The sequence below is a fragment of the Talpa occidentalis genome, unplaced genomic scaffold, assembly GCF_014898055.3.
Source record: "Talpa occidentalis isolate TD23 unplaced genomic scaffold, MPIMG_talOcc4v2.1 talOcc4.2, whole genome shotgun sequence".
NCBI classification, from domain to species: Eukaryota; Metazoa; Chordata; class Mammalia; order Eulipotyphla; family Talpidae; genus Talpa; species Talpa occidentalis.
The window spans coordinates 48,282,855-48,552,316 of record NW_023602073.1 but is presented as its reverse complement, the minus strand read 5'-3'; the positions used below and the strand labels follow the sequence as shown (position 1 = coordinate 48,552,316).

Here is a 269,462-nt window from a genome sequence, read left to right as displayed (position 1 = left end):
TTCTGTACTCTTCCAGGCCATCTCCCTCAGCCCCCAGTTCAGATGCCTTTAGTCTGCTGCCTGCACCTTCTCTCCATCTTCCTGAAGACAAGCAGCTTCCCCACCTCTGCACTCTGGAGCTGATCTCTTCCCTAGAAGCCCCCAAGTCCATTTCCTCTTCCACTCCACTTCTCCCCTGCAGAGTTGCCCACTTCCCTTTTTGTCCCAGGGAGCCCCTCTCACCCCAGGGACCCCCTGCTCTGTTTCTGTAGCTCCTCGACTTTTCTCTCCTGTTCCTTCTAAGGAAACATGCCCTAAACTGCCACCGAATGAAACCTGCTCTCTTTAGCGTCCTGTGTGAAATCAAGGAAAAAACCGGTATGTGGGTTCCCTCTTGATCCCTCAACTCTGGGGACGGACCCTAGTCATCATAGAACCTTCAGTTAAGAGTTTGACAGCTTGGAGTCCTGAGGAAAGTGGGGCTCTGGGGAGGGAGCCTCAGCCCTGAAACTTGGATCTCCCAGAGGGCTGAGGGCTGGGTGTGGGGTCTCTGGTTTTCTAAGAACACTCGCCTGCACACTAGGCCTCAGCATTCGGAGCTCCCAAGAGGAAGAGCCGGTGGACCCACAGCTAATGCGCTTGGACAACATGCTTCTGGCAGAGGGTGTGGCTGGGCCAGAGAAAGGGGGGGGCTCAGCAGCAGCAGCTGCAGCCGCTGCAGCCTCTGGGGGCGGCGTGTCCCCTGACAACTCCATCGAGCACTCGGACTATCGCAGCAAACTTGCCCAGATCCGCCACATCTACCACTCGGAGCTGGAGAAGTACGAGCAGGTCAGGAGAAGAGGCCAGAGCGGGCGGAGGGACAGGTGCTTGAGGGGAAACCCCAGGCCAGAGGGCACCTTCTCACCAGCCACCGGCACCTACCACAGGCTTGTAACGAGTTCACAACCCACGTCATGAACCTGCTGAGGGAGCAGAGCCGGACTCGGCCCGTGGCCCCTAAGGAGATGGAGCGCATGGTGAGCATCATCCATCGAAAGTTCAGCGCCATCCAGATGCAGCTCAAGCAGAGCACCTGCGAGGCCGTCATGATCCTGCGTTCCCGATTCCTGGATGCCAGGTGGGGCTCCAGGACCCACCCAGCCCCGGGCTCCTTCCTGCTGCTCCCCAAACCCCTGGGCCACAGAGTTGATCACAGTGTTCCTGAGGGGGGTGCCCTGGGGGATGAGCAGCATGGCGGCCCTGCCGGGACACCAGTGACCTTGCCACCCTTGTCCCTCTGTAGACGGAAACGCCGTAACTTCAGCAAACAGGCCACTGAGGTCCTAAATGAGTACTTCTACTCCCACCTGAGTAACCCCTATCCTAGTGAGGAGGCTAAGGAGGAGCTGGCCAAGAAGTGCGGGATCACCGTCTCTCAGGTATGGGAGAGCCTTGGGGGGACTTTGCAGGCCAAAAGTTCTCTGCTCTTACTGACCTGAGGGTCTCCCAGAAGGAAAGGTTCGCACCTGACCCTTCTTTCTGCCCCATACCTCACAGGTCTCCAACTGGTTTGGCAACAAGCGGATTCGCTATAAAAAAAACATTGGAAAGTTCCAAGAGGAGGCAAACATCTACGCTGTCAAGACGGCCGTGTCTGTCACCCAGGGGGGTCACAGCCGCACCAGCTCCCCGACACCCCCTTCCTCAGCAGGTGGATCCCGCTGCCACCCTGCCTGGCTCTTTTGCACACTTCCTGCTTTTGTTCCCACTTCCTATTTAGGCAGGATTGTAGCCGAAAGGGGGCCTTTTGGGGTGAGAGGGACCAAGCTGAGGGGGCTGGGAATGTCAGGACAGGGACCTCTTCAGTGAAGTCACTGCTGCCCTTCCAGGGAGTGGAAGGGGGCTCAGGAACAGCCTGCTCCTCCCCGGCGCACCGTGTTGTTTGTGGCTGGTTTGTGTGTAGGGGTGCCCCTCAGAGGTAGGGCATTTTGGAAACAGAGCTGTGGTGAGTCTCCTATCTGCCATCACAGGCTCTGTTGTCCTCTCCCTACCTCCCTTTCTGCTCCCAAAGGCTCTGGCGGCTCTTTCAATCTCTCAGGATCCGGAGACATGTTTCTGGGAATGCCCGGCCTCAACGGAGACTCCTACTCTGCCTCCCAGGTCAGGTGGCCCTTCTCCCCGTGAGCAGGACTGGCCCAAACTCGGATCCCTTCCTTGAGGATAGAAGGGGTCTCTTGAGGTTCTCGCTGCTGATGACCTCCTCTGCTACCTGCAGGTGGAATCACTCCGACACTCGATGGGGCCAGGAGGCTACGGGGACAACCTCGGAGGAGGCCAGATGTACAGCCCTCGGGAAATGAGGGTAAGTGGATACCTGAAACCCCTCTCTCCACCTCTCCCAGAACAGGAGGGCCTTTTCCCCATACTGGCTTTCCCAGAGCCTTCCCCCAACTCTCCCTCTCTCTTTTCCCAGGCAAACGGCGGCTGGCAGGAGGCTGTGACCCCATCCTCAGTGACATCCCCAACAGAGGGACCAGGGAGCGTCCACTCTGACACTTCCAACTGATCTCGGCCCTCAGGGCCACAGGGTTGGGGGCTTACAAGGCGACAGGAAGAGGACACAGGCATCCAGAGGACAAACCCCAGACCCAGGAGAAGCACAAGACAGAAGGGCAAATGGGGTTGTCCCCTCCCCGCCCAGACTCTCAGTGCTTGGGGTACTGACTACATGGCAGGGAGAATGAGGTCCCCTAAAGGGAGAGTGGAGTCTGTCTCCCCCTTTTTTCGGTCTTTTTTTTTTTCCCCTCTCTCTTCCATAGAAACACACCCAGAATCCTTTCTCAGATCCTTCCTTTCTCCTCTGTCACATACACACACACACACTGTTCTCTCTTTCTCTGGGCTCCCCCACTCTCCCTCCCCCACCCCACTTATCTGCTCTGAGATCTGTGGAGACGCCAGCCCTGCCCTACCAGAGATGCCAAAAATGGGGACACACTTCTGGACAGAGGCTCTGGGCCACGCCCCCTGTGCCTCCCCACCCCAGGCCCCCCCAGACGGCTTTATTACCTCATACGCAGCTCATCTTAAACCAATAGAATCGCTCGGTGGACGAGAGTGTCTGACTCAGATATCTACCTCGGAGGGAGTTTCTGCTACTTTAGGGAATTGTGGACTGGGCTTTGGGGTTGAACCTTTTTTTTTTTTTTTTTTTTTTTTTTAAGGAAAGAAAATGAAACCCTGGGATCCATCTGTTTTTTGTTTGTTTGTTTTTTGGGTTTTTTTGGTTTGTTGTTGGTTCTTAATTTTTCACTTAGTTTGGGGAAGTAGATGTTTTTATAAATATGTTGATTTTTTTTAACTTGTTGCTTTCCCGTATTAGGGGTGATAGCCAAAGGGGTCATGATAAGAGAAAGGGGAATGAATAGAAGGGTGCGGAGGCCCACCTGGCTGCAGTCCTGTCCATCAGGAAGTGCACTTAGCAGGGCGCCAGTCCCGCCCCCCAGAATCACTGAGGTGTTCGCCTTTGCTTGTAAAGTCACTTAGGTGTTTGCCTGTGCAGGCAGCCTTCTGCTGTACTTGGTGTGGAGGGATTCAGGGGCCTGCTGTGCTGGCTGGCCCCCCTCTTCCCACAACCCTTAGGCCAGGCTGGACTCAGTCATTTTGAGGACACACCACCTCACAGATGCCACCTTCCCCTGTGAATGACACACTTTTAAATCATTTTGAAGGGGGAAGAATGAGGAGGAGGTTATTGCCAAATACATTAAATATGGGTTGGGGTGCTTGTGTGGATATCTCCCTCGGTTTCCCCAGAAATGAGGTTTTTGTTGTTGTTTTTTTTTTTTAATAGTCCAAAATCAAGGGGGTGGGGAGAGGAGGGAGGTTGCAAAAAGCCAGGTGTGGGGGAGAAGTAAAATCACCACTGTCCCATCCTCAGCCCTGAACCCCACCATCTGAACCCCTCAAACATCCTCAGGATTATATAAGACTGTCATAGTGGGAACCCCTCCCATCAAAGATCTGGGCAGGACTGGGGGGGCAGGATGGGAATGTGATGGGTGGGAGGGTGGGAGGCACGGGCCAGGGGCAGTTCTCTCCTCACTTGTAAACTTGTAGTTTCACAGGAAGAAAAAAAAATGCAGTTTTAAATAAAGAAATTTCTTTTTTCCCTGGGTTTAGTTGAGAATTTTTTTCAAAAACATGAGAAACCTCAAAGTATTTTTCTCTTAAAGTCCCAAACAGGTTTTTCCCCTGGTTCCCACAGCTTTGCCCTGACCACCCAGGCCCCTCAGTTCACTGCTACCTCCTCTCAAGATCCTGCCTGCCCCCCAAAACCTGTCGGTCAATAATCTTGCCTAGTCAGGACGGGGCTGTGGTGGTCCACCAGACAGTTCTCTGATGCAATAGGTTGGGGGTCCTCAGGGCATGAGAAGCTCTAGGAGATGTGCTCCCCACCCCCATGGATGTGACTGTGCCTAGGAGGCTGGCAATGCCCATGGGTGGGGTGACAATTGTTTCTCCTTGTACCTGAAGGACTCTTGTCGGAGAGGCATGAATTCCTAGCATTCCCTGTGCCGGGACGGGATGGGGAAATGGGGCAGGGTTGAGGGTGGCAAGCCCCACCTAGGGCGTCCAACTCCACAGTGAGAGGGGCAGACAGAGCCAGGAGCCCAGGAAGGAAGCAGGATGGCAGCAGGTGCAGCGGCTGGAGCCTGGGTGCTGGTCCTCAGTCTGTGGGGTGAGCCACTCCCCCTACACCAACTCCCATCCCCCCACCCCCACCCCCGCAAAAATAACTCTGTGCCCACCCCCAATCTCTCCTGGAACTTTGCTGGAAACTGAGCATTCATTTTCAAGTTTCCTCATTCACCTGTCACGTTAGCCCCATCTCCCATCCCGCCCCTCTACCCTGGTGTTGTCTCCCAGGGGCAGTGGTCCAAGGTCGAAACGTCACAGCCCAGATTGGAAAGCCACTGGTGCTGAACTGTAGGGGCGTCCCCAGGAAATCACCCCAGCAGCTGGAATGGAAACTGGTAAGCTGGGCTCCTGTGGCAGCCTCCCCTTGCAGAGATCAGTGCGGATTCAAATCCCCACTTTCCTGCCTCATCCTTCCTTTCCCAAAGGGCTTGCACCCCTTAGGCCTCTTTCCTCCATCCCCAGAACACAGGTCGGACGGAAGCTTGGAAGGTCCTGTCTCCCGAGGGAGGTTCCTGGGATAGCGTGGCTCGGATCCTTCCCAATGGCTCCCTCCTCCTGCCATCTGTTGGGATCCAGGATGAGGGGACTTTCCGGTGCCAGGCGATGAGCCGCAGTGGAAAAGAGATCAACTACAGTTACCAAGTTCAAGTCTACCGTAAGGATTTCAGAGCGTACTCTGAGGCCCACCTCTCTCTCATCTAAGGTCAAACCTCCTACCCCAGCTCTTGACTCTTGGGCCCTATATGAGAATTTCTGACTTCGGCTGCCCCCTTCCCCACCAACTGGGGTGTGAGTGTCTTCCAGCCTCTTATTTGGATTTTCCCTCCCTCAGAGATACCTGAGAAGCCAGAAATTATTGATCCTGCCTCTGAACTCAAGGCTGGTGTACCCAGTAAGGTAGTAGAAGGGGAGTAGGAAGTGGTCCTGAGAACCGGAGGGGAGTGTAGCAGTGGGTATGTGTATGGAGCCTCTTATTTCCAAAGGTGATGAGGCCACTCCTTTCCCAGGTGGGCACATGTGTGTCTGAGGGGGGCTACCCTGAAGGGACTCTTACCTGGCACTCGAATAGGAAACCCCTGATACCTGATGGCAAAGGTTAGTCTCAAGTTTCCTCCTCTTAACCGCCTTCTATCGGACCTTCTCCCACACCGACTCTGGGGTGTCTTACCTTGTCCTCCCCACATCATAGGAGTATCTGTGAAGGAAGAGACCAGAAGACACCCCGAGACAGGGCTTTTCACACTCCAGTCTGAGCTGACAGTGACCCCAACCCAGGGAGAAGCAACCCACTACACCTTCTCCTGTAGCTTTCGCCCTGGCCTTCCACGGACCCGACCCCTACGCACGACCTCCATCCGGCTCAGTGTCAGGAGTAAGTGCAGAGGTGGGAAAGTTTGGGAGGGAAGGGTAAGCCCATGGCCACTGGGACCACCCACAGGCATCACTCTCAACCTCATGCCCCTTCCCACTCCCAGACCCCAAGCCCAAGCCCGAGTCTCTGGAGATTCAATTGGTGGCAGAGCCAGAAGATGGAATGGTAGCGCTGGGTGGCACTGTGACCCTGAGCTGCGAAACTTCTGTCCAGCCCCCTCCTGAAATCCACTGGATCAAGGATGTGAGTGACCTGAAGAGGAGGCTGGGAAACAGCTACGTAATTGGCAACTAGGTGGATGAGAGCTCATGGAGGGAAAGGCTGAGGGGGAAGGTGGGGTGTGGAGACAAAGACAGGAGTGTGGGAGGCGTGCAGAAGGGTTGTAATCTCTTGATCCCTTCCCACCAGGGCACAACCCTGCCCCATCCTCCCAGCCCAGTGCTGCTTCTCTCTGAGGTGGAGCCTCAGGACGAGGGAAACTACAGCTGCGTGGTCACCCATCCCATCCATGGGTCCTCGGAAAGCCGTGCTGTCAGCATTGGCATCACCGGTGAGACCTCTCCCCAAACCCCAGAGACCCTGGGACTGAGCTCAAGGACAGCACAGGCTGTAGTTCGTTACCCCACCCTGGCATTGTTCCTAAGAGCCCCCCACATGTTGCTCAGCCCATTTACACCCAGGCTTTCTCTGCCCCACCCACACCCTACAAAGAGAGCAATCCAGTATGCCCCTTCTCCCCTCTGAACTGAAGGGGCAAGACTCCACTGGGACTCCCACTAACCAGCCCTCTCCCCAACTGAAGCCTTCCCTTCTGATTGATGTCAACTTTGACTTCCCAAAAACAGGTGAAAGATCACCTACAGGTGAGAAGTTGCAATAACGTCAGAGAAGCAGACAGACTCCAACACAACTAGGGAGACAATCAACGAGAGAGGAATGGTGAGTGCTGGAGGTGAGGGTACCCTCAACTCTCTGCCTTTCTCTCCAGGCCTTGTGGAAGGCTTAGGAACTCTAGCCCTGGCCCTGGGGGTCCTGGGAGGCCTGGGGGTAGCAGCCCTGCTCATTGGGATCATCGTGTGGCAAAGACGGCGGCGCAGAGGACAGCAGAGGTGAGTGGATGAAGCCAGACACCTCAGACTTGGGGCTTCCAGCCAGTGAGGGGTGTGAGGGAGGAATGCCAAAGTGCTGGAAGCCACGTGTAGCATTCTCTTCAACCCTCCCCCCCAGGAAAGCCCCAGAAAACCGGGAGGAGGAGGAAGAACGTGCAGAGCTTAATCAGTCAGAGGAGCCAGAGGCAGCAGAGAGCAGTGCAGGAGGGTCTTGAGGGGCCAGCAGCCAGACTCCATCCCATACTCTGCTCAGCTCTCCCCTGTATAATCTCACCTCGACAAACGTCCTTCTACCACCAGAGCCCCCCACCAACAGTGACGAGTAAACACGTGTCACATCTTGCCCAGTTTGCTCTTGTGTGTATGTCTGTGATGCCTTCATCCCTTGCATCGAGGGGAGCCTCAAAGGAAAGGGGCTCACCCCCATACTTCCCTATACCAGGTCAACATCTACGCAAGTTGGGGAGAAGGTGCTCCTGTCCTAGAAGGAAACAGGAAAGGACAGAGTGGGCTAAGTTCCCAGCAATACATTTCACCTTGTTTATTGAATTTGTAATAAAGGAGGTAGTGAGGGGAAGGAAGCATTTAAGAGTCAGACCCATAAAAGACACTGGGGCAAGGAGAATTAAATTAAATCAACAAGGGGAACGTGGGGGAGTCAGAAGGAATCTTGCCCACCTTTCAACATCAAATCAAGAAATCGGGGGGCGGGGGGGGAAGCAAAGGATCAAGAGAGGAGAAACAGACATCATCTTCAGTCTGTCCTCTCCCAGAGCTGAGAGTCACCGAGTGAGCAGTTCAAAGCAGGTTTTCCATCCTATACACAGATGTCACTCCCCACACCCTCCTGGAGAGTGGACTCAATTGACAGAAATGGAGAGGTTGAAGGGGAGGGTCCAGGAGTAAGGAAGGGTCAGCAGGGACCCCCAATACTGATTCTCCTCTGGCTGGAGGTGGGCAGGAAGTAGACACAGCTCAAATACTGAGCAGCCAGAAAAAAAAGAAGATGGCGAGAAACAAGAAGAGGGAGTCTTGCCAGCTGGAGGCCGGGTGTCCCTGTCCCAGATCCACACCTGTGGGAGAGAGGAAAGCTGTGCAAGAAACAACCACTCCTGAGTGGGAGGGGGCCTGCAGGGCTTGGGAGGGCTCCCTGGTGGGCACCCAGGGAATGCTCTTACCTGTACCCCGACGGAATGGCTCGTGGGCATTGAAGACAGTAGTGAAAAAGCCAAAGGGAAAAGCACCAACACCAAATGAGAAGTGAAAGCCCCCGGTGTCACCAAATGGCTGGAATCCCTAGGGAGGTGGACAGAGTCAGAGGGGCACTGGCCAAGTCTCCAATGAGGCTGGAACACAGTCAGACAAACTCACCCCTCTGCTCTCTGGAGCTGGTCGCTGGCCCTGGGGACGGGGTGGGGTTTTCAATCTGAGGAAGAGAGGGATATCAATAGGAAATGTCCTCTTACACGCCCCGCTCCTAGGCAAATAACCTTCCACCTTCCCTCAGCACCACCTCCTCTCTGTCACCTGGGATCCTGCGGCTTCTGGCTCCCGCGCCCATAAAGGGGAACAACATTTTCTCTGCTGATCCCAGCTTTACACACTGGGCATTCTTGCCGCTCCGGCCGTGTCTCCAGCCACTGAGGGGAAAAAATGAAGTGGTACCCAGTAGACGGCAGGACCTTCCAGCTCCTCACACCTCCCCATTTACCCTCATCAGCTCCTCCGTGTACGTACCTGATGAAGACACGGCCAACTGGATGGGGGGGAAAAAAAAGGTGAAACTAGCTCCAGAAATGAGAGCACAGACCCAAACTCAGAGTCCCATCTTAACCCCCGCCCCACAGTTCCCAGATAGTACCAGCTGTTCCTGTTCATATTTTCTGCAACCTCTGTCATGCCAGCCAGGATGGCCTTCTCACTTCTCCGTTCTTCCAACACCTACATCCATCCTCAATATGCTCAACCCTCACCTCTTTTCTCTCTGCCAACACACACACACACACACACACACACACACCCTTGTCTGCCTTTCAACTTAATTTCCACTTTTCTTCAAGCACACCTTTCTGTATCTCCTCTTTCAGTTCCAGTCCCATGCCTGCTCCCATCACTCCCAAACCACCTCTACTAGACTCTCCCCCCATTACTCCTTTTCCTCATTCTCAAGCCCAATAAATGGCCCTATTTCCACAACCCTTTAAATTTCAGGGCTGCCCCTCCACTCTGTCCTTGTCCCCGAGTTTGTCATACCACTCCCCCTGGATCTCCCCTGAATGTGAGCCTACATTCCCTAGGTCTTCCCCACTCAACTGACGCGTGCCACCCCCATTCTGTCTAGTCCATCCTATCTGTACAACTAAGACCCCTCAATTCCCTTGGGTCTCACCTGAGCAGATGTGCGGTGATCCACCCCCCCCCACCCCCCCAACACACACACCCTGAACACACCATAAACCCCAGCATCTAATTCCTATGACTCTCCTTTCCACAGACCTTGTCTGTACAGACGTGACCCTCCCGCCCACCCAAATCCATCCACAAATCCACGTGAGTCCCTCCACGGGCCTCACCTATAAGGATGTGCCCTCTGGTTATCTGCTTACTAGTACGGCTCCCAGCCCCCGGCCTCCCCAGGAATGGAGGTGAACCCCCGCCACTTTTCGCCCGCGTCCCGGATTCTCACCAGTACAGGTGGCCACACACACTGACCACAGCCTCCCGAGCGGTCTCCAGACATATATTACATTCGAAGGTCGCGCCCGCCCCGCCCCGCTCGCGGTTTGGCCCTTCGGGGCCCCCGTCCTCCTCCTCCGCTGCTGCCATGGCCTCTGCTTCGCCCCCGCGTACCCCTTAATCCCCCCAAACACACACACACACGCCCTAACAAACGAGAAGCCGCCTCCTGCTCACGATTGTTGGGCAGGCTTCAGGGTTTCCTAATCACTATTGGTCAGCGTACCTGTCAGTCACACAGGCTCAAAAGAAGCGATTGGCTCAAAGGGTGGGGGTGGGAAGATGTTGGCGCGGTCCTGCCCTTGCACAATGACTATTGGCTGATACAGCCGCAGTCCGTATGCATTGCCATGGGATTGGTAACGAGTCTACGGGGCCTGGCGCATCCAGGGAGGACATGATTCGTCCGAGTAGCTGCCAGTCATAACCAAAAGCCAGACGCAATTGGCTCGGGACTACATCGGCCTCGCCCACCATAAACCTCTTTTCCTCTTTCTGAGAATGTCCGCACTCCTATAGGACTTTGGAGCGTACGGCTCCAAAGCAAGTGATTGGCTAGAACTCTACGGAAAATGGTGGTTAGGCAAAGTGCGCGTGCGCACTAGGAGGCGGGAAGGGGCGAGCCAATACCCTGAAGGTTGCTCTTTCTCTGGTCCCACCCCTTTACCTCTATCTTGTCGCCATGGTGACTGCCCTACAATTGGCGGGGCTTGGAGTTCAAAGGCCTCGACTGGGCCACATCCGGGTCCTCTGGCTGTGGACTCTCTCGGCTGATTGGACCCTTTCTTTCGCCTCTGATTGGCCGAGATGGGGAAAGACAGCGAAGCGCCGGCAAAGAGGGCAAACACTAGGGTCGCAGGGTTCAAAATGGCTCCGGCCACCCTCGGTGACGTAGAGAGCAGAACTTGGGCTCGCTCCTCCCTCTCAGAGCAGCAGGGAGCAGACCTAAGATTAGACCGAAGTCTGGATGGTGTGAACGTCGGTCTGCCGTGTTGGTGTTAACCCTTCTCCCTCGGCTGGACGATCAGCCCGCCCCTCTAGGTGATTTACAGAGCTGAGCTGGACTCGAGCCCCGCCCGTCCCTTCATGTGATACAGAGTAGAACGACTTTGACCTCGACTCGGGTTTACAAAACTTAAGAGCAGAAAAGCTCTAGCTCCACCCCTCGGCGAGCGGGGCCGAGGGCCAAGGCCCGCCCCTTTCCTAGGCGACCCTTGGCGGAATGGGGTTAGGCCCGCCCCTTCCTTCTTGTAATATGCCCGGGCGCACTGGGGTCTTCCTCCCGGGCCCGACCCCCGGGACTTGGGCAAGCTGCTTCAGAGCTTGGGCCTCTCGTCCGAGTTTGGCCTTTTCCTACAGTCAGTGACCCTCACTGTGACCCAAGGAGCAGAACTAGGTAACAGCCCTCCCACTAGCAGAGTTCTTTACATTCTCTACCTCAGTGCGTGTAAACTCATGCAGGGCAAAGGTGTGTCTAGGAGTGAGGGCAGGCTCAGCTTGAGGGTTGTTCAGCAGTACCCTGATAAAAGGTCCCACATGACTCAAGTGAGGCAAGGTGAGAGGTTGGGAGTTTTCCTTGAGGAGGGCAGGGGAGGTCTGAAGAGGTTTGGGGAAAAGTTACTGAGAGGGAAAGCTCTCGGAGACCAAGGAGGGAGGAGTGATGGCATGATCCTGGCAAAGGTATAGCGGGAGTCTGGGGAGAGGTGGGTAAGGGCTGGCGAGGAAACCAACCCCCTGGCTACAAAACTACAGAAGCGTGCTCATTCCCTAGGAATCAGCATTCTTCCTCTTTTCCCCCAAGGAGCCCAGTTTCCACTGGATGAAACGGTGCACCCAGATTCTATGTTGGGGAGAGGGGCTGAATCAGCTTGGGTAAGGAGACTGACAGTGAGGAAGGTTCGAAGGAAGAAAAGGTACTCATTAATGAAGCGTTGAAGGTGCAGGGAGAGGGGCTGAGAGTGTCCCTTCTTTTTAAAGACCAGAGAGAGGCGGGTGGAGGAGGGGCCTGAACTGCTGGAAGATAGTGGGCAAAGAAGCAGAGATAACTGATAAGGGCACCGCAGAACGAGTTGGGGAGAGATGGAGGGAAAAAAGACGGGGAGCACTAGTGCTTGGCGTATAAGTAGGTGCTTGATAAATGTTTGGAATAGAATGGGGGACAGGGAAAGAGTTTTTGGAGAAGAGTAGGAGTTGGAGGGAGTAAGCAGCCGATCCGGGAGTCAAGGAGAGCGAGAGAAACCAAGTAAAAGTGGCTGGAAGAGAAGAGCTGATGGGAAATGAGGCGAGAGCCGAGAAAGGAAGACAGCCCCAAGAAACACAGCTGTGTGCACTGAAAGGCAGTTGGAGGGGGGAAAGAGATGCAGCTGGAGCCTGAGCGAGCCAGAGGCAGAACCCAGCTGCTGAGCTCTAAAGCCAGCCAGAGAAGCCTGGTGGATGTGGGAAGGAGAAGTCTGGGTCGCTGGGAGGCGATTGGCAAAACAGGCCGCCCATCACCGCCCCCTACTTCCTGGCCGGCCCCGGAAACCAGCAGGCGTTGGGGAGGGGTGGGGGGGGATAGCGGCGGCGGCAGCAGCCCCAGCCCTCAGAGACAGCAGGAAGGGAGGGAGGGAGCTGGGGGGCCAACCCCCCACCATTCCTGCCGCTATGGGCCCAGCCTCCCACTCTCACCTCCCCTCCATCGGCCGGGGCTAGGACACCCCCAAATCCTGTCGCCCCCTTGGCACCGACACCCCGACCGAGGCAGAGACACACCGCCACCACCGCTGCCGCAGCCTGGCTGGGGAGGGGGCCGGCCCCCCAGGCCCCCCACCCCACTGAGGTGGGGGCGGGAAAGGGATGGGTGGAGGAGGGTGGAGGGTGCTGAAAGGGACTTGGAGGAGGGGATGGGAGAAAGATTGGGTCTCGGAGGGCGGACTGGGAGAGGGTTGCTGGGAAAGAAGGGGCCTGAGAGGGAGGAAGACTGGTAGAGAGGGAGGAGAGGTGGAGTCTCTGTGAATTTGGGATGGGGGTGTGGACAGGGAATCCCGGAGAGGAAATCCTGACACTACCAAATTCCTTTTCCTGCCCTTTGGCCCCACACCACTCTTGGGGAGCGGGGCAGTGGGGCGGGGTGAAGGCATTTATTACTTACTCTCTTTCTCCCAGCAGAATTTGCTGCCTAGGAATGCCCTCAGATACCTCTGTTTCCATCTAGGCACAGGATCTCTTGCTTCTCAGTGGCCTTCCACACTGTGCTATACCCTTACTGATACCCCGATGCCTTGTGGGGGGACTGTGCTTTCTACATTGAGCCTGTGTGCTGTTGACATGTTTAGTAAGTTGTGTGCAGCTCGGTTGCCCTGTGTTAACCATGAACTGGAGAAATATGATGATGTTTTCCATTAGAATTAACCATTCCCATGTCATGTCCATCCCTCAGATCTAGGCGCAATATGTTCAAGTGTGCGAGCTTTCATTATTTTATCTATGATGGGGTTTCTTGCACATTTCATTTTTGCCTGTTTAAGGGTGTAAAGATCATACCTTAGTTTGGCTCCCGTGTTATGTCCACGGACCCACCGTATGCGGTAGTCCTCATGCGGGGTTCTGTGGCTTAGCTGGCCAGCACACCTCATTTCGTCTCGGGGTCAGTCTCTGCTGCACGTGTTTTCCCAGTCTTGGTTCACACCGCACACGTGCGTGCCCCTTCACACCATGCGCCGATGTGATGTGTTCATGGCATGTGTGCTCCTGTTTACACACACTATATTCTTCGTCAAGTTATTGGCAGTGTGTTTTGTGAGCTGTGCTCATTTACCCATTTGGCACCCCATTGTGTTTAGAAATTCTTGGTGGGTTCTGCTCTTGAAAGGCGCTTAATAACAAGCCTTAGAGAAGGTGGCTGGGCCTCCAAGTTCCCAAAGAGGCAAATCCACATGCCTTACCTTGCTGATCTGTCTGGCCTGAGTCTTCACTCTCTCTCCCCAGTGGCCAGTGCAAAGTGCAGGCTGTGCCCATGGAGCTCGGCTTGCCGCAGGGTCAGCCCCGCCACGCATGTTATTTGCCCCCCATTCTTTGTACTGTTGCCTTGTATCTGATGACCTTTCCCCGTGTGTGGCCTGTTGATCCCCTTTCTGTTTGTCGTGTGTGAGATGGCACTTATCGCTTGCTCGGGCCACATAGCGTACATGTGTATTCAGAGGAGGTTACTGTGGGACATGGTGTGTTTATGGCTTTCTTGGCGCCTCATATCTGATTAATAAGAACTGTCATCTCATTAATTACAGCTGAGTGGGTGGTGGACAGCCTTATAATTTGCTCAGCAGATGTTTATTGAGCACCTTCTCTTTCTCACCTGGCCACAGGGATAAAACAGAGTCCTGTCCTCAAGCTACTTACAGACTAGGGAGGAAATAAAAATACCAGCAAGCAGCTAGTTACACAGTGTGGTGTCCAGATCAGTGGTTCTCAAACTCTAGTGCCGTTAGATTCACCTGGTGGGCTTGTTAAACTATAGATTGATGGGCCCACGCCCTGAATTTCTGGTTCAAAAAATCTGGGGTAAGGGTCAAGGGTTTGCAGTTCTATACTTTGAGAACCAGTGGTCAAGATAAAGGCTTAATGAACGCCCAGGCCTGGAGGGGTTCAAGCGGGGTTTTGTTTTGCCCAAACAAAACCTGTGACACTGTGTGAGGCAAGTGAAGAAGAGGCAGAAGGCATTTAAGCTAAAGGAAACAGCATGTTCACAGCACAGAAGTATGAAGGATCACGGTGTGTCTGAGGAACTGAAGTAAATCAGCTTGACTGGAGCAAAAAAGGCTTTTGTGGGGATGTGGCCAGAGATTTGAGCAGATGTCAACTTGTCAAAAGGGCTTTTGGGCAAAACAAATCCTCAGATTTTTGTTATAGAAAAATGTCGGTGGTCATGTGGAAGACAAGAGGTCACGGATTGGTGTGAGGGGGAGAGGAGTCTTTTGCAAATAGTCCAGGGGAGAAAAGCAGGTCTGAACTTGCAGCAGGAATGGGTTGGTGCTGCTGGCCTCTCGGCAATGGGCTGCCCTTTGAGCTTAGCCCTTCCTGTTCTTGGAAGAGAGTGCCCATGGCCTCGCTGTGAACAACAGGTATTTATTTGCCTGAACACCCTTTTTTGTGAATAAAGACCCTGCCCCCAGCAGTGAGGCAGGTGGAGGAAGGAGGAAAAGCCTAGAAGGCAGGTTCCAGTGCCCAGGGCCTCCTCTTCCTGAGAGCTCTTTCCTGGGACAAGTGGTATGACTCTGCCTTCATGGCTTTGGGTTGTTTTGTTTTTTAATTTGGTGAGACTTGATGACTGTAGCTGCCTGACCAAATTGCTTCCAGCACTAACAGAGAGGGAGGAAGGCTGGTAGATGTGGCTGCCTGCCTGTGGAGGCAGGATTGATGGATATAGCTACTCCTGGTATGTTTGTGGGTTTTTCTGGGATGGGGGAGGCTGCCTAGTGGAGGGAGATTTTTCTAGGTATGCATTTACATTCCTTCATCTATCTCTGGGTGCAATTGTAAATTTCTGGATGCATGTGGATGGGTCTCCAGATGACTGTGTTGGTGACAGAGCCTTCCTTCTTGCCAGTTAGCTCTTGAGAATGTCCACGGGTATCTTGTCACTCGTACGGTATCTGCTGTGCGCTGTGTGTGTGTGAGTGCAGTGTAGCCAAGGGGTTAGGAACACGAGCTGCTTATGCTCAAGCTAGGAATTGTCTCAACAACCATGTGATCTCAGGTAAGTTACTTTACTTCTCTGGGCCTTTTTCCTATAAAATGTAAATTGAGTGGATCATTTAAGGATTTAATGCAGTATATAGACAGCACCATCCAACAAGCCACATGTATAACTTTTAATTTTCTAGTAAGTATACCAAAAAGGGTAAAAAGTAACAGGGTGTAGTTAATTTTAATTGTATGTTTTATTGAACAGTGTGTCCAAAAGTTTATGGTGTTGATCAACATGTAATCAAAATAAAAGATTTTTAATGGGATTTTTTTTTAAGATTTATTTATTTATTTATACAAGCACTGGGTACAGTCAGAAGCACGGGAGAGTAAGAGAATTCACCAGAGCCAGAGCGGGGAGCAGAGCAGGCAGAAGCACCAAAGTACACTGCTGAGGGGAGCAGCGGGCGGCAGGAGAGGTCTGTGCGCCATGTGGGACCCTCCTCCGGTGGCTGGGGAGCAGCTGGGGATCGAACCAGCGCTGCAGAGGCCACGGGCAGCTTTGCAACCCAGCGCTCAACCGCTGCACCACCAGGGAGGCCCAATGGGATTTTTTTTATGTTGTTTTTTGTTCAGTTTTTGAAATCTCAAGTGTGTTTTACACTTCCACACATCTCAGCTCACAGCAGGCTACGTTCTGGTGTTCTGTAGCCATCCATGTGGCTGGTGGCCACCATATTGGACAGTGCAGGTATAGACCATTATAAAACAAGTGTTAGCTGTCATTATTATTGTCCGCTTATTATCATGTGTCTCTTGTCTGAATACATCTGGAGTCTTGGGGGAGAGGGATGAGAGAGCAGTCCTCAGCACCCTCACCGCCGCCCCATCCATGGGAACTCTGGCCCTATTCTGTGTCTGCTGCCCTTGGCCTCACAGCCCTGGCTGTGTGCCTTGCATGTCCTGCTCTCCTCCAGGGACCGGGTCCACTCTCCCTTCCCTGTCCCCTGCAGGTGGCCAGAATGGAGCTGTGGCCCGGGGTATGGACGGTGCTGCTGCTGCTTTTCCTGTTGCTGCTCTTCCTGCTGCCTGCCTTGTGGTTCTGCAGCCCCAGTGCCAAGTACTTCTTCAAGATGGCCTTCTACAATGGCTGGATCCTCTTCCTGGCTGTGCTTGCCATCCCCGTGTGTGCTGTGCGAGGACGCAACGTTGAGAACATGAAGTGAGGGGGTTGGGTAATGAGGGAACCCCAGGGTCAGAGTGAGCTGTGGATGGGGAAGGCCCGGGGACCAGGAAGGGGAGAGGACTGCCGCACTGCCCCCACAGATGGTGGGGTGGGGGCAGCCGAGGTTTGCAGGTGGATGTCAGTGGATCCTGATGGAATCCCTTGCCTTGACCCCACAGGATCTTGCGCCTGATGCTGCTCCATGTCAAATACCTATATGGGATCCGAGTGGAGGTGCGAGGGGCTCACCACTTCCCTCCTTCACAACCTTATGTCGTGGTGTCCAACCACCAGAGCTCTCTCGACCTGCTCGGTGAGACCCCTCCGTAGGGCATACCTTCTAACCATGTCCTTCTTCCTGGACCCCCCCAGAATTGCCTTCCCTAGAGGTCCTTAACTCAGATGTGGCCGCCTTGCCCCCATCCCAAGCTTCTCTCCCTGGGGTAGAACTGCCCTCATCAGCACCCTTTCCTACCTCCAGCCTCCCTCTTCCTTTACCTCCAGTTCCTAGTAATGTGGGTAATGGCCTGGGCTGGTAGGCTGCCTACCCCCTGATCTTCACCCCATTCCTGCCTCTGCCCAAGGGATGATGGAGGTACTACCAGGTCGCTGTGTGCCCATTGCCAAGCGGGAGCTGCTGTGGGCCGGCTCTGCTGGACTGGCCTGCTGGCTGGCAGGAGTCATCTTCATTGACCGGAAGCGCACTGGGGATGCCATCAGTGTCATGTCTGAGGTTGCCCAGACCCTGCTCACCCAGGACGTGAGTCACCCTGGAAAAATGGGGGCTGGGGCAGTTCTAGAGTGGAACAGCTGTCAATGAACTAATATGCAGGGCCAGAGGGCCTCAGTGGTCCCATTGCAGCCTCACAAACATCTTCTGACCCCTCCATATGTGTGTGTCTTCCCTGATGCTCTTTCTTCTCCAGGTGCGGGTTTGGGTTTTCCCCGAGGGCACAAGAAATCATAATGGCTCCATGCTGCCCTTCAAACGTGGCGCCTTTCACCTTGCAGTGCAGGCCCAGGTGAGTACTAGCTCTCCTGCTGCTGAGCTCCAGCCCCCGCCATCCCTTCCCCTCTTGGCACAGGCTTGTCATAGGGGGCTTGGAAGGGAGCTGTGAGCCGATCGCTCTTCCCATTCCTCAGGTTCCCATTGTCCCCATCGTCATGTCATCCTATCAAGATTTCTACTGCAAGAAGGAGCGCCGCTTCACTTCTGGTGAGGGCTCTGAGCAGATCCGGGGTTGGGGCTGGTCAACAAGGCCATGGGAGAGGCTAGAGAGATGTCCCTAGGAGGCTGGGGGGGTTGGTCAGTGTTAGAACTGAGATATCCACAGGACTGTCAGCCAGTATTTGTTAAGCACTCATCACACTATGCTAAGGGGGTGACACTTGGCCCCTCCAGGAAGGGCTGTTGCTGTCTAGCAGGGACGGTAAAACCTGTGTGTACAAAGCTATAAGAATAACAACTCAGTAGGAAAGCCATACCTAGGCAGTGGGGGCCGCGAGGGTGCTGCGGAGGTACCTGGAAGCTGTGTGCAGGGGGTGCCTCAAGAGCAGCAAGCCAAAGGATAGTTGTCTCGGGCAAGGGGAAGAGAACTAAAAGGTTGAGAAACAGTAGCAGGGAGGCTCAGAAACGGCCCCAACAATGGGCAGAAGCCTGGGTCTGCAGGCCCTGACAGTGCTCATCCCCCCCAGGGCGATGTCAGGTACGGGTGCTGCCTCCAGTGCCCACAGAAGGGCTGACACCAGACGACGTCCCAGCTCTGGCCGACAGAGTCCGGCACTCCATGCTCACCGTTTTCCGGGAGATCTCCACCGATGGCCGGGGTGGGGGTGACTATGTGAAGAAGCCTGGAGGGGTGGCAGAGGCCCGGCTCTGAGCTCCCCTCCCATCTCCCCCACTTTCCTTCCCAGACCTCCCAGGCCAGTGGGCCCTGAAATAGGGCTGAGAAGCCCTCTTTGTCATTTGCCCTCTCCCCACTTGTCCTCTTCTTTGGAATCTTCAACTTCTGAAGTGAATGTGGATACAGCACCACTCCCTGCCCCTTCCCAGTTCCCACCTCCCTGCCCCCAGATTCTTTGCCGGTGCCGTCTCCACTCTGACCCCACCCACCTCCTGTGCCATCTTGTCTGTGGGAAGGTTGCCTCCCTCTTATCTCCAGTGGCTCAGCCTACACAGGGTGGGAACACTCCATCCTGTCCCCAGTGGACTCTCTTCCTTTGTGGTCTCTCCCCGTCCACCACCCCACATTGGCCAGTAGACTCATCCATTCTATGGAACAGTTCCCCAAGCCGCCCCCCAGTCCGTGGAATCAGTGGACTCATCCTTTTATGAGGAAGACTCATGCTGTGGCTGGAAGCTGATGCCTGGAACACTCCTCCCAGGCTGATCCTGGCAACACTCCTCAGCATCTTCACCCTCCCTCCGTGGAGCCTCCTGTCCGGAGGCCGGACTCTTCAAACTCAGAGGTCTCATCCCCGCCTGTGCCCAGGCGCCCAGGGTGGAGCACACTCCTGGATGCCAGTTTGGTCTTCACATTTCTGCTTCCTCCTGTCCTGTGGTACAGTTCTTCGGTGGTCCTGGCCCCACCCAGCCCCCTGCAGCCTGGCTGCTCCATTCTAAACAGACACCAGGGAAGAGGCAGACATCAGGTGCTGCACTCGCTTTGCTCCTGGGGAGTTGGGAAAAGGATCTGAACCCTGGCTGGAGGGGATAGGAGGGCTTTTAATTTATTTCTCTTTCTTTTGAGGCTTTCCCTCTCTGAGCCAGTTTTCATTTCCTCCCTATGGCATTAACCACTCCCTGCCTCCCACCCCAGACCTGTGCCCACAACAGGGGAGGTGGGTTGGGAGCAAAAGGAAAGAGTGGGACCCAGTTTTGCGTGGTTGGTTTTATTAATTATCTGGATAACAGCAAGAAATGAAGAATAAAGCTTCAGAGAGATCTGGGCACTTTCTGGCTGTGTCTGTTAAGGAGTTGAAGGAGCAGTTCTTGCCCAGGCAGTCTGCCCACCTTCGTCAGGCAAGGTGCTCCTTGCCTCTTAGTGGCAGATAAAAATCTGCAGCTCTCCAGCCATCCAATCCCAAAGGATTAGTGAGTCCACTTTCTGTATAAATTAGGGGGCAGGGGCTTTGCAGCGGTTCCTTTATTGCTTCCTTTATCTCCGCCTGCGGTGGAGACCTGGGCCCAGGCTGTTGTCCTCACAGGAGCCTGCTTAACGGCAAGGAGAAAGGCAGACACTGGGGCCGCCTCCAGTGTGGAGTGGGCAGTGGGCACTTGAGAGACTTAATATTCTCACTCAACAATGAGTGGAATCACCAGATTGGAGACTTGCCAGAAGGGGTGGGGAAGTGGGGCTGTCTGGGGAAGTTGGGGGGAGGATGGAGGTGAAAGAAGACTGAATTAGGGAAGTGGCCTGGGGCAGCGGGGGTTGGGAGTGAGGCAATGAGGGGCAGACTCACAGGCACCCAGCTTCTCCTCCAGCAGCAGCACCTGGTCGCTGAGAGACTCGATCCTGTCGCCCCGGCCCCACAGCTCTGCCACCACTTCAGGCTGTAGCTCTTCGGGTGGCACAGGCAGTACCGCTCGGACCCAGGCCCCAGCCTGACCAGCCCACTGCAAGGGGAAGAGAAGCCTCAGGCCGCTGGGACTCGGGCGCCACCTCCCTGTGGACTTGGTCCCAGAGGCCGCTACTTACCTGTTCCAGCCGCTCCAGCCGCCCTCGCAGCTCCCTAATCTCCCTCCTCAGGGTGCGCTCACCTGGTTCCGCTTCCCTCACTGGGGGGGGGTGGCGGGGCAGAGGGAAAGGATATGGGATTTCATCACCACGGTCCCCACCCCCAACTCCTGCCCACCTCCTTCCCCAGCACTCCCCAAGTCCCCAACTCCCATCTGCTCACCTGCCACGCTGAGGATGCTGGCACTGGTTGGGGGCTCCGGAGAGCCCTCCACACAGGTGCGCTGGTCTGGGCTCAGCACCAGGCCCTGGGGGCAGCCACAGGTGAAGCTGCCTGCAGAGTTGAGGCAGCCATGCGAGCAGAGGGCGACGCCCATCCTGCATTCATCCACGTCTAGTTAAGGGAGAGAGGACGGGGCTGAGGGCTGGGGCGGGACCGGGCGCCAGGTGGATGGTGGAGCGGGAGGTCCTGGCGCCACCGCTGCGGGAAGGCGAGCGGACTCACCCACATGACAGTGCTTCCCACCCCAGCCGGGGGCACACTCGCACTGGTCCGGCCGAATGCAGACGCCTCCGTTTTGGCAGGGCTTGGCGCAAATGGCTGTGGTGCGCAGGGAGTGAGGTTCAGCCGGGGACCAACGCCAGGCTCCCTAGCATTCCCTCCAGGCCTTGGGAGACCCCACCTCACCTTCATCGCAGGTGAGTGCCCCAGGGTGCCTCTTCTTCCAGCCCTGGCAGCACACTGCGTGGGTTTGCTGCACCTCCCTCCTCACCTCCCGCCATGCCACCCGGTAAGTGGTCCTGGAACACAGTGCCCATTCCAGACATTGGCCTAGGGTCTGGCTGGGCTTCTTGAGACACCCTGGGGCCCAGGCTTCCCCTTCCTCACCTGTAGGTGCTGCAGACACGCCTCCCAGCACACAGGGTCAGGTAAGGCTTGTACACAGGTTGGCTGTAGGACTCGTTGTAACGCAGCGGGACCACCAGTGTCTGCTTGGAGCAGACCCCCTGACTGGACCCATGTGTGGTGAAGGATAGGAGACATTGAGTGCACCAGGTTGCGGGGAGTCCAGAGTCCCATCTCCCTCCAGGTTCCACTGAGCGCCCTACCCCATGGTGATAGTCTCTACAATTCTAAATGTCTTTGCCAGTGGAACCCCACCCCAGCAGATTTGGTAAAGCCCTCAACCCCATCGTCACCTGTCTTTAAGGGATCCACCCTTGGCCCCCTGGGCTGACATCAGTAGCAGGAAGAATGAGAGTCCGCCCAATAGAGTGCACAGCTCAGCCCTGGACCCCATGATTCTCCTTGACTGCAGACTGCCAGCTGTGGGCAAGAAGAAGTGAAGGGGAGAATGGGGGCCTCCCTGGTGGTGCAGGGGTTAAGTTGCGGCACTATGAAGCTATCTGCAGCCACTGCAGCAGAGTTTGATCCCAGCCAGGGAGCTACCCACATGGTGCAGCAGACCTCTCCTGCCTCCCCCGCTGCTCCCCTCAGCAGGGCGCTTCAGTCTATCTGCCTGTTCTGCTCCCCACTCTGTCTCTGGTGAATTCTCCCACCCCCCACCCCCACACCTCTGGCTTACACCCCAGTTCTTATATGCATAAATATATCTTAAAAAAAAAAAAAGTGAAGAGAGGCCCGTTCCCGCAACTAGTAATTTCTCCAGCTCCAGCTGCTCCAAGAGCAGGTGCTAGTGCCCTGTAAGGGGGACAGGACAATCACAGATACACACTTGCACTAGCCAGCAGGATTGTCTACACCTGAGTGGACATTTAACACCGCCCCTTCCTTTAGCGCATGATGGTCCATGCAGCATCACTCAAGCTCCCTGACAAGATACTTTTTCCACCTCTCCTCTGCACGCCCCGCCCCCCATCAGCCCTCCCCTCAGACCGCCTCTAACACACTCTTCTGCCTTGGTCTTCACATCTTCAAATCTTCAGATATTCACCATTACACCCTTCACAACTTAATACACCCACCCACGCACCTGGAGACTCCACACCATAAACACATCCCTACTGCCCTCACATACCCACACCCCTCACTCATACAGAACCCCCCACTCATGCTCCCTCTAAGGCTCTGAGTGACCCCCATTCCTTCCCCACTGACGTTCTCTCCCACCTGTCTTTCCCTCTCTCCGGGAGACTTCAGGCAGACCAGCCTTAGCGACAGCAGTTCAAACTGGTGGGCGGGCTGCAATGGAGAGGAGGGGCTGGGCCAGACAGAGGCCTCCCGTTCTTGCCCCCTCCCACAAGCCGCCTCCACGGCTTCAGCTAGGTCAGCTCAGTGGGTTCCAAGTGTTAATAGCCTCACCCACCCAACCCCCAGTAAAGGGTTTCCCAACCCTCTGATCAGCAGAGGGACCCCTCAAATCAGCAGAAGCTTCTGGTTCTATAACACCAGCACCGCTGGCCCTGGCTCCTCCCCACCTTCAACCCAACACAGACTGGGGGAGAATTGGAGGGTAGGGAGAGAGGCAGAGCTGGCAGAGAACAAAGTAGGGTCAGGTCATGGGAGAACAGGCAAGATCAGCTGAGGAAAGAAGGGCAAGTCGTCACCAACGGCGGCGCCAGGGGCAGCCCAGGGCACTAAGGGGAAAATTGTCCCCATTTCTTGATGACATTTGTTAAGGCCTAGGGGAGCAGCACTGAGTCAGCCGCTGCCCCCCCATGCCAGAGCACACAGGGCCCCATTGTCTCCACCAAAATTCCTCCTTTCTAGGAAGAGGAGGCTCATTGTACAGCCCCTCACCCAGCTCTGGCCCACAAAAGGTCAAAAAGGGGCACAACAGATGCCCATCCTGACCCTGAGCCCCCTCGTCTGGCCTGGGGGTGGCAGTCGCATTCCACCCAAGTGGTTAGGGCACAACCCACTGGAGCCCTGGGCTCAGCCCCCCATCTTAGGCTGGGACAGGAAGAGAATTGTCCTTAGCAGGAAAGAACCCGCAGAGAACCAGGAACCCACACAGAATGGGCATTGAGAGAGCGGAAACACAAAGGGGGCCCCCACCCCACACTAGGCATCCGGGCACCCAGGCCTGAGGCTCTTCAACCCCACCCTCCTTGGGGAGCCAGGTCACCCTCACCTGGAAATAAGCCAAGTCAAATTGAGGAAATGGAACTTTATTTCCATAAATACAGGAGTAACACCCATTCAAGGGTAGCTAAAAGGGGCTGGGGCCTCAAAGAAACTAGGCTCCCAGGGGGTACCCCAACACTGAACATAGGGACTGGGGGATCCCCAAACCTGAGATGGGCCTCACAGGCCACAGATATTCCCCAACACTGATACTTCAAGAACAGAACTGTCCTCATAGGAGAGCCTCAACCTCACTCTCATGAGTAGTCCTTACTGGGGGTTGGGAAGGCTGACGAAAGGGGAGTTCAGAGAAAAAGGGAACATGGGGAGAACAGAAGCTAAAAATGTCCTGAGTGGCCTGGAAGGAGACCCCTGTGGTGGGCAGAGGCTGGGTTCCCCTCCTATACAGCCAGAGATGGAGGAGCAGCAGCAGCAGCCACAAGTTAAAAAACCTGGTTTCTCACGTCCCATCTTGGCCTTGGGAAGATGGGAGAGCATGGAGCAGCCCCCAGATGAGAAGACACAAGGTGGGGGAGGCCAGGATTTGTCATTCACAGAGGAGCAGAGAAGGGCGCCCTGGTTGGTGGGGGCAGTGTGGGAGCAATGAGGCGGTCACAGGCACACCAGAGCCTGGCATCTGCTATCCAAGGCCACCACTTGGTCTCTGGGCTGGGGTGTCCTGGGGGTTCCCTGGGGATGTCCTCAGGAGAGCCAAGGTTCAATGCAGGTCTCATAGAGGGTACGGTTGGAGTGCCAGGTCGTGTGGGAGATCCCAGCCATCGGACACCTTACTATGGCCCCCCGGGCCAAGAGCGTCTTCAGCCCAAAAGAATCACGCAGATAAACCTTGGAGGTGGGTAAAGGCAAATGGAAGAAAGACAAAGAGAGAGACATAGTGAGTTCCTGCTGGTGTCCTGGACTCCCTCCCCACAGGGCAAACCCATAAGCTCCCAGATTGGTGGCAGATAGGACTAGACTGAGGTTGGATGTGTTTGGTGAAAACAGGGAAGTAATTCTAGGGGGCTCACCAGTTGCTCCTCCATCTCCAAGACAGTCTCATTTGCATCATAGAAACCAAAGAAGCTACAAAGAGATGGGGAAGGGCGGTATCAGGAGAGCTGGAGAAAATCAAGAGGGGCTAGGGTCCCTCAGGAACGCACAACCGGTGCATTGGAAAGACAGGCAGCAGGGAGGACACTCAAAATAACTAGACAGCACGTATCTCACGAGGCGATACACTGGCAAAACAGCGTCACTTCTGAAGAATCCCTATCAATAATGTATAACCTGGAATCTCTCGCGAGCAAATAGCTAAAAAGTCCAAGCTGAGGGACATCCTACAAAAGAGCTGACCCACACACTGCAAATATATCAATGTCATGGACAGACTAAGGACATATTCCAGGCTAAGTGGCCAAAGAGGGACAACTGAACGCAATTATGTGAACCTGGGTTGGACTTTGCACTGATTTTTTTTTTCTGTAAGAACAATTTAAAAATATTGAATCAAGTCTATAGAGTACTTGGACCAATGTTTATTTTCTGGTTTTGGTAATTATATTGTGAATATGTAAAACAATGTCCTAGGGCCTCCCTGATGGCACAAGGGGTTAAGACACAACCTATGCAGCTATCCACAGCCTCTGCAGCCCGAGTTCAATCTCCAGCCAGGGAGCTACCCACATGGCAGAGCAGACCTCTCCTGACTCACCCCCTGCTCCCCTCAGCAGTGTATTTCAGTCAATCTGCCTGTTCTGTTCCCCACTCTGTCTCTGGTGAATCCTCTTACCTCCCACACCTCTGGCCTGTACCCCAGTTCTTGTATGCAAAAATAAATCTTTTAAAAAAATAAAAAAATGTCCTAGATCTAGGAAACAGACACTGAAGTTTTGGGGAAAAGGGACATCATGTCTGCAACCTGCTCTCCAAGGGTTCACACACACATCTTGAGAGGACAGTGCAGTAAAATAACACTAGGTAAAATAACACTGGGTAAAATAACACTGGGAAATCTAGGTGAAAAGTGTACACGATTGGGCCTCCCCAGTGGCGCAGCGGTTGAGCGCTGGGTTGCGAAGCTGCCTGCAGCCTTTGCAGCACCGGTTCGCTGGGCGAGGGTCCCACATGGCACGCAGACCTCTCCTGCCACCCGCTGCTCCCCTCAGCAGTGTACTTCATCAGTCTGCCTATTCTGTTCCTCACTGGCTCTGGTGAATTCTCTCACTCTCCCGCGCTTTTGACCATACCCAGTGCTCGTATAAATAAATTTTTTAAAAAAAGTGTACACGATTGCTTTGTACCACCTGGTAATAGCTTCAGCAGTAAATTATTTGAAAATAAAAGGTCTTCAAACTCCCTTTGGGATATTTAACTGGCAAGGGCACTGAGCAGATGCTGGTTACTAAGAACTAATGCTAACAGTGGTTAAGTTAGATGGGTGATGGGAGCAAAGAGAAGGGACCACAACCCTAGTTTTAGCACATCAACAGAAGCTTCCCAGAGACGGCCCTGACCTGAGGAGGCTGTGCCTGGCAAGGGGAACAACAGAGTGCGCCCACGGTGGGAGGCACGTGGGTACACGGGGACCTGGATTGGGAGCAGAGGCCATGTGGAGGGCAGTGTAGGAGGGCAGTAGGGCACACAGACCCAGATTTGCAGGCCAGCTCTACCACACTCCCCACTGTGGGTTTGATCTTGTTTTATCCTTTGTCCTAAATATACCTCCCTTTGCAAAGAGGAAGTAAAATATTGTGGTTAGGTCAGAAAGCCTGACTTCACCACTTACTAACTCTATGAATGTATGCTACTTATTTCATCACTTAGCACCTAAGTTTTGTATGTATCAAATGAAACTAATAGTAATTACCCCCAGAGGGTTGTTGTGCAGATTAAATGAGCTTTATTTGAATGTACTTAGAATAGTGCCTTGGTACATAAAAGGCTATTACTGTCTTCAGAAAGTTGTTGTGGATGTGACATGAGATAGTATTAAAAAAATCCCAGCCCTTACTACTATAAGGAATGTGACTCCTTCATTCTCATTTCACACAGAATATAAAGTCAAGAGCATTGATTACCAGGGACTGGTGGGGAGGCAGGGATGAGAAGTTATTGTTTAACAGGGATGGAGCTTCAGTCTGGGAAAAAGAAAACAGTTCTGGAGGAGGTGGTGGAGGTGATGTTTACACAATAGTGTGAATGGACTTAATACCACTGAATTGTATTAAAACGGTAAATTTTATGTTATGCTATTTTAGAAATAAAAATCAAGGGCCTTTCCCCTATACAGGTTCCACATAACTGGGTCCCTGTACCTTTCACCTCCTCTCTCACCACCCCAGTGCCCTGCTCTCCACTCTCACTCACTTCCATATTCTTCCCCTGCCCCAGGACATTTGCATATACTACTCCTTCAGTTATTCCTCTCCCAATTTGTTGTACAACTCCTTTCACTTCCTCCAATTTCTGTTCAAATGACAACTCATCCAGGGGGATTTCGGGCCACCGTCTGAAATAGGTTCCACAGCAGCCTGTGGCCATGAGAAAGAGCGTGGGCCTCTGGGTTTCTCTCTCCCAATGCATCCCACAGGAAAACAGCAGAGATGACAACCTTGGCTCAACTAGTGTGTTGTCCTATTTCCACCTCTTTTGTCTGTTGCTATTATTGTGTCTCCCCTTCTGTGTTTTGTAAAATGGTTCTTGGGGGAGTGTTAGCCCAGTCCTTCTCAATCTACTACTTTATGGAAGAGAATGGGGGTGACAGAAATGTGGTGGTGGGTGTCTTTTGTATGGTTAGATTAATAATCTCCCCCCTGTGCCTCACTCTATCACCACCTGACATATTTATTATGTCTCCCTGACCAGCATGTAAGCTACCTAATAGTAGGAATTTTTCTTTCATTTACCAGTCTATCTCCAGGGCCCAGAACAGTGTTCAGTAAGTATTTGTTTAGTGACTAAAGTGGCTCAGGTGACATTTCAGATAACACATGATGATCTATAAGAGACACAGAGTCATGGATTTTCCTGAAGAACAGGATGGAGGGGAGGACACTGTAGTCCCGATAAATAAGAGGTGGTAAGAAATGTGATCAAATGGTACGGGACTATTCATACATATAGTACCAATGCCAATTTCCTAACTAGATACTGTGCTATAGTTTCACAGGATACAACCACTGGGGAAACTGGGTGAAGGATACACAGGACCTCTCTATCTTTGCAACCACCTGTAAATCTGTAAATATGTCACAGTTAAATGTTTTTACAAAGTGGGTGTCTAGGGATGGAAAGGAATTAAGAGTCAGCAGGACTTAGTGACTGGCTAGATAAAAGGGGTTAAAGGATTTTGTCCTGGTGACAGGATAAGTGGAAGATGGGAACATTAACTGATCAATGGAACGAACAGGCCGGTTTTGGGCATGAGATAAAAATTGGAGGGGCTGAGAGCATCCTTAGCCAATCCTCAGGCCATACAGTTCCTTATTACCTGGATTGCCAGGGAGTAATAACACCATCATCTGGGCCCCCAATTAGCACAAGGCGGCCCACACGAAGAAAGTTCTTCCGCCATGCTGCAGGGTGGGAAGAAGAGAAGGTGAGTCAGTCCTGGGGTCAGCCAGGTTGGAGAGGGGAACACAGGAGGTCACAAAAGCAGAAAATGGAGGCCAGGTATGAGCCTGGGGTCTCACCAGTGGCATTGGGATGGTCTCTCTCCCCATTGATCAGAGCAAGGAAGCTGCTGGCATTGAGGTACAAGTCATCATGGTGGGGGTCTGGGTACAAACAGCAGTTAGAAAGATGGTCAGAAGCAGGGAGAGGAGACAAGACCAGAGGCTAGAAGACCAATCAGGAGGCTCCAGCAATAGACAAGGCGTCCAGCAATAGTAACAGTAAAGATGACCGCAGACACCTTTATCTGGCACCTACTATAACCAGATCCTGTTCAATGACATTACATTCAGTTATTTAATGCTCATATCTTCCCTATAAGGCAGGTGTTAATTTATTATTTTACAGATGAGGAAAACTGAGTCACAGGTTTAACTGACTTGTCTAAAGTCAGTTTAGGTACTTGTCTAAAGTGAGCCAGCAGGCTCAGTCTTCAAACTCAAGTAGTCTAGACCCAGCACCCATTGTCTTAAAAACCACTCCAAGCATTTGCAAATCATGAGTCATGAGGGACATTTAACCCACTGCTTGTTTTTGTAAATACAGTTTTATGGGAACACAGACACATTCATTGACACATGGTGACAGTTGCTTTCACTCTGCTGTGGCAGAACTGAATAGCTTTGGCAGAGAATACGTGGCCTGAAAAACCAAAGATATTTACTGTCTCGCCCTTTAGAGATAGAATTTACGACCCCTGCACCAGACTCTTCTTCCTGAGGAAACGAGATGCCACATAGAAAGCATTCTGCACAGAGTCCATCAACACAGTGAGTCCTCAGTACATGTTTAAGGTGTCGTCACCTGTCATCCCTGCTGCTATCGGTTAGGTAGAGGTGGAAGAAGTGGTGCCTAGGGATGGCACCGCTCTACCCTCCAGTATACCCCTTCCCTATCTTGATGTCCCTTACTCACCATGCCAGTAGTTGCAGATGGAGAATTCCTGGCCCCAGGGGCTATAGCAGATCCGGTAAAGGTTAGACCTCATGGAGGTGGGGAAGAGCCATTTCAAATAGTCCGTGTCTGGCAAGAGAACAGCAGTGCCAAGTAGCCCCAGACCTTTGTGCTCCCATAGTCGGGCCCCCTAGGGAGTCCTCAGCACCCACTCACCTCCATACTGTCCCATTTGTGGAGAGGAGAGAGAGATGAAAGAATCCACATTGTGATCATCCATGACAGATAGCAGCGCCCGGCACACCAGGCCCCCTGGAAGCAGAACACCACAGGTGGGAATGGGCTTAGGGACAGTACTTCCTCCCCCACCTCGGCCCAGCACAAAGTTGGAAAGAAGACTGAGGCCCAAGACAGCACAGGGACACCTGGTGTCATGTAAGTGACAAAGCCAGAATTAAATTCTGGGTCTTTTGGGGACTCCCTGGTGGCACAGGGGGTTAAGCACCATACTATGAAGCAATTCGCAGCTTCTGCAGCACAAGTTCAATCCCCAGCCAGGAGCAACCCACATGGCGCAGCAGACCTCTCCTGACTTGCCCGCTGCTCCCTTCAGCAATGTACTTTGGTCCCTCTGCCTGTTCTGTTCCCCACTCTGTCTCTGGTGAATCCTCTCACCCCCTGCATCTCTGGCCTGTACCCCAGCTCTTGTATGCATAAATAAATAATTAAATAAAAAACAAATAAATAAATTCTGGGTCCTTAGACTCTAGCTCTTGGGTGCTTTTTACTCCCTATTATCCCTGATGTCCAAAAGTCTGGGTAAAGCAGGAAAAGCCCATAGACAGAGAAAAGACCCAGGTGCCAGAAAGTATGAAAAGGAGAGCTCCAGACTGTGGCTGTGTCTGGAGATACTAGGAAAGTGTCCCTCTGATAAGGGTCAAGACTCAGACAGACTTAGGACTGGGGATTAGGCGAAGGGGGAAGGGGAGGGCACCTACCCTGTGAGTAGCAGAGGAGATGCACTCCTTCAGGGGCCTTTGCCATGATGGGGGCCACTGCCTCTCTGAACCCTTGCACTTGTTCCCACAGGGGCCGCAAGCTCTCTCTCCCATCGAAGAGATCCAGCACCGTCACCACAGTCCCCGGGTGCGTCTGTGGGAAGGGAGCAATGCCACTGCCAGGAAGGAAGGGGAAGCCCCTCCGCAGAGACGCTCCTCCCGCCAGCGTCCACGTGCCCACTGTGGCCCACTAGAACCAGGGATATTGTTCCCCATTCTCCCCCATGCCAGTTCTGCGAGGAACTGGACAGGCCCAGAGCGGCGGCTTTCAGTTTCCCATTCTCCCACCCCAGCCACTGCAGGCGCCCCTGAACCCCAAAACGCACAACCGGGTGCCCCTTCCAGACCTCGTTGATATATTCCAGCAGGTGGCGGAAGCTGTATGAGCTGTCAAAGAGCCCGTGCACCACGATGACCGGCTTGTAGGAAGCGCCATGGGACGCTGGGGCTGTGGACAGCAGCAGCAGCGGCAGCAACAGCAACAGGGGCAGGATGCCCGCCTGGGGGAGCCGCGGCCCGCAGAGCCCCAGCATGCTCCCGCCTGGGAAGGGGGCGATGAAGGCCTGTGAGAGATAACAACGCCGCCTCCCCTCGGAACAGACCCCAGGCCATCCAGCCTCCCCCGCCCGCACCCGCTGCAGGTCCTAGCCGCCAGGGAGCCGGTTCCAACTCCGTCCGGCCGCCTCCCCACAGACACCCCCCGCCCCAGCAGACGCACCGGCGCGCCCGAAGCCCCGCCCCCGGCTCCGCGCTCTGGGGACACGGTCCCCAGGCCTCGAACTTCCTAAGGCTTCCCCCCAGCTCGGCACGGCTCGGAGTTTTGCAAGAACGACCCCTGAACAGCAGCGCAAGCCACCTGGAGAGGGCAAACTCCAGCGGGCGCGCGCCCCGGGCCTCACTGCCCGCCGCTCACGGCTCCCCGGGCTGGACCCCACGGGGCCGGGGGACGCGGGCGGGCGGCGCGCGCGGGGGAAGGACGGCCGGGAGCCGGCAGGTTGCTCGGGGTCGCGCTTAGCCGTCACGTCCGGGGCTTTCCCTGGCAACCGTGCCAGCGTCCCCCGCAACGCAGGCCCGGGACCGGAGGGGCAATGGAATATTCCATTGCGCCCTAAGATCAGGGGAGGAAATAGGCGGAGCGATCCATTCAGACCTCTGGGGGAGAGGACGAGGACGCAAACACGTCCCGGGGCTCGCTGGAAGGCCTCTCCGGGCCCCGCTGCACCCGCGACCCCAAGATTCGATTACCCGGCCTCCATTCGTTTCACTTCCCAATTCTGGCGTGCGGCTCCGCTGCGGACCACGAAGTTCTCTTTCCCCAGGGTGCTGGGGGATAGACTGGGGAAAGGCAGTCCCCGTTTCGTCGTAGGCGACTGGGAGGTGAACCCAGCCCTGGCGGGGCCCACCCCCACCCCCACCCCCACCCCCTGCCCGCCCGCGGCCGCCCGGGTCAGCGTCTTACAACTCTTCATTCTGAAGTGCGTGTAGTGCCCTTGTCTCCAAAGACGCGGAGAGTCCTCGAGGCCCCTCGAGCTAAAAGTGCAGCTGGCCCAGTTTCTCCGGCCCTGCTCTCAACCACTCGGCAACACGACTCGCCCCCAAGGGGCGGAGGGCCCCGGGGGCAGCGCTGACTCACGCCGGCGAGGCTTTGATGAGTCTTTCGATGCGAGCGACCCCACGACCTGGCCCGTGGCCGGGAACTCCTAGTGGGTGGCTCCCGACCGAGACCTTCCAACCGCGTCTAGACTCGCGAGCTCTAGGCGGATCGCACCTCTCCGCCGGTACACCCGGATGCCCTGGGCTCTTATCATTTAAAGACGGTTTCCAAGAGACGGGGATTCCGCAGCCTGTCTGAACTCCCTGTTCACAAAATATTTGCCGATGTAAAGTCTCTCCCAGTATACACAGTATGTGCGCCGATTTGCGTGGAGTGAGGATGGGGTGAAGGTGGGGGGGTTAGGGGTCCACGCGAATGACCCTGAATCCAGAACAACCGGCAATGGAGCCGTGATTTAAATTTCTGGGGCTGGGACTGACCCAGGCGAGGGCCTTTTTACTGCACAGCCGGCGCTGAGGGGCAGGAGGGCCCGGCAGGGCGACGGCCTTAGGCGGGGGCTGGGAAGTTCTGGAGGTGGGGGGCGGGTAATATACTCCGATTGTGTTTTTGCAGAAATCCCGATTGTTGTGAGTCTCAGTAGACTGCCCAAATTCACACCCCCTCCTTATCTAGGCGCTCCCACAAGCTACAAGCAAATAAAAAGACAGCAATCACCGCTGTGCGCCCGAGTCTACTGGGGAGTGGCGGCTGGGGTAATTGGGCTGTGTGGGGGGAGGTAGTTAAGCAATGTATCTGAACGCTATGGGACCCAGGAACTCTAAGAAGCCCAATAAATAAGGGGGGGAGGGGAGAATCAAGCACCTATTTCCAAACAGAACTGCCAGAAATTAGCAGTTGATTCATCCCCTCCTCCCAAAGTGCTCCAGCAACTTCACCCTGGGGGAAGAAAGTATCCATGCATCCTTCAAGCTTCATCTCCATCCTTCTCTCCCCTAGCCCACCACAGGCCCCACACCCTGAAATTACTATAGACTGAACCTTCCAATTCAGTTCATGACAGGTAGAGGTCATGAACCTTGCAATCTGAAGCTATCAAAGGTCTCTACTTTGCACGCAGTTCTCTTTCATACACAACAGTCTCCTGAAGTGGGGGAATTAAGGCCAGGGATTTGGGAGAAGATCCTGGGGGCTGCAGGGACTCTGAGGGAAGCCGAGGACAGGGAGACTTGACTGGGGTGAACCAGATCCCCAGGGGACTGGGGTTTTGAAGCACCTGCTCACTTCCTCCCACAACATAATCACTATAGCCAGTCTTAGAGGGGAACACTCTAGAGAGTTCTCCCTCCTTTCTCTTAATCCCACCCACCTTGCCTGGTCTTGCTTGCCTCCCTGTTTCCATGACAACTCCAAGGGAGCCCAAACTGGGGGCTTGAATGCTGGGGTGAGAGGAGGAAAGACTGGTTCAAAGCAGAGAGAGACCGAGGGGGGGTACATCTGAAGAGCTCCCCCTCCCTTGCCTCGGTCCCTTTAAGCTCCCCCCCTCTCCCTCCGCCCCCCGCGGCTGTCTTCATCTCTCCATCTCTGCGCTGCTGCCGGCTGCGCAATCCGTGCACCCAGGCTCCAGCCTCAGCCAGAGACCCCAGACTTGAGCTGCAGGGACCGTCCTAGCGAGAAACCGCTGGCATGTCATCTGAAAAGTCAGGTAAAAAACAACAACAAAACTCCCACCCTTTCTAGGGGCTCCTGATTCTCCCCCATCCTAATTCAACCCCCTTCCTTACCTCTCTCCCTAGCGAGTGGTTCTGTGCCATTCTCCTTCTATTCAGCCCTCAGCAACCCCCCCAGGCCCCCTCCCCTTTTTTTAGCACTCCCTTCTCTTCCTTCCCTCCTCAGTCTCAGCCTCCATCCCTTGCCAACAACATGGGCAGGGGGCAGGTTGAGAGGGTGAGGGAGTCCAAGAGTGGCTTAGCACCAGCCAGGTACTGCAGGGAGAGCATCACTGGGAGTGACAGATGGACAGATGAGACTGGCCCACATGGGGACATCCAGCCGGGAAATATGAAGCCATGGTCCGATGGGGGGGGCGGGAGGTTGTCAGGGCAGTGAAATGCGAGGACCTTTCTTTATCTGCCCTAAAAGAGCTAAGAGGAAAGGAAGGTGTCATTCTACATGTGTTTATACAACTGTTGAATTGAGCACATGTTAACCGTGTTGCACTTTTTCACATGAGCACACAGGGCACTAGCTCAGGTGGGCAAGCCCAGAGCCGCCAAGGAAGGAGCCTGGTCTGCACGGAAAAGCTGTGTGTGCACACTGCTGAGGAGGGGAGAGGAGCAGAGGAGAGTTATGACCTCAAAACTAGACTAAAAGGAAGAAGAGGGAAGCAGATGGCCTAGATACCCCTCTCCTGCCCCAAGAATGAGAGACAGCTTCTCACCCATCTCCTGTGTCTCTCCCATTATCTCTCTCACCCCTGACCCTCTGTTTCTCTCCCAACCCCTCCTTATCTCATCTCTGTCTGTCTTATCTCTCCATACCCTCTCCACTGCTCACCACCCCCAGGCCTCCCAGACTCAGTCCCTCACACCTCTCCACCACCTTACAATGCCCCCCAGCCCCCCGCCGAACCTCCCGCCCCACCCCCACAGGCAGCCCCCTCCTCGCACCATCACCACCACCACCATTACCACCAGTCTGGCACCGCCACCCTCCCGCGCTTAGGGGCAGGTGGCCTGGCTTCTTCCGCTGCCACTGCTCAGCGCGGTCCCTCCTCCTCCGCCACGCTGCCGAGGCCCCCCCACCATGCTCCCCCTGGTCCAGCTGCTGGGGGACCCCCACCTGGCTGCGCTACCTTGCCCCGCATGCCACCCGACCCTTACCTACAGGAGACTCGCTTCGAGGGCCCACTGCCCCCGCCGCCGCCCGCCGCCGCCCCGCCCCCACCGGCGCCCTCCCATACTGCCCAGGCCCCAGGCTTCGTGGTGCCCACGCACACGGGGGCGGTAGGTACGCTGCCTCTGGGGGGCTACGTAGCCCCGGGCTACCCCTTGCAGCTACAGCCTTGCACTGCCTACGTGCCAGTCTACCCGGTGGGCACGGTGAGTACCCGGGAGATAAAGGGTGGGGGGAGGCTCACCACGGAGCAGGAGTTGGGAACACACTGGGGGCTAATGGGATCGATAAACAGGATCAGGGATCAAGTGATGCTGGGAGGGGGGGTAAGACTTGGAGAAGGAGAGAGTAGGGAAAAGCCTGGGAATGGGGGTAGGGAGAAATAATGGGTAAGAGGAGTCACAGATCAGGCCCTGAGGGGGAACAGAACCTTGAGATCCAGAGGAGGTTTGAGAGAAGGAAACAGCTTGGGCTGAGGGGCCGGAAGGGAACCTGGGAAGCCAGAGAGGTGAGGGGGAAGAAATCTGGGACTGACTGGGGGGCGGGACCGGACCAGCAGGTAGATCTCTGAGATCAGAAACAAGGTCTGAATAAGAACAGAGCAGTGTTGATGGGATACCTTGGGGGAGGGAGTTGGAGCCCCTCCCCCCAAGAATACAGGGTGAATGACAGCAATGAACAGGGCAGAACCTCTGTTATGGACTCTCGGGAGGGAAGTCGATGATCAGGTTCTCCGAGAAGCAAAGTTGGTGGGCTTTAGAGAGGGTTGGAGTGACTTCCTCTTGCCCCAACCTTCTTTCCACAGCCCTATGCAGGCGGGACCCCGGGGGGAACGGGAGTAACCTCCACGCTCCCCCCGCCGCCCCAGGGCCCAGGGCTGGCACTGCTGGAACCGAGGCGCCCGCCGCACGACTACATGCCCATCGCCGTGCTGACCACCATCTGCTGCTTCTGGCCTACGGGCATCATCGCCATCTTCAAGGCCGTGCAGGTGGGGGGGGCTGGTGGGGGGGGCGGGGGCCACACAGGGTTTTTCTTATTCCCAGGGAGTGTTGGGCCTCTGTGGAGCATCTTGGAGGGAGGCCGGGCGGCGCAGGCGAGGCAGCTGTCATCTGATCAGCTTCCCCCACCCCTCCACGGCAGGTGCGCACGGCCTTGGCCCGCGGAGACATGGTGTCTGCGGAGATTGCTTCACGGGAGGCTCGGAACTTCTCTTTCATCTCCCTGGCGGTGGGCATTGCAGCCATGGTGCTCTGTACCATCCTCACCGTAGTCATCATCATTGCCGCGCAGCACCACGAGAATTACTGGGATCCGTAAGGACGCCCCCAGCCTGGCCCCCCCCTACGCCCCTCGACCTCCCAAGCGCGTTCTGCGGTCACGCCGCGGGTCCCAAGGGCGCCGTGCTTTCCCGCCTCTGGGGCGACCGACTTCAGTACACCCTAAACTCAGCCTCCACGGAACCACTCGCCTTGCGGGCACTCGGAATCCAGGTCCCCAGGAACCCGGCCAAAGCCCACACCCCCAGGGACGCCGCTTTCAGAGCTCCCCGCCTAGCACCGGACCCTCAGTCGCTCCAGGCTCCCACCCTCTGTAAATGCAGCGCCCCCAGCCGAGCTCCCCGGGTCTCTGTAGCTCCCCAGCCTGCAGACCGGTCCCCTAATCCCATCCCTGTAGGCTCCTCCCCGGCTCTGACAAAACCCCGCCTCCTGGCCGGCAGGCTCCGCCTTCTTTTCTTCCTAGCGGGGTGACTCAGTCTGGCGACTGGGTTCGTAGCGCCCAGGCCTCGCCCCCAGACCGACAGACTCCTCCCCTCTCCCGGCTCTGCGACGGAGCCCCCAAACTCACTCCTGTTTTCGTTTTTAGCACTGTCTGGTCTCTTCTCCACCACTGGCTTCCCCTATTTTCTTGCTAATCCAGAATCTCTACTTTTGGTTATTCTGGAATGAGATTGGAGACGTTCCCAGGTCACTGCACCCTGGGAGGAAGACCGCGTTCCGGTTCTCTGTAAATACTCCCACCCACCCCAGCCCCTGGCGGCAGGGCAGAAGGGAAACCGGGAGACAGACCCCCGATGTCAGGAGGAAGCCGTCCCGCCCCCGCTCCCCTCGGCAGTCCCAACTTGTTTTGGTCTGTGTGTGAGTGTGTGTGTGATTTCTGAAAGACAAAATTAAAGAGACTAAGTGCATTTATCACCCCAATTTCGAAGACTGCAGCCTTGTAAAGACCCAGCTCTTTTGGCTCCCCCTTTTCTCCTTCCCTAATTTCCCCTCCTATGGGGGAAAAAATACAACGCCGACAGAGACAAAAGTGGGAGCAAGCAGATTCCCAGGAGAACAGAGAGACAAATATGGGAGAGGGGGGCTCCCTGGGTATCCTCTGGGGGATGACTCTGGGGTCTGCTCTTAGTGGGCATTTCTCTCCCCAGCACACATTTTCTGTTCCCTACCGGACTGGGCTTAGGGTTTTGGAAAGGAAGGATTTACATGGAGACCCAGAGGGCCTGTCCCTAGAACTCCAGGATATCAGAAGGAAAGCATAGGGCAGCCATTCTAAAGAAGTTGGTCAGGGTGAGTGGCAGGGGCAGGGAAAAGATGCAGCTGCCCACAGCTGTTCATGCCTGTGGGCTGGAGGGTGGGAGATAGCTTGGATCAGAGCCCAGTGTGGTGCGCTACACCAGTGTGGGGAAACAAGGGGCGCAGAGAGCTGTGGGAGCTTGTCTCAGTCCATTAGGGAAACTATAACAATAATACCATTGACTGGGGTGGCTTATAAACAACAGAAATTTATTTCTTGCATTTCTGGAGGCTGGAAATCCTCCAGGGTGAGATCACGGTGTCAGTACAGTGGGTGAGGGCCTTCTTCTGGGTCACAGATTTCTCACTGTATCTTCACATGGGGACCTTTCTGGCATCTCTTTTATAAGGTGCCTAATCTCATTCATGAGGATCTGCACATATGACCTAAGTACCCCCCCCCTCCAAGGCCCTTCCATCACATTGGGGACTAGATTTCTACATATAAAGCTGGGGGGAACACAATATTCAGCCCATGGCAGAGAAGTACTTGGTTAGAAATGAAACCTAAATTTAGAATGGATGAGATTTTTAAGGGGAAGTCTAAGAAAAGGAAAAAATCCAGAAAGAGACACTTTGGGAAAAGGAGAAGAAAAAACAAGAGGAAGGGAGAAGTGATCATTAAACATGTGTGTGGAGGTAGTGGGGGAGGAGATAACAGGTGTCCCTGAACTCCAGGGCGTGGGGAATCCAGGTCCAGGGGAATCTAGGTCCAAGGGAAAAACATGGGAAGGTTCAGGGGAGCAGGGAATTGTGAAAGTGCCTTCAATTTGGGCTCCTGGTAACTTCAAATCCTTGGGCACTATTTGAGAGCAAAGTTTCAGTCGAGTAGGAAGTGGAAGCATATTTTATTTTTTTAAAGTATTAATTTATTTTAAGATTTATTTTTTATTTATACAAGAACCAGGGTACAGGCCAGATGCGCGGGAGGGTGAGAGGATTCACCAGAGACAGAATGGGGAACAGAACAGGCAGACTGAAGAAATACACTGCTGAGGGGAGCAGTGGGCGAGACAGGAGAAGTCTGCTACGCCATGTGGGCTGCTCCGAGGCCTGCGGGGATGGAACCAGCACTGCAGAGACTGCCGACAGCTTCACAGTGCTGCACTCAACTGCCTGTGCCACCAGGGAGGGCCCTAAAGGTTTACTTATTTATGCATACAAGTATTACATACAAGGCCAGAGGGGCGGGGGAGGGGGTGAGATGATTCACCAGAGACAGAGCGAGGAACAGAACAGGCAGACTGACTGAAATACACTGATGAAGGGAGCAGTGGCGAGACAGGAGAGGTCTGCCATACCATGTGGGTAGCTCCCTGGCCAGAGATTGAACCCGTGTTGCAGAGGCTGCAAACAGCTTCATAGGTTGCATCTTAACCCCTTGTGCCACCAGGGAGGCCCTGGAAGCATATTTTATTTATTTATTTATTTATTTATTTTTAAAATAGAGGCATGTTTTATTTATTTGTTTGTTTGTTTGTTTTGTTTATACATGCACTGGGTACAGTCAGAAGCACGGGAGTGTGAGAGAATTCACCAGAGCGGGGAGCAGAGCAGGCAGAAGGTCCAAAGTACACTGCTGAGGGGAGCAGCGGGTGGCAGGAGAGGTCTGCGCGCCATGTGGGACCCTCCTCCAGTGGCCAGGGAGCAACCAGGGATTGAACCGGCAGCTTCGCAACCCAGCGCTCAACCGCTGCGCCACCGGGGAGGCCCTGGAAGCATATTTTAAAGGGCTAAGAAAAAGGATATGAAAGAAAGGCAGACACAGACATATCTTTGACAACAATACACCATATTTATTTGGGGCAGGGGGAAGTTGTAGGTGGTGAGGAAGTGGAAGCTGCAAACATGAGTTCTTTTTCCAAGAAGTTTGGTGAAGAAGGCATATTAAACCCAAAATGTCCAAAGGAGAACCCTAGCTTTCCACAACCTCACATCCTCCTTCCATGCCTAGGTGCATGGCTTTCCTTCTAGATTATAAACTCTGAGTTTCAGTGTTGACACCTTCTGTCTCAGACAGTGTTTCACCGGCACCTTCATGGTGTCTGCATGTTGTATAAATGCACAAGTTCAGGATAGATCCTGCTCTGCAGGTACACTTTAAAGTACCAAGTGCTCAGCTTATGCCCTCCCCACCCCACTAAGAGGTCTCCTGATTGACATCAGGGTAGGAGAGGGCAACCAATCCCAGCTGGACTTGAGAAGCTTCTGACCTTCTCCCTCGGGCTCTGCTGTAATCAAAACATTTGTATTCCCTTCAAAATTATAGTTCAGATCTTGAAGTGCAATTGATGGTATTAGGATGGTGATAGAATTGATGGGATCTCCAGGAGGTGCTTAGGTTATGAGGGTAGAGCCCCCATGAGTAGGATTAGTGTTCTTATAAAAGAGACACCATAGAACTCCCTAACCCCTTCTGCCATGTGAGGATACAATGAGAGTCTGTGATTAGCTCATAAGGGCAGCTCTTCATCAATGCGATTAGTGGCCTTATAAAAGAGATGCCCTGGAGCTCCCTTGTCCCTCCCACCAGGTGAGAAGATGGCTAGAAGAGGGCCTCTCTGGCTGCCCAAGGGGTTAAGCACAGCACTGTGAAGATCTCCACAGCCTCTGCAGCACGAGTTCGATCCCAGTGGCCAGGGAGCTGACACACATGGCGCAGCAGACCTCTCCTGTCTCCCCGCTGCAACCCTCAGCAGTGTATTTCAGTCTGTCTGCCTGTTCTGTTCCCCACTGTCTGGTGAATCCTCTCACCCCTCATACCTCTGGCCTGTACCCCAGCTCTTGTATGCATAAATAAGTCTTAAAAAAAGAAGACGATAGCTAGAAGATCTATGAACCCGAAGGGGTTCTCACCAGACACCAAATCTGCTGGCACCTTGATCTTGGACTTCCTAGCTTCCAGAACCATGAAAAATAAGTTCTGTTGTTTGAAAGTTACCCAGCCTATGGTATTTTGTTACAGCAGCCCAAATTGACTAAGACATTCTCCAATCTGTATATTTATATTGCAGACATTCTTCCGATGCTCATGGAATGGGACCACATGAAAGGTGATGCCGCTCCTTTAAACTCAGCATGGGGCCTCCCTGGTGGCCTAAGTTTTAAATCTCTGTTCTATTACCTCTAGGGCCTGAGTTCTATCCTGGGCCAGGGAGCTGACCTACATGGCACTGCAGACTGAGCCTGCAGCAGACTGTCTCATCCACTGCTCCCCTCAGCATTGTATTTTAGTAGATCTGCCTATTCTGCTCCCCACTCTGTCTCTGGTGAATCCTCTCACCTCCCTCCTGCCCCTGCGCCTCTGACCTACACCCCAGTTCTTCTATGCAAAAAGAGATAAAATAAATAAAATAAACTCAGCATGTCCACAACCAAACTGATGAAATGTCACTGAAAACCGCTTCCCTGTCTCTCTTAACAGCACTATTTTTCCAGCACCCTTAATTAAAAACTATCTCCCTCTACCTTCTTGGTCAAACTATACTTATCCTTCAAGATCAGATGAATTCGGGCCTCCCCTGGTGGCTCAGTGGTTGAGCGCTGGGGCTGTGAAGCTTCCCACAGCCTCTGCAGCACCGGTTCGATCCCCAGCCACCAGTGAGGGTCCCACATGGCTCACAGACCTCTCCTGTTGCGCCCACTGCTCCCCTCAGTAGTGTATTTCGTCAGTCTGCCTGTTCTGTTCCCCACTCTGGCTCTGGTGAATCCTCTCACCCTCCCGTGCTTCTGACTGTACCCAGTGCTTGTATAAATAAATAAACAAATCTTTAAAAAAAAAAAAAAGATCAGATGAATTCATCTCTTACTTCAACAAGGAAGAATCACTGGCACAGGTTGGACTACGGAAGTATGTTTCCATGCCGACCTCTATGCATTCCTTGGAGCAACCCTGAGCACATATTAGAGTTACCTGGGGAGCATTTTAAAATCCCAAAGCCCAGGTGGAATCCTCACCCAATTAAATCAGAATCTCTGGGGGTGGGATGAGGGCATCAATATTTTCAAGGCATCCCCAGGTGATTCCCAAGAGCAGCCAGGGTTGGGAGTCCCAGCCTTAAAAGCACTGACAAGGGGAGGGGAGAGGCAAAAATGTATATCTCAACCACAGCAACTTTAGGCAAAAGGCATCTGGGTTTAGAACCTACCCAAATGTTCATAGATCTACATTTTCTATTTCTTCTCACCAGAGAGCTTGATGTACTTACCTTATCTTGTGAGCTTCTTGAAGGCAGGAGACAAATCTGACTAATCCTTGGTTTTCAGATGTTTTTCAGATAAAACCGCTTTTATCAGCCTTTGAACTCAATGAAGTCAAAAAGAATTAGGTAGAGGAAGTGAGTGAAAATAATTCCTCCCAGATATTTTCACCTCCCCTAGATGCCTCCCTTAGGAGGCATATCTCAGCTGGATTCTCCTCCCAACTTACACCAAATCCCTCCCCAGTCTTGTCTACTTGGGAGCCCTGATGCCCCATGATTGATTCTTGGTCAACACTCCCCCTCACTCAGTATCAGTAAAGATTCAATGCCTAGTTTACTGCTTTCCTCTCTCCCACCCCATTATTGCATTGTTTTTGTTGACTTGCGGTATCCATGTAGATTGCCATCCCGCACCCGGCCCAGTTCCTTGACTTTCTCACTTGCAGTGGAGTTTCCCAGCTCCCCCGATGTCCCCCAACTCTGTCACACCTCAGCTTGGTTGTCATCAGTAACTCACGTCCCTCCAAAATCTCTGTCTTTTGTCATTTCCTCTTCTGCCTGGTACCCTCATTCCAAAAACTCTTGGACCCTACTGATGTCATTTTTGGAGTCAGTGGTTTTGGAGTGCGGGGTCCTTGGGTTCACTCTGGGGAAGGTTTCACCAGAGCTCCCCTTTCAGCAGCACGCGGTGAGTTTCCCAGGCTAGTTTCTCCATGACACAGAGATGTTGTTATATTTAAAGAGCAGGCTTATTAGGGAAAGGGAGAAGAGTAAAAGACACTTGCATAGACACAAGTGGGCAGGAAGAGCTGCCCCGACAGGTTTGCTGAGAGAGGCCTGCATTGTTGCAGGCGGGCGCCTTGAGGAGAGCTGCTCTGCTGAGGGAGGTCAGTGAGAAGGCCTGGCATGGTACAGGTCAGGGGCAGGCAGGAGGCTGCTGCCCTGCAGAGGGAGCAAGTTGGTGAAAAGAGGCACCTGCATAGTCACAGATGGGCAGAAAGAGTGCTGCCACTTTGTGGGGCTGTTGTTAGGTTTTATCATCTTCTTTCCGTAGGGAGGGGCCCATCTGTGTGGGCGGATGTTTGTTCCTTAATCTCCCTATCTTCACCTTCAGGTCTGTGTTCCTGACACTCCCTACAGCAGTCTGATAGTTTCTATCACTAGATTAATCCCTTCTACTCCCACCTCCTTGTGTGAGACAAGTTCCTGACTTTGTGGTGTCTCCTTTCCAGTTTTTCTATTCTTTTTTTTTTTTAAGATTTATTTATTTATAAAAAAAACTGGGGTATAGGCCAGAGGCACAGGAGAGTGAGAGAATTCACCAGAGACAGAGCAGGGAGTAGAACAGGCAGACAGACTGAAAACAATGCTGAGGGGAGCAGCAGGTGAGACAGGAGAGGTCTCCTGTGCCATGTGGGTATCTCCCTGGCTGGCCGGGAATCGAACTTGTGCTGCAGAAGCTGTGGACAGCTTCACAGCGCTGCGCTCAATCTGCTGCGCCACCGGAGAGGCCCCCAGTTTTTCTATTCTTATCCTCCATCACTACCGGATCTCCCATCCACTCTCACTTGTCATTGCTGATTGAGCCCCTCAGTTTTTTGTTTTTTAAAGATTTCTTTAAAAAAAAAAAAGATTTATTTATTTATGCATATAAGAGCTGGGGTATAGGCCAGAGGTGCAGGGGATAAGAGCATTCACCAGAGACAGAGTGGGGAACAGAACAGGCAGATTGACTGAAGTACACTGCTGAGGGGAGCAGAATAAGAACTGGGTTGTAGACCAGAGGTGCAGGAGGTGGAGGGTGGTTGGGGATTCACCAGAGACAGAGTGGGGAGCAGAACAGGCAGACCGACTGAAATACACTGCTGAGGGGAGCAGCAGGTGAGAACTGAGAGGTCTGTTGTGCCATGTGGGTTGCTCCCTGGCTGGGGATCAAACTGGTGCCCTCATGCCACAGTGGCTGGCTATAGCTTGAAAGTTCTGAGACTTTAACCGCTGCACCACCAGGGAGGCCTTCCCATGCATTTTAACCCCTAGCTAACTCTAACTCCTCCTGCTCCACACCTGTACCCAACAACTGATTTGCATCTGGGGAAAAACACAGTCATACTGACTAGTCTCGCTTCCTACAGGCCCTCTGTGTGGTGTCAAGCCCACATTCCCAGTCGGTTCACATTTCCCAAATCTGAGACCACGAGTTCACAAAGTGATTACCTTTCTTCCCACTTCAGAGAGAAAATAGAAACTTTCAGAAGAGAACTTCCTCATGGCCCCACTTCCAAGTCTGCCAGGCCTGCCTCTCTAAAGTATTCAATGCCTCCCCCTTGTCACTGCAGAAAAGTTGACTCCCAGCCCCCACAGCAGCTGTGCCCTGGGATCCCATCCTTCCTCACCTGCTCAGAAAAGGGACTCGTGAAATTAACCCCCATTTCTCCTGCATAGCTTTTCCCATTTTACTGAAACATTCCCATCACCATACAGCCACACTGTAATAACATAGCTCATCTTTGAGAAGAAGAAACCTCACCTATGGAATGGTTAACCCTCAGTGGGAGAGGGATTCTGATTGGAGAGGGGCACATGAGGAGCTTCAGTAATAGCAAGAAGATTATATTTCTTTTTCAAAGATTTATTTATTTATGCATACAAGAACTGGGGTACAGGCCAGGGTGTGGAGGGTGAGAGGATTCACCAGAGACTGAGTGGGGAGCAGAACAGGCAGAGTTACTGAAATACACTGCTGAGGGGAGCAGCGGACAAGTCAGTAGAGGTCTGCTGCACTATGTGGGCACCTCCCTGGCTGGGGATGGAACTCGTGCTGCAGTGGCTGCGGACAGCTTCACAGTGCTGTGCTTAACTCCTTGCGCCACCAGGGAGGCCCAAGAAGATTTTATTTCTTAAGCTGCATGATACTGATTTAATTACTTTGTAATATATTTGACAAGGTTGAGAAACCCTGGTCTAGACCCATCAACAAGCAGCTGATCACTCCCTCCTCCTTGAAATGCTTTCTTGGGCCTCCCTGGTGGAGCAGGGGTTAAAGACAAAGCTATCAGGCTATTGCCAGCCACTGCAGCACAAGTTCAATTCCCTGCCAGGCAGCTGCCCACATGGTGCAGCAGACCTCTTCTGTCTTGCCTGCTGCTCCCCTCAGCAGTGTATTTCAGTAGATCCGCCTATTCTGCTCCCCAATCTCTCTGGTGAATCCTCTCACCACTACCCTCCCCCCATCTCAGGCTTATACTCCAGGTCTTGTATGTATAAATAAACAAATCTTTAAAAAAAAAAAAAAAAAGGGAAATGCTTTCTCTACTTCAAATACTCTTTCTGGATCCGAACTTAAAGTATTTCCACTTCTTTATTAGACTCCTTCAGAGTCTTTCTTGGCAGTTCCTATTCCTCTTTCAGACTCCTAAATATTGGAGGGCTGTAGGCGCTACCCTGGTGTCTCTGTTAGCAGGAAAGGATGTCCTGAGCAAACTCCATACAGGCTTTATGGACTCCACCCCCACTCCAGACCAAAGCCATCAAGACATTGGGAAAGACAAATCCCATCATCACCAAAAGGAGGGTTGCTGGGATGTGAGGGTGGAGTTAAGCAGCCAGGTTTCATATAAAACCAGACATGTGGGCCTTGGGTTGCTCTCTTGGCCTCACGGCTCCTGGCTTTTCACCAGCTCTCAGCATGCCATTGTGATTCCAGGTCAGTGGAACTGGTAGCATGCATTCATGAATTTATCTTCTTTTTCTCCCTGACATATTCATTTCCCTTTCTTTTGTAAATAAACCCTTTATTAACCTTTTTTGTGTGCCTGTGGTTGAGTATTAATAAGTCCCTTTTAAGCACGCAGGTAAGGACCCAGAGTCAGGCAACCCGTTTCATATCTGGGTTGCCTGTAACATGTTGGTGCCCATGTTGGGCACCAAATCTGTTACAGGGCAGTGAGAGGGACACCTTAGAACCCTCAAACCTGCCTGCTCTAAATAGGTTCTGCCATCTGCCTCATCAACACAAAACATTTAAAACTTTTATGGAAAGGACTTTAATACAATTAGTAAACAATATAGAAAAAACAAAGAATATAGTTTCTAAATCAAGCACCCAAAGTTACCCATCCCCTCATGGGTAAAAGCCCACCCAAACAGGATTGGCTCAGAGAAAGACCCGAAAACCTGACACAAGTCTAAAACACCTTCCAGCGGGGACCCACAGAAAAGGATCAGAAACAACCAAACAAGTCTAGGAGGAAAAGAGAAAAATCAAGATAAAAGCTGCCATTGTTGGGCCTCCCTTATGGTGCAAGGGGTTAAAACACATCACTGTGAAACTATCCAAAGCCATTGAAGCACGAGTTCGATCTCTGGCCAAGGAGTTACCCACATGGTGCAGCAGACTTCTGTCTCACCCGCTGCTCCCCTCAGCAGTGTATTTCAGTCAATCTGCCTGTTCTGTTCCCTATTCTGTCTCTGGTGAATCCTATCACCTCCCACACCTTTAGCCTGTAGCCCAGTTCTTGTATGCATAAAAAAAGCTGCCATTGTCATCCTCCCCAAGGGTCTCTCACCCACATCTGTGTCACCCAGCCCACGACAAAAAGGCAAGTGCAGTTTCTTCACGCATCTCTCTGTTCCATGTGCCTCCTCCAGGTCACCTTCTGGAGACCTGCTTCCTTCCTTCCTCAGTCTCCTCTGCAGCCTCTTCTCTTCCTGCTCAGCTCCACCCTCCATTTGGGTGGGTCAGGGAACCTGGAACCTCCCCCTTTCCTGGGGACCACCCTATTAAATCTCCTCTACCTTAATTCTACCTCGAGTACTAACATAGTCCCTTGACTAGTCCCTTAATTGCTGCTTCCATTTTGACTGATACAGTCCTTCCCCCATGCAGAAAATGAGTGATCTTTTAAATTTCAGACGCTATCACTCACACTTAGAACAAAATCCAAAACCCTTACCTTAGCCTGTGAAGCCCAGCTGGCCTTGTTCTTTTTACTTTTCTGACTTCATTCCCTCTTTCTGTGCTGACTCTGCTCTACCCATTCTAGCCTCCCTGTTGTCTGTCTAGCTATAAATTTAGCATAAATTCCAATTATTTCCTGCTTCAGAGACTGTGCACTCTTGTTTTTCTCTTCCTGGGCACTCTTTCCAGAAATCTGCATGCCTGCTCCCTCACATTTCTGCCTTTGCTCAAAGGAGGCTTTTCCTCATCGCTCCATTAAAAACAGCACTGCACACACCTGGGACATTTTCTATCCACTCATTCCCTTTCCCTGCTTCCTTATGTTCACAGCACTTGTTACTGCCTGACATATTTAATTTTCCTTTTTGGTGTACTTAAAGATTTTATTTCTTTAAAGATTTATTTATTTATGCATACAAGAACTGGGGTGTAGGCCAGAGGTATGAGGGGTGAGAGGATTCACCAGAGACAGAGTGGGGAGCAGAACAGGCAGACTGACTGAAATACACTGCTGAGGGGAGCAGCGGGTGAGACAGGAGAGGCCTGCTGCGCCATGTGGGTTAGCTCCCTGGCCAAGGATCAAACTCATGTTGCAGTGGCTGGTGATAGCTTGATAGCACTGTGTCTTTAACACCTGTGCCACCAGGGAGGCCCCTATTTATTTATTTTTGCATAGAAGAACTGGGGTATAGGGGATGAGAGGATTTACCATAGACAGAGTGGGGAGCAGAGTTGTAGAGACTCCCCCTAGATACAGACCTGAGTCTGAAACAGATTTAGAGAAAGCCTTTATTAGCCCGCCAGTGACTGTCCCTCTCGTAGGGAGCAGCCCCGAGCAGGGGGTGATAAGCATGTTTAAAGCCAAAAACCACATCCAGGAGTTTGCAGTTGCCAGAGCAAGTGGGAGTACAGAAGCAAAAACAGGCAGTTACAAGCAGTGGAGAGTTCACCATATTCCAGGTCCCAGGTATAAAGGGTACATACATCTTATTTTTCTGACCGGAACCCGGTCTCTATTGTTTTGGACTGGAATTTTCCCACAGTCCTAACTTGTCCTCCTGGGATAGCTCAAACTTAGGCCTTGCGTGGTCTGCTACATTTCACTTTGTCCCCATTTCACAGCAGGACAGGCGGATCCACTGAAATGCACAGCTGAGAGTGTTGTAGAAATGAATTCTAGCCTTTTACCCAGGCAGAGGAAGAACAAGCGGTACTTCAGGAATGCTGAGGTTGTTAGGGGGAAATGATGTCCTGAGCTAATTCCATGCAGGCTTTGTGGACTCCACCCTCACTCCAGACCAAAGCCATCAAGACATTGGGAAAGACAAATCCTGTCACCACTAAAGGGAAGGTGGCTGGAACCTGAGGGTGGAGTTAAACAGCCAGGGTTGGTATAAAAACCAGACACGTGGGCCTTGGGGGGCTTGCTCTCTCGCTCGCCTCCTGGCTTCACGGCTCCTGGCTCGCGGCCAGCTCTCAGAGCGCCATTTGGGATTCCAGATCGGCAGATCGGGTAGGACGCATTTAAAACTTTGTCTCCCACTTTTCTCCCTGAGTTGTACATTTCCTCATTTGCCCTTCCCTTGTAAATAAACCTTTTATTAACCTTTCATGTGTGCCTGCAATAGAGGATTGATAAGTCCTTTTAAGCGCGCGGGTGAGGACCCACAGTCAGGCAACCCGTTTTGTATTGGGGCTGCCCTATAACAAGGTCAGGAGAAGCTTTATTACTCATGCATGAGGTCCAGGACCTGGGTAAGCCCTGTAAGATCTGAGCACCCATTTAAAGACCAAGGGTTCCTTTTATGCACAACTGTGTCCATATCTGTTACAATGATAACATCATTTTTCAGCAGGCACAACTATTTGCAGCAAAGTCCCCAGACGAGGAGGGCAAGGCAAGGGGGCAAAGATGCCGGCATTCAGGGATGGCCTTGGAGAAATAGACAAGCTGGTTGGCTGCCTGACATTGTAAATAAGAGTGCTGAGGTGCTGGCCATGAATCTTGAAAGGGAAGGAGCTATAAGTAAGCAAACTTGTTGATTATGCCTGCATTGGAGTGTCCATCACACCTGGGCTGGAAGTTCTGTTACAGGGCCAACCCCAATATAAAACGGGTTGCCTGACTGTGGGTCCTCACCCACACACTTAAAAGGGACTTAGTAACACTCAGCTGCAGGCAAACACAAAAGGTTAATAAAAGGTTTATTTACAAGGAAAGGGGAAATGAGAAAATGTACAACTCAGGTAGAAAAGAGGGAGATAAAGTCTTAAATGCATCCTACCCATTTCGCCTACCTGGAATCCCATCCCAATGGCACGCTGAGAGGTGGCGAAGAGCCATGAAGCCAAGAGAGAACCCCCAAGGCCTACGTGTCTGGTTTGATACCAAACTTGGCTGCTTAACTCTACCCTTAGGTCCCAGCAACCCCCCCTTTGGTGATGATGGGATTTGGGATTTGTCATTTCCAGTGTCTTGATGGCTTTGGTCTGGAGTGGGGTAGAGTCCACAAAGCCCGTATGGAATTAGCTCAGGACATCCTTTCTCCCTAACAGTTCTGCTGGAATCTTTATTATATTCATTTCCTCAATAATATATTTTCTCATCAAGGGGAGCATTGGGTGAGACAGGAGAGGTCAGCTGTGCCATATTGGGTTAGCTCCCTGTCAGGGGGTCAAACTCAGGCCATAAGGGTGATAAGGCTGAGACTTAATCCCTAGGCCACCAGGGAGGCCCAGATTTACTTGTTTACCAAGTAAACATTTTTGTTGACAAAAAATCGACATTGTATCTTACTGATTGATATTTACTGCTGATTATCTTCACTTGAATATATGCTATAGTGATCTAGGGCTTTTTGGCACTGCCTTTTTCCCAGAACTTAGCACAGTGCTTAGCACAGAGGAGGCCCTCAATAAAGTTTTATTGTGTGAGGAAAAATGAGGCGATATACACGAGCCACTCAGAACAATGCCTGGTATTGTGGTCATAATGCAAGGTCAGGGCTCTGTAAGGAGCAGCTTTCATCACAAAACATTTCTCTGTGCAAAAGGCTGCCTTTCATGGCCTCGTCCTGCCCAAAAACCCTGCCTACTAGGGAAGTGCAAACAAAATGCTTTGGGAGGAAAGAAGAGGGAGGAACAATTTTGACATAAATCCCAACAGAAATAAAAACCACAGAAGCCACCAGCTAAACAGAAGGGGAAATTTATTTAGCCTTTGGAAAGCTAGCATTTTTGTCTCCCATGCTGATGATAAAAGGCAGAGACTAAGTGCAGCATATGGTTCCATGTGGTGAGCATGGAATGTAGGAGAATGTGAGGGTGTAAAACTTCCAGCTAGCTCCATGCCTGGTGACAGGGTAGCACAGAGCAGTACGGAATACTCAAGAAAGCTGAGCTTGAAAAGCCGGGAGATGAAAAACACTGGGTGTGAAGTGACTTTCCTTATCTCTCCTGCCTTGTGCTACTTCTCCCATCTGCAAAGACTCCCTTTATCTCTGCTGGTCAAAATGATGGCCATCCTCCAAGGTTCAACCCTCTGAGTTCCTTTTCAGATCACACCCCCAACTGGAAGTAACTTCCCTACCACCTGCAGCTTTTTTGAACTATGATATGTTAAAAAAAAAATTCACAATTTTAGAAATGTAATTGGCTTTTTGAAGGGATTCAGGCATTGTAGCATCCCATCTAGATACAACAAGGGTTTATACAAAATGGAGCTTATCTGGAGACAGAAAGAGGGTTATCAGCAAGAAGAAAGATCTTGTCACCTTCTCTGGGGAAGGAAGGGAGGAGTCTGTCATGCAGATCACCTTACTGGTGTTGAGTAAGAAACTCCAGATTGATTGGTTTAGGATTACACTTTGGGAGAGATTGAAACTGCAACAGGTATTAAGTCTGGGTGTGGGTCCAGCATGAAGGTTCCATTTTTTACCTGTATATTTTTTCCGATTTTAAACACACTCTTTACCTTTATTAGGCTACTAATGAGGAGCTTTGTATTTATCTTCCTGTTTCACTGATGAATTCTGAATACTAGGGAAGATTATTATTTTTAAAGTTTTATTTATTTATGCATAGAAAAACTGGGGTGTAGGTCAGAGGTATGGGGGGTAAGAGGATTCACCAGAGATAGAGTGGGAAGCAGAATAGGCAGATTTACTGAAATACACTCCTGAGGGGAGCAGTGGGTGAGACAGGGGAGGTGTGCTGTGCCATGTGGGTAGCTCCCAGGCGGGGGATTGAACTTAGGCCATAGAGGTGATAGCACTGAGACTTAACCCCTAGGCCACCAGGTTGGCCCAGGATTATTTAATGAACAGGAAAAACATCTTACTCATTTAGAGGGCAAGTGCCATATGCTCTGTATGTGGGGTGACAACATGAAACAGCCACCAGCTCACAGACTACCTTGCACCAGTTTCTGAATCAGTTCCCCAGGCTCTGCCAGCCAGTTGGATCTTTTTTTTTTTTTAATTTTTTAATAGAGGCATGTTTTATTTATTTATTTGTTTGTTTGTTTTGTTTATACATGCACTGGGTACAGTCGGAAGCGCGGGAGGGTGAAAGAATTCACCAGAGCCAGAGCGGGGAGCAGAGCAGGCAGAAGGACCAAGGTACACTGCTGAGGGGAGCAGCGGGCGGCAGGAGAGGTCTGCGAGCCATGTGGGACCCTCCTCTGGTGGCCGGGGAGCAGCTGGGGATCGAACCGGCGCCGCAGAGGCCGCGGGCAGCTTCGCAACCCAGCGCGCTCAACCGCTGCGCCACCGGGGAGGCCCCCAGTTGGATCTTTAATGAAGGCAAACAAGAGGATACCAGAAGATGGCCAGATCCTCAGCCACCTTGGAAGGAGGGGACTTGGGAAGAAGGAAGTTACTCCAGGAGGAGTGCAAAGTAATTATTTATAAGTAAATCCTTAGAAATTTGTCAAAAATGGGGGTTTCCCTTAGACCAATCTTCAGCAGTCATTAATTCCTTTAATTACTTTGAGGGCAAAATTGTTCCAGAAGAAGATTCATATTCCATAACCACGGATAGCAGAATCAGTGACCCCCAAGTCTTTCTATTCTTCAAGATATCTCTGACTTTTTATTTTTTTATCTAGAGTGCCCCATAATCTTACTCTTACCAGAGGTTTCTGGAACCTCTATTCCTCTCTTCCGTCCTTCTCTCCGAGGCTGTGGAAATGTCTTAAAAACAAGGTAAGTCATGTCTCAGCTGCATCCATAAAATTTGGTGTTGGTAAGCTTAGTCCCTGCAAGAGCAAAGGAAGAGGGAGCGAAAGGGACTGGGGGGAGAGGGGGTCTAGTAAGACAGCATGCACAGTATAGTAAGAACCCTGCACATACATATTGTTTAGGGCCTGTCTGCCCTGAGTTAATTTTCCAGCCCAAGGACACATCTGGAGGAGTGCAGGGAGTCAGTGCTATCTGAAGACCAGCCTCAGCACAGGGGGACAAGCGTGTGTCCAGGTGTGCAGGAGGGCGATAAGGAGTTCTGGGGCCTGGATGGACATTATGAGCTCCTGGCAGCGGTGAAGACCTGCTCACTGGCGAACTGTCTTTGTTCAACTCACTATAAAAAGCCAACTAGAAATGAAATGTGAAGGCGGTTTCTTTGGGGTGTTAACCCCCTGTCTTCCAGATTGCTGGCTGTCTGATTAAAGTGTGATTTAAAGATTCAATTCTTGGGCCTCCCTGGTGGCGCAGCAGTTGAGCGCTGGGTTGTGAAGCTGCCTGCAGCCTCTGCAGCACTGTTTCAATCCCTGGCTGCTGGGTGAGGGTCCCACATGGCGCGCAGACCTCTCCTGCCGTGACTGCTGCTCCCCTCAGCAGTGTATTTTGTCAGTCTGCCTGTTCTGCTCCCCGGCTCTGGCTCTGGTGAATCCTTTCACCCTCCTGCGCTTCTGACTGTACCCAGTGCTTGTATAAATAAATAAATAAATCTTTTAAAAAAAAATAAAGATTCAATTCCTGTGTCTATTTTATTGGCATTGGGTGGTGACAGGTGGCCCAAGCTCTAGACTTCAGGTAACAGGAGCAGATAGAATGGGACTGAATCCAGTCACCTGGGGAAAAGATTCCTTTTTATTTCGTTCCTTCATAACTGCTTCTCCCATTTTATTCCCAAATCTTTAAGGGAAAGAGAGAGGAAACAGTATCTCATCCTTACTCCTCAGCCCCCACCCCAACAGATAAGCAATTTTCCACTTCTCATCCCTTTTTTAAAATGTGCCTTCTTCTGATTCATTCCACAATCTCTAGCTAGACCTGGGGATATAACTGTCCTGGTTTGTTCTCTCCTCCTTCTTAATTCTTTGGTGATTATCCTCAGAGAACTGAAAGCCTGGCACAGTGAGACTCCAGGGGCTAGAGCAAGCAGTACGAGACAGTCAACATTCACACAGTAGTGCTTCATGGAAAAATCTCTTCTTTTCCATTTATGAGTCACACCTCTTCCTGTAGGGTCAGCCCTGTGTTTCTCAAACTCAGATCTGGGCTGGGGGGGCTAGGGGTGTGTGAAGGGGGAGGGATGGAGTAAGGGATTAACAGATCCACACAGGTCTTCTCTGGGAACTGAGTCCTCTTATAAAACTTAAATTTGAGGGCCCTCCCTGATGGCCTAGGGGTTAAGTCTCAGTGCTATCACTGCCTACTGCAGCCTGAGTTCAATCCCCAGCCAGGGAGCTAACCTACATGTTGCGGCAGACCTCTCCTGTCTCGCCTGCTATTCCCCTTAGCAGTGTATTTCAGTCAATCCATCCATTCTGTTCCCCATTCTGTCTCTGGTGAATACTCCCCCTTCCTCTGGCCTGCACCCCAGTTCTTCTATGCATAAATAAATCTTTTTAAAAAATTTATAAAGTTTTCATTTTGATGGGTCTTTTCAAAAGTCAAAAAAATTTTTTTGCATGATTTGGATTGTGTTTTTAGGGGTGTCAGTGCCTGTGTTTGTTTTTATAATCAGAACTGTGAATGTCACCCAGGCTGGAGTCTGGGAGCTGGACTACTCAGTTCTTGTCTTGGTGAGGAAAGAATTCAACCTTGAAGCTAGAGTGAGGCAGAAAAACAAGAAATTTATTGTCAGATAAGGAGGAGGACAGGACATTTTGTGAAAAGACAGGGGTCCCAAGTGGGTAGCCTCTAGGGGCAAGAAGCATGGATTTATATATTTTATTTGAAATAAAGGTGGAGTTGTGGGGGGAGGGGGGAGATTAGTGCTCTGTATTGTGTCTTCTTGGATTGGCAGAATTCAAGACAGGTTCTTATCTAGTTGATTCTGGCTATCTGTGGAGCCCCGGAGCTGGGGTCTCCTTGGCCAGAGGATATCTCCTGGAATGTGCGAGGGCGCTGATCTTGGCCCATGTAGGTGTTGCTGTATGGTGCTGGGGCAACCTACAGAATGTCTTTCATTTCAGCTTGTTTCAGAGTGCTGTCTCAAGGCTAAGGCCCTAGTGGCCCTAACTAACTGCCTTCAAGCCCAACTTACTTTCTCCTTCAAAAAGATCACCTAAAGAGACAGGTAACCACTTAAATTAATTCAGTGTTTGCTTGGTTCTACTGGTTTCTTCTCTCAGCCCCACACCCCCATCCCAGGTTCAGTTCTAACTCATTCTTTTTTTTTTTAAGATTTATTTTATTTATTTATGCATACAAGAACTGGGGTATAGGCCGGAGGGGGGGAGGTGAGAGGCTTCACCAGAGACAGAGTGGGGAGCAGAAGAGGCAGATAGACTGAAATACACTACTGAGGGGAGCAGCGGGCGAGGCAAGAGAGGTCTGCTGCGCCATGGGGTTATCTCCCTGGCCAGATCGGATCGAACTCATGCTGCAGTGGCTGGTGATAGCTTGATAGCTCTGTCTTTAATCCCTGCATTACCAGGGAGACCCCACATTGTTTATTTTTTTAAGATTTATTCATATAAGAACTGGGGTGTAGCCAGAGGTGGGGGTGGGTGGGTGGGTGAGAAGATTCACCAATGACAGAGTGGGGAGCATAACAGGAGGATCTACTGAAATACACTGCTGAGGGGATCTGTGGGCAAGGCAGGAAATGTCTACTGCACCATGTGGGTCAGTTTCCTGGCTGGGGATCCAATCCATGCTGCAGCGGCTGGCAATAGCTTGACATTGCTGAGACTTTAAACCCTGCGCCACCAGGGAAGCCCCTGAAGATATCTCATCTTCAGGGAATATTCCCTAATCTCACTCCCATAGAAGCTCTCACAAGCCACCACATAAGGGCTTGTCCTCCTGGGTGAGACTGACTCTAAATGCCAAGACAGCAGGAATTGTTTCTGTCTCATTCATCTATGTATCACCAGTTCTAAGCATGTTGCCAGGAACACAGCAAGTACTCAATAAATATTTGTTAAATGAGTGAGTGGAGGAGATAACACATAAAAGAGTCTGTTGGAACTGAAACATACACACAAAAACCAATAAGAGAATGTTACAAAGCAATACATTTGTAGCAGAGTAGTTTCTTACACTTGAGAGAAACTGATCTTTGAAAGGCCATTGGAGTGGATCTCTCAGTTAAGGCACACATAATACAAATTGGCAATCTTTGGGAATTAGGGTGTAATTAAACCTAGACTTCTTTCCCTTTTCTTAGAAATCTCTGAAATGGAAAGGGGAAGAGGGAGTGAGAAAAGGTGGATTAATTTTCAACAGGAGCCCAGGAATTCCAAGAATCGCAGTATTTAGCTTAGGGGAAAGGGGATGGCAGAGGACTAAAGTTACTCTGGCACAGAACTGAGAAATAAAACTTGAGGAAAAAAGTCTAGGTTAGTGACCCCAGGCACAACAAAAAACGGGGAGAGGACGGTTTTGACACAAGTGCCTCTAATGGTGAAACTCCCTCCCCTCCTAGCTCTTTTTGCTGCCTGGGGTGCAATGGCAGGTTGTTAGAGAGCCTACTGAGGAGGGAGCCAAAGTGAGATGCTGCATGGAATTATCCTTCCCTGAATTACTGTGATGGCCCAGCCTGTGTAGGCAGCTGGACAAGCAAGGCTGAATCACAAAAGGAAGCTATGTTTATTAGGAGCAAGAGGACCAATTTTCCACCCATACACCAGTGGAGCGAGTTATACTAGTTATATATGTGAAATTAGGACAAACTGAAGGGGCACAGAGCCAGGAGAAAGGTAAGAAACTATTTAGAATCAAGTTGTTCAAAGTGTGGGCCGTGGACCGACAGCATATTTTCCAAGAGCTTGTTAGAAACTTACGGAATTGCAGGCCTCACCCCAGAGTTCCTAAATCAAAATATGCAACTTTAGGGCCTCCCTGGTGGCCAGGCGGTTGAGAGCCACACTGTGAATCTGTCTGCAGCCTCTGCAGCAAGGGTTTGACTCCCGGCCAGCCAGGGTGGGGGGTGGGGGAGGAGAAACCCACATGGCACAGCAGACCGCTCCTGTCTTGCCTGCTGCTACCTTCAGCAGTGTATTTTGTCTGCCTGTTCTTTTCCCCACCCTGTCTCTGGTGAGTCCCCTCATCCTCCTGCGCATCAGGCCTGTACCCTGGTTCTTGTATAAATAAATAAATCTTTAAAAAAATATGCAACTTTAACAATTTTCCCAGATGACATTTATGCATATTAACATTGAAAATCACTAAGTTTCTTGGGGAGGAAGAGACTGAAAGGCAATGATGAATACGAGGGGACTGGTAAGGCACTTCAGATGGCCCCCCAAGGAGAGGGTCGGTTGGGAAGAAAGAATTCTGAGACTGTATCTTGCAGCACACGGGACAGACAAGTCGAAGGAGCCCAGTGCAGCTGGGTGCCCCTAACATCGGGATAAGAACAGCACAGGTGACCTAAGGTCGTCAGGTACAGGGCCCGGCCTGCTGCGGGTACAATTCACCCCCAGCCTCATTCGCCCGGGCTCTCCAGACCTGCTCCCAGGAACCTGGCCGGCCAGACCTCGCCTCCACGGGTTCGACCCGGCCCAGTTCGGTTGCTAAGGCTTAGAGCTTCCGGGTGGCGGGTGGGGTGGGATGAAGTCACGGCCTGAAGGCGGGCTGCTAACCAGACGGCTTCCTCCCCATTGGCTGCCAGGAATTTGACTCGCTTCGCTGTCTCGCGGGTCCAGGGCGAGCTGTCAGTGTCGCCCCGCGGCCCCTCGCTCCCCCGGCCGTCCTCGTCTCCAGGAGCCCGCCTCCGAAGGCCGCCGCAGTAAGCCCTTAGCTTCGGAAGCAGAGGCGATGCCAGGGGTCCGGCAGTCGCGGCCAGGCTGGGCGCTTCGGCCGCTCGCATAGTTTTGACCCGACCGGGTGTCCGTAGTTCAGGCGGCTCCCCGCCCCGCGGCGAATTGTGGAAATTAGAGTTCTGGATCGGTTTGGGGTGGAACGGAGTTTCCAGCAGGAGAGAGGTTTTGGAGGAAAAAAAACCCAAAAACACCAATAGGATGTTAAGGGACGGGTCCCAGAACGTGCAAAAATAAGAATCCTGCTATTGGCATTGTCTTGCTTTTTTTTTTTTAGGTGCTGATCCAAACCTGATCCATCCTATTCCGACCAAGCTGTTTACCCACGGTGGAAAGGACCAGGCGGATGAATGGAGACGCCTGCAGTCAGTCCAGTGGGAGAGACGAACCCCTCTCTGCCGCGACTAGGGGGGCAAAAAACCCCGAAGAACCTTGATTCAACTACTCAGATTAGGCAGCAGCCCCAAACCCCACCTACTGAAATCCTTGAGTCGCGAGTGAGTCCAGATCCAGCCAGTCAAATTCTAGAGAATCCTCAAGGGACTGGAGAACTGGCTCCTGGACTTGAAGGAGACTCTGATAAATTTCGTGAATCAGCCAGTGGGATGCCAGAGTCCCTTCAAACTTCTGATCTGTGGCATTGCCCCGATGGGAGCTTTGTCAAGAAGATAATAATCCGTGGCCAAGGCTTGGACAAACCCAAGCTGGGCTCTGTCTGCCGGGTATTGGTTTTTGGGCTTCCTTTTGGGCCAGGGGTGCCAGAAGGCTCGATAGAGCTAACTGTGGGGTTAGGTTCATGGAGGGAGGAAACTTGGGGTGATCTCATAGAGAAATGCTTGGAGTCCATGTGTCAAGGCGAAGAGGCAGAGCTTCATCTCCCTGGGCACTCCGGGCCTCCTGTCAGGCTCACATTGGCCTCCTTCACTCAGGGGCGGGACTCCTGGGAACTGGAGGCCAGCGAAAAGGAGGCCCTGGCCAAGGAAGAACGTGCAAGGGGCACAGAATTATTTCGAGCTGGTAACCCTGAAGGGGCTGCCCGATGCTATGGACGAGCTCTTCGCCTGCTGCTGACTTTACCCCCACCTGGCTCTCCAGAACGAACTGCCCTTCACGCCAACCTGGCTGCCTGTCAGTTGCTGCTAGGACTGCCCCTTTTGGCAGCTCAGAGCTGTGACCGGGTGCTGGAGCGGGAGCCTGACCATTTAAAGGCTTTGTACCGAAGGGGCGTTGCCCAGGCTGCCCTTGGGAACCTGGACAAAGCAATTGCTGACCTCAAGAAGGTGCTGGCGTTAGACCCCCAAAACCGGGCAGCCCAGGAGGAGCTGGGAAAGGTGATCATTAAGGCCAAGAAACAGGATGAAGGGCTGGCTCAGGGTCTGCGCAAGATGTTTGGCTGATTAAAATTTAAACCGTAAAAGAGACAGGAGCCTGTGAATTGTGGTCTGTGCTGTGAGATTTTGGGGGTGACTCGAGAGGGAGGGTTTCAGCCTATAACCCATTCCCAGCTTCTGTATTCTTACAGGAGGTAGCAATGATCTCGGTGTGCCTCTTTTCTTTTTTCTCATTAAAAATCCATATGGGTCACGTATACTACGTTTTGAGGGGCTATCCATCTCTGAAGATGTCTAGAAGTTACCTAAACGTCTAAATTTAGGAGTAGCTGGGGGAGATGGGGGCCCTTTAAATGCTGAGAACTACATTTCCCAAGCTCTCTAGCGCCGAGTCCGGCTTGGCGCATGCGCAAAGGTAGCAGCCCGTACTGGGGAAGCGCTTGCCGCCTCCTGCCGTGCTCCCATTGGCCCGGCCTGTACGGCCGCCTCTTCTATTGATTCATGTGCTCAGCACCTAGTTTTCTTACTGGTCGGTAGGGCTTCCGGGACGCCCCCACTTTTTCAAGAGTCAACTGATTAGTTGACGGGGAGAGGCGGGCCTTGGGAACAGTCTCATGGTTGGGGGGGGGGGGGGGGAAAGATGGCGGAGCTGATGCTCCTCAGCGAGATTGCGGACCCGACGCGTTTTTTCACCGACAACTTGCTGAGCCCGGAGGACTGGGGTCTGCGGCGCGGGGCCTGGGGGAGGGGAGAGGGGGCTGTAGCATGCAGTGCTCCTGAGGCACTCGGGAACGAAGCAGCGGCCCAAAGAGGGAGGCTGGGCAGATACGGAATCCATCATCCAAAGGAGGGCGGAGCAGGGGGTTTCGTTGTGTTTTGGGGGTGATGCAGGAGTTGGGGAAGACCTCCACCCCATGCGGAAACGTCTAGTTGTTCCGGGGTCGGAGAGGGAGGGCCTGAAATTCTTTGGCTGTTCGCATCACTTTTCAAGTGGGCGGGCGGTGGGTCTGGCTGAGCCGAGCCAATGAGGAATGGGGTGAGGCCTGTGTGTGGATCTGTAAGCTGCATCGCCACGACCCCTCTGACACGCCGCATCTCTTGCAGACAGCACCTTGTACACTGGCCTAGATGAAGTGGCCGACGAGCAGGCGCAACTTTTCCGTTGTCCGGAGCAAGATGTCCCGGTATTGTACCCCCAGCCCTGTCTTAGTGGGTGGGAGTGGTCCCAGAACCAGGACTCATCCCCAGGTCAGAGCTCATTTGGAGCCACCCCTTTTCCCTCACATTCCTGCAGTCTAATATTCTCCCCTATTCAGTTTGGCAGCAGCTCCTTGGACGTGGGGATGGATGTCAGCCCCCCTGAGCCCCCGTGGGACTCCCTGCCTATCTTCCCAGGTAAGATCCTTTGACTCCCTCATCCTCCCGGAAGCCCTCATTTCCCCCTGTTTCCCAGGAGCTACATAGCTACCCCTATCCTCATATCTTCTCCATTTGAGTGCCTGCGTGCTCCTGCCTCTAACCCCTTACATGCATTTCTTCTCCCTTGCCCTGGTGAGGAGTGCCCACCCCCAGGTCCTTTAGACTCTTGTCAGACTCTGATTCCTGGTTCTTTTCTTTTCTTTCTTTCTTTTTTTAATATTTATTTATTTATGCATACAAGAGCTGGGGTTCAGGCCAGAGGTGCAGGGGGTGAGAGGATTCACAGAGACAGAGTGGGGAGCAGAACAGGCAGATCCACTGAAATACACTGTTGAGTGGAGCAGCAGGTGAGACAGGAGAGGGCTGCTGCACCATGAGAGTCACCTCCCTGGCTGGGGATCGAACTCGTGCTGTAGTGGATGCGGATAGTTTCGTAGTGCAGACACTTGCCTCTTCCCCCACCAGGGAGGCCCCTTCCTGGTTACTTTCTAACCCCCTTTTTTTTTTCAGATCTTCAGGTGAAGTCTGAGCCATCTTCTCCCTGCTCTTCCTCCTCTCTCAGCTCAGAATCATCACATCTTTCTACAGAGCCCACCAGCCAGGTAAGAGAGCCATCTCACGCCTGCTCTGTGGCAGGGATTCTGCTCCATTTCCTTCAGCCTGAGGTGGTGAGGAAATGATTTGTATGCGATGAGTCATGTGGGGGCTTCTTCCCTGCTTTGCCATTTCTTTAATATCCTCATTTGCTACACCTCCACTCTGGTTGTCTAGAAAGAAGATGAAGTCTTTAATATAAAGAGCTATGTGGTAGCCGAGGTGGGGTGAGAGGAAGAGAGTTGTTAACTACTGGGAATTTTGCAACTGTTCTTGACTAAATTGCCTACTTGAAGGCAATATTTGAAATTATGAGACTTCACCAACCTTCTCAGGATTAAAGCAGAAAGAACAACGGTCCAGAGATAGCTCAGGGAGATGCTGATGATTTCTAAACTCTAATGTTTTTGTTCTTGCACCTATTCTCAACACCTCCCTTATTTTCTTTCCTTTCTTACCCCTCCTGCCTCACCCCAACTCTCACCCAGGCCTCTGGCTCAGGGGATGTGCTGGTTGTGAAGACAGAATCCTTGGAACCCCCACTCTGCCTCCTGGGAGATGATCCAACATTCCCATTTGAAACTGTCCAGATCAATGTGGGCCCCGCCTCTGATGATCCTTCAGGTAAGAACAGCCACCCACTGTCCTCAGACTTCTATCAGGGCAGAGAGAGGGTGTGTGTGTGTGCAGTTGTGTGTAGACAGGTCAGGGGCTGCAGGCAGCAGGACAGGAGGGAAAGGTGGGAGGGGAAATGGCAGATAACCAGGAGAAGCCTGGAGAGGGAGGGAGGATTATAGGAAACCATAGCCAGGGGAGCACTGAAGAAATGGGGATGGTTTTTCTTTCTGTTTCTTGTTTTTAGTGTCCTGTTGTGTGATTTAATCTTCTGTTGCTTTGCATTTATTTTTGAATATTTATTTTTATTTATGCATATAAGAAATGGGGTATAGGCCAGAGGTGCAGGAGGTGAGAGGATTCACCAGGGAGCAGAACAGGCAGATCTACTGAAATACACTTCTGAGGGGAGCAATGGGCAGACGAGACAGGAGAGGTCTGCTGCACCTTGTGGGTTAGCTCCCTGCCTAGGGATCGAACTCATGCCACAGTGGCTGGCAATAGCTTGATAGTACTGAGACTTTAACCCCTGCACTACCAGGGAGGTCCTGCTTTGCATTTTAAAAAAAAACATGGACATTTCAGGGCATATTATTTGTGTTACTTTTACCCTCCCCCCCATGATATACTATAAAATTTTTCCAAATTATAAAATCTCAAAATTATAAAAAGAACCTTGACTCTACATAAAGAAAGGAAGCATCAAAAAAGAAATGAAAGTAAAGCTAAAAAAAAGCATTTACTTTCTTATTCTTAATTGATTTAACATAATAGTTGTTTTAAAATTGTGTATACTGTATTCAATTGTGTATTCAATTGTGCATTCAATTGTGTATACTGTATAAGTGTATATACACTTATGTATATTTACGAGTAAGTGAAATTAGTGACGGCAATAATACAAGAGACAGGAGGAAGAATTAGGAATATTTTGCTATTTTAAGGTATTTGCAGTACCCGTGAAGTAGTATGTGTTATTTGAAAGTAAATTTGCACTTATTGTAAATGTATAGTACTGGGGAAAAGAATTCAAACATATGGAAAAATCAGAATACCGTTTATTTAACTCCCAATTCTACAGCTAACATTGTTTGTTTTTAAGCATTATTAGATTTATTTACTCTGATGTGTTTATTCAGTAAACATTTATTGAGCACCACTCCATGCCAGACACTAGACAGGGTCCTGGGGATGCAAAGTTGGGAATCCAGGATGGTGGGGGGAGAAAGACAGGTCCCAGTCAGCCCAGGTGTGGTCATTCTAGCATAGAGATGATCACAGGGACCCATGAAAGCACTTAAGAGAGGGCGTCTTATTCCGCTGGGACTGGATCAGGCATGGTGCTCCTGGAGGAAGGGTTTCCTGAGCTGAGTTTTGAAGTACATGTGGAAATTAGCCAGAAGAGTGCGGTGACAGGCGTGTATGTGTTAAGAACCTGCATCTCTTCAGAGTGGATGTGGGGAGGGGTTGGGGATGGTAAGCAGCTGCAGTCTGCTGGACCAGGTGGCGACTCTGCTAAGGGACTCATAGTTTTTAATCCTGTGGGCACTCGGGAGGCTTGGAAAGATCAAGCAGGACAGCAATATGATTAGGAAGATGACTGGTAGCAGAGCAGAGAGTGGTGGCTGAGAGATAGGATTTGAGACAGGAGCGGGAGGATGAGGAAGTGACTCATGCAGTTAGTCAAATAAGATATTTGGGTGCGAGTTTGAAGGTTGGGTGTATATATGACAGCAGGATTTGAGTGTTTCTCTTGGTGGTCCTGCTCAACTTCCCCTCGGCACATAAGTTCAGCCTGGACAACACTTAGTAATTGTTGCCTCTAAAGAGAACTGTCACCGTGCGTGGCATGCGTCACCATGCACTCAGCAGTCCAGGGACCCCCAGGCAGACTACAGAGGGTGACAGACAGAAGTGTGGAGTCTTTCATTTGTATAGAGTGGATTCGTCACAAACTTACCAAGTCAGTGAAATTCCAGATAAAGTGTTTCAGCCTCCACCTGCAGCTTGTGAAAAGTATGGTAGGGATCAGCAGCACCCTCATAAATTGCAAATTGTTGCCAGAATAAAAAGTACAAAAAGATGTCCATTGGGGAAAAAGATATAATAGAGATGCTTGGGTTAGAAGCAGCAAATACTCCTCGAGTTCATAGGAATGTCCCTTCAGTGAATGCAAAACTGAAAGTAGTTAAACATTTTATGAGAATTCAGCCCCTGAAATTGCCACAAGGACTTCCTCCAGAGGACATAGTAACACGTGTCTCAAGAGCACTGGGGAATTAGTAGTGGGATGTCCCTTAAACTCTCTGGGCCACAAGGCAATTAAGGCCTAATGCCAGAGCAATTTCACATTAAAAAATCCAAGTCATTTTTATTTAAAGATGGTGAGAAAGTGTTTTCACTAAAATGTAATTTAAATAGCAATAAACAACAAAAAGATATTTGGATGCCATGAAGAAGGCAGAAAGAATGCAGTAGAATGGATGAGTTGCAGTAATCCCCTGGGCATTGGAGGGAGGGAAGGGGAGGAGGGAATGCCTGAGCTTCTGGCTAGCGTTTCCATCCAGTGGGTGAGGGTACCTTTCATTGGGTAGAGACTGCAAGAACTGGGGACGGTGATGAATTTAGAGCTGAGCTTATGATTGTTGATTTCAAAGTACCTTCTGGGTGTCCTGGCACTGCCTCACTTTGGTTAAACTTCAACCAGAAGCTGAAAGGCAGGGGAGCCCAGTGAGGCATTCCATACATGTTTTCTTCTCGGGCAGGGGAAGGTGAAGAGTGGATTTAGAGGGACAAGCAGATCCTCTCCAGTACGTTATCAAAAGTTGAAAATGAGGACAAAATAAGGATTGAAAAGTCCTTAATAGCGGAAAGATCGACATCAATTTTTCAAAGGATAGGGTTATTGGAATCAGATTTTCCCCTGCTAATTGGGTGTTTTTTGAGGGCCTGTACTTTACCCATCACTTTTATAGGCATGTGGCCTAAGACAGAGTCCTTGATTTTGGGGAATCTCATGAGAGCCATAACAGATAATTAAAAGCTCAAATAGTGGTCGCCTCTGAGGAGGAAGGGACCTGGGTGACAGGTGGGCAGGAAGGGAAGGAGATTCACTTTTCACTAAATTTTCCTTTGTGGTTTTTTTTTTAAAGATTTATTTTTATTTATGCATAAATAAAAACTGGGGTGTAGGCCAGAGTTGCGGGGGCGTGGAGGGTAAGGGGATTTACCAGAGACAGAGTGGGGAGCAGAACAGGCAGATCTACTGAAATGCACTGCTAGGGCGAGTAGCAGGCGAGACAGGAGAGGTCTGCTGCGCCATGTGGGTTGCTCCCTGGCCGGCTGGGAATCGAACTCGTGCTACAGTGGCTGGCTACAGCTTGATAGCGTTATCTTCAACCCCTGCGCCACCAGGGAGGCCCGCCGGTTTGAAACTTTAAAATAGCAATGTTGGAATTAGATAATCGCCTACCAAATGAGTGATATGGACCAGACGTAGTATAGACTGTTTGCCTTTGGGTTGAATCTGGGCCTTGGATGGGTTTTATTTCACTTACTTGCAGACTAGCAAGTCTTAAAGTAGGGGTAGCAGAGTCCACAAAGGCTTAGCGCTGACTGAGACTTACAGTTTGGTGCTGAGAGTAGGAAGGGAATTTGTGTGAAGGGACAAGCTGTGAGCCCTGTTTCCAGGCAGTTGAATTTAGGCAAGTGAGAATGGAAGTGACCAGCAGGTAGCTTGGGAGTCAGGATCAAGGCACAGTGGGGCAGGCAAGGGTTGAGGTGCAGATTTGGCGTGGTTAGCATGGAGCTCTGTGATAGCACTGGGCCAGGATGAGGTGAGATCCAGCAAGTTAGGAGCATGGGTCTATATGAATGCCATAGACAGCTCCCTTTGCCTGGGCCTCTTCTTTGTGAGTGGACTAGCTCTCTGAGGAAAAAAGAAGGAAAGCAGAAGCCTTGAGGAAACCTGAGCAGTGGTGCAAAAAATGGAAAGAGCCCTGTAGAAAAAGGAAGTCCTGGGTTAAGAGCTCCATGGCTTCTCCTTCTGTACCTCCTGCCTAGGGCCACAATAGTTCTGTGTTCAGGTACAAGGAGAAATGACCGTGTCTCCAAGATCCCCACCTTAACCCTTTTCTCCTTCAGTGTTTATCTAATACCCAGCTTTTTGTTTCATCCTGCCATCCCACAGATGTCCAGACCAAGGTAGAACCTGTCTCTCCATGTTCTTCCATCAACTCTGAGGCTTCCCTGCTCTCAGCAGAGTCCCCCAACCAGGTGAGCATCAACCCCTCTTCCTCCTTGCAGGCACTCCAGGGAGTTCCTCCTCACTCTAAAGGTATGACAGCTTTCTCTTCAGCTCCTCCTCAGCACTCTCCCTGACTCACCTATCTTCTGGAATGCCCCACATAGGCCTTCACAGGAGAAGAGGTGCTGGAAGTGAAGACAGAGTCCCCATCCCCTCAAGGGTGTCTCCTGTGGGATGTGCCAGGTCCCCCGCCTGGAGCTGTCCAGATCAGCATGGGCCCTTCCCCTGATGGCTCCTCAGGTAATTGGGACCTGCCCCCTGGTGGCTCCTCAGGTAATTCCCAGGCTCCCACACCTGGGAAACCTGGCAAGATGTCTGTATTCTCGACATTCTCTCCTTCCTTTTACTTTTCTTCAGGCAAAGCCCTGCCCTCCCGGAAGCCAGCGCTGCAGCCCAAACCTGTGGTGATAACCACTGTCCCTCTGCCACCCAGAACTGTGCCTCCCAGCACCACTGTCCTTTTGCAGCCTCTTGTCCAGCCACCCCCAGGTACTGAAGAAGGAGAAGGGCTGGATTGACCTTATCAGGGAGCCCCCAGCTGTTGGGTTAGGTGCCCAAACGTGGGTGTGGATACAAACACCTCACCTGACTTATAGCTTTCTGACTTCCTCCTCTTGCTTACTTGCCCAGTATCTCCAGTTGTCCTCATCCAAGGTGCTATTCAGGTCCAGCCTGAGGGGCCAACCCCCACTGCTCCTCGGCCTGAGAGGAAGAGCATTGTTCCAGCTCCTATGCCTGGGAACACCTGCCCCCCTGAAGTGGATGTGAGTATGGGGGAGGGGAGGAGTAGGGTCCTGTCATGGGAAGAGAAGAGGAAAGTCCGTCATGGGCGAGAACTGTGGGATGATAAGGGAGCAAAAAGTGAGGAAGCAGGGCCTCCCTGGTGGCACAGGGAGCTATCCGCAGCAGTCTCTGCAGCACAAGTTTGATCCCTAGCTGGCCAAGGAGCTACCCACATGGTACAGCAGACCTCTCCTATCTTGCCTGCTGCTCCCCTAAGCAGTATATATCAGTCAGTCCGCCTGTTCTGCTCCCCACTCTGGCTCTGGTGACTCCCCACCCCCCAGCATCTCTGGCCTGTACCCGTTCTTGTATGTATAAAGGAATAAATCTTAAAAAAAAAAGGGTGAGGAAGCACCCTGGTCCTGAAGGTCAGAGCGGACCCCTGAGTAGATGAGGAGACACTCTGTTGTTGGCTATCACTGCAAATGGAGACATCAGTGTGGTCTCAAAGGCAAGGGAGCCATATTGTGTTGCAAGAGGGAGGCTGCTTCCTATGGGAGTACCGCGTGAACTGTTGTGTAATGACAGCAAGGGTAAATTCAGAGGCCTAGAAAAGAGAATCAAGAAGGAAGACTCTACCCAGGAAAGGAACTGAGGTTCCACCAGGAACCGGGATGGAGGAAATTCCTTCTCTAGCCTAACTTCTCTGAGATTTGAGAGGAGCAGGGATTGGTGGAGAGAAGGGTTCCTTCTCTGAAATGTTTTAGCAGTAAAGAAAAACCCCTCTGACTGTGGGGTGGCGGTCAGGAAAGCCAGAGTGACTCGTGAGCTTTGGGGAAGAGGTCCCTGGAATTGGGGGTGTGCTTCCCCTCTCAGCCACCCTTCATTCTCCTTCTGACCCTCTGGGTGCCTAGGCAAAGCTGCTGAAGCGGCAGCAGCGAATGATCAAGAACCGGGAGTCAGCCTGCCAGTCCCGAAGGAAGAAGAAAGAGTACCTGCAAGGACTGGAGGCACGGCTGCAGGCCGTGCTGGCTGACAACCAGCAGCTCCGCCGGGAGAATGCTGCCCTCCGGCGGCGGCTGGAGGCCCTACTGGCCGAGGTTAGCTGGCCTCCTTGGGAGACCTGCAGGAATAAGGGACCCTTGAAGAATAGGGGACTCAGCCTTTCTTTTATTTCTTCTTCCCCTTAGAACAGCGAGCTCAAGCTAGGGTCCGGAAACAGGAAGGTGGTCTGCATCATGGTCTTCCTACTCTTCATTGCCTTCAACTTTGGGCCTGTCAGGTGAGCCCTTTCTGCCTTCCCAGAACCTTCCAGATGAAGCCCACCCTCACAGCTGCCTGATTTCCTGCTTTAGCCATCTCAGCCCCTTTTATCCCACTGACGTTTGGACACCACTGGGGTCCTTAGCACCAGTATGTCTCCATCCTGTCCCTTCTTGTCCCATCGTTTCTCTCAAATGATATGCCCTGGTATAGAGGACAATGATAACTTTGATAAAAATAGTGATCAGTAAGTACTTGCTGAGTTTGAGGCTCTAGGTCAAGCGGTTTCCTGGCCCCATGAAGTAGGCGCGGCTCTCATTCCCACCTGACAGATGGACAGAGTCCATCTGGTAGAGCGGACTGGAGCCCTTGCTCTTAAACAGCCCCTTGATGAAGCTGGAGTTTTTCCTTACGCTCTGTCTTTGACTGCAGCATCAGCGAGCCGCCTCTGGCTCCTGCCTCTCCTCGCATGAGCGGAGAGGAGCTGAGGCCCCGGCGACACCTGCTGGAGTTCTCAGCGCAAGAGCCAGTTCATGGAGTTGAGGACCTGCAGGGCTCTTCCCCAGTCCCCGAGGAGCCCCAGCTCAGTCCCACTGGCCAACCAAGTTTCAGGTGAGAAGAGGATTTGCTCTCACTTGGGGGTGCTGAGGCTGTGTGATCCCTAGAAGTTACTTTTTCTTTTTGAGGAGAGCCAGAGTTGCTCTCTTGCTGTCGCTACCATCTCCATTGTCCGGTCATTGCCTCCTCCCTGCATATCCCAGGAACCTGACGGCCTTCCCAGGGGGTTCCAAGGAGCTGCTGCTAAGAGACCTGGACCAGCTCTTCCTCGCCTCTGACTGCCGGCACTTCAACCGAACTGAGTCCCTGAGGTGTGGGGGAGTCACAGCTGGTGCTTCTTCCCTGTCATCCGAGGCCCCTCCACAGACTGCCTGGCTGTCATGTGCCGAAGCGCCAGCTCTCCCTGCCTCTCTTCTCCCTCCTGTGTGTGGGTGAGGACCATGAAGGTCTTGGCCCAACTCAGAGATGTTACCCCTTCTCTTTTTCCCCAGGCTTGCTGATGAGCTGAGTGGCTGGGTCCAGCGCCACCAGAGAGGCCGGCGGAAGACCCCCCAGAGAGTCCAAGAGCGACAGGTAGGAGGGGATGCTGGCTAAGGAGGGCCACCTGAAGCCAAGGGCTAAGAGTCTTGGGGATTTTGAGTGGACGTCTCATGGAGGCTTGAGCCATTGTTTGTAGGACGTGGAAAGGTGGGTGTGAGGTGGCATCAACTTCCAGGGGCTGTCTGTCTCTCCCTTTTCCCTTCACCCTCTTCAAATCCTTAGATACTTCTCCTTCCAGAAGTCTCAGCTACGGAAGAAGCCGCCTCCAGTTAAGACAGTCCCCACCCAACCCCTCGGCCCCCCAGAAAGGTGAGTTGGGGGCTCACCTCATTTGCTTATTTGAATATAGGGCTCCCCTCATTTGCTTATTTGCAGGAGGTTCCTCTTGAAAAAGTTGTCCTTGCTTGTCACTGCCATCAGTGGTGTTGGCCTCCCGCATCCATGGGGCATCTCCTGTCTTGTTTTCTTTCATCTTCTTTCCCTGTCCCCAGTTTGACCTGGACACTGGGCTTAGTTCCTCCCAAATCCTGTTTCCCTACCTGCCTAGGGATTCTTTGGGTCAGCTACAGCTGTATCGCCACCCAGACCGTTCACAGCCGGAGTTCCTGGATGCAATTGACCGACGGGAAGACACATTTTATGTTGTCTCTTTCCGAAGGGTGAGTTCCTCCTCCCTGCCCCATCCTATCAGCCTGGGCATCCCAGCAGTCTGTCTGTCCTCAGGTTGAGGTTGTGGAGTAGGACCAGGACAGGTCTGGTATCATTTCCTGACCCTCCTGGCCTGGGCCCTCTGTTTCCCAGGACCACTTGCTGCTCCCAGCCATCAGCCACAATAAGACCTCTCGGCCTAAAATGTCCCTGGTGATGCCCGCCATGGCTCCCAATGGTAATTCTTTCCCTGCTGGGTGTGGGGTGGGGTCCTGAAATTGAGGAAGTGGGAGTTCCACTAGGGAGATGCAGCATGAGCTGTTGGGAGAGAGATGGGGAGAGGTGTGGGGCCTTGCAGAGAGACCTAGATGAGATGAGAGGAGCAGGAAACAGGTAGAGAGAAGAACGAAATGCAGGGAATGAGGCCCAGGGATGAGGACGAGGCCCGGGGTCCTCCCTCACTGAAGGTGCTTGGGTGGGTGCTGGGCAGAGGGGCCGTGGGAACTTGGTAGACTCTCACTCCATTTTTTTCTCTTGTGTTCTCTTCTGTGACCTCCCCGCTACCATGGCCCTTTCATCCCTGCTCACCTTCACGTCTCTGACCCTCCACCCTACCTGCCCTCCCTTCTTCCTTAACTTTCCCCTTCTTCCAGAAACCCTGTCAGGCCGGGGCCCTCCGGGGGACTATGAGGAGATGATGCAGATCGAGTGCGAGGTCATGGACACCAGGGTGATTCACATCAAGACCTCCACAGTGCCCCCCTCGCTCCGAAAACAGCCATCCTCGACCCCCGGCAATGCCACTGGTGGCCCCTTGCCAGCTTCTGCAGCCAGCCAGGTCCCGCGGGCGGCCCGTCAGCCCCTCTACCTCAATCATCCCTGACCTCTAGACTCACACTGATTTAGCTGGGGGGCGGGGGGCGGGGCGGGCAGGTGGGACTGTTTCTGATTTCCCTGGTTCCTAAGCTTGGGGCACTTAGTAAGGGAAAGACAGGGTGAGGGGCTAAGCACTTACTTGGTGGTGAGGGGGGTTCACCTCTCTTTTCACCCTCTTTTGGAATATAGGGCTCCCCTCATTTCTGTGAACCCCCCAGTTCCTGCTTCTTTCTTTGAGGGTATCGAGTGAGGTTAAATTTTAGGGTATACACTCTAATCATTTGTTTTTCTGTTTGGGGGGTGGAGGTGGGAATTTAGTCCCCAGGCGGGACAGGGAGATTTTTACATTTTGGAGCCAGCTACTGGAAGTCAGGAGGAGTGTTGGAGAGAGACTAGGTTTCTCTCTGTGTGTGCGTACACCTTCTTTTTATTATTAAATAAACATCTTGAAGGGAGTTAAAGGAATGGTGGCTGTCTTCCTGCTGTGAGGGGGCGTCTGGGGGAAAGTGACTTCTCTAGGGCCCATGTCAAAGAACCAGCCACTGAAGACAGAGCTGGCTCTGGGGCAGGTGGGTGCGCCATCTCAGATCTCAAGTCATCCCCTGTGCCCCCCTGCAGCGCTGGGGTATGTCTATGTCTCGCAGGGGGGTCAGGGAGGGGGTGCCCATGGCGTGACAGACCAAAGGCTACAGATGCCTGGAATGTGTCTGAGTAAACAGGAAGGATGGGGCCCCACGCCCTTCAGGGTGAGCAGCCTCCCTGGGTCCTCTGCACTCTAGCAGGTTCTCCCACCCTCCCTCATTTTCCAGGAGGAACAGCTCAAACAAACAACAGAGCTGGGGCCAGAAGGCTGTGAGCCCAGAAAGGAGGGGCACCAGTGGAGCAGGGGGTATTGGGAGGGAAGGGGGCTGTTGAGGAGCATCTTCTTAGCTCAGCTGAGAGTCCAGCTGAAAGAACAGGACAAGAGCAGGTCCGACCGTGCTTCCTAATTAGGGAGATGCGGCGCAGGACAGAGGGTGAGGGGCACGGCTCTCATCTCACTCAACCTGGGGGGATCCCCATCAGCGGCTCCTGTCCACTGGTGCCTTGGGCTGGGCCCTGCAGGAGTGTCCTGGGTCAGCCGGAGGGTGTGGGCTGGGCCTGGGCACTACGCCCAGATGACTGGACAGGGGCCACCCGGGCCACAAGCCCAGGCCCGAAGGAGGGGGGAAGAACCTCACGTGTCCAGCCAGGCTCCCCCTTCCCCATTACTGTGTTTGGGGTGAAAACAGACAAAGTAACTATGGCAACTTGGAACTAGGGCTCCCAGGAACTAGGCCTCTCCTCCCTCCAGGGGGCAGCTCCGGTTCCTCAGCCAGAGCTTCCTGTCCCAAGGTCCCTTGAGCCTTATCCAGGCCGGGAGTACGAGGGGAACAAGGATGTGGGAGGCAGATCGCTGAGTTGATTCCCTGCTTTGTCTTTTATCAATGGATTTCCCTGGTGCACCCTAAACACAGCCTTCGCTTCCTCTGTGAAATGAAAGACTCTACCTACTTCTCAGGGTTGACGTGAGGAAGAAAGTTCATGGTGCTGGTCCATAGCAGAAGGCCTTCTTCCTCTGGCCCTTCTCCATTTACAGTGTCCTTTTCTCCTGTTAGCTTCTTTTCCGTCTGGGTTGACCCCTGTCTCATTGTCCCAGTGCCTTTTCCCGATTCTAGCACAGGGAAATGCTTGGGATGTTGGCATATTTTACCAGGGGCTCTAGGGTGGGGCATGCAGTGCCTCTGGCTGGGTGGCAGTTGGCACTTAAGGGTGAATTGGAGTTGGACCCTTGGCCTAGGGAGTGGGCTGGTGGCAAGGATTAGGAGGGGCATGGAGAACGAGGGTAGAGGGAGGGCCAGGAGTCCTGGATGATATGAGGAAGGAGAGCAGCACAAGAGGTGGGGTGTGGTGCACCAGTCTCTGGGCTGCCACCCTCCAGACCCCTCTGCAGCCCCAGCCACTGCCCAAAGCCAGCAGACCAGCCACTGTCAACTATGCCTCCTGCCCTCCTGGGCCCGCGGGCCCTTGTCTTTCGCTCTTGCTGCTTTCCTTCCTCCTATCATCTCTGACCCCCATCCCTCCCTCTTCCCTTTTTTCTAGACATCCTTCCTGCCTTTCCTTTGGCCTCTTCCCCACCACAAGTCACCGCTTCTCTTTTTGACGTTTATTCTTGGTGCATCTTTCTATTTCTTGCCCTGCATAATCTTCCTTCTGTCCACCACTGCCTCACGATCTGTCCCTTTCTTTTTTCTTGGTCTTCTCATCTATTCCTGCCACTGACCGTGTGCGTGCCCCCTCCCTTTTCATGCCAGCCCCCCTGTCTTCCCTTTGTCTGCATTCCTTGTCCCTTTCAATGACTTCCTCTCTTCTCCCCCGCTTCAGCCCTCTGCTCCTTCCTCCCCCTTCTCCCTTCACTTCCTCACTCCAACCCTCAGTCCTCTTCCCAGCTGTGGGGGCCAGGACTGGGGAGCCTAGGGTTTGCCTCATCGTTCTGCTATGGCTTCTGGATACAGCACATCTGGATTCCGGGGCCCAGATGTGTGGTTGCCACAGCGACCTCAGTCCCTCTGGTAAATACGGCGCCCACCCGCCCCAGAGCAGAGAACAAAACAATTGTGTGACTTTCTTTTGTCACGAGATAGAAATGTCCTCCCTCCTCCCTTCTCCCCACACCCATGTCTCCAAGCAAAGGAAGTTTTAAGGTTCCCAACCTTGCCTTCTGTGGCTCTCTTCCCCACTTTCAGCCCTAGCTCCTTAGTCATCCCCCATCTTGCATCGAGGCTGTCTTCTCTCCTTTTGCCTTCCCTTGCTCTGCCTCAAATGCCCAACTCTCAATAATGGAATGTTGACTCTCCCCTTCTGCTTGGCAATTTCTTCTAATTGAATCTACATAATAACTGAATGCAGCAAGAAGTTTCAAAAATCTAGAACATCCACCCTTCTCAAGTCTTCCAGAAGACCCTTCATTGGTTTATGCCCTAAATCTTCTGTTTTTACAGAACTATTCTTGGGGGGAGAGAATATGGCTTGGGAGTCAGCAAATCTGAAGTGAACCCACCTTCACCACCACTACGGAGTTCCTTGGAGCCAGGAGATCCTTATACTGTGGCACAGAGCTTTGTCAACGGAAGCCCAGTTCAACTGTTTCCTGTCTTCCCTCTCTGGGACTGCTTCCTTGGATGGAAGCCCCTGGCTTGTCTTCCTCCCAAGCTGTCCTTCAGCTCCTTGCCCTTAATTGCCCTCTCTCTTCCTTACTTCCTTGCTGTCTCCTGTCTTTCCCTTCCCTTCCTTGCTCTATCTTTTTTTTTTTTTTTTTAAGATTTATTTTTATGCATACAAGAGCTGGGGTACAGGCCAGAGATGCAGGGGGTGAGAGGATTCACCAGAGACAGAGTGGGGAACAGAATAGGCAGACTGACTGAAATACACAGCCATGGGGAGCAGCAGGCGAGACAGGAGAGGTCATGTGGGTTGCTCCCTGGCAGCCCGGGGATCAAACTCATGCTGCAGAGGCTGTGATTGCTTCATAGGGTGGTGTTTAACCCCTTCCACCACCAGGGAGGTCCTCTATCTTTTTTTTTTTTAGTTTATTTATTTATGCATACAGGAACTGGGGTACAGGACAGAGGTGTGGGGGGGTAAGAGGAATCACCAGAGACACAGTGGGGAACTCAACAGGCAGACTGAAATACACTGCTGAGGGGAGCAGAGGGGGAAGACAGGAGAGGTTTGTTGCACCACGTGGGTTAACTCCTTGGCCGGTGGGGGATCGAACTCATGCTGTAGTGGCTGCGGACAGCTTCACAGTGCGGTGCTTAACCCCTTGCACCAACAGGGAGGCCCCCCTTGCTCTATCTTTTATCTGTTATCCTCCCGAGATCAGGACAGGAGGGTCATCCAAGGACAGAGGCCCAGAGCTGAAGACACCTGGACCCAGGGCTCAGGACTGGCCAGAGCGTGAACATTTTTCAGTAACACCCCTGCCTCGGGACACCCCAGTGAAGGCAACCAGCTCTGAAATGTAGGCTTCCCTGTCTTCCCTCTGGGCTCCCTGCCAGACTCTCCCCATCCTTCTCTCCTGGTCCTTGCACAGTCAGCTCTGACAGCATCCATTGGGCACCTGCTGTATGCAATGCCTGGTGCTTTCTTATTTATTTATTTTTAAGACTTTATTTATTTATTTATACAAGTACTGGGTACAGTCAGAAGCGCTGGAGGGTGAGAGAATTCACCAGAGTCAGAGGGGAGAGCAGAGCAGGCAGACTGACGAAGTACACTGCTGAGGGGAGCAGCGGGCTGCAGGAGAGGTCTGCGCGCCATGTGGGACCCTCACCCAGTGGCCGGGCATCGAACCAGCGCTGCAGAGGCTGCGGGCAGCTTCACAACCCAGCGCTCAACCACCGTGCCACCGGGGTGCTTTCTTGATGAGATGCAAACAGTAGACTCGCTCTCCTCCAAGAGTTTGAAATCCAGGTGGGGGTCAAATATTAGATCATCATCATCCTCAGAACTTGGGTTAAGTGTCAAGCATCCAAAGGCTTCCTTCGATGCTTTGTAAGTATATAAATGTATAGAATCCTGCACTCTGCTCCAAGACTGGCATTTTGCCTGTGCCCAGCTGTGAACCTCCAGAACACCCTAGCGCTGCCCTTCTCAGTCAAATTTCTCTCCAGGGTCTCCAAGGCCATTCTCTGGGCCAAGTCTATTATGGTGCCTATGTGGTGCTTATGCTTCCTCAATAGTAAAGCCAAGATGCAGTGCACAGGGGAGACAACGGCTATGACTAAGAACAAGGTTACTGAAGTCTGGGGCTACAGAGACAATCTATCCTGTGTGCAGCCTATTGTCCACATAAGGCTGTTTCAGACCCTTCCTCGCCCTTTCATCCACTTTCTCCCAGCTGAGAGATGAAGGGGACCTCTTACCTATTCCAGGCTCTGAGGGCTGCAGGCCAAGGCAGAGGAAGGAAACTGAACCCTGCTCAGTCCAAGAAGCTGACTTCATCCTCCTCATCAAAGCCAAGAAAAAAACAGCTGCACACACAGCCAGGCACACGGACGCACACGGGGACACCCACGCCAGGGTCTGTGCAGACTTTTCCCCGGGGACACAGGGAGTGAACCCGGCGTCTGGCATAGCCACATGTGGGGCTGCACTCCCTGACCCGGGAGCACCACGTACCAGAAAAAGGCACCTGACCTGGGGTGCAGACACCTGTGCCTCAACCCAAGTAGCAAAAGTAGACTCAGGCTCCTGCGACTTGACCAAGCTACTCCTCGATGGTGAGGTTTGTAACAGGGTGGCAAGAACACTCCTCCCTGTGAAACCTGGGGTGGGGGCCCCCTCGGATAGTTCTCTAGTAAAAGTCAGTCTCCTTTTCTGCCCCTGGTGAGAGCAGCAAGCACATGGGGAAAGAGACCAGAGACCAGCCAGCAGCCTATGTGGGTGTGTCTGTCACCTGGCGTCAGTCTTCCTGAGATCAAAGTAACTTCCCTCCAACCCCACCTCTCCTATCCCTGCTCTTGCTCCCCCCCACCCCCTCTGCACCGAGACATTAACCCCTTCCCACTCATCGTGGTGATCGCTTTATGCACCATTCTTGCCCCCACCCCATATCTGCCTCCTGCTCTTCACGTGAAACTTTCCCCCTGTCTTCCCCCTGCCTTCCCTGTCTCTGCTGAAACCAGCTTCCTTCTGAATCTGACACGTCCTGCTGCTCAGTCAAGTCCTGGCCCAGCCAGTGCCCAAGCCTCGTCTGCCACTTCTCAAGGAATTTGCTGAGGTGGGAGAAGGAAAAGGCGGTCGTGATCCCCAGCTGGGGACAGGCGCTGGGCAGCCCGGGCGGGAGAGGCAGCGCAGGGACGGAGTGGAGCAAGCCAAAGAGGTGCATGGACTGGGCAGGGGAGCGGGTAGGGACAGGGAGCCCCTGAAAAGCCCCATAGCTGGAGAGGGATTCAGGCTTGGGAGGGAGGTTTCCTTCCTTCTGTGCACCCTCCCCCCACTGTAAGGAGAAAATTGGTGGGGGGACCAAAGAGGGGTGCTGGGCAAGACAGGTGGGACAAGCTTGGCTGGGGAGTGTGGGAGGGAGGGTGCAGAGGCAGCATGGGGAGAGGCGCTGGCCATGGGGAAGGTGTTGGGAGGAAGGAGAAAACAAGTCAGAAAGCAGGAGCAACAGGTAGGCAAATGGTGGGAGGCAAGGAGAAATGGCGAGGGATGGGGGGGTGTCAAGTTGGGCAAAAATTAGGGTGGAGAAGTTGAGTGAAAATGGGGTGAGGAAAGGCCTGGGAGGTAGGACCAGGGATGGAGGGGCGAGATGAGTATATTGTGGGATTCAGTGTTTCCAGACAGGGAGGGGGTAGGGGAGAGGCAGGAGGAGACGAGGGGAGGTACGTGATGATGGTGCTGGGAGGGGCAGGAGGGGTGGGGAGACCTGCCCTATCTCCTCTCCCCCTCCCTAACTCATGCCGGTCCTCCCCTTCTCCTCCCCCTGCTCGCTGAGGCTCCCTCCTCCTCACTGTCGCTGTAAGATCGACAGTTGGTCTGAGTCTCAGCTCAGTGAACCCCTGCAGCAGGGAGCAAGCCGGGGGACCTGCAGGGAGTCCAGGGCTGCAAGAGGAGCCCGCCCTGCCCTGCCCTGAGAAGCCCCCTGCAGAGGTCGGGGACAGAGCAGGTGCAGAGGTGCTGCAGCCACTCTTTGCCCAGGTAAGGAACTGAGTTCTGAGAGACAGGAGGGAGAGCCGGGAGAGGTGGGGTGTTTGCCTCTCCCCAAAACCCAGGCAGAGGTGTGGCAGGAGAGTTCTCGGAGAAAGTCCCAGCACAAGGACTTTCTGCTGGGGCAGAGGAAGTAGGAGCATGCACCATGCACCGCCGGCTAGGCTCGCTGCGGAGGGTGTGTCGGGGAGGCAGGGACCCTGCGAGGTGGGGTGGGGTGGGTGTGAGGATGGGGGGTTTGCATAGGGTCAGGTGGCAGTGGGAATAGGTGAGCTGGAGCTCTGGCTTCCAAGATGCTGAGACTTAAAGAAGCCGGGGCTGCCTGAGCTGGTGGGCAACCGAACCTGAGGCGGAGAGTGCTGGGGGATCCCCAAGTACTCTGCTGGAACCACAGCTCCAGGAGGTGTCGGCGGGAGCGCCTTTAAGCACCTAGATGGGGAACCTCAGATGACAGAGCATGGGTTGCAGGACCTGCGAAGGAGGTCGCGGGTCTCGAGCTTTGAGGAAAGGCTTAAATGGGACAGAGTCGGGACTCCGGGGTCCAGGAAGGGCGCAGAGCCCCGGAGAGGATCCCAAACCTCGTTCTTGGCAGAGCGCTCTGCCCCCATGACTCACGGTTCGGAAGGGCCGGGGTGGCTGGGAGACAGATGCCTCCAGGGTCACAGGAGCTCCGTCTTCACGCCGTCCCCCTCCGAGGCTCCCCCTGCTTCTGTCCATCTGAACACCCCCCCAATACACGTGACACGCCCCGGGTGGGGTGGGCGGGTCCCTTATCTCTACTGGAAAGAATTTAATGGCTTGGAAACAACTGGAAATGGAATTGAGAGAAACTACTGGGAAACAACTCGGAAACACCACAGCTGCCGGCTGTCCGCTTCCAGTCCCGCCCACTTCCCGGATCCGCGGTCCCTTCCCCTCTTCTCCTGGCCCTGCCTTCCAATCCCTGGGGGCCCAGCACCTCATTTCTTCAACTTCCTTCCCCTGAGTCCTGGCCACTCAGTGCAGGACCAGACCTGCCTTCCTGTCTCCCGCTGCCCCGTGACCCTTTCGCGCTGGGGGGCCTGGAAATCCTTTCTCTTAATTTTTCCATCCACCTGACCCATTTCCCAGAAAAAGGGGCATTTGGATTCCCCAACTTGCTCCTCCCTGGCACCTCCTTGCCACCAGGTTCCAACCCAATACCTGAAGCCGCCTCATCGCCCTCCTTCCTCTTACACCCCTGGAATCCTTCTGCCTTCACCCCTCATTTCCAGATTCAGCTGGGGGAGGGAGAAATGAGAGGCGGAGGAAACAAGGGTGTGGGATCACCCCCCCCCATTCCCTGAAACATCCCTCATGGAAGCCAGCCCCTCTCCCCTCCACTTGGGACCTACCGTCCCTGATGAGCAAAGTGTCAAAGTTGGCCTCAACATGAATACCCCGCAAGCTGAGTCACAGCTTGGGAAGATGCCCCCCACCCCTGCCAGCCCTTCAACTGTGGGGACGATGCCAATGAGGCCACACCCCCAACAGAAAGGCATCCAGACATAGCCCGGGACTGGAGGGGGGTTGTGAGAGGGAAACATGAGAGACACCCAAGTTCTTTGCTTCCCTAGAGCTGAGAGAACAGAACTCCTCCAAGGGTTGGAAGTGGGGTTGTGATAGAGCAGGAAAGGGGGGTCGGGAGGGGGGCTCTGTAGGTGAGACCTATGGGGACTACTCCTCTCTTCTCAACCAGCTTTGCTCCTTCCCACTGCAGAGACTCTTCTCCCCCTACCACATGGGGAAAGATTCAGGATCCACATGGGGAGAAGGTTCTGGACAACTGGATAAATCCTAAATGTCTCTATGGGTGGTGACAGTGTGTGTCCTCTGCTACCCCTTGGAGAAGGGCCTCCTGTTTGGCTCCCCTCACTTGAACTAAGTTCTTTTTTTTTTTTTTTAAGATTTATTTATTTATGCATACAAGAACTGGGGTACAGGAGAGATGCGGGGGTGGGGAGAGGATTCACCAGAGACAGTGGGGAACAGAACAGGCGGATCTACTGAAATACACTGCTGAGGGGAGCAGTGGACAAGACAGGAGAGGTCTGCTTGTCATGTGGTAGCTCCCTGATTGGCCAGGGATCGAATTAATGCCGCAGAAACTGTGGATAGCTTCATAGTGCTGTGCTTAACCCCTTGCGCCACCAGAGAGGCACGAACGATGTTCTTTGACTCATACAACTGCCCTCCGAGCTGAGGAGAAATCAGCTGTCTTATCCCTCAAGGATGGAGTGAGTAGGAAACGGGAAGGGGAGATTGTGCCCCTCCTGCTTATATAAATGCAAAGATGCAGGCTTATCTGGATGAGTGTGTGTGTGTGTGTGTGTGTGTGTGTGTGTGTGTGTGTGTACAAGGCTGTTACAGTTGTATTTGTGGATGACCACACGCAGGTATATTCGTATGCGTCCATGTACTTGTGCATGCATGCACCCTGTGATTTTCAAGGCCTTGGACATAGGGTAAAAGGATTTGAGGGTAGGTGAGAGCCCACCTGGTACCCCAAGATGAGAGAAGGGCAGAAAGGTCCAGGGGAGGCAACTGCCTGCATGCCAGGCCTCTCTGCCTGGGCTTCCTGAGGCAAGGTGCCTCTCAGGAGGGAAAAGCACTGTCCCTATTGTCACCTCCTGTCTTGTGGGTTGGCAGGGGGTGTGATGACTGGTAGCCCTGAAAACTCCCTTTTCTCTGACTCATACGAGGGAAATTTAGGAGAGTCAGGAAATGTGTATGTGTTGAGGGGAGGGGAGGCCCCTGCTCACTGGTCTGCGTTCCTTCTCCTCTCCAGCCTCTGGAAGAGCTGCCACCTGCTGACCTCTCTCCTTGACGCTTCACCTGAACCCACACCTGGCTCATCCCCTCCACACTCCTTTGTTTACTGTAGCCCCCTCTCCTGGCTCACCTTGAGCACCCCATTACTTTTCCTCTTTCTATGCTCCCCAGTCCTTGCCTCGATGGATTCCACAGATAAACACAACTGTAACCACCACCCACGTCAAGAAACAGAATATTCTGAGCACCCCAGAATACCTTTGGTCACTACTTCCAAGAGCACCACATTGTGACTTATAACACTGCAAATTAACATCGTTTCTCCTCACGCTTCATATAAATAGAACTTTACGGCATGTTCTCTCTTGTGTCTGGCTTCTTTGGCTCAAGCCCATATCAGCAAGATTCGTCATGTTACTGCATATGGTTATAGTTTGATCTCACTGTGTTATTTCATGTCGCCGCTGAACAAGCCATGCTTCATGCAATCTATTCTACTGAGGCTTTTGTGAGTAGTCCTGCTGGGGTGGGTATAGTCCTAGCAGCAGAGTTAGTGACACTTAGGGTTTGCATGTGTAGATTCAGTAGCTTCTACAGAGCAGTTTTCCAAAGTGCTGTTGCCACCTGACCCCGCCAGGATCCACACCTGACCTGCCGCTGGCTCCCCTTCTGCCCCAGCTACTGCTTCTAACAGATATCCAGCCCCAGACACTGTCCGTGGTCCTAGCCCTGACCTTGATCTTGTCCTTGCTTCTAGTCATGATGAAAGTTCAGTCCTGGCCTAAACTTGAAACTTTGATTTACTCATAGAGCCAATACGTATTTATTAAGGACCTACCATGTGGTAGATTCAAGGATACAACAGCCAAGAAAAAACAAGTGCCCTGCCAGCTCCCATAGAACTTACTCTATTTTTTTTAAAAGATTTATTTATTTATGCATATAGGAACTGGGGTACAGGCCAGATGTGCGGGGGAGGGGTGGTGGTGGTAAGAAGATACACCAGAGACAGAGTAGGGAACAGAACAGGCGGATTGACTGAGATACGCTCCTGAGGGTAGCAGTGGGTGAAACAGGAGAGGTCTGCTTAGCCACATGCATTGTTTCCTGGCGGGTAGGGCATCCAACCTGTGCTGCAGAGGCTGCAGATAGCTCACAGTGCTGTGCTGTGCTTAACCCCTTGCACCACCAGGGAGGCCCAGGCCTTACACTCTAGCTGGCCAGATTGAGTGTGGGCAAGAAAGTAACAAAAAATCCCCACAAATAAATATATGATACAAAGAGTTATAAATCCTACAAACGAGATCTCATTGTACTGTGACATGGCATGAGGGGGGACCTGACCTGGCCAGGAAAGCTCCCTGAGGAAGTGGTGCAGGCTGAGACCTGAGGGATGAGGAGCCGAGAGAAAAGGGAAGGGTGTTCCACATAGCAGGAACAGCATATACAAGGGGGAGAGACTTTAAAGAAGGCCCCAGACTGGAGGGGACAGTGGGAGGGAGATGAGGCGGGAGAGGACAGTAGAGACCCGACCAGTTTTCCAAGAGAATCCAGAAGGGAGACACTGAGGAATTTTTAGGGGGTGGGGGACCTCCATTATGTCTGTGAGACTGTAAGGCGCAAAAGTAGAAGCAGATGGACCAGCTAGCAGGTTACTGCAGCTGTCAAGCAAATGGTAGATGGTAGCTTGGCCTATGATGATAAAAGGGATAAGTTAACAAGAAAATATTGGTATATATGATTGAATAGGGTGGCATGGCATGAGCTGTTAGGTTTCTGGCTTGTAAAGCTGGATGAATGGTAAGGCCATGAGCTGCAATAAAGAACACGGAGTTGGGGTAATGCAAAGATGATTACGAGTTACGTTTCACACATGCTGAAGCTGGGGTGTCGTTTGGAAATTAATGTTGTGGGTTTGGATGAAGGTACCTAGGTGGGTGACCAGGGCAGTGGGTCTCAATTGTGCCTGCCCATTGCAGCAGGAGCTGGGGAGCTTTGAAAAAGTACTGAATGAAATTCAGTTCCTTGGTCACTCTAGTCACATGTCAAGTCTTCAAGAGCCTCGTGTCTCTCCAGGCTATCATATCAACAGCGCAAGTACAGAATCTATTTAAATGGAGGATGTCATCAACAGTGTCCAGTGATTCTGAGTGATCAAGTAAGGCAAAGGGAAATATCTCTTAATTTTTGTGTCATTGAGATCACTGGGAGACCTTAGGGAGGGTTGTTGGTGGGTTGAAAGGAAGTGGGGAAGCTAAATGGGAGTGAACTAAGACATGCCTGGGATATGGGGAAACGGACACAGCAAATACAGCTAAATCTTTTCTTTTAGATTTATTTTTTTTATTTATGTGTACAAGAACTGGTATGTAGGCCAGAGGTACAGGGGGGTAGAGGAGTCACCAGAGACAGAGTGGGGAGCAGAACAGGAAGATCTACTAAAATACACTGCTGAGGGGAGCAGTGGGCGAGACAGGAGAGGTCTGCTGCACCATGTGGGTAGCTCCCTGGCTGGCGATTGAACTCATGCTGCAGTGGCTGCGGACAGCTTCAAAGGTTGTGTCTTAACCCCTTGTGCCACCAGGGACACCCTTATTTATTTATTTAAGAACGGAGGTGAGGGCCAGAAGTGTATGTGGGTGAGAGGATTCACCAGAGGCAGAGTGGGGAGCAGAACAGGCAGACTGACTGAAATACACTGCTGAGGGGAGCAGCGGGCGAGGCAGGAGAGGTCTGCTGCATCATTGGGTAGCTCCCTGGCCGGGGATCAAACTTGTGCTGCAGTGGCTGTGGACAGCTTCACAGGTTGCATCTTAACCCCTTGCACCACCTGGGAGGCCCTCTGTTCTACTATTAATGGACAATTGAATTGTTTCCAGTTTTGGATAATGTAAATAAATCTCACACACATGTCTTTGGAGGACATATACAGTCATTTCTGTTGGATATTTACCAAGAAGCAAAATTGCCATGTTGCAGGCTATATGCTTGTAGACGCTGCCACAGTTTTCCAAAATGATTGCGCTAACTTATACTCCTGCTTGCAATAGATGAGTGTTTTAGTCTTTTCACATTCTTGCCAGTATGGAGCAACGACAGCCCCAGTTACTTCAGCCATTTTGGTGGATAGTTGATGGTATCTCATTGTGATGTTAATTTGCATTTTCTTAATCACTAGTGATGTTACACATCTTTCCATTTGCTTATTGGATCTTTGGACAAAGTCTTTTCTGGAATATCTATTTAAGTCTTTTTCCAATTAAAAAAAAATGGGTTGCCTGCATTGTGTCTATTGTTTTGTTTTGAAGTATTTCTTTATTTTAGATTTTAATCCTCTCCTCTTTCTCCTCCTCTCTTGATCTCCCCCTCCCCTATATATACATATACATATATATCACATATCTCCTCTATATGTCAGATATGTACATATACATATGTATATGTGTATATATGTGTGTACACACACACATATAGCTTGCCTTCTTATTCTCTTACAGTGTCTTTTAATGACCAGAAGTTACCCACTTTAATGAAGTCCAATGTAGACCAATATGTCAATCTCTTTTTATGGTTAAGTTTTAAAGATTTTTTAAAAAATGTATTTATGTATGCAAGAACTGGGGTGTAGGCCAAAGGTGTGTGGGTGAGAGGGTTCACTCTGAGAGACAGAGTGGGGCACAGAACAGGCAGATCTACTGAAATACACTGCTGAGGTGAGCAGTGGGCAAGACGGGAGAGGTCTGCTGCACCATGTGGGTAGCTCCCTGGCTAGGGATCGAACTCATGCTGCAGTGGCTGGCAATAGCTTGATAGCACTGAGATTTTAACCCCTGAGCCACCAAGGAGACCCTTTATGGTTAAGTTTTTTTTTTTAAAATATTGTTTAATACCATTTGCCATTTTATTTTTTAATTTTTTTAAGATTTATTTATTTATGCATACAAGAGCTGGGATACAGGCCAGAGATGTGGGGGTAAGAGGATTCACCATAGACAGAGCAGGGAACAGAACAGGCAGATTGACTGAAATACACTGCTGAGGGGAGCAGCAGGAGAGACAGGAGAGGTCTGCTGTGCCATGTGTGTTGCTCCCGGGCAGGCTGGGGATTGAACTCATGCTGCAGAGGCTGCTGATTGCTTCATAGTGCAGTGCTTAACCCCTTGTGCCACCAGGGAGGCCCTATGGTTAAGTTTCATGTGAAATATTTTATGGCTAAATTTTCCATGGTTAAGTTTTAAGAAATCTTCCCTTACTCCAAGGTCATAAAGATTTTCTCCTATAAGATATTGTTCTGAAAGCTATTACTTTATTTTTCAGTTAGATCCATTAGATTCATTTCAAATAAATTTCAATATGTGGACAAGTAGCTTTTCCTTGTAAAGCTACAATTTACTCAGCACCATTAATCAAAAAGCCTATCCATTTGCAGTAGCAACCTGGTCATTAATCAGGTGACTGCACACGTGTGGTCTATTTCTGGGCACTCTTCTGTTCTACCTGTCATCCTTGCACCTTTGTAAGTTTTTTTTTTTTTAGATTTATTTATTTAGGCATACAAGAACTGGGGTATGGGCCAGAGGTATGGGGGGTGAGAGGATTCACCAGAGACAGAGTGGGGAACAGAACAGGCAGACTGACAAAATACACTGCTGAGGGGAGCAGTGGGTGAGACAGGAGAGGTCTGCTGTGCCATGTGTGTTGGTCCCGGGAAGGCTGGGGATTGAACTCGTGCTGTAGAGGCTGCTGATTGCTTCATAGTGCATGATTAGTGCTGATTGCTTCATAGTGCTGAGACTTAACCCCTTGCGCCACCAGGGAAGCCCATGTTTATGATAAGTTTTGATATTTTGAAATGTAAGTTCTGAGAAAGAGGAGTTGCTGTTCAAATGGGAGCTGTTTGAGCTCATATAGAAAGTAATGGGAAGGATATAGTTGAAAATGAGGGGGGGGAGAGCGAGAGCGAGAGAAAGGGAGAGAGAGAGAGAGAGAGAGAGAGAGAGAGAGAGAGAGAGAGAGAGAGAGAGAGAGAGAGAGAGAGAGAGAGAGAGAGAGAGAGAGAAATCTATACCACAAGTTTTCTGAGAAGACAATAGGAGCTGGGGCCCAGGTGCTAGCAGAAGGATTGGCCTGAGAGGTTCATCTATCAGTCCATTCGACATAAATGTGGTGGATCGGCCCCATGAGCCAGGCGCAGGCAGACAGAAAAATAACAAATAGATAATTTGGGCAACAGTAAATGCTGCAAAGGACATGGCAAGATATTATGATAGAGTAATAATGGAAGAGCGCACTGAGCATAAAGCAAGGCCTATGGGCATCCTTGGCACGTGAATTAAGATTTGAAAAAGCAGGAGCCCACCTTCCACAGGTGAGTGAAGTGCATGCTTGACAAAGGGAATATTCACTGCAAAGGCCCTTGGGCTCATGGAAGCTTACAGTGACTGTGGAACAGACAGGATGGGTTTGGTTAGAGTAGGAAGAAAGGGAGATCAGGGTAAATAACCACATGACATCAGAAAGTGAGGCAGAGACCAAATCTGCCCAAGCAGGACATCCCTTTAGGTTGGGCTGAATGAGGATTTTTACACACATGTGAGTTGGGTAGCTTGGTTGTGGTTGGTAGGACCAACCTACCAACCTGTTGGGGAAGGTGGAGGCGGTGGGTCTATTTTATTTCCTTCTCTCTGAAGCTGCTCTCACACGTACCCTCTCTCCCTGCAGCCTCCTGAAGGATGCCCGCCCAGGGTTCACTAACCTCCAACCTGGCCCTCCTGGTGTTGCTGGGCACAGTCAGAGCAGGCCCCTTCTCTCCACGGTCCAATGTGACTCGCCCAGGCCCTCGGCCCCCTCCCCAGCCAGGGGGCCGCACAACAGAGCCAGGAGAGGGAAGACCCTCTTCTCAGCTTTACGAGCACACTGTGGAAGGAGGGGAGAAGCAAGTGGTGTTTACCCACCGCATTAACCTGCCCTCTTCAGCTGGCTGTGGCTGTCCCCCGGGCACTGAGCCCCCTGTCCCTGCGTCAGAGGTGCATGCCCTGAGGGTCCGGCTAGAGATCCTGGAGGAGCTGGTGAAAGGGCTCAAGGAGCAGTGCAATGGGGGATGTTGTCCTGCTGCAGCCCAGGCTGGCACAGGTGAGCAGGTGGTCGCAGGAGGGGTATGGGAAAAGAAGGTGGAACAGCTGGGTGGGCATCTCTAATCCTTAAAACCTGGGTGTGGATTAGAAAAAGACAGCCCTTCCTCACCCTAAAGGGCGGTGAGTGCAGCGCAGGGCACAACTTTGAGAGGAGCCCCCTGGCCAGTGGCCACCGCACTCCCCACCCCAAGCCTATGCTAGAATCCTGGCAGGTCACATATGTTGACAAGGAGCATCTGGAAGCTAAGATGGCCTCGTGAAAGGAAGTTGGCCCTGCTGAAGGGGCTGACTCAGAGAGTGCTACAGGGCTCAGTCTCCCCTCCAGAGAAGCTCAGGCTGGGCTCTCCCTCTTACTCCAGGCCAGACAGACGTGCGCAGCCTCTGCAGTCTCCATGGCAAGTTTGACCTCAGCCGCTGCGCCTGCTCCTGCGAGCCAGGATGGGGTGGACCCACCTGCTCTGAGCCGATGGATGCCGAGGCGCCGCCGTCCACCCCACCCTCCGGGTCCTGCCCGGATGATTGCAACGATCAGGGTCGTTGCGTCGACGGTCGCTGCGTGTGCTTCCCTGGCTACGCCGGCCCCAGTTGTGGCTGGCCCTCCTGCCCCGGGGACTGCAACGGCCGCGGGCGCTGCGTGCAGGGCGTGTGCGTGTGCCGGGCGGGCTTCTCAGGTGACGACTGCAGCGTGCGCTCCTGCCCTCGGGGCTGCAGACAGAGGGGGCGCTGCGAGGACGGGCGCTGCGTGTGCAACCCCGGCTACACGGGCGAGGACTGTGGGGTGAAGAGCTGTCCTCGCGGTTGCAACCAAAGGGGGCGCTGCGAGAATGGGCGCTGCGTGTGCAACCCCGGCTACACAGGCGAGGACTGTGGGGTGAGGAGCTGCCCCCGGGGCTGCAGCCAGAAGGGGCGCTGCGAGGACGGGCGCTGCGTGTGCGACCCCGGCTACACGGGCGAGGACTGCGGCTCGCGGAGCTGCCGCTGGGACTGTGGCGAGGGTGGGCGCTGCGTGGACGGCCGCTGCGTGTGCTGGCCCGGGTACGCCGGCGAGGACTGCAGCACGCGCACCTGCCCGCGCGACTGCAGCCAGCGCGGGCGCTGCGAGGACGGCGAGTGCATCTGCGATGCGGGCTACAGCGGCGAGGACTGCAGCGTGCGCAGCTGCCCGGGCGACTGCAACCAGCGCGGGCGCTGCGAGGACGGCCGCTGCGTGTGCTGGCCGGGTACAGCGGGCCCGACTGCGGCGCGCGCGCCTGTCCCCGCGACTGCCTGGGCCGCGGGCGCTGCGAGAACGGCGTGTGCGTGTGCAACGCGGGCTACAGCGGCGAGGACTGCAGCGCGCGCACCTGCCCCGGGGACTGCAGCGGCCGCGGCCGGTGCGAGAGCGGCCGCTGCGTGTGCTGGCCCGGGTACACCGGCCGGGACTGCGGCACGCGCGCCTGCCCCGGGGACTGCCGGCGGCGCGGGCGCTGCGTGGACGGCCGCTGCGTGTGCAACCCGGGCTTCACGGGCGAGGACTGCGGCAGCCGTCGGTGTCCCGGGGACTGCCGCGGCCACGGCCGCTGCGAGGATGGGGTGTGCGCGTGCGACGCGGGGTACACGGGCGAGAACTGCGGCCTGCGCAGCTGCCCTCGCGGTTGCCTGGGCCGCGGGCAGTGCCTGGACGGGCGCTGCGTGTGCGACGAGGGCTATGAGGGCGAGGACTGCGGCGCGAGGCGCTGCCCGCGGGACTGCCACCAGCGCGGCGTGTGCCAGGACGGCGTGTGCGCCTGCTGGGAGGGCTATGCCGGAGAGGACTGCGGGCTCCGGACTTGCCCTTCCAACTGCCACGGGCGTGGCCGCTGCGAGGACGGGCGCTGCGTTTGTGACTTAGGCTACACCGGCCCGGCCTGTGCCACCCGCACCTGCCCGTCGGACTGCCGGGGCCGCGGGCGCTGCGTGCAGGGAGTGTGCGTGTGCTACGTGGGCTACAGCGGCGAGGACTGCGGGCAGGAAGAGCAGCCCGCCAGCGCCTGCCCTGGGGGCTGTGGGCCACGGGAGCTGTGCCGAGCTGGCCAGTGTGTATGCGTGGAGGGCTTCCGAGGCCCCGATTGTGCCATCCAGACCTGCCCAGGGGACTGCCATGGCCGCGGAGAGTGTCGTGAAGGCCGCTGCGTTTGCAAAGAAGGCTACGCAGGGGAGGACTGCAGGGAAGGTGAGTGGCAGCCTTTCCCAATATGCTGGTCTGGGAACCGAGTCGTGGGAAGGCCTAAGGCCTAGGAAAGCAGGGACCTGCAGGAAGAGCAGGGAGAGATCGCTATAGGGGCAGGGGTAGTCAGAGGAACCAGAGAGACAGTGTCTGCCAGGAGCAGAAGAACTGCCCCCCCACCCCCCCACTCCCCACCCCACACATACCCCACTTTCAGACCTCTGATGAGCAGGCTCTGAGGAGCTGAGGGGCACCCTTCAACTGCTTTTCGAGGTTCTGTTTCTGGAGATGAGGAAAGGTGAAGGGGACACAGGGCCTGTTCAGGCCTCTACCAACTTTGCCCCACTTCCAGAAAGGTGTGGAAACTCCATGGATCTCTCAGTGTGGCCCTGAACAGGGTGTTTGTGATGGGGGTGCAATAGGGGTGAAAGGCTAACCAGCTTCTCTCCTGGGCAGAGATCCCAGCCATTGAAGGCATGAGGATGCACCTCCTGGAGGAGACGACTGTTCGGACAGAGTGGACCCGGGCTCCTGGACCTGTGGATGCCTATGAAATTCAGTTCATCCCCACGGTGAGAGCCAAGCTCAGGAGGGGATGAGTGGACAGGGTGAGGGGTGGTGGGGGTAGAGAAGGGGTGTCTCTCATGCTGGGAAGTTCCAGGAAACCAGTGGTTGAGTCCAGATGGCTGACTTCCTGAAGCTCCTATGAGGGCCTTCTCATCCTGCCCCACACAGGACACAGAGGACCTTTGTAGCAGCTCCTGAAATAATTATTTCACTTGCTGGAACACCTCTGGTGTCAGTGAGCACAGTGCTTCCTGAGGCTGTCCAGCCCATCGCTGGTCATCACTGTCAGTTCTTCTTGCTGTTGCTGAATCCAGCAACAACAATCTGCCCTATTTTAACATTATCCATTGGCCCTAGCTGGGCCTTCATCAGCAGAGATTGCTTCCCTTCCACCCTACACCTCAGGCTTTCGATTATTTAGAGATCATCAAGTCATCGTGTCACCCTTCATTCTCTCCAGGCAAAACCCATTGGTTTCTTCACCCCTTTCTCCAAAGACTTCATTCCTGAATCCTTCACACCCTGGGGTCCCTCCTCTAGTGCCTTCTGTTTTTTGGCATGTGCCTCCAAAAACATGGGGCCAGAGAGGAACCCAGTTGTTTTGTGGCTAATACACTGGCACTTTTCTCAGACTTGATGCATTTTTTTTTAAAAAGATTTTATTTAGTTATTTTTGCATGGAAGAACTGGGATACAGTCCAGAGGTTCAGGGGAGGGAGAGTGAGAGGATTCACCAGAGACAGAATGGGGAGCAGAACAGGTGGATCTACTGAAATACACTGCTGAGGAGAGCAATAGGCCAGACAGGAGAGGTCTGCTGCGCCATATATGGGTTTGCTCTCTGGCCAAAGTGAACGCAGGCCATAGTGGTGATAGTGCTGAGACTTAACCCTTAGGCCACCGGGAGGCCCCATACTTGACATATATTAACTTATGGTCACACAAACTATTAGCTGTTTTGGCCACATTTATTTTTTAATGACTATTATAATAGTCATATAGGATGAGTGTGGAAACTTTAGACATGATAAACAAGGAAAAAGAAAGAAAGAAGGGGGAAAAAAGAAGGGAAAAAAATGACATTCAACTGTATAAGCTTTCTTAGCCTAAATATAAGCCTTTGTGTTTGGCTCTGTGCAATGTTATCTTTTTTGGTTTGGGCCAAGCTGTCTAGGCTGTTGCAATAATCCTGAGTCTGTGAACTGGATCTCTCACTTCTATGTTGTCAGTGCATTGCAAAATATTATATCTTTGTCTCTTTCCAACTCGCTCTTAAAATATTTGGGGGGTACCCTAAGGACAAAGCCTCGTGGCCTGTTGTTGGAGACCTTCCTTTATGCAGTTTGAACTTTTATGATGTGTCTGGCCTCCCAGCTCCAAGTCATCTGACATTTCTACTGTTCAAGTCATGTTTTCCCACACTGTCCCACAAATGTCATGAATGGATAACCATGTCATCCTCTTCTCTGCCTAGCAGGACTCTGGAAAAATAAATTCCTAAGGCCTACACCCTAGGAAGAATCTAGGACAGAAGGGACAGCTCAGAGGAGCTGGCTGTCATCTCCCCACCCCCACTGGCCCCATCATTCTAAGTCTTATCACACCCCAGGCAGACCCCAGGATTGTCTGTCTCCTCATTCTCTGGAAGAAGCAGAGGCAGAAATCCCTGCTTTGCTGCACAACCTAGATAGCTCCGGTTTTTTCATCTGTTTAAAGAAGACTTTTTTTTTTTTTTTTTGCTATAAAAATAATTTAATCACAAGACAAGAATTTGGCAGCCAGAGAAAAGAAAAACAAATAATTCTTGGCTGCTTCACACTAAAACAAGCACTGTTAACATTTTAAAGTGTCTCCCACTCTCCTCTTGTGTATGTTATTTACATGGTTCTAATCTTGAGAGGGTGGGACTTTGAAAAGAAACTTTTCTAAGAAACTTCAGGGTAAGAAGAATGAAAACAAACACTTGAGATGGAAGGAGCGTGCAGAGCGGCATCGCCTCCTGCTCTCAGTAAATACAGACCCATCCTCGGGTGTTCTCAAGAGATGCAGTTTCCCAGCTGAGGCCCGTCGCTTCCTCCCTCGCTGTGTGGGTCGGCAGCAGAGTGGCCTGTGCCAGGTTGGCCATGCTCTCTGCTCATCTGCACGGACCTCTCTCACATTCTGGGTTCTCTCTGAGCCCGGATGTGGAAAAAGCTCCTGTAAAATTGGTCCCCAGATACCTCTCCTGGACTCTGAGTCAGCCTATGCTACTGGCCCTCCGGCCATGCTTCCCGTGGCTGGCCCCTGGAGTTGTGCCTGTGACCTTGGCCCGCATTCTCTGTCCTTTTCTGTTGGCACGGGGTACATTCAGTAGCTGGCTGTCCTCTGGCCACAGTCTCTCAGTCTCTTCCTAGAAGCTTGTCTCTACCTTACCCCTCTGCTTTTCCAGAAGCATTTCTCTCTCAAAGCCCAACTCTGCTATTCCTGGCCAAGGGACACACCTAGTTGTTGGAACAATTTTCAGAACACAGAAGAGGAACATTCCCCTCTCCCTGCATACGTGGCAATATCATTCTGATTCAGTAGTTCTCAAAGTGTATTTCCTGGACTTGTATCATCAGCATCACCTGCGAGCTTATTAGACATACAGTTTTCAGATCTACTGAATCGGAAGTTCTAGGGGTGGAAGCCAGCCACCTGTGTTGTCACAGGCCTTCTTGGTGATCCTGATGCACCCCCCAAACTCCACTAACTTGGGGAATGTAGCTCTGTTGTATGATGCTGGCTCCCTTCCCAATGTGAGAGAAAGCAGGAGCAACCTGAGGAAGCTGAACCCCTGAACCAGAAAGGCGTTCAGGTATTTCTTATGGTTTTTCTATAGCTTGGAAACTGGAGCTGTCTTACTTTTTTGTTGAGAAGCAAGATCTTGCAGATTAGAAAAGTTTGTGTTTGGGTCTGCTCTGAAAAGAAGCATGAGAGTAGGGTAAGATCCAAGCAGCCAAGGTGGAGTCCCCTAACTGGGGTCCCAAGGTTGATACAAGAATGGGTTAGAAACTCCCCAGGGATGATCCATGGAGTGATCAAGCTTTAACCAAGGGGCAGGACCAGCTCTCAGCTTGTGGTCAGAGATGTTGCCTGAGGCCAGTCAGATGGTGCTGGGTTAGATGGTGGGGCTTTAAAGGGACTGTTCCTAAATGGATCTCGGGGAGACCAAGAGATGTCTAAAAGGTAGGTGTAGGTGATCTGAAGGAAAGAGAACTCTGGGGGTGGATTTATCTCACTGAAAGGACCAGATGTCATTAGGGAATAGCCAAGGAGTGTGTGCGTGTGTGTGTGTGCGTGTGTGTGTGTGTGTGTTGGGGGACTAAAAGGGAGAAAGTTCTGGGAAGGATGAGGACCTCACAGGTCTTGAAATGAGGTCAACCCAAGGCTGCCCAGGCTGGGGTGTCCTAGGGCAGGGTGAGGAGGAGAGGGACAGGAGTTCTGTGTGCCCGGGAAAACTTGTCAGCCAAGAAAACTCTGACAAAGCTTTTATTCATCCTCAATTCAGAAATCTCTACGTGGCCTCTCATCTGGTTTTTTACTTTAATATTTACTATGTTGATTTCCCCACCATCCCCTCAGTTTAGGAGAGTACCTTTTGAAATTTCCAGTCCTACTTGGCTGCATGGAGGTGCGCCCATCACGGCCAACATAGCTAACCAGAACAGAGCGTCCTCTCGGCTGTCCTCGCTGGACAGCCCCATGACAAGCAGGGCTGATGCACCGGAGACCCGCCTGGAGCAGGGCTGGCAGGTTTCCTGTGGGGGTCACCACAAACAACCCTAATACCTTAGATTTGGGTAGAGAGCTACTGAGACCTGGCTACTCATTTAGCTACTACAGCTGAGTTCCAGAGGACAGGGCAGAATCAGACCAGCATGATGCCAGGCACAAGACTGGGAGACATATTTGTGGAGCTTTGAGCAGATGGACCTTGTTTTCGAGGGACCTACAACCCTGCACACAAGGCAAGAAAAGTGTCTATAGGAAAGTGTTGTGACGCCAGACGACACAGCCAGCGGCCGGCCTCTGCTGGGGAGGTTTCGGCGGCAGATGCTTTAAGAAGTGACTCGAAGGGGCATCCGTATCTATTTCATCTGTTGCGACAGGAAAGAGCTTGGGAGGATCTCCTTGTGCCCATGCCATCTGGGTTGCCAAGGGAAAGCCAGAGGCAGAGTGCTGGGGTGTGTCAGCTGGAATTCTGGCAGACTGCTGATGAACAAGCTAAAGAAAAAGGCGGTGCCCATGAAGGGGGGCTCTGAGGGCTGGCCCCCTGGGCTTACATCCTTGCCACTTTCTTGTTGTTGTTGATCTTGGCCAAGGTACTAATCCTTTTGTACCTTGGTTTCCTTATAAGGTTCTTGGGATTAAGGTACAGCTGAGCAGTACCTAGTGTGGAGTAAGTGCTCTAGATGTGTTTACTGCTACCACGCATGCTCCTCAGCTGTAGCTGCCCCTGCTTAGAACTGGAGAAAGAAGAGATACAGGGGGTTGAGTAGTGGGTGAGAGATCACCAGCAACCCCCAATCTACCTGTGCCTCTCTTACAGACAGAGGGAGTGAGCCCCCCGTTCACAACACGGGTGCCCAGCTCAGCCTCGGCCTATGACCAGAGAGGACTGGCTCCCGGTCAGGAGTACCAGGTCACCGTCCGTGCCCTCCGAGGGACTAGCTGGGGCCCTCCTGTTTCCAAGACCATCACCACCAGTGAGAACAGGGAGCAGTGGGCATGGTCCTGGGTGGAGATCTGGGTTCAAGAGGAGTACTAGGCATCTGCCCTCCAGGAGGGCAGAGGGGAGGTGCTGGTAGGGGCAACGCACGTGGAAGGAAAGCTGGTGACCGGGGAACCAGACTCCCACCTGACCCCTCCTCTCTCTGACCTGGCTAGTGATTGATGGCCCCCAGGACCTCCGCGTGGTGGCTGTCACACCAACCACGCTGGAGCTCAGCTGGCTGCGTCCCCAGGCCGAGGTAGACAGATTCGTGGTGTCCTACGTGAGTGCTGGCAACCAGAGGGTGCGGCTGGAAGTGCCCCCTGAGGACGATGGGACACTGCTGACTGACCTGATGCCAGGCGTGGAATATGTGGTGACCGTCACTGCGGAACGGGGCCCGGCAGTAAGCTACCCGAGTTCCATCAGGGCCAACACAGGTATGGCCGGCAAGAAGTGAGGGAGGGGCCCGGATGTTGAGTGCAGGAGCCCCTCCTGTGGGAGCCCATGTCTAGGGCTCACAGGTGCCCCTGGGTGCCCTTGGCAGGGTGTGTGGCAATTCCAAAGCACCTGCCGGGGTGGGGGGCTCGCTCTGTATGGAGAGCATGGGGAGACAGCCCTCAGGGGCCCTGCGGCAAGGCTACCGCTGGCCTATGGGAGGAGCTGCCCCCAGAGGAGATGCCGCCTGACTCCCTCACAGGGGCGAGGCTGGAGGCGGCACCCTATACTCAGTGGGGTCAGAGCTTGTAGCATTGAGTCAGGCAGAACGGAAATCAGCACTCCCTGCTGACTTTAGGATTGGGGTTTTGCAGAGTGATTTTCCACTAACCCTCAAGGTCTTTTAGCAGATGCCTGGATCTTTCTTTTCTTTTCCTGTGACAGAGGGACGCCCACCGCTCTAGCTCACATTCCCTCCTCCCACACCTCTTTGTCTCCTTCAGACACAGGGCCCCACCTGCTGGCTTCTCTTCTTTCTAGGGCACCAACGCTTGCGGGCTTGGAGGGGTGAGGGGCTGCTGGGGCGCTGACTCCTTTCTCTCTCTTCTCTTTACAGGTGGGGCTGGGGCGCGGGGAAGAGGCCCCAGGTCTGGTGGGAGGCGTGGAGGGGAGGAGCGAGGTGTGTGTGGTGGGGGGAGGTTGCCACTGATCTGCTCTCCTGGCTTTTTCACCTACGGCAGCACCAGCCCACTACAGTTACCCGGAGGTGCGCCCCCCAGCCCGGGGCTCCCAGCCCGGGCCCCTCCGGCCCCCTCGGCCCGCCCGGCCCTCGCGGCCGCTAGAGGAAGGGGAGGAGGAATCTCCGCGGAGACCTAGCCTGCCCCAGCCCCCGCGGCGGCCGTGGGGCAACCTGACGGCCGAGCTGGGTCGCTTCCGCGGCACGGTGCAGGACCTGGAGCGCCACCTGCGGGCCCACGGCTACCCACTGCGGCCCAACCAGACGTACGCCTCAGTGGCCCACCACATCCACGAATACTTGCAGCGGCGGTGGGCGGGTGGCGCCCCCGGTGGCGCCCCCGCAGGCTCCCCGGCACCCCCGCCCCGTCGCCCCCACCCCACCGCCAGCGCCGAGTCGGGCACCTGGAAACGGGACTCCAACCAGGGCATCTACGCCCCCTCTTCCCAAGGCCTCGACCCCGTGGCTGCGCCCCGCCACCCCAAGCCCGAGGTGCTGGGCAGTTCCGCCGACGGCGCGCTGCTCGTGTCCCTCGACGGGCTCCGCGGGCACTTCGAGCGCGTGGTGCTGCGCTGGCGGCCCCAGCCACCCGCAGAGGGCCCTGGCGGGGAGCTGACGGTGCCGGGCACCAGGCGCATCGTCAGTCTACCTGACCTCAGGCCTGGCACCACCTACCACGTGGAAGTCCACGGGGTGCGGGCAGGGCAGACCTCCAAGTCCTACGCCTTCATCACCACCACAGGTAGCGTGGACTGGGGCACCCGGATCCCCCATCCCCTGTCCAGCCTCCGCTGCCGCTGGAGTCTGCGTCCAGAGTTCTTCCCACTGCCTGGCTGCTCTGACCCCACCCCATAACCCCCTTCTGTCTTCAAGCTCTACCTGGTGGAGCCTCCAGGAGCCCCCACAACAAAGCAGGTGTCCTGTGTCCCTAGAAGTCACCTCCACTCCCAGAGTCCTGGCAGTTACCCAAAGCCAAGGAGACCTGGCCTTTGGCATTCCCGGATGTCCACTTGGGTTCCCAGGACTCTCCTACCAGGATTGCTGTTTCAGGCAACGGAGGGGGCATTTGAGGGGACGGGAGTGCTTACCGAAGGCAGTTTGGGTGGGGTAGCGGTGTGACCAGCGGTTCCCATTCTGACTCACTATGGTGAGTGTGGCTGAAGCCTGTGGTCAGTGGTTACTGTTTTCCACAATTTGGCCTTAACCTCAAAGGGACACATCAGACCTGCTTGGGGGTGGCCTTGAAGCCGTCAGGCAGCATGTGTGTGTGAGGTGACGCCACTGCTTCTCCAGCTACCTTTGCAGACCTCCTGGCTCCCTTCAAGCTGGTCTCTCCTACAGGATCGGTGATCGGGCTCAGGGAAGGGACACTGTGGCTTCCCAGGGGAGGGTGTGGACCTCTTCTTTCCCATAGGGCCCAGATGCCACTGAGCTGGACATCCGCTCCCCTTCCCTCTCCTCTCACCACCCACTCGCCTCTGTATCTCCATCCCTAACACCACCGTCTTTCTTCCAGGCTTCTCACTGCAGCACTAATGGAAACCACGACCGCCACCCACTGGGGAGGGGAGTTTTTGGGGAGGGCTGTGGAAGTCTGGGGGTGCTGAAGGGTCACAGGAGCCTTGTGGGGGAGGGGTAGCATGCTTTATTTGTTTTATTCCCTGTCTGCTCAGGGCTGTGGTAGACAGGGGTGTTGGGAACACTGGGCAGATCTTTGGGAGGATGGGGTGGCCTCAGCAGTGGACTCAGGAGCAGAGAGAGGGGGCCTTTGAGGCTAGAGGGCAGAACCTGGGAGTTGGGTTTCCCTTCTGCCTCTCATACTTCCCTCTTCTGTTTTTCTCGCCCTGCCCCTTCCCAGGGTCCTCCCCCTTGGGCATCTTGGGGGCCACTGATGAACCTCCTCCCTCAGGCCCTTCAACGACTCAAGGGGCCCAGGCCCCCGGTGTGCAGCAGCGCCCCCAGGAACTGGGAGAGTTGAGGGTGCTGGGCACAGACAAGACAGGGCGCCTCCACGTGGTCTGGACTGCCCAGCCTGACACCTTTGCCCACTTCCAGCTGAGCCTGCGGGTGCCTGAGAGGCCGGGGGTACATGAGGAGCTACTACCAGGGGATGTCCGCCAGGCTCTGGTGCCCTCACCCCCTCCTGGAGCTTCCTATGAGCTGACACTTCGTGGGGTTCCCCCCAAGGGCAAGCCCTCTGCACCCCTCGTCTACCAAGGCATAATGGGTACATCCTGGATTTTGCTTGGACCAATGTCTTGAGGTTGGGGAAGGAGCTGGGCAGTCAGGAATTCAAAAGTGGGGTAGAGGCTCAAGGGCAGGGCTGGTGTTTAGGTCAGGTGTTTCTCTCCAGAAGACAAGGAGAGGAAAGGAACTGAGGGTTCAGAGGAAAGTGAGACGGGGGTCTTAGAGCAGTGACAGAGGTGGAGAAGAGGAGGGGACTACTCTCACAAAGAAGAGAGAGGAGAAAAGTCAGGAGGGGACAGGGGTTCAAGGGGAGAGACTGTCAGCCCCTGGCTCTGTACCCTTCCTTGCCCTGTGTCCTGCCTGGTCACTCCTCACCCCACCCTGTCCCATAGATATCTCAGGGCATGAGTGGGGAGACCTCTGGCCCTAAGGATACCCCAGCCCCCACCTTCCCATCCATTCCCCACAGCCCTCTCCATTCCTTCACTGGGTAGGCCAGGATGTGGGCTGCCCCCCACCCCGGGAATCTGGCTGGCAGTGAACAGCTCCCCACGAGCCAGTTTCTGCTGGGAGTAGGGGTTCCTTGGCATTGGGGTGCCCCAGCCATCTGGATGTAAGAGGTGGTAAAGTTTGCAGAACTAGTGAAGGACAGGACCTGGGTGTCTGGATCTCACATTCCCCCCTGATCCCTCTACATGGGTCCGAGGTAGCTGGCTCTTCCTACAACTCCAGCTCATTTAGCACTTGGAGAAAGGATAGCAAGAGAGAGGAAGTTCTGAGGGACTGAGGAGGTTTTGATGGGTCTAAAGCAGCAGGGAGAGGTTCAAAACTCTCAGGAAGGACCACTGGGCACAGGAATGATCTTGGTGTAGAGAGGGCTGGGGACTTTGTGAGGGATTAGGGGACTGTCACATGAGAAGGGCCAACGTTCTCCATTACAGAAACCGGAGGGGGGGGGGAGGAGAGGAGTTAATGCCTCTCCACCCAGCAAGGCTGGTCACAGAACTGGGGGTGGTGGTGAAATGGAGGCTTTCATGAAGGGAGCAGTCCGGGATGGCACAGAGGAGAAAGAGACAGGGATGAGAGAGTGGTTGAGTTCACCTGCTTTGCTTTGCCCTCCACCACCCCACACCAGACAAGGATGGAGAGAAGCCTGAGAAGCCCCTGATCCCACCACGCCTGGGTGACCTGACCGTGACCGATGCATCCTCCGACTCCCTGCTCCTACACTGGACAGTCCCTGAAGGCGAATTTGACTCTTTCATAATCCAGTACAAGGACAGGAATGGGGCCCAGGTGGTGCCTGTGGAGGGACCCAGGCGCTCTGCCCTCATCCCCAACCTGGAGATCGGCCGCAAGTACAAATTTATCCTGTATGGGCTCACGGGCAAGAAGAAACACGGCCCCCGGGTGGCTGAAGCCAAGATTGGTGAGTGAGAGCCATCACATACCCCTGCCCTCTGCACAGTTGTTTTTTTTTTTTTTTAAAGATTTTTATTTATTTATTTATTTATTTATTTATTTATTTATTTATTTATTTATATAAGCACTGGGTACAGTCAGAAGCGCGGGAGGGTGAGAGAATTCACCAGAGCCAGAGCGGGGAGCAGAGCAGGCAAAGGACCGAAGTACACTGCTGAGGGGAGCAGCGGGTGGCAGGAGAGGTCTGCGCGCCATGTGGGACCCTCCTCCGGTGGCCGGGGAGCAGCCGGGGATCGAACCAGTGCTGCAGAGGCTGCGGGCAGCCTATCAACCCAGTACTTAACCGCTGCGCCACCGGGGAGGCCCCCTCTGCACAGTCTTACGGGAGGTCTTCCCACTGCTATGGGAAATCCAGGAAGGCTTCCTGGAGGCAGTGGTGCCTGAGAGGAATCCTGAAGGGCAAGAGTGGAGGTTCAGACAGAGAGGCTGAGGAGAGCACAGGTAGAGGGAGCCATGGCAAGTGAGGCGGGAGTGGTGTGGCCCTGTAAGAGAATCCATATCTGTTTTCTCTGGATGAAGAGCAGGGAGCCTGGGGAGCTGGGGAAACTGGTCTGGTGTGTGACTAAGGAGCTTGGTTGGACCTCATCTTAAGAGGGGTTCTGAAAGATTTTAAGCTGAGAGTGATATGGTTAGTTTTCAAATAACACTGAGGCTGCCGTGGAAGATAACTGGAGAAGTGTGGTAAGCCAGAAAATAAGTATATGGCCTTCCTGGGACTGTGACAGCCCGGGTGTAGGCAGTGAAGGGAAGCAAGGACACCAGGGCACCCCCCCCCATTTCTGGATATGGCCGCTCACTTCCAGTGGCAAGGAACAGCAGAAGTGAGGAACAGTGCAGCGCGGCCATTAGATGAACATCGTTCGAACTTTTGCTAAGAGTAAGGAGTGTACAGGATGCCCTTGGTGTGCCATTGTGCTTCATCCTACAGCAGCCCCAGAGGCACACCTGTTTTAAAGATGTGGAGAATCAAGGCACTGAGAGGGAGGTCACCAAGCAGAAAGTGAGGGGGGCAGGTGGCGACTGCTGCCCTCGTGGGCCTGGAGAGCACAGGGAAGGCCTGAGGACCAGGTGTGAGTCAGTGCCAAGGGCAGGGGCCGGGTGAAGGTGTCGGGGGGAGAAGAGACAGGACCTCTGGAACCCAGGAGAGGGCCAGTATCAGAGTATGAGTGGTCAGAGAGGAGCGAACTTGGGGAAAGGGGCAGAACCAGGGAGAATGGTGTCCTGGACATCAAAACCAAGGGCGCGGCTAGACATATCAGATTCCGTAAGAGTGATTCAGGCCTGCAGAGTGTCCACAGTACACCATGGACCTTGATGAGAGCTGCCTGGTGGAGGGTGGAGCTGGGTTGGGAGAGTAATGGAGGTGAGGATGTGGCTACAACCAGTGTTGACATCTCTCTCTGGAATTTGGGCTGAGGAGAAAGTGCAAAGAGGGGGGTGAAGCCTGGAGAGAGGTGGAGCCAAGCTGAGGACCTTGCTTATACCAGCTGACAGCTCAGGGGTGGGGAGTGAGGGTTGGTGGTGCAGGGTGGGAGAGTAGGAAAGGGGCCCAGCACAGGTGTTGGAGGCTCTCCCACATTAAAACAGTCATGGATCAGGCTTCCCTTTCTTGGAGGAGAAACCAGCTAGTAGTTGGCCCGGGGCAGTGGAGATGGCCCTAGAAGACTTTCCTGGCCATGCAGCTGCAGACGGGCCTTGCTGGATTCCCTTCTCTGAAGGGCCTCCGCAGGCTGTGGATAGACTCAGGGCCACATTAGTCCATACATTGCTTTTGTGCCATTTAGCAGAAGGCACCCCTTCCTCTGGCTGGGCATAGCCCTCATCGGGGCACACCACTAGGCAAGCAGAGTGTTGGCTGGATTTCAGCCCTTTAGCGCCGCCCAGTCATACACCTTTATGCAATGACTGTACGACCTCGCACAGGTGGATTTCCCTTTCTCGTATGATCTGTGTCCCTCCCTTCTCTCTACCCGCCTCTCCCTAGTGCCTCCGAGTGATCCCAGCTCAGTGACTTTGCCCCGCCTGGGAAAGCTGTGGGTGACAGACCCCACCCCAGACTCGCTACTCCTCTCCTGGACTGTTCCCGAAGGCCAGTTCGACTCCTTCCTAGTCCAATACAGGGATAAGGATGGACGGCCCCACGTAGTGCCCGTGGAAGGGCCTGAACGCTCAGTCATTGTCTCCCCGCTGGACCCCGACCACAAGTACAGATTCACTCTGTTCGGGATTGCCAACAAGAAGCGGCATGGCCCCCTCATAGCTGATGGCACCACTGGTGAGTGGCAGCCACCTAAGCTCCCATGCTACCCCACACCCAGCTCTCTGCACACTAACTCTCAGCCAGGAAGCAGCTGGGATCCCCCAGCTGGATGGCTGACTCTGCCCTGGCCCCTCTCCCGGGGGGTAGGGGCAGCCAACACTGCCCCCCCTCACTGCTAGCCCTTCCCATCCCATTCAGCTGCTCCCCAAGGCCCAGAAAGTGTCATACCTTGGCTGAGCCAGACTTCCCAGAAATTCACCATGCACACTAATCAAATAATGACACCCCTCTCCCAGGTGCAACAATCTTTCCAAACCCCAAACCCCAAACCCCAACTTGGGGCTGGAGCTCAGCCCTGGCTGGATCCTCTTCTTTACAGCTCCAGAGACCAGAGAACCCCTGCTGGGGGACCTGACCGTGACTGACGCCACCCCAGACTCCGTGTACCTGTCCTGGACAGTGGCTCGGGGCTCCTTCAACTCCTTCACAGTCCAGTACAAAGACGCGCAGGGGCAGCCGCAGGTAGTGCCCGTTGCAGGGGATGAGAACCAGCTCACTGTCTCGGGCCTGGAGCCTGACCGCAAGTATAAGATGAACCTCTATGGGCTTCACGGCAGGCAGCGTGTGGGACCTGTGTCTGTGGTGGCCACCACGGGTGAGTCAGGACCTCGGGGCCTCCTCTCCCCAGCCCCGGTCCCCTGAGCTGGACCTCGCCTGGTGTGTCCCCTCCTCCCTCCACTTCTCTTTCTCAGCCCTGCTCCTGCCAAAGCTTTCCCATGCTTCCCAGCTTCTCAGGGCTTCTCCAGCCACCACCCCCTAACTGCTTTCTTGGCCATACTTCTCCCTTCCAAGTACAGGCCCCATTCCCATGCCTCGCACCTGGAATGGCTCCTCCACCCCAGGCTATCCCCTCCTACTCCCACTCCTGCGCGTGTCAGCTGCTGTGTGCTTTCCCCATGGTTTTTGCTGGACTTCTTCCCCGTCGCGGTTTCCGAATTTCTGTCACGCTCCCCTCACCCTCCTGCGATTACTGCTCTGTTTAGAGTAGAGCTGCAGATCCTCCGGCCACCCCGCCCCTGCGCCCCCAGCCAGCTTGGAGCAGGGCAGAGGCTCACGTCCAGCGCCCGCCCAGAGTTCCTGGGAGCCCAGCCTCCCCCCGTCCAGTGCCATTGCTGTAGCTGTGCAGCATCATGCCCGGGAATCCGAGCTCTGCAGCCAGTGGCCTGGATTTTAGTCCCAACTGTGCAGCCTTATGGGACCTAGTGCAAGTTACCGAACCCCTCTGTACCTCAGCTTTCTCATCTGTCACATAGGCTGCAGATGACAATTGCTTCATGGATTTGTTAGAACTAATCAGCAAACACACAAACCTCACTTAGAATGGTGCCTGACACGTGTTATCGCTGTTTCAGCAGGAGCTGCTATTTCTCCCTGACTCACTCCTGTGTCCTTTTTTCCTCCTCACCTCCCTGCCTTCCCATTCGTGCCTGGGTTATCATTCTTGCCTCAACCTTCTGTTCCTTCGTAGTCCATGGGCCGGGGAGTGGGTCTCAGAGGGGCTGACTTCCCTTGCACATAGTCCCCCCTCAGTGGCGACTCTGCAGAAACCCAGTTCAGTGGGGTGGGTAGGTGCCCTTAGGCTGTGATTCCAGACCCAGCCAGAGAAGACCTGGGGCCTCCCCCGCCTGCAACCCCCACCCACAGATCTTTCTCCCACTCTCATCTGAGGCATGGCCTTAGCTATTCATTCCTTAAGGTTAAAGGAGAGGGAGGAGCAGGCCTGCCTTGGAGGCCTTAGCCAGAGCACATTCCATCTTCTGCCCTGGTAAGTGGGGTGGAGTGAGGGAGGCAGCTGAAAAGACTGAAGAAGAGCAGGAGCTGATAGGAACGAACAGAGGTGGGAAGAGCCGCCCTGCCCCTCAGAGCGTAGCACTGTCAGTGAACTTGTAGAATTCCTTAGACTTTTCTCTTTCCATCTCAACTCCTTTCTCAGACATGAGGGGAGACTCCCCCTCTGTTGCACCCCACCACAAAACCCACCAGTGCAGTCCTGACAGCAATACATGGTGGGGTTAGTCCTCTCTCCATTAAAGAGTTTCTGAATGTCCAACACAAAGGCTAAACCCCCAAGCCTACAACTTGAGGAATATATTTACAGGATATGCTTTAGTGGCATGATTAATGTCACCAATAAAGCAAGTGGCTGTTTAAGCCCATGCCTTATCTTCTCTCTCAGCTCCCCGGGAACCTGTGGACGAGATCCCCAGCCCCACAGAGACCTCGGAGGCCCCCAAGGAGCCCCGCCTGGGGGAGCTGGCCATCACAGATGCCACCCCCAACTCCCTGCAACTCTCCTGGACCGTCCCCGAGGGCCAGTTTGACCACTTCCTGATCCAGTACAAGAATGGGGACGGCCAGCCCAAGGTGGTGCGTGTGCCAGGCCACGAGGACACGGCCACCATCTCAGGCCTGGAGCCGGACCACAAGTACAAGATGAACCTGTACGGCTTCCACAATGGCAAGCGTGTGGGCCCCATCTCCACCATCGGGGTGACAGGTGAGTGGACAGAGGAAGCCCCAGGGTGGGGCCCAGCGGGAAGATCACCCTCTCTCTGTGGTGGCTGAGTGGGTGCTGCGGGCCCCTCTGCTGTGGGCTAAGCCTCCTTCTGGTCCTCCTGGGCAGAGCAGGGCCTGGGTGAGCTGAGCTGATGTCTGCACTGGGTCCCCACAGGGCCCCAGAGGCTCCAGGCCTGTCTGTGAGGTGTCAGCTGAGCAGGACCACTCAGCCCAAGGAAGGACTTCCATGCACTGCCGTCAGGGCCCACCATGGCCATGGCTACTCCATCCTTGTCCCGGGGCTCCAGACCCCTCCTGTGGTCCCTGCCTCACCCTCTCTGTGTCTCTCCTTCTTAGCTCCAGATGAAAAGGTCCCCACAGAAGCCATCACAGAGGCCCCGGAGCCCCCCGAAGAGCCCGTCCTGGGGGAGCTGACCGTGACAGACGCCTCCCCAGACTCGCTGACCCTGTCCTGGACCGTCCCCCAGGGCCACTTTGACTCCTTCACCATCCAGTACAAGGGCAGGGACGGGCCGCAGGTGGTGCGTGTCGGGGGCGATGAGAGTGAGGTCACGGTGCGGGGCCTGGAGCCGGGGCGCAAGTACAAGATGAACCTGTATGGCCTGCACGAGGGCCGGCGAGTGGGCCCCGTGTCCACCATCGGCACGACCGGTGAGTGAGCACAGGGGCATAGTTAGGTGTCCTCCCTCTGCTGGCCCCCGCCTATCTGTGAGAATAGCTGTCCCTTGTTGCAGTGGAACCACAAGGCCCCACCTGCTTCTGGGCAACCTAGAATTCACTGGGAACCTGGTCCAACCAGCTGTGACCTTAAACAAGTTTTAAATTTTCTGTTTCCTTGTCTGTCAAGCAGCGAGGTTAAATGAATTTAATAGTCTAAAGCACTAAGAACGAAGGCTGGCACGGAGTCAGCATGTGCCAGTGTCTGCCACTATGATTCTTATGACTGTCCTTGCTCTGGGGTCTGCTGCAGCCCCTTGGCATGGCCAGCTACTGGCCCAGATAGCCAGTGTCCCTGAGGTGTCCACTCGCCTCTCCATCTGTGCAGCTGGCCACTTTCTTTACCACGCATCCAGTGAGTGACTTCACAGCAGGGAACACCCCTTCCAACCCTATCAGGCCCAGGCATGGACCACCTCAGCCACACAGACCACCCAGATCCTCCTCCATGGAGCCTCTGGCCGGATCCCAGGCTACCCTGTGGCCTGCTGAACTTGGTCACAATGAGGGCATCTATTTCCCCTTTTGCTCACGGAAACAAAGACATACCTTTTCCAAAAACAGTCTTTATTCTAAGAGAAAAGGTTAAAAACTTAAAAGCAGGGAAGTTTTCCAGAGTGTGGTTTCTGTGTTTTCACAAACTCACAGTGACTTGTTTGGTTTAATTTCTAGCACAATCCACTCCCAATTTTCTTTGCTTCAGGCAGCCCAGAGAGGACAGGGAAAGGAAGTCACCCTGAGTTACTGTGCTGGGGCCTGAGGTCCAGGATGGGGACAGTGCTGCTCCCAGGACATGCTGCATAGGTCCCCGCTAGGGTGACCCTTGGTCAGTCCATCCAGGGCTGTGTGAGGCCCTGGCCCTTGGATAAGGGGCAACTGTGTCAGGCACCCCCTGAGGTGGTGCAATGGAGGAAAATTGAGTTTTGGAATTTGATGAGTTGAGTTCCACTTCTGGCTTCCCCAGTTCTTAGCTGTGTGATCTTGGAAACATTGCCTTTCTTCCCAGAACCTCGGTTTCCTCATCGTCGAGATGGAGCAAGCAATATCCACCCTATCACAAGGGTTAGAAGTGGTAGTGTAATGTATTCATGTATACAAGAGCTGGGGTACAGGCCAGAGATGCGGGTGGGGGGTGCTGTGTGAGAGGATCCACCAGAGACAGAGTGGGGAACAGAACAGGCAGACTGGCTGAAATACACCTCCAAGGGGAGCAGAGGGAGAGACAGGAGAGGTCTGCCTTGCCGTGTGGGTTGCTCCCTGGTTGGCTGGGGATCGAACTCATGCTGCAGAGGCTGTGGATTGCTTCATAGTGCAGTGCTTAACCCCTTGCACCACCAGGGAGGTCCCCTCGATTCCTTTTGACTTTCTGTCCAAACCCCCTGCGGAAGAATCACTGTATATCTGTGATGAGATACTGGGTATATTAAAACACACATTGTCCAGGATAAAATAAGTGGCCCTTGAAGGAAAAAGAGAGAATGTCCACTGTCAGAGCAGCACAGTGGCGGGGGGCAGCTGGAATTTGCAGAGCTGGAGGCACTGCCGTGCCTTTGCCAGAAGAAATGCAAGCAGGCAGCGTGTCAGAGACATTTCTAAGCTGGAAAACAATCGTCCGCATACTCATGGGCAGTTGTAACTCGTGCCTTTCTGGTTAAGCCAAACTTAACAAAGCTTGATGGCGAGGAACAGTTGCTCTCCCCTTAGAAAGAAGCACAGAGGGCAGAGGGCAGGAGGTTGATGCTATGGCACTAACAGCCCTGAGGCAGAGGGGTGGGGCGCAGCACTGGTCTGGCAGGTGGACGAGATGCATGTGGCCTCTCCATGCCCATCCCCTGGCTCCATGCCATCCTCCTCGCTCAGACCTGTCACCTGCCTATTTTTTTAAGCAAATTCTATCTGTCTGGGGCCTCATCTTGTCCCAGAGGAGCCAGAGAAACCACTCTTGGGAAGCCCACTCCCCCAGCCACCCCCTCTGCGAGGCACCTCTTGAGATCATCGTCCAGGCTGGGCCGCTGACGAAGCCAGCTCATTCTGGAGCAGTGGGACCTGCTGACCCCAAGCTCAGTTGTTCCAGCACAGACACGCTGACCAGCCCTAATTTGACAAAATTGTGTGGTGTGCCAGGCTGGGGACATAGCAGTGATCAGGCCAAGCTCCTGCCTGTGGGGCTCACATTCAGGCAGAGGGAGACAGGCACCAAATTGCAGAAAAATGTCAGTGAGGAGAGCCATGGAGAAAAGCAAAGCCCAGTAGGTGTGGGGGAAGCGGTGGTGAGGGGGGCAGGGAAAGCCCCTCACTGAGGGAAGACGTGGAGGAAAAGGACAAGTTGTGTGGGCCTTGGGGATGAGCATGTGGCCTGTGAGAGTGGAAGGGGTGGTGATGTGAGACATGTACACTTGGGGCCTTAGAGGCCATTGTGAGAACTTGACTTCTCTGAGTGGGCTGGAAACCATGTGGGAACAGGTGCTGACTGATGAGCTAACAGTGGGGGACAGTGAAAGGGGTGAGGGTAGAGTGGATTAGGAGGCCCTCATGTAGTCCTGTAAAAGTCAGTGGAGTTGGTGAGAAGGGGTCTGAAGTTGCTGCCCATAGTACTTCCTCACAGGCGGCTATGGGTGGGGGGCCCTCAGGGGTGACTCTCAGAATGAAGGTGTGGTTTTGCTCAGTTGGGGTAGCTGTGGGGGAAGCAGATGTCGGGGCGGGGGGTGGACCCTGAGCTCAGTTTGAACTTGAGTCTAAGGCGCTGATTTCGCACAAAGGGTAGATGTTGGACAAACACAAATCTGGGGTGCAAGGAGAGGTCTGGATGGGGAGAACTTGCTGTCACTGACATAGAGATAGAAGTTGAGACACTTGCCTGGGGCTCGGTGATGGCTGGCACCCCTCCCTTCAAGTATAGCCCTAGATGCAGGCAGGCATTCAGGGAGGGAGTTGGTCCAACAGATATTGCCAGTCAGTGTAGCTTTGATGAGAACTGCCTCGTGGGCATCACCAACTATATAATTACTACCCAGGGAAAGACAGGCTTTTTCTAACAGCCTCCAACCATCTCTCTCAGCTCCACCAACAGAAGAAGAGACTCCTCCAGCCACCGAGCCCCCTCTGGAGCCTCGCCTGGGAGAGCTGACAATGACAGATGTGACCCCCAACTCTGTGGGCCTCGCTTGGACGGTCCCTGAGGGCCACTTTGACTCCTTTGTGGTCCAGTACAAGGACAGGGCCGGGCAGCCCCAGGTGGTGCCTGTGGCCGCGGACCAGCGCGAGGTCACTGTTCCCAGCCTGGAGCCTTCACGAAAATACAAGATGAACTTGTTTGGGCTCCGTGACGGGCAGCGTGTGGGCCCCCTCTCCCTGGTTGTCATGACGGGTGAGTGAGCTGTCCCCATCCCTGGTTACTCAAGAATTCTCTCACCCCAAAATCCCTCTCTCAGGCCCTTTCCTTGGTCACAGGCATCTTAGTCTGTTCCCTAGCCCTTGGCTTCTCCCAGGCTGGAACCTTCCCTGCCCACCAGTCTCCATTCCCACTCCCTGTCCCCCAAGCCTGAATGTCTTCCTACCAGCTGACTAAAACCAGCTGCGGGCTGTCTCTCTCCCTCTCGGGATGCCTGCAGCTGTTTCCTCCCCTTCTCTTTACAACCCTGCTGTGACTTGGACACAGCTGCCACCTCCCCTCTGCTGCCCTTTTTTATTGGGGTTAAAGGACCCACATCCCTTCTCAGAGGCCCGAGCCCACTAGCCTGAGCAACAGGCTTTCCCTTCTGACCATTCAGTCTTCCTCCCTCCCGGAAGCTGCCGTTGCTCTTGGCCTGGCTCCTGCCTGGCCTCAGGGCTTCCTGGGCACAGGTTTGCAACATTTTTTGTGACTTGGTGTCTGGTGAAACCCATAGAACCCTCTGAAAGCAGTGCTTTAACATCTATAAAATAAATACTTAGGAGCACAAAGGAAACAGATGATATTGATCAACAACTAACAAAATATTTTTAATTCAAAATGATGTATGATTTTATTTATTTTTTAAAGATTCATTTATTTATGCATACAAGAGCCAGGGTGTAGGCCAGAAGTACGGGAAGGGGGGCGGGGGGGGTGAGAGGATTCATTAGGGACAGAGTGGGGAGCAGAACAGGTAGATCTGCTGAAATACACTGCTGAGGGGAGCAGCAGGGAGACAGGAGAGGTCTGCTGCTCCATGTGGTTCAGTTCCTTGGCTGGGGATCAAACACGTGCTGCAGTGGCTGTGGACAGCCTCATAGTGCTTAGACTTAACTCCTTGCACCACCAGGGAGACCCCTGATGTATGATTTTAGAGAGAGTTCTTTATTAATTCATTAAATAAAAATACCTACCAGCAATTATAATGATTGACCTACGCTTAGAAGCAGCGATGAGTGTAAATGGCATTTTGAACTTTCTGCCATAACGCTTAAGGTGACATGAAAACATCCGGGATCCTGTTGGTGACAAAGTCACAAGAACTGCTGGTACCTCCGAGGCTGGTACTTCTATATTCATTGTTGAAGTAAATGCTGCATCTCAGTAGACGTCAGTGAAAATAAAAATGTGTTTCTCATCTCAGTTCACCATACCCTGGAGGCCCTAGAGCCCTGTGGGAGGAGGAGTCCCCGCCAGAGCTCTCAGTCATGTTTCTTGTCTCCCCAGCTCCCCTCCCCACAGCCCCAGCCACAGAGCCCCCTCAGGAGCCACGCCTGGGGGAGCTGACAGTGACAGATGTGACCCCGGACTCCGTGGGCCTCTCCTGGACGGTCCCTGAAGGTGAATTCGACTCCTTCGTGGTCCAGTACAAGGACAGGGCCGGGCAGCCCCAGGTGGTGCCTGTGGCCGCGGACCAGCGCGAGGTCACTGTTCCCAGCCTGGAGCCTTCACGAAAATACAAGATGAACTTGTTCGGGCTCCGTGACGGGCAGCGTGTGGGCCCCCTCTCTCTGGTTGTCGTGACGGGTGAGTGAGCTGTCCCCATCCCTGGTTACTCAAGAATTCTCTCACCCCAAAATCCCTCTCTCAGGCCCTTTCCATGGTCACAGGCATCTTAGTCTGTTCCCTAGCCCTTGGCTTCTCCCAGGCTGGAACCTTCCCTGCCCTCCAGTCTCCATTCCCACTCCCTGTCCCCCAAGCCTGAATGTCTTCCTACCAGCTGACTAAAACCAGCTGCGGGCTGTCTCTCTCCCTCTCTGGATGCCTGCAGCTGTTTCCTCCCCTTCTCTTTACAACCCTGCTGTGACTTGGACACAGCTGCCACCTCCCCTCTGCTGCCCCCCCCCTTTTTTTTTAAAGATTTATTTATTTATTTATTTATTTATTTATACATGCACTGGGTACAGTCAGAAGCGCGGGAGGGTGAGAGAATTCACCAGAGCCATAGCGGGGAGCAGAGCAGGCAGAAGGACCGAAGCACACTGCTGAGGGGAGCAGCGGGCGGCAGGAGAGGTCTGCGCGCCATGTGGGACCCTCCTCCGGTGGCCGGAGAGCAGCCGGGGATCGAACCGGCGCCGCAGAGGCTGCGGGCAGCTTCACAACCCAGCACTCAACCGCTGCGCCACCGGGGAGGCCCATGCTGCTCTTTTTTATTGGGGTTAAAGGACCCACATCCCTTCTCAAAGGCCCGAGCCCACTAGCCTGAGAACAGGCTTTCCCTTCTGACCGTTCAGTCTTCCTCCCTCCCGGAAGCTGCCGTTGCTCTTGGCCTGGCCTCAGGGCTTCCTGGGCACAGGTTTGCAATGTTTTTTGTGACTTGGTGTCTGGTGAAACCCATGGAACCCTCTCAAAGCAGTGCTTTAACATCTATAAAATAAATACCTAGGAGCACAAAGGAAACAGATGATATTGATCAACAACTATCAAAATATTTTTAATTCAAAATGATGTATGGGGGCCTCCCCGGTGGCGCAGCGGTTGAGCGCTGGGTTGCGAAGCTGCGCGCGGCCTCTGCGGCGCCGGTTCGATCCCCGGCTGCTCCCCGGCCACCAGAGGAGGGTCCCACATGGCGCGCAGACCTCTCCTGCCGCCCGCTGCTCCCCTCAGCAGTGTGCTTCGGTCCTTCTGCCTGCTCTGCTCCCCGCTCTGGCTCTGGTGAATTCTCTCGCCCTCCCGCGCTTCTGACTGTACCCAGTGCATGTATAAACAAAACAAACAAACAAACCAGCAAACAAATAAATAAAGCATGCCTCTAAAAAAAAAAAAAAAAAAAAAAAAAAAACAAAATGATGTATGATTTTATTTATTTATTTTTTAAAAATTCATTTATTTATGCATACAAAAGCCAAGGTGTAGGCCAGAAGTATGGGGGCGGGGGGCGGGGGGTTAGAGGATTCATTAGGGACAGAGTGGGGAGCAGAACAGGTAGATCTGCTGAAATACACTGCTGAGGGGAGCAGCAGGGAGACAGGAGAGGTCTGCTGCACCATGTGGGTCAGTTCCTTGGCTGGGGATCAAACACGTGCTGCAGTGGCTGTGGACAGCCTCATAGTGCTTAGACTTAACTCCTTGCGCCACCAGGGAGACCCCAGATGTATGATTTTAGAGAGAGTTCTTTATTAATTCATTAAATAAAAATACCTACCAGCAATTATAATGATTGACCTACGCTTAGAAGCAGCGATGAGTGTAAATGGCATTTTGAACTTTCTGCCATAACGCTTAAGGTGACATGAAAACATCCGGGATCCTGTTGGTGACAAAGTCATAAGAACTGCTGGTACCTCCGAGGCTGGTACTTCTATATTCATTGTTGAAGGAAATGCTGCATCTCAGTAGACATCAGTGAAAATAAAAATGTGTTTCTCATCTCAGTTCACCACCCGCCGGAGGCCCTAGAGCCCTGTGGGAGGAGGAGTCCCCGCCAGAGCTCTCAGTCATGTTTCTTGTCTCCCCAGCTCCCCTCCCCACAGCCCCAGCCACAGAGCCCCCTCAGGAGCCACGCCTGGGGGAGCTGACAGTGACAGATGTGACCCCGGACTCCGTGGGCCTCTCCTGGACGGTCCCTGAGGGTGAATTCGACTCCTTTGTGGTCCAGTACAAGGACAGGGCCGGGCAGCCCCAGGTGGTGCCTGTGGCCGCGGACCAGCGCGAGGTCACTGTTCCCAGCCTGGAGCCTTCACGAAAATACAAGATGAACTTGTTCGGGCTCCGTGACGGGCAGCGTGTGGGCCCCCTCTCTCTGGTTGTCGTGACGGGTGAGTGAGCTGTCCCCATCCCTGGTTACTCAAGAATTCTCTCACCCCAAAATCCCTCTCTCAGGCCCTTTCCATGGTCACAGGCATCTTAGTCTGTTCCCTAGCCCTTGGCTTCTCCCAGGCTGGAACCTTCCCTGCCCTCCAGTCTCCATTCCCACTCCCTGTCCCCCAAGCCTGAATGTCTTCCTACCAGCTGACTAAAACCAGCTGCGGGCTGTCTCTCTCCCTCTCGGGATGCCTGCAGCTGTTTCCTCCCCTTCTCTTTACAACCCTGCTGTGACTTGGACATAGCTGCCACCTCCCCTCTGCTGCCCTTTATTATTGGGGTTAAAGGACCCACATCCCTTCTGAAAGGCCCGAGCCCACTAGCCTGAGCAACAGGCTTTCCCTTCTGACCGTTCAGTCTTCCTCCCTCCCGGAAGCTGCCGTTGCTCTTGGCCTGGCTCCTGCCTGGCCTCAGGGCTTCCTGGGCACAGGTTTGCAACATTTTTTGTGACTTGGTGTCTGGTGAAACCCATGGAACCCTCTCAAAGCAGTGCTTTAACATCTATAAAATAAATACTTAGGAGCACAAAGGAAACAGATGATATTGATCAACAACTATCAAAATATTTTTAATTCAAAATGATGTATGATTTTATTTATTTATTTTTTAAAGATTCATTTATTTATGCATACAAGAGCCAGGGTGTAGGCCAGAAGTACGGGGGGGGGGGCGGGGGTTAGAGGATTCATTAGAGACAGAGTGGGGAGCAGAACAGGTAGATCTGCTGAAATACACTGCTGAGGGGAGCAGCAGGGAGACAGGAGAGGTCTGCTGCACCATGTGGGTCAGTTCCTTGGCTGGGGATCAAACACGTGCTGCAGTGGCTGTGGACAGCCTCATAGTGCTTAGACTTAACTCCTTGCGCCACCAGGGAGACCCCAGATGTATGATTTTAGAGAGAGTTCTTTATTAATTCATTAAATAAAAATACCTACCAGCAATTATAATGATTGACCTACGCTTAGAAGCAGCGATGAGTGTAAATGGCATTTTGAACTTTCTGCCATAACGCTTAAGGTGACATGAAAACATCCGGGATCCTGTTGGTGACAAAGTCACAAGAACTGCTGGTACCTCCGAGGCTGGTACTTCTATATTCATTGTTGAAGGAAATGCTGCATCTCAGTAGACATCAGTGAAAATAAAAATGTGTTTCTCATCTCAGTTCATCACCCTCTGGAGGCCCTAGAGCCCTGTGGGAGGAGGAGTCCCCGCCAGAGCTCTCAGTCATGTTTCTTGTCTCCCCAGCTCCCCTCCCCACAGCCCCAGCCACAGAGCCCCCTCAGGAGCCACGCCTGGGGGAGCTGACAGTGACAGATGTGACCCCGGACTCCGTGGGCCTCTCCTGGACGGTCCCTGAGGGTGAATTCGACTCCTTTGTGGTCCAGTACAAGGACAGGGCCGGGCAGCCCCAGGTGGTGCCTGTGGCCGCGGACCAGCGCGAGGTCACCGTCCCGGGCCTGGAGCCCAATAAGAAGTACAAGTTCCTGCTGTTTGGGATCCAGGATGGGAAACGACGCAGCCCGGTTTCCGTGGAGGCAAAGACGGGTGAGAAGGACCCCCTCACGTTCCAGATTGGGGCTGCAGGCTTCCCGCCCCTCTTCTCTCAGCCTGATCTCCTTGCCCATCTGCACAGTCTTCCCCCTGCCCACCACTTGTGTTTCATTTGAAAAGTCACCCTGCCCCTCGCCCATGCCCACCCCGCCCCAGGACCTGTGAACTGGGGCTGCACCCCGGGTTGCTCCCCATGCTGACTCTTCTCTTGTCATCTTTTCTACTCCTGTTGAATGGGGAAGTGCTGTTTCAGGTGCTTTCCTGGAAAGTAGAACAAGGGGAACGAGGGGTGCTGGCAGAAGGGGTAAAAGGAGCTAGGAGCCCTCCCACCCCACCCCCACCCCCCGGCCTTGCGGGTCTTCAGCTCCAAGTAGCCATCACTCCCGAGAGTTTCACAGGCTCCCCTCAGACTCTCACCCAGCTCCTTACCCGACTGACCCATCAGGTCCCATATTTGCCTCCCCCCAAATGTCTCCTTTCCTCCTCTGCCTGCCTCCTGAAGCCTCAGAAACTGGGACCAGAGGAGCCCAGGGCTGACTGCCCAGGCAGGCCCGGTTGGTCCAAGCCCAGCTGTACCCCTTTCCTGGGGTTTGGTCCAGGCCCTCCCCTGCCTCCAGGGGCTCCCTGTTGCCAGAAAACTCTCTCAATAACAATGCCGTCAGCGCCCTTGCTGTCCAGAAAGGCAGCAGGCCAGCTCCTTCTCAGACCTTGGGATGGCTTCTTGGGCAGACACCAGATTCTTTCCCCGTCTGAGCTCCCCTGCTTCATTCCCCTCCCATACACAGGCAGCCCCCACTCCCCTACCAGGTCCCGTGGGGGTCACCTCCATTATGACGTCCTGCTCTCCTCCACTGCCTGCCCCCTTACAGGATCTCGTGCCCCTACTGAGACCCCAGGACCCTGAAATTTCCCCTGTTAGATCAGAAAAGGGGACTCCTTGATAATAATGGGTAACCAGAGCAACTTGTGATAAACGACAGCCCGCTAGGGAAATAGTCTCTGACAGGTGGACGAGTCGGGGCAGCGAGAACAAGATCAGCGGGAATCTAGGGAGTCCCAGCACTCTCCTTTCCCAGAGATGTCTGGGGACAGAAGACCCCTCCTCAACAAGCTAAGCAGAGAGAGGCCGGGGCCACTTGGAGATGGTGGCAGGGATAGGAGGGTAATGGAAATATTTGGGGTTTTACCAACTCCAGAGGGAGGCAGCCAAGGAGTCATTTGGAAAAAAATAAACACAAGAACCTTTCCTCTTTGTCAGCTGCCAGAGGTGATGCCAGACCAGGGGCCCCACCCCGCCTTGGGGAGATGTGGGTGACAGACCCCACCCCAGACTCTCTGCACCTCTCATGGACAGTCCCTGAGGGCCACTTCGACTCTTTTGTGGTCCAGTACAAGGACAGGGACGGGCCCCGGGTGGTGCCCGTGGACGGCCACGAACGGTCAGTCACCATCACCCCTCTGGAAGCCGACCGCAAGTACAGATTCCTCCTCTATGGCCTCCTGGGCAAGAAGCGCCATGGCCCTCTCACAGCAGATGGCACCACCGGTGAGTGTACCCCAGGGCCCAGCTCTGCTCCCAGAGGCCCCCTGGGAAGCTGTCCATTTCCCTGTCAGGGCACCACATGTGTTGGCTGCCATTATGGCTGGTATTTGGCTCCAGCTTCTCCAGCTGGGATCCAGGCCCCACTTCTCCCTGCACAAGCCTTAGCACCATCCCTGCACACTCAGCCACTGCTAAGCCCTGTCTCCAGACCTTTCTCTGTCCATCCTGCCCTTCAAGGTCTCCCACCCTTCCAAAAACAGCTCAGTCCTTTCCTCTCTGTGTCCCCATCTCAGAGAAGCAGAGTACAGAGGACAGTTCTGGAACTAAGCCCCGCCTGGGGGAAGAGCTACAGGTGACCGATGTGACATCAGACTCCGTGCGCCTCTTGTGGACAGTCCCCGAGGGCCAGTTTGACTCCTTTGTGGTCCAGTACAAGGACAAGGACAGGCAGCCCCAGGTGGTGCCTGTGGAGGGCAGCCTCAGAGAGGTCAGCATCTCGGGCTTGGACCCCAACCACAGGTACAAGCTGCTCCTGTACGGGTTGCACCAGGACAAGCGTGTGGGTCCCATCTCTGCCACCGCTGTGACCGGTGAGTGCGGGTACAGCCGGCCATGTCCCTCCTGCCTGCCTCTGCTTTCCTAGGCCTTATCTCCCTTCTTTTAGGGGATGGGATAAGCTTTATCAGACATATTTTACGTATGGTAAAATTCGTGCATACTAAGAGATATGGCCAATGTGTAATTCAAGAAACCATTACTGGGCCTCCCCAGTGGCGCAGCGGTTGAGCACTTGGTTGCGAAGCTGTCCGCAGCCTCTGCAGCACAGGTTCGATCCCCGGCCACTGGCGAGGGTCCCACATGGCGCGCAGACCTCTCCTGCCGCCCGCTGCTCCCCTCAGCAGTGTATTTCGTCAGTCTGCCTGTTCTGTTCCCCACTCTGGCTCTGGTGAATCCTCTCACCCTCCCGCGCTTCTGACTGTACCCAGTGCTTGTATAAACAAACAAACAAACAAACAAATAAATAAATCTTTAAAAAAAAAAAGGAAAAAAGAAACCATTACCATGACTGAGATAGAAAATGTTTCCCTACATCCCCAAAGCTCCCCGGTGCACCTAGCAGTCAGTTCCCTGATTGCTTTCCACCCATTACAGCTCTGCCTGTTTCAGCATTTCATTTTGCAGAATTATGTATACACAGTCTTGTGTTTGTCTTCTTGCACTTAGTGTCATGCCTTTGAAATTCATCCGTGTATCAACAGCTGATCATTTTATTGCTGACCTCTTCACTTCACCTCTTTTCCTCCTATGGAGAGACTTGGTGCCGGGACAGACCCGTCACCCATCTCTACCTGTCTCTCTGAACCAGCAGCCGGGGACGAAACCGAGGGCAGTATTCAGCCCCCAAGCCCTCCAGCACCCGAGCCCCGCCTGGGGGCACTGACTGTGGAGGAGGCCACGCCACACACCCTGCATCTCTCCTGGATGGTGACTGAAGGAGAAATGGATTCCTTTGAGGTCCAGTACACAGATGAGGCTGGGCAGCTGCAAGTAATCCCTGTGGAGGGCAACCGGAACGACATCACCCTCTCTGACCTGGAATCCAACCACAGATACCTAGTGAACCTGTATGGTTTCCGTGGCCAGCAGCGTGTGGGCCCTGCCCAGATTGAGGCCCTGACAGGTGAGTAAGGAGCTCTGCTTCCTTCTAGGTGTCTGTGAGAGACCAGAGGGAGTAGAGTCCCCTGAGACTTTCTGCCCCTCCTTCAGGCCCTTCTCTCTCCCTGTTTGTATTCAGGGGAGGAGGAAGAGCCTTCAGAGCCTCCCACCATGACCCCTGAGCCTCCTACCACAACCCCTGAGCCTCCCATCAAGCCCCGCCTGGGGGAGCTGGCCATCACAGATGCCACCCCCAACTCCCTGCAACTCTCCTGGACCGTCCCCGAGGGCCAGTTTGACCACTTCCTGATCCAGTACAAGAACGGGGACGGCCAGCCCAAGGTGGTGCGCGTGCCAGGCCACGAGGACACAGCCACCATCTCAGGCCTGGAGCCGGACCACAAGTACAAGATGAACCTGTACGGCTTCCACAATGGCAGGCGCATGGGCCCCATCTCCACCATCGGGGTGACGGGTGAGTGGACGGAGGAAGCCCCAGGATGGGGCCCAGTGGGAGGATCACCCTCTCTCTGTGGTGGCTGAGTGGGTGGCTCGGACCCCTCTGCTGTGGGCTGAGCCTCCTCCTGGTCCTCCTGGGCAGAGAGGGGCCTGGGTGAGCTGAGCTGGTGTCTGTACTGGGTCTCCACAGGGCCCCAGAGGCTCCAGGCCTGTCTGTGAGGTGTCAGCTGAGCAGGACCACTCAGCCCGAGGAAGGGCTTCTGTGCACTGCCGTCAGGGCCCACCATGGCCATGGCTTCTCCATCCTTGTCCCGGGGCTCTAGGGCCCTCCTGTGGACCCTGCCTCACCCTCTCCGTGTCTCTCCTTCTTAGCTCCAGATGAAGAGGTCCCCACAGAAGCCATCCCAGAGGCCCCGGAGCCCCCCGAGGAGCCCGTCCTGGGGGAGCTGACTGTGACAGACGCCTCCCCAGACTCGCTGACCCTGTCCTGGACCGTCCCCAAGGGCCACTTTGACTCCTTCACCATCCAGTACAAGGGCAGGGACGGGCCGCAGGTGGTGCATGTTGGAGGCGATGAGAGTGAGGTCACGGTGCAGGGCCTGGAGCCGAGGCGCAAGTACAAGATGAACCTGTATGGCCTGCACGAGGGCCGACGAGTGGGCCCTGTGTCCACCGTGGGCACCACTGGTGAGTGAGGGCTAAAGGCTTTCCAGGTTTGGGTCTTATGAAAGATTTCATTAGTGGAGCCTCCAGAAACCTAGGACCCTAACACTCCCAAATTTCTATCCTACATTGTCCACTTAGCACTTCAGACATGATCTGGGTACAGGAAGAGTTCCAAGGTGTCCACAGTCACTTTAAAGGGTGACTGTGCAGTGGGACACTGGCTCCTCCCTTGAGCTACACTCAGTTTCCTTTTTATTGTCAGTCCACTGTCCCTAAGACTGAGCCTGCCAAGCTCCTGGGAGCTTGTGCCTCATGCCAGGTCTTTGCTGTCACGCCAGCCATGATGTCCTTTACATGTGAGCTTCTTGCATCCTAGAAAAGGCAGAGCACCAGGGAACTAACAGGGGAAGGGAGGTCTGAGTTTGATCCCAGCCTCGGCCCGGGTGAGCCGTGTGGCCACTCAGACTCATGCAGCCCCCGCTTGTCCTCACTGTAGGAAGTTCCTTCCACACAGCATGGCACGGGTGTGATTCAGCTCACACACAATGACTGGTAACTACAGGCTTCCCCTACTGAGCAAGCTTCCTGAAAACCCTTTGTATGAATTTACATGGTTGTCGCTGATTTCAGAGGGAGAAATTGGACATGTTCCCCGCATTGGTACCCATTTATGCTAAATCAACACCGAGTCCCGCTAACATGAACACTGTTATTTCAGTTGTTGTTCATCTGCAAAGCTTCATGTGGCTCTTTCCCTCCATTAATTACTCCCTAACAAGCTGTTGTGTTGCTTTTGTTAAGCCCTTTTTAAGTTGTCACTCTCTAGATGCTTAACCCAGTTCCCAAACAGAACAGACATATGAATATAATTTTGTAATTCAACTCTTTTAAAAAAGACTTATTTATTTATTTATGCATACAAGAACTGGGCTACAGGCCAGAGGTCCAGGGAGTAAGTGGATTCACCAGAGACAGAGTGGGGAGCAGAACAGGCGAATCAACTGAAATTCACTGCTGAGGGGAACAGCAGGCAAGGCAGGAGAGGTCTGCTGTGCCATGTGGGGGATAGAACTCATGCCATAGTGGTTGGCTATAGCTTGATAGTACTGAGACTTTAACCCCTGTGCTACCAGGGGGGCCCCCTGTAATTCAATTCTTGAGGCAGGATAAAATCCTAAAGAACTGGGCCCCCCTGGTGGCGCAAGGGGTTAAGTACCACACTGTGAAGCGGTCTGCAGCCTCTCCAGCACAAAAAGTTCGATCCCCTAGCCTGCCAGGGAGCAACCCACATGGCACAGCAGACCTTTCCTGACTCGCCTGCTGCTCCCCTCAGCAGTGTACTTCAGTCTGCCTGTTCTTGTTCTGTTTCCCACTCTGTCTCTGGTGAATCCTCTCACCCTCCCCACACCTCTGGCCTGTACCCCAGCTCTTGTACGCATAAATAAATAAATAAATAGATTTATAAATAAATCTATGCATAGATTTATTTATTTATGCATACAAGAGCTGGGGTACAGGCCAGAGGTGTGGGGAGGGTGAGAGGATTCACCAGAGACAGAGCGGGGGACACAACAGGCAGACTGAAATACACTGCTGAGGGGAGCAGCGGGCGAGTCAGGAGAGGTCTGCTGCACCACGTGGGATTCTCTCTGACCAGCGGGGATCGAACCAGAGCTTCAGAGACTGCGGACAGTTTCACAGTGCGGCGTTCAACTGCCTGCGCCAACAGGGAGGCCCCTAAATAAATCTTTAAAAAAAAAAAAATCCTAAAGACGTGCATAGGGGAAAGAAATCATGGAAAACCAAGCAAGTGACATATGTGGCCGAGCAGCCAGTCTTGGGGCAGTGGATGATCACTCCATTCGTGGGAGAACAAATACAAGGCCTGGGGATGACCTGGGTGCCAAGTTCACCTCTGTGTTATCTCTGAGCCCTCAGAGAACCTAACTGGTCCCTAACTGGAACATAACTGGTCTCTAAGAGAGCTCAGAGCAGTCTCCTAACTAGAGGTATGAAGGAAAATACCCAACAGGCAGCGTTCCCAAGCCTGAGCAGAAGTCCCTGCCGCGGGGCTGTGCCTGCTGTGCTGGGTGAGGCTGATCCTGTCCCACTAAACAAATTGCTCTGCAAACCCCAAGGCTTTGGTGCACACACACGGTGTCATGGAGGCCACCCTGCCATTGGGTGCAACCAGAGTGTGCTCTGTCTCCTGGTCACAGAACATTTAAACCAGGGAAAAGATGTCTTTTTTTTTTTAAGTGCCAGGATCCATTTTTACTTAGACACTTCAATATTTTAAGATTTTATTTATTTATTTATTTTTGCATAGAAAACTGAGATGCAGGCCAGAGGTGCAGGGGGTGAGATGATTCAACAGAGACAGAGGGGGAGCAGGACAGGCACTGAAAATCAGTGCTGAGGGGAGCAGCGGGTCAGACAGGAGAGAGGTCTGCTGCGCCATGTGGGTCAGCTCCCTGCGCCATGTGGGTCTGGGATCCAATTCAGGTTGTCATGGCGATAGTGCTAAGACTGAACCCCTAGGCCACCAGGGAGGCCCAGGAAATGTCTTAACCATGGGGTACTGGCTTTCACTATGGATACTAGTGTGTCTGGGAGACATCTCAGAGCCCCTGTCAGAAGGGAGCCCCTGTCCTTGCATTCTCTTTGTCTCTTTATCTAGCCCGAGAAACAGAGGATGAAACGACTCGGGCCCCAACAGACCCTCCCACCACGACCCCTGAGCCTTCCATCAAGCCCCGCCTGGGGGAGCTGGCCATCACAGATGCCACCCCCAACTCCCTGCAACTCTCCTGGACCATCCCTGAGGGCCAGTTTGACCACTTCCTGATCCAGTACAAGAATGGGGACGGCCAGCCCAAGTTGGTGCGCGTGCCAGGCCACGAGGACACGGCCACCATCTCAGGCCTGGAGCCGGACCACAAGTACAAGATGAACCTGTACGGCTTCCACAATGGCAGGCGCGTGGGCCCCATCTCCACCATTGGGGTGACAGGTGAGTGGACAGAGGAAGCCCCAGGGTGGGGCCCAGCGGGAGGATCACCCTCTCTCTGTGGTGGCTGAGTGGGTGGCTTAGACCCCTCTGCTGTGGGCTGAGCCTCCTCCTGGTCCTCCTGGGCAGAGAGGGGCCTGGGTGACCTGAGCTGGTGTCTGTACTGGGTCTCCACAGGGCCCCAGAGGCTCCGGGCCTGTCTGTGAGGTGTCAGCTGAGCAGGACCACTCAGCCCAAGGAAGGGCTTCTGTGCACTGCCGTCAGGGCCCACCATGGCCGTGGCTTCTCCGTCCTTGTCCCAGGGCTCCAGGGCCCTCCTGTGGACCCTGCCTCACCCTCTCCGTGTCTCTCCTACTTAGCTCCAGATGAAGAGGTCCCCACAGAAGCCATCACAGAGGCCCCGGAGCCCCCCGAGGAGCCCGTCCTGGGGGAGATGACCGTGACAGACGCCTCCCCAGACTGGCTGACCCTGTCCTGGACCGTCCCCCAGGGCCACTTTGACTCCTTCACCGTCCAGTACAAGGGCAGGGACGGGCCGCAGGTAGTGCAGGTTGGAGGCGATGAGAGCGAAGTCACGGTGCAGGGCCTGGAGCCGGGGCGCAAGTACAAGATGAACCTGTATGGTCTGCACGAGGGCCGGCGAGTGGGCCCTGTGTCCACTGTGGGCATGACCGGTGAGTGAACACAGGGTTCAGTGGTTCTAGGGGGAGAACTATCCTTTCCTCATGGGTAACCTGGTTGACTATTTTGCTTTTCCACCCACCCCGAGGGTCCAGGCCTTGACTCCCCTCCCTGTGTGTCCCTGTGTGGGGCCTGTCCTAGTGGTTTGGCCTTTGCAGCCTCATGGTCCACACTAGCACGGCCTCCTTCTGAGGTCACCTACTGGCCATCTCTGAGGCTGAAATGTGCCAGACCCAGGTTAAGCCTAAATTTCCCAGAATTTTATTTTCTCTCTTAATCATAGCTTTCTTTTTTATAACAAAAAAGAAAAAGGAAAGAACCCAACATCCAACCACATTGGAATGATTACATAATTAGGAGACAACTATAAGATGAGATATTATGCCCTCATGAAATGTTTTAATGTAAGACAATCATTTTATAATATTACATTGAAAGAGGAGCCCAAAATTTTTCTAAGGATGCTAATCACAACCATTTGAAAATCACATGCATGCCAAGAAAACTGGAAGGAAACACATCCCACGGGGCGTGTGATTTGTGGGACAGAATAGAATGTTCCAGCACTTTTTTTTTTCTGGTTTATTCTATTCTGTGTTCTCAAGATTTTCTTCAACGACAAGCATTCTTTTTATAATCGGGGAAATTTTAAATATAATGCCTTCTCTTCTATTGTGCTGCTGTGGTCACCCCGCCCCCTAATCACTCTTGCAACTTATTTTCTTTCTGATTATAAAAAAAAAGTTACAATTTCTAGTCCCTGAGAAATGAGGGGGAAACACAAGGTAAATTAGATTCCAAAAGCACAGTCACACTAGCTTTTAAGTCACTGGCAGCCAGATTCTTCTGCCTGCTGGGTATGTACACGAGAGTTTCTCTGCATGGGAAGAATCAGCCCCTGGGAGAGCCTTTCGGGGGGCGGGGAGTGGACGCCTCTGTGACAGCATGAAGACTGTCTCCTTTCCTGGAGACACTCCAGGCAGAGAAATGTTCCCATTCAGCCCCCGGGACCTGGGGAGGGCCTGCTTCCATGTGTTCACAGGAGTGTGGCAGGAGGGGAGAACAGGGGTCACAGACAGTGGCCGCTGGAACAGTGCACACCCCGGGGTGAGCTGTGAGTTCTCATCTGAATTCCGGGTTGTTTTTTACCCATTTTCATGTGACTCACAAACTTACACAAAGTAGACAGGGAAGTTTGGGTCCCAAGTCCCCACTCACCACCCTCAACCAGATCATTCATTTTTATAGTGCGTGATTTCTTTTGAAGTCGGATTTTTCTGGTAAAAAGACTAGAGCAGCATGATAGAAAGTTTTAAAGGGGTTGGGGGGCAGGGGCACTCTCTCATCAGACCACCTCTGACCCAGTCACTGCTTTTCCTAACAGCAGCCATGGCCTGGGCTCTCCCTTGCATCTCCCAGGCGGTCAAGCTTTAAAGCTGCTGACTGCTCACAGAACTCTTGGCTCTTAACCTTTTTTGTACACCAGCCCCATTATGAGCACTGTCCAGAGCTGGATGACCTGTGTAAATCATCATTTCAGTGGTTACTTGATGCCTCATGGTGAGAGCGCCGTAATGAAATTAATCATCTCCTAGGGGTCATTTGGGTCCCCAACACATTTTGCTGTCATGAATAATCCCACAAACAACTCTCATGACATAACTTTTTCCTGCTTTTTAATAATTTTCTTAGGATGGCTGCCCAGAAATGGGATTATTGGGTCAAAAGACATAAACATTATTTTGGCTCCTGACACATGTGTCCGCATTGCCTCCTGGAGGTCTCTGGTGCCTGCCAGCTGCTATGTGATGGGGGGAAGACGGCTGCATCAGCCCCCTCCCTCAGTCAGTTACCAAATGCTACCCAAAGGTCTCGTCCTACAGTTTTAGGAATGTATTTGCCAAATGCACTGTGTTGTCCCTAGCGACATCACCTGCAAAGCAAGTTGTCATGTAAGCCTCTCTTCCCCAATCTTTCGTCAGTCCCCCAGGACTCTGAGAACAGGACCCCCAACCCCACAGTCCTGGGGCTCCAGGGCCCTCCTGTGGACCCTGCCTCACCCTCTCTGTATCTCTCCTTCTTAGCTCCAGATGAAGAGGTCCCCACAGAAGCCATCACAGAGGCCCCAGAGCCCCCCGAGGAGCCCGTCCTGGGGGAGCTGACCGTGACAGACGCCTCCCCAGACTCGCTGACCCTGTCCTGGACCGTCCCCAAGGGCCACTTTGACTCCTTCACCATCCAGTACAAGGGCAGGGACGGGCCTCAGGTGGTGCGTGTCAGGGGCGATGAGAGCGAGGTCACAGTGCAGGGCCTGGAGCCGGGGCGCAAGTACAAGATGAACCTGTATGGCCTGCACGAGGGCCGGCGAGTGGGCCCCGTGTCCACTGTGGGCATGACCGGTGAGTGAGTGAGAAGACAGGCCCTGGACCTTGGGAGGTGCTCCCTCTGCTACCATCTCCATGAAATGTTAATATTCTGGACAGCACCTCACCTCCTCTTTTGCACATTAGACACAAGCTTAGGGAACTTTTTAGAAGGCAGATTCAGATTCAGCAGGTTTGGGCTGGGTCAGAGTTCAAATTTCTTTCTTTCTTTCTTTCTTTTTTTAAAGATTTATTTATTTATGTATACAAGAGCTGGGATACAGTCCAGTGTGCGGGGGTGAGAGGATCCACCAGAGACAGAGTGAGGAGCAGAACAGGCAGACTGACGAAGTACACTGCTGAGGGGAGCAGTGGGTGCGGCAGGAGAGGTCTGCTGCGCCATGTGGGTTGCCCCCTGGCTGGCTGGAATCAAACTCGTGCTGCAAAGGCTGCAGATTTCTTCACAGTGCTGTGCTTAACCACTTGTGCCACCAGGGAGGCCCCTTCTTTCTTCCCTTCCTTCCTTCCTTCCTTCCTTCCTTCCTTCCTTCCTTCCTTCCTTCCTTCCTTCCTTCCTTCCTTCCTTCCTTCCTTCCTTCCTTCCTTCCTTCCTTCCTTCCTTTTTTTGGTGTAGTAGTACTAGGGTATAGGCCGAGGGTGAGAGGATTCACCAGCACAGTGTGGGGAGTAGAACAGGTGGATTGACTAAAATACACTGCTGAGGGGAGCAGCAGGTGAGAGAGGAGAGTTCTGCTGCACCATATGTGGGTTAGCTCCCTGGCCGGAATTGAACTCAGTCCATTGAGGTGACAGAGCTGAGGCTTAACCCTTAGGCCACCAGGGAGCCCTCAGAGTTCAAATTTCTTTCTTTCTTTTTTTTTTTAAAGATTTATTTTATTCATTTATACAAGCAATGGGTACAGTCAGAAGCTCAGGAGGGTGAGAGAATTCACCAGAGCCAGAGTGGGGAACAGAACAGGCAGACTGACGAAGTACACTGCTGAGGGGAGCAGTGGGTGCGGCAGGAGAGGTCTGTGCGCCATGTGGGACCCTTGCCCAGCGGGGCAGCCGGGGATCGAACCAGTGCTGCAGAGGCTGAGGGCTGCTTCACAACCCAGCACTCAACCGCTGTGCCACCGGGGAGGCCCTCTTTTTTTTTTTTTTTTAAGATTTATTTATTTTTACAAGAACCAGGGTATAGGCCAGATGTGTGGGAAGGCGAGAGGATTCACCAGAGATAGAGTGGAGAACAGAAGAGGCAGACTGACAAAATACACTGCTGAGGGAAGCAGTGGGTGCGACAGGAGAGGTCTGCCGTGCCACATGAGTATCCCTCTGGCCGGCTGGGATCAAACCTGTGTTGCAGAGGCTGCAGACAGCTTTACAGTGCTGCGCTCAACCACCTGTGCCACCAAGGAGGCCCCCAAAATTCGAATTTCTAACAAGAATCTCTGATGCTGATGCTGCTGGTCTCAGGACCATACCTCAAGTCCCCAAACGCCTCACCAAACAGAGTTGGGCAATTTCTTCGAATTTGTTGGGGAGAATCATACTTGCACTCCAATACCTCAGAGCTCAACCTCTGCCTAGTTGACAAAGGTGCTGACAAAGGTGTTCAGAGCACAAAGGCTGACAAAGGTGCTCAGAGCACAGAGCCTTGACTGAGATACCTCAAACCTCATGGCTTGGGTATTATCAGACATAAGACTCCAAAGCCACCAAAGATGGGGTGCCCTGAGCCACACTCTGTGGGAGTTAACTAGGGTAAACCTTCAGCATGGCTGAGAGACAGCTTTCATCCTCATGGGCTCCCAGTCATGGGAAGACAGGTGTGAACCAGCCAGTCAAGCAGAGCAGAGAGCCAGGGGAGCTCCCCGGGGAGCCCCGGGCCACCCAAGCTTGGGCAGTGATGCCTGAGCCAGCCTGCCCACAGGTACCCATGGGACAGCTGAGACCAGAGGTTGAGCAGATGTTAGATAGGTGATGGCTGGAGATGGGCCAAGTGTCACATAAATATCACTGCTGGTGCAAAGACCTGGAAACTTGGAAAATGAGTGGTTTTTGTATGAAATGCCTTGAGTCGTCTTGAGATGGGGATGGGGTGGGAGGGCGGCTTAGGAGCCAGGTGTTTCTCCAGGGGGCAAGGAAGGTTGTTGGCCTGCCAGCTAAGACAAACTCTGTGAGTGTGTACATGAAGGCTCATTCTGGCCCCCGGTGAAGAACTACGGGGCAGAGGGGCAGGTAACCAGTCAGGAGGTGGGACCCAGGTGAGGAGAGGGTGGTCCCAACCAGGACAGTGGGGCTGCTGGAGATTTGGGGGAGTACAGAGACTCAGGAGGTGCTTAAGAGAGAGAGTGGGGGCACTCTGAGTCCAGGGGCAGCTGGAGACAGGAACAAGTTCCAGGAAAACTCCAGGTTTCTGGTTGGGGGCAGGGAACCGGAGCTGTCTGGGATCAAAACCATGAGCCAATGAGTGACATGCCAGTGAGGCATGTGGAGGGAGGCCCAGGACATGGTGGCCCAAGGGCACCAGTACTCAAAGGAGAGGCAGGTACTGGAGAGAGGGAGAGGTCCAGGGGTCGGGAGGTGGTGGGTGAGGGCAGGGTGGATGAGGGAAAGGTAACAGGAAGGCCGGCATTAAAGTGGCCAGGAAGATAAATGAGTTCTGTCCATAGAGACCACTGTGGACAGCAACACTGTGCATCTCATCTCATTTTTATAATACACCCCTTTATATGCCGACCTGAGGTCTAAGGACACCCCTCCTGTCCCTGTATGTCTCTGTCCAGCTCCAGACATAGTGACCACCCAAGCCTCACCCACCACGACCTCTGAGCCTTCCATCAAGCCCCGCCTGGGGGAGCTGGCCATCACAGATGCCACCCCCAACTCCCTGCAACTCTCCTGGACCGTCCCCGAGGGCCAGTTTGACCACTTCCTGATCCAGTACAAGAACGGGGACGGCCAGCCCAAGGTGGTGCGCGTGCCAGGCCACGAGGACACGGCCACCATCTCAGGCCTGGAGCCAGACCACAAGTACAAGATGAACCTGTACGGCTTCCACAATGGCAGGCGCGTGGGCCCCATCTCCACCATTGGGGTGACAGGTGAGTGGACAGAGGAAGCCCCAGGGTGGGGCCCAGCGGGAGGATCACCCTCTCTCTGTGGTTGCTGAGTGGGTGCTGCGGGCCCCTCTGCTGTGGGCTGAGCCTCCTCCTGGTTGTCCTGGGCAGAGCAGGACCTGGGTAAACTGAGCTGGTATACGCACTGGGTCCCCGCAGGGACCCAAAGGCTCCAGGCCTGTCTGTGAGGTGTCAGCTGAGCAGGACCACTCAGCCCGAGGAAGGACTTCCATGCACTGCCGTCAGGGCCCACCATGGCCATGGCTTCTCCGTCCTTGTCCCAGGGCTCCAGGGCCCTCCTGTGGACCCTGCCTCACTCTCTCTGTGTCTCCTTCTTAGCTCCTGATGAAGAGGTCCCCACAGAAGCCATCCCAGAGACCCCGGAGGCCCCCAAGGAGCCTGTCCTGGGGTTGCTGACTGTGAAAGACGCCTCCCCAGACTCGCTGACCCTGTCCTGGACCGTCCCCCAGGGCCACTTTGACTCCTTCACCATCCAGTACAAGGGCAGGGACGGGCCGCAGGTGGTGCATGTTGGAGGCGATGAGAGTGAGGTCACGGTGCAGGGCCTGGAGCCGGGGCGCAAGTACAAGATGAACCTGTATGGCCTGCACGAGGGCCGGCGAGTGGGCCCCGTGTCTACCGTGGGCACGACCGGTGAGTGAGGGGAAAAGTTGATCCCCAGTTTTCCCGCATTTACTCCCCATATCCTTTTCTGGATCTCAGCATGCCTCACTAATGTGCCTGTGGGCCTCCCTTTCCTCCTATGGCAAGTGACTCATCCTGGAATGAGTGAGGTGATGGAGACGTGTCCAGAGACAGGGAGGTCTGTGACCAATGCCTCGTGACCTTAGCCTTCTTCCCCCTCCTGATCCAGAACCTGCAAGGTGCTCAGTAGTTCTGATGAGACTTCCTCAGGCTCCCTAAATGGCCACTTGGTGGCTGAGTATGACTTCAGAGCCAGGTTCTCTGGGTTGAATCCTGCCTGGAGGGACTGATCATTGATTTTATGACTATTCTTTTTTTTTTTTTTTTAAGCTGTATTTATTTATGCATACAAGAACTGGGGTACAGGCCAGAGTTGCGGGGATGGTGAGAGGATTCACCAGAGACAGAGTGGGGAGTTGAACAGGCAGATTGACTGAAACGCCCTGCTGAGGGGAGCAGCAGGCGAGTCAGGAGAGGTCTGCTGCACCATGTGGGTACCTCCCTGGCTGGCTGGAATGGAACTCGTGCTGCAGTGGCTGCAGATAGCTTCATAGGTCAAATCTTAACCCCTTGTGCCACCAGGGTGGCCCGATTTTATGACAATTTTTAACTTCTCTGGGCCATGGATCTCTGCAGAAAGGGGATGATAATAATGGCAACTGCTTCCTATGTTGTGTGAGGATTAGTGCTATTTGTGAATTGCTCCCCTAACACCTGGGGCAGTGAGTACTTCAGAAGAGTTTCCTCCCAGTCATTCATTCCACAGGCCAGGGAAAGCACTTCCTCTCCAGCCCAGGGTCCTGCCATTGACCCCTGGCTCTGCTCTGTTCCATCTGCCCTGCCACAGAGGCTCCCGTGATTCCCCGCCTGGGGGAGCTCGCTGTGGCAGCCGTGACCTCGGACTCAGCACTCCTCTCGTGGACGGTGGCCCAGGGTCCCTTCGACTCCTTCCTGGTCCAATACAAGGATGCGCAGGGGCAGCTCCAGGCAGTGCCCGTGGGTGGAGACCTCCGGGAAGTCACTATCTCAGGTCTAGATCCGGCCCGCAAGTACAAGTTCCTCCTCTTCGGACTCCAGGATGAGAAAAGGCACGGCCCAGTGTCTGCAGAAGCAAAGACCTGTGAGTGGGTGCCGGGGACCGCCCTGGGCCCGGAGCTGCCTGTCTCCTTCGCCCCTGTGTGGCAACGGTTGGAGTTTGTGCTCCACACTGAGACACTCTATTTACCGAAATCCAAGCCCTGAGCTGCCTTTTCCATTTCCTTCCTTGTCCCTGCACCCCTACATCTGAGGGATATTTGCTTTCTTCCCTAGATCCTCTTTGATCCCTACTCCTCTATGCCTCCTTCTCCCCCCCCCCCACCCCCCGCCCCACTGCTTCCTGGCCTGTGGGCTGCTGTGCTCTCCCAGCTCTCAGAGCCCAGCGTTTTGGGAAGTTCTGTTCCCCTCTGTCCCTCTCCATGCACCTCTCTCCTTTCCAGTCCCAGACAGGAAGACTTCTCCCCGACTGGGGGAGCTGACCGTGACAGAGGTGACCCCAGACTCCGTGGGCCTCTCCTGGACGGTCCCTGAGGGTGAATTCGACTCCTTCGTGATCCAGTTCAAGGACAGGGCCGGGCAGACCCAGGTGGTGCCTGTGGCCGCAGACCAGCGCAAGGTCACCATCCCGGGCCTGGAGCCCAATAAGAAATACAAGTTCCTGCTCTACGGGCTGGCAGGCAAGAAGCGGCTGGGCCCCGCCTCCGCTGAGGGCTGCACAGGTGAGTCCCCTCTGTTCCAGAGCTGCCTCTTTCCGAGCCCCCAGAGCCGACCCCATGATCTTCCCTTGAAGTTTCTTCTACTGTCTCCACATGCACCAAAAGCAAGCATTTATCAAGTCCCTACCACGAGTAGGGCACTGTTCTGCGTTTTTCATTTGTATATTTTCCTTCTTTCACTGACTTCCTGTGCCATAAAAAGAATCCAGACTTGGGAGTCAGGCCTGTGTTCAAATTCCAGCTATGGCCATGGGCAAGCCACTCCTTTCTCTTGGACCTCAGTTTCCACACCTGCATAATGGTTATGAATAATACCTTCTGGCACTCAATAAATGTTCATATCCTCTTCCCTCTGTCCAACTCTGAGGCAAGAGGTGGAAAATATTGGAGGGTTTGGCTGCACAAGGACTGTGGAAAAATCTGGTGTTATTGTGCCCATGACTCAGCCCCCCAAGGAAGGGGTGGAGGGGGTCACTGACCCTTACCCCACTCCCAAGAATGTGAGTCATCTTGGCCAGACAAGGATGGGCACAGCGCCAGTTGGGGCCTGGGGCCCTCAGCCTCTATAGTTCTCTTCCCCAAACCCTCATTATGGGGCTGGGTGCTGGTTTCATGGATCCCCATTAGTCAACACCCACCCTACCTAGGCAAGTTTTCCCCGCTCTGCTCTGCCCTTGCTCCCCTGTGGCGGCTCTGGCCCAGTGGTGATGGCGCAGGGCTGGGGAGTAAGGGCAGGAGGCCCAGGCTGATGGTGAGCAAGGGGAGGTCATGGCCAGGTGATGGGAGTCCCTGAGCTTAGCTGGCTACCCAGGACTTACTGTTTGGCAGTGTCTTCCTGACAACCTGGATACTCCCTGGCAGCCTTTCTTCATTCCAGCCACATCACTGCTCAGGGCACTGGGGGAAACTGAGGCCCTGCTCTGCACCCCCAGCTAGCCCTCTCACAAGGGATCTTTTGTGCATTTAATGCACCGTTATCCCAACAGGAGTAGAGGGAGTAGTGGCAGGAGGGAATTTAGGCAGGGACCTGGGGCGGGGAGCAGACCAGGCCACTCAACCTTCTTCCCACAGGGCAGACTGGAGCAGGATCATCTGTCTCCTCAGGTCACTGTCCAAGTGGCCACACTTCAGGGACCCTTTCCAGATCCTCTCATTCCCCAGAAGTGGCCAGGGCTGACATACAAGCAGCTCTTGACAGAGTTCCTTCCCCAACTCTCCCCACAGCTCCCCTGAAGAAGGAGCTGGGGAAGCTGACAGTGACGGATGAGACCCCACACTCTTTGCGCCTCTCATGGACAGTGGTCCAGGGCCCCTTTGAATCCTTCGTGGTCCAGTACCAGGATGCAGAAGGGCAGCTCCAGGCAGTGCCTCTGGCTGCAGACCAGCGGGAGGTCACCATAGAGGGCCTGGTACCCAGCAGGACTTACAACTTCTTGCTCTACGGGCAACTCCGAGGACAGCGCTTGGGCCCCATCTCTGCTCTGGGAATGACAGGTGAGCAGGAGGCTCTGCCTTTGGAATAAAGGGGAAGAGACTGGCAGGAGTGGGTGGGGCGTGAGGAACCCCTGCCCAGGCTCAGGAGGAGGAGTTGTGCAGCAGAGCCAGCTCCAGCGGGGGCCAGGGGCTTGGTCAAAAGCAGGAACCAGGACAGGCAACGCGGAAAGGCTCTGGCATCAGTCCGCAGTCTCCTACCCAGCCGGGCGCTTGCTCTCCTGGGGTCCTATGCCTGCAGGGAAGCTTTCCCCAGATTAGGGCAACTTCCTTCCCATGGATGAGTCAGGAGCATTTTCTCAAATGGAAAATTACTGGAAAACAAAGGGTAAGGGGCACAGAAACCAATAGAAGAGGCTGCACTGATGGGGCCAGCACCTCTTTGGAGTTACCACACGCCCAGATCAGCCTGGCTGGGCAGGTGGGCCGAGCTGGCTGGCGTGAGTCGCCTTTGGTGTTCACTGGACAGCTCCATCGTCAGCCTTCCTCAGGAGGGAGGACCACATACTGTGAGTTCCAGGAGTGCTCAGTGCCTAGGGCAGGTGTCCCTGGCGGGGGTGGGGGGTGGGGTGGCAGCCTGTGTGGTCATCCGGAGTTGGGGTGCTACAGGACATTGGGTCAAGGACGGGAAGCAAGCAACTGACCCAGACACAGCACAGATGCCCCACAGGGGCAGTAAAGCCACAGTGTTGGTGCTCACAGAGGCCCAGGATGGCAGGCGTCCATTCAAAACCAGGGGTATGGCAGCAGATCAAGAGAAAGAAGATGCTAGAAGAGCCTTGGTCCCATTCTTTTTTTTTTTAAAGATTTATTTTTATTTATTTATGCATACGAGAGCTGGCCAGAGGTGTGGGGGATGAGAGGATTCACCAGAGACTGGGTGGGGAGCAGAATAGGTGGATCTACTGAAATGCACTGCTGAGGGGAGCAGTGGGCGACACAGGAGAGGTCTGCTGCGCCATGTGGGTCACCACCCTTGCTGGATCAAACTAATGCTGCAATAGTTTGATAGTGGCTGGCAATAGTGGCTGGCAATAGCTTGATAGTGCTGAGACTTTAACCCCTGAGCCACCATTGGTCTCTCTTTTCTTTACGTAACCAGAACTCATAAAGTCCCTACCTCAGCCTCAGGGATGCCTACCCAGCCTTAGGACTCCCTCTTTGGAAAGTGAGATGGATGGGAAGGGCCCCACTGCACCCCCCAACCCAGCTTCTCTCTTGGGTTTCTCCTGTGCAGCTCCAGAAGTTACGCCAGCCCCCCCTGACTCTGCCACAGAGGCCCCCGAATCTTCTGGAGGGCCCCGTCTAGGGGTGCTGGCAGTGAGTGACGTGGCCCCGGAATCCCTGCGTCTCTCATGGACCGTGGCCCAGGGTCCCTTTGACTCCTTCGTGGTCCAGTATTGGGACACAGATAAGCAGCCCCAGGCCTTGCTCGTGGGTGGCGACCAGGACAAGGTCCTCGTATCAGGCCTGGAGCCCAGCACCTCCTACAAGTTCCTTCTCTACGGTCTCCAGGAAGGAAAGCGGCTGGGACCCATCTCAGCTGAGGGCACCACAGGTACTGCCAGCCAGAGCCCTGCATCTCGGCCTCTCCTACCTGTAGTCTGTGACTGAGAAGATGAAAGGGGGTGCCCAGAACTGATGACTGTAGGGAGAGAACACAAGGAGGGTCCGTGGTGGGAGAAGGGGTGCACTAGCAGCCCTTGGCTCTGTATACACACGTCATCATTACCCCAGCTCCTCATTATCCCCATTTTACAGAGGAAGAAATTGGGATGAGGGTGGGTTAGCAGAGGGGGCTGCCCCAGGTCACTGAGCCAGTGTGTCTCTGTTGCCCACCCATTCTGTGCAGGGCCTGCTCCTGCCGGGCTGACCCCAGGGGAGTTGGGGCCGCACCTGTCCCAGCTGTCCGTGACTGATGTGACCACCAGTTCCATGAGGCTCAGCTGGGAGGCCCCACCTGGGGCCTTCGACTCCTTCCTGCTGCGTTTTGGGATCCCATTACCAAGCACTCTGGAGCCATACCCACGTCCCCAGCTGTACCGGGACCTGAAGGTGCCAGGGACACAGCACTGGGCTGTGCTCCGGGACCTGAGCCCGGGGACCCTTTACAGCCTGATGCTGTATGGACTGCGCGGGCCTCACAAGGCGGACAGCATCCAGGGCACTGCCCGCACCCTCAGCCCAGGTGGGTCCCACACTGGGCACATTCTAGCTGGCCCAAAATGGGAGGTCTCTGTGCTTCATAGGGTGGGTGTGGTGCTTGGACGGCTCCGAGGCATTATCGAGTGACTTCTGTTTCCAGGTCTAGAGGAAAGGGGTGGTGGTGAGCTGTCTGGAGTTGCGGGGGTGCAGGGAGGACTTGGAACTCTGGGACAGGAACCTCCTTGCCCAGTGCCCTCACCAGCATTCCTTGGCACTGCTTCCCGCAGTTCTGGAGAGTCCCCGTGACCTCAATTTCAGTGAAGTTGGGGAGACCTCAGCCAAGGTCCACTGGGCGCCTCCACCATCTAGAGTGGACAGCTTCAAAGTTTCCTACCAGCTGGCGGATGGAGGTGACACCCTTTTGCTCATGTCCTCAATGCTCTCATTTCTCTGCTCCCTCTGCCACTTCCCCCACCCCACCCCTACGTCCCTCTTGCTTCCCTGGGCGAACTCCCAAACCTAATGTTTCAGGGGAGCCACAGAGCGTGCAGGTGGATGGCGGGGCCCAGACCCAGAAACTCGAGGGGCTGGTTCCAGGCACTCGGTATGAGGTGACCGTGGTCTCTGTCCGTGGCTTTGAGGAGAGCGAGCCTCTCACAGGCTTCCTCAACACCGGTGAGTGGATCAGGGCTCAGGCAGAAGGTGGGGGAGGAAATAAGGGCATGGGCGGGAGTGGGGAGAGAGTGAGGTGGGAAAGGGTTAGTGGAGGCTCCCTTCAGAGGAGAGGCCTGGCAGCTTGGAAGGGTTAGGGGTGGGCATCGTGGGTCAGTTCTGAACCCCTCCCTTCTCCCAGTTTCTGACGGCCCCACCAATTTGCATGCGCTGAACTTGACGAATGCATCCGTCGTGCTGCATTGGACACCCCCACACATCCCGGTGGACGAATATGATGTCCGGGTGACAGCCCCAGAGGGTGAGCTGGGCTGAGGTTTCTGGAGGGAACTTGTCCAGGGTGGGGAGAGGAGAGGGCAAGCTGGAATCCAGCAGGGGATGGGGCAGACACTGACCTCCCCACTTCCACACCCAGCCCCCTCTGTGCAGGGCTCAGCCCCTGGCAGCGCTGTGGACTACCTGGTGACTGGCCTCGAGCAAAAAACTAACTACACTGCCACGGTGACGGGCGTTCGGGGCCCTAACTTCACCTCCCCAGCCAGCATCACCTTCACCACAGGTAAAGCCTATGAGGCATGTGGGGCTGGGATTGGGGGTGCAGCAGAGGGAGAGGAAGTGCTTGGGAGCCAAGATGGGCTGCATCTCCATCTTCTCTTTCTTCCTCCCCCTTCCAGGATTGGAGCCCCCCGGGAACTTGGAGGCCAAGAGAGTGACCCCCCGCACAGCCCTGCTCACTTGGACTGAGCCCCAAGATCCACCAACTGGCTACCTGCTCAGCTTTAGCACCCCTGGCGAGCAGACACAGGTGCCCCCACCCCTGCAATCACCCATGGCCAGCTCCCCTCCCTGCATTCCCTTCTAGGCGGTGCAGTCTCCACCTCAGCCTCGCTCCTGATCGCCCCTCATTGTCCCACAGGAGATCCTGCTCCCTGGAGGCGTCACCTCTCACGAGCTCCTGGGTCTCTTTCCCTCCACCCCCTACAACGCATGGCTGAGGGCCATGTGGGGTGAGAGCTTCACGCTGCCCGTGTCCACCTCCTTCACCACCGGTACTCGCGCCCCGGACCTGCGCTCAGGGCTGAGGGGAAGAGGGTGTAGGGGTTGGAACAAGGACAAGCCCTTCAATCTCCTCTCCCCACCCAGGTGGACTGCGGGTCCCCTTCCCCCGGGACTGCGGGGAGGAGATGCAGAACGGGGCCGGCACCAGCAGGGCCACCACCGTCTTCCTCAACGGCAACCGCGAGCGGCCCCTGAACGTGTTCTGCGACATGGAGACCGATGGGGGTGGCTGGCTGGTGCGTGGCCGCCAGAAGCCCGGGGCCCTGCACAGGGCAGGGGCTGCTGCTCCGGTGCCCTAGACTGAGTGAGGGCCCCCCACCTGCTTCCTAGGTGTTCCAGCGCCGCATGGATGGACAGACAGACTTCTGGAGGGACTGGGAGGACTATGCCCACGGTTTTGGGAACGTCTCCAGGGAGTTCTGGCTGGGTCAGTGCCTCAGGGATTGGGAGACCAGGGAAGGGCCGGGAGGCCTGTGGACACCGGGACCCTGATGGGAACATGCTTCCCACCCCAGGCAACGAGGCCCTGCACAGCCTGACCAAAGCCGGAGACTACTCCATGCGCGTAGACCTGCGGGCTGGGGACGAGGCCGTGTTTGCCCAGTACGACTCCTTCCGAGTAGATTCGGCCGCTGAGTTCTACCGCCTCCACGTGGAGGGCTACCATGGCACTGCAGGTGAGGGCTGGGGCGAGAGGGCGGGGGGGGGGCGCCTGGCAAGGCTGGGGGGGCCCTCATGCTCCGTCCACTCTTCACCCAGGGGACTCCATGAGCTACCACAGCGGCAGTGTCTTTTCCGCCCGTGACCGAGACCCCAATAACTTGCTCATCTCCTGCGCTGTCTCTTACCGCGGGGCCTGGTGGTACAAGAACTGCCACTATGCCAACCTCAACGGGCTCTACGGGAGCACAGTGGACCACCAGGTGAGGGGCCTGGAAGCAGCACAGAGCTGGGGTGGCTGGGGCTCACCCACCTGGGTAGGGTACGCAGTGTGAAGGGACAAGGTCCTGGGCCCCGCGGTGCCTGGGGGCCTCGTCTGTGAAACAGGACACTCATGCCAGTCTCACCAAGGTATGTCACGGAGGAGACAATTTATTGGATGGAAAGGGACAGCTCCCGGCTAAGCCTCTGTCCTCTGCAGTCGAGGGCTATGGAGGGAGCAGGGTGGGGGGAGCAGAGAGCAGGTCTGGCTCTGACACTCTCTCCACGACACCCTTCCCAGGGAGTGAGCTGGTACTACTGGAAGGGCTTTGAGTTCTCTGTGCCCTTCACGGAAATGAAGTTGAGACCAAGAAACTACCAGCCTCCAGCCCAGGGAGACTGAGCGCTGCTCGCGGCTCCCGCGCCCCCGTATGACTGCCGCGCACTGAGGGGTCGCGCCCAGAGAAGAGCCAGGGGCCACCTTCAGCACCCAGCCACTGGAGCCTTCTCCACGATCTCACAGCACTATGTTTACAGGGGGGAGGGGAGGGGTTTGTGTGGGAGCAATAAAAGGAGAAACTGAGGAAGGTGTGTGTCCTGCGCTGTCACCGGTGCTCCCCCGGGTCCAAGCCCCTCTACCCCCTGGGCTGCAGCCGCACCTGGAAAGGCTGGATCTTGAGGTTGGTGCCTAAGTGGGGCTGGGGCTGCAGGGAGGGCAGGGCGCCCTCGGGCGGCAGCAGCGTGAAGGCCTGGAGCAGTTTCACCAGCACTACATAGAGTTCCAAGCGTGCCAGCGGCTCCCCCAGGCATATGCGGGACCCACAGCCGAAGGCCAGCGAACTAGGATTTGGGTCACGGTCCAGAAAGCGATCTGTGGGGTGGGAGAACAGATCTGGGGGTCAGCCAGCTTCACAGCCTCAGCTTCCCCTGCACCACTGACACCCGGCCCCGCCGCTCACCTGGCCGGAACTCATGTGGCTGCTCCCAGACAGTCTCGTCCAGGTGGGCACCTTGGAGGTTGGGGATGATGACTGTGCCTTTGGGGATGTCATAGCCGAGGATGCTAAGGGTGGAGTAGAGTTAGATACCTGCCAAGACCCCCTTTCAGAACCACTCATCCCTACCTCTCTGGAGTCACCTGCTGGACCGTGTAGCACGGTGTGGCAAGGCCAAGGGCACCACAGGCCGCAGGCGCAGCACCTCAGCGATGGTGGCATTGAGCAAGGGCAGCCGTGCACGGTCCTTGTATGGAATTCGGGAGCCTGAGGCGCTGGGGCCCAGCTCTCGATCCACCTCCTCCTGCAGCCGCTGCTGAATCTGGGAAATGCGGACAAGTCTGGCGTCTGAGTCTGAGTCCTGCTAGCAGACCCGCAGCTCCCAGCCTCCGGCCACTCCCCGGCACACACTGCAGCAGCCTTGGTGCCCACTGGGAGATGCTCCCCCTGGGCCAACACCCTGCATTGGGCTGAGTGAACTGGGTCTCTATGGCCCTGGCCAGGCTGCCAGGAAGGAGCCTGTTGCCTGCCCCCAGTGCACACCTCAGGGTGATGAAGCAAGAACACCACAGCCCAGGAGAGAGTGATCGCTGTGGTCTCCGTGCCACCGATGAAAAGGTCCACCACAGACATGTGCACGTGCCCTTCATGGAGGTGTCCAGGGCCATTCTCCTCTCGCAGCTCCCCTATCCCCTGCAGCATGTAGTCCATCAAGTCCCTCCACAGGCCTGCCACCATGCTCTCCTGGGGCGGGGGGAGGAACCAGCTGAGAGCCCCACTTGGGGAGAGGGCTGGGGCTGCAGCAGACCCAGGAACATGCCCAGCTCTGGGGCAGTAGCATCCCTGGCGGTGGGCTCAGGGGAGCCCGGTCCCCACCTTGTGCTGCATCAGCTGCTTCTCTACAAGGCGGTCCCTTTTCTCCACGGCCTGCTTCAGCCTCCAGAGGCCTGGGTTGGGGAAGAACTGGGCAGAGTAGCAGAGTTGGAGCAGCTGGGAAGAAAATCTGCTCCCCCAATCCCACCCTTTCTCCCAGGTCCCAGGCCTTTCTGGGCTCTACCGCCTCACCCTGAGAATAGGAAAGATATCCAAAATTTGGACAGACCAGTGGTCCCAGGTTTCCATCAAGTCCTGAACACTGTTGTAAAAGGCATGTGATAACGTATTCTCCTGCAAAAACAGAGGGACTCATTTCAGTTCTGGATCAGGGTCAGGGAGGGGCTAAAAATTGTACCCAAGCATAGGTGAGGGCAAGAGAGCCTTGACCTTGTCTCCAAAGGTGAGGTAACAGATGACGCTGCAGGTAAGGAGAGAGAATTCCTTCTGGATGGTCACAGGGGTGCCCGCCTGGGCTCGCATGCGCTGTGGGGACAGAGCATGAGTTAAACAGGCTGAGGACTGACAGGGGAGGTGGGGCCGACCCCGGTGACCATGGGGCTCCAGCCTCACCTCGCAGAACTCCTGGGTCAGCTTCTCCACCAGGGGCTCCGCGGAGCTGCGCATAGCCAGCAGCAGGGCTGAGCGGGTGAGCTTCTTGTGGGCCTTCCAGAGCAGGGAGTAGTCCCCCAGCGCGAGGTCCTCAGAGTAGTGTGGCATCATCCTGTCTGCCATTGGGTGGGTGGAGGAGAGGAGGGGTCAAATTGACCAAGGAAGCCCAGGGCCTGACCTTCCCTGCCAAACCCCAGCTCCTGCTTCTTCCTTCCAGAAAAACCCCACCCCTTACAAGATGGGTTTTGGGGTCTGCCGGCAAAGTCCTCCCGCTTCTTGACCATGGCTTCCTCGATGGTCCTCTTAGAGTTCAGCACCACCACATCTGGGGGAAAGGCAAAGCAGGACATCAGCAGGGAGAGGACCCCACGTGCCCACTGTGGTGGGGCCGGGCAGGGAGCGGGTGCTCACCTTGCAGCCCAAGGCGCAGTCTGTAAATAGGCCCGAGCTTCTGAGTCAGGGTAAGCAGATAGATGGGGAGGTCAGGCTGTCGCAGGTGCAGAAAGCCAGGGACTAGAGGGGGGAGGTGGAGGCTCCTGAGCTTCCACTGGTTCCACAGCAGGCGGGTGCCAGCCAGCAGGACCAGCAGCAGCAGCAGCACTCCGAGGGGCAGCATGGCCAGAGACCGCGCATGAGGCCCTGGCCCGGCCACTTATAGATTCTGGGACTCCCATCTACCTTGCTCCTCAGGCTGTTCTGGAACTGCCCCGAGCCCTCCCCTCAAGTCCTTGCCTACAGTACCCCCCCCCTCCTCCCTCAGAATAACACATTTCTGGGCAGGCACCAGAGTGGTGGCCTTGGGGCATCTCCTTCAAAAAAAAAAAACATTTCTCTTCTTTGAAGAGCAGGAACTGCAATAGTGACCTTTCTTCCACAGCCAGGATCATCAGCTTACTGGCTCCATGTCAACCATGCAAGAAAATGTGTGCACTCTGGCCTGCGCCTTCCACCCCATGCCATCTTGGACCAGCTTATTGCCTCGGAGTTTGTCTCAGAAAGGGGCCTCCCTGCCTAACCTGCCCTCCAGAAGTGCCTAAACAAAATGAGATGAAAGTTATCAGTGTGTTTTTCTTTAACTTACAGAGAGTGACCCTATAGCTAGTTTGCCTGGCTGACCCCAATTTCTACCTATAGATATATATTACAATATACCTGATACTCTTTAGTTGTAAGAAGAGACCACCTTGAGCTGACTGAGGCCAAAAATAAGAATTGTATACAAATACAGAGGGACCTCACAGAACAGAGAGCAGGGAAGCAGGAGAAAGGACCTCACTGCCTTGGAAGGCCAGGGACCAGAAATGGAAAAGTCCTAGAGAGTTTCCTCACTCTTCAGCCCTCCCCCTTCCACGTTCACTGTCCCCTCCTCTCTCTGCTGGCCAAGCTGCTTACATTCCCAGGTGCCTTGGGGGTCAGAGTCCAGAGGTTACAGGTCCAGTCCCAGGGGGAGTGGGGATTCCCAGCAGGATGGAACATGGCCCCCATGGATTCCAAAGTCCCCAGGAAGGAGGTCAATAGTCACAGCCAGATTCAGGGGTCCAGCCCTACTTTGGAGGCTTAGCCATAAGGGGTGATTTCTGGACTAAGCAGGGCTTTTAGGAACCCCTTTTGTGGGTTGAGGAAGCAGCTGAGAGGCTTAGAGGAGGGACTTGGGGAGAAGTGACACCAAGGCTGTGGCAAGGCCCAGTGAGAGATCAGGACTGATTGGGGCTGGGACTAGGAGCCTGTTGGTGAGCTGAGGCCCAGGCTATTCCCAACTCCCTGGCTCTGTGAAATGTGTGTGATGGGGTGGGGGGCGGGGGCGGTACTGGAGGGAGACATTCTTCCCTCAGAGCTTCTAGAATACAGGCTGTGCAGCTGAAGAGTCAAATGAAGATCCCACCTGTGCCACCCAGGAGCTTGAAGAGTTAACCCCTGGAGGCCCTGGTGGTAGAGGTTCAGGCTCAATTGGGATCTGTGCCCAGGATCTCTATCTCTAAATGGGTGGAATTTCTGGGGTTGAGCAAGAGCAGTAGTAACTTTCCTCGTAGTTGGCCTCCTAGATCTAGGCCCAGTCTTGTCACAAGTACAGCTGAATCCCTGGTTCTTATGAATTTCTGCCTTCACCATGCCCACTGGCTTTGGGAGACAGATCTGATAGGCAGTCACAGGGCCATGTAAACAACAGAGGAAGCCTCTGAAATACAGGGCAAGGACAGAACCTCTCAAAGTTGTGTAAAGAGGAAGCGACTCACTTGAAAGGATAGTGACCTAGAAAACTGGCATGCTTGTGAACTCCATAAATTGACTCCATTTATCTTGCCAACCCTGTCTTGTCTACTGCTCCTCCAAATCCAAATTCCAGATATGACTAATTGCATGCAGTGTTCCCATGTGCTGTCCTGCACTCTGACCTCTGAACTTTTTAGTCTCCTTCTTCTGCCTCAAAACCCCTCATCTACGTGACTCTTCTACCCCCCATTTTCTTTTCTTTTCTTTTCTTTTTTTTGTGGGACCCTCGCCGGTGGCTGGGGATCAAACTGGCACTGCAGAGGCTGCGGGTAGCCTCGCAACCCAGCGCTCAACCACTGCGCCACCCGGGGAGGCCCGAACCCCCCATTTTCTACCTGACTCCTCAGCCTTCAGAATCCAACTTAGAAGCCTCCCTTGCCCACTCCTCATAATCACCCAGACTGGGTCAGTTGCCCCAACTATGTGCCCCTCAGAACCACACAGCTGCCTCATATCACACCTGTCACAGAGGAGGGGGACCTGGCACAGGCTATGACACAGAATGAGAGTTCCATGGATTTCTAGTCTGTGATTGAGTGACTGGCTGCTGAACATCTCAGTTTCCATCAAAACTAATCTCAGGGGCCTCCCCGGTGGCGCAGCGGTTGAGCGCTCGGTTGCGAAGCTGCCCGCAGCCTCTGCGGTGCCGGTTCGATCCCCGGCTGCTCCCTGGCCTCCGGAGGAGGGTCCCACATGGCGTGCAGACCTCTCCTGCTGCCCGCTGAGCCCCTCAGCAGTGTACTTCGGTCCTTCTGCCTGCTCTGCTCCCTGCTCTGGCTCTGGTGAATTCTCTCACCCTCCCACGCTTCTGACTGTACCCAGGGCATGTATAAACAAAAAACAAACAAACAAAATAAATAAATAAATAAAGCATGCCTCTATTTAAAAAAAAAAAAAAAAACTAATCTCAGCAAATTTATCTAGATGGATTTTAAGGTCAGCCCTGAAGATCTAAGGTGTGCCAAAAGTGTTGACCAAATTGGGTCTTTCACTTGCCCCCCAGAAAGCTAAACTCTGAATGTCTTTTCACAAAGGAGCTTTTTATACAAGGTGATTACCAAGGGAATCACGTGGCTAATACCCTTAGAGAAGCGGCTCCCTGATGGCGGGTCTGTGATTATATACGGGGTGGATGATGGCCAAGAGGTGTGCGGATGCCAGGAGACAAGGGGCAGGGTAGGTGGCATGAGGCACGGTGTGTATCTTCTTCAGCAGGACATGTACCTTCAGGGTTAACAGCCCATAACAACCGGAGACACTTGCCCTTGTGCTGCTGACCTAGTTTCTAAAGGTAGCTGGAATACACTTGGAGAATAAATCACAAGAGGGGAGTAGTGCGGGGAAAGGGAGAATAAAGGCTACGTAGTATTTGATTCCGCTTAAAGTTTCCCAACAAAAAGTTTAAGCCACAAGTTGGGGAGAGTGGATCTGGCTACAGCGCCACCAAATGGGGAGACCTGGCAGGCAGGTGTGTGTGGGGGGTCGACCTCAGTATAACAGTTGTCTCCTCAGCATTGACAAACACACCAAGGTCAGCCTTTCAGTTTGTTGAAAATCAGTACCCAGATGAAGACATCAAGGCTGTGGGCGGCATGGCTCTGGGACAGTTAACCTAATGACCCTGATAAATAGAGCAAAGGTCTATAGGCCTTGAGCAGGCCAGGTTGCAGCTAAACACAACAGACCCCAGAATGCCAGCTGCACAAGGATGGAGTGGGAGATGGGCTGGCAGCCGCTCCTGAGGCAGAAAAGCTGAGGTGATGGCTAAGGGCAGGCCCTGTCTAAGGCTGCTGTGATGGCTAGATGGGGAAGGGGGTGCCCTGCAGGCACAGCAGGTCCTCAGGGTGCAGGCTATTGGGTCACCAGTGTTTAGGGTGATCCTCTGATGGTCTGAGTGCCCTGGGAATCATCCAGGATGGTTCATGCAAAGCTGGATACCCCAAGGGTCGCCCAGGCTCTGAGAACCTAAGACTGCAAACCCTGGCCTTGGGTGCCCCCAGAACCTGGAAGGGGCAGTGGAGACACTGCTCTCAGCCCTGGAGACATATACTGACACATTGCTGCAAAGGTCTTTATTGAGAGGTTGGTCCTGCCCTGGGGGCCCAGTGGCAGCAACAGTCCAAAGTCGCCTTTCCAAGCTCAGGCTCCTCTGGGTGGGAGGGCAGCCCTTACACCTGGCACCCTTGAGTGCCATATTCCTGGAGGAAGTCTCTGAATTGGGTGCATGCTACCCGATGGCGGGTGCTCCTGCACAGGCGCTCAGAGGGCATCTCCTCGATCCAGCTGTATGCATCCAGCAGGTATTGGGGGCTGCAGGGGCAAAGAAGCGGTCATGGAGGAGGGCACTGAGGGACGGGGGGACAGGCGGGAGAGAGCTAGGCACTCCGGTACTGAGGCAGCAGGCCTGAGAGCAAGGGACCGAGGGGCCCAGAGAACTCACTCTCCCTTGAAGTCATGAGTGACCCCATCCAGACCCATGATCAAATATTCTTTCCCAGGTTCCAAGCGAAGGCGGCATGAGGCTCGAACTAGGAAGTTCCGGGTCTGACCAGCAGTGGCCTTGGCATCGTTGGCTGAGGGGAAAATGGGTGCAAAGGTGATCAGAGGGCCAGAGAAGGACAAGCCTGGGGCCGGGGCTTTGGTGAGTCCTCTCATTTTATGCTCACTGCTCCCAACAGGGAGGAGCAACCATTTTCCTGTTTATGGAAAGCCCAGAGCTTCTGAGAGGACTTCTCTGAGTTTCCACTATTCCAGGCAGCCAGGCCCCACATCCAGACCTCAGCTTCCTTATCCCCCCAGCCCTTCCCCTCATACTGAAGTGCAGGACTTGGGTGATATTGGTCTCAAAGAGGCGGAAAGCAGCTCTGCCATCTTCTCGGAGAACCTTCACCTGGAAGCCTAGGAGGGATTTTAGAAGGGAGAAAGGTTAGTTACCCCAGGCTGAGAGGCTGCAAGTTGGTGTCAAAGAGGCCGCGTGTGCTGAGAGGAGCAGGCACGACCAGAGAGACTGAGGGTGGCCCAGGACAGGGCAGGGAAGAGACTGACCGTAATCCACCCGTGGATAGTAGCAGGCAAACTTCATCCTGTACCCGTCCTCCTCCTGCAGCCCCCGCTCCAGGGCGCGACGCTGTCGGGGGCACTTCCCTGAAGTCAGGAGCGCAGATGAGACAGTGCAGGCCCCAATCACGCCCTCTTCCCAGCCCTGCCCCCAGGCCCCAGGGCTCACCCTCAGCACACTGGCAGACTTCAGCAGAGCACAGCGTGGACAAAAGTTTGCTCTTAGTTGGTGCCCCATAAAACACAGAACATTTGTGCTCTGGAGAAGAGCAGAGAGGGGGGTCAGGACACATGTCTTCCAGGACTCCCTTGCCACCACCCACTGCCCCAGTCCCTAGTGTCCCACAAAGGAGTGCCAAACCTCCCGAGTGTCCCGAAGTGCTCACCGGGGTTATAATAGTCATACAGGGTGGCGCTGGCCGGCTGCACCAGCCCCACGGCCACCTCCTGCACGGCTCCAAAGCCCACACACTCCCGGGAGGTGGGGACCTGGCAAGGGGAACAGGCAGTCAAGGACAGTAGACTACTGCGCCCAATTTCCTTGGTTTCTGATTCCCTTTGTTCTTCAGTGTCCTTCACATTCTTCTAACTTCTGGTCATTAGACTATTAAAAATGCTCCCCAAGGTCTCTGCTGACTTCACTATCTAGATGGTGACCTCAGTGCAGACTCTGGTACAGGCGTCTGTGGACATGCCACGTTCCCCCTCAAACTCACCCTGTGAGCTGGTGCTTCCCTTCCTTTGTGCTCCCTGGGGAGGTCTCCACTCCCCAAATTCTCCCAAATCTCCTAGGCTGGTGACGCCCAAGCTCAATTTCAGCCATATTCTTGCATTAGGATTTTTGCAAGGTGTATAAATTCTCTAAATTCATCGTCATCCCCAAACTCTCTCACCCCTCTGAATAGCTTTGTCAGTAATGCAACTGGGGTCTGCCTCATCTGCCAGAAGCCAGTGGCAGGGCTATCACTTCACCTGCCCTCCGTGACCCTGCCACTCACTCCCAGGCCCAGGTCCCCTTCCTCACTCCCACACTGGTCTAGTCCAGCCTGGTACCCTACCAGTTTCCCTTGAGGTTGGTCTCCTGCATGGTCAGCACCCAGCCTAGAAATTTCCCTGACTCTTCACTTTCCATTGTGTTATGCAGACCTCTCTCCCTGGCTTCTGCACACACGAGCAGGGGTCTTCCCTGACCCACAAACACCGGCTAATGGCATTAGAGTCAGTATTAACACGCCTTTTCACATTTTCTCTAAGAGGTTATAATAGGGGCCTCCCTGGTGGTGCAAGGGGTTAAGACACAACCTATGAAGCTATCCGCAGTCATTGCAGCATGAGTTTGATCCCTGGCCAGGGAGTTACCCACATGGCACAGCAGACCTCTCCTGGCTCACCCGCTGCTCCCCTCAGCAGTGTATTTCAGTCAATCTGCCTGTTCTGTTTCCCACTCTGTCTCTGGTGAATCCTCTCAACCCCCACACCTCTGGCCTCTATCCCAGTTCTTGTATGCATAAATAAATGAATCTTTAAAAAAAAGAAGTTATAATAAATGTCTAAAAACATGTTTGAGAACCATTAGAGGGTTGTTAACTCTGTTTTAGCCAAGTCAGCCCATGAAAAGAAAACCTCATCCATGACACTATTGCTATATAAAAGAAAATATACCTAATATCAAAAACAAACAAACAAAAAGTCTAGGAAGGTCAACAAAACAGAGATGGGCCCTCAAGATGAATGAATCCGGCTTAGTCAAGGCTCGCTCCCAAGCCCTTCCCAGCTGACTGGCACTGGCCTCCAAGCCACTTCAGGGACTCAGCTGCCATCCCCAGCAGGCACCTCCCTGACTCTGCTCTGACACACATCCCAAGTTCTAAGAGCTTTGGCCACCAGCACAGCTGTCTCCCGGGGAACTTCACCACAACTAGACCCAGTGCCATTCACCTCCTCCCTTCCCTGCTCACCGAGTCAAAGTACAGCAGGATGTGGGGCCCCTCGGTCTCAAAGTGACTCACATAGCGGTCAGAGAGAGAGGTCAGCTGTTGGGAAAGGGAGACGGTCACGGGGAGGTGGCTGTGAGTCCTGCGCCAACAGGGCCCAGCAGCTGGGGCACTGTGGGATGGGGCAGGTGCTATGGGGAGGGGCAGCTGACCACACCTTCTCCAGGTCAGCCCGAAGTGCATTGAATCCGCTCAGGAGGGTGATGTCCGCGATGGCCATGCCCGACGGCCCCAGCTTGCCATTCTGCCTACAGAGAGCCAGGCCCCGTGGTTGGCACCAGGCAGCAGACCCCCAGCTTCTGTCCTGCCTCCCCTCCTGGGGCCCAGTGGTGCCCCACCTGCAGCCCTGGGCACTCACCAGATGCACACAGTGTACTGCACTCTGGATTCCTGTTCCTCAGCCACCTTGGGTGCCTCCCTCCTGCGGCGGTTCCTCCGTCCCTCAAAGAGCTGCAAGGGTGTCACTGTCTGGGAATGGGCCTCTGGGTCATCCCTGGCTGGAAACTCGCCATACTCATAGTCGAAATAGTCCTCGTTCGCTTCCACTGTGTGGGGACAGCATTGAGGCTTGGGCCCTGACACCTGCCCCATCAGCATCCCACAGCCTCTGACCCCAACACTCACTTGTGTATTCCACGTGGCCCATGACCGTCACTTCAATATGAAGATCCTGGCAGGTCGAGTTCTCCATGTTCAGGACATTGTAGGTACGAAGGATCTGGTTCAGCAAGGGGCAGAGAGAGGACAAGGGCATTTGGGGCCAGAGAACTCTCTCCTGGGCCACACCTAGCGGCATCTCCCCAGACTAAGGGGCCAGACTTCACCCCCGGCTCATGCTCCCCCTTAACCAGTCCAGAAACCTGAATGGACCCAGGTATTGGTTAGATGATGAGACAGAGGCGGGGGCAGGAGCCTGTCCCTGGGGGGCACCAGCATCCTATATTACACAGAGGAGGCTGAAATGAAACTCCCAGCTGAGGTGGACATGTAGGGCGAGAAGCAGGGGAGGACAATCAAGGCAGGGAGATCTCTGTAGATGAGTGGATCTGCCTGGGTGGGGAGGGGAGCAGGGCCCCACTGTGTGTGCAGAGGACTCTGACTGTTCTCCAGGCTAATCTGACTGGTGTTAGCACAGAGTCCTAAAAGCAAGTGGCAAGGGCAGCAGAGGAGACACTGCAGCTACAAGGAGAGGCTCAACAGTGGGGGCACCAAGATAGCCTCGAGTAACAGCTGGACTCCTGCAGGGAAGGGGATTTGTCGACAAGGTGACACAAGAAGAGTCAGGTATGGAACATGCCAGGACTGAGGTGGTATAAAGCATGTGGAACCTGTGGCTCAGGGCAGAGGCCTGCATTGAGGAGCCAGATGTGTAGGCCCTCAGCTCTGAGGGGTAGAGACAAGAGCAAAGGAAAAACACCCAGGATGGAGCATAGGGACTCCCAACCTTATGTGCGTTCCTTCTTCCTGGACTGTGAGCTCTGCCCACAGGTCTCCCACCCAAGCCCCCAGCCCTGCCCTTTCCTGCGCCCTGACATCTAGTGCCGCTGGCTCTCACCTTCAAGGTTCCTTTGCTGTTTCCTCCAACCTTCACGTTAATCTTGCTGTCCAAGGAGAACTTTCAGGAACACAAAGGGGAAATAGGTGAGAAGGTACACTGCAACCTACTTCCTCCTCCTTAAAAACAACTCCAAAGTTTACCCCTTCACATGCTTTATCTCACGTGGGCTTCCTAATAGGTAGACTACACATGTTATTTTCAGATGAGGAAAATGCACCTTGGAGGTTAGGCGACTTTCTCCAGGTGACCAATGAGTAAGTCTCCCTGAAGGGTATCAGGAAGAGGTGCTCTGGGAGCCTGAGGGAGGGGATAGGCCAGATGAGGGGGTGGTTCACCTGCAGCTCCTCCTCCAGCCCCTGAGCTTGGTGGTTAGACAGCTGCAGCACATGGGACTTGGGCCCACTGCGGCCCACGGAGCTGAGAGTTACATTGAGGCCCTTCTCCTCAGTGGTGTGGGAGGCGATCCAGTATGCAGATAGGGCGTCCAGGGCGATCACGGTGTCCTGAGGGGTTGGGCCAGGACTCAGGTACTTGGACTCGGGACCACCCACCCCCAGAGCCCCAGGGCAGCCCCTACCTGGGTGCTGCGGAACCCCCCCTGGTAGCTGCCCTGGTTGTTGAGCCAGGTCGCAGCCTGATCAGCCATCTCTGCCTTGCCCTCCCGAAGCAACAGGTGTAGCAGGCCATAGGCTGTGGTCTCAATCCATTCGGCTGGGGCCTGGGGCACAGGGTCTTCCGGGTTTCGAGGAGCCGGGGTGGCTGACACGACGTTGTTCTGTGAGCCCGTGACTGAGCCCCAGTACAGGCTATCTGGAAGTGAAGGGACACCCACAGGTGATCGGGGATGAGGGGAAGGTCTTATCACCTGGTCCTATGACCCCATCATGCTTTCCTGATTCTACCCCGGTCATCCCTGGTCAGGCTTTCATTCCCCCTCAGGGCCTTCACTCAATTTCTCCCTGTGGGTACACTTAGGGGTCCCAATGTCCCCAACCTCAGGCTCACTGCCAGGACCCCCTTGATGCTCACTGCCAATCTCCTGGGCCATGGCCATGAGGTTGTTGTGGGCAATATCCTGCAGGTCCTGGGAGGCCTTGGACAGTGTCAAGGCATAGGCGGTAATGGCGGCTGCATGGGAGCCCAGGAGTCCTGTACTTGCTTTTTCCCCCAAGAATGAGTTTGCTTTTGAGATGGAAGCTTCCTAGAAAGCGGGGAGGAAGGTTGGAGGCTGGATACCTGGGTTCTGAGGGAAAAAGGGAGGAAAGCTTGGGGTCACAGGAGGGCGGTTATGTGGGTGTCCCTACCACTCTCTGCTTCAGCGCCTCTGCACTCTTGTCCTGGAAGGCAGCCAGTCCGTGCTGGAGGGCGACCACCACAAAGGCTGTGAGCGCCACGGTCTCATCATTGCCCACCAAGCCCCCCTAGTTGACGTGGGGAGAAAAGAAGCTGTCACCAGGAGCGGGGAGGGGCTGGGAGGGTTCCCACATGTGCTCTCTGGCCCCACCTCCCAGCACCTGCATGCCCCTGTGGAGAACGGGATGCAGGTCCTTAAATGAGCCGTCCCCCTGTTGCTGGGTCAGAAGCCACTCAGCTGTCTCCTGCAGCTTCTCAGAGGAGCCGCCCACCTGCTCCTGGGCCAAACTCAGAGTCTTCAGCACAAAGGCTGTGAGCCTAGAGGGGAGGAAGGGCTGGCTGGGGAGAGGGACTGGTCCCTATGGGGGACACATCCCACTCTTCCATGTCCCTGTCCTGCCCCCAGCAGCCCCAGAGCCTCTCAGAGGCCAGAACCACTCTCCCAGCCTCACCAGGTACTGCTAGACCGCGTCAACCAAGCCCCATAGGAACCATCTTCTTTTCGAAACTGCTGGATCCGTGTGTAACCTTGGAGAGGAGAGGTGGCCACTCTGTGCCCGAGGCTCCCCACTACCAAAGCCCCCCTCTCTCCCTCCCTTCCCCTGTCTAGCCATCCAGGCTTCCCATCTTCCATTAATTGCTCTCTGCCAGGCCCCACTCCTGCTGCCCCTGCACCGAGAACCTTTCTGGATCAGATCCACAGCGTGGTCCTTGGTCTCAGGGGGCAGCAAGCTCCACTGCTCAGTCTTGTCCAAGTAGCGGGAAGCAGCCAGTGTTGGAGACAAGAGGACCATGGTTTGTTCCCCGCAGCCCTGGGGGAGCCTCAGGAGGGAGGCCAGGCCTCCCGGTGACAAGGCCCCTCCAGAGCCCAAAGTGGTCAATGGATCTGAGGCTGTAGGAGAAGGAGAGGGTTATGATTAGTGAGGAGGTCGGGAAGCCTAGGTTAGAAGGTCATGGGGTCAAACAGGGGTCCAAGGGTTTCGCATGAATCTCAGTATGGCCCTTGGAAGGGACAGAGCACACTCCCACCTGTGACCCTGACAAAGCTACTGAAATCTCCATCAGGGATAATATTGGAATCGGAGTTGGCAGGAATTTCCAAGGTCCGGGCTCTGTTGTCTGGGGAGATGAGGCAGGTTGGCAGTCTGTCCTGCTGCCCACATCCCCCGCCACCTACAAGCCCTTAGGACACTGATGGTGGGACCTCACTCACCTAGGGGGTTGAGTTCATAGACAAGCTCCTCCATATGGATGGCCCCTTCCTTCTGCCTCAGGGGAAACACAGTTATGAGAGACCACATAGGACTGCAGCTGACCCCACCCAGTGCAGACTCCCAGGACTCGGAGTTGAATTGTAGAGTTGGGCCAGAATTGTGGAAGAGGTACACAGACTGAGGCATTGGGCCTGGCTGTTGGGCCTCTGGCTTGGCCAGCAGAGAGGATGCCACGGGTGGGTGGGGAGTAAATCTGGGAGTCTGGATTCAGGGATGCCCCATTCACCTCAATACGTAGAACTTTAGACACTGCATCCCCCACAGGGAAGTCCAAGGACCCTCGAGCCACCACCTTCAGGGGTATAGCAGTAGCTGCGGTGGGCACCATCGAGAAGCCAACAGGCCGGGCAGATCCTGCAGGCACTATCACCTGCTGGGCCAGCCCTCCACCCCCAGCCAGACACAGGCCCTCCTGTGGTGTCACGTGGACGCTCACCTAGGGACAGGAAGATGGCGATGGACAGAGCCGCAGCCCAATTAGGCGCCCCAGCCCAATTAGGGCCCCCAACCCCAGCTTCCAATATGGCTTCTCCATGTTCTCAGGTTCCCGAGGGGCCTCACGGTTAGATTTTTATCCAGGTAGTTGTAGAGCACAGGCCGAAGCTCAAGCTGCTCAAAGCGGCGGATAGACACAGGCAGGCGGAGGTGCAGATGGAATTCTCGGAACACTTGGATCTTGAGCGGTGCAGCCACACACAGACCTGATGGATGGGGGACAGGGAGGGCAGAGGTCAGAGGCCTAGGGCATCAAGGACCCAGGGTCCCAGGGGGGAAGTCCAGAGAGTGACCCAACTCTGTCCACCCACCATCCCTGCTGCCTAGCCTACCAGCCCCCTTGTATGGGAGCATGTTGGTGCAGACTTCCCCAGGCCTTTGACCGCCTCCCTATACTAACAGCAGTGGGCTAAGCAGGGTGCCTGAGTCAAGGGGGGCGGGGGTGGAAGTGGTGATGCTTGAGGTCCAGGTAGGGTGGCCTCACCTTTGGTTTCAGACAGGCTCACACCATGGATCTCCCATGTGGTTATAGAGTCAGGGACCAGTGGTGAGAATCTGTGGGAGAAAGGAGAGAAGCCCATCAGACCCTGGGCTGCCCCCAGACATGGCCAAAGGAAGGGCCAGACCCACCACATGCCCTTACTGGAGGAAGCCGTTCACTCGTTCCACATTCCACAGCCAGTTCTCTGGGAAGTAGCTGCGCACGGGAATCTCATCCTCCTCAATCAGGTCCTCCTCCTGCAGGGTCTCCAGGACTATGGGGACCATGGAGGAGGAGAGTTTGGAGGGGCCCACTTGGCCCTTCCAGAAACCCCCACCTGTCTCCCAGCCCCACTCAGCCCCTCACCTCGGGCAAGGCCCCCCTGGTCCCTGGCCCGGGCCTTCTTGCGCAAGCTCTCAGCAAACAGGCAGCAGGACAGGAAGGGCTCCCGGCAGTCTGGCTGTCCCACGCGGGCTGCCCGCTGCTCACAGGAGCGGATCATGGGCAGCCGTGTCAGCCCGTCCTGGCAGCAGCGCCTGGCCACTGGGGAAGAATACTGGCCCACTGCACGGCAAAGTGAGGGTTAGCATGAGGGAACAAAAAGGAGACACACCTCATCCCCACCCTGACCAGCACTCGCCCTGAGAGACCAGCGATGCGAGAAAGGACCACAGAGGACAGCCTCCCACCCATCCCATCCACCTTCAACCCCAGAACTTGGATCTCTGGTCCCCAATACCATATCCTACTCACCCAGGAGCAGAGGAGCCGAGAGATAGACCCCTCACCCCCACCCTTGCCAAAGTGGAGTGCTTACGTTGCTTCACAGGCACCCACAACTCACACTTCTCACTAATCTCCTTTTGGAAGTTCACGTTTCTTTTTTCCCGGGTTTTCTTCTCCTTGGGACAGCTGAGACCTGGCAGAGAGCAGGTGGGCAAGGAGGGTGTGTGGCCTTGCATCAACCCTGCCTGGTCCCCTACCCTGGCACAGTCCTTCCTTCCCCTCCTCTTCCTCTCTTGCCCCTCGGCCCCTCCTCCTTCCTTATGTCCCACCACCCTCTCCTCTTCTCCGCCTGTTCTCACTTTTTCTGAGTGGGGTCCATCTATTTCCATCAGAAAAGGCTAGACCCACTTCCTGGAACACCTGAAGGGGGGTGTCCCCACCCCCAGGACCACAGCCGAGGTTATAGCTGTTCATAACTTCGAAGACCTGTCAAGAAAAGGCAGGATGTTACAGAGACAGGAGTGGCTGGCGGGCATACAGGATCAGTCACTCAGTTTTGGGGTTGAGGGCAGAGTATGGACACACATGAAAAGAGATAGAGACTAGGGAAACGGAGACCCCAGGGGCCAACACTTGAGGGAAAACCTGGGGGGAGGGCAGAGGGAGCAGCTGGGGAGCCTGAGTGAACTCTAGGGGCCAAGAGCCAAGACTCAGGACTCTGGGCAGTGGAAGCATGGGTCATGAGAAGCAGGGGTGCTGGGGAGAGGGCCCTGACACACCTTGGCCATGTCAAGGGGTTTGTGGGATGTGCCACCCACAGCATACAGAGCCGTGTCCACAGCTCCCAGCGCCACCAGAGCTGGAGAATCCGTGTGCAGGTGAAGCTTAACTTTATCCCCAGGACGATATTCCGTGCTGCCTTCCACCTTCAATTCCAGCTGGCAGAGGTGGGAGGTGGGAAGCAGTCAAGCTAGGGAGCACTTCCAGTCCTGATCATCCTCAACGTGCCCCAAACTAAACCCATGCCCTATTCCCAATTATTCTCTAAACTCCCCCAACGCACACACACCCTCCATCCATCTCCCCCAATGCCATTACCTTGCCCTCACAGTCCCCAGCCTGGACATCCACTCGCAGGGAGTTGGCCACTGGGAGGCCTCGGTGGTAGAAGAAGGCCACAAAGTAGAAGGAGGGTGCCAGGTCATGGTTCACAAATATGGAGACTGAGGTCAGGGTCCCCGATGGCTCTCGACTCACCTTCACGATCTGGCCCCTGGATATGATCTGGGCCAAGAGCAGTTTCCTCAGAGCTCTTTCCTGCAGAAGCCCCTCCCTGCACCCCTGCCCTCCTCAATGACCTGGCCCGCAAATACCATGTAGTAGTAATAGGAGCTGAGCCCACTGGCACCAACAGTTCGCAGGTTCAGGTTAAAAGTATCCCCAATGCTAGGGGGTCGAGGATCAGGCCTCTCAATGGACAGAAATACAGGGCCTCCTGAGGATGGGGCTTTCACAACGAGCCTGGCTACAGCTGGATGCGGAGAGCCTGCAGACACCTGGACAGAGGGGGGCAGAAGGAGGGTCAGCGGCAAGGACCCAGGCCCTCAGTTTCTCCCCCCAGACCTGGGCTGTGGCTCCTCTGGAGCCCAGCTGGCCCCTCATGCCCTGCCCTCTGTGCGTGGGAGTCCCACCAAGAGCTGCACTTCCGAGGCCTTCAGATTGACAGCAACAGGAATGATGACTTGGCCGTTCCTGCCTGTGCTTTGTTCAAAGTTTTGGGTTGTAGAAGCAGAATCAGGGAAAGAAAACGTGGCAGAAACTTTGACAGGAATGCCAGAGGCTGGGGAGCCCGACATGTCACGGACCAGGGCCTAGGTGGGGGGCAAAGGGGTAGGTAAAAAGCCAGTGGTCAGTGAGGCCTTGTACCCTCCTGACCAACACCCCCTCCGCCCACTCACCCTCCCCCTTCCAGAAGAAACCTGTAGCAGAAAGGGAGCCCCCGGCACAAAGTGTCGCTTGGTGTTGCTAAGATCCACGGAGTAGGGAGATGACACAAAACGCCATGACGTGAGCTCAGCCTCCTCTAACTCCCCCCCTGCAGGATACAGGGTAGAGAGAGTTGGAGGACAAAGAACCTCAGGAGAGGACAGGAGAGCAAGGGGATGGGGTGCAGGGACAGCTCAAGTGTCTCCCACCTCAAGAGAGTGAACAAGACACAGGTCTACTCATCTACATGTGTATGGGTCACGCAGGACCCAGCACACAGGTGGTACATAACACATGTCTGCTGGAGGGAGGAATGGATGGAAGGATAAACAGATGAACAGACAGGCGGATGGATGGATGCATGCGTGAGCAAAAAATAAAATGAGCCAGGAGGAAGGTACCCCCTCCCCAGAAACACAGTTGGGTCAGTCTCCCAGGGTTTTCCTGGCTTTGGATCTGAGATCGGGGGGAAGAAGAGTGCTAAGAAACTGGGGGCCAGTTCTGGGTCATAATCAGGGGGATCCACCCACCTGGAGACTCAATGACGGCTGCCGCGACGTAGAGGCGCTGCCCTGGCAGGTTGGTAATATCAACAGTAAGCTTTTCCAGAGCACCCCGAAGCTCAGGCTTTGAGAGGGAAATGTGGCACTGGCCATCTACCAGCTGTGGCAAAGAAGAAAACAAGGTGCAGGTAAGACCTGAGTCTCCCACATCACCCCCTCCTCTTCTCTCACACCTCAACCCTCCTTCCCACCTTGACTTGTTTCTCCAGTCCTCGAAGGAAAGTCTTGTTACCATTGTCACCCAGGAGCCCAAAGCGCACATAGGCCACTCCCTGCACTGGCTTCCCATAGATGTACCTGCCGCCAGAGAGAGTGGGGAGAGGGTGGGTTGAAGGCTGTGGGACATGATGGAATGATCTGGGAGGGTGGGAGGCTGGGCTGCACTGCACATTCATACTGAGTGGGGAGCCCTGGCACAGGCCCCCATGGGGAGGAGGGTTACCTGGCCTGGACTTCTAGTTGGATTTCATCAAGAAAATTAGGCGTTGTCAGGATGTAGGGCTTTCCAGGGATGATCTTCACCTCAAAGTTGGGCAAGACTGACTCGGGGTGAAGAGATAGGCACGTCAGTCTCTAGTGAAAGGATCCTTTAAAGATGCTCCTCCCCTCAGGGTTGGGGCACCCTATTCCTCCTTCCTGCCCACATTTGTACACACTCCCCACCTCGCCTTCCACCCCTTACTCCCTTAGAAAAGGAACTGCTGTTGCTCCTATCTCTAGTGCTCACCATATTTCTTCACCTCAAATTGGGTGCTCCTGTTGGATTCCAGGCCATCTGAGAATCGGGCTGAGATCCTCCAAGTCCCTGGCCTGAGGAGGGAAGAGGCAAGGACTCAGCCCTTGTGAAAGAGGGTCATAAAGGAACCAGGTACCTGCTTCCTGGCACAACTGTGAGGGGGTGAACCAGGGCTCAGGGGGGCTCGGGATTGGACTCTGTGTATTAGAGAGTCAAGGGAGACAGGAAGGAGGCAGTGAGCCGGACAACCCCACGTGGGGCCAGCTCACTCTGAGATGTCCGGGATCACAAAGTCATCCTGGTAGATGGACGAAGGTGAAAACACCTCCTTCTTCCGTACAAGGAGGCCGTGAGAGTTCTGCATGGGAGTAGAAGTGATTATGGGTGAGTGATCAGTCAGCAGCCAGGGTCAAGAAGGTCAGAGGTCAGGGACTCACCTCCACAGTGACAGTGAGGATTTCAGTGGATGGGCGCATCTTTTGATCCAGAGCAAAGACCCGGAACCGAACTAAGAGGGGCGGGTGAGAGAGGTGAGCAGTTCACGCAGAGGGTGGGCCTGGGCCTCCCTCCTCCCTCCAGGGGTCAAGGTGGAGAACAAATATTTCCCAAGGAGCCTCCCCAATGGTACTTTCAGGTTATCTCACTTAAGGGACACCAAGTGTGACTTAAGCAGGCTTAGGGGGAGTTAAGGGTAAAGGCCCTGAGGCTGAGACGCACCCCGCTGGCCAGGGTTATAAATGGGCTGGTCAGTCTGCACAAAGAGGTGCCCCCGGCGAGAGGAGAAGAGCAGGTTGATGCCCTGAGTGTCTGTTTTTCTTGACAGAGCCTGTGTCAGCCATGATGACTGGGCCACCAGTTGGATATTGGGGCCTCCGCGGAGGTTATGGAGGCCACAGTTCTCCCCTCTCAGGGGAATCTGTCAGGACAGAAGCAGGTGAGAGACAGAACAGAAGGAAAATGAGAGCTTGAGACAGAAACAGGAAAGGAGACCATTCATGAGGGAGTAGAGGGAAGGGCAGTGAACTAGGCTAAACCCAACCCCCAAAGGCAATGACAAGAAGACACAGGGGAAGAGGAAGGTGCTCAGCAGCAGGAGGGAGTGGCATCCAGTTACCTGGAGACTGAGGAGTATGAAGTCTTCTTCTGAGCTGAGGGTGAAGGCCACTTTTGGGGAACAGCGAGCATTATTGTCAGATGGATTCCTCAGGAACACTGACCCTTTCACCACCTGTCCCCGGGGAGCATCCTGGAGCTGTACCCCCACTGATAGGGGGACCCCGAGGTGAACCACAGAAGGAGCAAACAGGAGCAACCTGGGGAGAAGAGGTGCGTATCAGCAGGGGCCTCCATTCACCCCACCACCCCCACCGTGCCCACTCTCCCACTGCCAGTCCTGCCCCTTATTCAAGCACTCCAGCGTCCTGCTTCCAGAACCTGGGCTCCTGTAGAGATGAGGCAAAGAAGCTGAAGGCCCAGATCAGGCCCCAGAGGAGTCTCATGACTGGAGGACCCAAGAGGGATCAGACCCCTCAGTCTGTTTGCTCCTTTCTGGTCAACCCCCGGCTTGGAACAAATTGACTCTGGACCTTGCTCCTCCCCTACTCCAGCCAAGCCGGGAAACCACGTGATAGTCAAGAAATGCAACTGGCCCCAGGCCCAGTATTGGGGGGGGGGACCCTGGATACCTGGGTTCCTGGGGGAATCTGAGGAAACTGTGGCCAAGAGATAGATCTTGTCTTGCCCCGTTAACCCCTTTCCTCCTAGCGCGTGGGCACCTCCCCCTACTGCGTGTGTGTCTACAGAGTACATGCGGCTGGACACACACAGCTCCTGGGTCAAAGTCCAATGAGGACCAGGGACCCTCATCTCTTACTGTAACCCCCACAAAAACTGAACTACCCCAGGTAGGTTTTTACTTTTTGCAGGCACTAGAAGTTGCAGTTTAGATCAGGGGCACAACCACCAACCCACCGGGAGAATTCACCTCACCATTCCTTTTCTGAAAAATGAGGAAAAGCTAGGGCCCAACTTTGGTTTTACTCCTACCCCCCAAGCAAGATACCCAAACATGCACATCACATTAAACAAAGGACAACCTGGGCCTCCCCGGTGGCGCAGCGGTTGATCGCCAAGTTGCGAAGCTGCCCGCAGCCTCTACGGCGCCGGTTCGATCCCCGGCTGCTCCCCAGCCACAGGAGGGTCCACATGGCGCGCAGACCTCTCCTGCCGCCCGCTGCTCCCCTCCACAGTGTACTTTGGCCCTTCTGACTGCTCTGCTCCCCGCTCTGGCTCTGGTGAATTCTCTCACCCTCCCACACTTCTGACTGTACCCAGTGCTTGTATAAATAAATAAAAGTAAATCTTTAAAAACAAACAAAAAAACAAAGGACAACCAGAAAACATCATAGGCGGAAGTACTTTATTTGGCAGTTTCAACCCAACACGTCAGGAAGAGATTCCTGTGCTCCTTTACCAGTTACCCCGGAAATCCCGCCTTCCTAGCCCAACACAGCGACAGCAGCGCCTTGCTGCACGAAAGGCAGCAGCCATGGCCTTGAAACAGTTTCTGGCTCTATTTCCATGGAAGGCAGAAAAGCACTGCCCACACCCCACCCTGGGTCAGAGCCCAGGTAAACAGCACAGTCATGTCTGACCCTCTACATGGATGCCAGTGCGCACTCAGCCTAGTGCCCGTGCCTTCCCAAGGTGACCCATCTCAGCCACTGATGGGCGCTCCATGGCCAGCTCTGGGGAGGTGAGCAACAATGAGCACAATCTTCACGTCTCTGGCAGGCGGAGGAGGGTTCCAGAAGTGGTGGAGACGCTGCAAGGGAAAGACAAGGTGGGAGTCAGGCACCCGGGCAAGAAAGCTCCCAGGTCCTGGCCAAGACAGAGAGGAGCTGGGCTGCACTAGTGAGTGAGGCATGGGGGCAGGGAGGAGAGATGCAACTTCGGGTCACTGGTGTGATCTGCCAGAGGTGGTACAGGACTCACCAGTCCACCAGCTGGGCCCCAATGAGGTCGTGCACGTGGTAAGCAAGGCCAAGTCGAACTGCGGCAGGTGCCCTGCGGCCCAGGAGCTCTGAAAGGAGCAGCTCTCGGTATTTGGCCTTCCGGACCATCCCAAGGACAGCCTGGCGTCCTGGAGAGGTGGCCCAAGAGAGGAATGAGGTGAGTAAGGCCCAGAGACCTGAGAAGCCACCAAAAGGTGGTTCTCGAGGGCTGAAAACTGAGCAGCAGACAGGATACCTTTAACAAAATACTTGATGAATCTTCCAGCGCCAGGCACCGCTAGCCACCAGCTCCCAGCATCGCGGACAGTGAAGACACCCGCGTTTACCAATTGCCTAAGGGGGTTAGGAAACCAGGAGAGATGAGGTCTTGGCTCCGAGAACCCTCTCTCCTCCCCACCCATTCATGTTTGGACACTAAATTCCCAGAAACATGGGCAACCACGCAATGCGGCTGGATAACAGAAGCCTGCCTTGGGCGGGGCCCAGCTCACAGCACCAAGGCCTGGCTTGCTCTGCCCCCAGCTGTCTCCCCCGACTTTTACTTTTCCTGTTACTCTTACTTGAATCCCCAAAACAGCTTCTCCTCTGGGAAGCCTTCCCTTGTCACATGCACAGACACATGTTCAGTCCCACCCCAGGGGAGAAATAAGAATTTTTTCTGGGCTCTTGCCACTGCCTACGCCTGCCCCACCATGGGTCCTCCCACATCTTACTGAAAAGGAGTTTTTAAGATGTTTTCACATTTTCCACGGGTTACAAAATAGGGAGCCCAAGTTAGATAAAGCCTCTTGAAATGATATTTTTAATTTAACCTTTGCAAACTATTGTTCTTTTGAATGTTCTGGGGCATCCCAGCTCCAAGCTTTATCTCTTTATCTCTTTATCAAGCATTTTTGGTTCCTGTCAGGCCTCTGTACCCATTTGATTAGTCTTAGACTAAAATTCTTGGAGGGCCTCCCCGGTGGCGCAGCGGTTGAGCGCTGGGTTGCGAAGATGCCCGCGGCCTCTGCGGCGCCGGTTCGATCCCCGGCTGCTCCCTGGCCACCGGAGGAGGGTCCCACATGGCGCGCAGACCTCTCCTGCCGCCCGCTGCTCCCCTCAGCAGTATACTTCGGTCCTTCTGCCTGCTCTGCTCCCCGCTCTGGCTCTGGTGAATTCTCTCACCCTCCCGCGCTTCTGACTGTACCCAGTGCATGTATAAACAAAACAAACAAACAAACAAATAAATAAATAAATAAAACATGCCTCTATTTAAAAAAAAATAAAATAAAAAAAAATAAAATTCTTGGAAAGATTAGGGAGAAGAGTACAAACTTAGGTCATTTCACAATATGGAAGGAAAAGATCAAGGCCAGATGGATGTGTGGGGGTGAGGGAGCTCCCTGACAGCCTAGGGGCTAGTCTCAGCACTATCCCCTGAGTTCGATTCCAGGCCAGGTAAGTGACCCACATATGGCACAGCAGACCTCGCCTGTCTTGCCCACTTCTCCCCTTAGCAGTGTGTTTCAGTAAATCCACCTGTTCTGCTCCCTACTCTGTCTCTGGTAAACCCTCTCACCACCCCCTCCCCATACTTCTGGCCCATACCCCAGTTCTTCAACATTAAAAGAAAAAAAGACCAGATGGGGCTAGAGGGAGACAGGGAAATACCAGATGCCTGGCACATTCTGTTGGTCCCCCAAGTCTCACGTGATCTCAGGGTCTCTGAAGCCAAAGGTCTGCGTCATTTGGTCCTGCTGGAAGCTAAGGTCCCCACAGGCTGGAAGCACGGAAGTGAGAAACTTCTGCACTGCCCCAGCATACGGTCGGCCTTCGCAGGCCTTGAGGACCTGGAACCAGAGATGAGAGATGTGGTCTGGCCCCATTTTCACCCTCCACCAACCTCTATCCCCAGGACAGCTCTCTTCCTGTTTTCCCTTCTGTTTTTTCTCCTCCTCCTTCTCTCCCTCATATTACTACTTACCAAAGCCCTGCCCCCTCTCTCTGAAATGGGGGGAGGGAGGATTTCTCTTTTCTTTTTATTTCCTTTCCCCAATTTCCCTGCCCGCTTCCCCTCCTCCCATGTCACACGCACTCTGGTCCTATAGTCCTCGGTGAAGACAATTCCATGGGCGTCCAAGTCGAAGCCTAGCTGGATGATTCTGATCTCCCCCTGCTCTTGAAGCTCCTTCTGTCTCCAGAGAGATGGGGGTGAAAAGAAGGGTGTCAGGATGAGATGCTCTACTATACGCTGCGCACTTTTGGTCATGCAGGTTTTTTTTAATCAAAAGTGGGGAGTTTTTCTCTATAGTGAAAACTGTGGGAAGAGAATCAGGTAGTTCACCACCAAATAGTCTTTTTCAATTAGATATCTATCCTCCCATCCACCAACCTCATCTCTCAAACAATCAATACATAATTTCTAAGACCAATCCTATGTCAGACACTAAGATAAAATAGTCACTGGCCTGCCCTCGGGAATTATTTCAAACCAACAACAAATCCACAATCACAAAAGTATAATAACTCAACTCATAAACTCAGGACAGACAAAATAATCAGTAAGGAAACAGATTTCAGTAACAACTTTAATTATTAAGAAATTAACTGAGTAAAATACAGATAGAACATTTAGCAATACTGACCATACAGCACAGTAAGTTTCATTAAGTTTCAGATGACCGAGATCATACTGTTATGTTCTCTAACAATATTATTCAGAAGTCATTAACTATAAGGTGACAAGAAAAATGTTTAGAAATTATAACATACATTTCTAATCAAGCCAATGAGTCAAAGAAAATTCAGAGTTTGAAGATATTTTGAACTGAATGATAGTGAAAATATGTATAAAAACTTGGGAGAGAGAAACATTAATTCCAAAGAGCACCTGAACCCCTATGTTTATAGCAGCACTATTTACAATAGCTAAGCTATGGAAACAACCCAAATGCCCCCAAATGAATGATTGGATCAAGAAGACATGGTACATATACACAATGGAATATTACTCAGCAATCAAAAAAGATAAACTCATGCAATTTGCAGCAACATGGATGGAGCTGGAAGGGATCATGCTCAGCAAAATAAGCCAGAAAGAAAAAGAAAAATACCGGATGGTCTCACTCATAGCAGGAATCTAGAAAACCTAAATAAGGGACCAGGAAAAAGAATAACTATAAGAAAGTAAAAATCAAAATCAACAAACAACTATGAACCAGAGACACACTATGGGGGCGGGGGGCGGGGAAAGGAGGGGTTGGGGTCAAAATAAGGGGGTTGCAATTGTATGGGGAATATAAAAATAAAATTAAAAAAAAAACTTGGGTGATACATATGTGTGTGTGTATATTTACATATATACATATATAAAGAGAAGGGGGAGAGCGAGATATCTCTATATACAGATATCTCAATACTTCAACTACTTCCAAGGAATTACAGCCTGACATGTAGACATTAGAAAATATGAAAGTTAATAGGAAACAAAAGTAAAATACACTCAACAGTGAAGGGAAAACAGATTCATGAAATAGAAAACATGCAGATAAGAGAGAAACAAAGTGTTAATTTTTTTAAAGATCATTAAAATTGATAAGCCTCTGGTGAGACTGACCAAGAGAAAGGGAAGAAAAACCAGAAAATCAATACAAAGAATGACATGGGCCTCTCTGGTGGCTCAGGTGGTTGAGCACAGCGCTGTGAAGCTGTCCACAGCCTCTGCAGTGCCAGTTAGAGCCCCATCAGCTTCGGAGCAAACCCACATGGCGAGCAGACCTCTCCTGTCTCACCTGCTGCTCCCCTCAGCAGTGTATTTCATCAGTCTGCCTGTTCTGTTCCCCACTCTGTCTCTGGTGAATCCTCTCACCCTCCCGCACATCTGGCCTGTACCCCCGCTCTTATATAAATAAAGTAAATCTTTTAAAAAAAAAACAACCAAAAACAAAGAATGACATAAGGTTCATCACTATAGATTCTACAGGTGAAAAACAATGGGGTCATAAATTTTATGCTCATAAATTTGAAAATTTAGATTTTCACTAGACCACAATTTTTTGACTAATTTTTTTCTAATTTATTTCACTAGACCACAAAATGGGGTATAAGCATAAAATGAATATCTATGAATATGACCTACATAGCTAAATACAATAATTGGAAGAATATAATCTTGTTTCATTCATCTAATGAAACATGATATAAATATATACAATATTTTAATACATAGTATGGTTTGTTTACATCAAGTTCAAAAGTGGATAAAACTAATCTATGTTGTTTATTTTTTTAAGAGCCATGTATTTTTTTATTTATTTATGATTTATTTATTTGTTTGTTTGTTTGTTTTGTTTATACATGCACTGGGTACAGTCAGAAGCGCGGGAGGGTGAGAGAATTCACCAGAGCCAGAGCAGGGAGCAGAGCAGGCAGAAGGACCGAAGTACACTGCTGAGGGGACCAGCGGGTGGCAGGAGAGGTCTGCGCGCCATGTGGGACCCTCCTCCGGTGGCCAGGGAGTAGCTGGGGATCGAACCGGTGCCGCAGAGGCCATGGGCAGCTTCACAACCCAGCGCTCAACCGCTGCGCCACCGGGGAGGCCCTCTATGTTGTTTATTGATAAACAAACAGCATAAAAAAACTAAGGGAATGATTATGAAAGCAGTTGGGACAGTAGTTATCTCTCAGAGATAGAAGGCTTTTTGAGCAGAGAATGGGATATGCAGGATGCTGGCTACATTCTACAGTCCAATTTGGGTAGTAGATAAATGGGTATTTATTTCATAAACATATTTAGACTGTATGTGTCCATTTTTATATTTCCTTTTTGTGCAATTTCTTAAAGCTTTTTTTTTTTTTAAATTTAAGTAACACCAGTGCTAGATCCAGTGGACAGGATTTGGAAATTATTTTACTTGATCTCTTCACAGACCACTGCCTTGAACCACAGTTTCTAACACTGCCACCACTCCATCTTGAAAATCTACTTTCTCAATAAGCATCTTCCTGGGGTCCTCCTGACTCTGACAACTCCTTCTCAGTATCTTTCACAGACTCCTCATCCTCTGCTTTCCCATTCTATCGGTGGATCTCAAATGTTAAGGCATATTAACAGTCACTTGGGGGCAGTAGTTAAAAGATGTAGATTCCTATACCCTACTCCAAGAGATTTTCGTTCATTAGCATTGCATGGGTCCCAGAAACCTGTATTTTTTTAATAAGCAGTCCAGGTAATTCTGATACAGCTAGAACTCAAGATGAACTCTGAGAAATACTGCTTTAAAGGCTGCTATCTCCCAGCACTGTGGATTTAGCCCTATTATCTTTCACTGTAAATCTTAGGCCTCAAAGGATCTGTGAAACATGCACCACCACTGCCTCCCTCCCCCAAAGAAATGGTACATATACCTTATATGTATGTGACATATATGCACTTTTCTGGAAAATCATAGCATTCATTAAGTTCTTAAATTTTTAAAAGGTTAAAAATCACATCTCTAGTCACTCTTCCTACCCAATCTCACCAGCATCCCCAAAGTGACCCACAGTTCACATATCAATGACTTCCAATTCTTTATCACTGGTCCAGAAGACTTTCCAAATCCTAACATCCAACTGTCCACTGCACATTTGCCTCTGTATGCTCCACAAGCACCTCCAACTCAACTTGTACAAAATCAAACACAACATCTGCCTGGGACAACTCCATGCGCTCCTCCTACTCTATCCACTCAACCTGTCATCTGGAGAATCTGGTCTCCTCCCTCTTCCTACTGTCCCTGTCCCTCACCCATCCTCTCCCTCCCTACTATACAGTCCCAATTTAGGCGTTGCAGTTCTCAGCTGCAATAGCTTCCTAAGTAGGCTCCTTCTCGCCTCACTACCTCCATTACCCTGGTCCAAACACACCATTGCCTGTGTAACTCTCTACCAGGCCACCACCTTCAAGGTAAGATGGAAACCACACCCATGCACAAGGCCGGTCTAAATCTCATGTCTGCCCGCAATTCCACCTCCATAATTTGGCATGCTTCCTACTGCTTGAGTCTTTTCAAGAGGATCTGTAGCATTCTCTGAGGCGCAGCAGTGCCTTGCCATAAAGACAAAACACTCGGCCCAATGGTAGAATGGCTGGCCGAGTGAGTGAGTGAAGGGGTCTTCGGAGTGCCCGCGAGTGAAGGAAGAGGCTTCGGTGGGTGACACCCCTCACCAACTGCCGGTCAGCGACTGTCCGGTCCGGCACGAGGCTGTACACCTGGCTCCTGAGCGCAATGGGCGGCAGAGCATCCTCGAACAGGCGCCGCGGGAACAGCTGCACCAGCTCCGCCACGGCCGCTCGCGCCGACCCTGGGCGGAGAGACCTGCACTGAGACCAGAGCTGGGGCAAGGCGCGGGGGTTCTACCGTGGAGGCGCCGTTCTTCGGGGTTACCGAGTCTAGGGCGCGCTGTCTGGGGTTGCCATGGTTACCTGACTCGCCCCTCAAAGGATCTGCCTCCGCGGGGCCTCGTTCCCGCCGCCTCTTCAGTCCGAAGGTCTCCTGGACCAGACTATGTCTCTTCCGGCTCATATCCCGGTATCTTGAGGTGCCGGGAGAGGGTAGGCTTTGAGCGAAGAGATCACGAAAATAGAGTTTTCCGGCGCATAGTAGTGACGTTGGGCGTCAACTTGTCATCTCTCGGGCCCTCGCCGAGAGGGCGGGCGCCAACGCAGCCAGCGGCACTGCCTCCGCCCGACGCCACGCCTCTGCTGCTGATTGGCTCCCCAGGACGTCACTCACTTCCGGGGAATCCTGGTGGTGCGGAGGGGCGCCAGGGGGCCACGTTGTGATCATAACCCCCGCCTCCGCCTCCAACCTACCCCCTCGCCGTCGCTGAATGATTGCGTCACCAACCATTGGGTTGGGGGAACCACCTTTACATCCCTCTTGGGCGCCTGACCTGCCTGTCATGACGTCATAACCCTGCGGAAGTGGAAATCAAGCCTGGCGGGTTTTGAGGTAACCAGATCCTTGATGTGAGCCCCATCATACCTCCTAACCTCACTGCCTTTGGGGAGTCTGGAGTGGGGTGTAAGTCAGAAGAAAAAGTGGAATGTGCATGTTGGCTTAAGTAAATCGAGGCAAGCAAAAAGGTGAGTTTTTTAAAGAATCAAGATTAAGGACTTGACCTGAGGAACAGTCTCCAGATAATTCTGGGATAGTTGTCAGAATCTTGAGCTTCACAATGAGAATTCGATACTACTTGCAAGAAAACATTTTTAGGAATTGGGACAGATGAATGTATCTATCTCTGCAGAGCAGAATACAAGGGTTAGGGTTAGGGTGTTCGTTCAAATTTACCCTATTCTTTTAGAGCCTTATTTTCTGACAACTGGGAGTTCTACTGGCCGGGAGACTTATGTTGTTGCTGATGCAGCTTCTTCACTCAATCAGCCCAACTGTGTCTTGATGCTTTGGCCTGTGCCCCTTAGTTGAGACCATGGAGGGGATACTCTTAAAATTGTTGATTTTAGTTTCCATGTACCTACCCATGGTTCTCTTTGAAGGACTGGGGTGTGCGTGTTTCAAGACCAGGACCTGGCTATCAAGAGACCAGACTCCTGATCCAGAGCTCTCCTTCCCCAGGCCTCCTTTGTCAAAGGGGAACATCCCAGCTCCCTCACCCACTCATCCATCTCAGGACCTGATGGAGCCCAGAGGGACTAAGAGAGGACCTGGGGAGCTAGAGGTAGCTGAGCCACCCAAAAGGACTCCCCGCCCAGCTCCTTCACTGCCTACAGACCCTGCCCTCTACTCTGGGCCCTTTCCTTTCTACCGGCGCCCTTCTGAACTGGGCTGCTTCTCCCTGGATGAACAACGCCAGTACCATGGAGACGCTCGAGCCTTGCGCTATTACAGCCCACCACCCACCAATGGTCAAGGTCCCAGCTTTGACCTCAGAGATGGATACCCTGACCGATACCAGCCCCGGGACGAGACGATCCAAGAGAGGCTGGACCATCTGCTACGCTGGCTCCTGGAACACCGAGGCCAGCTGGAGGGGTGAGCAAAGCACAGTACACAAGTAGATGTAGAGATTTGTACCAAACCTCTAAAACTAGGAGAACCAAAGCTGGAGTTCATTCCTAACAGGGAGCTTAATTTAATCTTTGGGGGAGTATCTGAGATGATGCTTTTATCAGAACTTCAGCATCTATTTCCCCTTCAGGGGTCCAGGCTGGCTGGCAGGGGCCATAGTGACATGGCGGGGACACCTGACAAAATTGCTGACAACACCATATGAACGACAGGAGGGCTGGCAGCTGGCAGCTTCCCGGTTCCAGGGGACACTGTACCTGAGTGAAGTAGAGACACCAGCTGCTCAGGCTCAGAGGCTTTCCCGGCCACCCCTCTTGCGGGAATTCATGTACATGGGGTATAAGTTCGAGCAGTACATGTGCGCAGGTGAGAGCTGACCCTGCTCTGTAGCCCCCGTCTTTCTCCCCCAGATTCCCAGTCCCCACTGCTGCTGCTGCTTCTCTCCTTGTGCAGACAAACCTGGAAGTTCCCCGGACCCCTCTGGGGAGGTTAACACCAACGTGGCCTTCTGCTCTGTACTACGCAGCCGCCTGGGAAACCACCCTCTGCTCTTCTCAGGGGAGGTAGACTGCACAGACCCCAAGGCCCCATCCCTACAGCCCCCCACCTGCTACGTGGAGCTCAAGACCTCCAAGGAAATGCACAGCCCTAGCCAGTGGAGGAGCTTCTACAGGTTCAGGATGGGGCGAACGGGGCAAGAGCCTAGAAGCGACAGCTGGGAGAGGAACTTGGGGAGAAGAGGATGAGGCTGGAGGGTGAAGGAGGGTCCCGCTGATACCTTGCCTTTCCTGACAGACACAAGCTCCTGAAATGGTGGGCGCAGTCCTTTCTCCCAGGGGTCCCAAATGTTGTGGCTGGCTTCCGCAACCCAGAGGGTTTAGTCTGTTCCCTCAAGACCTTTCCTACCATGAAGATGTTTGAATATGTCAGGGTAAGGCGGAGGTGTCACAGCTCCCACCTGTATAGACCCCCTCAACATCCTCCAGCCCTTCCAACCACAGGCCCCGCACCCAAGGGTGCAGCCTGTCTTCCCCTTCTCTCCTTGCCCTCATTGCCTGTCTTCAGCTCCTCCTCTGCTTTCTCCAGAATGACCATGATGGCTGGAACCCTTCTGTGTGCATGAACTTCTGTGCTGCCTTCCTTAGCTTTGCTCAGAACACAGTTATCCAGGACGACCCCAGGTGAGGCCTTTAAGTCCACCCCTCCCCTCTGGGTCTCAGAAGCTCGGTCTCCACCTTCAACTCACGACTCCCATCTGTCCCCAGGCTTGTCTACCTCTTCTCCTGGGAGCCTGGCGGCCCGGTCACAGTGTCTGAACATCGAGATGCACCCCATGCCTTCCTGCCCGTGTGGTATGTGGAAGCCATGACCCAGGACCTCCCATCATCCAAGACACCGTCCCCCAAGGACTGATTGATGCTTCAGAGGGGCTGGTCCTGTCTCTGTGTATACAGATAAAGGCATATTTCTAAGTGGTTCTCCCTGCTGTGTCTTTGATCAGATTATCCCCATCTATACCTCATGGCACACAGGTGCTTTGCTGTTTTATTATTACATTTTTACACAGGTCATTCACTGAGTATAAAGGCTGGCAGCAAAGACGATGTCCCTCCGTAGCAGGGTAGCTGCTGTCTCCATCTTGGCACCTAGCACAGGCTCACCTACCAGGCGGGCTGCCCCCCGCAGCGAGCGACACATTTCGGCCAGACGCTGGATGCAGCGGACCACCAGGCCCTCGGGGGTCCCTGAGAGCCCTGCCAACTCAGAGAAGGGCTGTAGTGGAAGCAAGATGAGAATCAAATGTGATAGGCCTGGGCAGCCTCTCTGCAGTCAGCCAGTCACAAAACCCCAAGCCCCAGTTACTTACCATGCCCCGGGCCCATTCATACACAACTTCGACCAGCCCAAAATTCAGCTCCCCCACAAATTCCTCCACTGTCTGGTTCAGGCCACAGGCCACTTGGACCTCACCAATCCGCTTGGCCACAGCCCGGACACGTTCCACTCCCTGCAGATGGGGAAGAAGTTAAGCCTGCCTTCCGGCTTCAGGACAGGGAGGCCCGGATCAAGGAAGAAGCCATTCCAATTCTTAGGGGCGCTTACAGGGCCGGAGGGGGTGACTTGGGGAATACCTGGGGGTGGGCACTGAGAATGCTGCACTCAAGGGAGAGAGGGGTGGGTGTCCTGTACCTGTTTGAGGGTGCTCGGGAGCTGATCCCCAGAGTCCCCGGAGCTCTGGCAGACCAGGCCAGAGAGCAACGCGGCAATCTCTTCCGGCCGCAGGGCGCTCAGCGCGTTGTCAAACATGAGCTCAGTGAGAAGCAACTCGTGGCTGCTCATGGCACAAGCCACGCGCCCTGCCAGCTTCACAGTGCCTGCCTCATCTACGTAACCCAGGGTTCGGAGCACCTGGAAGAAAGATGGTGGTGTCAGGAGCCTGCTGCCCCTCCCTCATTGGGCCCCTCGCCCTCCCCCGCCTCTCACCTCAACACGCTGGTGGTATTCAGGGAGTAGCAGCAGCGACTGATCTGACAGCAGGAAGCGTAGCCGCTCCATCTCCTTCTGTATCTGCATTCGCTCCCGAAGCTTCAGGTACTACAGGGAGCCACGGGCCAGAGCATGTTAGTCTTCTGGCCCTCAGCAAGGGCACTGAGGCCAAGGGCTGAGATGGGGGCAGTCTGCCAGGAGCAGAGAGGACAAGACCCCTTCCCACTTGGGAGCTGGCATCAGGGCCTACCTGGGAAGGGAAGCGGGGGCTGTGCACACACTGAGCCCCTCGGATCAGCTCCTCTAACTTCCGGGCCCGGAGCCCCCCCTCTACCACTGACACATCCTTGAGCTGGAGATCATTGACAGGGTCAAGAGTAGGGGGTCCTGCTGGGTGGGCCTGAGCCAGGCGCAGCAGCTCTTGGACAGCCGTGGTCACAGCTGCCAAAGGAGGATCCTTCCTGAGGAAGGAGCAGATCTTAAGACCTGGGGCAAAGGTTTCTCCTCCATAGGAAGAGGGAGCCTCCCCAATCACACCTCCCTCTCCACCTGCCCACCCCCATTATATGGTCCCTCCCCAGCATCTCTGACTTGAATTTTGGCTGCTGCCTTTTGTTGAAGTCTTCTAAGATCTTCTCCCCATTCACCCGGAGCACCTTGGTGGTGATGGCTGCCAGATCTCCTGGCTGCAGTTTGGCCACGGTGTGGTCACAGGGCCCTGTGGAAAGGGGAGAGCAGAGTCTGGCCTTGTGGACCGGGCTGCCACCTGCATTGCCAACAGGAACCCAGACACGTGCCCCATTCTCACCTTCAGGTAGGAACAGCTTGAATCCCACAAGGTCATCCGGGTAGGGCACATCTGGGGTGGCCAGCCCCTTCTCCTGTGGGTCCTCAGATGTAGGCTTATCACATAAGACCAGGGTTGTGAACACTCTGCTGATGGAATTCGAGGAGACCTAGGGGAGTGGGGAGGCCGGGCCAATGCCATGTGGGATGTCAAAGGTAGAGACCAGCTCCCCCTCAGGCAGGGATCATGGAGCAGCCACGCAGAGCCCACCAGTATGGACTGATAACCAAGCCAAGCAATCAGCAGACTTAGGACTGGTACGAGGAGGTGGTCAGGAAATCAGTAATGGGAAGGAAAGAGGGTGAGAGGGGAAAATGAGAGCACTGGTAACTGCAATCTGCTCCAGCCAAGTCAGGGAGCCACAGGTAGGACTTAATCCTCTCTCTCTGGGTCCAAAGGCCCATTGCCCTCACCTGCAGGATCACACCCAATGCGTTGTGATGCTCCTGATTCTTCACGACCACCACCCTTCCCGCCGAGAGAGATTTCAGTCCATTCACAGACTCTATGATGTGTCTCTGAAGAGCAGGGACATATACAAAGGAGATAAGGGACAAAACATTGGGGGACACTAGGGCTGGTTTCAGGAGCACCCAGACTGTCTCATTCTCATCCTCCTTCCGCCTCCATCATCATCTCAATAGTCATATACACTCACCTGGATCAGGCTCCGGGTCTCTGTCAGTTCTTCCCCCCAGCTGTAATACTCAGGCAGGTCAGCCAGTTGGCCAGTTATGTTGGGCTCCTCCAAGGCACTCAGCCTCTTGGTCAGTTGAGCCAGAGCCTGTTCATGGGCCTGAGCAAAAGCAGGAAGAGGCGTGAAATGGCAGTCTCCAGGCCCAATCTGCCACAACCCCTACCAACCCCCACTGGCCTCTAGATGCTCATCTCTTCCCAGTCTGGCTTCCCCTGTCCTGCTTAGTACACTGGTCACCCCAACGATCTCACCTTGCTGTCCTTGCGGGATGGGAACTCAGAGAAGCTCCTCTTCATCATGTCCTCCACTCTGAGGGCGTCCACCCGCAGCAGGTTGAGGATCATGGTGTAGGTGAGGCGGAACTGGGATTGCAGCTGGGATGGCTTTCCCTGATCAGAGAAGGTAGTGAGGTCAGCCCTATGGGGACTGGCTCTACTCTCAGCAGATCTAGTCCCAGCTCTGAATCATGGACTCCTAGACACGCTGCTTGTTTACTTCCTCTGCAAGGTAAGGGAGTAAAACTAAATAGACCCTAAAAATTCCCATCTAGCACTATATTCACCGTGGAAAAAGATGAGAGGAAATGCTTGGCTTCTCCCAAGCAAAAGGAAAAAAAAGAGGGAAAAAAAGAGAGGGGATGTGGCTGGAAGAGAGAATCCAGCAGGTCCCCAGAGCTGGGGGACACCTGGCCGCCAGCAGCCCCGGCTCACCATCATCATGCGGTGCAGGTCTGCCATCTCGGGCACGCGGCCCTTGCAGAGCAGGATGACAGTGCCTGTGGGATCCAGGCCCCTCCGCCCCGCCCGGCCTGCCATCTGCACATACTCCCCGGGGAGCAGGTCCCGGAAGGTGGAGCCATCGTGCTTGCGCATGGAGTCGAACACCACCGTGCGGGCCGGCATATTCACACCCATGGCGAAAGTCTCTGTGGCAAACAAGACCTGGATGGGAGAGAGAGGATCAGCAAAGGGCTGCGCATGGACATTCAGTCCTGGCCAAGAACACCTTACTTTGTGGCTGAGGCTAACTGGGCACCCGGCATAGCTCCAGATGGTTAACTTGCAGAATCTCAAGGCAACTCTGCAGAGCAGGCACATCATTTGTCTCATTTCCTTTATTTAGCTAGCCATTTTCTTTTGACCCCCATGTCCCACTCCTATCATTCCCCTGTCAATCATCCCGGTGTATTTACTAATTCTCTTTTGGTGTGAATCTGTTCTTACAGCATGTGTCTTGGTTTGTGTCCAGTAGTTTACAGTTCACACTGAACTGTTATAACTTGTTATAAATCTAGTTCTGTTTTCCTTTTTTCCACTTAACGATTTTAATATCCATTCCTGTTCCTATGGTTATAGCTATACCACTGCGTCCAAATGCTGCAGACCACTCTAGGGTGCATCTCCCGCATTTACCCGCCTGCTCTCCCCAGTGAAGGGCACGTTGGCACCACACCCTGCCATGTGACTGTGCAAACAAAGGAAAAGCAGTTCCCTCATGGACCAGGGAAGAATTTCTTTGTGGTTTATTCCCAGGAATAGAATTTAGAGTCAGAATACATTATACTTATTTCTACCTAAAGAATACCAGCATGCACTCCAGACTGGCTGGATACAAGGATTCTTATACGATCCTGCCTTTGGCAACACCTGGCACTAACAGTTTTCTGAATTTTACCAGTCTAATAATACTTCCCTGAGTATTTCAACTTGCATTTTTTCTGACCAAAGTCTTTCTGACCAAAGACTTCTTATATGCTTTCCTCCTCTTTGGGTTTCTCATCTAAATATTACCTGCTTGTATCTTATCCAGCCCCATTTAAAGACGTGAGCCTGAAGTTCACGAAGACTAAATAATTTCCCCAGGGTTACATAGTGACTAGTGGTGCAGCTGGGATGCCCCCAGGCTGTCTGGATCCTAAGCCCACAGAACCACATTGTTCTGCCTAAGCGCCTGCTCCCTCATCCTCTGGGCAGCCCCTGAGGCAGGGCGGGCCCTGGAGTTTCTCCGCCACCAGCATGCGTACCTTGACCAGGCCACGGCTGAACAGCATCTCCACGATCTCCTTCAGGATGGGCAGGATGCCGCTGTGGTGAATGCCCAGGCCACGGTGCAGGAGCTCAGACATGTGCAGGACCTACAGGGGACCGAGGTCCACGGTCAAGGATACAATCACAGACAGCTTGATCCCAGCCAGCGTCCACCCTCCACCTCCTCACCTGGGGCAGCTGGCGGTCAGAGCCTCGGAGGCGAGCGAGGCAGCGTTGCAGGAAAAGGTGAATCTCACTCTTCTCTGAATTCGTGGTGAGGTCAAGGGAGGTGAGGCCCGAGGCCTGCTCATCGCAGCGGCCCCGGGAGAAGGTGAACACCACCACGGGCAGCTGCGCGCGAGTGCGGAGGGAGGTCAGGAGGGACAAGTACACACCACGGTCCTGAGGAAGGAGGCAGAAAGGGATGAGGCTGAGTCCCTGACCCAGTGGGTTCAGCTCAAAGGGCAAGGAGGTAAAGCAGTGCTCAAAACTCAAGTGTAAACCTCTGGAGGACGAGGAAAGAAAGGACAGGGAAAAGGTGGAGAACAGTTTTACCTGTGCAGGGCCCCCCTGATGCGTGGGCTGCTTGGCCCCAAAGGTCTGGGCGTGTTTGCTCATCCTCTCCTTCTTGGCGTCCGCTGCTGCATAGTACCTGGGACACGGGGAGGGACGGTGATTACAGTTACACCCTGTGGGGCCCACAGTGACTCTCCCCCCATCTCTGGCTTACCCCTTTGTGTGGAAGGCACCTCGGGAGTCCAGCAACAGGAAAAGCTCTCCCTGGGTCTTGGGGCTGTTCCCTGTGAAGAGATAATGCTCCAGGGGGACAGGGCGGGCAACCGTGCTGATGACGTAGATCTGGCGACGCTTCAGTCGCCTGGGTGGGGAGGAAAAGTCATCGTGCTGGGGTTGGGAGTGTGGAAAGGAACCCACATTCCCACCATCTTCCCTCCCTGGCTTTACCCAGTCTTTTCTGGGAGCCAAATTAGAAAGCAGTCCTTGTCATTTCACCTCTCAACACGCAAAGTGATTTGGGCCCAAGTGGGACCCCACCACCACCCAAGTTGAAAATGTTCTCCCACCCCCACTGCCTGAGCACTCTCTCCTATGGTGGTCTTCCCCCAATCCCAATGGAAGCAAACTATAGCCCCCCTTCACCCAAGCATCCCAGGACACATGTCTCACCCAATCCAGTCAGCAAATTCAAGGGCATTGGGGACAGTAGCACTCAGAAGGATGATGGAGACGTGGTCAGGGAGCATGATGAGCACCTCCTCCCACACGACCCCTCGCTGGCATGGGGGGAAGACAAGTCACGGGCAGCTCAGAGGGGGCTACCTTCCTGCCCCCAGGGAAGCAGCACAGGATTCCATTTGGGGCAAAGGAGGCAACAAAGGATGTGTGGAATAGGGGAGCTACTGAATTAGTCCCAGAGGCGAAGACTGCAGGGACCTGGGGTTCCCAGGCCCCTTACCTCAGCATCGTTGATATAGTGAACTTCATCAAAGATGACCCACTCCAGGTCCCGGATGACATCCGAGCCGCTGTACAGCATGGAGCTGGGGAGAACAGGCTGCAAGCTGACTCCCCACTGGCTCCTGGCTCCACCCTCTCCTCAGCCAAGTTACTCTATAGCATAGCCCCAACCTCCTGACAAAAATCCACCCCTTCTGAGACCGAGTGGCCCTCTCTCACCGGAGAATTTCTGTTGTCATGATGAGGCAGGAGGCCTCCGGGTGCAGCTGCACATCCCCAGTGAGCAGCCCCACATCCCCAAAAGTGTTTCGGAAGTCTCGGAACTTCTGGTTGCTCAGAGCCTTGATGGGCGAGGTGTAGATGGTCCTGGGGAGAGGGCAAGAAGTTAGCCAGGCACTCCACATAGACCGAGCTCAGTACCTCCTATCCTGCCCTGAGCCCTCCTGGAAGTGCATCTCGGCTCAGATGTCCCCCTCCTTCATCCCAACTGCCCTTACATTCTCCCTCATAATGTGACCCCAGAAAAACACCGCCCAATAACGCTTCCTAAACTAACACAGGTCATTCTTTTAACCTCTCTCCCCACATCTCATTTCTCTCTGGGTCCCTGTCTCAGATCCTCCCCCAAACCTCCCCTTGAAAGGATGAGGGAGAGAGGAGAGAAAGAGATGAGACTCAGAAAGGGTGCAGAGGCAGGGCTGCCTGCAGGGGTGGGGGAGGAGGGGCCGTACCGTGTCATGTGTTTCTGGGCAAGGGCAATGGCATATTCAGCTACAACCGTCTTCCCCGCCGAAGTGTGAGCCGCGACAAAGACGGAGTCATGCCTTTCCAAGTGCAGGATGGCCTGTTTCTGAAACACATCTGGCTCAAAGGCCCACTGTGGGAGAGAAACAGATGGGGAATGAAGAAAGGAGGGGGACTTCATGTCTCATGAGGCACACAGGGTAGCAGGGAGAAGACCCAGCGGGAGGTAAGGCCAGGACAGAGACCCAAGGCTGGCCTGGAAGGCATCTGTCCTCTGCTGGGGAGAGGAAGCAAGGGAGTAGTGGAGGTGAGGGAGCAAGCATGGGACATGATACCTGGAAGGCTGGCTGGGGAATAAGGCGGTAGAAATCACCAACAGGGGAGGTGACGTCCACAGGAATGGCCCACTGCTCCTGAGGTACGGGCTTGGGGACTTCTGGGGGGGCTACCACTGTGGATGCCTCCTGGATAAGTCAGGGAAGGGATGATAAAGAAACAGAAAGCTCTCTGCTACCGCCCTTCCAATGATGCTCCAGTCTTCGCTTTGCACCCAACAAAGTCAGCCCACTCTCGTTCACTGAGAAACACCAACCTTCAACACTAGGTCCTCCAAACTGCTTGCTTGGGCCAGGGGTGCAGTGCTGGGAGAGGCTGAAACCATGTTCCCTTTGGGGCCTCCTGGCTGTCCCACTGCCTCATTCTCATCCTCGTCACCTCCACCTAAATCCAGAGGCTCCAGCAGGCGGCTGAGGCTGAGCAACCCCGGAGCTGGAGCTGGGTGATCTGAGGAGGCAGGCAAAAACAGAGATGTGGTCACATCCATCCCTGCTCTACAGAAGGGTGTTTCTCTTGTGCACAGTGTCACAACTAGAACTTACCTTTTGGTGCAAAGTCCACACCTTTCTTGAAGCCAGGTGGAATAGTGAGAAGATCTGGAAGACAGAGACAGAGACAGAGAGATAGAATCAGGGCCACTGGATACTTCTGTAGACATTGTATGCCACTTATATCTCCAGCACAGATACTGCAGGCATACATATTATAGCAATTTTCCAACAGATGACACTAGACTATTGTGGATGGGGTAACATCTACTAATTTGTTTAAAGGCAAGGAAGGGTCAACAATAGCCCAATGACAGCCTGGACCCCAGTTCCTCAGGGCCCAGTCTTCGAACCCTGTATCCCAAGGGTCCATCCTTGCACCACCTCACCTTTCTCAAAGTCTATCTCCTCCTCAGTCTCCTCCCGAGTGCTCAGATCTGTTATGGAAGGTTCATCCATTCCACCTGGAGAGAGGTTGGAAAAATAGAAATTCATGGGGTTGGGTGATACAGGATGGGTGCAGAACCCTTCCCCATAGACAAGAGGACTCTCTTTCCAATCAACCCATGTTCACAAGTCACCTGGCCAGAAAGGGTATTGTGTTGGATTCCCCCACAAGGACTGGGAGATGGGCCCTGGGGGCCGCTGAAGAGACAAGGAGGTCGTGGCCGACAGGTTTGTATTCTCCAGCAGAACCTAGAGCAAGAGATCAGAGCCCCTGTGAAGCTTAGCTTACCTCTTTTTCCAGCTCTATTTCTCAGGACCCCTGACGTCTTACCTCCTTGTAGCCCAGTATCTGGCCTGTGGTTGGGTGTCTCTGGGCCTGTAAGTCGGAGGGGACTGGGGCACCCAATAAGGTGAGGAGAGACCAGGGATCCATCTTCCTCTGCCATTTTCTGGAGAAGAGGAAAGTAATTTTCAGGTTTTCTCTCTATTCTATCCTAGCTTCCTTCAGAGAGCCACATGCCTAGTCCAGACTCTCTAGACCCCTCACCGGGCTGAGTACTCCACACCATGCAGAGGCAGCCAGGCTGGAGATGACAAAAACAACTTTCTGCTTCTTGCTGGAGGTCTGGGGCACAAGGAGGGAGGCCATGGGGGAGCTGGAACAAGGCAAAGAGGAGAAACATTAGGTGACAAACAAGTAAGATGCAGACAAAAGAGAAGGTAATGGGAACCTCACTTGGATTAGAAATGGTGGCTGTCCCAGACAGACTAGGACAATCAGGGTGAAGCAGAATTTCCCAGAGGATATCCTGCTTTACAGGACCAACTGTCTGCTACTGAATTACACTGGTGCTGGGTTCTGCAGCAGCTTTAGAGCTACTAAATACAGTTTTTTTGGATTTCAGAGTATTTGGGTCTGAAGCTAAGAATTTGTATTTTTTAAAACCTCCCCACTAATAACGATAATTACATCTGCATCTAAGGATGCAGAGTCAGAGGCTCAAAAGCTATCGTCTCGGTCACTACCAAGGGTCCTGACGCACAGGGGACGGCAAGGAGAAAAGACATTTGAGAGTGCAGAGCTCTCAGTTCTCTGGCCCAGGGCAGGTTCGCTGTCCAGCACGAATTCCGGCCCACATGACAGGTGTTTACAAATATGAGCGTGCAGTCATGCGAGATCCTAGTGTGAGGAAGGTGAAGGTCTTAAGTTCAATATGATTCGAAAGTCAGCGTCAAAAGTCACTCACGGTGCTCTCTGGCGCCCCAGGCACATTCAGCAGCTCCCAATGCCCGTTGCATCCCAGCTCCACAGCCCGAAGGGGCAGGTTCAGAGGATCTGGGGGAGGGAGCACTAGAAGGGAAAGGTCAGAGGTCAAAGGTTAAGAATCATTCCTCGTCTACTCCTTCGTTCCACCTCCCTCCCTCTCACCGAGTCGCTCAGTCTCCATCATCAGGTACCCAGGGCTGGTGCCCCGCAAGCCGGAAGTGCAGGCGACAGCCGTGGTGTAAACCCCGCCCCAGAACGGGCGGAAGTTGAGGCTACTTCCGGTACACACCCCCGCCGGAGGCGGGGCTGAGCGCTACCTCTGGGTTGACCTGAATTAGTGGAAGGCCGGGCGGAAGTATCTGCGCCTCGGGCCGCCTTGGTTACCGCGTTCTCCGCCCCTCTGTACGTCATCGCTCTGAGCCCGCTATCCGCTGCCCGCGCGGGCGCCGCCCGAGACCGTGGGGCCCCAGTTGCCGCCCCTTCAGGTAAAGCCTTCTCCTTTTCACACTTTGCCCCGTTTTTACGAACTCTTTCTCTTCTTCCCCTTCTCGGTCCTCTGAGAGCGCTACGCGGGTTGCGCTGCCTCCTCTGCCTTTCGGACCCCGCGGCTGCCTTACTAACCCCAGAGGGGTAGGGGGGTCTGGTACCTTGGTCTTGGCGATGGAGGACGTTTTTCTCCCTTCCCGGGCCATATGGTGACCCATCTTGCTGGTGTCCATGATTTCTAGAGAGAGGAGGGGATGCTGCTTGATCCCTGCGAGTAGGGGCTTGGATGGCAGCCTGGCTTAAGCAAGGGGTAGGGAGAGGCAAAAGACAAGAGTAGGCAGACCTGGAGGGGTGGGGTGGGGCATAGTGTAGACGGTTTGTGAACCCTGGGTGGTGACAGTGGAGAAAGATGTCTTGGGCTCTGCCCTTGAACCAGGAGCCACCATGTTGGTGATACCCCCCGGACTGAGCGAGGAGGAAGAGGCTCTACAGAAGAAATTCAACAAACTCAAGAAAAAGGTGAGGGAGCATTTGTGGGCATGGCCCAACTTTTCACAGACTGCACTGAGAACACCTGGGGTGAGTGTGCAGGGGGTGGAGGGATTCTTCTTGCTCATACTGGCAACTTATCACCTCTCAGAGTAGCTTTAGAGATGTGGGTTTCCCAAATCTTGGTGTGCATCTTCTCTTCTGTGCAGTCCACCATGGAGTTGTCTTCTTTTCCCATGGCTTTTAGTACCACCTGAGAGCTGCTAATCCCCAAGTTGGCTTTTCAAGTTCCATCCATTGTCTTCCTGAAAACCTTAAAACCAGATAACCTTAAAATTGAAGTTATTGTTTTCTCATATATTATAATCTAGTCTTTTTCTTGATTTTACAAATAGAAGCGACCACATTCATTTCTCCCACGTTTGGTATCAAAATCTCATCTTTGAGCCCACAATATGCATAGACAAACATTTGCCTAGTCTTGATTCTTCCTTTGAAATAATTTCTCCTGTTCGTTTTTTTTTTTTCCTCTGTATTCTATATAACAAGTCTTTGTTGATGCTCACCTAGACCTTTATAATGGACTCTCAACAATTTTCTCAGTGTTTTTGGAACAGATTTCACTCCTATTAAATTCATCCATTGCGAACACAAAACTCTGTCCCACTTTTTCACATTGTAGATTGAAGAAAGCATTAAGTTGACTTCACTTTTTAGTCAAATAGAACTGTTGACTAATTCCCAAACGTGCATTCCCAAAGCCTTCTTATCTTTGCAACTTTGCCCCCTTGTTTTCTTTAAATGCCCTTTCCTCTCCATCAGTGTTGGGCTCATTCTATTCAGGGGCCAGTTTAATAGCCATGTGGCATCAGAAAATCTTCCTTGATCTCAGCTGCCAGCAATCTGCATCTTTTGTAATCACTGTGGACAATTCAGTCTAGTCATTTTATTTCTCAGATCAAGCTTCTTCAGGGGAAGGGCTGAATCTTAGGGCTTTGTGTGTCTCTGTTAACCAGTAACAGCATGTTCTTGTTAAATATGCAGGGGATGCGTGAATGAAGTCTCAAGAAAGGCACGTATACTTACTTGTACCTTATATCCTAGGGCTGTGATCCATGATTTAATTCCTTGTCTTCAACTTCAAAAACATAAGACTCTGGAAGGCCTCTGGATACTGTGGTTTGGATAGATTGGGGAGCATTGGCACTATAGGTGATCTAGGGACCATTTGTGAGAGGCAGGGCTGCCTCAATGTACCACTTCAGAGGTGCTATTAGCTTTGTTTCTCCACGGAAGGTGATCCCTGAAGTGATGCACCCATGGGCCTTGGGAGAAAAACTGAACAAAGACTGAGTCTCACCCATTTCTTCTTACTTTTGTTCCCAGAAAAAAGCGTTGCTGGCTCTGAAGAAACAAAGTAGCAGCAGCACAGCCAGCCAGGGCGGTGTCAAGCGCTGTGAGTGACAGGGATAGACCGGAAGTGGGCAGCACAGGGTTTACCTCTGTCACAGCTTGTTCAACATAATGCCTTTTTCCCTCACAACCTCAGCACTATCAGAGCAGCCTGTGGTGGACACAGCCACAGCCACAGAGCAAGCAAAGCAGCTGGTCAAGTCAGGAGCCATCAGTGCCATCAAGGCCGAGACCAAGAACTCAGGCTTCAAACGTTCTCGAACCTTAGAGGGGAAGTTAAAGGTAAGCACAAGAAGAAGCTTGTTCAGGAAACCCTTGACTTCTGAGGGCATCCATCCAAGTTGGAATTGAGGTAGGTTGAGGAGAAAACTAATGCATGTTCAATTGTGGGCAAATTGCCCTACTGTTCTGTGCTTCAGATTTCTTATCTGTAAAATGAAACTGCTGGGTGACTCCTAAATTCTGTGGCTCTAATCCACAATGTATTGGAGTTCCTGGTGTGTGTTATTTTAAGGAATTGAATAGGCTGGAAATGTTGCAGTTCAAAAAAATGTTGGGTCTATTTTTTATTTTCAAAATGCCCCATAATCCAATAAGAAACGTAGAAAGGGCTAGAGGAAACTAGGGTGAGGCTGAGGGAGGAGAATCCCCTCTGTCCCACAGCCACATTGAGGTAGTCTCTCTTTCACCTTCCCAGGACCCTGAGAAGGGCCCAGTCCCCACTTTCCAGCCATTCCAAAGGAGCATATCTGCCGACGATGATCTGCAGGAGGTAATGGTTCCCAATTCTCTGTCCCTGAGGGGCTGGGGATTGAGAAACATGAGAGACCCATATATTTTGGGCCACATGCCAGCAATTAGGAATCATCTTAACTGTCCATGGTCTCTCTTTCAGTCATCCAGACGTCCCCAGAGGAAGTCTCTGTATGAGAGGTTAGAGGGTTAGAAATGGGACCGTTTCCCAGGGCTGGGAGATGGGAGGGTTTGATTACCTGGGCACTGGGGAGGTTTGGGGCTGGAGTGGAAGGAGCTGCACTGCAGGAGTGTTGAGTCTCCACAGGGCCTGGGAAGATGAGGTAAAGGCCCCCTTTCATCTTCATTATCCGCCTCTCCCAGCTTTGTGTCTTCCAGTGATCGACTTCGAGAACTGGGGCCAGATGGGGAGGAAGCAGAGGGCCCAGGGACTGGTGACGGCCCCCCTCGAAGCTTTGACTGGGGCTATGAAGAACGTGTTGGTTCCCGCTCCTCAGCCTCCCCTCCCCGAAGCCGCAGCCGAGACCGCAGTCGGGAACGAAACCGGGACAGAGACCGAGACCGGGATCGGGAACGGGATCGGGACAGAGATCGGGACCGGGACCGAGACCGAGACCGGGACAGAGACCGGGATCGAGATCGGGACAGGGATCGAGACAGGGATCGGGATCGAGACCGAGAGGGCCCTTTCCGCAGTGAGTGGTCTTGGCTGTTGAGAAAGGTAGCCTCAGATGCGGTTTAGGCAAAGTAAACTGGACTCTTCAAAGTGAAGGGTGAGAAGAGGTATCTCTTGTAACTATGATTCCTGGTCCCCTAGGGTCGGACTCATTCCCTGAACGCCGGGCCCCTAGAAAGGGGAATACTCTGTATGTGTACGGAGAAGACATGACACCCACTCTCCTACGTGGGGCCTTCTCTCCCTTTGGAAACATCATTGACCTCTCCATGGACCCACCCAGAAAGTAAGGATGACACAGGGGCAGTAATCCTGGGAGGACCTAGGGGGTGAGGCTGGGGGAGGGCCTGCCTGTCTCCTGTGACCTGTGCATTAGCACTGGGCTCGGCTGGGTCTGGAAGAGCCCACAGCCCCGTACTGACTCTGTTTTCTCTCATCCCAGCTGTGCCTTCGTCACCTATGAAAAGATGGAGTCTGCAGATCAGGCCGTTGCTGAGGTTGGGATTGCCCAGATCTGTTCTTCCCATCCTTTCTGCCATCATGTTTTCTCTTGAAAGTACTGGGAGCTAGGAGGAAATCATTTCCTCTTGTCAGAGAAAATCTCTCCCTATTCACACGGGAAATCTTAAACTCTTAGATCCCTACTCAGTCTGCTCCTAAGATGGCACCTCCTATAAATCCTTTGGTTTATCTGTAACGTTGCTCCCCATCCTCTGCCCTCCCCCTCTTCTTCTGCTCCAGCTCAATGGGACCCAGGTGGATTCCGTACAGCTCAAAGTCAGCATTGCCCGAAAACAGCCTATGCTGGATGCTGCCACTGGCAAGTCTGTCTGGGGCTCCCTCGGTAAGAATGGGAGCCACCCTGTCCCCATAGCTCCTCTTCTTTTTGTTCCCCTGTGTTTCCCTGGGTTCCCTAGATAGAGGTGATAGAGGTCTGGGTTTGTATAGAGGCTGGAATATGGAAGAAAGAAGAAGCCAGGGCTGGGTGGGCGGGGAAGGTGATCATCTTGTATAACCTTGTTCATTTGAGATGGAGTGTAGTTGACTTATACAGCAAGTATTTGAGGTTAGGGATCTGGAACTGAGGTATGAGGTGAGGAACGATGTAGATTTGCTCACAGGATGTCTGCAAAATGATAGTACTTTCAGGGAAGACTGAATCTGATGATTCAGGACTGGGCTGGGGGAATCTTCAGGGGATGTGTTAGGAAGCAGGGCTGTGTTTCTTGTGCCCTCCTGACATGTCAGGGTGAAGTTGAGGAGGCAGGAGGGATTGGACCACTGAAGCCAGAAGACTGAGGAAGGAGTGATTAGCAGTGTTGAGTTACAAGGAATCAAGAAAATGAGGCTGGGGCATGAGGGTTTCCTCTTGCCCAGCATGGTGGAGATGGGTCCTTAGTGATGGGGCGAAGAAAGGGACACATCACATCTAGGGAGGAAAGAGGAAGGAGCAGCTCAAGGGAGAGTGCTTAGGGCCAAAGCCACACCCCAAGGACTTCTAATGGGATAAGTGGCATTTGTCAGTGTGATCACCCGTTTTACCTGAAATAGATTTTGCTGGCAATGGTGTAGGCCAAAAGATGGGTTCAGAGCAAGAGTGACGACTTAAGATAAAAGAAAGTAATAAGAAACAACCAGCCTATTAACAAAGGGCTGTAGAGTAGTTCTCGTTTTTAATTCTTGATGTTCTGGAATTAACATTGTTCACGTGTCTCATGAATAACATTTGCAGGTTTGCTAAGAACATTACGTTACAACATCTGCTTGTGCCCCCATAATTGCAGGCAACCTGGCAGGGCAATGAATGGGTTGGCAGCCACTGGGCTGAGGGGCTGAGGGATGGAGGCCATCTCAGCCACCAGAGGGCAGCAGGGAAACTAGGCAGCCCCAGGCCAGAGGCCAGGAGTGAGCACAGGTCTGACCAATGCTCTTCTTCAGGTCTTAACTAATCCTTCCCTCCCTCCCTAGCTGTCCAGAACAGCCCTAAGGGTTGCCACCGGGACAAGAGAACCCAGATTGTCTACAGTGATGACATCTACAAGGAAAACCTTGTGGATGGCTTCTAGGGAATGGAGCTGGATTCTGTGTGCCTCATCTGCCCCGACCTTGGTCTCAGTAAAACACTGAGGAAGAAGCTCACCCATCTCCCTCAGCCTCTGGTTTTTCAGCAATTGGGTTTGGGGTTAAGCCTTTAAAAACGGCTGTTAGATTTGCTTTCAGTTGTAACGACATGGCCAGTGCACGTCCCCTACTCCCTTTTCCCAAAAGGATCTTGAACACAGGTGTTGTCGCAGCTGTTTTAATTTGCTCTCATGCCCCTTTCCAGCAGGAAACCCTTCATAGAAAACCCAGATCCTCGTCTCTGAGCTTCTCCTTGAGCCAGGGCAGCACTTGGAAGAGGTTGATGTGAAAGTCTCGGGCATGGGCAGGTACCTGCTGCTTCCGACTCTGGTCCTTGCAGATGTCCACCACTCCCCAGCTGATCACGCCAACCTGGAGACAGGAGGGGTGCTGTGGGGGGTGTGGTAGCCTGCCTTCCTACTCCCTGAGAGCACAACCACTCCCAGGGCATCTGAGCCAATCTAGAGGAATTAGCAGATCCAGCTCTGCCCTCTCCTCTAGCACGGGCGGGACACGTGGCCCGAAGCTAGCCAGTTCAAGGCATAGTCTTAAGGGGAGGCAGGCTTTTCCTGCACTGAACTTCCCCGCTCTGGAGCCCATGCTGACCACTTGGCATCTCCCCACAGACGGGAAGGGGAACTCACTTGAATGAAGCGACTCTTCTTGTGAATAATCAGGGGGCCACCAGAATCACCTGCAGTGGGGAGAAGTTGTGGGAAAAGCCGCTTGGGCCTCAGGACTTGCAGCACAACCAAAGAACCTTCTCTCACCTTTGCAAGTGTTGGGATCAGCGTAGGGATGCACCCCACCGGTGCAAAGGAACCTGGGGGTCACCACCTCGGAGATGTCCTTGACTTGGCCATAGCCTGGGGCGTTTCGAGCATCTCTCTCACAGCTCACTTTCTGTAGGTGAGATAGGAAGCACGGAGGAGAAAAGGCTGCTGAGCAAAGCTCCCTAGTAGGGTCGGGCCCTCGAGGACCTCCTAGGACCCCACGCGCCTCACCTTATCCCCGTTCTTGATATAGACCTCCTTCCGAACCAGTGTCTTCTTTACCTCAGACACGAACAGAGCTTTTATATCCGCTGCAGGGAGCAGCTCTTGCACTGGACAAATGGACAGACAGGGTCATTGCAGCGCTCTCCTCGCCCACCTTTCCTTTGCCTTTGTCACTCAGTAGGGCCCGCCACCCCTGGGCAACATCTGCTCCTGCAGCAAATCCTCCCCACTTGTCTTTTGAAATCTCACCCTCGTGCTACTCGCCCGAATGTCTTACTCTGTTGCTGACAAGTGGTTGACCGAGGAAGCCTCAAAGCTTGATTTGTTCCTTCGGTGCAGGGGAGACAAATGGGCCTGTTGAGAGTTGGGGAAAGTCAGGTGGCAGGCTCTGGAGCTCCCCGCCCACCAGCCCCGCCTCTTCCAGCCTTTTCCCTCCCATCCAGGTGCCTCACCTGACAGTCTGGTCATACTTCAGCTTCTTCTTGAGCTTGACCAGGGCCACGTCATAGTCATAAAATTCAGGAATTCCTTTAGCTGCTTTCCCATTGATGTTGTACTTGGGGTGGAAGAGTACTTCTTCTATCTCCAAGTCCTGCCGCTTCCCTCCTGAAGTAGGAGAATGGGCATCACTGTACCACCTGCTTCTCTGGGCAGCCTTTTGCCTCTTGCTCCATGTCATCCCTAACTTGTCTTCCCATCCCCAACCGGAGGGGGGAAGCCTGCAAGGACAAGGAAAGTGTGGGGTCTTGGAGTGGGAGGTGTTGCCCGGGGATGTGACTGGGACTCACTCAGGACTGATTCTTGGTGTCCTTACCCACGTTGACCTTGATGGAGTGTTTCTGGTCCTCCACCGTGAAACAGTGTGCTGCTGTCAGCACAAAGTACTCTGACACCACAGCCCCCATGCAGTTCTCGTGTCCCTTGGACGGGCGCTGGCAACAGGAAAGAACTACTTTTGCAAGCACCACAGTCTAATGGGAGCCTTTTGGCCTCCACTCCCACTTCATCCTGGCCTCACCGCCCACATGTTCCCACCCCCAGGGCGCTGTGCTTACAGTCACTGAGATCTTGGCTTGCCATGGTTGCTTGTGGAAAGCAGTGCCTTTCTTGTGCTCCCACACCATGCCACAAAGACCCAGGGTCCGAGTTTCATCTGGCAAGAATGTAAATGGAAAGCTGGGGGTGCTTCAGTCCTGAATGGCAGCAGCTGTGGGAGGGACACCTACGTGTGTGGGGAGCAGGGGCCCCTAAGGAGAAGGGGCATTGTGTCCTCATGTTGAGGACAAGGAACCACTGTGGTTTAGTGAAAAGAACTTTGGATTAAAATATTGCAGACCTGGCTGTTCTCAGTGCCAACTCATTAGGTTGTTGTCCCTTGGCCTTGATTTACCAATCTGTAACTTAAAGTCTCTGTCGTCCTTCAGAGCTCTGTTATTCAAAGATCACAAAATGGACACTGCCAGGGAATGCAGAGTGACCCTGAGGAGACTGAGATCACTAGGGCTTCACAGGGAGAGAAAAATGGGTGACCATGGGGAACCTAGAAGAGCTGAGTCATGGTGGTCTTGTGCCCTCTGCCATCTTCCTACCAAGCATTTGGATGAAAACATCCTCCAGGTTTTCCATGTCCTTGACTTTGAACACGTGTTGCTCTTTATCCTTCTTGGAAGCCAAAGCGTTGATGTTCTCTTGGTTCACCAGAGGCCCAACCCCAAACACATAAACATCTGAGGGGGGAAAAGGGAAGGTGAAGGCCCAGGTCTGATGGGTGAGAAAGCGAGGTGCTGGGACCTGGGCAGGTCACTCACCCAGATAATCCTCCCTCGGGTTTTTGCGATCCCTACCAATGTCCAGCAGGTCCCGGATGTCATGAATAACAGTGACCGGGTCCCCACCCATGTTGTGCAAGCCTGCAGAAGAGACAAGGACCGTGAAGGTGGGAGAGACCAAGGAAGAAAGGGGTCGAGGAGATAAGCTGACTGGAAGAGAGGACGTTGCTGGGTGAGCAATGGTTGGGGAGAGATGGAAGTGACAGGTCACAGTTTTAAGGAGAAGGGTCCCTCATAAGGGTCACAGGAAAGGTCACCATGGCTTTACCCCTGAGCAGCATCCAGGGCCCCAACTGTGAATCTAATGTGACACATGGAATTAAGGGTCACACATGGCTCAGAAAGAGTGGGCAGTATCGGGCAGGAGAAGTTGCCCCCTGACCATCTGTCATGAGGATGATGACATGGCGGGTGCGGTTCCAGCCTTCAGGAGGCGTGTTCCCGGGCCAGCTCATCATGCTGTATACCGCTTGGAGGGCCCTCTTGGTGTTAGTCCCTGCCTTCAACTTATGGTCTGTGGAGAGAAAGAAAATCATCACCTCCTAGTCTTCCAGGCCATCCTTGAACCCCAGAGGCCTACCGGCAACTTAGCACCCACATCTTTCAGCTCTTTGAGTTGACTGTCACCCCCACTGACTTCCTTTTCACCACAAAGTGACCCTCTTGGCCCCCTACACATTTCCACCAACCGCCTTCCCCAGCGACCCTGCTGTCCAACCATGGAGTACAAAGTAGCCCTCCCTGCCCCCCCATGTGATCTCACCACCCCGTCTCACACCACCCTTAAATGTTCTGATCCTAAAGTGAACTTCCCGCCATTCCCTTCCCTGACCTCTGACCTTCATAGCTGATTTGGTTGAGCTTTTCTGTAACCCAGTCTGCATCGCTGCTCTCTGGTTGTGACACTCTGACCAAAATTTTGGCGGTTGTAGCATAAGTCACAAGAGCATATTTTGGCTTCACCCCATAACTTGCCACCTGTGGGTGAGGGGAACAAATGGTCATGGCATTGAAGGTAAAATACTATGGCTGGAAGGATCCAAGGAGGACAGGAAGGGTCATAGGACAAGGCTCAAGGGCTGCCTGGTCATTCTGAGGGTTGAGGGGGACTCTGAGTTAAAAACTCAACTAAATTACTCCAGCTAAAGGGAAAGAGCACAGAATAGGACCTGTGAATTTGGGGGCACAGAGGGGCTGGGAGCACCAGAGACTTAGTCCTGTCAGGACAGTGGGGTCCCACATTCAGGGGAGGAAACTCCACCTTCTCAATGAAGTCTCTGAGACAATTCTTGGCCCGTGTGAAGTTCTGAGCCCCAACACTGTCTGATCCATCCAGCACCAGGTAGATGTTCATGGAACCCGAGGGGTCCAGGATAATCTTCCTCTTCTGTAGTTCCCCTGGGTGCCACGAGAGAGACTCCAGCTCCAGCATGTGAGGCTCTCCTGGCCCTTCTTCTGCCCCCCACTTCTTGCTCTGCCACCCCCTTCTGCCTCCAAACCTGGACTATGCCCGTCCTCAGCATCGACTCCTTCTATGGTCTCCGTCAGGGAAGACAGGAAGGCTTCGGCCACCTCTTCGGGGGAGTCGTACATAAAGGAGTCTGGGAGAGGTCAGAAAGGTGGCCAGATGTCTGGCAGGGTCTGGGACACTGACGAGAGCTAGGGATGGAGGGTTCCGGGCTGGGAGGGGCTCAGAAGCGAGGAAGTTCTACAGGAGTGTTTACAGTGAAAGAGCTGGATGGCTCTAGGGGTGAAGACAGTGCCCTGGTGTGGGGACAACAGGTTCGGAGGGCAGGTTCTGACTGAGAGGCCAGGTCAAGGGTCACCTTGGCAGGAAGGCTCTGTTCCACTCCAGGAGCCACCTTCCTGACAGGTTCGCCGCTGGGAGCCTCGCAGCGTGAGGCCCCGGCTGCAGTAGTAAGTCACACTGTCTCCAAGGCGGTACTGAGTGCCCACCTTCCTTGTGCCGATGGGGATGCCAGGGTTGGGACAGTAGGTCGCTGCAACGCATGACACACAGAGGTGAGTGCGGGGCCTGAGGCCCAGAGGACAAGACAGAGCAAGAGTTACAGTGCCAGCTGCTCAGGCTGGAGCATGGCACCATCTTGCGGGAGATGCTTCTCACCTCCATTGTCGCAGATGGCCGTCTGCCCGTCCCACCGGCCGTTGGCCTGGCAGGTGCGATTGGCAGAGCCCCGGAGAGTGTAACCGTCATAGCAGCTGAAAGTGATCTCGTCACTCAAATTGTAGAAGGGGGCTCGGGGCCAGTACTCCCCGTTCTCAAAGTCTTGAGGTCTTGGGCAGCGAATTGCTTTGGGGGAGGGAGGCAAGTGGAAATTATTGAGAGGGAGGGGCTGCCTTTTGGGAGATCCTGCTTGGTCTTGGGCAATCCCCGAAGAATCCCTCAACCCACAGGGAGTCCCGCTGCTTCACCCTCCCCATTTCTATTTATTCTTTGTACTGCCAGGGCTGCCTGGCACAAGATAAATGCTTAGTAAATGTGAGCTCCCCTCTCCAGCCCTAGAATGGCCCCCACTCTTGCTCAGTCCAATTTCTCACCTGCCCGGTCTCCACACCACTCTAATCTCATCCTAGTCTGGACCTGGCTGCCACCTTTCTGCCCTCTGAGCCCACCCTCACTCCCCTCCAACCTCTGCATTCTGCCTTCTTGACAATCCTTTGGTCTTGGGTCTCCAGGGTGCTCCAGGACCCTGTGCCTCGGCAGGTGCGAGCCTGCACAGGGTAGGGGTAGAAGCCGGAGGGACACATGTACTCCAGTGCCTGGCCCCCCTTGAGAAGCTGGAAGGTGCCGCCTTTGATCTCTACTCCCTCCAGAGAGCAGGGGAGTTGGGGCCTGGCCACAGGCACCGGCGTACTCACACCTAAAGAGAAAGGTCACTGAAGCCCAGCCTCACAAGGTCAAGAAGGGATGCTGGGGCAGCAGGAGGGGGAAGTGACCATCACTTACCTCCAGACAAGAGGCTCAGAACTAAGGGCACCAGGCAGAGGCAGGGGGTGAACTTGCTCCCCATGGTGGTGAAGGAGAGAAGTGGGGCTGGAGCAGGAGGGCCTGTTGTGGCTTGTGCTGTGTGTCTGTTTGGCTCAGTGTCCAAGCTGAAACTCCTGACCTGGGCCTGGTGGCACTCCCTCCCCCTGCCCCCCACAACCTCCAGCCTTTTATGCAATCATGTTCTGGCACCTGCAGCTCGCCCCGCCTGCCCATCCACATCACTTTCCGGAATGCCCTAGCGGGAGGGTCCCACTCGCGGGAGTGTTCAGACAAGGAAACAAACTGCCTAAGTCTCCACCCTTTGCTGCCCAAAGTCCAGGACTCCCCTCCAGCACCTCCGCTCGGCCTCCCCTCCCCCACCGCCAGCGAGCCCTGACTGCCCCCTTAGAGACCAGAAATACAGTCCCAACTTGCTCCCCTGTTGACTCTTGCACAGAGCGGAGTCCAGCCTCTGTTTGTCCAGCAGGTCCCTGACCTGCCTTGCTGCAGTTCCTGGAATCATTCCGGCCTTCACCTCCCTCATGGCCAGTCCCCAGGCAGAGGCGCAGACAGATGTGGAAGTCATTGATTTTATTAATTTCATAACTGGGAAATTCCCCGTCAGAGTGAGAGTGGAGGAAGGCCAGGGGTGCTGACAGGACCTCTGGGGATTCCCCAGGTTGGAGGTGCTGCTCCCCAGAGGCGGAGGCGGGATTCACTCAGAGCTAGGAGCCAGCATGGGTTGAGAGGCCTGAGGGGAGAAATTCTCAGGCAGAGGAGGCGGCTGGCAGATACCAGCAGGACCGCAAAGGGCCAGTGGCCACCCTCAGAGAGGCAAAAAGTTGAGGACACCTTCCAGGTTCTTCCTCAGCCAGGGCTGCAAGCGGAAGAGGTTGATGTGGAAATCTCGCGGGGGCGGGATTCTGTTCGCAGGTGCCCTCTTGCGGGAGTTGGGAGAGGATTCGCAGGGGTTGTAGAGACCCCAGCTTATCAGGCCCACCTGCACGAAGGAGCAGATGGGATAGGAGGCAGCCGCAGCCCAGCTCCCAGCCCCAACCTCTCTGGCTCCTTCAAAGGCCTCGCTTCTTCCCCTAAGATCCTGTAACTCCAGTCCTTTGAGCTTTACCCTTCTCACCTGAAAAAACCGGAATCTCCGCTCAAGGAAAACTGCTCCCCCAGATTCTCCTGCCAGGAAGGAGAGAGATAGGAGACAGTGTTACCCCCACTGGCCTCCTCCCTGCCATCATGGCAGTGCCCTTCCGCCCCATGTCCTGGCCTCTGGGCATAGGCACACCCGTGGCTTTCACGGGATTTTTAGGGGCTGGGGGTCTCACCCTGGCAGGGATTGTCATCGTTCTGAGTCCCACTGCATAGGAACTGGTCTGTCACCACCTCTGTGACATCTGTCAAGCCAGGGAATGAGGTTTGGTCTTGGGAGACGGCCTTGATACAGTTCGCCCTCTGCAATGGGGGTGGAGCAGAAGAGAGGGATGCAATGAGCTGACCCAGCGACACCCAGCAGGCCAGCTAGGCCGGGGAGGACAGGTGTCTCGGGGTCAGATGAAGAAAGCAGCTGGAGCAAGAGCAAGAGTCATTCCCACAGGGGAAGCCCACCACCCACTCCCCAGCACCTCAAGCCGAGCCTCACCTCTGTCCCTGTCTTGAGGTTAATATTCAGTCTGCTCCCATCCAAGGCCACAAAATGAGCAGGAATGCTCAGTTGGTTCAGAAGTTCACTCTCTGCAGTCAAGGAGAGGGGGTGTTGGTGCTGTTCCCCCAGACTCCCACCCCAGCTCTTGCCCCAGTTCCTCATGGCCCTCACCATGGTTTCGGCAGGAGCTTCCTGGGGGTCTCCGCAGAGCCAGATTGGCCTCCACAGTGCAGGGGAGGCAGATGGGCCTGGGAAGAAGGCAAGGGTCACACAGGCCTGACCTGGGTATCCCCTTCTCTGGGACCTCCCAGAGCACTCTCCCCAGGAGGGCGCCCTCCTATCGCAGGCCCCGCACCTGGCATGGGTAGACATCTTTACTTTCTGAGTCAGCTTCAGCAGGGCAATGTCATCACCATAAAACTCCAGTATTCCCTGATTTTTTTTGGCACGAGCATTGAACTCCTGGGAGATCACTGCCTTCTCAATTTGGAATTCTTTGCCCCTCTGGGAGTTAGGGTCCCCTGGGAACAATATGGTGAATTAGACTGGACCAGGGCTCCTGAGGGGACCAGAAGCCAGGGGCAAGGGGTGAAAACTCCGGCCGTGGGGCCAGAAACCTGGCGTGGGCCCTGCCTTACCCACGTTGACCCTCCACAGGGACTGGTTATCAGCAGAGTTGAAGCAGTGGGCCGCTGTCAGAACCCACTGGTCCGAGATGAGGGAGCCCCGGCAGGTTGCCTTGCTCTTGGGCTGCAGGGGAACAGGTGATCTTCAGGGACCGCCCATGGCAGCTCTCACCCCTGGGATCCAAGCCCCATCCCTCCTCCTGGTACCTTAATAGTGACATGCCAGGGTGCCCTCTCCTGATCAGAGGCATTGGCTGACATGTTCCCCACCCCACAGATGGTGTCTGTGAGCTTGGAGACATCTGTGGGTGTGAGGAGCAGATGGGGAAGGACGTGGGTGAGGGGTAGGGTGCGCAGGCCAGCCTGGGCCCTGCTGGGTCCTCACCACCCAGCCCACTCCAGGGAGGACACAGCGGACTCACCCAGCATGTGCTCGAACACCTGGTGCAGAGCGTCTGCATCCTGCAGGATGAAGGCATGCCTCTCGCCATCCTTCTTGGACCCCAGATCATTCAGTTCTTTCCAGTCCACATCTATCTTGCCCACCCCAATGGCATAGATGTCTATGAGGAAAAAGAAACCACCAGACGCGTGACTGAGGGCCTGCCGCAGGACAAGCTATAATTTGGAATCCATCCCATCCTACAAAGTGAACCCCTACCCCTGCTACCTCATTTCCTACCATTACACTATTCACTCTCTTCTAGTCACACAGCAATTTGAAGTCAAATTTGCAGACACTGTCCCACCTCAGGCCCATTGCACAAGGTGAACCTCTCTGCCTGATTTCCTCCTCCCCCAGACTGTTCACCTGATTCACTTTCTTACATTTTTAAGTCAACTCAAATGTCACTGTCTCGACAAGGCCTTCCCTGGCCTCCCTATTAAAACAGCATGCCCTGGGACTCCCTGGTGACGCAGGGGTTAAAGTCTCAGCACTATCAAGCTATTGCCAGCCATTGCGACATGAGTTTGATCCCCTGCCAGGGAGCTAGACTACATGGCATGGTAGACATCTCCTGTCTCACCAGCTGCTCCCCTCAGTGGTGCATTTCAGTAAATACGCCAGTTCTGCTTCCCACTTTTGTCTCTGGTGAATCCTCTCACCCCCCGCACCTCTGGTCTGCACCCCAGTTCTTGTATGCATAAATAAATCTTTGAAACAAACAAACCGCATGCCCAGCCATGGTCATCAGTCCCTGCTTCACCTGTGCCTGAGCACGCATCGCTGCCCACCGCTCTATGCACATTTCTTATGCACCTGGTTTAGCCAATGACTGACACCCTTATGAGAAGGGGAAATTTGTGCACAAACACAGAGAGAATACCATGAAAAGCAGAGAGAAAGCCGGTGATGTGAGAACAGAGGTGCTTGGGTTATCCTGCTACAAACCAGAGTGTAGGGGGCCACCGAAGGCTAGAAGCAGCAGGGAAGTCTCTTCCCTAGAGCCTCCAGCGGGTGTCTGGCCCTGCCATAACCAGAAACATGTGCAGAAGAAAAATGTGTCTCTGTTGTCCTAAGCCATCCATGTTTATGTAAGTTATTGTGTTATCCTTAGCCAACCAGCGCACTGCCCCTTCCGGATGACACCCCCATGCCAGCAGGCATTTCGGTTTTTTATTTCACAGTCGAATCCTTGGCTCTATGTCTGGCCCAGGAGAGGTTCTCAGTAAGAACTATGAAATGGCTAAATGGATAAAAAGAATTCATGAGTGTAGAATGGAGGCAAAACCAGATTGGGTCTTCTTCCATAAAATGTAGGTTCTGGGAGGGGAGGCCGGAACCATCTCTCCCCACTGGAGAAACTGGGCCCACACAACTCCCAGGCAAGCGTGGGTAACAGTCAGAATCGTCCAGGGTGGCCAAGAGAGTCCAGTCTTCTCCCACTCCTTGGCCGCCTCAGGGCCCGTTTTTGCTCCCCGAGGGCCCTGTGTTGTGTGAAGCGAGAAGACACTCAGCTAGACTTGAGGAAAGTCTTCCCACAGGAAGCCATCCAGTGGGCAGTCATGCCTCATGAGCTCTCTTTGCACCATTTCCCTTCAGTTTCTGTTTCTTTTTCCTGAAGTGTTTTTCAGCATTTAATCCTGGCCCGGTGCTGGTAAGGAATTAAGGAGTTTGGCTTTTGTTTTCCTTAGGTCAGAGTTGTAAAGAGGACAACAGGGGAAAGTGAAACTTGGAAACTCACAAACACCTGGCTTCCCTTGGACTTCTATTGAAATTCTCTTCTAGTCAAAGATCAGCACAGGGGGCAGGGACCCAGTGGCCTAGGGTGACGGATAATGGGTGCTGTGTGTGGGTGTGGTGTGGTGACTTACAGCTGAGGAGGTGTGAACCTATTCCCCTGAATTATATCTAGTGTTGTTAACAGAATAAAAAGTAAATAAAAAGACTTTCCCTTATAAAAATAAAAAGTTGAGTGCAACCCTTGTTTAGTCTGCACCTGAGGACTTGTGCCTTTCTGCAGCTGGCCCAGCTCCAGTTAGACACCTGTGCTGCTGAAAGAGGAAGTGCCAGGGACGGTCCCCAGGAGCAAGCTGGGCCTCTTCTTCCTGAAGAGGTTCATGAACCTGAGGGGTTGGAGACTGCGGATGAGGACAATGAGGAGGAGGCTGACTTTGACTTTCTCTGCACCAGGCAATATCTGAGCACTGGCCCATTCAGCCGGGAGGGGAGTCCTAGTGCCATTCCTCTCTGACAAATGGAACTGCCCAAGCCCACAGCCCGTGGAAGATGAGGCCAAGGTCTCACTCATGGGCAACAGTTTGACACTGCTGCCTTCACACAGAATGACGCAGCGGGGGCGGAGCGGGGGGGGGGGGCATCTGGATAGGAAGAAAGATGCTGGAGCCCATGGCTGAGGATCTTGTGCCCCCCTGCAGGGATGGCATGCAGGAGCATGGGGCAGAGGCTCACCTAGATAGTCTTCCCTGTTCTGGTGGATGTTCAAGATCTCTTTGATGTTGTCGACAGCCAGCTTGGGAGAGCCACCCATGTTGGACTTTCCTAGGACAGGAGAGAATTATTCATCTGGGTGGATGTGTCAGGCTCCCACAGCCTGCAGCAGGGGAAGACACACCCTGGCCCCCCACCCCTGCTTCCTACTCAACTTTAAAGATATGTTTTTTACTGAAATTCTCTACAATCCAAGCACTGGGCCACGAGTCTCAGATTCTTTATCTTATTTAACTCTCATAAAGCCCCAGGAAGTATGGGTGCCTTCATTTTTTTAAATTTTTTTAAAGATTTATTTATTCATGCCTACAAGAACTGGGGTACAGGCCAGAGGCGCGGGAGGGTGAGAGGATTCACTAGAGACAGAGCTGGGAACAGAGCAGGCAGACTGATGAAACACACTGCTGAGGGGAGCAGCAAGTGAGACAGGAGAGGTCTGCTGTGCCATGTGGGTAGCCCCCCGGCTGGGCAGGATCAAACCCGTGCTGCAGAGGCTGCAGACAGCTTCGCAGCGCTGCGCTCAACCACCTGCACCACCAGGGAGGCCCTGCCCTCATTTGATAGACAAGAAAACTTAGTTCTGGAGGGATTATGAATTTGGGGGCGGAAATCAAGTGATAACTGACAGAGCCCAGATCCACTCCACAGGCCACCTTCTTGCAACATCATTGCTTGGGATCCGTGCCTCCCCATCCAGCTCACCCTAGGGCACGGCTCAGGTGATGACAACCACCACCATTTATCATCACAAAGCAGCAGCTCCTGCCCACTTGTGTCCATGCAGGAGTCTCTCTTTCCTTGTTCCCCTTTCCTTAATAAACTTGTGTGCTGGATGAATGGGAATGCTGAATTCTTTTTCAGAGGACCCAATCCTTGCCCCCAAATATATACACATATAATCACAAAGCACGTCCATGAAAATCTGTGGGGAGTGAAGGGAAACTGCCATTATCATCATTCTTGTTATTGGCACTTCTGTCATTGTCATCAGTACTGTTTCCACTCTAGAAAAGGAGTCTGTGGGCCTCCTTGGTGGCTTAAGGGGCTAAGTCTCAGCACTATGAAGCTATCCGCAGCCACTGCAGCATGAGTTTGATCCCAGGCCAGGGAGCTTCCCACATGGCGCAGCAGACCTCTCCTGTCTCGCCCGCTGCTCCCCTCAGCAGTGTATTTCAGTGGATCCACCTGTTCTGCTCCCCACTGTCTCTGGTGAATCCTCTCACCCATCCTCCTCCCACACCTCCGGCCTACACCCCAGCTCTTGTTTGCATTAATAAATAAGATAAATCGGAAGGAAGGAAGGAAGGGAGGGAGGGAGGGAAGGAGGGAGGGAGGGAGGGAAGGATCTGAGACCCAAAGTGGCAAAAGGAGAAAGAGGAGGCAGGTTCCTCTGTGTCCCTGTTCCTTCCACTCTGCCAGACTCACTGCAGAGACCATGATACCCACCATCGGTCAGGAGGATGATGGCATGTCGGATTTCCCGCCAGGCCGCTGTGGTCATGCCAAGGCGGTCCATTTGGTTATTCATCATGAGAAAGACAGCGTTCAGGGCCTCGTAAATGTTGGTCCCGGTTCCATTTTCATGGTCTGGAATATGCAAAGGAGAAAGGGTCTCTTAGGAACTCCATACTTAACCACTTGGGAGAAAGAAGTCGCTATTTCCCGCCACCATTGGAAGTGCATCTATCAACTGGTTTGACAAACTCAGATCTTCACTATCCAGGCAAAGATTTGGTATCACTGCCCATTCCAACATTAGAAGACTTTCCTCATAGAAATGCTCATTGCATAGCCCCCCTCAAGGCCACTCAAATCCCAAGATTCAAAAATGGGGTTTTTGAAGAACTTGGGGTGTTTGGGCTATCCTACCACCCCAGGAAGTTTTATAACGACATGAGGAGACTCATTTTGAGCCCATGTGGTTGGGGCCCCAGGAAGCTTGGTCTGTGGAATGTGCAGATGAGTGGGACATTAGAAAAAGCCACAAGTAGGTGGCAACTGTGACACCACCCCCCAACCCTTGCCTGACTTGGAGCCACCTCCACCTGGGACTTGACTGCCACCCAGGGACCTCACTTTCTCTCTAACTTATCCAGAATCCATCAGCAGGCAGGAAGCACTCGCCCCACCTCCCTTTGTCTGATGACAACCATACCTTTATAGTCGACGTTCTCCAGACTATAGAGCACTTCGGTCTCATCCTGGGATTTGCCTTGCAGGACAGATATGATGACTTTGGGTCTTGATGCAAAGGTGATAATGGCGACACTAACATTGATCTCAAAGCTGAAGAGCTGTGCAGGGCACGTGAAAAGCAGTGTGAGGGCCCCGAAACCAAAGGGGAGATGGTAACAGAGCAAGAAAAGGGCCCTGGAGGAGGAAGAGAGCAGGACCAAGACCCACTCAGTGGGTGATTCTGTGTACCCCTCTGTGAAGATCACTGTTCTAGATGAATTCTTAGCAGGATCTAGGCCTTGTTCATCTTGGTCACCCAACATAGTCCCTGACACACAGTAGGTGCCATTGTGGTGTTTTGGGAATGAAAATTAAGACCTTATAAATTGAATCTGTGATTCCTGGCTGGCATGCATATAATCTGGAAAGACTTCCTGGAGGAGGTGGGCTGTCTGTGGGATTCTAAGGAAAGGAAGGCAAGAGAGAAAGACAGAAGCCACAGGAGGGCTTCTTCTGCATGCAAGCTCCTATGTCCTGACCCTGTCCACCATGAGGTAGGCGCTGTCCTTGAAGATGTGAAAGTCTTTCGCCACGCTCTGAGAGGCATCCAGGAGCAGATAGAGGTTCAGGTGACCGGAGCGCTGGATTTGGATTTTGCGACCCAGATTTTCTGGGAGAAATGCGGAAGGGTTGGATTCAGATCACCAACTCCTACCCGCTCTCTTGCCAAGGGGGCTGGTCAGGCCTCCCACCCTCCCTTTCTGTCAGTGCAGCCCTACAGGAGCCCATCTAGGCTCCCAGGTGCCCATCCACTGCTCCAGCCCAGGCCCAGTACCTGCTGCCTCTGCCTCAAGCACTCACCGTCCTTCTTCTGGGTGGGATTGGTAACTCCAAGCAGGTGAGAGAAGGAGGTACCCAGGGCAGGGGCCACATCCTCAGGAAAGTCATAAGAGTAGGGCTCTGTGGAGAGTCGGGGATCAGCCGGGGCCAGGGGTGGGGTGCCCAATGTCTTGGGAGGTTCAGGGTGGCTACTCACGGCGGCAGATGGGCTCCGTTCCACTCCAGACCCCGTTACTCTGGCACTCCCGCTCCGCAGACCCGGTCAGCACCAAGTTCGAGGAGCAGCGGTAGCTGACCTTGTCCCCGAGGCCAAAGCGGGACCCTGTGCGCACCGCGCCCACTGAAATGCCTGGGTTGGGGCAATGGCCGGCTGGGAGCAAACAAAGGAAGGAGGTGAGCAGGGACCTGGTCCTGGGCTTCTGGGCCCTGCTCACCCACCCTCTTCCTCTACACTTCCCCTTTCCAGCCCCACAGAGCTCTGTGGGTCCCTTGGCCTTGCCATTAGGAGACTCCTCAGCTGTGCTTTCCAGTGATGGAGGTGGAAAACCTTCAGAAGGGCAAAATGTTTACAACTCAGCACCCACAGTTGTGAGCTAAAGTGCCCCCACCCCATGGGGCCTCCCTGGTGGTGCAGGGGTTAAGACGCAACCTATGAAGCTATCTGCAGCCACTGCAGCACGAGTTCGATCCCTGGCCAGGGAGCTACCCACATGGTGCAGCAGACCTCTCCTATCTCGCCTGCTGCTCCCCTCAGCAGTATATTTCAGTCAGTCGACCTGTTCTGCACCCTGCTCTGTCTCTGGTGAATCCTCTTACCCCCCACACCTCTGGCCTGTACCCCAGTTCTTGTATGCATAAATAAATCTTCAAAAAAATAAAAATAAAAAAAAATAAAGTGTCCCCATCCCAATGCAAGTGCTCAGCCTATTCCCACTCCAGGGCCCAGGGAGCCCCCATATCCACAGAGAACATTCCACTTCACACCACTGGGCTAAAACTGAAAATGGGTAACTAAGTATCACAGAGGATGGGGGACAACTGGAGCTCTGCTACAGGCTGGAGGGTCAATCGGGGAAACTGCCGGCCAGCCTCTGCTCAGACTCATCACACGCCAGCCTGTGTCCCATAATTCTGCCCCAGATAACACGCTGAAGGAAACAATGCAAGTGCACTCTGAGGTCACGTCCAGCACACTTCTAGAGGTGTACTCAGCCAGAAACTGGAAACAATCCACATGCCCTTCATTCAAATAATGGGACTGCACTGCGCTAAAAGCTAACAAAGTGCCATACACAGGGCAACAGGGATCAATCTCACAGAATATAGAGTAAAGGACGCCAGGTGCAAACGAGCCCATTCCGTATGATTCCATCTGTACGAGGTGTAACAACCTGTGAAACTCATCTACAGAGACAGAAGGCAGGGGAGGTCTCGTCCTCTTCTGCACACGTCTGTCATGGGGGTGGATATAAGTGTCAAAGATCATCAGGCTGAATACTTATGATTTAGGCATTTTACTGTAGGTAGATTATGCTTTGATTTTCAAATAAATTAGACTTGTATTTGAATAAATGGCTATCTGGCAGAGTTAATTACATTATTGTAGTTAGTCCCATTATTTGATATATGGCTGGGCCATGGGTGAGGCATGACTCTGCCATCTTTCAGATTCTGTCTTCTGTGGTAGGTGCTCAGAATCGTGATGCAGGAAGCTCCCCAAACCCACAGACCAGGTGGCTCCTGGGGACCCCTTCGGTCAGGCGGAGCCTCTCACCACTCCCAGGGGCATTAACAATTGTGACAAAAGTACATTTGGGGCCTCCCTGGTGGCGCAAGGGGTTAAAACACAACCTATGAAGCTATCCACAGCTGCTGCAGCATGAGATCAATTCCTGGTCAGGGAAGTGACCCATATGGCACAGCAGACCTCTCCTGTCTCTCCCGCTGCTCCCCTCAGCAGTGTATTTCAGTCAGTCTGCCCATTCTGCTCCCCACTCTGTCGCTGGTGAATCCTTTCACCCCGCCCCCAAACCTCTGGCCTATACCCCGGTTCTTGTATGCATAAATAAATAAATCTTTTAAAAAAGAAAAGAAAAGAAGTACATTTGATGTTTATCAGATCCCAGGGGCTGGTCTAGATAATCACTAATATGAACTTTTTTTTTAAATATCAGATTTTTTAAAAATATTTATTTATTGGGCCTCCCCGGTGGCGCAGCGGTTGAGCGCTGGGTTGCGAAGCTGCCCGCAGCCTCTGCTGTTCCGGTTCGATCCCCAGCTGCTCCGCGGCCACCAGAGGAGGGTCCCACATGGCACGCAGACCTCTCCTGCTGCCCGCTGCTCCCCTCAGCAGTGTACTTCGGTCCTTCTGCCTGCTCTGCTCCCCGCTCTGGCTCTGGTGAATTCTCTCACCCTCCCGCGCTTCTGACTATACTCAGTGCTTGTATAAATAAATAAATAAATCTAAAAAAAAAAATCTTTAAAAAAAAAAATATTTATTTATTTATACAAGAACTGGGGTACACGAGAGATGTGGGGGTGGGGAGAGAATTCACCAGAGCCAGAGTGAGGAACAGAACAGGCAGAATGACGAAGTACACTGCTGAGGTGAGCAGCAGGTGGCAGGAGTGGTCTATGCACCTTGTGGGACCCTCGCCGGCGGCCAGGGATAGAACCAGCGCTGCAGAGGCTGCGGGCAGCTTCGCAGCCCAGTGCCCAACCACTGCGCCACCAGGAGAGGCCCAATAATATCAACTTAATCCACATGGCAACCCGATACGATCCATCGGCACCCTTACTGTCCCCACTTTACATATGTGAAAGTTGAGGCATGAAGAGGCTATGTAACCTGCCCTAAGGCTGTCAATGTCAGAGCCAGTCTCAGACCCCAAACAAGCTCCAGAGGCAAGGCACGGAGCACAGCACTCCATCTCCCCCAGCAGATCTCTGCAGCAGCCCGGGAGGGGGGTGGGGGCCTGATTTGCTTTGAGGCATTTGGAAAAGTGTGTGGGGACAGTGTGGGGATCTTCATGCTGGACCTGAAACTGAGCACCAGCTTCCTCTGGCTAGACTTCAGGGGGACCAGGGAGACCCCCACACCGTACCAGGCAGGACACTCACCGCCATTGTCACACACGGCCGTCTCCCCGTCCCACATGCCGTTGGGGCGACATTGCCGGACCGGCGAGCCCCGCAGTGAGAAGCCGTCCTCACAATGGAAACTCAGGTTGCCCCCCACAGGGTGAGACCCCAGCCGTGGGGTGTACATGCCATTCTCAAAGGTAACAGGGGCTGGACAGCGAACTTCTGGAGGGAGACAGGGGGTGGGAACAGGGATGCGTGGGTACACCTGGCTGGGCAGCAGGTGGGGACGCTCAGCTTGCAGGCGCCAGGATCCCCGGCTGTTCAAAAAATCAGGCTAATGCACGCAAAATTGCTGCTTTTGGCAACTGGCTGAATACTGGCAATTTCACGCAGCAGTCAACTTAAGAGGCTGATAAATAGTCACTTCTATCAGCCCCTTGAGGCCGCCCAGCCCCTCCCCTGAGGTGCACAGATGTCCCATCAGTGGGGAACCGAAGGGGTAACACCTGGGACAACAGAGGATTCCAGGACCATCCAGCATTCATTCTGAGTGGTCAGTACCATGTGGTCAATTGTTAAGTTTTAAATATCCCTCTGGTCGTGCAACCCCACAATCTCCATCCAGCCTGCCTCTTCTCCGTGCTACGGGCAATCGACATTTTCTCACTATTCTGGAAATCAGCTTTGCCATCCCTCCCCCACCATCTAGTCACGCTAAGCCCCACACTGAGCGACCCCTAAATGAAGAGCTGGGTGGTTGCAGGTGGGGCCCTCAAGCCCGGCGGGAGCCTCACTTTTGCAGGCAGGCTTTGTCGGTTTCAACCGGGTGGCTTGCGGGGTCTCCCATTGTCCGTTTTTCTTGCACAGCCGCATGGCAGGGGATGGGTAATGGCCCAGGGGGCAGGAGTAGGTGAGGATACTCCCAGGAGCCCAGCCGTGGCTGAGGGTGAAAGTGCCACCGGAGATATTGACGTTCTGGGGGCAGGAAGGAGAGACTGCGGCTGAGCCTGTGGCGCAGGGACACAGAAATGGAGAGAAGGAGGAAGGCACAGATGAGACGCAGAGAGCAAAGGACACCGTCCACTTCACGTGGGAGCTTGACCTGGGCTGCTCCAGCCTTGGCCCTGGACCCCAACATTCCCCTCCACCCCACTCCTACCTGGGTACAAGGGCAGCAGGCAAAGGAGAGCCACCAGTGGGTGCATGGTGTCCACCTCTAGGACAGAGAGAGGCACAGAGCTGGGAGGGGAGAAGGTCATCTGACTTCCCGAAAACCAGAGCTGGCTCAGCAGTCACTGTACTTGCTGCCAGCCAAGGAAAGCCAGGGAGTGGCACAGGGGTGTCTTCTGTTGAGAAAAAATAATCAGGGTTGGGGAACGAACCGAGAGGTGAAACCTGCCCTGTCTCCTTAATCCCTAACTGTTCATAGTGGCCTTAGATCTCCAATGTGCCCTCGGTCTCTCTCTCTCTCTCTCTCTCTCTCTCTCTCTCTCTCACACACACACACACACACACACACACAGTCTAAAGCACACAAGACATTCAAGATATTGCAACATATTTTATTTAAGTAAAGTTTCAGTTTTCTTTCTGGTTTTTCCAAGAGGATTTTATTTCCCAGAACCTGGGAGGGTATTATCTTCCTGAATATAAGCCCTCAAGGGACTAAGACTAATTTTCTTATAAATTCTGGAAAAATAGGAAGAATCATAATCTTTTTCCTCCCTGCAATGCTCCCTCAGAGAATCAGGAGATAAAAATGAAATCAGCATTTAATTTCAGAGACTGTAAAAAGGTTTAGAACATTTTCTGCAGGAAGTCCAATATATAAAAATCCTCAGCTTATAAAATAAATAAATTTGGGATCAATCACTAAAAGGATCAGAAGTATACTTGAGTTTGTGGTGTGTTTTTAAATTATAACCTGCATTTGTATGAAGCAAGAAGCTAAGAAACTGTAAACTAGTGGGCTAGTCTCCCAGTCCTACAGGAATCTTTGATACTTTGTCAAGCAATGTGGGGTACAAATCAATCAATGAATCAAAAATTAAGATGAAAGGGGCCTCCCTGGTGGCACAGGGGTTAAAGACACAGCGCTATGAGCTTGATGCAATCCAAATGGTGCAGCAGACCTCTCCTGTCTCACCTGCTGCTCCCCTCAGCAGTGTATTTCAAGTCAATCCACTTGTTCTGTTCCCCACTCTGCCTCTGGTGAACCCTTTCTCACATACACACACCCCCCACACCTCTGGCCTGTACCTAGTTCTTGTATGCATACATAAATAAATCTTTTTTAAAAATTAAGATGAAATATCTCTGAAGGGATCCTTCAAGTCTGTGAAACTTAAATGATTGAACAAACTCCTCAGAAACACACATGCTCCAAGTGGAGCTCACCTGGGACTGCCTGGAGACAGGAAAACTGAGCACTGTCTTAGGGTATAACTGGAATCTCCATAAAAAAGGGAGGGTCCAGTGCCTCCCTGGTGGTGCAAGGGGTTAAGTCACGGCACTATGAAGCTATCCGCAGCCTCTGCAGCACAAGTTTGACCTCTGGCCAGGGAGCTACTCATAAGGCACAGCAGACCTCCCCTGTCTCACCAACTGCTCTCCCCTCAGCAGTGTATTTCAGTCAGTCTGCCTGTTCTGTTCCCACGCTGTCTCTGGTGAATCTTCTCACACACACTGCCCCCCCCCACCTCTGGCCTGTACCCCAGTTCTTGTATGCATAAATAAATAAATCTTAAAATAAAAAAAGGAGGGTCCATGTTCCCTGTCCTATCTAATGGGGATGGAGATGAGTGGCAGGGGGAAGCTTGAGATACTGAAGAGACAGGAAGGAGAGACACTTGGAGAGAAACAGAGACACGTGAGGAAGGACACACTTGCTTTTCAGCTTTGGACCTGCAACAGGGATTTGGGGGACTTGGAGGAGACGCAAGGAGTCAAGAAATTAAGAGAAACTTGGAAGAGACAGGTGGGTGAGAGACCCCTGGGGAAACTGACAATGTCTTGATTTCCACTTTGATTTTGCTCCTTTCATCCCAAATTTGCTGGCTCCCTTTTCTCCCCTGTCCCACCAGAAGGTGCCTTAAACGTGGGACACCCTTTCAGGCTGCAGTGGCACTGCTTCAGGCTAACCCTGTTTGGCTGGGCATTTACCCACAAAGGGATGGATACTTTGGGCATCTTATTTTTTTTTTTAATATTTTCTTTTTCTTTTAAAGATTTATTTATTTATGAATATAAGAACTGGGGTACAGGTCAGAGGTGTAGGGGGTGAGAAGATTCACCAGAGAGAATGGGGAGCAGAACAGGCAGATTGACTGAAATACACTACTGAGGGGAGCAGCGGGCAAGTCAGGAGAGGTCTGCTGCGCCATGTGGGTAGCTCCCTGGCTGGGGATTGAACTCATGTTGCAGTGGCTGCGGACTTAAGGATGCATCTTAACCCCTTGTGCCACCAGGGAGGCCCTGGGCATCTTATAAAGAAATTATTATCCTTTTGTAACAGGGTGGTCCCCAGGAAAAGGGGAGATTCCAGTTTCCCTGCCCCACCCAAGGAAGGGTGGAGCTGAGCAGGGAGGAGAAAGAAGCAAGGGAGGAGAATGGAGAAAAGAAGAAGTAGGGAAAGCAAGAAGACCTGGAGGAGGCACATGGAGCAGAGAGACATGTGAAGAAGCTGCACTTGCTTCTTAGTCCTAGACTGGTTGAAACAGATGTGGGTGAGAAACCCATGGGGAGGTTAACAATGGCAGATTTTATCTTGATTTTGGTCTTTTCCTCCTAGACTTGTCTGGCTGTTTCTGCCCCTTTCCTAAATATGGGTCCCCATCAGAAAGCACTTTAGAATTGTGACAGGCTTTTGGGCCTTAGTGGCCCTGCTTTGGGCCAACCCTGTTTGGCTGGGCATTTACCCACAAGGGAATAGATAACTTCGGGTGCTTGATTCAGAAACTTTTTTTTTTTTTTAAGATTTTATTTATTTGTTTGTTTGTTTGTTTGTTTGTTTGTTTATATAAGAACCAGGGCACAGGCCAGATGCCCAGGAGGGTGAGAGGATTCACCAGACAGAGTGGGGAAAAGAACAGGCAGACTAACGAAGTACACTGCTGAGGGGAGCAGCGGGCGAGACAGGAGAGGTCTGCCATGCCATGCGGGACCCTTGCCGGCTGGCCAGGATTGAACCAGCGCTGCAGAGGCTGCAGACAGCTTCACAGTGCAGCGCTCAACCGCCTGCGCCACCAGGGGAGCCCCAGAAACTCTATTCTTTGTCTTTTCTGTATTGCACACTGATTGTATTAACGTTCCTTTCCATTGAAGGTCTTACACACTAAAGTATGTTTTGTCTTGATGTGGCAGATGGTGGAACCTATTTAGAGCAGGCAGGTTTGGTGTTTCTGGGGTGCACCCTCCCTGCTCTGTAACACTTTCTCTTTTTCCCTCTCTATGCACAATCATTCTATTAAAGATCTTACACACTAAGAGTGTGCTTTATTATGTGACAGATGGCAGAAACCCTTTAGAGTATGCAAGTTTGGGGGTCTAAGGTGCCCTTCAGTCTGCCTGCTAACAAGGGGGTCCCAAAGCTGCCTCTCCCACATCCGGTATCTGCTCTCCCTCCTTTAAAGTAAGAGATGTTTAGCAGGACATACAGTCACCCAGCTAAGAACTACATTTCCCATCTTCCCTAACAGGTATCCTGGTTCTGGCTAATAGGATGTGAGAAGAACTGGCAGTCATTCCTATCAATAAAAGAGCAGTTTGTCCTCCCTGCTGAAATGGACATTTGATGGTGATTCAAGAGCACGTTCCTAGGGATAACAGAGTGAACACACAGAGGAACCCAGGCCCCTGGCATTGTATTAATGTCACACAAGCTCTACTCAGATAGTTACAAGAGAGGAATAAACTATCTTAAGGATGGTGGTTATTAGGGATCTTTATAAATATTCTGGCTTTGTCTCCTTTCAGTCACATTGGCAGGATTGAACTTCCCCCATCCACTGGTGGTCAAGGAAATGTGCTTGTAAGTGACATGTATCCCTTCTAGGGGGAGGCTGTAGGAGCCAATGCTGTCTGCATTATGCCCCCTTGGCATTAGGGTAACATTTGAGATGGCGGCTACTCCAGTCCCTCCCCAGTGACCAAAATGCAGACAGACTAGTAGAGCTAGAACACCCCAGACCATGATGATAAATGACTATTATCTCACAACTGTCCTGGATCACTTATATCAGGTCATTTAAGCCATTCTAGTCTTTTAGAATATTTATTTTTTAAGATTTATTTATTTATGCATACAAGAACTGGGGGATAACCCAAAGGTTCAGGGGGTGAGAGGATTCACCAGAGAGAATGGGGAGCAGAACAGGCGGATTGACTGAAATACACAGCTGAGGGGAGAAGTGGGTGAGTCAGGAGAGGTCTGCTTGCCACGTGGGTCAGCTCCCTGGCCAGCAGGATATCGAACTCGTGTTGCAGTGGCTGGCAGTAGCTTGATAGTGCTGTCTTTAACCCCTGTGCCACCAGGGAGGCCCCTTTTAGGATATTTAGATAAATATGTAACTAATATATTTAGCCAGAAATCAACATGGAAGCCAAAGACAGTGCCCAGGGACTTGTGTTTTTCAGAACATAATCTAAACTACTGTAATAAAGAGAAACCAAAATACAGTGACTCAAATGGGACAGAAGTTTATTCCTCTCATAAATAATCTGGACCTCTAGACTTGGGCTAAACAGTCAGGGTCATATGAAAGGGGCCTGGGCTGGCCGGTGAGAGGGTCTCGGCAGGAGACTCCTTCTGTCCTGCCTCTGCAAGCCCTTGAGATCTATACTTGTGTTAGGGGGAAAGGATGTCCTGAGCTAATTCCATACAGGCTTTGTGGACTCCACCCCCACTCCAGACTAAAGCCATCAAGACATTGGGAAAGACAAATCCCATCATCACCAAAGGGAGGGTGGCTGGGACCTGAGGGTGGAGTGAAGCAGCCATGTTGGGTATAAAAGCAGACACATGGGCCTTGGGGGCTCTCTTGGCCTCAAGGCTCTTGGTTCTTTACCAGCTCTTGGTGGGTCATTGGGATTCCAGTTCAGTGGAATGGGTAGGATGCAATCATGAGTTTATCTCCCTCTTTTCTTCCCTGAGTTATTCATTTCTTCATTTTCCATTTATTTTGTAAATAAACCTTTTATTAACCTTTTGTGTGTGTCTGCAGTGGAGTATTAAGTCCCTTTGAAGTCCCTTTGAAGCACGCGGGTAAGGACCCACAGTCAGGCAACCTGTTTTATATCAAGGTTGCCCGGTAACACTTGTCCGCACGGATGAAGCAATTCTCCATTAAATCTACATTCCAGTCCTAGGGAAGTGGGATGACAGAATAGGAGGCAAGTAAAGACGTGGATATTCACCCACCTCTTATGTTTATGATCCTTTAGCCAAAACTTGGTTACAGGGCCTCCCTGGTGGTGCAAAGGGCCAAGACGAAACCTGTCTGCAGCCACTGCAGCATGAGTTCAATACCCGGCCAGCCAGGGAGCTACCCACATGGCACAGCAGACCTCTCCTGATGCACCCACTACTCCTCTTGTTAGGGGGAAATGATGTCCTGAGTTAATCTTATACAGGCTTTGTGGACTCCACCCCCACTCCAGACCAAAGCCATCAAGACATTGGGAAAGACAAATCCCATCACCACCAAAGGGAGGGTGGCTGGGACCTGAGGGTGGAGTTGGGCAGCCAGGTTGGATATAAAAACCAAACACGTGGGCCTTGGGCTCTCTGGCTATCTCTCGCCTCCTGGCTTCAGGGCTCCTGGCTTGTGGCCAGCTCTCAGAGTGCCATTTTGGGATTCCTGATCGGCGGATCGGGTAGGACTCATTTAAAACTTTGTCTCCCACTTTTCTCCCTGAGCTGTACATTTCCTCATTTCCCCTTCCCTTGTAAATAAACCTTTTATTAACCTTTTGCGTGTGCCTGTAGTAGAGCATTGATAAGTCCTTTTAAGCGCGCGGGTGAGGACCCACAGTCAGGCACCCCGTTTTGTATCGGGGTTGCTCTACAACACCCTCAGCAGTGTATTTCAGTCAGTCTGCCTGTTCTGTTCCCCGCTCTGTCTCCGGTGAATCCTCTCACCCCCCACACCTCTGGCCTGTACCCCAGTTCTCATATGCATAAATAAATAAATTTTCAAAAAAAATAGAAAATAACCTTAATAGAGTAAGTGTGTATAGAAAGAATAGAGAAGAAAGGATAAGAGTTTCCCAATAGAACCCAAAAGTTACCCATCCCCTCACGGGAAAATGCCCAGCCAAATAGCCCAAAGCAGAGCTGCAGAGGTTCAAAAGCCTGCCACAAGTCTAAGGCACCTTCTGGTGGGGACCCATTAGAAAGGGGCAGGAAGGGCCAGGCAAGCCTAGAAGGAAAAGAGCAAAGTCAAAGTACAAATCAAGGTAACAGTTGCCATTATCAGCCTCCCGACAGGTCACTCACCCACGTCTCTTCCAAGTGTCTCTGCAGTCTCGTCTCCACGTGTTTCCCTCCACCTCCCCAAGTCCCTGGTGCAAATCCCAAGCCCAGCAGCAAGCACACCCTTCTTCCCTACCTGGGAGTCTCTCTGCTCCACCTGCCTCCTTCCAGTCTTCTCCAGTGCACTTCTGCTTCAATTCCCACTCAGCTCCACCCCTCCCCAGGTGGGCCCAAAGCCTGAGACTTCCCCTTTTTAAGGGGATCACACTGTTACAAAGTGTGCTAAGAAAATGATCCTGTACCCCTCTGGATTGTTCTAGGCTAGCAAATAAACAAGCATCAGACTGGTAAGAGAAAGTCATGTACAGGTTCAGGGTGTACCTCCCTTGTGCGGGGTAGGCTCAGCAGTAACCAAGTAACTGGCCCACCTGGCTTCAGCTGCCATCTTTAGTAGCTTAGAGGAAGGGTGGGGACCAAAAGAGAAGGCAGTGAGGGTGTTCACAGGAAAAACAAAGGCATTTCTACTTCTCCACTGAAAAGAGATTAGAGGTTTAAGTCTTCCCAGAATAGACCCTGACACAGAGAAGTCTAGATATAGACATCAAAAGCAGTCCCCACCCAGGCTGCAGAACTCCACCCATGAACTAAACCTCTACCCAAAGACATGTTTGGGGTAGCAGATTTTTTTGTTCCCCTACACCTGCCAATCTCTACCCTCTCTTTCAAATTTTTTCTCATCAATTCAGACCTCCTAGTGTCTACTTCCAGGAGACCAATTCCACAGAGAAAAAATCAGCACCCTATATTCCACAACTTATCACAGCTGAAGAGAAGGAAATGATAGTGATGGAGGATAAGAATAGAAAAGCTGGAAAGGAGATACAGGTCAAGAATCTAACTCACACAAGGAGGTAGGGGTAGAGGGAATTAGCCTAAGCCATTAATCCACTATTAGAAACCAAGACCCGGGTCTCCCTGGTGGCACAGGCAGTTGAGCGCTGCACTGTGAAGCTGTCCACAGCCTCTGCAGCGCAGGTTCTATCCCAGCCGGCCTGCGAGACTCCCACATGGCGCGGGCAGACCACTCCTGTCTCACCTGCTGCTCCCCTCAGCAGTGTATTTCGTCAGTCTGCTTGCTCTGTTCCCCACTCTGTCTCCAGTGAATCTTCTCACCCTCCCGCGCATCTGGCCTATACCCCAGTTCTTGTATAAAAATAAATAAATCTTAAAAAAAAAAAAAAAAAAGAAAAGAAACCTTAGGCTTCAATGCCCAGATCAGGAGCTGCAACACCCAGAAACTATGAGACTGCTATAGGGAGTGTCAGGGGCACAAACCATCCACCCACAAAAATGAGGCCCTTCCTGGAGATGATAAAACATAATGCTGCCCCCACAACAGGGCAGCACTCCCTCTGCCCACCTGTGACTATGCAGGTGCTTCCTTTCACCAACTCCCTCCCTCCCCAGGGCAGCAGCCTCCTGACCTGTCCCATGCTGGGGCATCTGCTCACTGACCTCCCTCAGCAGAGGCCGCTCTCCTCAAGGCCGCCTGCCTGCAACTATGCAGGCCTCTCTCAGCAAACCTGTCCCTTCTGGGGCAGCTCTTTCTGCCTGCTTGTGTCTATGCAAATGTCTTTTTCTCTTTTGTCCCTTTCCTAATAAACCTGCTCTTCAAATATAACTAACGTCTCAGCCTCATGGAGAAACTCATCACGTGCTGCTGAAAGGGGAGCTCTGATGACACCTTTCCCAGAGTGAACCCAACGTCCCCGCACTCCAAACCCACAGACTCAAAAAATGACATCAATAGCATGCTGTCCTCTCCCAATGCCTTGCTTCCCTCATGGGGAGCTCAGCACCCTGAGCTTCATAGAGACAGTGACTGGCAGAGGAGAGAGCCAGAGACATGGCCATGGAGTCTCCGTTTGGCTACCACCTAGTCCTTGTCCAGTGTGGACACTTAGACGTGGACTTAGTAAAAGTCTAGGATCTACCACCCTCAACCTTCACAGCGGCAGCAGAGTCAATTCCCATTTTCTGGTCAACACCCAGTTTTGGAAATTCATCTGACCTGACTGGTTCATAGCTTACTGTGTGATTGTAGCTGAGGATCTGTTACCAGGCAAAGGACAGAGAAATAACCAGGTCAGAACCTCTCTCCCTGATCCTGGGTCCAGCCCCCACCACCACAAATACAGACAAAAGGGCCTTGGGTGCCGCAGCAGGGGAAAAAATATTTTAATTAACAGGGTGCGGAGAGACTGACACCCTGCTTTAAGGGCCCAGTTCACGGCACAAAAAATTCCTGAGAATTAAGCAAGGCACCAAGGGTGGAGTGGAAGCCTCCTAAGAAACAGCCCCCGACCTCCTTTAAGGGGCTATATCTCTTTCAGATGGAAACTCAGCTCCTAGAAATAGCCAGGCCAGGGGTGGGCCAGTGAGCCAGCTGCCCATGCCACACAGGCCCTGTGTTTCAGTGCTTCCTCCTAACATCTTCTCTGAAGCGGCTCTTCTGAGATCCCTGAGTTTCCCCAAATCCCAGGCCTAGGCCTGCTCTTCACTGGGCCTTGCCAAGCCCTCTCTCCCTAGGAGATTGCCTCTCAGCACCCTCATTTCTGTAGCATCTTCTTCTCTACTTTTTTCAAATCCCTCATCCTCTAGGAAGTTCTCTCAGTCTTCCAGATTCCTCCAGGACCTGTCCACAGGTTTTTCTGCCTTCTAATTCTTTTTTTTTTTAAGATTTATTTATTTATGCATACAAGAACTGGGGTACAGGCCAGAGGTGTGGGGGTGAGAGACTTCATCAAAGACAGAGTGGGGAACAGAACAGGCAGACTGACTGAAATACACTGCTGAGGGGAGCAGCGGGCGAGTAGGGGAGTTCTGCTGCGCCATATGGGTAGCCACCTGGCAGGGGACTGAACTCATGCTGCAGAGGATGCGGATAGCTTCATAGTGCCATGTTTTACCCCTTACGCCACCAGGGAGGCCCTCTGCCTTCTAGTTCTGTGCATGCTTATCGCAGCCTGGCCAGAGGAAGGCCTCCAGGAGTCTGCTGAAGCAAAGAGTTCCATGAGTAAGGTCCAGACCAACCTCCTCCCCAGTCCTTTCCTCACTCCTAGTAAATAGCATCTTTTAGTTCATCAACAAAATTGCTTTTGTGGGCCTCACTGGTGGCGCAAGGGGTTAAGACACAACCTATGAAGCTATTCGCAGCCACTGCAGTACAAGTTCGATCCCCGGCCGGAGAGATACCCACATGGCACAGCAGACCTTTCTTGACTCACCCGCTGCTTCCCTCAGCAGTGTATTTCAGTAGATCCTCCTGTTCTGCTCCCCACTCTGTCTCTGCTGAATCCTCTCACCCCCCACACCTCTGGCCTGTACCCCAGCTCTTGTATGCATAAATAAATAAATCTTTTTTTTAAAAAGTGCTTTTGCTTTCTATTTCTTCCATTTTTAAAAAATAAATACATTTACATTGCATTTACACTGGGTCAGAACCCATCCAATTCCTCTAACACAAGGCCCTGCTAGGGCACTCAGCAGAGACCACCCACCCTACCAAACATTGACTTATTTGAACTGATTGCCCAACTGTGACCTTGAGGCCTTTACATTAATCACTCCTAGAGCCTGAGGAAAGAGTTGTGCCCAGCTCCCTTCTTCCCCCTCCTCAGGCTCCTCCAGGGCCATGGTCCTGTAATAGGATGGTCCCCAGGAAAGGGGGAGGTTCCAGGTTTCCTGACCCACCCAAGAGAGGGTGGAACTGAGCAGAGAGAAGAAGCTGCAGAGGAGACTGAGGAAGGAAGGAAGCAGGATGGAGCTAGAAGGAGACCCGGAGGAGGCACATGGAACCTAGAGACACATGAAGAAACTACACTTGCCTTTTGGTCATGGACTGGTTGAAACAGATGTGGGTGAGAGACCCATGGGAGGTGACAATGATGGTTTTTGTCTTGATGTTGAGTTTGCTCTTTTCCCTCCAGATTTGTCTGGTTGTTTCTGATTCTTTTCTGTGGGTCCCCACTGGGAGATGCCTTACACTTGTGGCAGGCTTTGGGGCCTTGCTCTGGGCCAATCCCATTTGGATGGACTTTTACCCATGAGGGGACAGGTAACTTTGGGTGCTTGATTTATAAACTATATTCTTTGTCTTTTCTGTATTGCTTCCTAATTGTATTAAAGTCTCTTATGGTTTGTGTTGATGCGATGCGGCAGATTGCAGAACCCGTTTAGAGCAGGCAGGTTTGCGGGGTCTGGAGTGCCCCTCTCCCTGCCCTGTAACAGTCCCAGAAGACACCTCTCAGGCTAGACTCTGAGTCAGGATCCTCCTCTCCTCATCCATTCACCACACAAACAATTCCTGAGAGTTCAGCAAGGCACTAAGGCTGGAGTGGGAGCCTCCCAGAAAAGGAGGCCCGCCCCTGACTCCTTTAAGGGGCTACATCTCTCTTACATGGAAACTCAGCTCCTAGAACAAGGCAGGCCAGGGTGTCTGAGAGTGCCATTTGCCCATGCCACACAGCCTGTACCTCACCTCCTTCCTTCCATCCTTCTGGTGTCTTCACAGTCCTGGGGGACCTGTGGTGCCTGTCATCTTCCCATTTCAACTTCTTGCCCAGGTGAGGGGTTATGACCACGGCTCGTGTGCTCAGAGGTCAGCCAGAAAAGGGCAAAGAGTGGGACGGCCTCTGACTTTCACCTCTTTGGCTCCCTCCCTCAACACCCCAACCCCTGATGGGGCTTGGCATGTGGGGTTCTTGGGTCCCTCTGAAAAATAATTCAGCAGACATCCCCATTTATCAGTACAGGGCAAGTTTATTAAGGAAAAGAGAAAAAGGAAAGAGACGCCTGCATAGACACAGGCAGGCAGTCTTAAAAGACAAGATGTGCATTTTCCAGAGCAAGGAGTGTTCTTTTACAGTGTTTTTTGATGAAATTTGTGGAATTTCTTGCCGTGGGGTCAGGTGGGGTTGACCTTCTATGATTGATAATCCTCTTTGCCCCCACCTCAGATTCCTGGAAATTTCTATAGCCGGTTTTAATTAGTCATCCCTACCCCCACCTCTGGTCTTTGTCCTTGTGAGAACTTCCATCTAAACTTTTCTACCCTAAGCCTCATCACCCCCATATCTGGACTTAATTTTGGTGGGAGGGAAGACCTAATTACCCCTCCTCTGCCCTTTCATTCAATTTGTCTCTAATGTTTTCCATATCCTGGTGAGTCTGGGATATGATCCATCTCCTTTCCTCTCTGGGTACCAGCTCCCTCCTACCAAAAAAGGCAGCCCTCCTGTTCAAGGAGGGGCAGCTTCCTGTCCTACCGCCATAGCTGCCAAGGGGTGGGGAGGGAGTTTGCACGGAAGAACTGACATTTATGCTTTGCTTCCCTGTGAGGCTCAAACAAAAGGTCATGCCCCAGCAGAACTCCTGCCCCATCTCCAGCTCTAGCCCCAGAGCGATGGAAGGAATTCAAACTTTTGACAGAAGACAGCCTGGAATGTTGAGCTCAGCTTGCAAATTTATTAGCTGTTTCATAACCTGACTCATCCTATTTCATCACCTGGCACACATAAAGCCAACAGTAAAATATGTTCCCTTTAAGGTTACCTCAGAGAATTAGGGCCACCAAAGGAGAGGGTCCACAAAGATTCATTGTGGATCTACAAAGGAGGATCTACAAAGATTCATTCATTCACTCACCCATTCATTCATTCATGAATGCAGCATTCATTGTTGCCAAGAGAAAAGCCTGGAAATAAGGCAAGTCCATTAACAAAAGATTAACACAGGGCCTCCCTGCTGGCACAGGGGTTAAAGACTAACACAGTATGTGGCAGTTTGGATAGAGGAAGACAAGCAACCTTGAATGCATAAGGCCTATCTGGATGTCTCAGGATAATATGCATAACATAATATATACTTCAAAATTGGGATGTCACCATTTATGCAAAAACTGGGAAATGGGTGCAGCTACATATATTTTTCACAGGTGAACAATTTCTCTGGATAGAACTGCCTCTGGGGAGAGCTGGAGGTTAGAAAAGGGGGTGTGGGCAAGAATGGATTCACTTTTCACTAAGTCCCATTTATAACTCTTTTTTATATTTATTTATTTATGCATACAAGAACTGGGGTTCAGACCAGAGGTGCAGGGGGGTGAGAGGATTCACCAGAGACAGAGTGGGGAACAGAACAGGTGGATCTACTAAAATACACTGCTGAGGGGAGCAGAGGGCGAGACAGAAGAGGACACGTGGGTCGGCTCTCTGGCTAAGGATCAAACTCGGGCTGCAGTGGCTGCAGATAGCTTTATAGTGCTGAGACTTAATCTCTTGCACCACAGGGAGGCCCCCTTTTATAACTCGTTGCATTTTTTACTGGATATGAATGGTACTGATACAAGGCCAGGGAGGAAGGGAGCACCATACCGCACAATCTGCACGTACACACTACAAGACTAACGATCCGTTTTCTTTAAACTAAAACTCTTGCTTTAAACTGAAATCCCTGCCCTGCTGATGCCCAAAGGACAGCTGGACATTGATGTCAAGAGATGAACTAGGGTCAAGATAACCCAGAGGCTGATAAGTTCTGGGGGTTGAATATGAAGGATATGAGGAGCATCAACTGCAACAGGCTGTTGTGATAGGCTGTTTCTTTTTTCTTTTTTTTTTTTTTTTTGGTGGGACCCTCGCCGGTGGCCGGGGATCGAACTGGGGGGATTGCACTGGCGCTGCAGAGGCTGCGGGCAGTCTCGCATCCCAGCACTCAATCGCTGCACCACCAGGGGAGGCCCGTGATAGGCTGTTTCTGTGACTGTCTTTGACTCATTATACCAAGGCCAGCTCCAGACGAGATGGCAGAATGGTCCCTTCAGGGTGCGATGCCTCCCATTCTCAGATCACTGGCAGCTATCCAAATAAATGCACATCTTGGGGCTTCCCTGGTGGCACAAGGGGTTATAACGCAGCATTATGAAGCTATTCACAGCCACTGCAGCACAAGTTCCATCCCTGGCCAGGGAGCTACCCACATGGTGCAGCAGACCTCTCCTGTCTCGCCTGCTGCTCCCCTCAGCAGTGTATTTCAGTCAATTTGCCTGTTCTGTTCCCCACTCTGTCTCTGGTGAATCCTCTCACCCCCAGCACCTATGGCCTGCACCCCAGCTCTTATATGCATAAATAAATACATCTTTAAAAAAAAACAACAAATAAATGCCCTTCTTATAGGTTCAATTCCTCTCTCTGCTTATTGGCTCTTGGTAATGACAGGCAGCAGGATGTGGCACTTTCAGCAACAATTCCTTTTGAAATAGTGGCAGCAAAAATAAAGAGGCTGAAGAAAGCTCTGAAAATTGGACAGGAAGACTATCACAGGAGATCTCTGGGGCAGTCAGCAGCTCTTGCACCTTTGCATCCTGTAAAAGCCATTTTTTAAGGAAAAAGAAAATTGAATATCTACTCAAATGTTCCAATAGACCAAAGAAACCACTATGCTGAACTACTAACAAAAGACCTTGATGTAGTCTGTTTGCAGATTATTTATTTTGTAGAACTTCCAACTATGCAAAATTATCTTTCAATGTTAGATTGATTCTGTTATCATAAATATATAAACACCTCTGATTCATCTCTGTATGTCCACAACGCCTTCTGGGAATATTTTTAAACAAATTCAAGGCATTATCTCACATTTCACCTGTAAATAAACACCAGTAGGTAGCTCTACCTATCTCTAAAATATAAAGACTTCTTTCTGAAAAGGCAACTATAATATGATTATCATACTTTTTAAAAAATGAACAATATCAAACCTAGTTTTTATTATGGTTAAATACACATAACCTGGGCCTCCTTGGTGGTGCAAGGGGTTGAGCACAGCACTGTAAAGCTCTACAGCAGCCTCTACAGCACGAGTTCCATCCCCATCAGGCCTGGCAACTACCCACATGGTCCAGCAGACCTCTCCTGTCTTGCCCACTGCTCCCCTCAGTAGTGTATTTCAGTAGATCTGCCTGTTCCGTTCCCTGCTCTGTCTCTGGTGAATCCTCTCACCCCCCACATCACTGGCCTGTACCCCAGTTCTTGTATGCATAAATAAATATTTTTTAAAAAAGTCAAAAAGCCATGAACTACGAAATGGTTTAGCTTCCTGGGAAATGATCTTGAACAACAAATGTGTCCAATAAATAGATAAGGGTTTTTAACTTCTAGAAAAATAGGTTCTTTGTCAAGAATTTTATTTGACAGGACACTCTTTTATAGTAAAATGACTGTCCAGTGATTCTCCTCTGAATCTGCCCACACTACTTCTTGAGTGTGTACTATCACTTACAATAAAGCTTTGTTTCTAACTTACCTAAAAAATAAATGGCTGTTCACTATTATGTAAATTTATTTCTCATTTCTTTTTTTAAAATGTATTATGGTAAAAACACATAACATAAAAGTACTATCTTAGGGTACTTTTAAGTGTGCAGCTCAGTGGTATTAGACACATTCATAATATCACACAACCATAACCACATCCACCTCCATAATTCTTTTCATCTTCTAAAACCGAAACTCTGTACCATTAAACACTAACTCCTTGTTCCCTCTGCCTCCCACCCCTGGCATGCACCATCTACTTTCTGCCTCTGTGATTTTGACTGTCTGGTGTCTCATGTAAGTGGACTCACACAGTACTTATCCTGTTACATCTGGCTTATTTTCCACAGCAAATTTGCCAAGCTCCATCTTGTTCTAGCATATGTCAGAATAGCCTTCCTTTTTACAGCTTAATATTATTTCACTGCATGTGTACAGTATCCACATGCTGCTTGTCCATTCATCTGTTGATAGACACATGAGTTGTTTCCATGTTTTAGCTAATATGAACAAGAGTGTGCAAACATCTCTTTGAGATCCTGCTTTCAGTTTCTTTTTATATTTACCCAGATATGGGATAGCTGGATCATACAGTAATTCCCTTTTTAATCATTGGCAATACCTCCATGCTGTTTTCCATAGCTCCATCTTCTATGACTACCACGGTGCACAAGCATCCAAGATCTTCACCCCAAGAAATGTGTCTTACTCTCCTTTTATCATCAACATTAGTTCAGTGTTGGCACATTGTAGAAGCTCATATATTCATTAAATGGATGGGTAAAGAGAGTATTTGGGGGGGCCTCCCCAGTGGCGCAGAGGTTGAGCACTGGGTTGTGAAGTTGCCCGCAGCCTCTGCAGTGCCAGTTCGATTCCCGGCCGCCGGGCAAAGGTCCCACATGGCGTGCAGACCTCTCCTGCCGCCCGCTGCTCCCCTCAGCAGTGTATTTCATCGGTCTGCCTGTTCTGCTCCCCACTCTGGCTCTGGTGAATTCTCTCACCTTCCCGCACTTCTGACTGTACCCAGTGCTTGTATAAATAAATAAATAAATCTTAAAAAAAAAAAAAAAGTATTTGGTGGCTATGTATATAAGAAGGATAAAGGGGATGAAAGAAGTCCATACTGAATCCCAAGTTTTTAGCTGGATGATGAACTGGATGATGAAATGAACCTGTGTGCGCGCGCGCACACACACACACACACACACACACACACACACAATGACATGGTTTCATCCAGAAGTAGATACAGGACATGGAAATTACCGGTTAAAAGGTGGACAAAGGACGAGAACGAGGAGTTGTAGAAGAGACAGGTTGTAGAAGGAAGGGAACTGGAAGAAAGCAATGTCACAGATGAAAGGTTCGGCAGGGTAAAGAGAAGGAGAGCCAGGCTAAATTTCTCAAAGGAAGGGAAAATTTATTGCGCCCCGGGCGGACCTCATGGACCCAAGGTGGGGGTCTACGAAGCTGCACCCGTTGTGAGGAGAGATGTCCCTTTTATAGGGTGAGGAGAGGTCAGGTAGGAAAACTGGGTTGGCAGGGGGAAACAAGTTTAGGCGGAACAAAGTTCTTTTGGTGGAAACGAGTTGTTTTTTCTCCTGTTTATGGCTTCAGTTTAGGTTTGATGGTTATCAGTGGTCCTGGTGTCAGGGTCATCTTGTCTTTTTCTATGTGGGCTTCCTCATTCCTGGCCCCTGCATCGACCTTTCAACAGAAACTAGGAGAAAGTGGTGTATCGAACAAACATGGTCAAATATGTCACAGGACACAGAAAGTTTAAGTGAAATGCGGACTGAAGAGGATCTGTCTGACTTGAAGATCAGAGCCTGCAGTGGCCATTTTGCAAGCAGCTGCAGCCCACTGCCGATAGGGGGATAAATCTGTACAACTGCATCAGAAAATGGTTGGGCATCAGTCCAGGGAGTAGAATACATGCAGACCCCAGCAGCCAGCAATCCCACTCTTATATTCTGATGCTTGTTATTCAAAGTGTGGTCCACAGATCTGCAACATTGGCATCAACAGAAGCTGCTACACATGCAGAACTGCAGGTCCTACCCAGACCTATTGCCTCAGAATCTGTACTTGAACAAATCCCAGATGATTCATGTACACAGTGAACTTTGAGAAGCACTTAATCTTCTAACTCCTTTGCTCATGCTAAAAGAATTTTGCAAACTATATACCCCCTTGCACATATTTATGCTGCTAACTAACCTTCACATGTTAAAATAGTTGCAAAAAGATGAAGTTTCCAATGTGTTGTAAACACTGATTTCTTTAAAGTGTTGCTTCATTCTTTTAACATCCTCTGATTCATAAAAAATTACATGATCATGCCTGGAACTAATATAATGTCCTATGTCAATTATACCTCAAAATTTTTATTTTTTTTAATTTATTTTTGCATAGAACTTGGGTATAGGACAGAGGTGTGTGTGGGAGGGGATGTGAGAGGATTCACTAGAGACAGAGTGGGGAGCAGAACAGGCAGACCTACTGAAATACACTGCTGAAGGGAGCAGCGGGCTAGACAAGTCTGCTATGTAATATGTGGGTTAACTCCCCCACCAAGGATCCAACTCAGGCCAGGCCTTCTCAGTGATAGTGTTGAGACTTAATCCTTAGGCCACCAGGGAGGACCCCTGAAATTTTTTAGAAGTACAAGGTCACACTCTTCTTTAACAGAAATTTTGCATTGTTCTACTTCTTTTAAATTCATATTTCTGTTTTAACTCCAAAACATTATTCTAATATATTTTATGCTTGAAACTCTTCTATTCTCTGCAACAAAATATGTAAACAAATTAAAATTGACTTTTTAAATTTCCTCTAATCTTAAGTTTCTAAATCTTAAACTTTTTCTCTTGTGCTGCACCTCCCCCTGCAGTGACCTTTAGGGCTAACCGTCCCTAGGTCCGGCTGGGCAACCAGCCCGCAGGGGGAGAACAGCAAAACCCTCTGAAGACATACCTGCTGCACCTCCCCCTGCAGTGACCTTTAGGAATGGCTTTCGCCACGGTCCCTAGGTCCGGCTGGGCAACCAGCGCGCAGGGAGAGAACAGCAAAACACCCTGAAGCAGAGGAAGTACAGCGGAAGTTCCCTGAAAAGACAGAAGCTTATCAAAAGATAACGACCACCAGGAACCACTACAAGAATGCTAGAACTACAAACTTTAATCCCTTATTGTCTTTCTAAACTTCCTTCTTTCTTCTATAAAGGTCATTGCTTGTTATGTAGATCACCACCCTGATGGTAATAGGCTGAGCCCATGAGCAAGCTGATTTCATTGATATTCATTGTTCCTGTGCTTTTAGAAAACATATATATACTGGTCACAAACTTAAAGAAAATTACACTCAGATTTTCACTCTTGAAGTGTGTCTGTTTGTCATTTCTTTCACCGACGCCCTGACCACCCTGCACGCTTCTCTCAACCCTGAGGTGGCCTCATCGTCTACTGCTGTGCTGGTCCGCGGCAGGTGGCGCCCGAACGTGGGGCCCCGACATTTCATTTCATTTCATTGAGTCTTCCACCCAAAGAAGAGGTGAGTAACGAAGAGATCGTGTTGGGTAAGCTATCTCCCTTCTTGTGTGTGAGTGTGAATGTGATTCCCTTAAAATACCCTCTTTTAAACAGTCAGGGATAGGATCCTCACTGAAGCGTCCGGAGCTCGCTGATAAAGGGTGATCAGTTTGAAATAGTGAGAAGTTTTTCTAAGAGTGAATGCTCGTGGTGCTGTGTGTGTGTGAGAGTGTATGAATACGGCTCCACGGCCTCGTGGCTAGGGAGTCTGAGTGGGCTGCACCCGCGATTCCCGTGGAGGAACGTCTTACGGCATAACGGTCATCTGCTCTTCGGAGTAGCCTGGTCCGGGATTTATACAGACAGACCTTAGCTAAGACGCCTCTGCAAATTTCCGCGAGGGACACGGGCCGGACAGCACAGTTGAAAGTAATCTTTGCTTGAGCGAACAAAAGCACCACGAGACCATGGGTCAACAGCAGACCAAAAACAGAGATCTTTTTCTATCTATATTAAAAAACATGATTGAAACACGTGGTATTAAAGTAAATAAGAAAGCTCTACTGCAACTTTATGGATTTATATTACGGGTATGCCCGTGGTTTCCAGAAGAAGGTAGTTTGTCACTGGAAACTTGGAAGAAAGTAGGAAAAGAAGTGAAAGAGTTTTATGCCCTTCATGGACCATCTCAGGTTCCGAGACAGGCTCTGTCCTTGTGGGTACAAATTAGAGATTTGTTGGTTGATGCCACTGAGGCAGAATTGTGGGAAGGCCAACAGGATGAAGTTCAGGATAATCCTAAAAACAATAATGATCTAAACACGTCATTATTCGCTCAAGCCTCTACTCCCGTATTAAAGGAATCCCTTTCCCAGTCAGAGGATGAGTTTAATGATCATGAATATACTGAAATGCTAGATAAATTAACTTTCAAAAATGATAAACCCTCCCGCCCACCCGCTAACCTTTTTCCAGTTGTTACCAAACCTAACGTTGCATTACATAATAATCCTAATCATATCAAGGCCCATCGAGGGCCACTGGGTGGCATTCTAGGATCAGCAAGGGAGGCCAGTAAAACGGGAGATTTTTCATTTGCCTTTCCCGTGGCCGGACCTCCGACCTTGACTCGTGCTGATGACGATGGCCCTGCATGGGAGGCCATCCCTATAAAAACTCTAAAAGAATTACAGTTAGCTGTTCAGACAACAGGTCATAACTCCACTTATACTTATCAAATTATTGACATGCTATCGGCCACCTGGATGACCCCGTATGATTGGCATAATCTTGCCAAGGCTGTTCTTCCTTCAGGAATGTATATGTTATTCCGCATGGAATATGAGGACCAAGTACATGCCTTCCTTAAAAAGCATGATAATGAGGTCAAGGCTGAGAAAATTTCCCTTTCTATGTTCATGGGAACAGACAAATATGCTGAGGTATGCAGACAAGCTGCCCTTCCAAAAGATGTCCTAATTGAAATTAATAAACTATCAGTTGCCTCATGGAAAAATCTTCCTTCACCTGAGTACAAACCCACTAATCTCACTGATATACACCAACGCCAGGATGAAATGTACCAGGATTTTGTGGCTAGATTACAAACTGCTCTGGATAAGGTTCTTCCATCCTCCGGAGCACGGGATTTATTGTTTAAACAACTTGCATGGGAAAATGCTAATTCCCTCTGTAAAGAACTAATTAGACCTATAAAAAAAAAAACTGGTATGCTTCAAGATTACATTAAAGTTTGCTTAAATACTTCCCCCGCGGCACTAGATCAAGGGTCTGGAATAAATAAATAAACAAACAAACAAACAAACAAATAAATAAATAAACTCAAAAACTTATGGCTGTCTGTATCCCTAAATAACATCAATGAGGACTCAGCTGACAGCCCCGTATTAAAAAAAAACAATTGCCTGAACAGATAGGTCGTTTTTTTTGCCTGGCTGGAGGCAAAATGAAATATGCAAAACAAAAGGTAAAAGAAAAAATAGCCTGCAGTATTAGAGAAAGTGATCAGGATTCTTGGGATAGTAAAATTGTTTTTCAAAAGCCAAAAGTTGATTCTAGAGCCAATGCTGACCTCCTTGCAGAGGCATCGGTTCCCAATTATGAGACCATTCCAAAATCCAGCCCAAATTTCCAGCTCGGACTTGGCTAAAATTGTTGAGATAAAAATAAAAACTCAAAAACAAGTAGCAAATAATGTGACATGATCTTAAATAAAAGAAAAAATACTCCAATCTTTTCCTGTTAATTATTTGGGAAAGAGGCTAGGTTCCCCCCAGTGAAGTTTTTTGCCATTTGTTTCTTTTAAAATAAATAAATAAATAAAGCATTTTTAAACAATAGTATTCAAAGTTCATTCACAATTGTTAAAGTTATAAAAAATGGTTAAATATGAGTGTATGAGACTATATGACTATAATATAAATAAAAGGTTTTTATTAAAATAGTATGAACCCACTGCAGTGGGCTGGTGGAGGCTGCCCTTGATCTCAACAAGAAGCTGCCTGGACTTTTTCTCCAGTGTTGGGATCACTGACAGGTCTCTACTACCTTCCTGCTGTGGGGGACTGAACTTTTCTATTATCCACCTTAAATAACTATTTTGGTTCATTCTACAAAAAAAGTTCCATTTCCCTGTGTTTCTCTGATTTTAAAGTCTAAATTGTCTTAGGCAAAAACTGCTGAGTTACTTTTGACATGCTAACAAGCTATACAAAATGCTTATTGGTTGAATAAAAGCTTTTAATTTTACTTATTGGACCTGTAAAAGATTAAGTTTCTTGTTAAGACAAACTAACCTGGTAAAACATAAAGTGATGATACAGACATTTTTGAGCTAAATTCTAAACCTCAAATTTTACAGGCAGACTGTAAAAATTTACCTCTTCTCCTGTTCTCAAGATAACAGTGTACTTTTATGTTTTAAAATATGACCGTTCCCAGTGAGATAATATGTTAACAACCTAAAGCCAAATAATCATTTCTTAAAAATGTAAACTCCAAAAATATTTTCTTATCAAAAAAAAAAAAATAGTAAAAACTGCCGTGACTACTGTAGTCTCGAGCCCAAGGTCTTTGGTAATAATTAAGATTAGACACTTATTCTGTGTACAGATTTTAGCTGTTAACTCATTAAAAACCTCAGTATCTTCACACATATTGGTAAAATAACTATGTTTCAAAATATATACACATGGCCAAAATTTTAAATGTTATCAAGAGATCTCTGTATCTGTCTGTCTTTGTGTTTGTTTTGTTTTTTACCTCTGGAGGACTAATTATAAATGGCGCCTTTATAAATTATCATAAAACAAATCTTAAGATCTTAATCAAACAATTTTTTAATAAACAAAAACTAGTTTAAATTTTATAATATAATTCAAAGCATATATGCCTTAAAGTTATAAATACTTTGTTTAAATGTGTTTATTTCAAAAATAAATTTCTGGTATAAAAAATACTTTTGTCCTTCCTACTGAGTCACATGTATGTGAAAAATGTACATAGTATCTATATGGTACTCTGATTTTTTTTGTTTTTATTAATTTGCCTAATTGCTTCTTTATTAGCTAGCCTAGAAAAACCTAGGTATGTGCCATTATATTATTAACAGCCATGCAAAATGGAATTCCAGTCATAACACAAACTAAAACTACAACTAAACTTTCAGGTTTACTTTTTGCACCTATTTGTGAAAGCTAAAAATTCTAATGTCATATTACCTTGTGTGTTCACATTTAAGTCATCTAGTACAAACAAATAACAGTATTATAATGCCTTACTGCTAATGAAACATGTGACAATCCTAAATCGATGTAATGTAAAATGTGTGTTTACAAAGAAAAACATGTATTAAAAATACATATTTTAATGGTCCTAAAAGTAAAGTGATAAGTGTTAAAGCAAATGTTGAAGGTCTAAAAGAATTAAAAAGTAACAAGGCTAAGGAAAGTGTTAAAAATCTCAAAAAAAATTTTACAAAAAACAAATTTTGTATACTCAAATGATTTATATTATTTTAGTATTTTGGGAACACATTAGCTAAAATAATTTTTGGTTAATAATAACTGAGTTTTAATCTAATGGGTTGTTTCAAAACATGTACTTATACACTAACATTGGGTATAATCTTGGCCCTTGTCTAGGTTAATGATTTTGGGTACATAATGTCTTTTAGTGTCTGAAAAACTAAGATTTTTGAGATGACAATTAAAGGTTATGATTTGATTGTCAATATTATACTCAGGGCTAGAATTTTTATAAAAATTAAATATGGTTGTTTTTGTTGTTTTCTAAGTATTTATGACACAGCTTCCCAAAAATCTAAATTAAAGTAAAATTTGGTAGCCTGTCATTTAATCAATTAAAGGAAATTTTGTGGAACCTCAGCAGAGCTTTAGAGATACTCCACAAACTTTCTCCTTTTCCTCCTGGGAAGGACATTAGATAAATTTATCCTATCTGGTTTACCTGGTAAAGTTACACTACAAGGGAATCACTGTCACTTGAAAAAATGGTAAAACTCTAATATGTACAAAAATGTTAACATTGGTTTTCTAAAACAAAATCTTTCAATACCTGATGTATGTAAATTGTCAATGATTATTGTTGCCTTGCAATATTATATACTTCAATGGTTTAATGTCTGCAGGACTTGTTTCTACACAAAATAAGAAAAGAAAAAGGCCTCAATTGATTCAAAATAATAAACTTTTGAGAGTAAAAAATTTTTCTACAAAAAACTGTATAAACTGTTACACCTGATTTTTACTGTTTTGTTTGGCATAACATTGAAAATGTTTTTACATTTTGCCTTGAGTCAACAAAGTTTTCTTGTTTTGACTGACCACACTCTACAGCAATGTTTTATATATATATATATATATATATATATATATATATATTTTTTTTTTTTTTCTTTTCTAGCAGAGCTAAACTTTTGTGTGGCTTTCAGTACAATTCTTCCAGGGAGCTGACATAGAGCTAAACTAAAATGTGGAGAAACTTTGTTCGTAGGGTTCCAGACACCTCTGAAAATGATGAGAAAGCTTGCCTCCATTGGCAGGACTGAATAACCCGGTTCCCTGAACAGAAAGCTCTGTCATAAAGCCTGAACTCTTTCGTCTTTTCGCTGCCTTTCATGATGTACAATTCAAACAACCTGGATAGGACACCGCAAAGATCCCAGTGCGTGCCTGCGTTGGATACCCCTTCGCTATACTTCTGGGGAATGCCTCAGCTACGCGCATTCAATCGCATGGGACTTCTTACTCCATTCATTGTTCCGGTTGCATTGTTACTAATTGTATAACCCCCTCTCTTGTTCGTCTATATCCTGTGGTGGTCTTGCTCAAAAGACCCTCCTATGTTATGTTACCTGTTGATTTACATAATATGCCTTGGTATGATAATACTGCCATGCAAGTTTTAGATGAAGTACATGCTCTTCTTCGTCCCAAACGTTTTATTGCTACCCTTATTCTAGGCATTGCCACTCTGATTTCCTTAGTTACCTCTTTAGCTGCTTCCTCTGTTGCTTTAATTCAGGAAGCTTCTTTTGTAAATGACCTTACCAAAAACGTGTCCATGGCGCTCGCAATACAGCGGGACATTGATTATAAGTTAGAAAAAAAAGTTAAATGCTCTGGAAGAAATTGTTATTGCTATTGGCAATGAGGTTCAACTTCTCAAACAACAACTGTCTACTCGTTGCCATGTTCAGTTTCGTTTCATTTGTGTTACGCCTTTACATTATAACTCTTCCTTACATTGGAATCTTACCAAACATCACCTATTGGACATCTGGCAAGACAATGACCTTTCTCATGACCTTTCGTCTCTCCAAGCTGAAATTTCTGCTATCAGTAAGTCTCATCTGCACACTTCACTCTCTTCCTTTGCTCATTCTCTAGCTTCCACTCTCCAATCTTTGACTCCTACTCACTGGTATCACCTCGTTCTCTCCTTTATTCTTTCCCTACTCGTCCTGCTCCTTTGTTTACTCCTTCCCCTCTGTGTCCGCTTACTTCACAGGTCCATTCATCATCTTCAACGAGATGTACGCCTTCCAGTTCCGTTCTAAAAACAAAGGGGGACCTGCTGCACCTCCCCCTGCAGTGACCTTTAGGGCTAACCGTCCCTAGGTCCGGCTGGGCAACCAGCGCGCAGGGGAAGAACAGCAAAACACCCTGAAGCAGAGGAAGTACAGCGGAAGTTCCCTGAAAAGACAGAAGCTTATCAAGATAACGACCACCAGGAACCACTACAAGAATGCTAAAAATCCTTATCCCCTCTTTCTAGAACTACAAACTTTAATCCCTTATTGTCTTTCTAAACTTCCTTCTTTCTTCCATAAAGGTCATTGCTTGTTATGTAGATCACCACCCTGATGGTAATAGGCTGAGCCCATGAGCAAGCTGATTTCATTGATATTCATTGTCCCTGTGCTTTTGGAAAACATATATATACTGGTCACAAACTCAAAGAAAATTACACTCAGATTTTCACTCTTGAAGTGTGTCTGTTTGTCATTTCTTTCACCGACGCCCTGACCACCCTGCACGCTTCTCTCAACCCTGAGGTGGCCTCATCGTCTACTGCTGTGCTGGTCCACGGCACTCTTGGATTAAGTAATTATTATGATTGTCATTAATAATTATTTTATAGGCCTCCCCTGGTGGTGCAGGCGGTTGAGTGTAGTGCTGTGAAGCTGTCCTCAGCCTCTGCAGCACAGGTTCGATCCCAGCCAGCCGGCGAGATACCCACCTGTGGCAGACCTCTCCTGTCTTGCCTGCTGCTCCCTTCAGCAATATATTTCAGTGGATCCTCCTTTTCTGCTCCCCATTCTGTTTCTGGTGAATCCTCTCACCTCCCCCACCTCTGGCCTACACCCCAGTTCTTGTATGCATAAGTAAATAAAAATAAATCTTTTTTAAAAAAGAATAATTAAGCACAAAGAGTTACAAGAAAGGAGGAGGAGTAAGAGTGGGAATGGTGTGAGTATTTGAAGGAGACTGGAGTGTAGGAAATGTGGTTTTGCAAATGGGTGGGAGTGGTGTGGGTCCTCTGTTTTGGTCACTTTATCTAGATCACCATGGTCCTCCATTAGTAACCAAGAGTGGAGCTCTCAGTTATGAGCTAGCTAGTCCTTGACCACTTCTCCCAGACATGCACTCAAAAATACACACATCCATCTCTAAATGAGCTTTTATGGACTCAGAGAGCTGGAAAAGATTTCAGAGGACAATCCCTCCATTTTATTGAAGAGAATACTGAAGCCTCCAGACCTTGATGACGACAAGCCTGGGCTAGCACCTAGACCTTCTCTCCCAGTTATTCCTTGCATACTAAATCAGATTCTATTTCTAAAGCCCACTAAGAATTCTGGATTTACCTGTTCTTGATACTACAGCAGGGCATTTGAGACATCACTTAAGAAAAGGAAGGCCCCTTATCTCTCACTGGCAGAAGCTGGGAACAAGTGTAACAGGGTGGTCCCCAGGAAAGGGGGACCAGGTTTCCTGCCCACCCCCCCACCCAAAAGGTGGGTGGAGCTGAGCAGAGAGAGAAGCTGCAGAGAAGACTGAGGATGGAGAGCCAGAAGGAGACCTGGAGGAGGCACATGGAGCTGAGAGACACATGAAGAAGCTGTGCTTGCCTTTCGGTCGTGGACTGGTTGAAACAGATGTAGGTGAGACCCGTGGGGAGGTGACAATGGCAGCTTTTATCTTGATTTTGATTTTGCTCTTTTCCTTCCAGGCTTGTCTGGTTGTTTCTGATCCTTTTCTGTGGGTCCCCACTGGAAGATGCTTTATACCTGTGACAGGCTTTGGGGTCTTATTCTGGGCCAATCCTGCTTGGGTGGACTTTTATCCATGAGGGGACAGGTAACATTGGGTGCTTGATTTATAAACTAGATTCTTTGCCTTTCCTGTATTGTTTCCTAATTGTATTAAAGTTCCTTCCCATTAAAGTCTCATTTGTTTTGTGTTGATGTGGTGGATGGCAGAACCCATTTAGAGCAGGCAGGTGTGTGGGGTCTGGGCTGCCCCTCTCCCTGCCCTGTAATACAAGGAATAAGGACCCAGATAACCCCACATGGAGTATATGCGAAACAGCCTGCGACATTTTCCCTCTAGACTGTACGGAAGACACTCTTGTGTGTGACCATTTGCTTCCATGTGAAACTATAACTCAGTGGGCTGGCAACTCAACCTGCCTCCAAGACTCTTAAATTCTAAGCTGAGATTAGCCCCCTGTCCCATTTATACTCCTAGAAAGGAAAAGGAGCAAGGCAACAGGAGACAAAATTCACAAAGATAAATTGTTGCTTGACGGCTTTTGGATTTTCTGCTGTCACTAGAGTATAAACTATTCTTTTTAGAAATCTGGCAATGAGGAAGAAATGATACATGGAAACAGATTTTTCAAAGTTATTTTGAAATTTCAGTCTGTCTCTCTTAACTTTCACGTTAGCCCCATGAGGAATCAGGGTGTCCAATTCAAAGGTAAAGATGCTGTGATTCAAAGAATTAAGTAACTGGCCCAAAGGGGTTCTCCTTTTATAAAGAGGGAAATATGAAATTGAGCCTAGGAGTGTTCTAACCCAAAAAACAATGTTCTTCCTAGAATCCACGTGACCTCACAACAAAGGAGACATAGCTAGAGACATTTTAGAGAAAGAGGTCTGGGGAAGGCATAAAAAAAAAAAAAATCAAGGAATTTTAAAAGGAAAAGCCAAAGAGTCACAACCTACACGCTAGCCCTACTCTCACGAATGGACATCCCTGGAGTTCAGGATTCAGTGGTTAGAAACAAGCTTTTTATGGGTAGAAGCTGGCTGCAATGAAGAGGAATGACTTCAACCGTCATTTATTGCATGACTTTTTTTTGCAAAACATAACCCACGACAGCATTTCTCCAATCTAATGGGAAAATCAGATAATGGACAAGTTATATATCAAGCAGTTTCATCAATATTAACGTGTATGGAAAATGATCTAGTCTCTTGGAGGATGCAATAAACGAATCCAGTTGGCAGGAAACAGGAGTTTCTTCCCCTGGAGCTGGATGGGTGGGGAAGTGGCTGGTGGGTACGAGAGCCACCGGGTGGAGGGAGGAGGGGGAGCCAGTCTTCTAGCTGTGACAGCGACTGGAGACGGGCAGCTTAGTGTGAGAGTGACAGGGAAAGAGAAGGCAGAGGTGCACAGGTGAGAGTAGTTGCTGGGGGCAGTGGAATTCTGACCTAGTCAGCCCAATCAGGGACAGAAATCCGAAGGGACGTTTGCCGTTGGAAAGATTTAAAGTAGAGTCTTAGTGTAATACAAACAATCGCATAATTAGAATTAGCATTAGGGTTAAATATGCAGTGGGGATGAAAGGCGCGAGCACACAGGAGAGGAGGGCGTATGCCTTGGCAAGAACTTGCGATCAGTTCTGAGAAAGGAGGGGAGAGGTTGGGTGTGATTTTACAAGCCTGTGAAGAAAGTTTAGGGGAACGGCTTGCTTGGCTCTGAAATAAGCTAGCAACTTGGAGGCCTGGAGGGCGTGGGTGGTCACTAGCTTCCAGAAAGTTGGGCAAGTCTGGCGAGCGGCCGGAGGCACTGCACAAGCACCCAGCAGGGCACGCGCGCGTGGGCTCCACAGCCGCGGGGCGGCCCCGGCCCGAGGAGTGGCCGCGGCTCGGGCCGGCCCGCCCGCGCACAGCCGGGCCGGGCCGCTCAGGGCCCGCGAGCAGGTGGCGGCGCCTCCCGCCGGGAGCGAGGCCGCGGGGAGCGCGCGGGCGCGCGGGCGGGCGCGCGCACTAGGCGGCGCGTCGGGGCCGCAGGCGCAGGGGGCGGGCCCGCCAGCGGGAGTCCGCGCGGCGCTGGGCACGCACGCGCAGACGGGCCGCGGAGCCCGGAGGCACAGAGGAGGGGGAGCGCGAAAGCGGGGGGTGTGGAACGTATTTCCGCTCTGGCGGACAAATAATACCGGCCAAAGGGGAGGCCAGGCCGTCCGGCCCTTTAACCGTGTGGGGGGGGCCGTGGAAGAAAGGGGGGTCGGGAAGGGGGAATCCTGCTCCTTTAATTCCCTCCCCTCTCCTTCCTCCCCGAGTTCTCGCCGACGCCGCCGCGCGCGGGGCCTGGAGCACACGGCACGAGCCGCCCCCGCCCCTCCCCCCTTACGCCCACGCGGAGCCGGCCCCGCGCGCGCGCCCCGTGCACCCCCGCGCCTGCGCGCTGCCCAGGCCCTGCCCGAGCGTGGGGGCGCTGCGGCCCCGGGGGGGTGGGGAAATAGGGGGGGAAAAAAAACAGCGCGCGGAACCGGGCCAGGTGAGAGGCGCGTGCACTCAGGGTCGTGGACCTGGGGGGGCGTGCCACGGAGATTTGAGCGGGGGGGGCGTGTACAATGCGTGCAAGTAGCGGGGTGGGGGGAGGGTTGGAGGACGTGAAAGGCGCGTGCAAACGTGCAAGGGGGGGCGGAAGAATGAGGCAGCGAGTAAAAGGGGGTGGGGTGAGACGAGGCTGCAGCCCGGGCCTCCCGGGAGACCAGAGCCCCAGGCCTCTGCTCCCCCTTGCTCCGACCTTCCCCCGCGGTCGCGCAGGCTCACCCCATCCTCGCGGGCTGTCTGGCTGGGGGGGTGTGGACGCCTCTGCCCCGCCCCCGGGAACCACGCCTCCCTCCTCTCGGAGGGACAGCGCCTCCCCGAGGGCTGGGGAAACTGAGGACCGGGCCTGAAGACGGGGAGACCTGATGCTGGGGGGTCGGGGCCTTGGAGTAGGGGCGAAGGGCCTGGAGCCTTGGCTTAAGGAGAGGCAGAGACCTTTGTCTCTGAACGGTTTCCTTCCCAACTAGGGTTGCCCACCCCCGCCACAATGGCCTCTGGGGTGGAAGTCCTGCGCTTCCAGCTGCCCGGCCACGAGGCTGCTACGCTGCGGAACATGAACCAGCTCCGCGCAGAGGAGCGGTTCTGCGACGTGACCATCGTGGCCGACAGCCTCAAGTTCCGCGGCCACAAGGTCATCCTGGCCGCCTGCTCTCCGTTCCTGCGGGACCAGTTCTTGCTGAACCCCAGTTCTGAGCTGCAGGTCTCCCTGATGCACAGTGCCCGCATTGTGGCCGACCTGCTCCTCTCCTGCTACACTGGCGCCCTGGAATTCGCGGTCAGAGACATCGTCAACTACCTGACGGCCGCCTCCTACCTGCAGATGGAGCACGTGGTGGAGAAGTGCAGGAATGCCCTCAGCCAGTTCATTGAGCCCAAAATAGGCCTCAAAGAGGATGGGGTCAGCGATGCCAGCCTTGTGAGCAGTGTCAGTGCCACCAAGTCCCTCCTTCCCCCTGCCAGGACCCCAAAGCCAGCCCCCAAGCCCCCACCCCCACCCCCTCTGCCCCCTCCGCTCCTGAGGCCTGTTAAGCTGGAGTTCCCGCTGGATGAGGACCTGGAGCTGAAGGCCGAGGAAGAGGATGAGGATGAGGATGAGGATGTGTCTGATATCTGCATCGTCAAGGTGGAGTCGGCCCTGGAGGTGGCACACCGGCTCAAGCCTCCTGGAGGCCTCGGGGGAGGTCTGAGCATTGGAGGCTCCGTGGGCAGCCACCTTGGGGAGCTGGCCCAGAGCAGTGTGCCCCCCAGCACTGTTGCCCCACCGCAGGGTGTAGTGAAAGCCTGCTACAGCCTGTCGGAGGACGCAGAAGGGGAGGGTCTGCTGTTGATCCCTGGAGGCCGGGCCAGCGTGGGGCCACGTCGGGCCTGGTGGAGGCAGCAGCAGTGGCCATGGCTGCCCGGGGGGCGGGGGGCAGCCTGGGGGCGGGGGGTACCCGGGGACCCCTCCCTGGGGGCTTCTCCAGTGGCAACCCCCTAAAGAACATCAAGTGCACCAAGTGCCCGGAAGTGTTCCAGGGCGTGGAGAAGCTGGTCTTCCACATGCGGGCACAGCACTTCATCTTCATGTGCCCGCGCTGCGGCAAGCAGTTCAACCACAGCAGCAACCTCAACCGCCACATGAACGTGCACCGTGGCGTCAAGTCGCACTCCTGTGGCATCTGCGGCAAGTGCTTCACGCAGAAGTCCACCCTGCACGATCACCTCAACCTGCACTCAGGAGCACGGCCCTATCGTTGCTCCTACTGCGACGTCCGCTTCGCCCACAAGCCTGCCATTAGGCGGCACCTCAAGGAGCAGCACGGCAAGACCACAGCGGAGAACGTGCTAGAAGCCAATGTGGCTGAGATCAACGTCCTCATCCGCTAGCAGGGCAGCACTGGGGCCCTGGGCGGGGTGGAAAGGGGGGACTCCCTGGCCCAGGAGAATAGGGGGATGGGGGGGTCAGGAACAGGTGGGTACGGTGGAGAACCTCAGACATTCATCCGGAAAGAGGGGCCGAAGATTCCTTGGAGAGAAGACCCTGCCTCTTGAAGAAAAGGACAGAGGGAGAGGGTGCTTTGAGAAGGCCAAGGAGATTGGAGGGGGTGGTCCCCAGGGAAGATTTTTCTCTTAGAAGTGCATGGATATGTGAAGGGAGGGGAAGGGTCCTGTAGAATGAGGAGGGTGGGGAAAGACTGGAAAATGCTTTATTCCTGGCTGAGGCTGCCCAGGAAGAAGTTCTGACGTTTCTTGAGGTAGTGGGTGGGTGGGTGGGAGTTGGGAGGGAATTTGGCAGGAGGCAACTTATAGGCTCCTCTTAGAGTAGGTCTTTGGGAGAGGGCGCGGTAGGGGAAAGGATTACTGAATCCCAGAAAAGGAGGGGGAGACAGTTCTTGCATGCTGGGGGAAGGGGCTGTGGGTACAAGGCTGGCTGAAATTCTAGGGAGAACAAAGTAAGGAGTGAAGTAAGAGAACATGGGGTGAGCATCCTGGGTAGATATTGGGAAGTGGGGTACAATAGCGAGAACAGTGGTAGTGTTGGGGTGGGGGTAGGGCACTTAGATGAGCGGACACAAGAAGGGCTGTTGGGGTGGGGGAGGGAGGAGTAGAGACTTATACAGTATTTTTTAAGAAAACAAAACGTATTTTTTAGGATTTTTTCTGGAGTTTGGGGTTTTAGTTTTTCTGCTTTTGTTTTCCACAAAATAAAAAAAAAACAACTTTTTTTTCTTTACATTTGATCTGGCAACTGCGTATATATGACTCTCCCACCCTAGACAGCCTCTCCCTCCACTCACACAATACCAGGCGACAGCTCACGCAGGTCCCATGCCTGGGGGAGCCTCCACAGAAGGGGACTGTGACTCCCAATTCTGCAACCTCAGCACACAAGTGCCCGTGATTGCAGCGCAGGGGTGCGAACCCGTGACCCGCGCCTCTGGCTGAGTGTAACCCCCGCGTGGGGGCTGAACACCGCCCACCGAAATCGTAAACAGAAACCTGTGTTCAGGCATTTCGGTCTCGGGAAATTTTGGTCATGGCCTCACTCGTGTTAGGGCGCCGGGCAGACTACAATTCCCAGAAAGCTCTGGACCCGCTCCTAACCAAAGAGAACTACAGTTCCCAGAAGGTCTCGACTTAGCCTCAGGTGCCCTATTCCTAATCACCTGCGGTGTCCAATGCTGCCTGTGAAATCTTACTTCTATTACCCCAACTTTGACCGGAATGTAACATCCAAGGGGCTGGTACCCTAAATACCGCAATCAAGGTTGCGCATCTTGGTGTAGTATTATTCGTGCATGCCCACAGCTGGCTGAGCCATGGCCCACGCAGAGTGCCTGTGCTTTTTACCTGTTTGGCAAAAAAAAGGTCACCTGTTCGAGTCCCCAGACAGTAAAGACGGGCCGGCCGCTAGAGGCATCCCGGCCCTGCATGTGCCAGCCAGCATGTCGGGCATAAACAAGCCATTTCAAAAGGGGCCGCCACTCCACGGACGTGAAGCCGCATTCCCGAGCCTGCCGGGGAATAAAGGGGTGCACGCGCGGCCCCTCGCCCCGTCCTGCTCGCTAGCGAAGCCAGGCCACGCCGAGCCCGCGCCGGCCCCTCACTACCCCGAGCCGAGCGAGCAACCAGAGGCGGGAGCAGCACCCGCGAGCCAGGCTGGGGTACACGCGGCGGAGGCGCGGGGGGCTCGGGCGCCCCGCTAGTTACCTAACACCAGGTGGGGGCGGAGAAGTCCCCATCCGCGGGGCCGCGGCCGCGCGAGGCGGGGGCTCTCCCCGCACCCCAGCCCCGGGCGGACCCCGCCGGGCCCGCGGCCGCCGGGGAGAAGGGCCCGCGCGCGTGGCTCCTTTAAGGCTCCTCCTGGCGCGCCCTCCCGCCCACGTGACCCGGGGCGGCCGCGCGCCGGCTCGGCCCCCAGCGCGAGCGGCGATGGCGGCGGCGGCGGGAGCTGCAGCGGCGGCGGCCGCCGAGGTGCGGAAGGGGAGGGGGAGAGGCGGGTGCATGCCCGCGCGCGCGCCCGGGGGAAGCGCGCGCCCGTGCAATGCTCCGGGGGTGCAACGGGGCCGGGGGGCCCGGGCGGGACTTGCAGCAATCCGGAGGGCCAGCACCGGGGGCGGATGAGGGGACCAGGGGTGGGAGGTGGGGGGAGTGGGCACGGAGGCGCGCGTGCAGCCGCCGGCTGCCCCCGAGTGGGTGGCGGGCGCCGGGGCCTCGGGAGCACGCGCGAGGGGCACGCGGGGCCGACCGCCGGGCTGGGGGGCAGCGGGCGCCGGAGGGGTGGGTGCCCGGGGTCCCCGCGGCCTGGGGGACAAAGGGGGAGCGGCGCGTGCAGCCGGGAGGAGGGGGCGGGGCCGGGGCGCGGAGGCCCCGCCCCCTCCCCCTCCTCTCTTCTCGGCCCCTGAGATGCGGGGTCTGCCGAGAGGGAGGGGGCTGATGCGGGCCCGGGGGAGGGGTCGTGCGGCCCCTCCGGGCAGCCGAGGCCGCGGAAGGGGGGGCCCCACCGAGGAAGAGGTAGGCCCCGGAGCCTACTTTCTCTTCCCAGAGCCCAGGCGTCCTGGGCCCCCCAACTTCCTACCGGACTGACCAGCCCTCCTATCCCTTGTGTCCCCTCCCAGGGGGAGGCCCCTGCTGAGATGGGGGCGCTGGTGTTGGAGAAGGAGCCCAGAGGAGCCCCGGAGAGAGGTGAGTCCACAGAAGCGGGCCCATTTGTACCGTCCCCTCCTCCAGCACAGGCTCCCCAGAGCCCTTCGCCCTGAACTTTCGCTCTTCTCTTACAGTTCATGGCTCTTTGGGGGATGCCCCTCGTAATGAGGAGACGCTGCCCAAGACCAACCCTGACTCTCTAGAGCCTGCTGGTCCCTCATCCCCTGCCTCTGTTACAGTCACCGTGGGCGATGAGGGTGCTGACACCCCCGTAGGGGCCACACCACTTATTGGGGATGAGCCCGAGAATCTAGATGGAGACGGTGACCTCCACGGGGGCCGCATCCTGCTGGGTGAGAGGCTTGGGGGGGGTCTGAGGGTGAGGTGGGGTGTCCTCTGCCTGCCTGGCCTCTTACCTTGCCTCCTGCCTGTCTGTTCCAGGCCATGCCACAAAGTCATTTCCCTCTTCCCCCAGCAAGGGGGGTGCTTGTGCCAGCCGGGCGAAGATGTCTATGACAGGGGCTGGAAAATCACCCCCATCCGTTCAGAGTTTGGCTATGAGGCTACTGAGTATGCCGGGGGCCCAGGGGGCAGCAGCAGCCGGGCCTGAACCCCCTCTGGCCACAACCAGCCCCGAGGGGCAGCCTAAGGTCCACCGAGCCAGGAAAACCATGTCCAAACCCGGAAATGGACAGGTGAGGTGGGGGGTGTTTGGGGTTTGGGAGAGATGGGGGTAATTGACCCTAAACCCCTTGTGGGCTTTTTTTTTTTTTAAAGATTGATTTATTTATGCATAGAACTGGGGTGTAAGCCAGAGGTGCGGGGTGGGGGAAGGGGGAAGAGGATTCACCAGAGACCAGAACAGGCAGACCCACTGAAATACGTTGCTGAGGGAAGCAGCAGGTGAGACAGCAGATGTTTGCTGAGTCATGTGTGGGTCACCTCCCTGACCAGGGATCGAGCTGAGGCCTCAGTCATAGTAGCAATCCCTAATCTACCAGAGAGGCCCCCCCTTGTGGTCTTTTTTACAATTTAACTTTTAGGCTTTTTCTAATCCAGTCACAACTTCCTGTATTTACCAAGTGGCTCTGACAGTGTGTTGAATGCCGAATTGGGGCTTAATCTGTAAACAAACTGGTTCCTCTCCTCCTGGAGTTTACATTCTTGGGGAGGGGGAGTAGAGTAGACAAATGATGAAGAGTTAATTACATAGTTAATGACTTAATTACTTTTTTGATAATGACCTTGTAAAGCAACTTCAAACCACTCTCCCTTTCTACCTCAAGGCAAGCCCCCGGGGGACTTTTTCCTTCCTTCTTTCCAAACTGCCCCCACTCCATTTTTAAAGGTCTTACTACAACCCCCTACAGAGGAGGAGAGTGAAGTCACAAAAATGACAGAGGGAAATGACAAAAACCTCAGAAACTCGATGATAAAGTTTTTAGGGTTCTTGGTGTTATTTTGTTCTGGGTGTGGTTTGGGTAGCTTTTCGGTCAAGGCCTTAACCCTTGTTTTCTCATCTGTAAAATTGGGGGAAAGGGCCTGTTTCTGGGTGCTTGAAGAAACAAGCGTCGTGTGTGGGATGTGCTGACACACTTCCTCTGGGGAAACAGCAGTTTTTGTTATTGCCAGGTTCTCATTACTGGAGCTTCAGGTGGTATTTTTGAGGGTGTGACTTACCACCCCACCCCCATGTGGGGCTCCAGGCAATCCAGGAACCATACATAGATACTCCCTGACCCTAAGTGTACTCCCTCTCAGCCCCCGGTCCCCGAGAAGCGGCCCCCTGAAGTGCAGCATTTCCGCATGAGCGATGACGTGCACTCGCTGGGGAAGGTGACCTCAGGTCAGTCCCACCCCCCACCCACCTGTGGCTTGATGTGGCCTGTCCTGAGACTTTACAGTGCTTGCCTCACTCCCTTCTTTCTTCTTTCAGACATGGCCAAAAGGAGGAAACTGAACTCTGGAGGTGCTCTGGTGAGCTAGGAGAGGTGGAGAATGCGGCCTCTTCACCCAGGGGGGCTACTCCAAGGGACCTGGGAGCTGGGGCTGCATCCTGCCCTCAAGGGAAATGGGGGGGCTGCTGGGAGAGTGCCAGCAGCTTCGATTTTTTTGATCTTTTTCTAGTCCGAGGAGTTGGGTTCTACCCGGGGTTCGGGAGAAGTGACCCTGGAGAAGGGGGACCCCAGGTCCCTGGAGGAGTGGGAGACGGTGGTGGGGGACGACTTCAGCCTCTACTATGATTCCTACTCTGTGGATGAGCGGGTGGACTCTGACAGCAAGGTGAGAGGGAGCTAGCGTGCCCTCCCGGCCAGCACTCCCCCTCATCCAGGGCTCACTCTCTGGTCCTTCCTGCTCCCCTGTACTGTCCTTCCTGCCTTCTGAACACCCACCTATTTATTGCCCCATATTGTCAGTAACGTCCCAGTGCGTGTTCCAGCCCATTCCATCCTCTGGCCCTTCCGCGGTGGCAGCCACCTCCTGGACTTGGGGTCAGCATCCCATTTTACCTTATCTCCTTTTGTTTATTTTTTGCTCTTCCTTTGGTTTTATCTCCTATATGTTTGCTTAGGCAATATAATACTTAGTCTTGCTTCTTTTCTTTTTTCTTCTCGTTTTTGCTACTTATTTAACATTTCATTGGGGAAATTTTCAAATATACACAAAAGAGTAGAATAGTGAGGATCTCCCGGTACCCATCCTAGTTCTAGCTATTTATTAACACAAATCATCTGGACTCGCCTGTTCTTCTCCCAACACAGGCATCAATATATTGTGGAGGAGCAAATGCCAGGCATCTTGGCATTTTATTTAGAAATATTTCCATATGTATTTCTACATGTAAGGTCTATTTCTGTTTTTTTTTATTATTATTATCACTGCAGTGATTTTTTTTTTTAAGATTTATTTATGCATATAAGAACTGGGGTACAGGACAGAGGTGTGGGGGGGGGTGAGAGGATTCACCAGAGACAAAGTGGGGAACAGAACAGGCAGACTGACTGAAATTCACTGCTGAGGGGAGCAGCGGGCGAGACAGGAGAGGTCTGCTGTGTCATGTGGGTAGCTCCCTGGCGCGAGACAGGAGAGGTCTGCTGTGTCATGTGGGTAGCTCCCTGGCCGGGGATCGAACTCATGCTGCAGTGGCTGCGGATAGCTTCCCAGTGCTGTGCTTAACCCCTTGCGCCACTAGGGAGGCCACTGCAGTGATATTTTTATACCGAAAAAATTTGCCAGTGATTCTGTTGTGCCATCACCTTACTACTAATCAGTTTCCACATTTTCTCAGTTACTTTGTAAGTGGGTTTTGTTTGTCAAGATTGAAACGAGGTCCACCTATGGAGTTGACATTTGTTTTAGGTCTTTTTTTTTTTTTTTTAGATTTGTTTTTGTTTATGCATATAAGAACTGGGGTGTAGGCCAGAGGTGCAGGGGGTTGAGAGGATTCACCAGGGACAAGAGTGGGGAGCAGAACAGGTGGATCTACTGAAATATACTGCTGAGAGGAGCAGCGGGCAAGATAGGAGAGGTCTGCTGCACCATGTGGGTAGCACCATGGATGGTGATAGAACTCATGACGTAGTGGCTGGTGATAGCTTGATAGCACTAAGACTTTAACCCCTGGGCCACCAGGGAGGCCCTGTTTTAGGTCTTTTTTGATCTATAAGTTTTCCCATCTTTTAAAAAATAATTTTTCCCTGCTTATTTGAAGAAGCCAGGTCATAAGTCCTACAGAATTCCTCCCCTTTAGGAGCTGGCCATTGGGGATTGACTGCGCTCCTCTCTGCCCAGTACTTCTTGTAAACTAGTAGGTCCAGAAGCAAAATCCACTTTGGGTATTTTTGGGCCAGAAAACTTCATGGCTGGTGCAGTGCTTTCTCATGTCGCATCAGGAGGTGTGGAACACCTGGCCTTTCATTAGTCATGTTAAGCTTGGTCATTGCATTCAGCTGGTGTCAGCTTGATCCCTTCGTTATAAAGTTCCCTGTTAGCTTTTCATCTAGGATATTTAGCTACTAATAGTTTTGCCTATTTATCATAAAAATAATATACTTTTGTTTTTTATTTTGTTTTTTTTTTTTAATTTATGCATGCAAGAACTGGGGTACAGGCCAGAGGTGTGGGGGGTGAGAGGATTCACCAGAGACGGAGTGGGGAACAGAAAAAGCACACTGAATGAAATACACTGCTGAGGGGAGCAGCGGGCAAGTCAGGAGAGGTCTGCTGTGCCACGTGGTTTGTTCCCTGGCCGGCCGGGGATTGAACTCGTGCTACAATGGCTGCGGATAGCTTCATAGGTTGCTCTTAACCCCTTGCACCACCAGGGAGGCCGCTCCCTTTTTTTTTTTTTTTTTTCTTCAAGATTTATTTATTCAGGCATACAAGAACTGGGGTACAGGCCAGATTTGTGGGAGGGTGAGAGGATTCACCATACACAGAGCGGGGAACAGAACAGGCAGACTGATGAAATCCACTGCTGAGGGGAGCAGCGGGGAGACAGGAAAGGTCTGCTGCACCATGTGGGTAGCTCCCTGGCTGGGGATCAAACTCATGCTGCAGTGGCTGTGGGTAGCTTCATAGGTTGCGTCTTAACCCCTTATGCCACCAGGGAGGCCCTAATATACTTTTGTTTTCTAGAATTTTTTTTGCTTAATATTATGTTGCCAAGATCCACGCACATTGTATGTCACCACAGCACCTTTTTCACCGCCCTCTGGTAGTCCACGCCCTCCACTCCATCCAGCCCTTTCTCTCCCTCCTGCCCACATGCGCCTCCTCCAGGGAGCCATCTCTGGGTTGTAGTTGTCGTTTTCTTTATCCACCTCATTGAGTCCTGGGGGTTGGGTATGTCTTACTCTTCCTCTCCCGAGTTCCCCCAGCAGAGAGCTGCGCTCGGGGTCGCTGTTTCCTCAGCCTCACTGTGCTCTCCCCCAGTCTGAGGTGGAAGCTCTGACCGAACAACTGAGTGAGGAGGAGGAAGAAGAAGAGGAGGAGGAAGAGGAGGAGGAGGAGGAAGATGAGGAGGAGGAGGAGGAAGAAGAGGACGAGGAGTCAGGGAATCAGTCGGATCGGGTAAGAGCCTCCCAAAGCAGCGGGGTGATGGGCCCAGAGGCCGGAGTCCTCAGAGCAGGGCGCTGTGGGCTGGGAGCCTGGCTCTCCTAACAGCTCTCTGCCTTCACAGAGTGGTTCCAGTGGCCGCCGCAAAGCCAAGAAGAAATGGCGGAAGGACAGCCCGTGGGTGAAGCCATCACGGAAACGGCGGAAGCGGGAGCCCCCAAGGGCCAAGGAGCCACGAGGTGAGGGAGCGCGGCTGCCCCGGGGTCCCTTCCTGCCCCGCTCCCGGCCCCGAGAGCATGCATGTCCACACTCACTCGTGCATGTCCACCCACTCGCACCTGCGCGCCGGCGCCCTGAGCTCGCACTCTCACTCTCTCTGTCTCTGTGTCAGGAGTGAATGGTGTGGGCTCCTCAGGCCCCAGTGAGTACATGGAGGTCCCTCTGGGGTCCCTGGAGCTGCCCAGCGAGGGGACCCTCTCCCCCAACCACGCTGGTAATTGCCAATTGCCGGGATAGGGAGCCGCTAGGGGGTGCCCTCATGGCCGGAGGGAATGGGGAGGAGGGGGACCCCACTGGAGCTGGTGTGTCCATGGCCAGGCTTTGGGGGTTCTGGAGCATGGAGGGAAAGGCAGGGCAGGGGTGAGAGGCCCCACTGGGGGTCCCGGTGGGTGAGGGGCAGGGCCTCCCTCAGCTCCTGTTCTCCTCCATCCAAGGGGTGTCCAATGACACGTCTTCACTGGAGACAGAGCGAGGATTTGAGGAGCTGCCCCTCTGCAGCTGCCGCATGGAAGCGCCCAAGATCGACCGCATCAGTGAGAGAGCGGGGCACAAGTGCATGGCCACGGAGAGTGTGGATGGAGAGGTGGGCTTGTGGGCCAGTGGGACAGATGGGGGTGGGCGGCATCTGGCCCCAGGCCTTAGCCTCACCCATCCTCGCTGCCCACAGCTGTCCGGCTGCAATGCCGCAATCCTCAAGCGGGAGACCATGAGACCCTCAAGCCGTGTGGCACTGATGGTCCTCTGCGAGACCCACCGTGCCCGCATGGTCAAACACCACTGCTGTCCAGGCTGTGGCTACTTCTGCACGGCGGTAAGCGGCCAGTGGGCAGGTGAGCGGCACGTCCCATGGGACAGGGAGCTCCCAGAGTCTGACCGAGTGGTTTTTCCGCCTCCAGGGCACCTTCCTTGAGTGCCACCCCGACTTCCGCGTGGCCCACCGCTTTCACAAGGCCTGCGTGTCCCAGCTGAATGGAATGGTCTTCTGCCCCCACTGTGGGGAGGATGCATCTGAGGCCCAAGAGGTGACCATCCCCCGGGGGGACGGGGTGACCCCACCGGCCGGCACTGCAGCCCCTGCCCCCCCACCCCTGGCCCAGGATGCCCCCGGGAGAGCAGATACTTCCCAGCCCAGGTACTGGCCTCCCCTTCTCTACCGTCTGTTCCCTGCTCTGTCCCTGTCTCCCTCTCCCCCAGACATCAGTACCTTCTCCCACAGTGCCCGGATGCGAGGGCATGGGGAGCCCCGGCGTCCACCCTGTGATCCCCTGGCCGACACTATCGACAGCTCGGGGCCCTCCCTCACCCTGCCCAACGGGGGCTGCCTCTCAGCCGTGGGACTGCCCACTGGGCCAGGCCGGGAGGCCCTGGAAAAGGCCCTGGTCATCCAGGAGTCAGAGAGGTGAGTGGGAGGTGCTCTCCGCGCCAGGGCTGGGACTGCAAGGAGGCCGGAACTGCGGGTGTTAAGGCTGATGCTGGGCTCTGAGGCGCCCACTTCTGCCTCCCTCACTATGGCAGGAGGAAGAAACTCCGTTTCCACCCCCGCCAGTTGTACCTGTCAGTGAAGCAGGGGGAGCTGCAGAAGGTGATCCTGATGCTGTGTGAGTGCTCACCATTCATTCAGAAAACCTCAATTGTGCACCTGTTACATACGGGGGCTGGGTTCGGGCCAGGAGTACAGTGTTGAAGACATCATCCTCACCCCATAGGGGTCCTAGTGTGGTGGGAGTGGCAGACACAGGCAGATGGAGGTGATGGGGCAACGAGTATGGTGACCATGAGCACGTAGGCCTTGGCACTCTCTGGAGTGCATACATATGCTCGCTGACTTGGGTCTTCGCGGCAGAGGCCCAGTACTGAGGGGCAGCACTGGTGCTCTTCACACCTTACTCTGATCACTGCCGCAGTGACTGCAAGCCCAAGGAAGGCCCAGGGAAGGCCCCTGACCCAGTCTAGGGCCCTGACATACCTTCCTGGAGTTGTTGCCACCTCCCCCTAAATTGCTTACCACCTGTCCCTCCTCTCCCGTTGTGGTGGGCTCTCCCCACAGTGGACAACCTGGACCCCAACTTCCAGAGTGACCAGCAGAGCAAGCGCACGCCTTTGCACGCGGCTGCCCAGAAGGGCTCTGTGGAGATCTGCCACGTGCTGCTGCAGGTCAGCACGGGCCCGACCCTCTGCCTCAATGACCAGGGACCCCTGCCCTGCCCAGTCCCCTCTGGTGCCAGCCTGCACGCCCCCTCCTCATAGGCCGGTGCTAACATCAATGCAGTGGACAAGCAGCAGCGGACACCGTTGATGGAGGCCGTGGTGAACAACCACCTTGAGGTGGCCCGCTACATGGTTCAGCGTGGAGGCTGCGTCTACAGCAAGGTGTGGCACTGGCAGGGAGGGCCCAGGGCAGGGATGGGTGGCGGTGCCTCCAGCAGACTCACTCGCCTACATCACCCTCCAGGAAGAGGATGGCTCCACCTGCCTCCACCACGCAGCCAAAATTGGGAACTTGGAGATGGTCAGCCTGCTGCTCAGCACAGGGCAGGTGGATGTGAACGCCCAGGTCAGTGGCCTGGCTATCCCCCCAGCCCCACCTGCTTCCTCTGACCTCTGACCTTCCTCCCCCTCATCTCACTCTGTTCCTGTCCCCATTTCTTTTTCCTCTTCATTTCTTTTTCTTTTTATTCTCTTTATCAGGTTATTTTTTTATACCCGAGGAAAGTTTTGCTAAAAGATGCCTACATTTAGGAAGGTTATAACTTGGTAGACAGTGATGAGTATTAATCGATGCTTTAGTGTAGTAAATACAGGAGAGATGGTAAAAGCACCAATGGTCGATAGAACACCATTGAAAAGGTTTCTTCTAAGAATATAGCACAAAGTAAAGTGTATACAGTATGTGAAAACTTAAATTTTATCAATTGTAGAAACTTCCAAAAAAACACTTTCACAAAGGTCAGTCTGTGAACTAATCTCTTGAAATTTTTTATTCTCCTGTACCAAACCACCAATGCCCATGCTCCATCTACCTCCCTCCCCACCCCTGCACATTTTCTCCTTTTCCCTCTGGTAACCATTATGTTCCTTTTGCTGAGTTGAAGTTTTATTCCTTGTATTGTTAGGCATGTAATTATATTTGCAGGGGGCGGGGGTATTTACATTCCACAGATGAGTGAAACTATCTAAAAGCTGCCTTGCACTTTTTTTTTTAGATTCATTTATTTACGCATACAAGAACTGAGGTACAGGCCAGAGGGCGGGGTGGGGTGGTGGTGAGAGGATTCACCAGAAACAGAGTAAGGAACAGAACAGGCAGACTGACTGAAATACACTGCTGAGGGGAGGAGCGGGCGAGAAGGAGAGGTCTGCTGTACCATGTGGGTAGCTCCCTGGCTGGCCGGCAATCGAACTCACGCTGCAGAGTCTGCAGATAGCTTTGTGGTGCTGAGACTTAACCTCTTGGCGCCCCCAGGGAGGCCCTTGTCTTTCACTTTTTGACTGATTTCACTTAATATAATCACCTCAAGCCCCATCCATTTTGTCCCAAGTGCCACCATTTCATCTTTGTTTATACTTGTGTAATATTCCATTGAGCATATATTCCACAGCTTCTCTATCCAGTTATCTGTGGAAGGTTATTTGGGTTGGTTTCATACCTTGGCCATTGTGAATAGTACTGCTGTGTACATAGGTGTAGATAAATCTTTTCATATTAGAGATTTCTATTATTTGAGAAAAGATCTAATGGAAGTATTGCTGGTCATACAGAATGTCAATTTTTATTTTCTTGAGACATTGCCATACCACAGGGGCTATATACCAGCTCACCTTCCCACCAGCAGATGAGTTCCTTTTTTTTATTTAAAGTTTTATTTTATTTATTTATGCATATAAGAACTGGGTTGCAGGCCAGAGGTGCATTGTGAGTGAGAGGATTCACCAGAGACAGTGTGGGGAGCAGAACAGGCAGACTCACTGAAACACATTACTGAGGGGAGCAGTGGGTGAGACAGGAGAGGTCTGTTGTGCCATGTGGGTCAGCTCCCTGGACTGGTGTAGAACTCATGTCTCAGTGGCTGGTGTTAGCTTGATAACTGAGACTTTAACCCCGTGCCATTGGGGAGACCCAAGAGTTTCTTTTTCACTGCATCCTCACCAACACTGATTCTGTCGTTTTTAATATGGATTCTTCTCACAGGGGCGAGGTGGTATCTCAGTGTGGTTTTAATTTGCATTTTTTCTTATAAGTGATTTTGGACATTTTTTCATATATCTGTAGGTCATCTGAAGGTCTTCTTTAGAGAGGTGTCTATCTTTGCCAATTTTTAAATTGAATTTGTTTTCTTTGTTGTTGAATTATATGAATGCTTTATAAATATTGGAGATTAACCCTTGTCAGGTGTATGCTATGTGAATATTTTTCTCCATCTTTTGATTTTGGTGATCATTTCTCTATTTATTTATACATACAAGAACTGGGGTGTAGGACAGAGGTGCGGGGCAGGGGGTGCGGGTGAGAGGATTCACCAGAGAGAGTGGGGAACAGAACAGGCAGATCTACTGAAATACACTGCTGAGGGGAGCAGCAGGCGAGACAGGAGAGGTCTGCTGCACCATGTGGGTAGCTCCCTGGCTGGGCTTCGAACTCCTGCTGCAGTGGCTGTGGATTGCTTCAGAGTGCTGTGCTTAACCTCTTGCACCACCAGGGAGGCCCCCAGTGATCATTTCTTAGTTAGATTTTAGAATAACTTGTTGCCTTAATCTCTGAAAGTGAGATGGCTCTGTTAACTCTTAAGTTTTCGTGTGTTGGATGGGTTTGTCTTTCATTGTCATTCTTCTCAGTCTTTGACTCCTTCCACCCTTTGTCCAGCAGGAGCCCTCAGTAGGCTGCTGGAGCTCTGCTGTGACTCAGTCACTTTGGAGAACACCCTTACCTTTAGCACATTCCCTGCCCCAGATGCAGAATCAAATATTTCTCTAGGCTTTTTTTGAATGGGAAATAAACTTCGGAGAAGATGCTTCTTTGCCACCGGTGCTTCTTGCAATTAGGGCCCTGCTTCTAGGGCTTTTTAATAAGCAGACCTGGGAAATAGCATTTTTTAGAAAAAGGAAAAATCTCATCAGCCTTGAGCCATGGACACTATTAGTCCCATTTTAAAGGTGAGGAGACAGGTCCAGAGTCATTAAGTGACTTGTCCAGGGTCCCCCAGCGTATGAGTGGTGGAGCTGGGACTCAGGCTGAGTGTGAGTCCAGAGTGTGAGTTCTTGACCACAGGCCTTGATGAGCAGGGCCAAGAGAGGACAGTCCCCCACCCCCTGCCATTCTTCTCCGCCCACAGGACAGTGGAGGGTGGACACCCATTATCTGGGCGGCAGAGCACAAGCACATCGAGGTGATCCGCATGCTGCTGACCCGGGGCGCGGACGTTACCCTCACAGACAATGTGAGCAAGAGCTTGGTCAGGTTGGGAGGTCAGACGGCACTGGGCCCCTGAGCAAAGAGGAGGCCCATCCCTCCCCTTCCCACCTCCACAGGAGGAAAACATCTGCCTGCACTGGGCCTCGTTCACGGGCAGTGCCGCCATCGCCGAGGTCCTCTTGAATGCCCGCTGCGACCTGCACGCTGTCAACTACCATGGGGACACGCCCCTGCATATCGCAGCGCGGGAGAGCTACCACGACTGCGTGCTGTGAGCCCCTGCCTGCCCCACGCCCTGACACACCTCCGCCCCTCCCGCAGTCCTAGGCCCCACGGGCTCGCTGTCCCCTCCTAGGTTGTTCCTGTCCCGTGGGGCAAACCCTGAACTCCGCAACAAGGAGGGGGACACCGCATGGGACCTGACTCCTGAGCGCTCCGACGTGTGGTTTGCACTCCAGCTCAACCGCAAGCTGCGGCTTGGGGTAGGGAATAGGGCCATCCGCACCGAGAAGATCATCTGCCGGTGAGTCAGGGTCCCCTGCACCCTGAACACCTGCCCCTCACCCTCCCCAGGCCCACTGACCTCTTGGAACATCCCCTACACCCTCCTCATGCCCCACTGAGCCCTCAAAGCCATCTTTGCAGCAGGGGGCCCCTACCCTGCTCCAGGACTGCCAGATATTAGCCAATAAAAACACAGGAAGTTTCAGGGCCTCCCTGGTGGTACAGCGGGTTGAGTGCAGTGCTGTGAAGCTGTCTACAGCCTCTGCAGCGCCGGTTCGATCCCAGCTGGCCAGGGAGCTACCCACATGGTGCAGCAGACCTCTCCTGTCTCACCTGCTGCTCCCTCAGCTGTGTATTTCAGTCATCTGCCTGTTCTGTTCTCCACTCTGTCTCTGGTGAATTCTCTCACATACACACACCAGACACCTCTGGCCTATACCCCAGCTCTTGTATGAATAAATAAATCTTTAAAAAAAAAAAAAAACTTCAAAAAAAAATACAGGACATTTCAGATAAATAGCACATACTTTTTAAGTGTCAGAATATTCCTTACTGGTCCTCTCCAGTGGTACAGCGGGTTGAGCGCAGTGCTGTGAAGCTATCCAAAGCCTCTGCAGCGCCGGTTCGATCCCAGCTGGCCAGGGAGCTACCCACATGGTGCAGCAGACCTCTCCTGTCTCACCTGCTGCTCCCCTCAGCAGTGTATTTCAATCAGTCTGCCTGTTCTGTTCCCTACTCTGTCTCTGGTGAATCCTGTCACCCCCCCCCCAATCTCTGCCCTGTACCCCAGCTCTTGTATAAAAATAATAAATAAATCTTAAAAAAGAATGTCCCTTACCTCACAGCCTTACCTCTCCCCGATGAACCCCCAGAAGCCCTCTTTACTCCCCCTGGGCCACTCCCCAATTCCCAGGAACCCCCAACCCTCTCCTGTACCACACCCCCTACCATGTCCCAGTCCCCTAGCCCCCTCTCCCCTCTGCCAGGGACGTGGCTCGGGGCTACGAGAATGTGCCCATCCCCTGTGTCAACGGCGTGGATGGGGAGCCCTGCCCCGAGGATTACAAGTACATCTCGGAGAACTGTGAGACGTCTACCATGAACATCGACCGCAACATCACGCACCTGCAGGTGAGTGACCAGGGGACCCTCTGAGCTGCTGAGTACAATGGGCAGGTTGCAGGCCAACAGGCGCAGCTGGCCAAGGGAGTGGGGGCTGCAAGGAGCTCTAGTATGGACTTGTGGCCACCTGGGGGCACTGTCCTGTGTCTGAGGTACATGGGGTATCATACAGGCTGGTGGTAGCCCCATCAGCCACATCTCAATTTCCCCTCACCAGGAAACTTTCACCTCTTGCTGTCCTAAAACATGGACCCTGGAGAAAGAACAGGGGCGGGGCGGGGCGGGGGGTGGCGGAAGCGGGCACAGGGAACCTTGGGAGCTGAGGGGCAGGAAGGGTCTGGGGTCCAACAGAGCCCTGCCTCTCGCCCAGCACTGCACGTGTGTGGACGACTGCTCCAGCTCCAACTGCCTGTGCGGCCAGCTCAGCATCCGCTGCTGGTATGACAAGGTGTGTGTCCCCCACTTCCCAGGCCCTTGCCCCTCACTTTCTGTGCTGTGGGAGTCGCAGAGGGTGGGCACGACCCAGGACTCCAGGGCTGCTGTCAGGGCAAAGATGGACTTGGCCCAGCATGGAAATCCAGGGGGCGGCTTTCTGATCTCAGCATGTGTGGCCTCCCCCAGCCCCTTCTCTGCTTCTGGGTTGGGGTCAGCAGAGGCATTTTGGGATCCCGGACAGCTGAAATCGGCACCATACAAAACCACTGTCCTCCCCTCCCTTGACCCAGGACGGGCGGCTGTTGCAGGAATTTAACAAGATTGAGCCCCCGTTGATTTTCGAGTGTAACCAGGCGTGCTCCTGCTGGAGAAACTGCAAGAACCGAGTAGTGCAGAGTGGCATCAAGTGAGACTCCTGCGGTCGCCCACATCCCTTCTTCCCCTCCCTTGGGGCTTTTCAGGTCCCTCCACCCGAAACCTCCTTCTTTCTCACCCCAGGGTGCGATTGCAGCTCTACCGGACAGCTAAGATGGGCTGGGGGGTCCGAGCCCTGCAGACTATCCCCCAGGGGACTTTCATCTGCGAGTAAGTGGGCCCCTGAGGCAAGTGGGGTGGGGCTCAAGGCCACTGCTGACTCCCAGGCCTCCCTCCGTGTGCCCTTCTCCCTGACAGGGCCCCCCTCCTGAAGCTGCCCCCATCCCACAGCCCGGGACTGCTTGCCCAGCACCACTGGCCCCTCCCCCACGCCTCTGTGTATTTTTGAGCCCCACACACCCTCTCCCCTGCCTTTCCCAGCTGGGAAAGCACATTCTGGAGACAGACCTGAGATTGAGCCCCTCACTCTGCCGCTGACTGTCCTGAGCCATGTTATTCCTTAAGCTTCATTCTTTTTGACTGCAGAATGGAGGTGATAACGCTACCTTTCCATCCCCTCCTCAGGGGCCTCATTCCCCCTCAGCCCTTTCTCTTCCTGGCATGTGACCCTGTGACCTCCCCATCCCCTAGCTCCTACTCTATGGCTGTCAGATTGCTTTGGCTTTAAAAGCAAAAAAAAAGAAAAGGAAGAAAGAAGCCTTTTAGCCCATTTGCCTCCTGAAAGGACTACCCACTTTCTCTCCACTTTGCTCTGACAAGCAGCCCCTCCCTCCCAGGCCTCAGCTCCCCAGCCTCAGTTTCCTCACCATCAGTCTCATCCCTGCCAAAATCTGCATCTGCCCTCACCCTTCTGGTGCTGCCTCTTGACAGTCCCCTGCCCCCAGCTCCTCACTGTGTGCCTCATTGTCCTGGCATCGCCACTTCCCTTAGCTCACACTCCCTTGCTGCCATCCTCCTGTCTGACCCACCATCCTTCCTCTTCACCAGCACGTCTCCTGCTGCTTTTCAAATGTGGGCGTCCTCACTCCCGAATCCCAGAGCCCCGGTGCTTCAGTCCCTTCACACAGCCCTGCCCTGCCTCCTGCTCTTCAGCCCAGTATCGCCGCTGCCTGCTGGGCGATTCCTAGTCCACAAACCTCCCAGTGTCTAAAGCGGAACAGTTTTTCCCCTCAGACCAACTGCCCACAGATATTGATCCCCTTAACCCCAGAAGCATGGCACTGAGGTAGACTCCACATTTCCGAGTCTCCTCTAGCTTGGCTCCAGCCTTGACTTTACCACCACAGCTTCTCCAGTTCTTCCCTGACGCCCCGGCATCTGGGCCCCCCACATTTGCCAGCCCTAGCCTGGGTTTCAGGAATCCCCCCAACTGTGTCCCCATGTTCCTCTTCCCAGTCACTCCCCTCCCCCCCCCACAGTGATAACCCCTGTTCTTCGGGCCCACTGTGCCTTGGGTCACCCAGCAGAGCCTGTTGGTCTGTGAGACTCACTGGTGCTGACCTGGGCCACTGATCGTGAAGAGGATCCTGTGGCATGTGAGGAGAGACAGGGCCTGCTGGTTCCCAGTAAGCCTGCTAACTTTCAGAGTCACCCCTTCCTGCCCAACAGGTATGTTGGGGAGCTGATCTCCGATGCTGAGGCCGACGTGAGAGAAGATGACTCTTATCTCTTCGACTTAGACAACAAGGTGAGCTGGAGACCCCAGCAACGTTTTGCCCAGTCTGCAGGTGAAAACCTGGGGAGGAGGGCCTCAGGGGGCAGTAGGTGAGGAGGTGGGCCAGCGAGCAGGACGGCGGTAGGTATGAACAGTGACCCTCCCCTCAGGATGGAGAGGTGTACTGCATCGATGCCCGTTACTACGGCAACATCAGCCGCTTCATCAACCACCTGTGTGACCCCAACATCATCCCCGTGCGTGTCTTCATGCTGCATCAAGACCTGCGGTTTCCACGAATTGCCTTCTTCAGTTCCCGAGACATCCGGACTGGGGAGGAGCTGGGGTGAGGAGCCCGGGGCTCCGCCCGGGATGTGGGAGGCACAGCCAAAGGCTCAAGAGCGCCTGGTGTCTGGGCATGGATAGCATGGTGCTGCTCACACATCAGTGTAAACAGTCCTGAACCTCAGTAGGTTTCAGTAGGTTTGAGCGGGTCCATGACTGCATTGCAAGCAAGTTCCCGGGCTGATGGGACATACAAGGAGCCCACCTGGAGAAGGTGGGGTGGATGCCAGGGTCTCTCCTGGGGCCTGAGGGTAGACCTGGGCAGCTGGGTCTGAGTCCCCACAAGCCTCCTGTGCTCCTGACAGGTTTGACTATGGTGACCGCTTCTGGGACATCAAAAGTAAATATTTCACCTGTCAGTGTGGCTCTGAGAAGTGCAAGCACTCAGCCGAGGCCATCGCCCTGGAGCAGAGCCGACTGGCCCGCCTGGATCCCCACCCTGAGCTGCTTCCTGAGCTCAGCTCACTGCCGCCTGTCAATCCCTGAGAGTGGACCACGGCCTCCCCTCTCACTCCTGGATGACCACCTGCTCAGCAGCCACCTGTGCCGCCTGCTGCTCAGGCCCACGCCGGGCTGCTGTCTTTCCTCCACCTCTCCCTTCACACATTCCTTGGCCAGAGACCCCAGCCAGGCCCTGGAGGTCTGACAGCCTGTCTCCCAGAGCTGGTTCTTCCCTGGGAGGGTGACTTCAGGGCTGGCCGCACCCCTGTTCCCCATCCTCAGCTGAAGTTTGATGAATTCAAATTGGGCCTCTATGCCAACTGGTTTCTTTTGTTCTGAATAAATGTTGGATTTGGTAATAAACTGGCTGGTTGTTGGGGGGTGTAGCGGCAGGAGGGGACTGAGCAGGATCTCTATGATCCGAGCAGACAGGGGAAGGAGGAATCCTGGAGCCCGCGGTGGCTCTTTCAAGCTTTTATTGGGATTTACCAGGAATACAGCAGGCGGGGAGGGGAAGGGGGGCCCGGGGGTCTGGCAGGCCTCCCAGGCCCTGGCGAATCTTCACTCTTCTGAGCTCTCGGGTGTGCTCTTGTGGCCTCTGCTTCTCTGCTGGTTCTCCTCTTCTGGTGTGTTTCTTTCACTCTGCTGGCGTCCCCATGATGCCGCCCTTAGAAACCTAGTCTCAGCCCAGGTGAACCCACCTATGCATGCCCACGCCCTACTCCAGATGTCCGCCATCGGGCATGCTTTTAATCTAATGGCAGGAGGGTGGAAAAACCTGATACTTTATTTACCCTACAGGGGGCATGGGTACAGGCTCCAGGAATGCTGGGTCCAAGGGCCAGAGAACAGAAAGGCAGCACAGGTGTGGCTGCTGTAGAAAACAGCTGGGGGGCGGGAAGGGTTGTAGGGGGACCACTGTCAAGGGCTAAAAAGCAAATGCACGGTCATCTTCACTAATCTTCTGCAGGAGGGTACAGGTGTGAGAGCTGAAGGGTTTTCCGTAGAGCCTGTCAATCCCTTCAGGCCGCAGTTCAGCCCCACCCCCCTCGCAGCAAGCAGCCTAGAGCACCTGCCCCCAGCTGGGCCTTCCCTCCCACCTGCTCAGAGCTGTGGCTTTGCCGCTGTGAAGAAGGAACTGGAGAGTGTCGGGGACCACAGGTGGAGGTGGGGCTGTGACGTGTGGGAGGGCGGGGCTGGCAGCAGGTAAGTCGCCAGGTCTCCCAGGCTCCAATCACTCCGGAGACTGAGCCATGAGGGGGAAGCAAAAACAGGACAAGGACGAGCTGTACGGTGAGGCTGAGGCCGGGACGGCAGAGGGAGGGGGTCTGCTGCCTGATTTGTGTGACTACAGTCTAGCCCCTGGGAGAAGAGCTGGGGGCGTCCTGGGTCTCTGGTGTGTGCGTGGGGAGGGGCGGGGGAGGAAGGCGGGAAGCCAGCTGATGGAAAGAGGCGGCATCAAGAGTCCAGGAGGAGGATGCAGTTCAGGGACTGTGGGGTGTTGCTGGGGAGACTTCAGGCACTGAAATGGGTCTCTGTAAGGAGATGGGGCTGCAGCGGGTAGGGGCATCCTGGCCTGACCGAGAAACAAAGCCAGAACAGCCCGGTCCCGAACAGGGGCATGAGGCTCAGGCTGGGAGTGTCATGTGTTAAGGAGTCTTTGAAGAGTGAGGTCAGGGCCTGGCCCCCTGTCCCAAGGAGCAGCTGGGGTCTCTGAGAAGTTTCAGGCTGAACTCTGGGTCTCTGAGGGGTAAGGAGGGGGGGTCTGACTCTCAGGGGCTCTGTGAGGAGGGGCAGGCGGGTGGGTTCTGCTGGGGCCCCTGTGAGGAGCTGGGGCTGTGCAGACAGGGCTGGGACTTGCCTCTGAGTCTTAGCAGCAGGAACCAGCCTCTGGTTCTTGAGGAGTAGGGGCAGAGGTCTCTGGGCTTCCTGGGAAGGGTAAGTAAGACCTGAGGGGAGAGGGAAAGAGGCCTGTCCCCAGAATCTCTGTGAGGGACCAAAGCTGGAGCCTGCCCCAGGGGTCTGAGGATCAGGGCTGGAGAGGCCTGAGGGAAGCGTGAACTGGGACCAGCCCTTGGGATCCCTGTGAGCAGTCAGGACTAGGGGCCTGCCCGCAAAGGTCCCCTGGGGTTTGGGAATCTGGAGAGGAAGAAACCCAGAGGCAGGGGGCCAAGGGAAGGAGGAGTGAGATTCCCTAGTAGACTTCCTGGAACAGTTTTGGGTCAATCATTGACCTTATGTCTGAGAATCATGGAGGGACAGAGTCCAGAGCTCCTGAGGAAAGTGGACCCCACCCCTTTCTACACTTGCCCAGCTCTCTGCCCCACTCCCTCTTAGGTGCCCACTAGGCCCTGGCTGCCTGGCCCCACCTCCTCCCTGTGTGTGTACTTAGGGAGGACCAGGAACAGGACACAGCCACAATCTCAACGGCCTGGCTCAGGTGTCACCCTGAGTGCTTGCCCAGGGATTGATAGAGGTCCCTTCTGGGTGGGGGTCAACAGGGGCTCCCTAGTTCCCCAGGCTCTCCCAGAGCTGGTGCCTTTAGCTTCAACTTCTTTCCCCACTGCTTCAGGTGACCGGGTAGAGGCAGGGCTGGGGCAGATGCGGGGAGGAGCTGTGACATCCCTGAAGGGGCTCATCTGTGCCCCTTCTGTAACCTGGGCAAGCTACAGAGAGGGAAGAGGGGCTGGGATGGGGGCATGGGGGTGTGGAGGCACTAACAGCACTAGAGTCAGAGTCCACATCCCAGCCGGAGGGAAACCCAGGAGAAATGACCAGGGTGGAGCGGGAGGTGAAGGACATTCCCTGACTAACATGAGCTGACAGCCTTGAGCTGGAAATGGAATTAACCCTAAAGGTCCCTTTCCCTCTCCACGGCCACCTGGGTAGATTTCACTTGAGCAGAGCTGTTGAGCTGCCAGGTGGGCCTGGATCCTACTTTTCCTGACTTCCATTTCCCCTCCAGCCAGCCCTGCCCCTGTCCATCTCCTTCCCCCAAACTCCTAAGGGCCAGGGGGGATCCCAGGGGAGGAAGGATTTGGGAAGGACGGGAAATGAGAAGAGACCCTCTCAGTACCTCACTCTCTACACTCCTCCCCATACCCCTCAGGAAAACCAGTGGAATATAACCCCTCCTTTCGAGGCCCGATCAAGGACAGGTGAGTTCTGGGCCCTGGCTCTGCAGGTAGCAGTTGGGAGGGGCAGGAGGGAGATGGGTCTTAGTTTTGCTTTGTCCTACCTGGAAAATGATGCATGGGTGAATCGGTGGAGGAAATTCTATGGGGACCATACCTGAGTAAAAAAAAAAAAAGCAAACATTGTTTAAAAATGAACAATGATGTAAAATAGATATAAATAAATAAAATTTTTTTAAATGGTGAGAAACTTGTAAAAAAGAAAACTCCTGCCCCAAAAGAGTGGTGCCCAGGGGCATTGTCATGTGTGGACACAGGGGCCTCCTGGGGCTGATGATGTTTCTTGACCTGGGAGCTGGCTGTGTGGCTGCACGCCCCTCGGGAGAGTCCATCCAACTGGGCCACATGAGTGTGCGCTTTCTCATGTTATACTTCAGACAAAAGTGGACCTACCAAGAAAAGGGTTTTCTAAAAAATGGAATAAAGCCTACCCACTCTCCAGCAATGCCCAATTCTCCAACTGTGACTACTTATGTTATAGGGCAGCCCCGATATTGAACGGGTTGCCTGGCTGTGGGTCCTCACCCGCGCGCTTAAAAGGGACTTATTAATACTCCACTACAGGCACACACAAAAGGTTAATAAAAGGTTTATTTACAAGGGAAAGGGAATTGAGGAAATGTACAACTCAGGGAGAAAACAGGGAAATAAAGTCTTTAATGCGTCCTACCCGATCCGCGGACCTGGAAACACAAAGGCACTCTCAGAGCTGGCTGTACCCTGTGAGCTGGCAGAGAGCCAAAATGGGGGATCCCCTCCAAAGCCCACGTGTCTGGCTTTATACCAACCTGGCTGCTTAACCCCACCCTCAGGTCCCAGCCACCTTCCCTTTGGTGGTGATGGGATTTGGAGTTCCCAGTGTCTTTGGCTTTGGCCTGGAGTGGGGGTGGAGTCCACAAAGCCTGTATGGAATTAGCTTTAGGACATCCTTTTCCCCCTAACAATTAGACCACATTTTCTTCAGGAGCTGCACAGATGTCATCTGCTGCGTACTCTTCCTGCTCTTCATTCTGGGTTACATCGCGGTGGGGCTTGTGGGTGAGTTTTCAGCTTTGCAGAGCTGGGGCTGGGGTGAGGGTCAGTAACCCAGGGAAGGGTCACACTTACACCCTCCTCTGTGATTCCTCCTTTGTGGTTCCACTTTGGTGATTCATCTGTGTCCGTGTCTCCAGCCTGGGTATATGGAGATCCCCGACAAGTTCTGTACCCCAGGAACTCCACTGGGGCCTACTGCGGGATCGGGGCAAACAGGTGAGTACCAAGGCAGGAAAAGGGGGCAGGAGACACACAAGGTAGGTGATGGGCACCCAGACTCCAGATTATCCAAGCTCTTCCACACACCCTCCCAGCCTCCTGGAATGTCCCCACTCAAGACCATGTTGAAAAGTCCTCAGTACTGGGCACTTGGCTTCTGAGGCCCCCCAGAAATAGGGAGGCAGTGTCGTGTGGGGGAGGGGAGCAAGTCTCCCTTCCTCTCTTAGTTCTTCTAGACTGGCAAATAGACTAATTAACATCAGACAGATTGACAAGAGGAAAAAAAAAAAAGCACATTTAATAATATGTACAACTCTGGTATTTATGGGGGAGACCCAGCAAAAAAAAGGTAACTCTCCAAAATGGCTTGTTACCTCCTTAAATAACTTTAATTAAAGACAAAGGAAATGGGGGGAGGGAACTTGAGCTGATCATTATGGGAGGTCACGGGGAAAGGCACTGTGAACTAGGGGAAGACTGTTATGCAGATTTAAGCTGCTGCCTCCTGCATTGATGAGGGTCAGAGAAAGTAGGCCTTCCTGTGGGGCCCGGCTTCCAAAGGGAGACTTCCCTTTACACATGCAAATGTCTCTTATTAAAAGGAAACCTCCACCCAGCTTTTAAAGTCATTCCTTTGAAATAATCCTTATGCCCAAGAGACTGTCTATGGGGTTAGCAAATTTTGTGTCTCTGCAGTAGTCATGGTTCATTGCTGCATGGACTTTGAGTTCAGAGATTGGGTTGGTTCTGGTATGTGGCGTTGAACAAGTTATTCAACCTCTCTGGGCTTTGATGTCCTCATCTGAAACACAAGGATGGTCCCAGAAATGATACTGGGGTTTTTTTCTTTGTTTTTTATTTTTTTATTTTTTATTTTTGGTGTGCAGGAAATGCTCAATAAGTAATAAAAGCCTCTAACATTTTATGGTGTTTACTATGTTCCAGGCAGTCAGTGTAATTTACATACACAAATTCATTTAAACCCTACAAGGTAGATACTGTTGTTTTACACATGCTGGGACTGAGGCAGTGAGCATTAAATGGTTTGCTCAAGGTCATGAAACTGGATGATTGTTTAGCTCCAAAGTTCAAGCTCTTAAAGATCTGTAAACAACCGAGATGCTGATTTATTCTAGGAAATTTTTTTTTTAATTTTTTTATTTATGCATACAAGAATTGGGATAGAGCCTCCCTGGTGGCTCAAGGGGTTAAGCAGAGCACTGTGAAGCTGTCCACAGCCTCTGCAGCATTAGTTCAATCCCCGGCCAGCCAGGGAGCTACCTACATGGTGCGGCAGACCTCTCCTGCCTCGCACGCTACTCCCCTCAGCAGTGTATTTCAGTCAGTCTGCTTGTTCTGTTCCCCATTCTGTCTTTGGTGAATCCTCTCACTCCCCACACCTCTGGCTTGTACCCCAGTTCTTATATGCATAAATAAATCTTAAAAAAGATCTGGGGTACAAGCCCAAGGTGCAGAGGGTGAGAGGATTCACCAGAGACAGAGGGGAGGAGAACAGGCAGACTGACTGAAATACACTGCTGAGGGGAGTAGCAGGTGAGACAGGAGAGGTCTGCTGTGCCATGTTGGTAGCTCCTGAGTTGCCAGGGATCCAAACTCGTGCTGTGGATAGCTTCATAGTGCTGTGCTTAACCCCTTGCGCCACCAGGGAGGCCCTATTCTAGGAAATCTTTCAGGCAAAGCTTGACTGACACTGTACAGTCAGAAGCGGGGAGGGTGAGAGAATTCACCAGAGCCAGAGCGGGGGAGAGCAGAAAGGACAAGGTCTGTGCGCCATGTGGGACCCTCCTCCGGTGGCTGGGGAGCAGCCGGGGATCGAACCGGAGCCGCAGAGGCTGCGGGCAGCTTCGTAACCCACTGCTCAACCGCTGGACCACCGGGGAGGCCCTTGACTGAGCTTCTTGAGGCCAGGAGCTGAGTGGTGTACCTCGGTCATATTGGCTCCCTGCCCTGGCCGTCCATCCCCCGCCTTCTCCTTGCTCTGTTAGACCAGGCCCTGATGCTGGTGCTTCTTCCCCTCTGCAGAGATAAGCCTTATCTCCTGTACTTCAACATCTTCAGCTGCATCCTAGATGCCAACATCATCACAGTAGCAGAGAAAGGCCTACAGTGCTCCACACCCCAGGTCAGAGCCTGCAGACAATCTCTGCCCTGATCTCCAGGGGGCCTAGCCACCAGTCCCCCAGCACGCTTTCTGCCCCCAGGTATGCGTGTCCTCCTGTCCAAACACTGCATGGACCGTGGAACCCAGTCAATACTCAATGACAGTCAGGGAGGTCTTCTACGCTGAAAACAGAAATTTCTGTCTGCCTGGGGTACCCCAGGACATGGTAAGCACTGCCCCCAATGTCATCACTGTCCCCAACGAGGGGCACATGGCAGGGAGTGCAAGAGGGGTTGGGTAGGTGATGGTGGTGGTGGTGAGCGGTTCACTCCTTCATCTGGCTGTCTGTCTGTCCTCTCTCCACCCTCCAGAATGTGATGCGAAGCCTGAGACAGGAATTCTGCCCCAGTTTCCTCCTCCCTTCCAGTCCAGGTGAGAAGCTGCATTCCTTGCTCAGGCATCGTCTAGTACAATATTTTTATTGCTCTCATGAGGAAACCAGGCCCAGGGAGAATAGTTGCGCACAGCTTCATTTTCGTTTCTGCTGCAGGAAGATCCTAGTGTTTATTGTGCCAGGCACTGGGGAGAGACACAGGGAAGATGTGCTCCCTGCTTGAACTAAGTGCTAGGTGGAACAATTGGGGTCTCCACAAAGATCTCATGAAAACATGTGTGGAGACTGTGCACACAAATACATCCATGCACAGGGAACAGACTGGAAGGGCTGAGAGAATGTTCACCCAAACGGTAGATGTGAATACGGTTGGATGATGGAATCCCACTAATTTTTTATTTTTTTCTGTGTGCTCTTCTGTACCATAAATGTCTTTTTTTTTTTTAAGATTTATACAAGAACCGGGGTACAGGCCAGATGCGAGGGAGGGTGAGAGGATTCACCAGAGACAGAGTGGGGAGCAGAATAGGCAGACTGAAGAAATACACTGCTGAGGGGAGCAGCGGGCGAGACAGGAGAGGTCTGCCGCGCCATGTGGGACCCTCGCCCGCTGGCAGAGATCGAACTGGCACTGCAGAGGCTGTGGACAGCTTCACAGCGTGGCACTCAACCTCCATCAACCGCCTGCACCACCAGGGGAGGCCCATAAATGTCATTTTTAACAGAAAAATTTGAAATTACAAAAAAGTCTTCCAGTTTGCTATAGAAGTAGAATAGAAAGTAGATTTGGATTTAAATTCCACCGCTTTCCAGCTGTGTGGCCTTGGGCCAACTGCGCAACCTAGCTGAGCCCTGTTTTCTCATCTTTAGACTGTAAATGCCAGAGCCAGCCTGCCTGGCAAAGTTGTTGCCGTGAGAGTGGAGGTAAATGACCATGTAAGCACAAAATAGGTGCCGCAAGAGATGGGGATGGGGTGAGAAGGCTTCCTGGAGATGGAATTGAACAGGGAGAAATGGCTGGGATTTCTGGAGGCAGATGAGTACTCAGGTGCAACAAAAGCAAGGGACAGAGGTGAGGGAAAGTCAGCCAGTCTTGAACAGGAGAGTCTTGAAGCCTGGCCATGAGCCTCCAGAGGTGTCTGAGCAAACTAGAGGCCTGGAACCATGAGGTCTGCTGGGCCATGGTCTCCCTGGCACGAAGGCAGGTGGATCAAAGGGTGAAAAGTTTGTGAGGCGGAGGCAGAGAGGATGTCTGAGCTCAGACAGCGGCAGGGAGGGGAAACTCCACAGGGCAAGAGTGCCCTTCCCCATCCCCCACCCCCCTACTCCCAGTTTGGCTGTGGAATCAAGAGTAGTCCTCTGAGGGAGGCAGAACTCATCTCTCCTTCCTCCTGCGTACACCATGAACTGGGGTGGGGGCCAGAGATTTTCAAGACAAAGCTCTGGGCCCTCCTACCCTGCAACCCGGTTCTCTCCATCCAGTTATGGGCCGCTGCTTTCCATGGATCAATAGTACTGTTCCTGAGCTCCCAGGGATCACCAATGCCACCATCACTCAGGGAATCAAGTGGGTATCCCCCAGATCCCACATCTGCTCACGCTCCTTCCCACCCACAGTCCCCTCTGACTCTGTCTCTCTCCAACAGTGGGCTTTTCAATGACCTCAATGCCCGTGACATCAGTGTTAAGATCTTTGAAGATTTTGCCCACTCCTGGTATTGGATTCTTGTGTGAGTCCCCAGATTCCCCTCCTCTTGTCATTCCCTGCTCCCCTTCCGATCCTCTATCGCCAGCTCAATGTCTGCACAGAGACTTGGACAGGGGAGGAAGGAGCCAGAGCTCGGAACAGACCCCAAACCTTGCAGAATTTATAAGAAAAAGAGGTTCTAATCTGGAGATACTGGGGGATAGGCAATGGCATTTGGGGGCCTCTGAAAAGGGAAAGCTTTAGGGGACTTGGGGTGAGCCTCACCTACTACTCCACTCTGCCTGCAGCGCCCTGGGCGTGGCTCTGTTCCTGAGCATGCTGTTTATCCTGCTTCTGCGCCTAGTGGCCAAGCCCCTGGTGGTGGTGCTCATCCTAGGGGTGCTGGGCGTGCTGGCCTATGGCATCTACCACTGCTGGAAGGAGTATCAAGAGCTGCGGGACAAGGGTGCCTCCATCACCCACCTGGGCCTCACCATCAACTTCAATGCCTACTTGGACGTTCAGGAAACCTGGCTAGTGGCCAGTGAGTGCCCTGCCTACCTCCCAGCTGCTTGTTGCCCCAGGGCTGCCCTCGGTCATGGCCAGACTGGCCCCAACACCAGCCCCTGTTTCCCTGTCTGCCCCCAGTGATCCTGCTGTCTGTGCTGGAAGGCATCCTGCTGCTGATGCTCATCTTCCTGCGCCAGCGGATTCGCATTGCCGTCGCCCTCCTGGAGGAGGCTAGCAAGTCAGGCCTGCCTGGGAAGGAGAGGGGGCACAAGCGGGGTGCCAGGCTGGGGTCAGGGTGCCTGGAAGTTGGCAGGAGCCCTGGAGGAGAAAACGCAGACTAACGCCACAGTTAATATTGCTGTGTGACAGCCTTTCTGCGTCTCCGTTTACCCATCTGTAAAATGGGGGTAATAAGAGCTCCTACCCTGTAGCACTGTCATGAAGATTGCATGAGCCAGTGTCAACTCCCTCTGTAGGGGCTCTGCTAGTGGTGTCCTTAGGGCGGCAGTGGTGGTTGGGTTGGCAGGAATCCAGGTAGGAAGAGAAGCGGTAATTTGCTCCCAACCAAGATTTGCCTGCCAAATGGATCAAGTGCCACCCTGTAAGAGTTCTTTTCATGTCTCCCCGAAGTTGCCCCATGGGACTTCTGTGACTCTCGTTTCCTTGCAGGGTCTCTTGAACCTGATTTGTTGGCCTTAGTTCATTCAGTGAGCACCTATTGTGTGGCCAGCTGGGGGGAAGGAGCAGGCCCTGGCAAGGGCAGAGTGGGACCAGTGCAAGGGTCAGCCCCTGAGAGCGTGGGTGGGGGCCTGGGGCCATGCTCTCGTCTCCCTGCAGGGCTATTGGACAGATGATGTCCACCGTGTTCTACCCACTGGTCACCTTTGTCCTCCTGTCCATTTGCATCATCTATTGGGCCATGACCTCGCTGTATCCTTTACCCATACCCCTGGAGTCCTGGGGGTGGCAGGGACAGGCAGAGCTTGCCCACACAGCTCCTTCATGCAGTTGAAAGAAAGCAGGTGCCCTTTCTTCTACGCAGACATGGCCCTGGACAGAGCTGAAGGAGAAAGAGCTGGCTTTATCCATGAACAGCCTGCATGAGTGCCTGGGAGGGCCCCCTGGGGAGGAGAACTGGGGAGACCCCATATCACAGAACTTTCCTTGACTCCACTGTGGGTACCTGGCCACATCAGGGCAACCCCAGTATGTCGTACGTGTGCCCAACACCAGCTTGCCTGGCTGTGAGAACCTGATATTGAATGAATCTTGTGACCCTCGGGTGAGAGGGTTGGGGATGGATGTGGAGGGGGCACCAGTAGGGCTTAGGGAAACTTAGGGGTCAACTGGCCCAAACCCCTTGTACAGAGAAGACTGAGGCCCAGTGAGGGTAAGATCTCACCGCAGGCCCCAGCAGAGGCAGCAAAGGAGGGAGTCATTCCGAGGCTCCAGGTCTAGTTCTGCTACTGAGTCACCCACTGTAGGGAAGGAAGGGAGGCTGGAAGGAGGCATACTGGTGGGGGGTGTGGGGGAGGGCCCTGTGCAGGGAGGTGGACAGCAGAACTCCCCCCCCACCCCCCCCCCGCCCCCGACATTCCTCTGCAGTCCACTGATCTGTAAAATGGGGCTAATCATAATACCTGCCCCTCAGGGTGTCTGCGATGACAGGACAGGGGCACATAAAGTGCTTCATACAATGCCTGGCATCTGATAAGAGCTGATAACTGTAGACCGGTTTTGTTGAACCTGTTTTGGGGGCACTTGTTATGTTGTTGTGTTTCCCTCTTTAGGAACACAGTGCTAGGCTCTAGGCAGGTGGGACTTCCTGGGGGCCTGGGAGAGAAGCTGCTTCCCCAAACTCTCCCCATTGACACTGGATTGCTAAAAATTGACTGTCTTCAAAGTTGTCGCTCCTCTGAGCTGGGGCAGTGGTCTGTGCCCCCCCTCTGGTAGGGGAAAGAGGCTCCCTTAAAAGTCTGGGGGACCCACTATGTGCCAGGTACCTGTATCAAAAGTCCTAAGTACCTCAGTTCTTGCTTTCAACCCTTCCCAGGAGTAGAGAAGACACAAAGCCACAATTACAAAGTACAGTATGTTTTCTGAACATTAAATTTCAAATATACTCGGTTTCAGCAATTATCAAGGTTTTTGTCACATTTGCTGGAAAGTTTTTATTTTGAAAAATTTCAAACACTCACAAAAGAGAATTGCTGTTCCTTCCACAACCTACAACTTTGCACGAAGCTGGCTTCATCTACCCTCTCCACCTCACTGGAAATTTTTTTTCCTCTCTGGAGTTTTGTTTTTTTAAGATTGATTTATTTATGCATACAAGAGCTGGGGTACAGGCCAGAGATGCGAGGGTTGGGGAGGGGTGAGAGGATTCACCAGGGACAGAGTGGGGAACAGAACAGGCAGACTGACTGAAATATACTGCTGAGGGGAGCAGCGAGCTAGACAGGAGAGGTCTGCTATGCCATGTGGGTTGCTCCCTGGCCAGCCGGGAATCGAACTGGTGCTGCAGAGGCTGCGGATTGCTTCATAGTGCGGTGCTTAACTCCTTGAGCCACCAGGGAGGCCCCCTCTCTGGAGTTTTTGAAGGCAAATTCTGGACATTGTCATTGTGTCTCTTCACCTGCAATACAACAGGATTGAATCTCAATACTTAAGGATTTTTAAAAAGCACAATCACTACCCCATTAGCACACCCAATAAAATCAACAGTAATTCTTTGTTATCTTACAATTAGTGTCTTTGGGCCTCCCCTGGTGGCACAGGTGGTTGAGCTATGAGGCTGTCTGCAGCCTCTGTAGAACCGGTTCCATCCCAGCCAGCTGGCGAGGGACCCACATGGCACAGTAGACCTCTCCTGTCTCACCCGCTGCTCCCCTCAGCAGTGTATTTCAGTCAATCTGCCTGCTCTGTTCCCCACTCTGTCTCTGGTGAATCCTCTCACCCTCCTGTGCATCTGGCCTGTACCCCAGTTCTTGTATAAATACATAAATCTTTTTAAAAAAATTAGTTTCTTTGATTTTGCTAGAGACTGTTTTGGTTGAAGTCGCAGAGGCTGCACTGGGAAGGAATTGCTGCTTGAGTACAAGGGAGAGCTAGGCCTTGGGCACTCTGGCCCTTGCACCACTGAGGCTTGGGGAGTTCTGCACATCAGGTGGCTGATAGAAGCTAGTCACACTGACACCATAGGCAAGCTGAACCAGTGACACTAGAGAGGCAACTCCTGAGAGGGGAGGCTGCCACTTCCCCCCCTCTTCTCTGGGAGAGAAGAGCTGGTTGGGAATGAGTCTACTCTTTCAAAACCCTCCAGGTCCCAATTAATAATTCCTGCCCAGGAGTGATTTGCGTCTTCCAGAGCTACACATCCACAGGCCTGGTACAACGTACTCTCTTCAACTTGCAAATCTACGGGGTCCTGGGGCTATTTTGGACCGTGAACTGGGTGCTGGCCCTGGGTCAGTGTGTCCTGGCAGGGGCCTTTGCCTCCTTCTACTGGGCCTTGCACAAACCCAAGGACATCCCCACCTTCCCCCTGTGCTCTGCCTTCATTCGCACACTTCGGTAAGCAGGGGGGATGCTGGGAATTGTGAGCCTGGGTAAGCGTGGGAGTCACAGAGGTCCTGAGGCTGCATCTGACCACCTAACAACTTCAGTTACCACACTGGCTCGCTGGCCTTCGGATCCCTCATCCTGAGCCTTGTGCAGATAGTCCGGGTCATCTTGGAGTACATTGACCACAGATTAAAAAGTGAGTCAAGGTCCAGGGTTGGAAAAGACCAGGCTGAACAGCTGTATCCTTGAGGGATTGTCGGGGACCAGAGACCAAATGTGACCCCCTGATCCCCAGGAACCCAGAATGCTCTAGCCCGATGCATTATGTGCTGCTTCAAGTGCTGCCTCTGGTGTCTGGAAAAGTTTGTCAAGTTCCTGAACCGCAATGCATACATCATGGTGAGCCCCATGTATAATCACTTGCTCTGGGCCCCTTGACCCGGTCCTGGGCAGCTCATACAGGTAACTCTGAACTTTCTACCTCACCCAGATCGCCATCTATGGGAAGAATTTCTGTGTCTCAGCCAAAGACGCCTTCAAGCTGCTCATGAGGAACATTCTCAGGTCAGGCTGTTCCCCACACTGTGGGGTCCCCACCACAGATCTCATACCTGAGGCCGGTTTTGTGGCCACGCTATGCTCAGAAGAGCCTCAAGCTTGATTTATTGCTCTGCTGAAATGTGAACAAAGTTTATTTTGCACTTTGTCAGGGCAAATTACATAGCCAATTCAGTCTCCAGCCTTGCCTGGCCTCTCACTCCCAACCCACCCTAACTCCCTATATAGGGTGGCCGTGCTGGATAAAGTCACAGACCTGCTGCTGTTCTTCGGGAAGCTACTGGTGGTTGGAGGTGTCGGTAAGGACCAGGGCTGGGAGTTCCGGGGATAGGACAGGGGTGCTGGACAGTTAAAAAGGTCACATCAGCAGCAACACTGACCTCCAGACCTCTCCTGCAGGGGTCCTGTCCTTCTTTTTTTTCTCCGGTCGCATCCCGGGATTGGGCAAAGACTTTGAGAACCCCAAACTCAACTACTACTGGCTGCCCATCATAGTGAGTGTCTCCCATCTCTGCCTCACCCTCCCAGCTCCCTCAAAGGAATCCTAACAGCCCTCATGTCTTCCAGACCTGTATCCTGGGAGCCTATGTCATCGCCAGTGGCTTCTTCAATGTTTTCGGCATGTGTGTGGACACACTCTTCCTCTGTTTCTGTGAGTGACACCCTTAATCACCTCCCCCCAACATCAAGGTGATTCTAGAAATAATGACTTTATGAGTTAAAGGAGCTTGAGGGAGCCTCTTCTGTCATCCTCAGATATGGAGGTTGGGGAAGAAAGGAGGAAGTAAGCTCTGGGGCAGGCAGGCTCTCCCAAGAAAGTATTCCAGGGGAGAGGTCTCTGGTATCTTCCAGAAAATCTAGAGTAGAAGTTAGCAACAATAGACTTCCCAGCAGGTGGCTGTAGTGAGAAAGGACTTTCTTACCCTACTGCATCTATTCATTCAGGGTTTGGTTTGTAACAGGCTCTGTGCTAAACTGACCCGCATTTCCTCCCCTACCCCCACTCCGTCCCCACCTACCCACCTTACAGATAAGGAAACTGAGATTACATAACTTGCTCAGTAAGTTACAAAACCTGACCCATACATAAACTGCTGATGATGGTGGAGTCTGAATAGAAACCAGGCATTTGAGTCCCCAAGCCCCAGATTTTCCCAGGAGAGTAGGGGTGATCCCCGAGGGTCCTTTCTAACTGGTCTGTGTTGGCTCAGTGGAAGACCTGGAGCGGAACGACGGCTCCCAGGAGCGACCCTACTACATGTCCAAGAACCTTCTGAAGATTCTGGGCAAGAAGAATCAGGAGAACTCTGGGGACAAGAAGAAAGACTCTGGGAATAAGAGGAAGAAGTGAGAGGCATCACCCTGACCCGGGGCTGTTTCCGCCTCCCAGCTTCACGCCACAGCCTTCCAGATCTCCATTTTGTAGTAAAATGATTTTATTAAAGAATGATATTTTGTTTTCTCAAAAAGTCTGGGACCTTTTATTAAAAAAAAAAAAAAAAAATTATTGCGCCTCCCCGGTGGCGCAGCGGTTGAGCGCTGGGTTGCGAAGCTGCCCGCGGCCTCTGCGGCGCCGGTTCGATCCCCGGCTGCTCCCCGGGCACCGGAGGAGGGTCCCGCATGGCGCGCAGACCTCTCCTGCCACCCGCTGCTCCCCTCAGCAGTGTACTTGGGTCCTTCTGCCTGCTCTGCTCCCCGCTCTGGCTCTGGTGAATTCTCTCGCCCTCCCGCGCTTCTGACTGTACCCAGTGCTTGTATAAATAAATAAATAAATCTTAAAAAAAAAAAAACCAACTATTAAAAATTATTAAGGCGTACAAGAGCTGGGGTACAGGCCAGAGATGCAGGGGTGTGTGTGTGGGAGGATTCACCAGAGACAGAGCAGGGAACAGAACAGGCAGAAGGACCGAAGTACACTGCTGAGGGGAGCAGAGGGCGAGGCAGGAGAGGTCTGCCTCGTCATGTGGGTAGCTCCCTGACCGGCCGGAAATCGAACTCGTGCTGCAGAGGCTGTGGCTAGCTTCATAGTGCGGTTCTTAACCCCATGCATCACCAGGGAGGCCCCCCAAAAAAAGTCTGGGACCTTTATTCTATCCGAGACAATACGCTGCCTCTTTCCCCCGCGCCTGCATCTTTAAAACAGGCCGCGCCCCTATGACGAGCCCAGGCGCCGGCGCCAATCACAGGGTTCCTGGGGAGTAATGCCCGCCCCCTTACTCCGGCGGCAGCACGACTCGCCGGGGTCACGCGCTCCGGACCTTAGAAGAGGGCCAATTGGAAAGACAAACCCCGGCACCCGCGGGTGACGTGAAAGTCAGAAAGTGTGAGAGCCAATTAGAGTTGCGGAAGTGGGGCCGGGCCTAGAGCTCCCGGCTGGCCGGGAGGGAGCGGATGACACCTGAATGTTTAAAGGGCCAGAGTCAGCTGACCGACTCCAGAGGTCCAGTCCAGGGGGTCTGGTCGGGGTCGCTGCAGGGGAGAGATGACCGAGGAGAGAGCCGGCGCAGTGCCCCCGAGCAGACGCGGGGCACAGCGGAGGGTAGAGACTTTTGGAGGATGTAGCGTGCAGGTATTTGTCGCGATCTTCTCGCTGCTGCTGTCTCTGGCAGAGGTCGGTGCTACTGCAAAGAACGACTTCAATTTGGTGAGTCGCACAGCCCAGTTCCCGACCCTGGAGGCTGCGGGCTGTGCCCTGGGCCCCTCAGGACAAGGGCTGCGGAGCCTGCTTTCCTCCGCCTGTCTCAGATCCCGTTCGTTCCACCACTCCCATTCCCTTTTCCACTCCCGGCCCATACACTTCTCCCTCAGAGTCTCCTCGTTCGAGTTTCTTCCCTATTTGAAGTCCCTTCCCTTCCCTTCCATGAGGGCTTCCTTTCCCGTTATAACCCCTCTCCCCTCCGAGCCCCCAGTTTTGCTCCAGTCTTTCTCTGGATTCCCCTTGTTCTGCAGCTTCTACACTCGCTCCTGATCCCATCAGCCTGCCTCTCCCAGGGGACCTTGAGTTTCAGCCTCCATCCATCTGTTCTGAAACCCCAAACCAAGTTTGTCCCTATTGACCTGTCCTCCTTTTGTCTCAGGTGAACCCACTCGTCACTATGGAGCAGCTGCTCTGGGTGAGCGGGAAGCTGATTGGATCTGTGGACACATTCCGCATCCCTCTCATCACAGTCACTCCTCGTGGCAATCTCCTTGCCTTTGCTGAGGCCAGAAAATTGTCTGATTTAGACAAGGGGGCCAAGTTCATCGCTCTGCGGAGGTCCACGGACCAGGGTATAAAGATGCCTGGGTGGCAAGAGTTAATACTAAGCTGGGAGAGCCTGACCTGCCCTAGTGTCCAGAGGATAGTGGAACATGGAGAGTTGGAAGCCTGGGTCCTTGACAGTTAGAGAGAACTTAATGAAGGAAGCTGTCCCAGGCAGTGATCTGGAAATTGCAATCATTCAATTTTTTATTGAGCACCTACTATACACCAGGCACTGTTTTAGATTCTGTGAATAGTTATGAACAAAACGGGGCAAAAATCCTCTTGCTGTTGGGATTTATATTCTACTGGGGCCTAAGTAAGTAAATTTATTTTATGTGTTGGAAGGTGAGAAATGCAATGAAGAAAAATAAACCTGGGCAAGAGGTGTGAGGCATGTCAGCATTTGATTGCAATTTTTTTTTAGAGATTTATTTATTTATGCATACAAGATCTGGGGTACAGGCCAGAGGTGTGAGGGGTGAGAGGATTCACCGGAGACAGAGTGGGGAGCAGAACAGGCAGATTGACTTAAATACACTGCTGAGGGGAGCAGCAGGCAAGTCAAGAGAGGTCTGCTGCGCCATTTGGGTAGCTCCCTGGCTGGGGATTGAACTCATGCTGCAGTGGCTGCAAATGGCTTCATAGGGTGGTGCATCTTAACCCCTAGAGCCACCAGGGAGGCCTTTAATTGCAATTTTAAATCAGTGATATTTGAGCAAAAACTCAAAGGATGTAAAAGAATAAGGCTGCAAGAAGAATGCACCAGCAGATGTAACCAGCCCATGCAAAGACCCCCCCAGAAGAGAAGTTACTGAGAACTAAGGAGAAACATGTGTGGCAGGGTGGAGTGAGCAAGGGTAGAGTAGATATGAACAGAGAAGTAAGAAGGGGCAGGTCTGGTGGCACCCTGGGGACATTGTAAGTCCTTGGGTCCCTAGCAGAGGGTGGAATTTAACAGGGAGTGGTGAAAGGGCCTCTCCAGAGTACTCACCACGGGTTTCTTCCATGTTTCCTTCAGGCAGCACATGGTCTCCTACGGCCTTCATTGTAAATGATGGGGATGCCCCCGATGGCCTGAACCTGGGTGCAGTCGTGAGCGATAGTAAGACAGGAACGGTATTCCTTTTCTACTCGCTCTGTGCTCACAAGGCTGGCTGCAAAGTGTCCTCCACCATGTTGATATGGAGCAAGGATGATGGTGTTTCCTGGAGCCCTCCCCGAAACCTCTCTGTGGATATCGGCACTGAGATGTTTGCCCCTGGCCCTGGCTCTGGCATTCAGGTCTGTCCTGAGATGGGTAGTGGGGGCTCTCTTGTGGAAGATGCCCTCAAAGTTCTCCACAAAGAGAAGGTCCTGTGAGGTCAGATTTCCTATTAGATGGGACTCTTTGGAAGAAAAGGACATCCTGGGAAGAACACCCTCCAGAGGGAAGATGGGACTTTGCCACTGCATCCCATGTGAGGATTGTCAGCAGGGCTGCCCATGTACAATTTAGAATCCTGTGCAAATTAGAACAAGGCACCCCTTCTTCTGAGCAGACAGGTCTGTGTCATGGTGCACAGGTTGGTAAGTGAGCACATGTGGGGTTTGAGCTCCTATGCATTCCCTTCTCCCATGCATGACCTTCATCTTCTGCAGAAGAGCTGCTTAAATCAGGCAGTGGGTGTTTGTGGTATCCTTCCAGATTTCTCGGAGAGCAAGGACAGCACTGAAGGGGACCAGACAATGTCCTCACACTTGGGGAGATATTTATTGAGCTTGCCTCCCTACTTCTGAGTCCCTCAGTATCTCCCTCTGTAACACCCAGCTTCCTTTCCCACAGAAACAGTGGGAGCCGAAGAAGGGCCGGCTCATTGTATGTGGCCACGGGACCCTGGAGCGGGATGGGGTCTTCTGCCTCATCAGCGATGACCACGGTGCCTCCTGGCGCTATGGCGGTGGGATCACCGGCATCCCTTTCGGCCAGCCCAAGCTCAACAACGATTTCAACCCTGATGAGTGTCAGGTCAGGAACCACCAATGGCTCCCCACTCAGCCATCTTGATCCTCCAGAGCCTCATTGCATTCACAGACCCTGGTTCTGGCTGCTCCACTCCCTGCCTCCCAGCCTTGCTCCCTCTGGACCTTACTCTGCCCGATCCCTGAAACTTCTGAACCCCTGTTCTCTCTCCTCAGCCCTATGAGCTCCCGGATGGCTCAGTTGTCATCAACGCCCGGAACCAGAACAACTACCACTGCCGCTGCCGCATCATCCTCCACAGCTACGATGCCTGTGACACGCTGAAGCTGCAGGACGTGACCTTCGACACTGAGCTCATAGACCCCGTGGTTGCCGCAGGAGCTGTAGCCACCAACTCCGGCATTGTCTTCTTCTCCAACCCAGCCCATAGAGAGTCCCGTGAGTGTCTGCAGGGTTGGGTGACACAGGGAGCCTAGGTGATGGAGAGACACCCTCCCCTGACTCTGCTGCTCTCCACAGGCGTGAACCTGACCCTGCGCTGGAGCTTCAGCAATGGCACCTCATGGCGGAAGGAGAATGTCCAGGTGTGGCCAGGGCCCAGTGGCTACTCATCACTGGCAACCCTGGAAGGCAGTGTGCGCGGGGTGCACCAGCCCACCCAGCTCTTCATCCTGTATGAGAAAGGCCGGAACCGCTACTGGGAGAGCATCTCCCTGGCCAAAGTCAGCGTATATGGGACGCTCTGAGCAGCTGGACACCTGCCACAGGGATAGACCCACGTTGGGTCTGAGGAGGGGCTGCTGGAGAAAGTCTGCCTTCCTTTCGACTCAAGTCTTTTGACAGGGAAATCACTCCGTTATAACAAATAGGACGATAAAGCTGGTACTTGCACACAGGATGTGCTGCCCAGGCCTGGGGGCACTGCCCTTCCACAGCTCTGGGTCCTCCCCCTCATCCTTTCTGCCCTCCCAGGAACAATAGGTCCATTTCTTGGGCAGGTTGGGTGGGCCTGTAGAATTGAATAAATGTGAACTCAGGGAATTGGGGAAGACTGAACTTCCTCTTTGGAGTCACATACTGGCTTTGAAGAGGTTTAGTGAATGTTCCAGAAGGGCAGAATATTTGGTTTTAGGGTACGGCTGTAGGTGCACCACCAACCTTGATTATTTATGAATCACAATGTTTATGAATTAATGTTTTTAATGAAGGAGAATGAACATTTGTAGTCTCTGGTTTTGTCATTTCACCTTGTTCTGTCTGTTTTCTTATACACCTGAGAACTGGATGAATGAGTTTGCAGGAGGAAATGTGTGTCTGTTAACCATGAAAATCTGACTTCAGCAAATCCTTTCCCTTTGCCATTCTTTCTTATCACAGAAAAACAGATTCATCTTTATAGATGTAATGAATAGGAAGGGAAGGCCAAAAGATATTTTAAGACATGCTCTGTTTTATATTTTAAGATGGAGTGGATGCTATTCTCTATGAGACAGGGACAGGTTTATAAAATGCATATGGGAAACCTCTCCCAGGCCAGCCTGGCAGAGAAATAAACACTGTGGCAAATTACGTGAGGAAATAGTATCTTCATTCTAAGGCAGGTGCTTGTGAAAAGATTCTGGGCAGCCTGGGAAGAGGAAGAGAACTTTCTACCATCTCAAGGAAAATACAATGCCCAGGTGAGATGGTCAGAATGTCAAAGGCTGCTGGGTAAGACTGCTAAGCTTGAAGTTAGAGGTGTGTTTTGCTTTTACCTGCTTCTCTAAGAAATGTTAGGATAATTTATCCTATCTAATGGAAGAAGCGGAATTATTCCATTGTATGTGAAGACATGATATAATTTTGTCATATTTTATCTAGAATGTGTGACCAATAATGTAATACTTCAATGCTTTCATTTATAGACATTTTCAGAAACACAAAAGAAAATAGCTTACTGAGCCCATGTCAACCCCATGCACCCACAATCAGGCTCAACAGTTAGCAAGACATGGTCTTTTTTCCTATTCCTTTCCCTTGGCTGAGTATTTTAAGGTAAATCCCAGACCTCACCCCTACATTCTTAAGTGTGATATCATTCCTTAAGGTGGAACTTTTTATCCTATAACCATGAACCGTTGTACACTCAAAATACTAACAATAGCGGTGTTGTCATGTAGCATCCAGTTGATGTTCAAATTATATCAAATGTTTCAACTGCCTAATTTATAGATGATTTGTTCAAATCGGGATCCAAATAAAATTTACACATTGCAATTTATTGTCTCTTAAGTCTTGTTTTGGTTTGAAAAGCACTTGTGTCTAATGAACTTCCAGGGGGCTTCAAGCTATCAGGAAACTCCACCCCCCTCACACACACACCTAGACCCCTAACCGTCCCCCAGCAATTCTGTTGAAGAATCAGGCCTTCAGGATCAAGGGCTGTTTTGGGATCTCTCCCATCCTCAGAACGCTGCAGTAGCCTGATCTCACCCGTCAGTGGTAGAAACAGCTCCAGCCTGGTATTTGGCAGCATCTGCCCATGTCTGCTCACTCACCAAGGGCCAAAATTTATCTGGGTTTGACAGTTGGTCAGAAGCTGCATTTCCTCTTTATTAGGTAACGACTCCTACCAACTTTCCCAAAGTAACCTGGGTGATATTTGTCGAAGTTGATCCTGTGGTGACAGCACCACCAGAATTGCCATGGCCTCTTGGGTGCTGGCTGATATTGCTGTGGTCATGGCTCATGTGACACCAAAGTTTCCAGGTCTTCCTCAGTCTGGATGGCATGTTGGTGGCCAAGACAAAAGTCTTAAGTTTGTTATTGTTTTTTTTTTTAAGATTGATTTATTTATGGGCCTCCCTGGTGGCGCAAGGGGTTAAGACACAACCTATGAAGCTATCTGCAACCACTGCAGCAGGAGTTCGATCCCCGGCCAGGGAGATACCCACATGGTGCAGCAGACCTCTCCTGACTTACCCGCTGCTCCCCCCAGCAGTGTATTTCAGTAGATCCGCCTGTTCTGTTCCCCACTCTGTCTT

General features: G+C 52.9%; 22 protein-coding genes across 40 annotated transcripts in view; 13 read left to right on the top strand and 9 right to left on the bottom strand.

Moving 5' to 3' along the window:
* The window catches only part of PBX2 (PBX homeobox 2), a 4,195-nt gene extending 877 nt beyond the window's left edge, over positions 1-3,318 (top strand). Inside the window, exons 2-9 of the mRNA XM_037519455.1 lie at positions 284-357; positions 563-810; positions 909-1,099; positions 1,265-1,400; positions 1,519-1,672; positions 2,033-2,121; positions 2,237-2,323; positions 2,435-3,318. Coding sequence (XP_037375352.1) covers positions 284-357; positions 563-810; positions 909-1,099; positions 1,265-1,400; positions 1,519-1,672; positions 2,033-2,121; positions 2,237-2,323; positions 2,435-2,527 — 1,072 coding nt within the window. The 3' untranslated portion in view covers positions 2,528-3,318. The remainder of the gene's footprint in view (positions 1-283; positions 358-562; positions 811-908; positions 1,100-1,264; positions 1,401-1,518; positions 1,673-2,032; positions 2,122-2,236; positions 2,324-2,434) is intronic.
* Positions 3,319-4,033: 715 nt separating this feature from the next.
* On the top strand, positions 4,034-7,409 carry AGER (advanced glycosylation end-product specific receptor). 3 transcript variants are annotated; one of them, XM_037519456.2, is made up of 11 exons: positions 4,034-4,702; positions 4,891-4,997; positions 5,125-5,317; positions 5,495-5,559; positions 5,670-5,757; positions 5,852-6,034; positions 6,138-6,277; positions 6,443-6,584; positions 6,880-6,897; positions 7,023-7,143; positions 7,262-7,409. In XM_037519456.2, the coding sequence occupies exons 1-11, from the start codon at positions 4,651-4,653 to the stop codon at positions 7,356-7,358; spliced, it is 1,206 nt and encodes a 401-aa protein (XP_037375353.1). In that variant the 5' UTR covers positions 4,034-4,650; the 3' UTR covers positions 7,359-7,409. The 3 variants fall into 3 exon arrangements, with proteins under 3 accessions (XP_037375353.1, XP_037375355.1, XP_037375354.1); XM_037519458.2 differs by lacking the exon at positions 6,880-6,897 and having other exon boundaries at positions 6,443-6,575; positions 6,969-7,143; XM_037519457.2 differs by lacking the exon at positions 6,880-6,897.
* Positions 7,369-10,010, bottom strand: RNF5 (ring finger protein 5). The gene is made up of 6 exons (XM_037519460.2): positions 9,830-10,010; positions 8,881-8,899; positions 8,671-8,783; positions 8,515-8,569; positions 8,322-8,439; positions 7,369-8,216 (listed from the first exon to the last, which is right to left on the bottom strand). The coding sequence occupies exons 1-6, from the start codon at positions 9,967-9,969 to the stop codon at positions 8,119-8,121; spliced, it is 543 nt and encodes a 180-aa protein (XP_037375357.1). The 5' UTR covers positions 9,970-10,010; the 3' UTR covers positions 7,369-8,118.
* A 640-nt stretch (positions 10,011-10,650) lies between these two features.
* On the top strand, positions 10,651-19,712 carry AGPAT1 (1-acylglycerol-3-phosphate O-acyltransferase 1). 5 transcript variants are annotated; one of them, XM_037519449.2, is made up of 7 exons: positions 10,651-10,920; positions 16,557-16,765; positions 16,948-17,081; positions 17,353-17,528; positions 17,695-17,790; positions 17,912-17,984; positions 18,464-19,712. In XM_037519449.2, exons 2-7 carry the CDS (start codon positions 16,566-16,568, stop codon positions 18,646-18,648), a joined length of 864 nt encoding a protein of 287 aa, XP_037375346.1. In that variant the 5' UTR covers positions 10,651-10,920; positions 16,557-16,565; the 3' UTR covers positions 18,649-19,712. The 5 variants fall into 5 exon arrangements, with proteins under 5 accessions (XP_037375346.1, XP_037375345.1, XP_054554635.1 ...); XM_037519448.2 differs by lacking the exon at positions 10,651-10,920 and adding an exon at positions 11,112-11,275; XM_054698660.1 differs by lacking the exon at positions 10,651-10,920 and adding an exon at positions 11,287-11,434.
* On the bottom strand, positions 19,646-21,746 carry EGFL8 (EGF like domain multiple 8). Its single transcript, XM_037519454.2, has 8 exons — positions 21,646-21,746; positions 21,335-21,457; positions 21,134-21,246; positions 20,951-21,046; positions 20,669-20,839; positions 20,467-20,546; positions 20,231-20,384; positions 19,646-19,979 (listed from the first exon to the last, which is right to left on the bottom strand). The coding sequence occupies exons 1-8, from the start codon at positions 21,744-21,746 to the stop codon at positions 19,927-19,929; spliced, it is 891 nt and encodes a 296-aa protein (XP_037375351.1). The 3' UTR covers positions 19,646-19,926.
* Positions 21,747-24,230: 2,484 nt separating this feature from the next.
* On the bottom strand, positions 24,231-32,171 carry PPT2 (palmitoyl-protein thioesterase 2). Of its 4 annotated transcripts, none has more exons than XM_054698658.1 (10): positions 31,616-32,170; positions 31,402-31,491; positions 30,504-30,719; positions 30,097-30,250; positions 29,315-29,410; positions 29,120-29,227; positions 28,225-28,308; positions 28,023-28,107; positions 24,562-24,616; positions 24,231-24,379 (listed from the first exon to the last, which is right to left on the bottom strand). In XM_054698658.1, exons 3-10 carry the CDS (start codon positions 30,687-30,689, stop codon positions 24,236-24,238), a joined length of 912 nt encoding a protein of 303 aa, XP_054554633.1. In that variant the 5' UTR covers positions 30,690-30,719; positions 31,402-31,491; positions 31,616-32,170; the 3' UTR covers positions 24,231-24,235. The 4 variants fall into 4 exon arrangements, with proteins under 4 accessions (XP_054554633.1, XP_037375349.1, XP_037375348.1 ...); XM_037519452.1 differs by having other exon boundaries at positions 30,504-30,697; XM_037519451.2 differs by lacking the exon at positions 31,402-31,491 and having other exon boundaries at positions 30,504-30,697; positions 31,616-32,171.
* Positions 32,172-33,273: 1,102 nt separating this feature from the next.
* On the top strand, positions 33,274-36,956 carry PRRT1 (proline rich transmembrane protein 1). Its single transcript, XM_037520846.2, has 4 exons — positions 33,274-33,413; positions 34,274-34,809; positions 35,409-35,594; positions 35,747-36,956. Exons 1-4 carry the CDS (start codon positions 33,395-33,397, stop codon positions 35,921-35,923), a joined length of 918 nt encoding a protein of 305 aa, XP_037376743.1. The 5' UTR covers positions 33,274-33,394; the 3' UTR covers positions 35,924-36,956.
* Positions 36,957-56,393: 19,437 nt separating this feature from the next.
* FKBPL (FKBP prolyl isomerase like) lies at positions 56,394-57,972 on the top strand. 2 transcript variants are annotated; one of them, XM_037520844.2, is made up of 2 exons: positions 56,394-56,520; positions 56,829-57,972. In XM_037520844.2, the coding sequence occupies exon 2, from the start codon at positions 56,902-56,904 to the stop codon at positions 57,946-57,948; it is 1,047 nt and encodes a 348-aa protein (XP_037376741.1). In that variant the 5' UTR covers positions 56,394-56,520; positions 56,829-56,901; the 3' UTR covers positions 57,949-57,972. The 2 variants fall into 2 exon arrangements, with proteins under 2 accessions (XP_037376741.1, XP_037376742.1); XM_037520845.2 differs by lacking the exon at positions 56,394-56,520 and adding an exon at positions 56,619-56,716.
* Positions 57,973-58,499: 527 nt separating this feature from the next.
* ATF6B (activating transcription factor 6 beta) lies at positions 58,500-69,908 on the top strand. Of its 3 annotated transcripts, none has more exons than XM_037519445.2 (18): positions 58,500-58,604; positions 58,987-59,066; positions 59,199-59,277; positions 59,812-59,903; positions 60,384-60,519; positions 64,700-64,785; positions 64,921-65,056; positions 65,174-65,305; positions 65,447-65,580; positions 66,454-66,639; positions 66,730-66,821; positions 67,235-67,414; positions 67,564-67,671; positions 67,852-67,933; positions 68,142-68,209; positions 68,448-68,559; positions 68,702-68,786; positions 69,202-69,908. In XM_037519445.2, the coding sequence occupies exons 1-18, from the start codon at positions 58,523-58,525 to the stop codon at positions 69,429-69,431; spliced, it is 2,100 nt and encodes a 699-aa protein (XP_037375342.1). In that variant the 5' UTR covers positions 58,500-58,522; the 3' UTR covers positions 69,432-69,908. The 3 variants fall into 3 exon arrangements, with proteins under 3 accessions (XP_037375342.1, XP_037375341.1, XP_037375343.1); XM_037519444.2 differs by having other exon boundaries at positions 68,139-68,209; XM_037519446.2 differs by lacking the exon at positions 67,564-67,671 and having other exon boundaries at positions 68,139-68,209.
* Positions 69,909-75,900: 5,992 nt separating this feature from the next.
* TNXB (tenascin XB) lies at positions 75,901-134,602 on the top strand. The gene is given in 43 exon segments (XM_037519442.2): positions 75,901-76,147; positions 84,668-85,078; positions 85,440-86,297; positions 86,300-87,271; positions 87,722-87,837; positions 92,403-92,559; positions 92,741-93,004; positions 95,597-95,965; positions 97,061-97,354; positions 99,392-99,682; positions 100,047-100,322; positions 101,904-102,224; positions 102,581-102,895; positions 106,020-106,328; positions 107,622-107,921; positions 109,853-110,152; positions 111,447-111,746; positions 113,011-113,298; positions 113,589-113,885; positions 114,665-114,976; positions 115,091-115,426; positions 115,783-116,097; positions 118,757-119,089; positions 119,446-119,760; positions 121,852-122,166; positions 124,920-125,237; positions 125,592-125,906; positions 126,805-127,077; positions 127,436-127,714; positions 128,936-129,205; positions 130,440-130,760; positions 131,055-131,390; positions 131,635-131,757; positions 131,879-132,022; positions 132,201-132,320; positions 132,435-132,578; positions 132,694-132,824; positions 132,936-133,068; positions 133,163-133,314; positions 133,409-133,505; positions 133,594-133,755; positions 133,838-134,001; positions 134,301-134,602. Coding segments are annotated over 42 exon segments (11,937 nt in total). The 5' UTR covers positions 75,901-76,147; positions 84,668-84,678; the 3' UTR covers positions 134,403-134,602.
* On the bottom strand, positions 134,149-137,095 carry LOC119252239 (steroid 21-hydroxylase). Its single transcript, XM_037519443.2, has 10 exons — positions 136,891-137,095; positions 136,715-136,804; positions 136,441-136,595; positions 136,258-136,353; positions 136,060-136,161; positions 135,871-135,957; positions 135,538-135,738; positions 135,138-135,316; positions 134,959-135,062; positions 134,149-134,870 (listed from the first exon to the last, which is right to left on the bottom strand). The coding sequence occupies exons 1-10, from the start codon at positions 137,093-137,095 to the stop codon at positions 134,635-134,637; spliced, it is 1,455 nt and encodes a 484-aa protein (XP_037375340.1). The 3' UTR covers positions 134,149-134,634.
* A 3,710-nt stretch (positions 137,096-140,805) lies between these two features.
* LOC119252237 (complement C4-B-like) lies at positions 140,806-154,557 on the bottom strand. The gene is made up of 41 exons (XM_037519441.2): positions 154,408-154,557; positions 154,088-154,286; positions 153,691-153,889; positions 153,411-153,481; positions 153,243-153,331; positions 152,965-153,047; positions 152,680-152,776; positions 152,429-152,534; positions 152,205-152,337; positions 151,668-151,783; positions 151,380-151,559; positions 151,062-151,244; positions 150,787-150,972; positions 150,468-150,626; positions 150,048-150,174; positions 149,807-149,881; positions 149,329-149,526; positions 149,125-149,236; positions 148,966-149,036; positions 148,548-148,687; positions 148,213-148,422; positions 147,926-147,977; positions 147,742-147,831; positions 147,395-147,604; positions 147,165-147,240; positions 146,874-147,030; positions 146,664-146,780; positions 146,389-146,560; positions 145,937-146,169; positions 145,695-145,862; positions 145,357-145,416; positions 144,426-144,519; positions 144,160-144,346; positions 143,959-144,049; positions 143,766-143,840; positions 142,194-142,296; positions 141,977-142,066; positions 141,796-141,894; positions 141,565-141,648; positions 141,191-141,323; positions 140,806-141,060 (listed from the first exon to the last, which is right to left on the bottom strand). The coding sequence occupies exons 1-41, from the start codon at positions 154,470-154,472 to the stop codon at positions 140,919-140,921; spliced, it is 5,232 nt and encodes a 1,743-aa protein (XP_037375338.1). The 5' UTR covers positions 154,473-154,557; the 3' UTR covers positions 140,806-140,918.
* Positions 154,558-155,386: 829 nt separating this feature from the next.
* STK19 (serine/threonine kinase 19) lies at positions 155,387-162,659 on the bottom strand. Its single transcript, XM_037519440.2, has 7 exons — positions 162,433-162,659; positions 162,175-162,311; positions 158,062-158,157; positions 157,677-157,816; positions 156,223-156,320; positions 155,968-156,115; positions 155,387-155,797 (listed from the first exon to the last, which is right to left on the bottom strand). Exons 1-7 carry the CDS (start codon positions 162,530-162,532, stop codon positions 155,752-155,754), a joined length of 765 nt encoding a protein of 254 aa, XP_037375337.1. The 5' UTR covers positions 162,533-162,659; the 3' UTR covers positions 155,387-155,751.
* A 79-nt stretch (positions 162,660-162,738) lies between these two features.
* On the top strand, positions 162,739-165,514 carry DXO (decapping exoribonuclease). Of its 4 annotated transcripts, none has more exons than XM_037519438.2 (7): positions 162,739-162,961; positions 163,589-164,005; positions 164,172-164,407; positions 164,495-164,714; positions 164,837-164,972; positions 165,128-165,222; positions 165,307-165,514. In XM_037519438.2, exons 2-7 carry the CDS (start codon positions 163,650-163,652, stop codon positions 165,452-165,454), a joined length of 1,191 nt encoding a protein of 396 aa, XP_037375335.1. In that variant the 5' UTR covers positions 162,739-162,961; positions 163,589-163,649; the 3' UTR covers positions 165,455-165,514. The 4 variants fall into 4 exon arrangements, with proteins under 4 accessions (XP_037375335.1, XP_037375334.1, XP_037375332.1 ...); XM_037519437.2 differs by having other exon boundaries at positions 163,510-164,005; XM_037519435.2 differs by having other exon boundaries at positions 162,739-163,095.
* Positions 165,515-165,573: 59 nt separating this feature from the next.
* SKIC2 (SKI2 subunit of superkiller complex) lies at positions 165,574-175,102 on the bottom strand. The gene is given in 29 exon segments (XM_037519434.2): positions 165,574-165,814; positions 165,909-166,049; positions 166,232-166,450; positions 166,526-166,636; positions 166,779-166,989; positions 167,120-167,246; positions 167,337-167,484; positions 167,789-167,893; positions 168,034-168,171; positions 168,324-168,461; positions 168,783-169,013; positions 170,096-170,206; positions 170,289-170,501; positions 170,655-170,751; positions 170,830-170,976; positions 171,285-171,391; positions 171,574-171,658; positions 171,795-171,941; positions 172,307-172,452; positions 172,655-172,783; positions 172,912-173,102; positions 173,198-173,251; positions 173,533-173,607; positions 173,725-173,839; positions 173,922-174,039; positions 174,138-174,195; positions 174,198-174,246; positions 174,838-174,941; positions 175,020-175,102. Coding segments are annotated over 29 exon segments (3,738 nt in total). The 5' UTR covers positions 175,042-175,102; the 3' UTR covers positions 165,574-165,613.
* Positions 175,103-175,263: 161 nt separating this feature from the next.
* Positions 175,264-180,811, top strand: NELFE (negative elongation factor complex member E). The gene is made up of 11 exons (XM_037519433.2): positions 175,264-175,342; positions 175,780-175,862; positions 177,219-177,288; positions 177,382-177,527; positions 177,943-178,017; positions 178,141-178,178; positions 178,362-178,693; positions 178,816-178,960; positions 179,117-179,171; positions 179,416-179,518; positions 180,643-180,811. The coding sequence occupies exons 2-11, from the start codon at positions 175,788-175,790 to the stop codon at positions 180,738-180,740; spliced, it is 1,137 nt and encodes a 378-aa protein (XP_037375330.1). The 5' UTR covers positions 175,264-175,342; positions 175,780-175,787; the 3' UTR covers positions 180,741-180,811.
* Positions 180,334-186,847, bottom strand: CFB (complement factor B). Its single transcript, XM_037519432.1, has 18 exons — positions 186,591-186,847; positions 186,274-186,504; positions 185,748-185,933; positions 185,449-185,622; positions 185,122-185,223; positions 184,884-185,020; positions 184,462-184,600; positions 184,005-184,136; positions 183,602-183,703; positions 183,383-183,520; positions 182,849-182,946; positions 182,608-182,725; positions 182,246-182,399; positions 182,071-182,147; positions 181,800-181,900; positions 181,566-181,698; positions 181,440-181,489; positions 180,334-181,167 (listed from the first exon to the last, which is right to left on the bottom strand). The coding sequence occupies exons 1-18, from the start codon at positions 186,652-186,654 to the stop codon at positions 181,012-181,014; spliced, it is 2,292 nt and encodes a 763-aa protein (XP_037375329.1). The 5' UTR covers positions 186,655-186,847; the 3' UTR covers positions 180,334-181,011.
* A 322-nt stretch (positions 186,848-187,169) lies between these two features.
* C2 (complement C2) lies at positions 187,170-227,975 on the bottom strand. Its single transcript, XM_037519430.2, has 19 exons — positions 227,926-227,975; positions 199,100-199,286; positions 198,735-198,947; positions 197,977-198,162; positions 195,053-195,226; positions 194,878-194,976; positions 194,556-194,686; positions 193,997-194,135; positions 193,288-193,428; positions 191,803-191,892; positions 189,311-189,451; positions 189,096-189,190; positions 188,901-189,012; positions 188,618-188,783; positions 188,434-188,510; positions 188,260-188,351; positions 187,946-188,072; positions 187,747-187,796; positions 187,170-187,611 (listed from the first exon to the last, which is right to left on the bottom strand). The coding sequence occupies exons 2-19, from the start codon at positions 199,197-199,199 to the stop codon at positions 187,438-187,440; spliced, it is 2,307 nt and encodes a 768-aa protein (XP_037375327.1). The 5' UTR covers positions 199,200-199,286; positions 227,926-227,975; the 3' UTR covers positions 187,170-187,437.
* On the top strand, positions 227,625-229,863 carry ZBTB12 (zinc finger and BTB domain containing 12). The gene is given in 3 exon segments (XM_037519431.2): positions 227,625-227,647; positions 228,171-229,049; positions 229,052-229,863. Coding segments are annotated over 2 exon segments (1,377 nt in total). The 5' UTR covers positions 227,625-227,647; positions 228,171-228,190; the 3' UTR covers positions 229,570-229,863.
* Positions 229,864-231,594: 1,731 nt separating this feature from the next.
* Positions 231,595-248,315, top strand: EHMT2 (euchromatic histone lysine methyltransferase 2). Of its 4 annotated transcripts, XM_037519428.2 has the most exons (28): positions 231,595-231,657; positions 232,302-232,368; positions 232,464-232,682; positions 232,771-233,024; positions 234,091-234,175; positions 234,266-234,306; positions 234,457-234,612; positions 237,265-237,402; positions 237,512-237,626; positions 237,779-237,880; positions 238,101-238,249; positions 238,334-238,477; positions 238,563-238,798; positions 238,883-239,065; positions 239,182-239,264; positions 239,714-239,820; positions 239,914-240,036; positions 240,119-240,220; positions 242,997-243,101; positions 243,193-243,347; positions 243,432-243,599; positions 244,567-244,711; positions 245,073-245,150; positions 245,428-245,543; positions 245,636-245,722; positions 247,121-247,199; positions 247,337-247,512; positions 247,817-248,315. In XM_037519428.2, the coding sequence occupies exons 1-28, from the start codon at positions 231,616-231,618 to the stop codon at positions 247,995-247,997; spliced, it is 3,636 nt and encodes a 1,211-aa protein (XP_037375325.1). In that variant the 5' UTR covers positions 231,595-231,615; the 3' UTR covers positions 247,998-248,315. The 4 variants fall into 4 exon arrangements, with proteins under 4 accessions (XP_037375325.1, XP_037375326.1, XP_054554631.1 ...); XM_037519429.2 differs by lacking the exon at positions 237,779-237,880; XM_054698656.1 differs by lacking the exons at positions 234,457-234,612; positions 237,779-237,880.
* Positions 248,316-249,186: 871 nt separating this feature from the next.
* SLC44A4 (solute carrier family 44 member 4) lies at positions 249,187-262,670 on the top strand. The gene is made up of 21 exons (XM_037520843.2): positions 249,187-249,245; positions 251,062-251,110; positions 252,111-252,184; positions 252,319-252,397; positions 254,444-254,543; positions 254,623-254,748; positions 254,894-254,954; positions 256,399-256,483; positions 256,563-256,646; positions 256,912-257,147; positions 257,252-257,351; positions 257,951-258,043; positions 258,293-258,395; positions 260,436-260,686; positions 260,779-260,873; positions 260,973-261,076; positions 261,168-261,241; positions 261,464-261,534; positions 261,635-261,729; positions 261,803-261,887; positions 262,447-262,670. Exons 1-21 carry the CDS (start codon positions 249,206-249,208, stop codon positions 262,584-262,586), a joined length of 2,145 nt encoding a protein of 714 aa, XP_037376740.1. The 5' UTR covers positions 249,187-249,205; the 3' UTR covers positions 262,587-262,670.
* An 863-nt stretch (positions 262,671-263,533) lies between these two features.
* On the top strand, positions 263,534-268,688 carry NEU1 (neuraminidase 1). Its single transcript, XM_037519427.2, has 6 exons — positions 263,534-263,879; positions 264,313-264,505; positions 265,498-265,760; positions 266,302-266,484; positions 266,655-266,877; positions 266,959-268,688. Exons 1-6 carry the CDS (start codon positions 263,718-263,720, stop codon positions 267,183-267,185), a joined length of 1,251 nt encoding a protein of 416 aa, XP_037375324.1. The 5' UTR covers positions 263,534-263,717; the 3' UTR covers positions 267,186-268,688.
* The last annotated feature ends 774 nt before the right edge of the window (positions 268,689-269,462 follow it).

Bases quoted from the DNA above. Each gene is read 5' to 3' on its own strand.
- SLC44A4 (XM_037520843.2), top strand. From the start codon at position 249,206: ATGAGGGGGAAGCAAAAACAGGACAAGGACGAGCTGTACG. The intron at 256,484-256,562 runs GTGGGTATCCCC...TCTCTCCAACAG, and splicing joins ACCATCACTCAGGGAATCAA to TGGGCTTTTCAATGACCTCA. The intron at 261,242-261,463 runs GTCAGGCTGTTC...CTCCCTATATAG, and splicing joins CTCATGAGGAACATTCTCAG to GGTGGCCGTGCTGGATAAAG.
- LOC119252239 (XM_037519443.2), bottom strand. From the start codon at position 137,095: ATGCTGCCCCTCGGAGTGCTGCTGCTGCTGCTGGTCCTGCTGGCTGGC. The intron at 136,162-136,257 runs GTCAAGGCTCTC...CTGTTTTTGCAG, and splicing joins ACCTCACCTTTGGAGACAAG to GAGAATACGTTATCACATGC. The intron at 135,317-135,537 runs GTGTGCACTGGG...CGCATTTCCCAG, and splicing joins TCTTGCTTCATCACCCTGAG to ATTCAGCAGCGGCTGCAGGA.
- NEU1 (XM_037519427.2), top strand. From the start codon at position 263,718: ATGACCGAGGAGAGAGCCGGCGCAGTGCCCCCGAGCAGACGCGGGGCA. The intron at 265,761-266,301 runs GTCTGTCCTGAG...CCTTTCCCACAG, and splicing joins GCCCTGGCTCTGGCATTCAG to AAACAGTGGGAGCCGAAGAA. The intron at 266,485-266,654 runs GTCAGGAACCAC...CTCTCTCCTCAG, and splicing joins TCAACCCTGATGAGTGTCAG to CCCTATGAGCTCCCGGATGG.
- DXO (XM_037519438.2), top strand. From the start codon at position 163,650: ATGGAGCCCAGAGGGACTAAGAGAGGACCTGGGGAGCTAGAGGTAGCT. The intron at 164,715-164,836 runs GTTCAGGATGGG...CTTTCCTGACAG, and splicing joins CAGTGGAGGAGCTTCTACAG to ACACAAGCTCCTGAAATGGT. The intron at 164,973-165,127 runs GTAAGGCGGAGG...TGCTTTCTCCAG, and splicing joins AGATGTTTGAATATGTCAGG to AATGACCATGATGGCTGGAA.
- ATF6B (XM_037519444.2), top strand. From the start codon at position 58,523: ATGGCGGAGCTGATGCTCCTCAGCGAGATTGCGGACCCGACGCGTTTT. The intron at 60,520-64,699 runs GTAAGAACAGCC...GCCATCCCACAG, and splicing joins CGCCTCTGATGATCCTTCAG to ATGTCCAGACCAAGGTAGAA. The intron at 65,306-65,446 runs GTACTGAAGAAG...TTACTTGCCCAG, and splicing joins TCTTGTCCAGCCACCCCCAG to TATCTCCAGTTGTCCTCATC.
- PRRT1 (XM_037520846.2), top strand. The intron at 34,810-35,408 runs GTGAGTACCCGG...TTCTTTCCACAG, and splicing joins CAGTCTACCCGGTGGGCACG to CCCTATGCAGGCGGGACCCC. The intron at 35,595-35,746 runs GTGGGGGGGGCT...CCTCCACGGCAG, and splicing joins CCATCTTCAAGGCCGTGCAG to GTGCGCACGGCCTTGGCCCG.
- LOC119252237 (XM_037519441.2), bottom strand. From the start codon at position 154,472: ATGAGACTCCTCTGGGGCCTGATCTGGGCCTTCAGCTTCTTTGCCTCA. The intron at 151,245-151,379 runs GTGGGACTCCCA...CCCTCTGTCCAG, and splicing joins CCTCGGAAGTGCAGCTCTTG to GTGTCTGCAGGCTCTCCGCA. The intron at 147,605-147,741 runs GTGGGAGTGTGC...CTTCTCCTACAG, and splicing joins TAGCTTTGTCAGGGTCACAG to CCTCAGATCCATTGACCACT.
- PPT2 (XM_037519451.2), bottom strand. The intron at 28,108-28,224 runs GTGAGACCCCAG...CCCACCCTGCAG, and splicing joins AGACCATCCCAATGCCACTG to CATGGCGGAAGAACTTTCTT. The intron at 24,617-28,022 runs GTAATAAGGAAC...ATCTCTTTGTAG, and splicing joins ATTACTCCCTGGCAATCCAG to CTTCTTTGGTTTCTATGATG.
- NELFE (XM_037519433.2), top strand. From the start codon at position 175,788: ATGTTGGTGATACCCCCCGGACTGAGCGAGGAGGAAGAGGCTCTACAG. The intron at 175,863-177,218 runs GTGAGGGAGCAT...TTTTGTTCCCAG, and splicing joins TCAACAAACTCAAGAAAAAG to AAAAAAGCGTTGCTGGCTCT. The intron at 178,694-178,815 runs GTGAGTGGTCTT...CTGGTCCCCTAG, and splicing joins CCGAGAGGGCCCTTTCCGCA to GGTCGGACTCATTCCCTGAA.
- CFB (XM_037519432.1), bottom strand. From the start codon at position 186,654: ATGGGGAGCAAGTTCACCCCCTGCCTCTGCCTGGTGCCCTTAGTTCTG. The intron at 181,901-182,070 runs GTAAGACATTCG...CCATTTGTCCAG, and splicing joins AACCACTTGTCAGCAACAGA to TGCAAGAGCTGCTCCCTGCA. The intron at 181,168-181,439 runs GTGAGTTCCCCT...TCCTGTCTCCAG, and splicing joins AGAAGAGTCGCTTCATTCAA to GTTGGCGTGATCAGCTGGGG.
- FKBPL (XM_037520844.2), top strand. From the start codon at position 56,902: ATGGAGACGCCTGCAGTCAGTCCAGTGGGAGAGACGAACCCCTCTCTG.
- C2 (XM_037519430.2), bottom strand. From the start codon at position 199,199: ATGACCTTCTCCCCTCCCAGCTCTGTGCCTCTCTCTGTCCTAGAGGTG. The intron at 194,687-194,877 runs GTGAGTGCTTGA...CATTTCTCCCAG, and splicing joins TCCCACCCAGAAGAAGGACG to AAAATCTGGGTCGCAAAATC. The intron at 189,191-189,310 runs GTGAGTCCGCTG...TCACACCCACAG, and splicing joins GGTGTTCGAGCACATGCTGG to ATGTCTCCAAGCTCACAGAC.
- RNF5 (XM_037519460.2), bottom strand. From the start codon at position 9,969: ATGGCAGCAGCGGAGGAGGAGGACGGGGGCCCCGAAGGGCCAAACCGC. The intron at 8,440-8,514 runs GTGAGTTTGTCT...CCACCTCCCTAG, and splicing joins CAGCTCCAGAGAGCAGAGGG to GGATTCCAGCCATTTGGTGA. The intron at 8,217-8,321 runs GTAAGAGCATTC...TCTCTCCCACAG, and splicing joins GCCATTCCGTCGGGGTACAG to GTGTGGATCTGGGACAGGGA.
- EHMT2 (XM_037519428.2), top strand. From the start codon at position 231,616: ATGGCGGCGGCGGCGGGAGCTGCAGCGGCGGCGGCCGCCGAG. The intron at 239,265-239,713 runs GTGAGTGCTCAC...CTCTCCCCACAG, and splicing joins GAAGGTGATCCTGATGCTGT to TGGACAACCTGGACCCCAAC. The intron at 244,712-245,072 runs GTGAGTGACCAG...CCTCTCGCCCAG, and splicing joins GCAACATCACGCACCTGCAG to CACTGCACGTGTGTGGACGA.
- AGPAT1 (XM_037519449.2), top strand. From the start codon at position 16,566: ATGGAGCTGTGGCCCGGGGTATGGACGGTGCTGCTGCTGCTTTTCCTG. The intron at 17,529-17,694 runs GTGAGTCACCCT...TTTCTTCTCCAG, and splicing joins AGACCCTGCTCACCCAGGAC to GTGCGGGTTTGGGTTTTCCC. The intron at 17,985-18,463 runs GTGAGGGCTCTG...CATCCCCCCCAG, and splicing joins GGAGCGCCGCTTCACTTCTG to GGCGATGTCAGGTACGGGTG.
- AGER (XM_037519458.2), top strand. From the start codon at position 4,651: ATGGCAGCAGGTGCAGCGGCTGGAGCCTGGGTGCTGGTCCTCAGTCTG. The intron at 4,998-5,124 runs GTAAGCTGGGCT...CTCCATCCCCAG, and splicing joins AGCAGCTGGAATGGAAACTG to AACACAGGTCGGACGGAAGC. The intron at 6,278-6,442 runs GTGAGTGACCTG...CCTTCCCACCAG, and splicing joins AAATCCACTGGATCAAGGAT to GGCACAACCCTGCCCCATCC.
- STK19 (XM_037519440.2), bottom strand. From the start codon at position 162,532: ATGAGCCGGAAGAGACATAGTCTGGTCCAGGAGACCTTCGGACTGAAG. The intron at 156,321-157,676 runs GTGAGACTTGGG...TAACCCCCTTAG, and splicing joins TTCAGAGACCCTGAGATCAC to GCAATTGGTAAACGCGGGTG. The intron at 155,798-155,967 runs GTGAGTCCTGTA...TTTCCCTTGCAG, and splicing joins GGGGCCCAGCTGGTGGACTG to CGTCTCCACCACTTCTGGAA.
- EGFL8 (XM_037519454.2), bottom strand. From the start codon at position 21,746: ATGGGGTCCAGGGCTGAGCTGTGCACTCTATTGGGCGGACTCTCATTC. The intron at 21,047-21,133 runs GTGAGGTGGGGT...TGCGCACCACAG, and splicing joins GGCACTCACCTGCGATGAAG to CCATTTGCGCCAAGCCCTGC. The intron at 20,840-20,950 runs GTGAGTCCGCTC...TCCCTTAACTAG, and splicing joins TGGGAAGCACTGTCATGTGG to ACGTGGATGAATGCAGGATG.